Source organism: Oryctolagus cuniculus, chromosome X, assembly GCF_964237555.1.
Source record: "Oryctolagus cuniculus chromosome X, mOryCun1.1, whole genome shotgun sequence".
Lineage (NCBI taxonomy): Eukaryota > Metazoa > Chordata > Mammalia > Lagomorpha > Leporidae > Oryctolagus > Oryctolagus cuniculus.
Window position 1 is genome coordinate 54,390,782 of NC_091453.1, and position 243,793 is coordinate 54,634,574.

Here is a 243,793-nt window from a genome sequence, read left to right on the forward strand (position 1 = left end):
GGGGCCCAAGGACTTGGGCAATCTTTCATTGCTTTCTCAGGCACATTTAGCATGGAGGTTGATTGGAAGAGGAACAACCAGGATAGAAACCAGTGGTCAAATGGGATATTGGTGTCACAGGCAGCAGATTACCCTGCTGTGCCACAATGTTGGCCTCTAAGATTTTTTTCTTAATTTCTTCTTTGTCCATTGGTTGTTCAGTAGTAAATTGTTTAATTTCTATTTATTTTTTAAAAAGATTTATTTATTTATTTGAAATGCAGGGTTACAGAGAGGCAGAGGCAGAGACACAGAGAGAGTTCTTCTATCCGCTGGTTCACTCCCCAGATGACTGCAACAGCCGGGAGCTGAGCCGATCCAAAGCCAGGAGCCAGGAGCTTCTTCCAGGTCTCCCACGCTGGTGCAGGGGCCCAAGGGCTTGGACCATCTTCTACTGCTTTCTCAGGCCACAGCAGAGAGCTGTATTAGAAGTGGAGCAGCTGGGTCTCAAACTGACACCCATATGGGATGCCGGCACTGCGCAGGCTGGGGCTTTACCTGCTACGCCACAGCGCTGGCCCCTCCATGCATTTTTATAGTCTCCTAAGTTTTTCTTGTTATTGATTTCTAATTTTATTGAATTGTGATTGAAAAGATGTTCAATATGACGTAAATTTTTAGAAACTTGTTCAGACTTGTTTTGGGACCTATTATATGATCTATCCTGGAGAATGTTCCATGCACAGTTGAAAAGAATGTGTATTCTGCAGCTGTTGGATGGAGTTTCTGTAAATGTTAGGTCCAATTGATGTGGGATACAGTTCGATTTTGCAGTCTATTTATTGACTTTCTGTTTAATCTGTTCATTGCTGAACATGGTGTATTAACATATTCTACTACTGTTGTATTGAAGTCTAGCTCTCTTTTCACTACTATCAGTATTTGCTTTATATATTTGGATGCCTCTATATTGGTTACATATATATATATGTGTGTGTGTGTGTGTGTGTGTGTGTGTGTGTGTATTTGCAATAGTTATTTCCCCTGCTAAATTGGATCTTTTATCATTTTTAAATGACTTTCCTTGTCTCTTTTTACTGCTTTGGATTTAAAAACTATTTTATCCAATATAAGTATGGCTATTCCTGCTGTAATTTAGGTTCCACTTGTATGGAATGTTTTATTCCATTTTTTCATTTTCTGTCCATGTGTGCCTCTAAAGGTGAAGTGAATTTCTCCTAAGTTGTGTCTTGTTTTTTTTTTTTTTTAGCCCATTAAATTAATGTGTATTTTCTTCAATTTTTTATTCACTGCTGTTCTTGAGACACACACACACACACACACACATACACACACACACAGAGAGAAGACAGAGATATGTTCTGTCTGCTGGCTCACTCCCTAAATGCCCACAACAGCTGGGGTTGGACCAGACTGAAGCCAAGAGCCCAGAACCCAGTCTGGGTCTTCCACATTGGTGACAGGGGTCCAACTACTTAAGCCATCATGTATGGCCTCCCAGAGTGTGCATTATCAGAAAGTTGGATTGGAAGCACAGCTGGGACTTGAACCCAGGTGCTCTGATATGGGGTGTGGGCATTCCAAGTAGTATCTTAACCATTGCTCCAAATGCCTGCTCTATTCTTTTACAATTTTTTAAAATTTCAGTGATTTTTAACTTTGCTATGACAAATAGATAGGGAAGATCTTACTTGTATGCTTAATTAAGGCTTGTATCTGTTATAACTCAAGCCCATATCAAAATCAAATGTCTCCCAGAAAAGGTAGTGAATAGTCTCCTATAGCAAGTGTACAGGGATGATATAATACAAATTTTAACAAACCAATATTCAAAGATGGGAGGTAACAGTAGAAAAGAGAGATGTTATTTCCCAAGGAGAATAAATTTCTAAGGTAGGGGCTGACAAAAACAATAATATTAGGAATGGTTGATAAAACTTCACCATGACCTAAAAAATCTCAACATCTCTTTCAGTTAAGAAATAAAAGGTCAACCAAGTCAGTTCAGAGAATCTGTAGAAGCAATTGGAAGGATTTGTGAGGAATAGAGAAAGCTAGAAGAAAGTTTTATCATTCATTTAGGAGACCAGCTGAAGACCATGAATAATTTGAGGTTATTCAGAGCAGACATGCTGGACCTCTGCAAACATAAAAGAAGTCATCGGAGTGGTGTGCAACTCCATCAGCTTCAGACAGCACTATTACTTTATTTCACATCTTTCTATGGCCTTTTAAAAAAAGATTTATTTATTTTTTTACTTGAGAGTCAGTTACACAGAGAGAGGAGAGAGAGAGAGAGAGAGAGGTCTTCCATCCGATGGTTTACTCCCCAATTGGACACAACGGCCGGAACTGCACTGATCCGAAGCCAGGAGTCAGGAGCTTCTTCCCGGTCCCCCATGCGGGTGTAGGGGCCCAGGGACTTGGGCCATCTTCTACTGCTATCCCAGACCATAGCAGAGAGCTGGATTGGAAGTGGAGCAGCCGGGACTAGAGCCGGAGCCCATATGAGATGCCGGCGCTTCAGGCCAGGGCATTAACCCACTGCGCCACAGCGCCGGCCCCTATGGCCTGGTTTTACTAGTTGATAATCTAATTAATTCCTATAGTGGTGTTGAAAGAGATTTTGCCACAGTTTGACAAGAGTGCATTGAATTCCATGCCTCCTGGATTGAAGAGCAACTGGAAGTTGCCCAGCAGGTGGTCCCTTATGCTAGAACCTAGAGTAGGAGTAAGTTGAAAGAATCACATGATTTTGGAAGCCAAAATGGAGGAAGTGATGATAAAACTAAGAATGCTGAGAGAAACTATTTAAATATTTTTACATGACATGAATGAAAAGATCACACATGAAATTGAGATTTTGAAAACAAACTCAAATAAAAGAAATGAAGAATTCAATATGTCAAATAAAAAATACAGTTGAAAGCCCTAACAACAGACTTGATAAGGCAGAAGAACGAATATCCAAGCTAGAAGACAAATCTTTGAAAGATTTTCAGTCAGACAAAAAAACCACAAACACACACACACACACACACACACACACAAAAACAGAGAGAGAGAAGAAGTTAGAAAAATTAAAAACAGTTTTGGAGATTTATGGGATACTATCAAATGACCCAATATATAGGTCTTAGGAGGTCCAGAAAGTGTGGAAAGAGAGAATGGATTAGAAGGCCTATTCAGTGAGATAATTACAGAAACTTCCCTAATTTGAAGAAAGGGACATCCAAGTACATGAGGCACATAGAACTCCTTACAGACATGACCAGAAAAGATCTTCACCATGACACATGTAGTCGGGCCGGCGCCGCGGCTCACTAGGCTAATCCTCCGCCTGCAGCGCCGGCACACTGGTTTTAGTCCCAGTCGGGGCGCCGGATTCTGTCCTGGTTGCCCCTCTTCCAGGCCAGCTCTCTGCTGTGGCCAGGGAGTGCATAGGAGGATGGCCCAAGTCCTTGGGCCCTGCACCTGCATGGGAGACCAGGAGAAGTACCTGGCTCCTGCCATCGGATCAGCGCGGTGTGCCGCGGCGGCCATTGGAGGGTGAACCAACGGCAAAGGAAGACCTTTCTCTCTGTCTCTCTCTCTCACTGTCCACTCTGCCTGTCAAAAAAAAAAAAATAAATAAATAAATGGCAACACATTGTAGTCAACTTTCAACAGTAAAACATAAAGAAAAGATTCTACAATGTGCACTAGAGAAACGCCAGATTACTTTCAGAGGGTCTCCAATTAGACTCACAGCTGACTTCTCATCAGAAACCCTATAGGCTAGGAGAGAGTGGAAATACATAGTCCAAGTCTTAAGAGAAAAAAACTGTCAGCCCAGAATACTATACCCTGCAAAGCTCTCATTTGTGAATGAAGGTGAAATAAAGATCTCCCATAACAAACAGAAATTGAAAGAATTTGCCACTGCTCGGTCCATCTTACTAAAGATGCTTAAGGATGTGCTGCACACAAAAGCACAGAAAGACAGTCATCATTATTAAAGAATGTGAAGGCAGACAATCTCCCAGTAAAATTACAAAGGAAATCCAAAGCAAACAATAGGAATATTTACAGAAAAATGACAAGGCCAAGTTGTTATTTATCAATAGCAACCTTGAGGTTGATGCTGTGGCACAGCAGGCTAAGCCTCCTCCTGTGGTGTCAGTATCCCATATGAATGCCAGTTCAAGTCACAGCTGTTCCACTTCCAATCCAGCTTGCCTCTGTGGCCTGGGAAAACAGTAGAAGATGGCCCATGTGCTTAGGCCTCTGCACCTGCATTCCTGGCTTTGGATCAATCCAGCTCTGGCCATTTTGGGAAGGGAACCAGTGGATGGAAGACCTTTCTCTTTGTTTCTCCCTCTCTCCATATTTAACTCTACCTCTCAAATAAATAAATAAAAAATTTAAAAAATCAGTATCCTTGACTGTAAATGGCCTAAATTCTCCAGTTAAAACATACAGACTGGCTGTTGATTAAAAACAAGACCCATCTATTTTCTGCCTACAAGAAACACACCTCATGAACAAAGATACACAGACTGAAAGTGAAAGAATGGAAAAACACATTCCATGCTAAAGTCAAACAAAAATGAGCAAGTGTAGCCATCCTAATATCAGACAAAATAGACTTTAACACAAAAATTGTTAAAAGAGACAAACAAGAGTACTATATAATGATTAAGGGATCAATTTAATAGGAAGATGTGACTATAATAAATGTATATGTACCTGATTACAGCATGCCTGGCTATTTAAAACAAAAGTTAATTGATTTTAAGCGAGACATAGACTCCAATACAATAGTAATAGGGGACTTCAATACCCCACTTTCATCAATCAACTAGACAGATCAACTAGACAGAAAATCAACAAAGAAACAGCAGAGCTAATCTACACTATGAACCTAGCTGATATCTACAGAACCTTTCATCCCACAGTTGCAGAATATATATTCTTTTCATCAGTGCCTGGAACTATGTCCAGAACAGATCATTTGCTAGGCATAAAGTAAGTCTCAGCAAAGATCTGTACAATGAAAGTTACAAAACATTAAAAAAAAAAGGAAATAGAAGAAGACACAAAAAAATGGAAAAATCTTCCATGTTCATGGATTGGAAGAATTAATATAATGAAAATGTCCATATTGTCAAAAAAAAAAAAAAAACAACTTACAGTTTCAGTGCAATCCTAATGAAAATACCAACATACTTCTCAGATCTAGAAAAAACAATGCTAAAATTCATATGGTAACACAATAAATCCTGAATAGCTAAAGTGATCTTATACAACAAAAACAAGGCCAGAGGCATCACAATGCCAGATTTCAAGGCATACTACAGGGCAGTTGTAATCAAAACAGCCTGGTACTGGCAAAAAACAGACATGTAGACCAGTGGAACAGAATAGAAACTCCAGAAATCAATCCACGCATCTACAACCAACTTATCTTTGACAAAGAAGCTAAAATCAATCCCTGGAATAAAGACAGTCTCTTCAAGAAATGGTGTTGGGAAAACTGGATTTCTGTGTGTAGAAATATGAAACAAAACCCTTACCTTACACCTTACACAAAAATCCACTCAAAATGGATCAAGGGCCTAAATCTATGACCCAATGCCATCAAATACTAGAGAACATCAGAGAAACTCTGCAAGACTTTGGCATAGGCTAAGACTTCTTGGAAAAGACCCCAGAAGCACAGGCAGTAAAAGCCAAAATTGCCAAATGGGATTACATCAAATTGAGAAGCTTCGGCATTACAAAAGAAACATTCAGCCAAATGAAGAGGCAGCGGATAGAATAGGAGAAAATATTTGCAAACTATGCAACTGATAAAGGGTTAATATCCAGAATCTATAAAGAGCTCAAGAAATTCAACAACAACAAAACAAACAATCCAGTTAAACAATGGGTGAAGGATTTGAATACCCATTTTTCAAAAGAGGAAATTCAAATGGACACAGACACACGAAAAAGTGCTTAGGATTACTAGTCATCAGGGAAATACAAATCAAAACCATAATGAGGTTTCACATCACCCCAGTTAGAATGGCTTTCATACAGAAATCAACAAACATCATATGCTGGTGAGGATGTGGGGGGAAAGGTACCCTAAATCCACTGTTGGTGGGAATGTAAACTGGCGCAGCCATTGTGGAAAACTGTATGGAGATACCCCAGAAAGCTGAAGATAGATCTTCTATATGATCCAGCAATCCCACTCCTGGTAATTTACCCAAACAAAATTAAATCAGCATATGAAAGAGTTATCTGTACCCTCATGTTCATTGCAGCTCAATTCACAGTAGCTAATATATAGAACCAATCCAGATTTCCATCAACTGATGATTGGATAAAGGAATTATGATATATATACACTACAGAATACTACTAAGTGATAAAAAAATGAAATCCTGTTTTTTGCAATAAAATGGATGCAACTGGAAACCATTATACTTAGTGAAGTAAGTTACTCTCCAAAAGACAGATACTGTATGTTTTCCCTGATGTAGGGTAATTAATAGAGTACCTAAAATGTAATGTACTTGAGTGAAACTGACATTTTGAGATTCAATGGTTGTTTACTGCTCTTGTCTCTACTGTTGAGCAAGTTTTTTTTTCTTCATACTATTTGTTGAACTCTTTAATTAGCGTAGGTTAATCTTATGAGTATAAAGTGAACTAAAATAGATCTTTGTAAAAATTAATAGTGGGAATAGGAGAGGGAGGAGGAAGAAGGATAGAGTGTGTGTGGGGGGATAAGGTGGGAAGTATCACTATGTTCCTAAAACAGTATATATGAAATACATGAGATTTGTATACCTTAAATAAAGTTTTAAAATAGAAAATTCTACACTTGTACTCCATTCCTCCCCACATTTTGAATTTCGAATATTCCATTTTACTTCTTTCTATATTCCCTGATAACACATTAATTAAATTATTTTTAATTGTTTTTAGTTTTTAGTCTTTATACTAAAGGTATGAATTTTTATGTAACTGGTATAAAATATTAGAGCATTCTGAATTTGTATGCATAGTTACTATTACCAATAAATTTCCTTGTTACTCACTAGCATCTCTTTCTTTCAGTTTGAAGAATTGCCTTAAGCCTATCTTTTTTCCCCAATTTTAATTAATATAAATAGAACAGATTTCATGTATTTCATAGATACAATTCTAAGAAGATAACTGTACTTTTTCTAGTAGGCTATTATGTTTTCTATCACATATTTAAGTTTTCTGAGTGTACTATTCAGGTCAAAGATTTCCGTTTGATTTTTAAAATTACTTCCATCTCTCTGTTAAGTTTGTTAGAATATTGAATTATTTCTGTATTCTTTCTTGAGGTTTGTTGTGTTTCTTTCAAAATTGTTATTTTGAATTTTACATCCAAGAATTTTCAGATGTCATCTGTTCTCTGGTTGATTTCTGGCATCTTACTTTACTAGGTGAGAAAAGTCATGCTTCCCTAGAATTTCTTGGTGCTTGTTGGCATATGGAATCATCTTGGCATTGAAGGATTGTGCGTTTTTTCAAGTCTTCATAATTTGCTTTATTTGTGGCTATCAGTCCGGAAATTCTAAGCACTCTATTTTCTTTGAGCCAGTGGCTACGTCTGCTATTTCAGCACTAGATGGTGCCATACATAGAAGTTTGCTGCGACTGTGCTATTGGTGTATTGTTGCTATTTGAGCACTAGAGGGTGCCCCAACCCCAGATTTGTCACAAATCTGCAGTTGGTTTGTTCAGAATGATCTGGAGGAATGTCTACAAAGAAGTTGTCCAAGTGCCAGTGTTGTGGTGCAGTGAGCTAAGCTGCTGCCTGTGATGCTGGCATTCCATATCAGAGCATTAGTAATACTGGCATTCCATATCAGAGCACAAGTTCAAGTCCTGGCTGCTCTGCTTCTGATCCATCTCCCTGCTAAAGTGCCTGGGAGAATAGCAGAAGATGTCCCAAGTGCTTGGACCCCTGCCACACATCAGAGATCCAGATGGAATTACTGGTTTTTGGCTTTGGCCTGGCCCAGCCCTGACTGTTGCAGCCATTTGAAGAGAACCAGCAGATGGAAGATCTCACTATTTCTCCTTCTCTCTGTCACTATAGCTTTCAAATAAGTAAAACATAAATCTTAAAAAAAAAAACCCCTAGGTCCTTTCCTAATATTTAGAAGGTTGGTAAATTAGCAGCATATACAAAATTACATTAAAAAATGAAGTCACTCATCCTTGCAGGCCTCTTCCTGGGGTTGGATGGGATGTAAGTCTGATCAACTGGGGCCATGTGTCTCCACTTGACACGGGGACAGGTCCAGAGCTTCCATATGCAGATACTGGCCTGAAGATAGACACTGTTAGCATTAGCCCTGTGGTTTTTAAAAAATATTTATTTTATTTATTTGAAAGGCAGAGAGAGAGAGAGAGAGAGTTAGAGAATTCAGTCTTCCATCTGCTGGTTCACTCCCCAAATGGGCCAGGGCTGGGCCAGGCCAAAGCCAGGAGCCAAAAACTTCATCTGGATCTATGTGGGTTCAGGGGCCCAAGAACTTGGGCCATCTTCCCGCTGCTGGAGCATCTGGAACTCTAACCGGCACCCACATGGGATGCTGGCATCAAAGGTGGCTACTTTATCCATTATGCCACAACACCAAACCCCTGTGTTGAGTTTTGGCAGCCTGGCACTGAGACCCAAGAGGCATTTCCCATCTTATTTTCTTATGGTTGAAATAATTTTTTCCTTAAATACAAGACAATTCTTTTCTTTCTTTCCTTTTTTTAAAATACCTATTTATATATTTGAAAGCCAGAGTTACACACACACACACACACACACACAGACAAAGATCTTCCATCTGCTGGTTCACTTCCCAAATGGCTACAATGGCTGGGGCCAATGCCAGGTGCCTGGAACTCCAACAGGGTCTCCCACCTGGGTGGCAGGGACCCAAGTACTTGGGACATCTGCTGCTGCTTTTCTAGGCACATCAGCAGGGAACTGGATGGGAAGTGGAACGGCTGGCACTTGAACCAGCACCGATATGGGATGCTGGTGTTGCAGGAAGTAGCTGAACCTGCTATACCACAACGCTGGCCCCAGAGTTTTATTCTTCACTATCTTCCTGAGGTTGGTGGTGTGTTGGTGGAGGCAGTCCCTTGGCCACCCAGGCTGATGCTAAGTTCCACCGGGATCTCACAGTTACCAGCCTTGTGCGGTGTCAGGGGTGCATGCCAGACTCACATGAGGCTGGCAGTGATATATGCTAAAATGTCTTACCCGGTCACAGGTATTCATTCACTGATGCACTGGCAAGTCTAGAGGATCTATTTGTGAGCTCCGACCTGGAGATAGAGGCCTTGGGCTTTGTCTGGTGCCAGTCTAGCACTGAACTCCAATGTAGGACACTCAGATTACAGTCCTGGCTCTACTCCCCAGCAGCTGGAATCACGGCAGTTGGGGAGGGGTGGCAGAAGAAACCTCTAGACTACCTATCTTAGGAGAGTCCGAAAGCTCAGTCTGAAGGTACTAGCCTGGGAAAAGGGGCCATGGGGCCCTGTCCAGCACTAGATTTTACAGTGGCAGCACTGGTATTGGGTTTCAAGTGTAAGGTATGGACTAATTCCCTCCCCTTTTCCCAAGCAGGAAACAAGGCACCTCTCTCCATGTTGTACTACTTGGAGCTGGAGGGGGGGGTGACATGGGAAAGTCTTTCCTTCCCACTTTCTTCAATGTGTTGTATCTCATCATTATTCTAAAACCAAGCACTACGGTCTCTCCCTTGGTTTCCTTAGTACTTGTGCAGTTGGCTTGAGCGGTGAACAGCTGTTTAAATTGCTGCCTCTGTGGGGAGATGGTCATTGAAGCATCTTGCTCGGTCACTATCTTGCTGCCTACTATTTCTCATTATCATCTTTACATGGAACCTTATAAAATTGTTCAGGAAAGAGACTGATGAAAGAGTCAAAGTGATAGAAAAATCTGGTTTCAGGACTAATTTTATGTATGTTAGCCTTCTGAATTTTTATCAAATATAAAATAGAGATACATGTCTTCCCTGCCTTCTTCACTGAGTTGTTTTAAGGATCATTGAGATCTTTGATAAGAAAGTGCTTTGTTAACTCTAAAGCAGAATATAAGCATAGCATATAAATCCATGGCTCACAGCTGAGACTGTACATCAGAATGACCTGTAGGCCATTGTCAAAGGTATAATGTAATGTCTCGAGAGGAAGATGTAGAAGAAGCATTCAGTCAGACATGATTTCTACATTTTTGTGCAGTGAAATGTATCAATTCCCTACTGGATGTAATAATCTATAGTACTTTTAAATTGATCAAAAAGCTTTTCAGGCATATCTGATCTCTGTTTCACACTATACCAGGCCATGTAAAAAATATTAGAGAAGTCTAAGGCATGGTTCATAGCATCAATTCTGTATTCTTGAGAAATGCTAAAAGAGTGCATGTTAAGCATTCTCACAACAAAAATGTAAAGTATTGTGTATGTAAATTAACTAGGTTTAGCCATTCCTCTATGTATATATTTTTCAAAACATCATGTTGTACATGATAAGTCTATATGATTTTATTTGTCAATTAAAAAGTAAGATTTCGAGTAGAGGAATAACTAGAGTTAACAAAATAACCCAAAATGAAACAAAATCTATAATTTAGGTAGTGATGATGTTGGGAACTTCTGTCTGCCCAAAGTCAATGCTAAGCAACTATTTCAAAACTCTGAACATTAACCAGAGCCACACAATAAGCTAAAAAGCATTTATTCAGGAAAAACTACTGAACCTCCTAAGAACAATGGAATCTTTTTTAAAGATTTATTTATTCATTTGAAAGTGAGAGACAGAGAGAGAGAGAGAGAGAGAGAGATCTCCTTCTGCTGGTTTACTTCTCAAATGGTTGTAACAGCCAGGCTTGGGGCACACTGAAGCCAGGAGGCAGGAGCTTCATACATGTCTCCCACATGGGTGTAGGAGCCCAGGTACTTGGGACATCTTCCACTACTATACCAGGTGCACTAGCAGAGAGTTGGATCAGAAGTGGAGCAGCCAGGACTTGAACCAGTGCCCAAATGAGGTGTCGGCATTGCAGACAGCAGTTTAATCTGCTACACCACAATGCTGGCCCCAAACAGTGGAATATTTAAATCAGATCTGCTCCAATCTCAGCCAGTCCTTGACCAATTTAAATCTGTTGCACACTACCTATAAAGATCATTTGCCTGGCTGCTAGCTGGAGGTGACTGACCTGATCTGGAGCTGTACTGGAGTCCAAATGCCCAGTGGCATTGTTGAAAAATAGTAGTGACTATTGTAAAAAAAAAAAAAAAAAGCAAAGTCCATTATTATTTCTGCCCAAGGCTATAGTACTGGTTTAACAAGTTAGAAACCAACAAAAGTTTTATTTATTTTTAAAAATTTTTATTAATTTGAAAGGCAGAGAGACAGAGACAGTTTCAGAGATAGACAGAAATCTTCCATCTGTGATCTCGCTCCTAAAATGCCCTCAACAGCTGGGGCTGGGCTAGGCCAAAGCTGAGAGCCAGGAACTCATTCTGGATCTTCCAGATGGGTGGCAGGGATCCAACTACTTTGTCTATCATCTGCTATTCCCAAGGTGCACATTAGCAGGAAGCTGGAATTGAAGCAGAACCAAGACTTGAACCCAGGAACTTTGTTATGGAATATGAGTATTCCAAGCAGTGTCTTAACCACTGCACCAAACACCTGCCCCTACAGCCAATGACTTTTTTTTAAAAAAATATTTTATTTTCTTTGTTTGAAAGGCAGAGTACACACACACACACACACACTGACAAAGGGAAATCTTCCATCTGCTAGTTCACTCCCAAATGGCCATAATGACCAGGGCTGGGCCAGAATAAAGTCAGGAGCCAGGAACTTCTTTCTCCCACAAGGGTGCAGGGGCTTAAGGACTTGGGCCATCCTCTGCTGCTTTCCCAGGTGCATTAGCAGGGAGCTGGATTGGAAGTGCAGCAGCCAGGACTCAAACTGGTATCCACATGGGATGTTGGCATCACAGGCAGTGGCTTAACCCACCCCTTGTGGAATAATCCTATAGTGTCTGTATTCCCTACAGAACAACTACTGAAGTTAGTCAGTTGTTTATCTTCATTATTTTTAAGTTTGACTACTGCTAAGAATGCTTATACCCTCTCCCCAAAATTCATATATTGAAACCTAATACCCTAGGCCAGCGCCGCTGCTCAATAGGCTAACCCTCCGCCTTGCAGCACCGGCACACTGGGTTCTAGTCCCGGTCGGGGCGCCAGATTCTGTCCCGGTTGCCCCTCTTCCAGGCCGGCTCTCTGCTGTGGCCTGGGAAGGCAGTGGAGGATGGCCCAAGTGCTTGGGCCCTGCACCCCATGGGAGACCAGGAGAAGCACCTGGCTCCTGGCTTCGGATCAGCTCGGTGCCCCGGCCGCAGCGCGCCAGCCGTGGCGGCCATTGGAGGGTGAACCAACGGCAAAAGGAAGACCTTTCTCTCTGTCTCTCTCACTATCCACTCTGCTTGTCAAAAAAAAAAAAAAAAAAAAAAAAGAAAGAAAGAAAGAAAGAAAGAAACCTAATACCCAAGCTGATGTTGTTGAGAGATGAGGTCATTAGGTCATGAGGCTCCACCTTCGTGAATGAGATTAGTGCCTAATATAAACGGCTTGAGGAAGCCCTCGGCCCTTTTAGTGTGAAAACTTAGCAAGAAGGCACTCTCTTCAAAGTGGACAACAAGCCCTCATGACACTATGAATCTACTGGTGTCTTGATCTTGAACTTTGCAGCAGCTATAAGTTGGGGCAATACACTTATTTTGTTTATAAATTACTCAGTCTTTTTGTTTTAGCAGCCCAAACAGAGTAAGAGGGCTTCCTAGGAGTCATCACTGGGTCAGCATTGCTTAGAGTTCAATGAATACATTTGATCAGTGTTAAATAGCTTGTGCTTAAAGACCTTGAGCCCCTAAAACTTTCACCTTTTGCTAAGATGATTTGGGGTTTGAAGCATGCACTTAAAGTTCAGGCAGTGAATTGCTCTGTCTTAGATTCCACTTTCTGCTTATGCAGAGCCTCCTTCTCAATTGGGAGTGGGTAGATAACTGGGGCCCTCTCTGGTCTTTCCTTAGCATGTTCTTATCCTGGCATATACACACAGATTTCCAGATCCCCCAATAATATGTCAGTATTTTCAAAACCTTCTATAGTTGTCTCATTCTGCCAATCTCCATTTAAAATCTCTGGCTAGGGGCCAGCGCTGTGGTGCAGTGGGTTAGTACTTGGGCTCCTGCACTTATGTGGGAAACCTAGAAAAAGCTCCTGGCTTTGACCTGGGCCAGTCCTGGCCATTAAGGCCATTTGTGAGTGATCCAGCAGGTGGAACACCTCTATCTCTCTCTGTAACTTTGGCTTTCAAATAAATAAAATAATTCTTGTACAAAAAAATTAGTCCAGGCAACTCACTAAACATAGAAACAAACAATAACAACAACATTAACAACAAAAGTAGCATCTCCTGGCAGGGGCAGGGCTGGAGAAGAGAGCATAATCAATAATTGGTACAATATTTTATCTAAAATATATTCAATTTTCAACAAAAAATTATGAGACAAGCAAAGAATCAGGAAAGTGTAGCCCATACACAGAAAGAAAAATTTGTTAATGGAAACTGTCTCTGAAGGGGATCACATGTCAGACTTGGTTAAGAAAAATTCAAACTAGTTCATATATATATGTATATATGTTGGGGTCTTAAGCCTGAGGCTGGCCCCTGACCAGCAGGAGACAGTACAAGCACTCCTCGACAAGGCGAACAGGTAAGGTCGACGGGTCAAGCACACCGAAGCAAGCACCTGTGAGTTCTGTCGAAGCAGGAACTACTTTATTGAGGAAGTGTACAGGCTTATAAAGCTTACGAAAGACATGTGCAGTAGGGGAGCCAATCAGCTAAAAGGTCATGCATGCAGGCGTGGGTGGACCACGCACAGGGACATCTTAAGCAAAGTATAGGGATCATGCACTGTCCACGTGTCTGGAACTAAAGCAGACCTATCCCTGCCGGTGGTCTGATGTTACGTAGCTTAACCGCAGCAGCCGCAGACACGCCCCTCGAACATCCGCCAGGTGCCATATTGTAATGGAGGTTTTAGGCAATGCCATATCTATATCTATATCTATATCTATATTTATGTATATAAATATATATCCAAAAAAGTAAAGAAAGCCATGTTTTATAAATTAAGACAACACAGGACAACAATGCTTCATCAAGTAGAGAATATCAACAGAAAATGGAAATTATAAAAAGGAATCAAATGGAAATTCTGGAGTTGAAAGTATAACCGAATAAAGAAATTCACTAGAATAGTACAAAAGCAGATCTCAGCTGAAAGAAAAAAAAATCAATGAACTTGCCAACAGATCAATAGAGACATGCAATCTGAATAACACAGACTAAAAAGAGTGGAGAAAAATATACAAGGGCCTGTTCTGTGGTGCAGTTGGTTAAGCTGCAGTCTGCTATGCTGGCATCCCATATGAGTGCTGGTTGGAGTGTTGGCTGCTCTGCTTTGGATCCAGCTCCCTGCTAATGTGCCTGGGAAGACAGAGTAAGATGTGCCAAGTTCTTGAGCCCCTACTACCCATGTGAGGACCTAGTTGGAGTTCTTGGCTCTTGGCTTCTACCTGGCCCAGCCCCTGCTGTTGTAGTCATTTGGGGAGAGAACTAGTGAATGGAAGACTCTCTCTAGCTCTCTTTCCTGCCTGTATGTGTGTGTGTGTGTGTGTGTGTGTGTGTGAACTTTGCCTTTCCAATAAATAAAATAAATCTTTACGAAAGAAATGTAGAACATAATTAAACAAAGTAACATAGGCATAATGGAAGTAAGAGTAGAGGAGAGAGGGAGAAAAGGACAGAAAAAAGGCTCAAAAAAACAATGGTTGAAAACTCCCAGATATGGCAGAAACATTTACACTTCCAAGAAGCTTAACAAACTCCAAGTAGGATAAGCTGAAAGAGGCCCACCCCTACACAGCATAGACAAACTGTTGAAAGACAACGACAATCTTAAAGCAACAAGAAAAATGAATCACAAAAGAAACAGTAATAATAGCATCTGTTCTATCAGAAAGCATGGATGCCAGAAATCAATAGGATGACATTTAAAGTGTTAAAAGAAGCAAAAATTATCAATTCTATTTTAAAAAATGAAGATGACATAAAGATATTCCTAGTTAAACAAATACTGAGAGAATTCATTGCTAACAGATCTCTCTTACAAAACATTGTAAAAGAAATCTTCATGATGAAAAGGCATGACACCAGGTGGTAACTTGAACCCATATGAAGAAATAAAGGGCACAGCTAAGGTAATTAGGTAAAATAACAATAAATACATATTTTACTCTTTTATTATCTTAATTGATTTTTAAAGAAATTTTACTTTTTATTTATTTGAAAGGCACAGTTAGAGAGAGAGAGAGGGGGAGAGAGAGAAAATTTTCCATCCACTGGTTCCCTTCCCAAATGGCTGTAACAGCCTGGGGCTGGGCCAGCCCAAACCCAGGATCCTGGAACTCCATCTGGATTTCCCACGTGAGTGGATGGTGGAGTAGGGGCTTAGCCTAGTGCTTAAAGATACCAGTTAAGATCTCCATGTCCCACATCAGAGTATCTGAGTTTGACATCCGGCTCTTGGTCTTGACTCCATGTTACTGATAACACAGACTTTGTCAGGCACTGTTTATTGGTTCAAATGATTGGGTTCCTATCACCTACTAAGAGACATCGGTTGAGTTCTTGGCTCCCAGCTTTAGCGTGGCCCAGCCGTGGGTATTGTGGGCTTTTGGGGGGAGTGAACCAGCAAATGAGAGCTCTGTTTTTGCCAGTCAAATGCAAAAACTTTAAAGAGGTAAGTTCATTGTAGTGTAAAAACTTTTGAATTCCATGAAGTTTTTTTTCCCACAGTGTGTTTCCATAAACTTTTTTTTTTTTTTGACAGGCAGAGTTAGACAGTGAGAGAGAGAGAGACAGAGAGAAAGGTCTTCCTTTTTCCATTGGTTCACCCCCCCAATGGCCGCTACAGCCAGTGCATTGTAGCCGGTGGGCTGTGCTGATCCGAAGCCAGGAGCCAGGTGCTTCCTCCTGGTTTCCCATGCAGGTGCAGGGTCCAAGGACCTGGGCCATCCTCCACTGCACTCCCGGGCCACAGCAGAGAGCTGGACTGGAAGAGCAGCAACCAGGACAGAATCCGGTGCCCCAACCGGGACTAGAACCTGGAGTGCCAGTGCCACAGGCGGAGGATTAGCCTAGTGAGCTGCGTCGCCGGCCTTCCATAAACTTTTAAAAAAGTTTTATTTATTATTTTTATTTATTTGAAAGGCAAAAACTGGAGACCATTATGTTTAGTGAAATAAGCCAGTCCCCAAAAGACAAATATCATGCTTCCTCTGATATGAGGTAGAGTACAAAAATTAATTGAGTGTCTAAGAGTAAAACTGATATCTTATGATTTGGTTATTGTTTATAACCTTTATCTATATTCCAGTGGTACAGTGATCTTTCTAATTTTTACTTATTGAACACTATGGTTACTGGTGCATTAAGCTTATGATTACAAAGTAAATTGAAAGTATGTTATTGAAAAATGAAAAGAATAAAAAGAAATGAAGGAGAGGAGATTGAGACAGGGATGAAGGCAAGTATGGTTATCTTCTTAGAGCTGTATTTATGAAACACATGAAATATGTCCTCTTTATATGAATAAAAATTTTTAAAAAAGAAGCAGAGCTTCTGGGACTTGAACTGGTACTCATATGGGATGTAGGCATTGTAGGCAGTAGTTTAACCCATTGTGCCACAACACCAGTCCCTGCTTTTATCACTTCTATTTCAGTATTTTACTGAAGGTTTTAGCCAGGACAGTAAGGCAAGAAAAGAAAGATGTCACCTTGGCCGGCGCCGCGGCTCACTAGGCTAATCCTCCACCTAGTGGCGCCGGCACACCGGGTTCTAGTCCCGGTCGGGGCGCCGGATTCTGTCCCGGTTGCCCCTCTTCCAGGCCAGCCCTCTGCTGTGGCCAGGGAGTGCAGTGGAGGACGGCCCAGGTGCTTGGGCCCTGCACCCCATGGGAGACCAGGAAAAGCACCTGGCTCCTGGCTCTTGCCATCGGATCAGCGCGGTGCGCCGGCTGCAGCGCGCCGGCCGCGGCGGCCATTGGAGGGTGAACCAATGGCAAAGGAAGACCTTTCTCTCTGTCTCTCTCTCTCACTGTCCACTCTGCCTGTCAAAAAAAAAAAAAATAAGAAAGATGTCACCAATATTAGAAAAGAAGTAAAACTCTATTTCCAGATGACCTGATGTGATATGTAGGCAATCCCAAGGAATACACAAAAAAATCTTTTAGAACTAACAAATGAGTTTAGCAAATTTGCAGGATACAAACATCAAACTACAAAGTTCAATTGTATTTCTGTGAAATAGCGATGTGCAATTTTAAAATGAAATGAACAGAACAATAACACTCACAATAGCAAGCAAAATAATAAAATATTTATAAATATTAACAAAATGTTTAAAAGTTGTAGGATGAGAAATACAATTCATTGCTGGCTGAGAGAAATTAAAGATCTAAAAAACTGAAACATTCTATGCTTTTGGATCAGAAGTCTAAATATTGGCAAATGTCAAATATCCCTTAATTGCTATATAGCTATAACACAATCTATGAAATTTTCAACAGGCTTTTTGAAAAAATTAAAGAGCTGTTTCTAAGACTTATATGCAGAAGTACAAATGCTCCCGAGTAGTCAAAATAATTTTTAAAATTAAGAAAAGGAGGCTGGCGCCGTGGCTCACTAGGCTAATCCTCCGCCTTGTGGCGTCAGCACACCAGGTTCTAGCTCTGGTCGGGGCGTCGGATTCTGTCCCAGTTGCCCCTCTTCCAGGCCAGCTCTCTGCTATGGCCCGGGAGTGCAGTGAAGGCTGGTCCAAGTGTTTGGGCCCCGCACCCAATGGGAGACCAGGATAAGCACCTGGCTCCTGCCTTCGGATCAGCACAGTGCGCCGGCAGCAGCGCACCGGCCACGGCAGCCATTGGAGGGTGAACCAATGGCAAAAAGGAAGACCTTTCTCTCTGTCTCTCTCACTGTCCACTCTGTCAAAAAAAAAAAAAAAAAAAAAAAAAAAAAAAAAAAAAAAAAAAGGAAAAGGAGCAGGCATTGTGGCACAGTGGGTTAAGCCACCATCTGTGACATGAGCATCCCATATAAGATGAGTCCTGTCTGCTCCACTTTCATTCCATATGCATTTTCTCTGTTAATGGCCTGAGAAAGCAACAAAAGATGGCCCAAGTGCTTAGGCCCATGCCATCCACATGGGAGACCCATATAGAAATCCAGGCTTCTGGCTTTGGCCAGGGTCACATTTGGGGAATGAACTAGCAGATGGAAAATCAATCTCTCTCTCTCTCTCTCTCTCTCACTCTCCTTCTCTCTGTAACTCTGTCTCTTTCAAATAATTAAATAAATCTTTTTTACAAAATCATATGAAGAACAAAATTGAAGCATTTCTCTTCTTCATATTATTTCAAAACATCACATAAAACTGCATTGATTAAAAAAATGCTACATAGGCATAAACATAGACATTTAGGTCAATGGGACAAAACTGGGAGTCCAGAAATAAATCTTTATATTCACGATCAATTGATTTTCTATAAATGTATTAAGAAAAATATTGGAGAAAGGATAGTATTTTCAAAAATGGTGCTGGGACTGGATAGCCATACACAAAAAGATTAACTTAGACCTTTACCTAATGACATTCACACACACACAAAAACCCAAAGGGATCAGGGACCTAAATGTAAGATTTATAACAATACAATTTTTAGATGAAAACATAGAAAAAACTTTTTAAGACATTAGGTTAAGCAAACATTTCTTAGATACAACACTAAAGGCATGATCTATAATACAAAATTTGGGTAAGTTGGACTTCATCGAAGTTCAAAACTTGTGTGCTTTCAGAAAATAAAATAATTACCATGTTGGGAGAAGACGTTTGTATACCGTGTATCAGATAGAGAAATTGCATCTAGAATATGAAGGAACTCTTCCAATTAAATAAGAAGACAGCCCTTTTAAAATGTGTAAAAGATTGGAACAGACATTTCAAAGAAGATACAGGAATGGCTACTAAGTACATGAAAAGATGCTCAGCGTCAGTATGAGATACCACTTCACAGTGACTAGAATCAGTATGATGAATAACACAGATAGGAATACATATTGATCAGAACGTGGAGGCACCAGGACTCCTAGCCATTGCTTGTAGAAATGTAAATTGTCACAGCTACTTTGGAAAAACAATTTATAAGTTCCTCAAAATATTAAACATAGAGGTAGTGAGGACTTAGCAATTCTACTCCTAGATATCTGCGCAAGAGAACTGAAAGCACATGCCTACACAAAAACTTGTATGTGAATGTTTGTAGTGGTACCATTTCCAATATTCAAAAAGTAGAAATAACTCAATTATCCCAACAATGAACAGATCAACAAAATGTGCAACAGTCATATAATGGAATATTATTCAGTCATAAAAAGGAATGAAGTACTGATACATTCAATATTGGAATGCCATTTTGAGTCTTGGCTGCTCTGCTTCTGATCCAGCTCCATGCTAATGCGCCTGGGAAAGCAGTGGAAGATGGTCCAAATGTTTGGGCCCCTGTGTCCATGTGGGAACTGGCACCCATATATGCTGGCCCCTGAAAATTACTTTTATTACATCATCAATGTGAAAGACTACAGTGTTGACATCTCCTGGTCAACAGGACAAACCTGGGGAGAGTTGGTGTGCAAATACAGTTACTGATTTGCGGATCAGCAGATGTTGCCCCATGATTTTGTCAATCTACTGTATATCTACTTTTGTGCTTTGCTAATTTCACTACTTGAAAAATATTTGTAAGCAGTTTAAATTGAGACATTGTAAAAAGAATTTTTGAGATCTTAGAAACTGTACCAGTTAAGCATGGGCTTATGTAGTGAAAATATAAGATTTACCCATGTATTTTTGAGTTTAAAATAGGAAGAAAGGAACATATGCTAGTTTTCTAAGAACCCAAGGTAAATTCAATCTTTAATACCCACTTTCATGAGGGCATCCAGAAACTGAGTTGTTGATGAATAACTTTCTTGTAAAATGCAAAGTGATTGGGCTTGTGTTCTTTTCAAACATCACTGCAATGTGTGTTTTAAACTTCTATCTGGCTTATTAAGTTAGACTGATATAAGTCACTGTACATTAATTTTATGCATTGGGATGCCTACATCTCATATCAGAGTACCTGGGTTCAAGTTATGGGGCTGCTGCTTCTTCCAACTTCCTGTTAATGTACACCCTGGTAGGCAGCAGGTCCCTGGATACCTGCCACTCACATGGGAGATCTGAATTTAGCCACTGGCTCCTGGTTTTGGCCTTGTCTAGATCTGCTGTGTCAGGATTTTAGGGAGTGAACCAGCAGTTGGAAGACATCTGTCTGTCTTTCTCTGCTTTTCAACTAAAATGAGAATAAATGATTAAGTTTTTTTTAAATGTAAAAGTTGTACATAGTCAAGCTCTCAAAATGTTGTATTCTCAGATTTGTATGATTAAAATTCCCATAAAATGTGACCAAGCTGGAACACACGAAGCCTTGCTCTCTGACTTCCTCTCTCCACTCTTTTCAGTCACGTTGCCTGTCTTCTGGTTCCGCGAGTCCTACATGCTTCCTCCTACCAAAGGATCTCTGTGTATGTTGTTTCTGAGATATCCACCACTACCACCCCACAAGCTGTTATTCATCTAGGTCCAGAGTGGGGAAACTTTATTCTGCTAAGGCCATTTGGATATTTATAAAATCATTCACAGGCCATACAAAAGTGATCAACTTAAAATTTCGCCTACTATATTTGGTCAAACATTTAATTAACTCACTTCTAATATGACAGCTGGAACTGCTTCTCTTTGGCGAGGCATGTGATGTTAGCTGGTATTGATGTTGCTACTTGTAACTGCTTTTCCAGGTTCATGCTGGTCAGTCTGGAGCACAGTTGACTGTGGGGGCAAGTATTGAAAGGAACGGCTTGTAGCGTCCAAACACAGATGCATATTGGAATGCATGTCTCTTCAAAGTGGGAAATACATCATTGCTTATGCAATATCTATAGAACTCAAGCAGCAGGAGGTTGTTGTGCCTTACCTTGAGCTCATCATTGCTTTGCAGCTGAATGGTTTCATGTTGTAGGCTATCAGGCACATTGGCTGGTACATCCTACTCATCCTTACAGTTGCACTATGAGGTCCAGTTTCTTTGTCAGTGGTTCTCATAAAAGTATGTTCCTTTCCTTCAGAGTGTTTACCTAAGTTTGAAATTATATGCTTATAATCAAAGTGCTTTTTTGATTAATGTTAAGAGAGTTAACATCCCATTTTGCTCACCTTGGCATCCTCAATGCCTAGAACAGTTGCTGGCACATACTGGGTGCTAAAGAATAATTTGTTGAATTAATAATTGAATAATGAACAAATCCATAGTTGCTTCAGTAAATATTACTTTAGGCCGGCACCGCGGCTCACTAGGCTAATCCTCCACCTGCGGTGCCGGCACCCCGGGTTCTAGTCCTGGTTGGGGTGCCAGTTGCTCCTCTTCCAGTCCAGCTCTCTGCTGTGGCCCAGGAAGGCAGTGGAGGATGGCCCAAGTGCTTGGGCCCTGCACCCGCATGGGAGACCAGGAGGAAGCACCTGGCTCCTGGATTTGGATCGGCGCAGCGCGCCGGCCGCAGCTTGCCAGCTGTGGTGGCCATTTGGGGGGTGAACCAACGGAAAAAGGAAAACCTTTCTCTCTGTCTCTCTCTCTCTCACTGTCTAACTCTGCCTGTCAAAAAATATTTTACTTTAGCCACAGCAGTCCAGATAATAAATTGGATCATGGGTTTCAAACCGAAAGGAAAGATCCTCCAATATAATAATAGTTAATATTTAACAAGCATATTATATGTGTACCAGCCACTATTTTAAATGCTTTACATGCATTATCTCATTTAATTCCCCCCCCCTGCCAAATTCTGTGATATAGGCATCATAATTATTCACACTTTACTGTTGGATAAAGTGAGATGGGTCTTATTGCTATCAAGAGCAATTAGATTCAATCCCAGGCAGTTTGACTTCACACTTCACACCTCACACTCTTAAATGCCAAGTCATTTTGGTTAAAGGTTTATTTATTTATTTGAGAGGCAGAGTCACAGAGAATGAGAGAGGGAAAGAGATCAAAATCTTTCATCCACTGATTCACTTCCCCAATGGCTGCAATGGCCTGGGCCAGAGCAAAGCCAAGAGCCAGGAGCCAGGAGCCAGGAGCCTCCCAGGCACGGTATCAGGGATCTGGATGAGAAGTGGAGCAGCTAGGACCGAACTGACACTCATATGGGATGCTGGCATTGCAAGCGAAGGCTTAACCTGCTGCTCCACAGCGCTGGCCTGATGGAGCCTTTTTATTCTCAGATGCATATAGATATTTTATATGTGGTTATTTGTCTTAAACAGATCATTGGATATTTTTCCATTTAAACTATTAAATTATACCTGTGTGTTTCATCTGTGGACTCCTAGAGGCAAAGCCTGTATTTTATATTTAAATGCTTTGTTTTTCCTAACATCTATGTAGCCCAATACCTGACACAGTCAAGTATTTATTGAATATGGTTCATGCTAGAATTAGTACTTATCAATGTATTTTTGACATGGAAGTAAGTATCAAGTTAGAGACACTCTGTGATGGAACAAATACAAAGGCTCATGATGTATGATGAAGAGAAAAAGATAATACTATGCATTTTCAATGAAGTATTGGTTGTTTTTTGGTGTTGAAATGATGCTCTGTGAATTGATAATGAAGTTTTATTTTTTAAATGCCATTAATTAATAAAATAAAAAGTTGGCAACTTTATAGACTCCCTTTTTCATTTCTTTTTCCTTAACAATTCTTCAGGGCCCGCATTTGGCCTAGTAGTTAAGATACTAGTTGGGACTCCCACATCCTGGATTGAGGTGCCTGGGTTTGAATCCTGGCTTTGTTCCCAACTCCAACTTCTTGCTAAATGCACACTATGGGAGGCAACAGGTGATAGCTAACATTCTTAGGTCCATGCTGTCCACCTGGGAGATCTAAATTGCGTTCCCAACTCCTGGCTTTGGTTTAGGTACCCAGTAATTTCAGGCATTTGGAGAATTAACCAGCTGATGGGGATTCTGTCTTCCTCTCTAATAAATATACATATTTTTAAATCTAGGTATGAAATCGAAGTTTGTAAATCATTGAGGTAGGATATTGTTATAATATGCCAAGTGAAATACCATGAAAACCTGAATTAAGGCAGTGGCAATAGAGATAAAAAGGTAGGATAGGGGTCAGTGTTGTTGTGTAGCAGGGTAAGCCACTACATCCATATAACAGCACTGATTTGAGTCCTGGCTACTTTGCTTCCTGTCCAGCTCCCTGCTGATGCACCTGGGAAAGCAATAAAAGATGGCTTAAATACTTGGGCCCCTGTCACTTATGTGGGAGACCTAAATGGAGTTCCTGGCTCCTGGCTTTGGCCTGGCCCAGCTGTGGTTGTTACAGGCATTTGGGGAGTGAACCAGGAGATGGAAAAATCTTTCTGTCTCTGCCTGTTTCTCTCTCCCTGTCACTCTGCCCTCCATACAAAAAAAGGAGAAATGAGAGTGAAGATGGAACAGAAAAAGTTGCTGGTTTGGGTCACTAATTGGTTGAACAGCAGCACCATTCACTGAAGTAGAGCGCAGTGAGAAGGTGAAGAGATTATGAAATAATCCTGACAAAATAAGTCTGAGGATGTTGCAGAATATCCTAGTGGAGATAGTCTATAACTGGAAGTATAGGCCAGGAACTCAGGAGTGATTTGTGGAAATGTAGGTAGCAGTTGAGGTGGCGGAAGTGGATGAAGTGAGAAGATGGCTATGCCCTCATATACGGTTTTCAGCTTCTTGGAGTGATGCTACTCAAAACCAGGGAAATGGCTGTTAAGTTGTATGTGCCACAATGGCCTTGCTGTGGTTAGCCAGGTCTCTAGGCTCTGATGGGTGGCTCAAATGGTTTGGGCACTTGAAAGCAAAATTCAGTTTTTCTAGAAAGAGTAAATATTAAAATACTGGGTACAGTGGTAAGAGAGCTTGGGAAAATTCTAATTAAAGGTAACATGGTCCATGAGTGAGTGGTAAGTAAAATGATTTAGGAACTGTAGGGAATTATGGAAAATCTGACATTTTAGGTGCCAGGCAAACCAGCATTTATTACTTTCAATAAACAGGTTTGACACTTTAAGAGGATTGCATCTCTGCAGAATCCATCTGTACCACAAAACAAAGACACCATTTGTTTATAAGGACTTTGAAGACTGGACACACTAGAAAATGATTCCCCAGTTTGAGGGGCAAAAGAACGTCCTGCACAAAACTCTAGCCCAGTGCTTCTCAAACTTTAACATACATGTAAGTCACCTAAGGATCTTGTTAAAAAAGAGGTTTTGATTTAGTAGAATTGGCCTAGGGCCTAGAATTCAGCATTCCTAACCAGTTCCCAGATGATGACAATGCTGCTGGCCCTATTCAAAGTGTTACTCAAAGCATTACTTGTAGAACTTTCTGTGACAATTTGACATTGATCTGTGAACATGTATCAAACAGGGTTCCAACTCTGTAGAATGCTCTTCCCTTTCCCTATGTTATGTTTGCTGTGAAATATAATTTTATAAATTGACTTAATACATCTGGGATTTTAATTTGCCTGTATTTTTTCCATTTAACTTTTTTAGAAATTCATTTTTATTGTGTTTTATAGTAGCATTGGTCTGCAATGTACTGCATGGAAAATAGGTCCCTTACCACAGACAGTTTGAGAAACACTGCTCTAGACAATGAAGAACTCTTTATTGGGACATAACTTTAATTAGAAATGGTTTGATTTCTGTTACATATGATTCTAAAGCAATATTTTAAACTTTTCTTTTTATTTATTCCATAAACAATAACAAAACTCAGCTAGATAACATTATGACAGTTTCACCATACATTCAGTCACAAATATTTAAAACTTTTGCAACAAGAACAACAAAACCAGAGGTGTTACAAGAATAATTTACAAGAAAGTCTATAAAACAGCAAGAAGCTCACAAATGTTCATTTTCTTTTGCACAAGATCACTACACTCTTTCACAACATGTTTTGTGTTACAAAATTCCCAACAAAAGTGTATTTTTTCTTTGTATTGTGGTTTCTAAAACCAGAAACTTTGAAGTAAATATCCTTTTATTAGCACTTAGTGGTGCAGAAAAAGGAAAACTCTCACATACAGACACTTCACAGCACTTTTCTAAGAAAAATATACACTTACAAAATATGTTACAAATTGGCACACTTAAAAATATACAAGATTTTGTAGGCGTCTTAAGAGTGATCCTTAAGCTTTATACTTCAATTGACTCTACAGATTATTTATAAAGCTTAATTCTAAAAGAAAAAAGGCAAATAATTTCCTAACATTTTAAAGTTGCAGTGTCATATGTCAAACAGAAACTTAGGTTACATTCATAAAAAGGGCCTCTAATGCTTTTATTTCAAATTTTCTTAAATGCATAAGGGGCTTGAGGGAGAAGAACAAAATGGGGATAATAGTTTTCTTTAGCACCATAAATCAGTAACTTACTAAAAGAGGTGCGTTCAGTTCTATGGAAACTAAGGACTAGTACATTCAAAACTCTGTAGGCAGCAAACTCCAGTCAGTGCTACAGGTATCCCAGTAGAGCATCTTAAGATTTCTACCCTCTTCACTGGGAGTAAAAACACAAAAGGCCTCTTCTAGCTTTCATTCTAAGCCTTTTCTTTTGTGCTGTACAACCACGCATGTCTCAAAGAGGCAGACTGACTTAACTATCTCCTTTCTTCTTCTTGAATGGGATGTCCTTCTGAGGCTCAGAAAGCCTGGAGCCCGCTGGATGGACTGACATCCTTTCCATTTCATGTGGATGAGTGTTTCTTCAGTGTCTTTAGGAATTATTTACCCACATACTGATTTAAAAAGCCTCATTCATACTTTAGATTCTGTTACTAAGCATCTCTCTTTTACATTGTTCTTCACCATTTTACCTCTTAGTTGTGATTCTGAAACTAAGAGTACATCTCAAGTATCATGTAGCTGCAATGGGAGCTCTGTTTCATGACTGTAGCTACTTTTTGATGCTGAGTAAAAAATGTGCCTTAAAGGGTAGCCTGAGTACTATCATCAAAATAACCCCATGCTGGTTGAGCACCCTCACATTGATGACAGTGTTTCTCAAGTTAAACAGCCCAACTAATTTTTTTCTTCCTTACCTGGGTCTTTGAGAAACCATTACAAAATCCTTGGCCTACATTGTGTTAACAAGATCCGTATGTGTTACTAAAATGTTTGATTTTGGTACTAAACCAGAATTCTAAATGTAACTATAGGCTTAGTGAATTTTATGCTTAGAAAACAAATCAACCTCACATTGGTTTTATTATATAAAAGGACATTTCTGTAGTAATGGGAAGTCATTTAAAAATTCCTAAGTGAAAACAAAATTAGATAAATTCTCAACAATACAGGAGAAAACAAACATTTCTAGTTCTAGCAATAGTTAGGACTAGCTAATGCTCCATTCGCCTCTGCAGTGCAGAAATTTAGCTCTCTCAATTCTTGGAACTGTTCTGAGAGTATCTGTAAACTGAAGGTGTGGTGGATCTGCAGCAGACTGGTTCAACTTGGTAAGAGCAAGCTTGGCTAAGAGGTCCTTGGATATGGTTTTTCTCCTTTAGGCAGTCAACACTAATTCAAACCCACTAAAACAGAAATTCACTAGAACTGCAGGACCTCACAGAACAGAACAGAAGATAAGATGCTAGCTAGAGTTGTTTACAGCTTTTGAAGCATCCTTTATGCTTTTCTCTCTCTCTCACACACACACACTCCTACCCCCTCCCGCACTCCCCACTTACACACAGATGCTTCCCAGCAAGGAAAAAGGTCAGAGAAGGTGAAAGTTGTCACAAAAGCCCACCTAGCACCAAGGACTTCAGGGAGATGGCTGGAGAAGTCAAGGTAGTGCAGGAGGTTTGAAAACATTTAGGAAAAAGTAAGGCCTTAACACATAATTGCACAGAATAGCAAGAAGAAGTCAGAAGGGAAAGCTGGGAGGAAGCAGCATAGATGAGGCAGCTGGTTTTTGAGACACTGGAGAGGCAGAGAGGAAGGCCACTGGTTTAATCCAGTTATCACAGCCCAAACATGACCCCCAACATCTCAAAGACTCTTGGTCAGGGCCACTGTTTCAGCACCCTGCTCCACACAGTACAGCACCTAACCAGGGCAGGAGATCAGACCTATTCTTACAGCTCTTCAAGGAAAAGCATCTTCTAACTTTTCTTCAGTCATGTGATAGTTTGTGTGTGTGCTTAAAATTAGATCTGAAAGTGGTCAAGGCAATTAAAAGTAATTAAGAAGGAGAAAGTTCCCCTCTGAACTTCCAGAAGAAAGCAGCTGGGTTAAGGTCTTAAACTGTGACAATTTGGGGAGGTGTACTACAAGATCATAAAAGAAGAAAAATTCTAAGACCAAAGGGAGGATATCATTTCCAGGAAACTAAAGATCAAACAGGACTCTGTGGAGGAGGCATTTGAAAGGGAAGCAGCTTCTCAGAGAAGAGAAGTTAGAATAGAGTGGTAATCGGGAATTTCTGACCAAGGAAAATTCAATGTTTCTGACTTGAGATATCAGTCGTAGGGCAAAATACTATTTTTAGACATTGGTCCTTACTCTACTAAGGCAGCTGGTTGAGTAAGGGATCTCCAATATGTCTGGACTATTATGTTGTGACAGGAAGAAAAGAAATTGTGACAGCAGAGATAGGATCAACAGAATGTTAAATGCTGAACAACTCAGAACATCATGTACTGATAGGGATATTAAATGCAATTAAGAGAAAAAGCATCTTCTGCCTAGATCTATTCCTCAAACCCAGTTTCTTATTATTTCAGTACAAAATGTTTATGAGTCACTAATTTATGTATTAAAACATAATGCACTGCAGGCCAGTAAAAATGTGCTCTAACTAGTTCTCTGGAGAAAGGGATGAGCTGTACCCTAGAACTGACCCTACATGGGCTCCACAGGAGCAACTGAAAGTGTATCAACTCCATAGGACTCATGATAGCAAGCTCTGAAAAGGAAATGATTTCCAACAGTTTCAGGTTGTCCTTCCATCTTACTCCTACAAAATTCTCCAAAGCTGAACTGATACTGGAAAAAAAAAAAACCTGGAGCAACTGCTCCCATATTTACTTTTTATAAAAACACCTTGTACTTGTGGAACATTTTCTTTATTTCTTCTTTAATTGTCACCTTTTGATTACACAGAAAGTGTTCCATTCCTGTAACCCAGCAGGTGACTTTGAGGTCCAGAGTCTTGGGGATCACAATACAGCTCAATTGGTGATTCCAAGCCAAAATTTAGCTGCAAAGCAGAATAAACAAAAACAGAAGTAAAACAAAGGCTAGTTTCTAGGAACCAGCCATAGCATTTAGTACAAACAGCTGGATATCAGAGCAGAGAAATAGAAGAAAGTGTTCCAGTTTGATTGTTTTGCCTTTTGGATGGCAGCTGTAGGGCAAGAGACATATTTCATTTGGTGCCTTTCCACTAAGTGATTTTCCAGGGCTCACTGCACACAGAGCGTTAAAGCCCAGGAATGGGCCTGAACCAGACTCACAAACTGCTCCTCACTCACTTATCCCCATAGACACAAGAGACTGATGCTGGGAACACACACAATCAAGAGAACAGGCTTGTTCATTTTACTACCTAGCTGTAAGTAGTAGAGCAGGCTGGTGCACAGAATCATAGACTGGGAAGTGTGTATACTTACATACACAAGAGGCTTTCCTTCCCTTTCTCTGACTACTTTCAAATGTTGCTTCTCTGTTTGTGAAAATGACTAGGTAGGTTCATATTTTACTTCAATTTTTCCTTTTGAGACATCTTCCCTTTTTTGTTAAGTCCCCCTTTTCCCCACCCACTTATTCTCCACCCTCCCACCCCAGCCTATATATTCACAAAGTTATTAGGTTAGTAACAATATTAGTAAGAATAGTAACAACAACAACAACCAACAACATTAATAATATTAATCCCCTATATCTGTATAGCACTTTACGATTTACAAAGCGCTTTCACATCCATTATCTCATCTGTGCCATAATGCACCAGTCATCAGACACACAGGCCTTCAACTGTGCAAGTAAAAGAGATCAAATGTTAGAAGTCAAGTGGTGAAGAAAGGGGAAGAAAAGGCTCGGAGTGAGGGATGTTGGAGCTGTGAAATTTTTTTTAAAAAGGTGGGGAGGGCTGAATTAACAATGTTATTTAAAAATTTTTATCAAAAATTGAGATTTAAGTTTAGTGTGTGGCATCACAGATACTAGTTATCCTCAGACAAGTATATATAGCCCAAATCAGTTGATACCACACATTTTTCAGTTTATCTGATGTTATACATACTTAACTCACAGGAAGAAGAATTTGGTCGAACTGAGATGCCTTAACATTTTCTTTAAATGACATTGGCATTGCAAGATTAAACACTTAAAGAACACTAAAGCTGTGATATGAGTGCACTTTTGACAAAACTGGAATAAAACATTCAGGAAACTACTTAAATAAAAGCAATCTATGTACTTCATTTATCATTAGTGTTGATTTTATAGCTATTTTATAATTTATCCCAGGCTATTATAAAATATATAAAACTGAGATATAAAGTATCAGCAATATAACTTTGCACTTTAAATAATTTTTAGCTACAGATTTTGCTTTTAGAAAACAAACTTTCAAAGCAGCTGTTTTGTTTCCTTGTAAAAGATTCTGTAAATGCATATACTCGTGTCCTTGATGGACTGAGCTGTTGTGACTTTCAGACTTTTCCAACATTTTAACCCTTAGACAATGGAACAAACAAATCTTTATTGTGCCTTGTAAAACTGTTCATGTTTTCACACAAGACAGTAGAGTTAGAGTTTAAAACTTTAAGAGAATGTATGCATGTGTGTGTGTATGTTTGTATACATATATACACATATACATATATGTGTGTGGGGGTGTATATACACACACACATGCACACATTTAAAATTCACTAATGAGCTTTAAACTGTGGGGGTGAATCTGTGAGATGAGGTAAGGAAATTTGGCACATTTCAAACAGTATCCTTTAAGTTTTGGTAAATTGCGTAACACAACATATTTTTCCACTGTGATCTACAGGTGCTATCCACATAAGTGGGGGTGGTTAATAGCAAGAATCACTGGAATGTTTCTAGTAAATTAACAGGGACAAGTGCCCCAAATACTCACAACCAAATGTTGATACAGAAGTAAAAATATATACAGTACAGTCACTTGTTTGTAGTTTGGCACAATCTTTTCCATTTTTTCCTTGTGGGTAAATAGTGCATAAACTACTTGTGCAACTGTATGACTTTTTAAGTCTTTTACATAGAACATCAGATTAAAGTTTGCTTCCAAAGACTTATTCCCACAATTCAAAATTCTTTTCTTTAAGCACTTACATGTCAACATACATACCACAAGGCATATTTTGAAAGAAATAAAATACAAACATCAAGTGTCTTTCTGGAAAACGTGAGTCTCTTCAAACACAGGTAAAACCCAAAATGCTGTTTCTGCTTTTAAGAGATTATAGTTGGAATCCCTGCAGAAAAATCAAACAATTTATGCCATCTTAGTTTTAGTGTATGTCCCACAAAGGGTCATACAATATAAATTTGTTAGCATCATACTAGCTGCTGTATGATGCAGAAAAAAGATACAAATAGAGGGGGCACTAGAAAGTACTTCTAATTGCCACATGTTGAGATTTGGTCTTCCGACTAATGCTCTTTTCATTTAAATGATCTTGGCTTTTTGTCTACATTACTTTTTAATTCTGTTGTTCCAAATATGTTATACTGCAAAGCCTTTCCCTTCCCAAAATCATTCAGGATGAGCATATTTTAGTTCTGTGTTCTTAGTAAGTAAAAACTAATGCTGAATAGCAGAAGAAAAAGTAGCTTTGTTAGAGCTTATCCCTGAACAAGCCACAGCAAAACTGCCCAATCCTTTGGGTGGCTCAAAGATATAGGGATTTCCATGCACTTTTTTTCTTTTCTTTTTAATTTGAAAAAGAAAGGAATGGGACAGTTTCTTTCATGCAAATGTTTGCTTTCAAGAGGAAAAAAATGAGGGACTGCGGGCTTAGCAGGTAGTAGGAAAGCTAAGGGCGCATCATCTCAGCCATTTTGGTGCAGTATTACCTCAGTTTTTCAAAAGAAGCTGTCCCAGCCTCATCCTTGTGGACCTGTTCTCGCTCCATGCGCTTTCCCTTACACTTCTCATCTCTCAGGGCCTTGGAGCTGGATTTGTGACGATATAATTTTTTGTGTGTTGGTCCGTTATTGCCTAAAGTGCTCATGTTACTATACTTTTTATCAAAGAAGGCAGAGTGAGAGTCCTCGTTATAACCAGGCATGTCTGTATGACCAGGATCACCTATTGCTGCTTTCCCATTGCTTTTGTTCACACCCTTGATTGACCTGTGATTCTTAGTGGCTCCTGGGGACCCACTGTTGATTTTTTTCTTAGTCTCCTGTGGTGTCCCAGCCAATATTTTCAGGGTTTTTAACTTTAGACTATTGGACTCAGGAGAGTAGAATGTGTTGGGGTCCCCATGGTGTTCCATGGGTTCCCAAAGGGGCTCTATAGAGGCCATCATGAATCTCTGCACATCTGCCATACCAGAGGCAATGTTAGACAAGATATAGGAAGGTTCCTGAAATTCCCTTTGGTCATCATCCAGGAGGGTGTTGCTGTTGGTGCCCATGTTCATGTCATTCCAGCCTGGGCCACTCTCCTTCCCTAAAGCCCAGTCTCCAGAAAGTCCCTTGTGACTTGGCATCTTCAGAGAGGCCATAGGGCCACTGTGTTGGATACATTCGGTCAATGTCTTCCCAGTAGAGGACATGCTGTTGGTTTGGCCTCCCCCACGACCAATGCCAATTTGCATTTTCTCTCCATTGATGGCAGCCATGTATTTTCCTTTCTTTGTGGACTTGGGGATCTGGCGGGAGGTTTTCCCAGGTGACTTTTCAGTCCCTTTGTTGTTGGCTTTGGGAGATTTTTTCCTGGTGTTTTTCTGAGAAGAGCTTTGGTTCAGAGCCCCACTCTTGCCAGGTGAACTTTTCTTTCTTGATTTTGAGACTTTGTTGTTGGTGCTAATTTGACCAGATGGGTCATTAAATGTTGACAGGCAAGGGTTTTTTGGGAGCAGGCTGACAGAATCCTCATCATTGAACATATGGAACTGAAATTGATGGTTATTTAAGGTAAATCCATCATCGGCTTGATTCTGCTGTGAAAGAGTATTACAGTCCCACTTGATCTTCTCCATGCTGCCCAATGATCCTGGGACAGCCTCTTGGAACCCCTTAAGTGCTCCCAATGTCTTGATACCTTCACATCTGGTAATTTGAGGAGAAAGACTGGGAGTGTCAGGTGGAGACACCTCTGAGAGAGAAGAGTGGCGGAACTTGTCGGGAGTGAAGTTGGAGATATCCAGGAGATCAGTGGACTCCTTTAGTGGTGCTATCTCATCAATGCTCTGCTGGATCACCAGCTTGGGGCTGCAATGGGCCAGGAAGTCATCAGTGATATCATCATCCCCTTCCTTTTCACAGGACTTCAAGCTTAAGGAGCAATAATTGCTTGAGCTGATAGAGAGTGGGGCCATTGAATCAAAGCTAAAGAGCCGACCATCATCAGTATTGAGTGGGCTCTGCTGGAAAGGAAAGCAGATCTCTCCATTATTAAAGTGACATAATTGATAAGTGTCATCAGATGGGATTTGGGTGTCTTGCACTGAGGCATACAGGACCTTGTTGCAACTATTTCCACCACTACTGAGGCAGATTGGATTGTATGTTGTAGCTGTGAGGTTATTTTCCATGGGGACTACTTGGGAGGCCCCAAATTCACTGGATTGGGTTGGAGCTATATCTCTTGAGACTTCTGGTAAGAATTCCTGTGGACCAGAAGCACTTTTGTTGGGCCACTCATTTCCATAGCTGCTTGACTCCATTTTGAAGTTCTGAGATGACTGCTGCATCTCAGAGTCAGAGGATGAGGAAAGCACACAGTCCTGGGCAGGCTGGAGAGGTACAAATGACTTTTCTGTTTGAGTTGGGCTGCCTTTATTCTGCTCTGGAGAATGGTGAGTAAAGTATGTGATATTAGTGTTATTTGACAAGTCAGAAGCATCTAACAATGTCTGCAGATAACCTCCAGGGATAACAGGTATATTGGTGGCAACATTAGCTGATGACAGAGGCATTTCAGAAGAGCAAGTGGTTGGCAGGAAAGTAGAATTCTTAGCAACCTTTGCCTCATGAAATTCAGGTATGTGGGAACTGTTTGAGGTTCCAGAAATAACTTCATTCTTTAAATTAGCCTCAGAGGGTTGTTCTTCCAAGAGAGGGCTTGTTTGGACTACTGGCTTGCTTTCTTGCCCAGCTTTAATTTTCTTGGATTTTAATCTAGCTTCACTTTTAAATTTGATTTTGTTGAGCACTTTCCTCTCTGGCCCCCTCAACTCTGTGTCTTGGGCTTTGACTTTCACTGAGTCAGGGCCTGTGATTTCATTTAAATGTGGTCCATTTGCACAGCTGGGAGCAGCCAGAGGGGCTGACTTTAGTGTAAATTTTAGGCCTCCCTCTTCTTTACGATTGCTAGTTTGCCTCTGATCATTGCAGAATGAAACCTGCTTATTACTTGCTGAAGATTCCATGGATGAGATCCTTTGAATTCTATGCCTGTTGCCAAGTTTAGATTTTCGTTTGCGAGCAGGTGGCAGGAATGACACCTCACAGCTACCTGGTTCAAAGCTTTGCTTTTGGCATAAGGGTATCTTGATGGAGTCTATGTTGTTTCTCTGCTTCTTCTTCTTCTGCCAGAATCCTTTTAAGGGTGCCAGCTTGGCATATTTGTTGAGCTTATTCTCACTCAAATTCACTGTTGTCTCACTGGCATCCACCTTGCCCAACTTCACCAGCATGTTCTTCTCACCTTTAAAGCGATTGATGATAATGTATTTGATAATAACAGGGGGCTCCTTACGCGTTACTTTTCTTCTCTTTTTGGGACACCATTCATCATCATCTTCCTCTTTGGAACCACCTGGCAGCCATTCTTTCCTCTCATTTACCTTTTCACCTTCTAATGAGTCAACATCATATAGATAATCTTCACTGTATCTGACTTTTCTCTTGGCTCGTAATCCATAGTTCTGCTGGGAGGAGGAGTTGCTAGAATTAGTGTCCCGAGCCATATAGCGGCTACAGTCCTTGATCTCTCCCATGGCATCATATGAGACCTCAATGAAGGAACTGTCATCACTGAAGTTCCCTGATGTCTCCAAGGAATCAGCAATATGGCCCTGCTTTGGATTCTTAAATTGCCCTACCTCACTCCCACTGCATGGTTTATTTAAGGCAGATTTTTCTCCATTATCCTTTCCATCTTTTTTCTCTATACCTTTGTCTTCCTGCCCTTCCTCTTTGCCTTTCTTCTTGTCCAGGTTTTTCTCTTCCTCCCCCCAGATGATGCTCACGTCAGGGATTTTGAATTGTGAAAGATCGCTGCTCTGCTTCAAAGCCCCATTCTTAGACTCCCGCTTGGGGCAGGTAGTAAAGACACTGGGGAAAAAGTTGAATTGGGCATCCTCCTGCATCAGAAGGGTGGTCTTGTCTCGAACATTGTCCTGAAAAGACTCATATCGAATTTTCAGAGAGCAGACATCACTGCCCAGTGTGGACTCATCATCATCAAACATGTAATTATCCACATCTTCTTCAGAGAATAGATTGACAGAAAGCTCATTCTTGGAACAGAGGTCAAGCAGTTCAATCTTACTCTCACTAATGAAAGTCTCAAAGTAACCCCAATCCTGATTGGAATTTGCAAGCAAAGCTTCTTCTGTATTACACTTATCCAACAGTAATGCCTCATAATAACTTTTCTGAGCTGGATCTTCCAGGTCGATGTCAGGTTTCTCAGCTTCTCGTCTATCTCCTGCCCTTGATTTATGCAGGGGGAAGCCCAGGAGCTGGTCTGAGAGGAGCTGCTCTCCATATTTCATGTTTTCTCCAGCATTAATACATTGAATCCCTATATCAGAAACTGCACATGTTTCATAATCCCTATTTAGATCACTGACTTTCAGGCTGATTCCTGGCTCAGGATCTACTGCATCCTTGGATTCCATGAAGCAGCCCAAGCAAGTCCGGCTTGGCTGCATTAGGCAGTCCCCATTCAGAGCTGACATGCCTGCAGGCTCCATTATGGCAAATGGAGCTTTCTCACACTCGTTGGGTAGGGACCATGTGTTCAGGCCCTTTGCAACACCAGATGTTAGGGAAATGGCATTCACAGAAGCACTATTAGCAGCGTGCTCAGGTGTTTCAATGAGGCCCAAAGGAGAGGGAGGGCTCTGCATACAGGGCTTCTTGGAGGGCAGAGGCAAGAGACCCCTGGGATACATCAGGGTCTCTTTTGGTACCACTGGCATAGGCTGGATTGGTGCAGCAGCTTCTAGAGCTGCAAATGACTTCATTGCCACATCCTGGTCCTCTGAGTCTAGAGAAAAGGGAAAATAATGACAGGAATAAAGTTAAGGGTCTTATGCCAGTCTCATTAACTCCCTTTCCCTTTGATCAGTTTCTAGTACTTTGCTTGTAGTATTTAAGCTAAGCCTCTGCTTTTCTGGCTTTAGACATCAAAACTACAACATTAAATAACAACTTTAATTTTCTATTGAATATTCATGCAAGTGAAAAATAGCAAATCTTTAGGCCCACCTTTTTCCTCAGAGGAAAGACAGAGCCCACTTCAAAAACAAGGAAAGAATTGCATTGCTTGATGAATTTGAGAGTAGAGGCTTTCAGAAGGAAAATTCTCAGATGGGCATTCATGGTTTTGACCTATGAGGCTCTGACCCATCCTTCAAACCCATGTTCTGGAAGCTGCTAGTGAACTGGAAGTTCCAAGCCCCACATCAGAGCGTATTTCTAATTCACTAGGAATTTTGAGGAACTTCAGTCGATACAGATAATTTGGGAAGACAAAGGGGTTGTGTTCAAAGCCTCTTAGAGACTCTCCTATCCTAGTTAGAGATTTGGTGGAATAAAGTTTAGGATTAACATTAATTTCAAAGGCATCTTGGACTCTGTCCCGACTCTGTGGATACTGAATATCCATAATAACAAAGGACTACTAGGAGAGATATTGTATATCATATCTAAATTACTTTACCATTTTCTTTGACCCCATTAATCAGAGTGTTTTCCCCGTTGGTTGAGGCAGCAATAGCCTTATCTTGTTGGTTATCCATGAATGTAACCTCTTATTGTTTCATTCCAAGTCCAAATGCTGTCCAACCTGCAGATTTCAAATATATAATGTCAGTCATTAAGATTATTTTACTCTGTATTTTACATATTATTTTAGTTACAGGAATCTTAAAAGCCTGCTTCTGGTCTGGCTTCATTATTACTGTTGTTTTGTTTCATAGTTTATACTTACCATGCAATTTGGAAGTCAGTTCACAAACTCATATGTCATTCACACATCCTAGGTCCTTTTGTAACCTCTGGGCCCTCACAGTTTTCAAAACAGAAATCTGAAGAAGCAGGTACACTTATGCCTTCCTTCAGATAGCAATGCATTTAACCTAAGCATGTCCACTCATTTAAGGACATAAAGCAGACCAGATTAACTTGAGATAAAGGATGTGTGCATGTGGAGATTAGTTTTATTTCTGCTTACCTAGTTCTACTTCAGACAGTCAGAAGCACTTCAAAAACAAGCCACTTCATACATACACACCCATATACATCGCACTCCGATTGTCACTCTTTTTTTTTTTTTTTTGACAGGCAGAGTGGACAGTGAGATAGAGAGAGACAGAGAGAAAGGTCTTCCTTTTGCTGTTGGTTCACCCTCCAATGGCCGCCGTGGCCGGCATACTGCAGCCGGCGCACTGCACTGATCCGAAGCCAGGACCCAGGTGCTTCTCCTGTTCTCCCATGCGGGTGCAGGGCCCAAGCACTTGGGCCATCCTCCACTGCACTCCCTGGCCATAGCAGAGAGCTGGCCTGGAAGAGGGGCAACCGGGACAGAATCCGGTGCCCCGACCGGGACTAGAACCCCGTGTGCTGGCGCCGCAAGGTGGAGGATTAGCCTATTGAGCCACGGCGCCGGCCTAAGATTGTCACTCTTTAATCTTTGAAATTTGACTGCTAAAGATGAAAGAGGTAGAGAATTCCTAGGTTTCTCAACTTTCAGGAACTTAGGTAGAATTTTGACAAGTACTCCTCCAGGTATGTAGCAAGATTTTAAAATGTGACTACAGGGGCTAGTGTTATGCCACAGAGGGTTAAGCTGCCACCTGCAGTGCCAGCATCCCATGTGGGCACCAGTTTGAGTCACAGATGCTTTGCTTCTGACCCAGCTCCCTGCTAATGCATCTGGGAAACCAGTGAAAGATGATCCAAGCACTTGGGTCCCTGCTACTCCTGAGGGAGTTCTGAGCTCCTGGCCATTGCAGCCATTTAGAGAGTGAACAAGGGGATGGAAGATTTCTCTTTGTCTATCCTTCTCTCTCTCTCTGTAATTCTGCCTTTCAAATAAATAAAAAAATCCTTTTAAAAATGTGACTGCAGGGGCCAGTGCTGTGGTGTAGTGGGTAAAGCTGCCATCTGCACTGCCAGCATCCCAAATGAATGCCTCTTGGAGACTGCTCCACTTACAATCCAGCTCTCTGCTATGGCCTGGGAAAGCAGTAGAAAATGGCCCAAGTACTTGAACCCCTGGGCCCACGTGGGAGACCTGGAAGAAGCTCCTGGCTCCTGGCTTCGTATTGGCCCAGCTCCTACTGTTGCAGCCATTTGGGGAGTGAACCAGCGGATGGAGATCTCTCTCTCTCTGTAACTGCCTCTGCCTCTCTGTAAGTCTGCCTTACAAATAAATAAATAAATAAATATGGCTGCAAAGAAGGTCTAGATTTTCTGAAAAGAGTTCAGCATCATCTGGTATTTTCAGGGCACAGAATGCATTATCTGTAGCTCTCATTTCCTTCCCTCCTACATGCAGAACGACAGATAAGGTTTTCAATATGGAGGAATCTACTATATACCACTATGTATTTTTTTTAAAAAGATGTATTTATTTATTCGAAAGTCAGAGTTACACATAGGAGAGGCAGAGAGAGAGAGAGAGAGAGAGAGAGAGAGAGGTCTTCCATCTGCTGGTTCACTCCCCAATTGTCTGCAATGGCTGGAGCTGGGCCGATCCAAAGCCAGGAGTCAGGAGCTTCTTCCTGGTCTCCCACGTGGGTGCAGGGGCCCAAGGACTTGGGCCATCTTCTACTGCTTTCCCAGGCTATAGCAGAGAGCTGGATCGGGAGTGGGGCAGCTGGGACTTGAACCATTGCCCACATGGGCTGCCGGCACTGCAAGCGGCGGCTTTACTAGCTATGCCACAGCACTGGCCCCCACTATATATCAAACTACAATGTCTATAAATCCCTATTTATTCTAGTCACACCCACTCCCCCTACCCTTCCTCACTCAGTCCCTAAACCTTCTCCGCAGCCAAATATCCATCCCTTTATTAAAAAGAATACAGTGGGACTGGCATTTGGCACAGCAGTTAGGACGCCACTTGGGATGCCCACATCTTATCCAGAGTGCCTGGTTGGAGTTTCATCTCCTCTTCTTCCAATACAGCTTTCTTCCAATGTGCACCCTGGGAGGTAGCAGGTGATGGCTTGAGTACTTTGTTGCAGGCATTTGAGGAGAGAATAAGTGGATAGAAGTTCTCTTTCCAACTGTCTCTCTGTCTTTCAAATAAAATGAAAGTGAAAATAAGTAAATAAATATCTTCAATTTAAAAAATTTATTATTTATTTACTCAAGAGGCATAGTTACAGAGAGAGCGAGAGACAAAGAGAGGTCTTCCATCTGCCAATTCACTCCCCAAATGGCTGCAACAGCCAAGCTGAGCTGATCCAAGGCCAGGAAACAAGAGCTTTTTCTGGGTCTCCCATGTCTGTGCAGGGGCCCATGCACTTGGGCCATCTTCCACTGCTTTTCCAGGCCATAAGCAGAGAGCTCTATTGGAAGAGGAGCAGCCAGGAAAGGAATCAGGGCCCATTAAGGGATGTTGTTGCCACAGGTGGAGGCTTACTTAACCTGCTATACCACAGTGCTGGCCCTAAAATATATTCCATTTAAAAGCATGCACCCCTGACAGTCAAATAGCTATTATGAGAATTTCAATTGTATACTCATTTATCCTAGTATCCTAGTATCCTTATGATGATTTGATGATGATGTGGAAGTGATACATACTCAGTAGAAGCTGTACTTTGAATTTTGGATTTCAATCTTTTTCCAGGCTAGTGATAGGCAGTACAATACTCTCTTGTGCTGGAGTAGTGATAAGGAGCTGCAGCTCACAGTCAATGCTGCAATCATGAAGATAAACAATTGTTACTCTACAATATACTATGTTACCAGTATTTTGTAGATACAGGTATTCAATAAATAACATGAGATAGTCAGTATTTTATTAAAGAACAGACTTCCAGTTAGATGATTTTGCCCAACTGTAAGCCAATATAAGTGTTCTGAGCACATTTAAGGCAGGCTAGGCTAAGCTATGATGTCTGGTAGGTTAGGTATATTAAACACATTTTTGAATAAAGATATTTTGAACTTGTAATAGTTCTATGAGACCTAATCCCATCATAAGTTAAGGAGCATATTAATACACATAAATTATAAAACATGGCTTCAGTACTGAGGAAACAAGAAACAGTAATAGTCCTTCATGATTCAATCTATAAAATATTTTATCTATTGGGATTATTTCCTTATGTAGAAAACAAAAAAAATCTATATTAGCAATCTTTCAACTTTAAAAATGTGAGATGGTTCTGGGTTTCTTTTAAAACTTATATATTAGGATTTCCAAACTTCTCATTTTATATGAGGCCTGACTTGATGAATAGCTAATAAACCATTTGGCCAGGGAAAAGAGAATGAGATGTTTGTTTATATTTGCACAGAAAGAAGGGCTGGAGTTTAATAGGGGGAGAGGAGTGGATGGGAATGTTGAATTTCCTACCTCTTGGAAAGAAGCCTAATTTGTTGCTCTTTTATTTAAAGATTTATGTGTTTATTTGAAAGGCAGACTCAGAGAGAGACAGGGAGAGACACAGAGACAGAGATCTGTCAGCTGTTCATTCCCAAAATGGCCACAAAGACAAGGCTGGGCCAGGCTGAAGCCAGGAGCCAGGAACTCTATCCGGGTTTCTCCATATGGGTGGCAGGGGCCAAAGTACTCAAGCCATCTTCTTCTGCTTTCCCAGACACATTAGCAGGGAGCTGGATCCAAAATGGAGTGGCCAAGAGATGAACCAGCAACCATATGGAATGCTGGAATTGGAAGTGGTGGATAACCCACTGCACTATAGTGCAGTTCCTGTTGCTGCTTCTTTTAAAATTATTTATTTATTATTTTTATTTATTTTAAAGGCAGAGCGAGAGAGAATGAGAGAGAGAGAGAGAGAGAGAGAAAACGAGGGAGAAATCTCAACCTTCCACTTGCTGGCTTACTCCCCAAATGCCTGCAATGGCTCGAGCTGAGCATGGAATGCCATCCAGGTCTCCCAGGTGCATGGCAGGGATCCAAGTATTTGGGCCATCACCAGCTGCCTCCCAGAGTGCTCATTAGCAGGAAGCCAAACCAGAAGTGGAGCTCTGGCAGAAACCTAGGTACTCCAACTAGGATGAAGGCATTCCAAGCAGAGTCTTAACCATTACTGTGCTAAATGCCTGTCCCAGGAGGCCTCATTTGTGATGGAATTGGATGATCAGATTTCACAGCTGCCTCTGCTTCAGAGTGCACTCAGTGGGTCAGATGGAATCATACTGCCGTAATGGATTTCTTTGTCATCATTCTTTTTTCTAAAATTTATTTATTTTATTAGAGGGCAAGGAGGAAGGGAGGATGAGAGAGGGAGGGAAGGAGGAAGGGAGAGAGACCTCCCATCTACTGGTTCACTACTCAAATGCCCAGGAGCTGGGAACTCAAGGTAGGTCTACCATGTGAGTGGCAGGAATCCAACCACTTGAGCCATCACCTGCTGCCTCCAAGGGTGTGCATTAGTAAGAAGTTTAAATCAGGAAGAGAGTTGGGGACTTGAACCCTGGCAGTCCAATATGCGATGGAGGTGTCCCAAGGGGTGTCTTAACCACTGCACCAAATGCCTGCGCCTGCGTTTAATAGAACTTCAGATATAATTTACCCCTATTTAACCTCTCCACTAATTCCATCTTGGCAGAGACTTGATAAGGAGCAAATTATTTTTAGATTTCAATAATTTAGTGTCTTCTTTTCCCTTATGGCTATAGGTGATTACAAATAAGCCTATTTTAGTCATCAGGAAAACCAAGGCACAGAAAGAGACATTGTGATAGCTAGGGTCAGAAAACTGCATAATCAGAAATATATGAAAGAAACTCAAGTCATCTGACAAAGAGAACAGGTGTTCTTTTCCTAAAACGCAAAATACCTTCTTCACAACTGGTACCACTTCTAGCCCCTGGCTGAAACAGGTTCCAGTTAATACTGATCTGCACTTCCACTGCCTTTTAGGTAATGAAATAAAGAACAACTGCTTCAGATAAGTATTGACTATTAGTAAAAATTAACATAGCACAAAATATATACAGGAACAGTACACTAAAGTATCAACAATTGCTCAATCTTGTCAGCCAAGAACAGAACACTATGTTAGGGGACATACTAGTGCTGCTGTAACTTTACTCTGGGATGTTAATTCCCCAAGGACATGAATTTTGTCTGGTAGAAAAATCTGACCAAGCTCTGACCAAGCACCCAGGATTCATGGTTCTGAAGTAATGGGAATCTTTTTTCTTTTCTTTTTTTTTTTGATTTTTTAACTTTTATTTAATGAATATAAATTTCCAAAGTACAGAATATGGATTACAATGGGGAATCTTTTTTCAAGACTTGTTTTTATTTAACTGAAAGGCAGAGTTACAGAAAGAGAAGGAGAGGGAGAGAGAAAGAAAGAGACAGAGAGAGAGAGAGAGAGAGAGAGATTCTTTTTAAAAAAGATTTATTTATTTATTTATTTATTTGAAAGGCAGAGTTACAGAGAGGCAGAGAGGGAGGTCTTCTATCTGCTGGTTCACTCCACCCAGATGGCCACAATGGTCTGAGCTGTGCTAATTTGAAGCTAGGAGTCAGGAGCTTCTTCTGGGTCTCCCACGTGGGTGCAGGGCCCAAGGATTTGAGCCATCTCCTACTGCTTTCCCAGGCCACAGCAGAGAGCTGAATTGGAAGTGGAGCAGCTGGGACTCGAACCGGTGCCTATATGGAATGCCGGCACTGCAGGCTGCAGCTTTACCCGGCCCAGAGAAAGAGATCTTCTACCTGCTGATTCACTCCCCAAATGGCTGAAATGCCCAGGGTTGGGCCATGTTGAAGCCAGGAGCATGGAACTCAATCTGGTCTGTTTTGTGTATGACAGGAGCCCAACCACTTGGGCCATCTTCTACTGCTTTCCCAGGCACATCAGCAGGGAGCTGGATTGGAAATGCAACAGCTGGGACTAGAAATGACGCTCATATGGGATGTAGGCATCACAGGCTGCAGCTTAACCTGCTGCACCACAACACTGGCCCTGAGAGGGAATCTTACATGGTTGAGAACAGAGGGGCAATACACTTTGGCAAGAGCTAAAGAGGTGGAGTGGAGAGTGGGAGTTTGATGAGTTAAGAAGTGAAGAGAAAGGGAATGAATGCTTAGTAAGTGCTGTGCTGGATACTGTTAAAAAAAACTTATACTGTTTTAGATATATATTTATCTTGTGAGGTTGTTTCTTTTTTTAAACTTTTATTTAATGAATATAAATTTCAGAAGTACAGCTTATGGATTACAATGGCTTTTTCCCCCCATAACTTCCCTCCCACCTGCGACCCTCCCCTCTCCCACTCCCTCTCCCCTTCCATTGAAATCAAGATTCATTTTCAATTATCTTTATATACAGAAGATCAATTTAGCATATACTAAGTAATGATTTCATCAGTCTGCACCCACACAGACACACAAAGTATAAAGTCCTGTTTGAGTACTAGTTATAACATTAAATTGCAATGTACAGCACATTTAGGACAGGGATCCTACATGAGGAGTAAGTGCGCAGTGACTCCTGTTGTTGACTTAACAAATTGACACTCTTGTTTATGGCGTCAGTAATTTCCCTAGGCTCTTGTCATGAGTTGCCAAGGCTATGGAGGCCTTTTGAGTTCGCCAACTCTGATCTTATTTAGGCAAGGTCATAGTCAATGTGGAAGTTCTTTCCTCCCTTCAGAGAAATCTACCTCCTTTGATGACCTGTTCTTTCCTCTGGGATCTCACTTGCAGAGATCTTTCATATAGGGTTTTTTTTTCCCCACAGTGTCTTGGCTTTCCTTGCCTATAATACTCCTTGTGAGGCTGTTTCTACTCAGTTCCCATTTTTTTTTTTCAAAAGGGAAAATTAAGCATTATGAATAGTAAATGATTGTCAATGTTTTAAGCTGTTGTTCTCCAGAACTAGAAGGCTAAACCTGTTCAGACCATCTTTTAGTCTTTTGCTATAACTAATTTTTTGAGATTTAAAAAGATTTATTAGAATCAAAGACCTCCAGCCAGAGCGGCATGGAGGGGAGTTTCCAAGAGAGGAAAACCCCCAAAGAGACCTATAGTGCTGGAGTTTTAAAATACAATTTCGAAGGAAAAAAACTCGACAATCAGATCGGCATTGCTATGATTTTTCACATTTCAGTTTTAAACTACAAAACTGAAGGTATATATTCTTTCACATTTTATTTATTTATACCAAAACTGCTTATAAAATGATTTTGGATAGATATTATAAGTTCTTAACAGCTATAATACAAACAGCTCTGGGCTTGCTTTAGCTTCTTCTCACTGATTGGCATTTAGGACAGTGTGTTCGGTGAAATTTAAAGAATCTAGCTTGAGTTAAAATTGATTAGCACATTTGGAAGAATATATATCAAATTGCTTTGCCGATCATAGTAAATTATACAGTGTAATGGCATTAAAATAACATTAGCATGGAGACAAGTATTTTGAAGCAAGGAAATACTCAATTAAACAGGAAAGGCAACCCCTCCTACCTGCCCATCCCCTCAGTTAGCCTAAGACAGGTTCATAGATCCTGTCCCAGTAGGCTGCTATGGTCTTCCTCAGAGGCCTTGACGCCTCAGGTCTTAGTCTAGATGACCCATACCAGCATTTCTGCTGAGGGCTGTCCCTGGATTTTTCCAGCTGGAAAAAAGCAAAGCAAGAAGTAAATCATGTTTTTGCTTATGGGCTTGGGATAACATAACTTTTGGGGTTTGAGTAGTATCAGTCTCTGGGATACCACTTTAAATCAATTCAACAAATCTACTAGGTACTACTTGTGGTCATGGTTTTATATTAGACAGCAGTGTAAAAGACAGATGAATGAGGCTAGATACTCATTCTCAAGGAACTCAGAGTCTAGTGAAGGAAACAAGCCATAGACAAGTGTTGGGCATTGTGGTACGACAGGTTAAGCTGCCACTTGGGATGACTACATGCCATACGGCAGTATCTTGGTTCAAGTACTAGCTCTGTTCTTTTTTTTTTTTTTTAAGATTTATTTACTTATTTGAAAGACAGAGTTACATTCCACCTGCTGGTTCACTCCCCAGATGGCCACAATGGCCGGAGTTGTGCCGATCTGAAGCCAGGAGCCAGGAGCCTCCTCCAGGTCTCCCAAACGGGTGCAGGAGCCTAAGCACTTGAGCCATCTTCTAAAGCTTTCTCAGGTCATTAGTAGAGAGATGTCAAGAATATCAGAATTAGGGAGCAGGGATTAAGCCACTTCCTGCAATACCAGTATCCCACATGAGTGCTGATTCACATCCCACTGCTCCATTTCTGATTCAGCTCTCTGCTAATACATCTGGGAAAGCACCCACGTGGGAGACCTAGATAGAGTTCTTGGTTCCTGGCTTTGGTCTGGCCCAGCCCTAGCTGTTGTGGCCATTTGGGGAGTGAACAGTAGATAGAAGTTCTGTCTCTCTCTGTAACTCTGCGTTTCAAATAAATAAAGATTAAAAAAAAAAGAATTAGGGATGAGGAAATAGGAATGGAAAGGAGGTGTAGAACTGCACAAGCGTGCGACATAGACTTAGAAAATGATGTAGATATGACAAGTAAGAGAGCAATAGTTGGCATATCCAGAGAAGAGAGAAGTCAAATAATTATTAGGCATTGTGAAAAGAGAATCACGAGTTGTTAGATTCCAGACCAGGGTAGCCTCAGAAATACCAAGATTTGTGGGAATAAAGTAAGGTGAAAAGAAGCAACTGACCAGAAAGCTGTTCCAGATAGGGAATCTAAAGAGACTTGGATAGGGAATGCAGTGAAGCAAGGAGATAGTATTGCTGTAGGAAACAGGTCAACAGAAGGGTTTCCAGGCTGGTGTGGTTAGCTCTGTCTCATCTGGTTCTTCCCAATTCAATTGTAGTCAGTGCAACACACAGAACCAGCAACAGTACAGATAGCACATTCTTATCTATAATTCTCTCCTTGGGTAATTCCATTTTCTGATACCTACTAGGATTTCAAATCCCTAGGTTAGAAATATGATGCTTTTAACTACAGAACACATCTTAAATGAGTGACAAGTTTTAAAAATATTAAGGGCAGGAAAGACATCAAAAAGAGAGGATTATAGTCAAACTCTGAAGTATTATATGTATCTCAAAAATACAGTATGAATCTATTTTATCTCTCATGATAAAGATTCAAAAATTCAAAAGATATGCCTAAAACCTCATCTAGAAGAGGTGATACTGTGTAATGGACAAAGCACATCCACTAACTAGCTGAGTGTCCTCAGACAAGCTCCTTCCCATCTCTGGTCCTAAGTTTCATTAGCTAAACAATAGGGAAATGGACTTTATTACGTCTAATTAATGGTTCTTCTAGATCTGAATAATCTGTAATTCATTTAATTTTTGTTTTTTCTCCATTCAAACAATTGAAATAATTACATGTACAAGGAAAATTTGCACACATAAAGGAATTCTGATTTAAGTGCTTTTTTTTTTGTAATACAGAGATGAGCCTAACAAACAGTTGAATGAACTCATTATTCCCTCTACCTTATGTCCCTTCCTGTATTTCTCTGATTTTTATACATTCACATCCCAATCCTGTCAGAGACAAGAAATATGGTCCTGCTACTAGTGATAGGGCTCTGTATGCTTCACTTGCGTTAATTTTTTGCAGTCACCAATCTGGGGACAGGGGAGCTCTTTGCTATCAAATTCCTCGGCAGAAGCAACAGAGGCTGCTTTTTTTTTTTTGTCCTTGACCCATGGCTCAACATTTGGATCTCCTTTTTCCCTCTTTTCTCCCTTCCCTCCCATTCTTATTTGCACCACTGTTTGATATCACTTAAATGAGAATTACAAAAACAGTATTGTATAAGAACATAATGAAAAAGTATGTGAAAATGCATTGTCTATGTTAAAGCACTACATACATACACATGTTAAGAAACAAAAAATTCACTAAGAACTGAATTACGTGAAAAAAAAAAAAACAAGCAGAGACACTCATGGGGTCAAATCAAGAATAGCCAGTCACCTCATTAATCTTAACTTCTAAATTTTTAGGCCTAGGTGGCTCAAATTTACCGGCATATCTCACACTCCCCTTGTCATTGCAAAAGAATTTTTACTTTCAGGAGCTCTGCCCACTTTCTCTTGCAAGTCCATGGGATGAGTGGTAGAGAGTCCAATTACTGTTGGTCAGATAAAGGATGGAGTATTTCTTTCCAAGGAGAGTCACTCTCTTCTTGACTCTAGACCCAAATGGGAAGTATAATGGCACATTAGGCAGCAGAGAGAACACTTCTATTGGTGTAGCCACGATGGTGAGTCCTTGGAAAGACTAGGCTCCTGAATTTTATTAGAATGGGTTTATATAAGAACAATGTCCTAATCACAGAGTGCCTTTGTTGCCAGACAGCACTGAGTTACATTTAATACTTCAGTTCAGTAACTTTACATGAATTATCTTTTGATTTTTCCATATGGTTTCTAATTTCTTTTTTATTACTAATGTATCCTGTTAATTGCATTTAAAAAGTTATTAAATTCCTTTAACAAATATTATCATTGTATCACAAGATTGGAAGGATCTTGGAAGACAGTCTAATCCCAAACTCCCTATTTAACAAACAGGGTAACCAAGTCGCAAGAGAAGTGACAGGACATGAGGAAAAAGCCCAAATTCATATAAGAAGGAAGTACCACTCTTCCAGCCTCTGGATCCTAGAGCTCTGTTTTGTCACCCTAATGCATAACAGTCCAAGCATCACTTTTCCTACACATACACACAGACATACACACACACGATGTTTGTGTATACTCAATAAATTATGGTGCCTTTCTTCTCTCATTGTAAGAGTAGGATGCTGCACAAAGGACCAGACATTGGAAGATGCGAGAAGCTGGGAATTCATTTGTTCTGAAAGTGCTAAAATAAACTCAACTAGTTAACAATGCCTAGTTAAAATACCATTTGGTATTTCTGGCAAGAGTAGAGAGATCAAGGATACCATGCAAAGTAAGATAGTTTTTAAAATGTCTCCAGTGATTACAGTAGTTTTCTTTTACAGACTTTTGCACATTTCTTACTTTGTCCTAATCCCCAAGATAGGAAACAAGACTATAAAGAAATGAACATCACATTGATTATCATATTTATTTAGAACCCTTAAAGAATTACATATATATCTACTCATTGATACATTAGCTTATTTTAAGGCAACCAGGTAAGAAACATCTATAAATGGTTCCAATGAAATTGAAGACAACATAAAACCAAACACAAAACATCCCATGAGTAAAAGTGATCCTGTTAGTCTGGCCCAAAACTCAGTGTTGGCCTCACTGAGCTAGCTGCTAAAGCCTGGTTAATCTGACCTTGAGCTCTGAGGTATGCTGGCGCACTCTGGGTGCTTTGTTCACCTGGATATGTTTGAAGACCAGAGAATCTATAGCCAAACCCTTAAGCTCAGCATTACTGTCTTCATTTTTAATCATGTGGAAAAAAAACCCAAAAATCTAGTGCTCTTTTTGGGCCACTGACCCTGTGTCCAACCCCACCACACTTATCAGCCTCCACCATTGTAACAACAGAATGGCACACATTACTTCTTTAATGTAACACCTTTCAGATACTTGGTGGCTTTTTGGATATGCATAGCCTAGACTACCCAGAGTTTCACATGTTTGTGAAATGAACCTTTATATTTTAAATATTTATTTATTTATTTGAATGTCAAAGTTACAGAGAGAGACAGAGAGAGATCACTTCCTAAAAGGCTGCAATGGCTGGGGTTGGGCCAGGCCAAAACCAGGACCTTGGACCTCTATCCAGGTTGCCCACGTGGATGTTAGGGGATCAAGCACTTGGGCCATCTTCTGCTGCCTTCCTAGGCACATTGACAGGAAGCTGGATCAGAAGTGGAATAGCCAGGACTCAAACCACTGCTCAAATGGGATGTTGGTATCATAGGTGGTGGCTTAATCCACTGTGCCACAATGCCAGCCCCAATTCACACCTCCTGATTTGCATGATTTTGTGAGTTTTCTGGATCAAGTGAATAGCAATTTTTACAGATCACCTGAAACCATTTAGAGGAAGAGCTGGCCTCCCTTCTTAATTTCGGAGATATGAGGATAACTAAAAGTTTGTGGAAAAAATGAAATTAAAAGCTAAGTTTACTTTGGGGCAAAAAATGAAATACATGCATATTAGAGATTTTCAGAAATTTTTTTGGAAAATGTGTATTATGAAAAAACTATGCATTTCAAAATTTCTCCCCAAAATAAATTTATCTTTTAAAAATTTATTTATTTGAAAGACAGAGTTAGACAGAGAGAGCGAGAGCGAGAGAGAGAAAGAGAGAGTCTTCCATCTGCTGGTTCACTCCTGCAGATGGCTGCAACAACCAGGGCTGGGCCATGCTGAAGTCAGGAGCCAGGAGCTTGATCTGAGTCTCCCATGTGGGTAGCAGGGGCCCAGACACTTGGACCATCTTCCACTACATTCTCAGGCATGTTAGCAGGGAACTGAATCAGAAGTGGAACAGCCAGGATTTGAACCAAACCAGCATTTTTATGTGATGCTGGTGTCACAGCTGCAGCCTAACTCACTAAGCCACATCACTGGCTCCAAAATAAATTTTGAAGTACACCTATGTTTCCAAGTTCTTTCTAGCATGTGTAGTTGAAATAAGGGTCCCCTTCCTATATTCTATCAGTGAAAAACAAGGTAGTTTAACATTGATGGAGAATTGCATATCTGTGGGCCAGCATTGTGATGTAGCAGGTACCTAAAATGCTGGCATTCCATATGGGTACCAGTTTGAGTCCCAGCTACTTCACTTAGAGCTCCCTGATAATGGCCTGGGAAAAGCAACAAAAGATGGCCCAACTGTTTGGACTCTTGCTACCTACATGGAAAACCTAGATGAAGTTCCTGGCCCAGCCCTGGCTGTTGTGGCTATCTGGGGTGGGGGTGGTGGGACCAGCAGATGGAAGATCTCTCTCTCTCTCCCTTTCTCTCTGTAACCCCAACTTTAAAATAAGTAAATAAATCTTAGGAAAAAAAAAGAAGCCAGGAGAAAGCTCTTTACAAAAAAAAAAAGAAAGAAAGAAATAAATAAAGAAAGAGTACCTATGACTTAGTTGAGCACCTCACTTTCCTTTCTTGACTACGTACAAACCAAGTAGAAACAGCTTACTAGAAGGCTGGAATTGTCATATGAATGTGGATCCATGTTAAGTTTTTCCACATTAAGTACTTGCCTTATATGTTAGGCTATGCCATGAGGGACACAGAACTGAGAAACACAAGCTCTACCCTCAAGGTACTTATAGTCTTGGAGAAGTAGGAGTGCATATGAAAAAGTAGGAATCTCTCAGTGGGATGAGCCTTAGGTTGGTTCACATATTTATTTTTGTATTTTTATCTTACTTTCTGTTTTTATTACTTATTTTATTTGAAAGGCAGAGAGAGAGAGAGAGAGAAAGAGAGCGAGCTCTCATATGCTGGTTCACTCCCCAATTGTTCACAATAGCTGTGGCTGGGCCAGGCCAAAGTTGGGAGCCTGGAACCTAGTCTGGGTCTCCCACATGAGTGACAGGGACCCAAGTACTTGAGTCAGCATCTGCTGTCTCCCAGGGTACACATTAGCAGAAAAATGGATCTGAAGCAGAGACAGGACTTGAACCCAGGTACTCTGATGTGGGATGTGGGCACCCCAAGCTGCATCTTCAGTACTGCACCAAATGCCCACCTATAATTTTACTTTCAAATTATTCTCATAGCCTTGTCAATTCCCAGAATAGACCTTTCAAATATTGGTGCAACTCAGAATTTAAAAAAAAATCTCTTTGGTCCTTATGAAACAGTTCCTTGAGGTATCTTCTTGAGTACCCAGTTCAAACTAATCATGGCTGATACCCAAAGCTATACAGACGGCATTCGTTAAAGTGTGCACAGCAAATGCCATTTGCAAGTATAATTTTACGTAGAAAGTATCATGGTATAGATCCCATAATTTTAATTTTTACTACAAATCATATCCTTAAGACTCATTCATACTTCTATGTGTATATTTAATTTATTGCTTTTATGTGCTGCATAATGCTCTATGTGTGTACCTGTCACATTGTATGTGTTTACCTTCATTATGACAGATACTTAAGATGCCTGGCCTAGCACTTCACAGAACTCTTCACAGAAGTTACTGGCTTCATAGAAAACTTTTGAAGAACTTCATAACCTAAAGCACTTGTTATTTGGGTATACGACCTCACTTTTGATTGAATATAGACCCTTGTCTTGTTAGTTAACATTCTAATTTATCAGTATTATTCTTTGACTGTTAGAGATCATCGGACAATATTTTGCTTGGCCCTGCTTCTGTGTGAGGTCTCTGTCCTATTCTTAATTTGAAATAATGGTTTTACATTCGTCTTTGGCTCTGATTCCCTGGACTCAGGTTAGTAGCTCATGAAGTTCCTTATCTCTTTTGTGTATGTCTGACTCTTCCTATGCTTCTTTTCTTTGCCTTGATTCCACTCAAGATTCAGTATGACAGATAGATTCCTGACTAAAGTTTTCACTGAGCAGTGGGGGTTAGGAACCTAATGGAGACAGGGTTGCTACACTGACAGCCAGAGATCTCTAGGGCCTAATGGGAGGTTCATGTTCTCTGTTAGCTTGACACACCAGGGAAATAAACTTTTAATCCAGTGCAGCATATTTCATTTATTGTAGTGTTATCCAGTTTGAAGATGTTATGAAAAACATCCCAAGAGAGATTTAAGATTCCAAAAACATTCTGGGTTTGAACTTAATTCAACTACTCCAGAAGGCTAAAACAACGGAAGATGACCTTTTAGGCACTTCATATGCCAAGCACTGTTAGGCCAGATAATGTCATGCCAAATTAGAATGTTTGTCTCCTGGGGGAGAGGAGGGTGGGTGGGAAGGAGGGGTTGCGGGTAATGTGTTTTAATTAAAATCATCTGTCAGTGCTAATGATCTAACAGTAAAAAATTAATAATCTACAGAGATACAAAGAAAGAATGGAACAGGGGACACATGATATCATTAAGGTGGCAGAAAGGCAATGAATGTTTATTCTAATCAACATTGATAAATGGTGTAGACAAGTTGGAACTCATTTAGAGGAAAAGGTCCCAAGCAAGAAGACTCAAAACTGATGCTTAGGTTGGGGAAAAACGTCAAGAAATGCATTTTCTGTGTTAAAATACTTGAAGAGCTATCACAAAAGAGTGAAGCTAAATTTGTTTGGTAAGACAACAATGGGAAGTAATTACAGGGAGGAAGACTGTGGCTTAACGTGTAGATCAACAGAAATGTTCAAAGTGGAATGGATGCTGGGGAAGGATCATAGGAGGAAAAGTGGGCTTCCTGTCACTGAAAGTATTCAAGAAGAGGCTGAGCAATGATTTGGCAACATTAAAGAACAGATTTAAGCATTGTATGGCAAGGCTGGACCAGATGATTTTAAAATACAGAAAATATGGCAAAGCTAATAAAATTTGGTCTTACTCAAGCTACCCAGCCATGTTTGTGAGAAAAATAGAAGACATTCCCACACTCTGACACCAAGTACAGCCTTGGATATGGGCCCATAACAACAAGGAGCATGGCCTTCCCATGGACTCAAGCCATGTTGGTGCAGGTTTTTATAAAGGTCAGAGAGATTCTGTCAGAAATGAGAGGATATGGGCACTGGAAGAACACTGGAGTTTCAAAAAATTTTAAATACCAAATCTATATTTTTTCAGTGAAATTCATTACAGTTTTCCCTAAGCAATTAATATATATGTAAATTGGCCTAGGTATATGAGGCTTCTTGCCATTACTACCCTAGTCCCACCTTTCCCTCATCTTTAAAAAAAAGGTGTTTTCTCCAGGAAGGCTCTGCCACATTTCTCCAAAGCTCTGTGCAGAGTTTGAAAGCCAGATGAAATGACACTCCACTTGGCTGGATTTTATTGCCTGCTGTACTCTTCAATTTCCCTTCTAGCCCAGACTCGATTACAATCAAGGTTTGCAGAAGGCAAACAACATGCAGCAAACCTGCCACAGTGCCAATTAAGTGCAAACATACCCTGAAAATTAAAATAAAAATCAAATGCCAACACTGTGAAAAGAAAATAAAAAGCTTCCTCAGAAACCACAACGAAATAAAGGCAAAGATAAAAAGGAACCTGCTCTTAGTCTAGCAATGCAGCCCCAGACCTGTTGTATAACATCGTATCACCTCACACATCTGCATACTCTAGACCTTTATCAAATTGTTTATGTTTTAGTACATTTATAATTAAAATGTCTTAAAGTTGATCTCATAAATTTTATTTAGTGTTGCAAAGTTGCTTTAGGTTTCCAAGACAACAAATAAACTACGACCCAGCCACCCAGTAAATCATGGCTGTTCACCATCTTCAGTTTTGAACCCGTGTGTTGACAGGACAGGAGCACTTTGCGACTTGGGGAAAGGCTCCTATATGAAGGTGGTAGTGGCCAGAATTAGAATTGGTTTATTTAAAATCCTTGATTTCACAGTCCTATAAATCTAGGCTGTAGAATCAGAGTCCAATCAACCTTAGGATTATAGTACAAAATAGCTACTTATGACTGTTATATGTCCCCTCAGTGCCTAGTGCTGGACTTAGTAAATATCTGTTTAGTTTGTTTTTTTTTTTCTCTAAGGCTGGTGGAACTTGATATTATAATAATAATTGTGATACAATAGCTAAGACATGGAATCAACCTAAATGTCCATCAATGGATGACTGGATAAAGAAACTATGAGATATGTACTCTATGGAACACTATACAGCAGTAAAAAACAGTGAAATCCGGGCATTTACAACAAAATGGAGGAAGCTGGAAAACATCATGCTGAGTGAAATAAGCCAGTCCAAAAGAGACAAATATCATATGTTCTCCCTGATTGATGGCAACTAAACGAGCATCTAAAATGATACCCATTGAAGTGAAATGGACACTATGAAAGACAATGACATGATCAGCCCTTGTCTAGACTGTTGAGGAACAACTTACTATTTTATTCCTTTTAGTATTTTTGATGTTGTTGTTGTTGTTGCTCTGTTTGTTCTACATAAGACCACTGGTTGAACTCTGTAATCAATGCACAATCATTCTTAGGCATTTAAAATTAACAGAAAAGTGACCTGTTAAACATAGGAGTGGGAATAAGAGAGGGAGGAGATATATAGGTTGGCACATGCTCACTCGGACTTACCTCCAATGGTGGAACTAGAAATGTGCCAGGGGATTTCAACTCAATCTTACCAAGGAGGCAGGTACCAATGCCAGCGCACTTGGTAAAGTAATAAGTATAAATACACAACCGATCAAAAAGATAGGGTATGTGTCGATGAGATTTCACAAATAAGACCAGTGTAAGCAAATAATGAAGGATAGAATTAAAAGGGAGAGAATGATCCTGCGGGGGAGACAGGACACACAGCAGACTCATAGAATGGCAGCACTCCTGCCTCAGAATCAGCCCTTGGGACATTCGGATCTGGCTGAAAGGTCCATGAGAGTCTCACAGGCATGGAAAGCCATGACACGGTGGCAAAAAAACAATCTAAATGAAAGATCCTGGTGAACAAGACCCCAGCAGAAGGAACAGGCCATCAAGGAGAGAGGCGCCTTTCTCTGAAGGGAGGAAGGAACCTCCACTGTGATACGGCCTTGACTAAACAAGTTCAGAGTCGGTGAACTCAAGGGGCTTCCATAGCCTAGACAGCTCATAGCAAGAGTCTCGGGTGATTGCTGATGTCATAAATAAGAGTGCCAATTGTTAATCAACAACGGGAGTCACTGGGTACATGCTCCCCACGTAGGATCTCTGTCCTTAATGTGTTTTACTATGAAACTTAAAACACCACCACCAGTCGAACAATACCCTATACCTTGTGTGGTTGTGTGAGTGCAGCCTGTTGAAATTCTTGCTTAGTATATACTAAGTTGATCTTCAGTATATGAAGGTAATTGAAAATGAAACGTGATGAAGGGCGGGATGGGAGAGGGAGGACCAAGGGAGGGAGGGAGGTTTGGGGGGGGGAAGCCACAACAATACACAAGTTGCACTTTGTAAATTCACATTTATTAAATTAAAAAAATAACTATATAACAAACAAAAAGAACTTAATACTTTACCCTTTTAGTATTTTTATGTTCTACTTAAAACTATTGGTTGAACTCTGTAATTAATATACAATTACTCTCAGGTGTTTAATTAATGCTATAACTAGTACTCAAATAGTATTTTACACTTTCTGTTTCGGTGTGGGTGTAAACTGTGGAAATCTTTACTTAATATATGCTAAATTGATCTTCTGTATATAGAGATAATTGAAAATTAATCTTGATGTGAATGGAAGGGGAGAGGGAGTGGGAGAGGGGAGCGTTGTGGGTGGGAGGGAAGTTATAGGGGGGAAGCTATTGTAATCCATAAGCTGTACTTTGGAAATTTATGTTCATTAAATAAAATAAAATATAAAAAATAATTGTGATAAATGATATTAACACTTAAATAGTTTATCTTCTTTTGGGGATAGCTAAAAGTAGGGGTGGAGAGAAAGAAATTAATCAGTATCAAATGAAATTAGTAGGCTGGCTTCTAGTCTCAGCTCTGCTACTTAGAAGCTATGTAAAACTGAAGAAATAATTTAAACTTACCAAGCTCCAGTTTCCTTACCTGTCAAAGAAAAATAATAGTTACCTCTCAGGGCTATTATAAGAGCTAAATGATTTATAAATACAGTATATGTGGGCCGGCGCCGTGGCTCACTAGGCTAATCCTCCGCCTTGTGGCGCCGGCACACCGGGTTCTAGTTCTGGTCGGGGTGCCAGATTCTGTCCCGGTTGCCCCTCTTCCAGGCCAGCTCTCTGCTGTGGCCAGGGAGTGCAGTGGAGGATGGCCCAAGTCCTTGGGCCCTGCACCCCATGGGAGACCAGGATAAGTACCTGGCTCCTGCCATCGGATCAGCGTGGTGCTCTGGCCGCAGCAGTCTGGCCGCAGCAGCCATTGGAGGGTGAACCAACGGCAAAGGAAGACCTGTCTCTCTCTCTCATTGTCCTCTCTGTCAAAAAATAAAAAATAAAAAAAAATACAGTATATGTGAAGCGACTTCAAAAAGTTCATGGAAAGTTGAATTAGACTATTTTGGTGGAATACACTTTTGGAATCCTTACAGTTTTTTCATAATATGCACTTTCCATGAACTTTCTGAAGACCTTTCATACATAAAAGGCAGTACATCTTTGGGCTCACAGTAAGTCCTCAAAAATGGTAGTTCTCATATTCTCCCTCTTCACTCCCACGGTATCACTTTAAAAATTCCTGACAGGACACTCTTAAATTGGGAGATGGAATCCCTAGGATCTTAGAGTGGTTCAAGCGGGGGTGCAGAAACTAATATTAAAAGCAAATCAACAAGGTGATAGAGGAGAACCATCTGGGGCATTCTGTTTCTTCTTTAATCTTTCTTGTTGATCTCTAAGACATTTTGTGATGTCAAAAGAAACAGGAATGAAATCAACTTTAAGCCTATTTGCTGCCTGCAATGTATTTGCTGAGTGGAGGAGGGCTGAGGGACATAGGATAAATTGAAAAACCTTGCCTTCCACCATGCAACTGAGCTCACCCATGGCTGCAGTCTAGTTGGTTTTACATGGCCCTAGTATAATTCTATCTTTTGAAAAAAGATTATTTATTCAAAATTTAGAGAGAGAGAGAGAAAGAGAGATCTTTCATCTGCTAATTCACTCCCCAAATGGCTGCAACAACCATGGCTGGGCAAGGCCTAAGCCAGGAGTCAGGAATTCCATATGGGTCTCTCACATGAGTGGCAAGGGTCCAAATACTTGAGCCATCCTCTGCTGCCTTCCTGGGCTCATCAGCAAGGAGCTGGATTGGTACTTGAATTGGGACTATAATATGGGATACCAGCATCACAGGAGGCAGCTTAACCCACTGTGCTACGAGGCCAACTATGATAATCCAGTCTTTTAATACTCCTGTCTTCTAGCCCCTCCACACTACCTTGCTTTTCTCACACCATGACAAGTTTATGCTATCAGATATCAAGAGTCCAAGGTAGAATCTAGAATCTATTTGGGTTTGTAGGTGTAGATGGAAGAAAGAGCGGGAGAAGATTCAGTAATTTCTGCTCCATAAACTTGATGACAAAATCTTCTGTTACCTTTCCCCCTCCAGTCCTTCCTTAGGGTAAGTAAAAAAAACCTTAATTTCCATGAACTGCTCTGTTTAGCCTCTTTTACCAAATGATGGCTTCTACCTTGGATATTACTCCACATAGATAAGCAACAAAGAGAACTCAAGCTTTGTTGTGGCAATTCTAGGGTCATTCGATCCTTGCAAACATGAAGGAAAAAGGGACCGTCTGAAAAAAGGCATTAGTCATTATAGCTTTCAATCCAAAGTCCTCAACTTCTTACCTATTCAGATATCCATTGTCCCATTTCAAATGCTATCCAGCTTCTTATTCAGATTTCAAAAAGGCAGATATTTCTTGGAGGAAAGCTAGGGTGCACATGGGGGAGGGGGAATTGAGCCACAATTACACGTTTGATCCAGAAAAAAATAAATCAGATGGTGATGAAATCCCAGGAGAAAACATAGATTAAACTCTTCACTTTCTAAATCTGTTACTCAACTAAACACAGCTGTTAAAGATGGTATCTTAGCTATGCATGTATATCTATAATAATGCTGCCATTAGTATTCAGCTATGTTGCTGGTAACTCTTCCTGTTCCTAAGATATGCATTCAGAAGGACTTTCTCCATCAGTGAGGAGGATTCTACACTGACCCATCCACAAGCTCACCTGGTTACACTTTTTGTTCACAGTATGGAAAGGGAAGAAGACTAACATTTATTGAGAAATAATCTACCAAGTACTTTAAATATATTTATTACTTTAATTCAAACAACATTCTTATGAGACAGTAATAATTATCTCCTTTAATAGATAAGGAAACTGAGGCTCAGAAAAAGTTAAGTCACTCTCTCAGACCAATCTGGCTATCAGGAGGGGAATTAGGATTAAAAGTCAGCAACGCATTACACCAAAGCTCCTGATTCTGCCACTCACAAGAGGTTTCCAAGATGTCTGGGCAGAGGGCCAGGGTCCATTCTTTGGTGAGATAACAGAAGTGAACTAACTCACCTCCACACTAGTAGGGTAACCTTGAAGCCATTAACATGCTGCTCTAAACAATGAAGTTGAACCCTTTACATATAAAATGTTCCTTGAGGTATTGGGGATTGGCTTAGTGATTTAGCCATTGGTTTGGACACCTGTATCCCACATGAGTGTACCTAGGTTTGATTTCTGGCTCTGGCTTATGACTCTAGATTCCTGCTAACATAGACCCTGGGAGGCAGTGGTGGTGATGGCTTGGAGACTTGGATTGAGTTCCCAGCTCCAGGCTTCCATACCCACTTCATCGACTCCTAGCTGTTACAGGCATATGGGGAATGAACCAATGGATGGGAGTGCTCTCACTTTCTCTCCCTCTCAAAAAAGAAATAAAGTTTAAAAGTTCCTTGAAAGAAAAGTAATAAAAAAGGAGAGAAGTTGCAGTATTTTTCCAACTTGAAGAACATCTGAAATCAAGAGTTAAGGTATTTTCATCAGGTCAACTTAACAAAAGATGCACAATAGTTTTTATCCAAGAATAGACTTTTGCACAGTTACAAAAGTAACATTTATTGTTTTTTTCAATGCTGTTTCTAATTAAAGTTAAGGAATTAATAAGTAAATATGTTAATGGGGCTATAGAGAGTTTTATAGTTTAATAAAGCTATCACATCCATCCTATCACTTGAAAATCACCACACTGTGAATCAGGAAAAAATAATTGTCATCTTGATCTACAAATGAGAAAACTAAAGACCAAGAAAGTAATAATACAAAGTTGTTCTGATGGGTCTGGGTAGGCCCTGAAGGCTATCAATGGTATCTTCTTCAATACATTTTTAAGTAGGGGAGTGACATGATCAAAGTGGCACTTTAGAAAGATTAGTCAACTCAGAATTTTTAAAAAAGATTTATTTATTTATTTGAAAGAGTTACACAGAGGAGAGGCAAAGAGAGAGAGAGAGAGAGAGAGAGAGGTTTTCCATCCAATAGTCTACTCCTCAATTGGCCATAGCAGCCGGAGCTGTGCCAATCAGAAGCCAGGAGCCAAAAGCCTCCTCCGGGTATCCCACGGGGTGCAGGGGCCCAAGGCCTTGGGCCACCTTCCACTGCTTTCCCAGGCCATAGCAGAGAGCTTGATTGGAAGTAGAGCTTTTAGGTCTCGAATTGGCACCCATATGGCATGCTGGCGCTTCAGGCCAGGGCGTTAACCCACTGTGCCACAGTGCTGGCCCCTCAACTCAGGAATAATCATGGGAATCAAGACTGCAGATAAGAAGAATGCTGGGCTGGGAGCTAGATCTCTGAGTTCAAGTCATGGCTTTATCACCTTATTAGTAACAGGGCTTTTGGGGACTCAGATGAGAGAAATAATGGATGTAAGAGTGCTTAATAGGTCCTCAGTTTCCTTGAAATAAGATTGTGGTGACTACCCAGTTTTTAATATTTTGTGGATCATCCATTTACTTAAAACACACAACACTTAAGTAGATCTTATTATAAACCTAGAAAAAGATCTCAATACCTAGATCAAATGAATCTACTATTAGGACACCCTGTGGACTATGGACAAGAAGCATCATTTTGGGGTTGGCACTGTGGCTCAGTGGGTTAAGCTGCCACCTGTAGTGCTGGCATCCCATATGGACACCGGTTTGAGTCTTGGCTGCTCCACTTCCGATCCAGCTCCCTGCTAAAATGCCCAGTAAAGGAGAAGAAGACGGGCCAAAGCCTGGGCCCCTGCACCCACTTAGGGGACCCAGAAGAGGCTCCTGGCTCCTGGCTTTGGCCTGGCACATTCCTGGCTGTTGCAGCCATTTGGGGAGTGAATCAGCAATGGAAGATCTCTCTCTCTCTCTCGCTCACTCTTTCTGTAACTCTTCCTTTCAAATAAATAAATAAATAACTAACTTTTAAAGAAGCATCATTTTAACATCTATTACAAGATTTTGGTGTGGAAAAGAGGCAACTGTTATCCTGACCCAAGTAGTTTTTATTCTTCTTTCTGTCCAATCCTTTAGTGTCATTTTTCATTTTTTGCTCTGACCATTTTCCAATATTTTTGTCTCATTCTGTGCTATATTCTGATCACAAAATATTTTAACATATTTATAACATTACTGAAATAATCGTATCACATTCAGATAGGGCATGTCCTTCTCCTCCTTGGCTCCAGATCATATGTCTGAATTGGTGTGTTTTGTTTTGTCAAGATGTTGGGCCTGGGGCCAGCACTATGGGTAGCAGGTAAAGTTGCCACCTGCAATACCGGCATCCCATATGGGTGCCGGTTCGTGTCCTGGCTGCTTCACTTCTGATCCAGCTCTCGGCTATGGCCTGGAAAAGCAGAAGATGCATATGCAAACACATGGAGATTGAACAACATGCTCCTGAATGAACAATGGGTCATAGAAGAAATTAAAAGAGAAATCAAAAATTTTCTGGAAGTAAATGAGGATAACAGCACAACATACCAAAACTTATGGGATACAGCAAAAGCAGTGTTAAGAGGAAAGTTTATATCAATAGGTGCCTACATCAAGAAATTGGATGATAAAAAAAAAAAAAGAAATTGGAAAAGCACCAAATAGATGAGCTTTCACTGCATCTCAAGGATCTAGAAAATCTGCAGCAAACCAGACCCAAATCTAGTAGGAGAAGAGAAATAATTAAAATCAGAGAAGAAATCAACAGGAGTGAATCAAAAAAAAAAAAACATTCCAAAAACTCAGCCAAACGAGGAGCTGGTTTTTTGAAAAAATAAACAAAATTGACACCCCATTGGCCCAACTAACTAAAAAAAAGAAGAGAAAAGACCCAAATCAGTAAAATCAGAGATGAAAAAGGAAATGTAACAACAGACACCACAGAAATAAAAAGAATCATCAGAAATTACTACAAGGACCTGTATGCCAGCAAACAGGGAAACCTATCAGAAATGGATAGATTCCTGGACACATGCAACCTACCTAAATTGAACCAGGAAGACATAGAAAACCTAAACAGACCCATAACTGACACAGAAATTGAAACAGTAATAAAGGACTTCCCAACAAAGAAAAGCCCAGGACCAGATGGATTCACTGCTGAATTCTACCAGACATTTAAAGAAGAACTGACTCCAATTTTTCTCAAACTATTCAGAACAATCGAAAAAGAGGGAATCCTCCCAAATTCTTTCTATGAAGCCAGCATCACCTTAATTCCTAAGCCGGAAAAAGATGCGGCATTGAAAGAGAATTACAGACCAATATCCCTGATGAACATAGATGCAAAAATCCTCAATAAAATTCTCGCCAATAGAATGCAACAACACATCAGAAAGATCATCCACCCAGACCAAATGGGATTTATCCCTGGTATGCAGGGATGGTTCAACAATAGCAAATCAATCAATGTGATACACCACATTAACAGACTGCAGAAGAAAAACCATATGATTATCTCAATAGACGCAGAGAAAACATTTGATAAAACACAACACCCGTTCATGATGAAAACTCTAAGCAAACTGGATATGGAAGGAACATTCCTCAATACAATCAAAGAAATTTATGAAAAACCCATGGCCAACATCATATTGAATGGGGAAAAGTTGGAAGCATTTCCACTGAGATCTGGTACCAGACAGGGATGCCCACTCTCACTACTGCTATTCAATATAGTTCTGGAAGTTCTAGCCAGAGCTATTAGGCAAGAAAAAGAAATTAAGGGGATACAAATTGGGAAGGAAGAACTCAAACTATCCCTCTTTGCAGATTATATGATTCTTTATTTAGGGGACCCAAAGAACTCTGCTAAGAGACTATTGGAACTCATAGAAGAGTTTGGCAAAGTAGCAGGATATAAAATCAATGCACACAAATCAACAGCCTTTGTATACACAGGCAATACCATGGCTGAGGAAGAACTTCTAAGATCAATCCCATTCACAATAGCTACAAAAACAATCAAATACCTTGGAATAAACTTATTAACCAAGGACGTTAAAGATCTCTACGATGAAAATTACAAAACCTTAAAGAAAGAAATAGAAGAGGATACCAAGAAATGGAAAAATCTTCCATGCTCATGGATTGGAAGAATCAATATCATCAAAATGTCCATTCTCCCAAAAGCAATTTATAGATTCAATGCGATACCAATCAAGATACCGAAGACCTTCTTCTCAGATCTGGAAAAAATGATGCTGAAATTCATATGGAGACACAGGAGACCTCGAATAGCTAAAGGAATCTTGTACAACCAAAACAAAGCAGGAGGCATCACAATACCAGATTTCAGGACATACTACAGGGCAGTTGTTATCAAAACAGCATGGTACTGGTACAGAAACAGATGGATAGACCAATGGAACAGAATAGAAACACCAGAAATCAACCCAAACATCTACAGCCAACTCATATTTGATCAAGGATCCAAAACCAATCCCTGGAGTAAGGACAGTCTATTCAATAAATGGTGCTGGGAAAACTGGATTTCCACGTGCCGTATCATGAAGCAAGACCCCTACCTTATACCTTACACAAAAATTCACTCAACATGGATTAAAGACCTAAATCTACGACCCAACACCATCAAATTACTAGAGAGCATTGCAAAAACCCTGCAAGATATAGGTACCAGCAAAGACTTCTTGGAAAATACCCCAGAAGCACAGGCAGTCAAAACCAAAAATAACATTTGGGATTGCATCAAATTGAGAAGTTTCTGTACTGCAAAAGAAACAGTCAGGAGAGTGAAGAGACAACCGACAGAATGGGAAAAAATATTTGCAAACTATGCAACTGATAAAGGGTTGATAACCAGAATCTACAAAGAAATCAAGAAACTCCACAACATCACAACAAACAACCCGCTTAAGAGATGGGCCAAGGACCTCAACAGACATTTTTCAAAAGAGGAAATCCAAATGGCCAATAGGCACATGAAAAAATGTTCAAGATCACTAGCAATCAGGGAAATGAAAATCAAAACCACAATGAGGTTTCACCTCATCCCGGTTAGAATGGCTCACATTCAGAAATCTACCAACAACAGATGCTGGTGAGGATGTGGAGAAAAAGGGACACTAATCCACTGTTGGTGGGAATGTAAACTGGTTAAGCCACTATGGAAGTCAGTCTGGAGATTCCTCAGAAACCTGAATATAACCCTACCGTTCAACCCAGCCATCCCACTCCTTGGAATTTACCCAAAGGAAATTAAATTGGCAAACAAACAAGCTGTCTGCACATTAATGTTTATTGCAGCTCAATTCACAATAGCTAAGACCTGGAACCAACCCAAATGCCCATCAACAGTAGACTGGATAAAGAAATTATGGGACATGTACTCTATAGAATACTATACAGCAGTCAAAAACAGTGAAACCCGGTCATTTGCAACAAGATGGAGGAATCTGGAAAACATCATGCTGAGTGAATTAAGCCAGTCCCGAAGGGACAAATATCATATGTTCTCCCTGATCGGTGACAATTAACTGAGCACCAAAGGGGAAACTTGTTGAAATGAAATAGACACTATGAGAAACAGTGACTTGATGATCAGCTCTTGTCCTGACAGTTGATGTACAATGTAATACTTTATCCATTTTAGTATTTTTTTGTTCTAGTACCATAATTGAACTCTGTAATTAACACACAATTATTCTTTTTTTTAACTTTTATTTAATGAATATAAATTTCCAAAGTACGGTTTATGGATTACAGTTGCTTCCCCCCCATAACGTCCCTCCCACCCGCAACCCTCCCCTCTCCCACTCCCTCTCCCCTTCCATTCACATCAAGATTCATTTTCGATTCTCTTTATCTACAGAAGATCAGTTTAGCATACATTAAGTAAAGATTTCAACAGTTTGCTCCCACACAGAAACATAAAGGGAAAGTAATAGATGATTTTTTAAATGATGATGAAATCAGGTCAGACCTATTGTCATGTTTAATCCCAGTGAGAGTCAAGTTGGGAATTGATAATTTCTTCTTCTTCTTCTTCTTCTTCTTATTTTTTTTTTTTTACAGAAGATCAGTTTAGTATACATTAAGTAAAGCTTTCAACAGTCTGCACCCCCATAGAAACACAAAGTGAAATATACTGTTTGAGTACTCGTTATAGCATTAAGTCTCAATGTACAGCATGCTAAGGACAGAGATCCTACCTGAGGAGCGAGTGCACAGTGACTCCTGTTGTTGACTTTACAAATTGACACTCTTGTTTATGGCCTCAGTAATCCCCCCCCTTTTCCAGTCATGAGTTTCCAAGGCTATGGAAGCCCCTTGAGTTCTCTGACTCTTATCTTGTTTAGACAAGGTCATAGTCAAAGTGGAGGTTCTCTCCTCCCTTCAGAGAAAGGTATCTCCTTCTTTGAAGACCTGTTCTTTCCACTGGGATCTCACTCACAGAGATCTTTCATTTAGGTGTTCTTTTTTTTTTTTGCCAGTGTCTTGGCTTTCCATGCCTGAAATACTCTCATGGGCTTTTCAGCCAGATCGGAATGCCTTTAGAGCTGATTCTGAGGCCAGAGTGCTGTTTAGGACATCCACCATTCTATGAGTCTGCTGAGTATCTCGCTTCCCATGTTGGATCACTCTCCCCTTTACTCTATCGGTTAGTATTAGGAGGTACTAGAATTGTTTATGTGCTCCCTTTGACTCTTAGTCCTTTCATTATGATCAATTGTGAACTGAAATTGATCACTTGGACTAGTGAGATGGCATTGGTACATGCCACCTTGATGGGATTGAATTGGAGTCCCCTGGTATGTTTCTAACTCTACCATTTGGGGCAAGTCAGCCTGAGCATGTCCCAAATTGTACATCTCTTCCCTCTCTTATTCCCACTCTTACGTTTAACAGGGATCACATTTCAGTTAAATTTCAACACTTAAGAATAACTGAACACACAATTATTCTTAGGTGTTTAAATTTTAACTGAAAAGTGATCCCTGTTAGGAATTTGGAAAACATTATGCTGAGTGAAATAAGCCAATCCCAAAGGGACAAATATCATATGCTCTCCCTGATCGGTGACAACTAACCGAGCACCAAAAAGGAAACCTGTTGAAGTGAAATGGACACTATGAGAAACGGTGATTGATCAACCCTTGCCCTGACTGCTGATGAACAACTTAATACGTTATCCCTCTTAGTATTTTTTTTTGTTTGTTCTACTTAATACTTTTGGTTGAATACTGTAATTAATATACAGTTATTCTTAAGTGTTGAAAGTCAACTGAAAAGTGATCGCTGTTAAATATAAGAGTGGGAATAAGAGAGGGAGGAGATGTGCAATTCAGGACATGCTCAAGCTGACTTGCCCCAAATGGTAGAATTAGAAACATACCAGGGGATTCCAATTCAATCCCATCAAGGTGGCATGTACCAATGCCATCTCACTAGTCCCAGTGATCAATTTCTGTTCACAATTGATCATAATGATAGGACTAAGAGTCAAGGGATCACATAAACAAGACTAGTGTCTGCTAATACTATCTGATAGAATAAAAAAGGGAGAGAACGATCCAACATGGAAAGCAGGATACACAGCAGACTCATAGAATGGCGGATGTCCTAAACAGCACTCTGGCCTCAGAATCAGCTCTTAAGGCATTCGAATCTGGCTGAAAAGCCCATGAGAGTGTTACAGGCATGGAAAGCCAAAACACTCTGGCAAAAAAAAAAAAATGACCTAAATGAAAGATCTCTGTGAGTGAGATCCCAGTGGAAAGAATGGGTCATCAAAGAAGGAGGTACCTTTCTCTGAAGGGAGCAGAGAACTTCCACTTTGACTATGACCTTGTCTAAATATGATCAGAGTTGGTGAACTCAAAAGGCTTCCATAGCCTTGGCAACTCATGACAAGAGCCTAGGTTGATTACTGATGCCATAAACAAGAGTGTCAATTTGTTAAGTCAACAACAGGAGTCACTGTGCACTTACTCCTCATGTAGGATCTCTGTCCTTAATGTGTTGTCCAATGTGAATTAATGCTATAACGAGTACTCAAACAGTATTTTTCACTTTGTGTTTCTATGTGGGTGCAAACTGTTGAAATCTTTACTTAATATATGCTAAACTGATCTTCTGTATATAAAGAGAATTGAAAATGAATCTTGATGTGAGTGGAAGGGGGGAGGGAGAGGGAAAGGGGAGGGTTGCGGGTGGGAGTGAAGTTATGGGCGGGGTGAAGCCATTGTAATCCATAAGCTGTACTTTGGAAATTTATATTCATTAAATAAAAGTTAAAAAAAAAAGAAAAAAAAATAACACTGTTTTCCCACAGTAAGTTATACATTGAATTTACTAGCTACTGCCCACTTCTCCAACATAACCCCAACCCAATTGTCGGTAGTCAAGTAAACTGAAACTCAGTCTGATGGAACTGGGTTAAATTCTATACATTAGCAACTTCTTAAACAGTAGGATGTGGAAATGTTTACTGCCTTTAGATGAATGCAAGTTTAAGTCCCAACACTAAGCTTACCTACTTACTCATGATGTCTAATGATAAAGGTATTAACATTTCTCAGTTACCTACCGTGGGCCAGAAACTCGATATTGATGTGCACTTAAGCTTTACAAAAATCCTGTGAGGTAAGTAGTAAGGCATTACTATTTTACAAATAAGAAAACTAAAGTTTCTCAGAGAGTTTGAGTAACTTGCTCTAAGTGACATCATTATAGGCCAATATGTCAGGTAACATATAGAAATTTTAAGGGAGGTAAGAGAGGAGGGAAGACATGGTGTGTGTGTGTGTGTGTGTGTGTGTGTGTCAAAGTGAAGAGTACTTTCCTGAGTAACTAAGAACAAATTGATATTTCAACATTTTTCTCATCTTTCATGTAATTTTCCCTTCATTTACGGTCTTTTTGTACTGATGTTTTGGTCATTTGTCTTTGGCACTTTCTTAATTTCTTTTCAGAGACAATATGGGCCTTCATTTTAACAGAATCACTAGCATAAATTCTGAGTCCATCAGCCTGGGAAAGCCTAGAGAAGAAATACTCGTGCACATCCTCAATTTTGGAAATATGTCAGTTTCCATTCACCAATTCTACTTTGGGAACCTATACACTGTAAGCCTATGAGCTAACCATTTAGTGTTGAAAATTCGTTTCCAACAGATAGATATGTTTTTCATTAAAATAAACCTATAATGCCAGAGTTCTGACTGACTGAATAAGGCATATCTAACCTTCAGACCCCAATGTTCTCATTGCTTTCTTTGACCTTATCTTGTTTTCCACAGGCCATCGCATCCTACAGAAGGAGCTAACAAATAGGGTTTTGGTAGTAGGCAGCTGTTTCTAATTCATCCTGCATGGTTCTTCTTACAATATTTTCTCATCAGTGTCCTGGCTCAAGAACTCACAAATTCACACTGCTTAACATATCAAATCCAGTCTTCTCAGCCAGGCTTTGAAGGCCTTCCATAGTCTGGCTTCACATATCTCATCAGCCTTTTGGCACCATGCACAGCACCTGACATGCTCCTTCCATTTCAGAGTGACTCCTGACCTTACTGTCCCAACAGAGACAATATATCCCTGTTTTCTTCCTCTCTGCCTCTCCAAATATTATCCTTCAAGGGCTCAGCCCACACTTCACTTTTTCTGAATGCCTTCTGCTCTGCACCACTTAACTACCTGATGATGTGTTGTCTTAGATGGTTTCATTTCTTGTAACATAAACTGTATTCCTTCTATGTTTTTTGGATCCAAGCTGGATATGAGCTCTTGGAAAGGAGGTTTTTAAGATTTTACATCTGCCACCATATCATGTTTCATGCACAGAGTCAGGCACATAACAAGAGATCACTAAATCCTTGCTGCTTGATTCCCTCAAAATATTACCTTCGGGGAATTTGGAACAGATTTATACAGTTTATACTTGGAAATGGCTGGAAGAATGTAGCTTTGGTTTTCATCTAAGTTTGCTACATTTTACTAATTGCTTTTAACACACTTCCTCTGCCACAGCCAGTCTGCTTTAATTACTCTCGGGCATTCTTTTGGGAATTTCATCAAGATACCAAAGGAAAATTAAATGTAACTACATTCAAGTGATGTAATTGCTATTGGCCTTTGTACCCAACAAAGATAAAGGTTGCATTTTTTTCTTTCCTAATGTTAACTTTGATCAAAGTGTCCAAGTGAACTGAACCTAAGCAAATTTAGGTCTATAAATAGGCCTGTAACTAAACCATATGATCTAATTGGTTCACAGATTTGATAACATTTTGGGCTTTTTGACATTTCTTGATTAATCTGATAAAATCACTTTGCATTTGCATAGTACTTTATAAAACATTTTAGTATCTGCTATTTTATTTGTTGTGTACAACAAAACTATGAAGTGGAAGTTAAAACTCAGAGAAGTTAAATCTACCAAATCCTCAAAGCTAAGTAGTGGTAGACACAAGATCTGAACCCAGGGTGTAGAGAAGTTGGGCAGGGAAGGGAGGTATAGTACAGTGGGGGCCCTAGTGATTCAAGTGAACATCATCTATGTGCTAGGTACTGTGAGATGATACAAACACAAATGATAATCCTTACCCTAAAGGTATATAAATGTGTGAGAAATATAAGTAATGGCTGGTCAACTGTTAGGTAAAAAGAAAAACAAAACTAAGTCCCAAATGAGGTCTTTGGACCTTTGCTCCTTCCATTATTCTACAGTGCTTCCCATGATTCTGTTTCTAGGAACCAGGTCCCACTTACCACCTTCTGTTTTCTTCTTGCTTTAGCTTTCAGAGGCTAGCTGTTAGAATAGTTACAAAGTAGACTTTAGTGAAGTTCCACTACTCCCCAGAGAAAAAAAGAAACCTACTGGTTGGAAATGAACATTGGAAGAGGTTGCTAGGATCTCCTGCAGAGAGAACTGAATCAAGAAGTTGGTGGTATGAATAGCTGAGAGCAGAAGTTTTTATTTTTTGTCTATTGCCAAATGTGTAGTTGGCATCAAACAACAAACTGTAAGTATGTTTGAGGGAGGGAGTCAGAGGAAGAACTGAGAGAGAGAGAGAAGCGAGGGAGGAGAAGAGGGAGAGAGAACCAGAGGGAAGCCTTGGTTATGTGTAGCTGAGAAATTTATACTAATATTACCCTCTTAAAAGAATGTAGTATAGCTCGATGGAGGTTGATCATTTTTCAATACTTGCTACTCTGGAGGACAGGGCAAAGACTGACTAAATGAAAATGTCTAAGTTTTTGGAATACAGGGTGCCAACCAGATGACATACACATATGAAGACCTAGATAGTAGATAAGAACTTGAGAGCCCTGAACAATGTTGCCTGGAGGATAAATCCAGATTAAAAAGAATAAGGGGAGGGTGGATTAAGGACTCATGCTCTATCTCAGAAGCTGCATCATTTTAAACTCCTCTGATTTAGAGTGCCAGAGAGAGGCCTCTAGGAGTTGGCAGTTTCTCCTAAGCTAGGCAAAATCCTGATTACCATGACAAAGAGTTCTGAAACCCTTTCAAACTTGCAAGAGGACCCCCTCTGAGTTCAGGTTTTGGAATTTGGAATTTGGCAAGTAATATGTAATGCTATAGAGCAAGTTACAATATTTTAATAAAATATATTTTGTATTTTGAGTTGACCACACCAAGAGGCAGGAGGTTTAGGGGCTTAGGTCCCTCTTTTAGAGGATGGAAATCAGAAAGTCCTAAGTCCTCCATATTACAGACCATTTTCCCTTATAAAGCCTTCCTCATGGGCCCTTATTTCTTACCATGTCATATCCCAATGTTTCTGTATGGTTTTCAAGACCTGTTCCAAAAAGTTCCTGCTATGCTGGTTACGAGGTTTGCTCTCATTACTCCACAGACAATGCTTTTCCTCTCACCCTCCTCATGTGATTTCATTGCTGGTTCCTTCTTTAACACCCCATCTATCCACATTTCACCTTCTGAAATACTCATCTGTTAAGGTCCACTTCCTCCTTAAAGTCTTTCCTCATCACTTTCCTTCTGAAGAGTAAATGCAATCTGGCCAGTGTAAGGGAGTCAGTGTGGTAGAGACTTTAAAAGAATAGTATAGGATTAGTAAAAAATGTAAATTCAACTTCCAGGTCTATTAGTAATGAGTCAATGACTGGGGGTGGTGTTGTGGCTAAGTGGGTTAAGCTGCTGCTTGTGACACTGGCATCTCGTATTAGAGCCCCCATTCGAGTCCCGGCTGTTCCATTCCTGATCCAGCTCACTGCTAATGCACCTGGGAAGGTATCAAAAGATGGTCAAGTATTTGGGCCCCTGTCACCCACGTGGGAGACCCAGATGGAGGTCCTGGCTTCTGGCTTCAGCCTGGCCCAGACCTAGCTGTTGCACATTTTGGAGAGTGAACCAGTAAATGAAAGATCTCTCTGTCTCTGCTTCTCAAGTAAATAAATAAACAAATAAATCTTAAAGAAAGAGTAAATGATTGCCAAAGTTACCTAAGTTTCAACCATTTGTTTTCTATTCTTTCTCCACTGCTTGATATTTGTCTGTACATTGGTTGTTGATTATCTTGCCATTGGGCATTTTAGAGAGACTATTAAATGAAATATGCATATTAATAATTATTATAAAAGTAGGAAAAGTGGCTAAACATAAAGAAATGTCATAGAAAGTTCCTCAAGAAGTTAGAGGAAGTTAAAATTAATCCCTCTGTAGAAAATAGCATTTGAGTTTGGCCTTGAAACATGAACAAAAATATTTTAAGGATTCAATAATACATGAGAAAGTGTTAGAAAAGTATAAAATGTGCTTCTGCACGTGGAAATACAGTTTTCCCAGCACCATTTATTGAATAGACTGTTCTTGCTCCAGGAATTGGTTTTAGATTCTTGATCAAATATAAGTTGGCTGCAGATGTTTGGGTTGATTTCTGGTGTTTCTATTCTGTTCCATTGGTCTATCCATCTGTTTCTGTACCAGTACCATGCTGTTTTGATAACAACTGCCCTGTAGTATGTCCTGAAATCTGGATTTCCACGTGCAGAAGCATGAAGCAAGACCCCTACCTTACACCTTACACAAAAATTCACTCAACATGGATTAAAGACCTAAATCTACGACCCAACACCATCAAATTACTAGAGAGCATTGCAAAAACCCTGCAAGATATTGGCACCGGAAAAGACTTCCTGGAAAAGACCCTAGAGGCACAGGCAGTCAAAGCCAAAATTAACTATTAGGATTGCATCAAATTGAGATGTTTCTGTATTTCAAAAGAAACAGTCAGGAGAGTGAAGAGACAACCAACAGAATAGGAAAAAATATTTGCAAACTATGCAACTGATAAAGGGTTGATAACCAGAATCTACAAAGAGATCAAGAAACTCCACAACAACAAAACAAACAACCCACTTAAGAGATGGGCCAAGGACCTCAACAGACATTTTTCAAAAGAGGAAATCCAAATGGCCAATAGGCACATGAAAAAATGTTCAAGATCACTAGCAATCAGGGAAATGAAAATCAAAACCACAATGAGGTTTCACCTCACCCCGGTTAGAATGGCTCACATTCAGAAATCTACCAACAACAGATGCTGGTGAGGATGTGGAGAAAAAGGGACACTAATCCACTGTTGGTGGGAATGTAAACTGGTTAAGCCACTATGGAAGTCAGTCTGGAGATTCCTCAGAAACCTGAATATAACCCTACCGTTCAACCCAGCCATCCCACTCCTTGGAATTTACCCAAAGGAAATTAAATTGGCAAACAAACAAGCTGTCTGCACATTAATGTTTATTGCAGCTCAATTCACAATAGCTAAGACCTGGAACCAACCCAAATGCCCATCAACAGTAGACTGGATAAAGAAATTATGGGACATGTACTCTATAGAATACTATACAGCAGTCAAAAACAGTGAAACCCGGTCATTTGCAACAAGATGGAGGAATCTGGAAAACATTATGCTGAGTGAAATAAGCCAGTCCCGAAGGGACAAATATCATATGTTCTCCCTGATCGGAGACAACTAACCGAGCACCAAAAAGGAAACCTGTTGAAGTGAAATGGACACTATGAGAAACGGTGATTGATCAACCCTGACTGTTGATGAACAACTTAATACGTTATCCCTCTTAGTATTTTTTTTGTTTGTTCTACTTAATACTTTTGGTTGAATACTGTAATTAATATACAGTTATTCTTAAGTGTTGAAACTTAACTGAAAAGTGATCGCTGTTAAATATAAGAGTGGGAATAAGAGAGGGAAGAGATGTGCTATTCAGGACATGCTCAAGCTGACTTGCCCCAAATGGTAGAGTTAGAAACATACCAGGGGATTCCAATTCAATCCCATCAAGGTGGCATGTACCAATGCCATCTCACTAGTCCCAGTGATCAATTTCTGTTCACAATTGATCATAATGATAGGACTAAGAGTCAAAGGGAGCACATAAACAAGACTAGTGTCTGCTAATACTAACCGATAGAATAAAAAAGGGAGAGAACGATCCAATATGGAAAGCAGGATACACAGCAGACTCATAGATTGGCGGATGTCCTAAACAGCACTCTGGCCTCAGAATCAGCCCTTAAGGCATTCGAATCTGGCTGAAAAGCCCATGAGAGTGTTACAGGCATGGAAAGCCAAAACACTCTGGCAAAAAAAAAATGACCTAAATGAAAGATCTCTGTGAGTGAGATCCCAGTGGAAAGAATGGGTCATCAAAGAAGGAGGTACCTTTCTCTGAAGGGAGCAGAGAACTTCCACTTTGACTATGACCTTGTCTAAATATGATCAGAGTTGGTGAACTCAAAAGGCTTCCATAGCCTTGGCAACTCATGACAAGAGCCTAGGTTGATTACTGATGCCATAAACAAGAGTGTCAATTTGTTAAGTCAACAACAGGAGTCACTGTGCACTTACTCCTCATGTGGGATCTCTGTCCTTAATGTGTTGTCCAATGTGAATTAATGCTATAACAAGTACTCAAACAGTATTTTTCACTTTGTGTTTCTATGTGGGTGCAAACTGTTGAAATCTTTACTTAATATATGCTAAACTGATCTTCTGTATATAAAGAGAATTGAAAATGAATCTTGATGTGAATGGAAGAGGAGAGGGAGTGGGAAAGGGGAGGGTTGCAGGTGGGAGGGAAGTTATGGGCGGGGTGAAGCCATTGTAATCCATAAGCTGTACTTTGGAAATTTATATTCATTAAATAAAAGTTAAAAAATAAAAAAAGAAAAGTATAAAATGTGATAGGAATGCAAGTACTAATATTTTAACCTGTGTCAAGGGTGGGAAAAGCTGTTCTAAGGAAAGTAAAATGAGTCAAGGAATGATTCAATCATTTAATTCTTAAGGCACAATGTGCTGAATATTTTATCGCAAAAGAAGCAATGAGCTTCCTTGATTTGATGTAATCTCTTTTTCTTCAAGCACACACACAAAAAAACTACATTACATTGTACATGAGTACATTCCAGGGCTACTTGGAACAGGGGACTCAGAATCTCAGATAGGATTCAGTGAGCTCTGCCAGCAGAGGGTCAATATAAGGAGAATCACTGACATTGCTCTAAGGTAAAGGGTAAATGAATACCCCAGCAAGACAAACAGGCCAATTATAGCTTACATGCAGAATAAAGGTAACTGTCCCGGGTTCTACTCTTATGTTAGGGAAGGGCTTCAGCAGCTGTGGGGGGATAAAGCAGAAGAGGTGCCTGACAGCAGCTAGAATATTCCTAGCACACATTCCCCTACCAAATTTCCTCTCAGGATGCTTGTTGTCTCTCTATAACATGCACCCCTCCCACAAGTTCTTTTCAAATGTACTTGGCTTCCTTGATTCATATTGTCCTTTGGTAAATGCTTCCAGTAGTTTTAGGTATGAGAAAATGCACTCCCTCAGGATGATCCTCCTTGTCCCCCTTCATACAAGGAAATCATCTGCATGCACAATGCCCAAATTTCCTTTCTATGGTCATTTTGTTTCATTATTAGAGGACAACCATTTTGGAAAAATAATCTGGGTTAGAGTAGGTATCTGACCCAATGTTTTCTTCAACAGGATATTTCAAGAGCATTCAAGTTCCCATAAATTCATTTCAATTTTGACTCAACTTCATTATTGCTATTAGTCACCATTGTTACAGTATTGTTAACTATAATCTTTCACTAGAAGTTGCTCAATTTCTTCAGTTTCCTGCAAAGTGCCTGTCAATGCCCTTTTCCAGAGGCACAGTTCTGCACCTTCCCTGGGAGAGTCACATCTTTGTCAAAACTTCATTGTGGGTGATAGAACAATTTGGCATGTGAAGAACAAAACAAAACAAAACAAAAAACACCAAAAAAAACCCACCTACCAACAATTATATAGTTACTGCTAAGAAAGTATAATGTGAAACTGGTGAGAGGCAGAATGGCATTGGTGACAAAATCAATTATCTCTAGTAACAGAAAAATTAAGTCCTCAGTGGGATTCTTTTGTTTGTTTTATGGCTTCCCCACTTGCAAGACAACTACCCTTGCAAATTTCCATTCTCACTGCTCTCAGTCACACCTATAGTTCTAGCTCTCATTTCTCATTTGTATTAATCCCTCACTTTTAATATAATGCTTTATTTTACACACACACACACACACACACACACACACACTCATATATATAATTTAGTAACTACCTATAAAGCAAAGAGTTGACCCAATATGCCTGAACTGCTTAAATCTTGTATTTTCTCAGAAGGGCCTACTTGTGTGACCCACTCTTAACTGGCTCCTGGAAGATGAGGTCTTAAAATGTTCCTTGTACTACTAGCTGATAAAGACTCTGGATCCTTGAAGCCCTAAACTATGTTTGTCTTGATTGTGCAAAAAATATAAATTATGGTGAATACTTTCTTTCCGTCACATCTGGAGTTTGGGTAACTCACTACAGATACTCAATAAAAACCCTGGACTTTTAGGCTCAAAGAAGCAAATTTATTTGGCAGAAAACACTTTGTATATATTTCTAAAGTTCATTACTGGGGAATTAAGCACATTCTATGTGACTCCATTGGGAGAAGACTCTTAGCAGTTTACAACTGGTATCCTCCAGGCTATCTCTTTTATATATTTTTCCTTTATTGATCCTGCTTTCTTTTGGTTTGCTATAATAAACCGTATCCTGATTATAAATACTAAGTCCTGTGAGTTCTAACAAATCAGCTATGAGGATTATCTTCTCCATTTTATGTGTAAGGAAACTGAGTTTCAGACAGATCAAATTACTTGAGCTGGAACTAGAACTCAATTCTCCTTTCTAAATCTCATGTTCTTCTTACTCCTTTAAACTTATTCCTGTATAAATTTTGTTATGGCTGGGAGCAGAGAATGCAGTATCAGAGGTCCCTTTCAGCTCTGATAGTCATTATCTGTATATCTAGAAACCCATATTAAAGAAAAAAAAAACAGAAAAGGAGCAAGTAAACTAAAAACTGCAAAGTTTATTCAAGTTAATCTCCCTCTATTTCCCTTTTACATATGTCACTTGTCTCTTGGGCTGTCCAGGGCTCTATTGACACTATACAAAAAAGCACAAGCATGGCAGGCATTATGGCATAGCAGGTTAAGCCACCACATGTGATGATTCTGGCATCCCATATGGTCCATCTCAAGCTCCAGCTGCTCTACTTCTGAACCCGCTCCCTGCTAATGCACCTGGGAAAGCAGTGGAAGATGGCCCAAGTCCTTGGGCCCCTGCACCCATGTGGAGGAGCTGGGTGAGGCTCCTGGCTTTGGCCCTGGTTGTTGTGGCCATTTGGGGAGTGAACAATGGCTAACTGTCTTTCTCTGTCTCTCCTCTCTCCGTAACCCTGCTTTTCAAACAAAATAAATAAATCTTATTAAAAAAGAATGCATGGGCAAATAAATCAATTAGTTCTAGTATGCATGTCTTCACTGAGGCTTTCTGCCCCATCCCTGACAAATAAGAACTGTACACATGGATCTGAGAAATATCTGGTTTGTTTGGTGTCATTATTAGGTTTAACAATGGAGAGGGAAAGTTTATAGCTTTCTCTGACCTGACCTTACTATGCTCTAAATTCCCAAAGGACTCAGTTTGTCATTTAACCCCGTATTGTCTGTCTCTAAGCTATATGTTCAGAGGACAATGGAAGAGATTGTGTCTTAGAAGGGCAACAGATAAAATGTATGACAGAAATCACCCTCCATGAAATTCGGTATTTCTAAAATATATGTTTTAATAGAATGGCAGATGCCCTAAACAGCACTCTGGCCTCAGAATCAGCCCTTAAGGCATTCAGATCTGGCTGAAAAGCCCATGAGAGTTTCTCAGGCATGGAAAGCCAAGACACTCTGTCAAAAAAAAAAAATGACCTAAATGAAAGATCTCTGTGAGTGAGATCCCAGTGGAAAGAATGGGCCATCAAAGAAGGAGGTACCTTTCTCTGAAGGGAGGAGAGAACTTCCACTTTGACCATGACCTTGTCTAAATAAGATCGGAGTTGGCAAACTCAAGAGGCTTCCATAGCCTTGACAGCTCATGACAAGAACCTCGGGTGATTACTGATGCCATAAATAAGAGTGTCAATTTGTTAAGTCAACAACAGGAGTCCCTGTGCACTTACTCCCCATGTAGAATCTCTGTCCTTAATGTGTTGTACTATGTGAATTAACAGTAAAACTAGTACTCAAAAAGCACTTTATACTTTGTGTATCTGTGTGGGTGCAAACTGTTGAAATCTTTACTTAGTATATACCAAGCTGATTTTTTATATAAAGATAATTGAAAATGAATCTTGATATGAATGAGATGGGAGAGGGAGTGGGAGATGGGATGGTTGTGGGTGGGAGGGAGGTTATGGGGGGGAAAAGCCGCTATAATCCAAAAGTTGTACTTTCAACATTTATAGTTATTAAATAAAAGTTTAAAAAATATATGTTTTAAATGTAACATTAAAGCAAATGAATGAATTTTTCTGCAGTCTTGATTTTATTCCCAATGTTAAATCTCACTGGGTGAGTTTCAAGGCTTGGGTCTGCTGAGCTTCATTTTTGCAGTGCTGGGCAAAATTTTTCACTGAGTGGGGGAGGTGGGTAGACACCTGCCTGTGTAGCAATCAGTCTTATCCTTGGCAATGGCTTTCTAGAGGGTCTTTCTGTTCAGAGTTTGGCATCCGCAAGTTCAGTTTCACTACAATGTGTGGGAGTTTTCACAGATTTTTATCACTCAGAAAAGAAACTTGCCCATGCAAAGAATGTTGGGTTGGTCGTAGAGAGGGGTAGGGAGAGGACAGTTTGGCTTTTCCAGAGCTAGAAGAATACCTCTGATAAAGTGCTAAGAGATAAACACATCAAGATTGTTTTTCTTGATAATACAGAGAAAGGAATATCTAGGAATAAAGGGAAGAGGCATTTCAGTTACTTACAGAGATATTTTTGGGCACAGAGTAGTATAAAATATGTCACATCAGTTAATAAAGCTGGACTCTAAAAGAAAAAAGGTATACCATTTGCTCTTATTAAAAAGATCTTGTTGGGGCTTGTGCTGTGGCACAGTAGGTTAATTCTCCACTTGTGGTGCCAGCATCACATATGGACACTGGTTCTATTCCTGGCTGCTCCTCTTCTGATCCAGCTCTCTGCTAAGGCCTGGAAAAGCAGTGGAAGATGGCCCAAGAGCTTGGGCCCCTGCCCTGCATGGGAGACCTGGAAGAAGCTCCTGGCTCCTGGCTTTGGAACAGCACAGCTCAGCCATTGTGGCTTTTGGGGAGTGAACCAGCAGATGGAAGACCTTTCTCTCTGTCTCTTCTTATCACTTTCTGCAACTCTACTTCTCAAATAAATAAATAAAAATCTTAAAAATAAATCTTGTTTTGAAGCATGTTTACTATTTGGAATACAACACATGCTCCATACACAAGCACAACACACCTATACAGATGAACACACAACACTGCAAAACCAAGCAACTCTTTAACCCACCTTACACTTGCAAACTGAAAAAAACACATACTTACAGATTCTGAGAAGAAGACTGGAAAATATGTAAAACTTAGAAGCAAAAAAGAAGTAGGTAACTGAAAATAAAGTTGTTCACAAACACATACATATCTATCTCCCTTCTATCCGATGTTCTACATTGCATCAACTAATTCATTTATGTTAGGACTCCTTCATGGGAGAAAGATAAAAATTGGAGCCATGAGCATTACACCATTTATTTTCTGCCTTCCCAGTACCTGCTCTGGCTCATGTTAAGATTCACTTGATGTGACCAGTAATAAAGCAAGACCCACTTAGCAAATTAGAACTAATGCTTTTTGGTCTGGGTCTCAGTGTCCCCAACTCTAAAACGAAGGGACCAGAATTTGACCTCACATATCAGTTAATATCTCATGATTTGCTGACTCTATTACAAATCATTGTATATGCCACATGCTGCATGCCAGATGCCAAGGATGTCTATGAGTCTCACATCTTTTTTTTAAAGATTTATTTATTTTACTTGAAAGTCAGAGTTACACAGAGAGAGAAGGAGAGGCAGAGAGAGAGGGGTCTTCTATCTGCTGGTTCACTCCCCAATTGGCCACAATGGCCAGAGCTGCGTGGATCCGAAGCCAGGAGCTTCTCCTGGATCTCCCACATGGGTGCAGGGGCCCAAGGTCTTGGGCCATCTTCTACTGCTTTCCCATGCCACAGCAGCGAGCTGGATAGGAAGTGGAGCAGCTGGGATTCGAACTGACGCCCATATGGGATGCCGGCACTGCAGGTGGCAGCTTTACCTGCTATGCCACAGCGTCGGCCTCGCCTCACATTTTTTTTTAATTATTTATTTATTTGAGAGGCAGAGAGACAGAGAGAGTGCCCCCATGCACGGGTTCACTTCTTAAATGCCTACAACGGCCATGGCTGTGAAGGCTGAAGTCAAGTCTCAATCTATGTGGATGGCGGGAATGAGTAACTTAAACCATTGCTTCTGCATTATCAGGAAGCTGGACTCAGGAGCCAGAGCTGGGCACTGAACCCAAGCACTTCAACATGGATCATGGGCATCTTATCTGGCATCTTAGCCACTAGATGAAATGGCAGACCCAGGCCTCACTTCTTATATTCAGGCCCACACGTAAACACAGGTCTTTTCTTTTTGGCTTAGACATGCAGGGGAACCTAGAGGGGCAAGGCTTTCTAAATGCAGATAAATAAACTGAAAAGAGTGCAATGAGCAGATGCTCTTTCCCCTAGCTTGCCTGTTTCAGGGAGAGAGAGGATTGCTGGGCTACAACGGCAGGTCTAAAAGAATCTGGCCACAGTTTATGGTGATGATGACTATTGGTTTATACACTACTGGGAAGAGAGAGTACATAACTCTTAAGAAGTGAATCCTGGCCGGTGCCGCGGCTCACTAGACTAATCCTCCGCCTTGCGGCGCCGGCACACCGGGTTCTAGTCCCGGTCGGGGTGCCGGATTCTGTCTTGGTTGCCCCTCTTCCAGGCCAGCTCTCTGCTGTGGCCAGGGAGTGTAGTGGAGGATGGCCCAAGTACTTGGGCCCTGCACCCGCATGGGAGACCAGGATAAGTACCTGGCTCCTGCCATCGGATCAGTGCAGTGCGTCAGCCGCAGCAGCCATTGGAGGGTGAACCAATGGCAAAGGAAGACCTTTCTCTCTGTCTCTCTCTCCTATTGTCCACACTGCCTGTCAAAAAAAAAAAAAAAAAAAGTGAATCCTTCTTTTGAGCTTTGAGTCAGAGCAACTACAGATGATTTCTAAGTTAAAGATGAAGCCACTTCTATAGCTTGGGTTTGCTGGCCCTTGGCACACACCAGAGGAAGAGGATAACTTAGGTCCACAACACCATAGTAATCATGAATACCAATTAGAACTCTAAATAGCTGTACATTGTGATTTAATGCTATAACTAGTACTCAAACAATATTTTTCACTTTGTGTTTCTATGTGGGTGCAAACTGTTGAAATCTTTACTTAATATATGCTAAATTGATCTTCTGTATATAAAGAGAATTGAAAATGAATCTTGATGTGAATGGAAGGGGGGAGGGAGAGGGAAAGGGGAGGGTTGCGGGTGGGAGGGAAGTTATGGGGGGGGGAAGCCATTGTAATCCATAAGCTGTACTTTGGAAATTTATATTCATTAAATAAAAGTTAAAAAAAGAAATAAAAAAAGAACTCTAAATAATAATATCTACTAAATCTGCCAGTACTTAGTAAACCGAAATAGTGTGTATTTTGTGAGGGTGAAAAATTACCCTATAAAAATTGTTCAATCTGGAATCAAGTCAAGATATTTTCTACAATAACAACAACTACTGCTGGCGCCGCGGCCCACTAGGCTAATCCTCCGCCTTGCGGCGCCAGCACACCAGGTTCTAGTCCCGGTCGGGGCGCCGGATTCTGTCCCGGTTGCCCCTCTTCCAGGCCAGCTCTCTGCTGTGGCCAGGGAATGCAGTGGAGGATGGCCCAAGTCCCTGGGTCCTGCACCCGCATGGGAAGCATGAGAAGCACCTGGCTCCTGCATTCGGATCAGCGCGGTGCGCCGGCTGCAGTGTGCCGGCCGCGGCAGCCATTGGAGGGTGAACCAACGGCAAAAGGAAGACCTTTCTCTGTCTCTCTCTCTCACTGTCCACTCTGCCTGTCAAAACAAACAAACAAAAAAACAACTACTACAACAAATACACACACACAAAATTACCTACCCACTAGTTCTGAGGGAAACCCTGGGTCACTTCCAGGACTAAATATTTGCTTCTTTTGATGGAAGAGAATCATACTCTATTTCAAGATTGATTTATTAATGTATGGTACCACCTAACATGGGTAGCATTAGTTTCCTGTCTCATTTGATCATTATTAGTTATTTATGTTTGAGTGATGTTAGATTTAGAAAGTACCTTAACGTATTTCATATTGTTTATTTTATGTTGATCCCTGCCAATAACCCTGTGAGTGTAAATGCATAGGTATTGTTATCCCAATTTTACAGATGATGAATATGAGGCCAAGAGAGGTAAAACACTAGATAACTGGCTTAAGAACACAGACATTAAGGTTCCACAATTCTTCTTTGCAATGAGGTGAACAAGTGGCACAAACATGATATGATATTGCATACTCCATTCCAGGTTAAAAATCATTATCTAATGGCTGAAGAGCCCATGAGAGTATTTTAGGCATGGAAAGGCAAGACACCCTGGGAAGAAAAAAAAAAAGAATACCTAAATGGAAGATCTCTGCGAGTGAGATCCCAGTGGAAAGAACGGGGCCATCAAAGAAGGAGGTACCTTTCTCTGAAGGGAGGAGAGAACTTCCACTTTGACTATGACCCTGTTGGAATTAGATCGAAGTCGGCGAACTCAAAAGGCTTCCACAGCCTTTGCAACTCTTGACTAGAGCCTAGGGAGATTACTGACGCCATAAACAAGAGTGCCAATTTGTTAAGTCAACAACAGGAGTCACTGTGCACTTACTCCTCATGTGGGATCTGTCCTTAGTGTGTTGTCCAATGTGAAGTAATGCTATAACTAGTACTGAAACAGTATTTTACACTTTGTGTTTCTGTGTGGGTGCAAACTGATGAAATCTTTACTTAATATATACTGAATTGATCTTCTGTATATAAAGATAATTGAAAATGAATCTTGATGTGAATGGAATGGGAGAGGGAACGGGAGATGGGAGGGGTGTGAGTGGGAGCGAAATTATGGGGGAGGGAAGCCATTGTAATCCATTAACTGTACTTTGAAAATTTATATTTACTAAATAAAAAAATCATTATCTAGCCTAAAGTTTATCATTATACAAATATATCTATTCAGATACTTACAAATATGAAACCTAAGCTTAACTTTCTGAATAGGTAGTGAGGTACATGTGAGAAGCCAGAAATACTGAATGCTATAGTCCGGTTTTGACTATAATACCTCTTTGCCAAGAAAAGGGAATGGGTACAATCTTGTTATTTACAACAAAATGGATGCAACTGGAAACCGTTATACTTAGTGAAATGAGCCAGTCACAAAAGAACAAATACCATATGGTCTCTCTGATCTGTGGTAACTAATAGAGTACTCAAAATGTAATCTATAGGAGCGAAACTGACACTTTAAGATGTGATAATTTTGAACTGCCCCTGCCTTCACTGTCCGAGAACAATGTTTTTCTTGTTTGTTTATTTTCTTTACTTTTTTTCTTCATTCAAATTAGTTTGGGGTTAATCTTAGGAGTATAAAAATTAACTGAAAACTGATCTCTGTAAAAAACAAGAATCTGAAAGGAAGAGGGATGAGGAAGAAAGGTGTGAGAATGGGTGGGAGGAAGGTGGGGGGGGGGAACCATCATGTTCCCAAATCTGTATATATTAAATGCATGGAATCGTAATAACAAAATAAATAAAATAAGCAAAATAATTAAAAATAAAAAGGGAAGGGGTACATTGATTCACTTTTTTATAATCTTTCTTAAAAATTAATTTGCCTGTGGGGCTGGCACTGTGGCATAGCAGGTAAAGCCGTGGCCTGCAGTGCCATCATCCCATATGGGCACTGGTTCGAGTCCTGGCTGCTCCATTTCCGATCCAGCTCTCTGCTATGGCCTGGGAAAGCAGTAGAAGATGGCCCAAGTCCTTGGGCCCCTGCACCCATGTGAGAGATCCGGAAGAAGCTCCTGGCTCCCAGCTTCAGACCGGCACAACTCTGGCTGTTGTGGCCAACTGGGGAGTGAACCAGCGGATGGAAGACTCTCTCTTTCACTCTCTCTTTCTCTCTCTCCTTCTCTTTCTGTATAACTCTGACTTTCAAATAAATAAATAAAATCTTTAAAAATAATTATTTGCATGCATTTCATAAATGCAACTTTAGGAACATGGTAATTCTTCCCCCAGTACCTGTCCCCCCAACCCACTCTCCTACTACCCCTCATCCTCTTCCCTCTCCTGTTCCCAGTCTTTTTTTTTTTTACTAAGATCTATTTTAATTTAACTTTATACACAGAAGATTAACAATATTCTAGATAAAGAGTTCAACACTTTGTAAGAAGAAGAAAAAAAAAGAAAAAAGAAAAAAAAAGAAACCAAAAACTGTTCCTCAACATTCCAGACAAGGACTGTTCAAAATCATTGCATTTTGAAGGTAATTTCGCTTTTTTTTGACACTTAATTATCTTTATTTTTTAAACTTTTATTTAATAACTATAAATTTCCAAAGTACATATTTTGGATTATAGCGGCTTTTTCCCTCCCATAACCTCCCTCCCACCCACAACCATCCCATCTCCCACTCCCTCTCCCATCCCATTCATATCAAGATTCATTTTCAATTATCTTTATATAAAAAAATCAGCTTGGTATATACTAAGTAAAGATTTCAACAGTTTGCACCCACACAGATACACAAAGTATAAAGTGCTTTTTGAGTACTAGTTTTACTGTTAATTCACATAGTACAACACATTAAGGACAGAGATTCTACATGGGGAGTAAGTGCACAGGGACTCCTGTTGTTGACTTAACAAATTGACACTCTTATTTATGGCATCAGTAATCACCCGAGGTTCTTGTCATGAGCTGTCAAGGCTATGGAAGCCTCTTGAGTTTGCCAACTCCGATCTTATTTAGACAAGGTCATGGTCAAAGTGGAAGTTCTCTCCTCCCTTCAGAGAAAGGTACCTCCTTCTTTGATGGCCCATTCTTTCCACTGGGATCTCACTCACAGAGATCTTTCATTTAGGTCATTTTTTTTTGACAGAGTGTCTTGGCTTTCCATGCCTGAGAAACTCTCATGGGCTTTTCAGCCAGATCCGAATGCCTTAAGGGCTGATTCTGAGGCCAGAGTGCTGTTTAGGGCATCTGCCATTCTGAGTCTGCTGTGTATCCCGCTTCCCATGTTGGATTGTTCTCTCCTTTTTAATTCTATCAGTTAGTATTAGCAGACACTAGTCTTGTTTATGTCTTCCCTTTGACACTTAATCTTATCGTTATGATCAATTATGAATTTAAACGGATTACTTGGACTAGTGAGATAGCATTGGTACATGCCACCTTAATGGGATTGAATTGGGGTCCCCTGGCATGTTTTTTTTTTTTTGCTTAGATTCTGATATACTTTATTACAGAAATTAATTTTTTAAATTTTAAGTTATACAAGTTTCATGTATTTCATATACAGAGATTTAAGAACATAGCTATACTTCTCTCCCTCCCACCCACGCTCCAACCATTCTTCCTCATCCCTCTCCCATTCCCACTCTTAACTTTTACAGAGATCTACTTTCAGTTTACTTAATGGTTGTAAAATCTTGATTCATTCTATACACTAAGACAAATGCTTAACTAACTATTGGAAAATCAGTCCTCTGTGTATCCCTTAAAACTACCACCTTGCCCAAACTGTACACATTTTGATTATTCTTTCCTTATGCTTCCAAATGCTTCCAGAAGTTGACAATGGCTTGTGTGATACCAAGTCATCTTCCAGCTAACTATGTCCTCAACTTAATATTCTCTTTTTCTTTTTGCCAATGCTTCACTATAACTGGCACAGTAAGTAAATGGTATTCATGGGGTTTAATCACAAAAGCATATGTTTTCCTCATTGTCTTTTTATGCTTCATCAGGTCCTTCCATTAACCCTGACTCTTACGGTCATTTGTAGGTAAATGAATAGTCTACTGGAATTTTATTTTTTTTAACTTTTATTTAGTAAATATAATTTCCAAAGTACAGTTAATGGATTACAATGGCTTTTCCCCATCATAACTTCCCTCGCATCCGCAACCCTCCCATCTCCCACTCCATCTCCCATTCCATTCACATCAAGATTCATTTTCAATTATCTTTATATACAGGAGATCAATTCAGTATATATTAAGTAAAGATTTCATCAGTTTGCACCCACACAGAACATAAAGTATAAAATACTGTTTCAGTACTAGTTATAGCATTAATTCACATTGTACAACACATTAAGGACAGAGATCCCACATGAGGAGTAAGTGCACAGTGACTCCTGTTGTTGACTTAACAAATTGACACTCTTGTTTATGGCGTCAGTAATCATCCTAGGCTCTTGTCATGAGTTGCCAAGGCTATGGAAGCCTCTTGAGTTCGCTGACTTCGATCTAATTCCGACAAGGTCATAGTCAAAGTGGAAGTTCTCTCCTTCCTTCAGAGAAAGGTACCTCCTTCTTTGATGGCCCGTTCTTTCTACTAGGATCTCACTCGCAGAGATCTTTCATTTAGGTCTTTTTTATTTTTTTGCCAGAATGTCTTGGATTTCCATGCCCTGGCACGTTTCTAACTCTACCATTAGGGGTAAGTCCGAGTGAGCATGTGCCGAACTGTACATCTCCTCCCTCTCTTACTCCCACTCTTATATTTAACAGGGATCACTTTTCAGTTAAATTTAAACACCTAAGAATAATGTGCGTTAATTAAAAGTTCCACCAATGGTATTAAGTAGAATAAAAAAATACTAAAAGGAATTAAGTAGTAAGTTGTTCCTCGACATTCAGGGCAAGGGCTGATCAAGTCATTGTTTCTCATAGTGTCCAATTCACTTCTACAGGTTTCCTTTTAGGTGCTCAGTTAGTTGTCACAGATCAGGGAGGACATATGATATTTGTCCCTTTGGGACTGGCTTATTTCACTCAGCATGATGTTTTCCGGATTCCTCCATTTTGTTGCAAATGACCTGATTTCATTTTTTTATGCTGTATAGTATTCTATAGAGTACATTTTCCATAATTTTTTTTATCCAGTCTTCTGTTGATGGGCAGTTAGGCTGATTCCATGTCTTAGCTATTGTGAATTGAGATGCAATAAACATTTAGGTGCAGACAGCTCTTTTATTTGCCAATTTATTTTTCTTTGGGTAAATTCCAAGCAGTGGGATGGCTGGGTTGTATGGCAGGGTTATGTTCACGTTTCTGAGGAATCTCCAAACTGTCTTCCATAGTGGCTTTACCAGTTTGCATTCCCACCAACAGAAGATTAGTGTTCCTTTTTCCCTACATCCTGCCAGCATCTGTTGTTTGTAGATTTCTGTATGTAAGCCTTTCTAAGCTGTGTGAGGTGAAACCTCATTGTGGTTTGATTTGCATTTCCCTGATGGCTCGTGATCCTGAACATTTTTTCATATGTCTGTTGGCTATTTGGATTTCCTCTTTTGAAAACTGTATGTTTAGTTCCTTGGCCCATCTCTTAACTTGGTTGCATCTTTTGCAGGGCTGGACGAGTGGCGACAAATTCTTTCAATTTCTGTTTGCTATGAAAGGTCTTTATTTCACCTTCACTCACAAATGAGAGCTTTGAAGGATTTAATATTCTGGGATGGCAGTTTTATTCTCTTAGTACTTGGGCTATATCTCGCCGTTCCCTCCTGGCCTGTAGGGTTTCTGATGAGAAGTCTGCTGTGCGTCTAATTGGAGATCCTCTGAGCGTAATCTGACGTTTCTCTCTTGTGCATTTTAGAATCTTTTCTTTACATTTCACTGTGGTGAGTTTGATTACAATGTGTCGTGGTGAGGATCTCTTTTGGTCATGTTTATTGGGGGTTTTATATGTTTCCTGTACTTGGATGTCTCTTTCCTTCTCCAAACCTGGAAGTTTTCTGCTGGTATCTCACTAAAAAGACCTTCTAATCCTTTCTCTCTCTCCATGCCTTCAGGAACTCCTAGAACCCAGATGTTGGGTTTTTAAATAGTATCCTGAAGATTCCCGACAATATTTTTTAGATTTCTAATTTCCTCTTCTTTTCTTTGGTTTGACTGTATATTTTCCTGTGCTCTGTCTTCTAAGTCCGATATTTTCTCTTCTACCTCATTGATTCTGTTTTTAAGGCTATCAAATGTGTTTTTCATTTGTTCTATTGAGTTCTTCATTTCATTTTCACTTCTCCTCAATACCTCAATTTCATTTTCTACTAAATTCCTCATTTCACTTTAATTCCTCCTTAAGATTTCATTTTCACGAGAGAGATTTTCTGTCTTGTCCTGTATGGATTTCTGTAGTTCATGCATTTGTTTTTGATAACTTCTAAATGTTCTTATAAATTTTTTGAGATCTGTATCTTGCATTTCTTCTATCTCATCATCTTCATAATCTTGACTTGGGGTGTCATGTTCATTTGGGAGTGTCATGATATCTTCCTTGTTCTTGTTTCCTCGATTTCTGCATTTGTTGTTTGGCATTGTGGAGATATTCTTTGGTTTCTTCTTTTTTTTTTTTCTTGCTGTGGTGGCTTTTTTCATTATACTATGACTCTGGATTAAGTGTACTGTCTGCTTTTGGTGAATCTCTAGAGGCTTGTGGTGGGTGTGGCCAGAGAGTGCTGTTCAGTTCTTCAGGGTGCCAAAGGTTTGGCATGATAAATCTTCCCCCCCCTTTTTTTTAATTCAGAAGGAAAGTAATTCCACTCAGCTGAGCTCTTCTCCTCAATGGCAATCAGTGCCTGAGCACTAGTCCCAGTGCATATAATATTTGTCTGCTCTGTCCCAAGGACCTTACAAAGGATCTGTGCAGTCCTCAGTGTAAGCTCAGATTTCCCTGCATTGTCTTTCACCGGGTAGCCAAAGCCGCCCAAATTTGTGGCATCTCCCACTGAGACTACTCATGTCTCAGCCACACTGTGAGTTCTCCCACACACCCTCAGGTTTTTTTTTCTTCACAGTCCCGGTTCATAAGCTCCACACATTCCCTAGGTCTTAGTCTCCTGTTATTTCTCCCCACCAGAGTCAGGTTTTTCTGCTTGGCTGTGGGTGGGCGCAGCATCAAACTGGCGCAGCTGTTACGTATGTCCAAAATGGTGCCTGTTCTATTGTCTTGCTTGCCTTTGTAAGGTGAGTGGAGGGAGAGGATCGTGTCTGTACCGGTCCCTTTTAATTTTTTTCTCTCCTCTAGTTAGGCTAGTGTACTTTCCCCCATGGGGCTTCAAGCCTCCCTCTAGGCTCTTCCTGCCACTTTTCCACCAGTGTGTCGGGCTACTGCGGTTTCACCTCATCCCCCTTTCCAGCGCTGGTGCGTAGACTCGGCAGCTGGGGTCCTGAGCTGTGGGTGCCCGTGCCCTCCACGTAGGTCCACCATGTCTCCCTAATTCCGGAAGAGTTTCCTCTGCAGTTTTTTCCCTAATTCTTCCTTGAGACTACAGTATCTCTACTTTTATTAAACTATCTTGTCCTGGACTATTAGTGAGCTCCCTCCTTATTCTGCCATCTTGGCGCCGTCCGACACTTAATTATCTTTAAAGAAGAACCCAAGAAGGATACATCTTTTGCAAGCACTTAGAAATAACTATAACTTATGAGACACTGATTCATTTTTTTAAAAACTTATTTATTTATTTGAAAGGCAGAGTAAACAGGGAGGCAGAGAGAGAGAGAGAGAGAGAGAGGGAGGGAGGAGAGAGGAGAGAGTAGTTTTCTTTTTTTAAAACTTTTATTTAATAAATATAAATTTCCAAAGTACAGCTTATGGATTACAGTGGCTTTTTCCCCCATAACTTCCCTCCCACACACAACCCTCCCATCTCCCACTCCCTCTCCCATTCCATTCACATCAAGATTCATTTTCAATTATCTTTATATACAGAAGATCAATTCAGTATATATTAAGTAAAGATTTCATCAGTTTGCACCCACACAGATACACAAAGTGTAAAGTACTTTTTGAGTACTAGTTATAGCATTAATTCACATTGGACAACACATTAAGGACAGAGATCCTACATGAGGAGTAAGTGCACAGTGACTCCTGTTGTTGACTTAACAAATTGGCACTCTTGTTTATGGCGTCAGTAATCATCCTAGGCTCTTGTCATGAGTTGCCAAGGCTATGGAAGCCTCTTGAGTTTGCTGACTTCAATCTTATTTAGACAAGGCATAGTCAAAGTGGAAGTTCTCTGCTCCCTTCAGAGAAAGGTACCTCCTTCTTTGATGGTCCATTCTTTCCACTGGGATCTCACTCACAGAGATCTTTCATTTAGGTCTTTTATTTATTTATTTATTTTTGCCAGAGTGTCTTGGCTGCGAATAGTCTTCTATCCACTGGTTCACTCTCTAAAACTGGGCCTAACCGAAGCCAGGAACCAGGAGCGTCTGGGTCTCCCACACAGGGGCAGGGGTCCAGGGACTTGGGCCATCGTCTAGTGCTTTCCCAGGGCATAGCAGAGAACTGGATTGGAAGTGGAGCAGCCGGGACTCAAGCCAGCACCCTTATGGGATGACGGCCCTGCAGGCGGCAGCTTTACCCACTGCCACAGCGCCAGCCCCACACATTGATTTACTTATCAGTCCTAACCCAGAATCTCCTGGATTTCCACCTCCTAGAATGCCAAGCAAGTACCCTGCCATCTAGTGGTTATTTTTAGAAACTTCACCCTCCTTGTAGAAGTAATGAGACATCCTGCGAATATTTCATTTTCCACTCACATGGAATAGGGTGCAGTGCACCATACTCATAACTTTATCCCAGGCTTCTTGAAAGGGATTGTCTTAAAAGTTAGTAGTTTAAACACAGACCTACCACATAAGTGTACTCCTAGGTATTTACTCAAGTGAACTGAAAATGTGTGTCCACACAAAAACTTGCATGTGGATGTTTATAGAAATTTTATTTATAAATTTCAGACTATAAACTATCAATATGTCCTTAAACAGAAGAATGGATAAACAACCATATGATGAGATATTATTCAGTGATAAAAGGGAACTATTTGAAAGAAGATATTGATTCACACATGAATGAGTCTTTTGTTCTGTTTTAAAGATATATTTATTTATTTGAGAGGCAGAGTTACAGAGAGAAGGAGAGACAGAGAGCGAGGTCTTCCATCTGCTGGTTTACCCCCCCCCAAGTGGCCACAACGGCTGGAGCTGGGCCGATCTGAAACCAGGAGCTTCTTCCTGGACTCTCACGTGGATTCAGGGGCCCAAGCACTTGGGCCATCTTCCACTGCTCTCCCAGGCCATTAGCAGGGAGCTGGATGGGAAGTGGAGCAGCTGGGGCTTGAAGCAGCACCCATATGGGATGCCGGTGCTGCAGGCAGAGTATTAACCTACTATGCCACAGCGCCGGCCACATATGAATGAGTCTTAAATGCATATTGCTAAGAGACAGAAGCCATATCCCTATGACACTCTGCAAAAGGTAAAATTATAGGGACGGGACACTTGTAACTAGTTTCTGGGTGCTGTGGAATGGGGGACTGATTAATAGCAAACAGGAGGATGGCCGGCGCCGCAGCTCACCAGGCTAATCCTCCGTCTTGCGGTGCCGGCACACCGGGTTCTAGTCCCGGTCGGGGCGCCGGATTCTGTCCCGGTTGCCCCTCTTCCAGGCCAGCTCTCTGCTGTGGCCAGGGAGTGCAGTGGAGGATGGCCCAAGTCCTTGGGCCCTGCACCCCATGGGAGACCAGGAGACGCACCTGGCTCCTGCCATCGGATCAGCGCGGTGCGCCGGCCACAGCGCGCCGGCCTTGGCGGCCATTGGAGGGTGAACCAACGGCAAAGGAAGACCTTTCTCTCTGTCTCTCTCTCTCACTGTCCACTCTGCCTGTCAAAAAAAACAAAAACAAAAACAAAAACAAAAAACACACAGGAGGGGGCCAGCGCCGTGGGTTTTGGTTAATCCTCCACCTTGCAGCGCCAGCATCCCATATGGGCGCCTGGGTTCTAGTCCTGGTTGCTCCTCTTCCAGTCCAGCTCTCTGCTGTGGCCCGGGAGGGCAGTGGAGGATGGCCCAGGTGCTTGGGCTACTGCACCTGCATGGGAGATTCAGAAGAAGCACCTGGCTCCTGGCTTCGGATTGGCGTAGCGCCGGCGGTAGCGGCCATTTGAGGAGTGAACCAATGGAAGGAAGACCTTTCTCTCTGTCTCTCTCTCTCTCTCTCTCACTATCTATATCTCTACCTGTCAAATTAAAAAAAAAAAACAGGATTCACAGAGGAATTTTTAGAGTGATAGAACTCTTCTGCATGATACTGCAATGGTGAGTACATGGCACTATGCATTCATCAAAACCTGTGCAGTTGTAATTCACAAAGAGTAATCCTTAATGTATGTAAATTTTAAAATCCACCAAGATGTCAGAGAATCCCAGGATGGAATATAGACTGTGACAATGAATCTAACTGTATTACACACATGTGACCTAACTACATTGAAGGCTGGCACAAAGTTGGTTTAACTTTTGAAAACTGTGTTTTGATTAGAAACCATAAGGATAAGGACAACAAACTATTCATAAATCCTATATTCTAGTTGGTAAATTTATTTTCCACGGGGGTATAAGTGAATATTCTGGAAATGGTTTGCATATACTGGGATTTAAAAAATAAGTGAATGGATGTTGGATAGTGAAAGCCAGTTTCTCATTGTCAGAGCAAGAGGTTATGGATAAACATGAAAGGAAAGCTAGAATCAACCCCCCCCCCCCAGTACTGGATTAGAGTTGCACATATTAGTATGAAGTCACATTTAGCTTAATAGACATACAAATGAGTAGGAACACAATCATAGATAAATATATATACATGAGTCAGTACACAAACACGTATCACCTAGCTGTGTCCACTAAGATGGTATAGTAGCAATGACGGTTTGATAACAAGATCACTCCCAGATCTTAGTTTCTAAATACCTTCTACAATAAGAGAGAGCATGGTTCCTTGGAGAAATGGCCGGTTCCTTTGTTAAGGCAAGGAAAATACAATATTATTTTGGAGTATCTTGAGGTACCAGAAAATAAGGAAGTACTAAAGAGATAAAAGGAAGGGGAGACATCAAAGGAACACAGAAGCCAACTTGAAAGAATTCCCAATGGTCACAACAGCAATAATTTGAGCAGTAAAATAGGTAAGATGGTATTAGATTAAAACTTAGAGTAAATGAAATCAAGTCCATACAAGTATACATAAATGATCAAATAAAGAAATAAATGGTGGAGAAGAGACAGATCTCTTTTACATAAGAATTTCAAATAATATATGTAGGTTCTTTTCCTTTAAAGAGGTTGAATTTGGATGTGGGCTGGAATTACTTCCAAATAATAGAGAATTGAAAGGGGAAAAATAATAACTTTACAGTGGAAAAATATGGCAAACTCTACCTTAACAAGATGATCCAAGTTAACTAGTGATAGTTACTAGTGATAAGTCTTATTGATATTATACACCTTTTGATTTCATATGATGAAAATGGAACTTTACTTCTGTGGCATTCTCCAAAATTTTTATCCCCAATGAAATCGTAAGGGAAACATCAGACTAACATAAGTTGAAGGACATTATGCAAAAACCAGTACTCTGTTAATGTTATGAAAAACAAGAAAAAATTAAGAAACCGCCACAGATCAGAGCAGAATAAGGACACACGATAATTAAATGCAATGTGTTATCTTGGATAAGATCCTGATATTTTAGAAAAAATACAGATTAGTGGATAAACTGGTGAAATATGAATGAAGTTTGGAGGTTAATGGTAATAAGCCAGTGTTTCTTAGTTTTGATAAATGTGTTATTGTAATATAAAATTATAACATTAAGGGAAACTTCAGTGGGTGTATGGGAACTCTTTGTATCAGCTTTTCAACTTTTCTGTAAATACAAAATTAATTCAAAATAAAAATTTTTAAAAATTAAACCATATAGAAATATGAAAATGTTCACACGCACACACACACACATATACACACATTTTAAGGAGGAATAATAGTCTTCTGATGTCTGAAGTTTAGCATTATTTGACTGTGTGACCTTAAGCAAGTGACATTTGTCAACTCTGGGCATGAATTTTCCATGTGTACCAAGAGGGGTTGAACTAGATGGTCTCCAAAGGCCCTTTTAACTCTACCCAGTCTGGACTTCTTTTGGCTTAGGTGGGTGGTAGAAACACAGCCTGAAAGCTTCCCTTGGGCTTGTTTAACAAAATCAGCTGCTTTACCAACACAAGATCAAAGTAGAATATTCCATATGAGTTCCAAATCACCTGAAATCCTAGAGAGACAAGTTCAATAAGAATCAGCCTTCTTTCTGGATTGTGGTCTGCATTCTCTAGGAAATGAGGGAAATGTAAAGGTCAATCTGTATGTGGGGTTTAAAAAGAAGGGGAAATGAACCAAAAATTTATACAAATATTTATATGGTTAAGACATAACTTGCTTCTTGCCAAGCACTGGCTTCCCAACTAAACTGGTTAAGTTAGGACAGACACATTGTCAGTAAATTAAAATATTTTCAAAATGTCACTCTTTTTGCTGACCAGATATAGAGAGGTGATAATGGAGGCCAAATAATGCTTTATCCTAAAGGAGAGCTGGGAACACTCAGGGCAATCGTATTATTCTTATTCCCTAATTTGAAGATCTTATGGCAGGCCAAACCCATCAAGGAGACAACCTTTGACTTCCTAGAAACAGAATGTGCTAGCTTCAGACCCTGACATTTACCTCAACAGCTTTACAAGAAAGAGATGGCTGAGAAAGATGTGCACCCTCACTTTCGAAGATAGTGACTGTGTGTGATAAATATGTATACTCACACACAGTACACCAACCTCAAAACTAAAGGGCTAGATCACCATCTTGTAAGATATTTAAACCACCAAAAAGTCTTCTAGCCCATTCCAGCTGCCTATAGCCCAAGGTAAGATTAAAATAATAGAGAAAGAAAAAAAATCTACAATTCAGTGAAGATTTCCAAATTTTATCAGTTTGCAAAAGAATTAAGGGGTGTCTCACTGTCAACATTTCACATAGCTGTGCTTAAACCCAACATCTGCTTTCATATTTCACTTTTTCCTCAACTACAACTTTGAACAGGCACAACTATCAGTGTGACAGACAATCTGAGAATTTCTGGCTTTCCCTTGAAATAAACAGCTTTGAAGCCAATGGGCCTTTCTGCAGAGGTTGTTTCTTAAAGAAGTCTTGCTTATTTAGATAATTCTAATAAACAGTAAGGTGGATGTTTGGGTTCAGCTACTCAATAGATATTACATATTATTTATTTTATTAGAGAGAGAGAGAGAGAGAAAATCTTCTCCATGCACTGGTTCACTACCTGACTGCTCATAATAGTCAGGGCTCCCCCATGCTGAATTCCCAGGAGCTGGGAATTACATTGGGGTTTCCCACATGGGTGGCAGGGACCTAAGTGCTTGAGTCACCATCTGCTGCTTCCCAGGGTGTGCATTAGCAGGATGCTGGGAATGGAAGCAAAGCCAGAACTTGAATCCAGGCACATTGATATGGGATGCAGTTGTCCCAAGTAGTATCTTAATTGCTGCACCAAATGTCTGCCCTTAAGTATTTTTTTTTTTACCTTTTTTTTGGTTTGTTTATTTTACAGTACATTTTCTTCCAGTACAGAAGCTCCAATTAATTTCATAGTTTCCTCACAGAGACAAAATTATGGTTCTTCTTTCCATATTAATATATCCTTATTGAAGTTGACTTAAAATATTGTCTCACCGCCAGTGTACAACAATGCGAAAGTCACAGAGTAAATGGAATAATATAGAAAAGGCAAAATGAGGGATTCGTGTTGTGGCACAATGGGTTAAGCTTCTGCTCGAGACACAGGCATCATGTATTAGAGTTTCAGTTTGAGTCCCAGCTGCTCTGCTTTGGAACCAGATTCCCAGAAAAGCAGCAAATGATGGTCCAAATGCTTGGGCCTCTGCCAGCCATATGTGAGATCCGGATGGAGTTCCTGGCTCCTAGCTTCAGCTTGGCCCAGGCCCAGCCATTGCAGGCATTTGGGGAGTGAACCAGCAGATGGAATCTCTCTCTCTCTCTCTCTCTCTCTCTCTCTCTCTTCCTTTCAAATAAATAATTTTATAAATAAATTTTTTAAAGAATACTAAGCATATACTTTATAAAGGAGAAATGAGAGATAAAGACATATAGAGAAAAGACTAAGCATAAAGGGAAAAAAGGAAAGATGGAAAGAAAAGAGGGAAAATAAAACAGAAAAAAAGAAAAAGAAATAAAGGAATAAAAGAGGATAGTGAAATAAAGAAGCAATGAAGAGGCTGGCGCCATGGCTCAATAGGCTAATCCTCCGCCTAGCGGCACCAGCACCCCGAGTTCTAGTCCTGCTCGGAGTGCCGGATTCTGTTCCGGTTGCCTCTCTTCCAGTCCAGCTCTCTGCCATGGCCCAGGAGTGCAGTGGAGGATGGCCCACGTCCCTGGGCCCTGCACCCGCATGGGAGACCAGGAGAAGCACCTGGCTCCTGGCTTCGGATCAGTGCAGTGCGCCGGCTGCAGCGCACCGGCCGCAGCAGCCACTGGAGAATGAACCAACGGTAAAGGAAGACCTTTCTCTCTCTCTCTCTCTCACTGTCTACTCTGCCTGTCAAAAAATAAAAATAAAAATAAAGAAGCAATGAAGAAAGCCCTCAAATTACCACTGCTTTTTAATTTTATTGACCAGTGATACTGCAGACTTAAGATTTTTTGTTGAATGTGTTAAAATTGGATTTGAATTGCTATCTGTGTGTAGATAGGGAGATTTTTATAAAGGCCTCAGTAAGAGTTGGGTATTCTTCATAATGAATCCACTGATTCATTTTCCACCTAAGCAATTAGATCTTACTAGAATAGGTAGCTGCCAACAAAAAAATGCTTTTGGTAAACACACTCCTCGCAGAATCAAAGACCAAACAGACCCTTCCCATCCTGTTATTTACCACACTGGTCAACAGCACATGCGTGCATGCATGTGTGTGTGCACACATGTGAGCATGCACACACACACACATACTTCTTAAAACTGGGAGATTTCATTGGCTCCAAACAATAGCAAACTCTCAAAATGCAATAAAAGAACATATTATATATCAAAAAAAGAATCAATTAATCAAGAAGTCACAATAATTATAAGCATATATATATATATATATATATATATACCTAAAAACAGAGCTCCAAAATGTGAGGAGCAAAATTTGACAGAATTGAAGGGAGAAGTAGGCATTTCTAAAGTAATAGTTGGAGACTTCGATATCGTTATTCCAATAATGGATAGAGCAGCTATATGGCAGATTGAGAAAGAACAGAGGACTTGAACAACACCATAAACTAACAAGACCTAGCAGACATACAGAGAACACAGGAGCCAACAATAGCAGAATAAACAATCTCTGTTCTTTAACTGCTAAAGTGTCTGATTTTTATTGTCTTCTAGAATATGATGAATCAAGTAGATCAAAATTCAGTAAAGATAAATATTTATAAAGTACAAACAAGCTAGATGTAATATACATGGAAAGAACTTTACACCATACAAACAAAAAATACTCTCTTATATACATTGAACTAGGTTCATTTTGCAACTTGGCTTCAAAGAAAATCTTGATAAATTTTGAAACATTGAGATTTGGTAATCTACAGTTTCTGACAACACAATAAAATTAAAAACAAACAAATAAAACATCTTAATAACTTGGAGATGAAGAAATTCTCCTATATGAGGATCAAAGTGGAGCATTAAGTGGAATTTATACATTTCATAGATAAAGATTTAGTTAGAGAAAATTTACAACTCTAAATGTAGCCAGTGTAAAAGTTAATAAACGAAAAGACAACAAATTACATCAAAGAAGGGTGGAAAGGATAAAGTACTGAAAAAGAGAAAAAATTTAGATGAGGAAGTACAAACAAAACTAAGAGCCAGTACTTCAAAACGGTCAGTAAAATAGATAAACTCTTGAGATACACAATTAAAAAAGAAAGAATGATATATAATACTAGTAATAACAAAAAGCTAGTAATCTGTATATAGACAGAAACAAAGTAAACGGCAAATTATATGCAATCATATAGCAATGTATTTTTTAATCCCTAGCAAAATACACCAACAGACTGGTCAGCATAAATGAGAGAGGAAATCAATTGAGATCCACATCAGTCATCCCTCACAACCCTCATAGTTAACCTCCACCATGATCCACCCAAAACAGTCCACTTCACCAGCAGACACCTTCAGAGGCCCTGCAGTCCCCTCTATCCTGCCACAGATCCACTCTGAGAGACCCTAAAGACCCATTCCACTCCACCAAAGACCTACCTCAGAGACACCACAGTCCTCTCCACTATACCACAGACTCACCCTCAGAGATACTGAAGTTCACTCCACCCCACAATAGAACTTTCTCAGAGATCCCACAGTCTGCCCTACTCTGCTGCAGACCCGCCCTCAGAGACCCCACAGTTGAATAGTTCCTCTACTGATAGTCCTGTCAGTGAGACATGACTCATCACGTTCATCAGAGATCTTTCTTCACTTAGAGCACAAAAATCAATCTTTGCATGCACCTGTCCCTCATCCGCACTCTCTCATTTGCCTCTGGGGGTGACTATAGTTGCAGACGCTAAAATGCAACCCACTTTATTTTTGTTACTCCTTTCCTGCTCCACTGGGCCTCCTGGCAGCGTGGCCTGCGAGTTCACATTTTTAAGTACTCATGGTGTATTCTTAGGACAGGCCATATGTTAAGCTACAAAACAAGATTCATAAATTTAAAAATGTTAAAATCATACAAAGTACCCACTAATTTGTGTGTAACTTTGGGAAGCTTCCTTCTTTCTGGGCCTCGGTTTCTCCTTCTATAAAATAAGAGTGTATGTGGGAGGTTTAATGGCCTTTAAGGACCCTTCTGCCCCAAACAGTCTGACTCTAAATGAAATATTTTTTTCACTGAATGCAATGCACTTCAGTGCTTTGAAAACTTTGACAATTAGGAGCTACTAACAGCTTTTTGAAAAAAGCTTTCTAAGGGACACTATGAGAAACAGTGACTTGATCAGCTCTTGCCCTGACTGTTGATGAACAATTTAATACTTTATCCCTTTCAGTACTTTTTTTGTTCTAGTTAATGCTATTGGTTGAACTCTGTAATTAACACAAATTTATTCCTAGGTGTTGAAATTTAACTGAAAAGTGATCCCCGTTAAATATAAGAGTGGGAATAAGAGAGGGAGGAGATATACAATTTGGGACATGCTCAATCGGACTTGCCCCAAATGGTGGCGTTAGAAACGTGCCAGGGGATTTCAATACAATCCCATCAAGGTGGCATGTACCAATGCCATCTCACTAGTCCAAGTGATCAATTTCAGTTCACAATTGATCACACTGATAGGTCTAAGAATCAAAGGGATCACACAAACAAGACTAGTGTCTGCTAATACTAACTGATAGAATTAAAAAGAGAGAGAATGATCCAACATGGGAACTGGGATGCACAGCAGACTCATAGAATGGCAGATGTCCTAAACAGCACTCTGGCCTCAGAATCAACCCTTAATGCATTCGGATCCGGTTAAAAAGCCCATGAGAGTATTTTAGGCATGGAAAGCCAAGACACTCTGGCAAAAAAAAAAAAAAACCAAACAAAAAAAACAAAACAAACAAACAAAAAAAACACCTAAATGAAAGATCTCTGCGAGTGAGATCCCAGTGTAAAGAATGGGTCATCAAAGAAGGAGGTACCTTTCTCTGAAGGGAGCAGAGAACTTCCACTTTGACTATGCCTTGTCTAAATAAGATCGAAGTCAGCGAACTCAAGAGATTTCCATAGCCTTGGCAACTCATGACAAGAGCCTAGGGTGATTACTGACACCATAAACAAGAGTGTCAATTTGTTAAGTCAACAACAGGAGTCACTGTGTACTTACTCCTCATGTGGGATCTCTGTCCTTAATGTGTTGTACAATGTGAATTAATGCTATAACTAGTACTGAAACAGTATTTTATACTTTATGTTCTGTGTGGGTGCAAACTGATGAAATCTTTACTTAATATATACTAAACTGATCTTCTGTATACAAAGCTAATTAAAAATGAATCTTGATGTGAATGGAATGGGAGAGGGAGCGGGAGATGGGAGGGGAGCAGGTGGGAGGGAAGTGATGTGGGGGGGGAAGCTATTGTAATCCATAAAATGTACTTTGGAAATTATATTTACTAAATAAAAGTTTTAAAAAAAGAAAAAAGCTTTCTAAAATCCCTCATCCTGTTTTTATTCACTTTTTAAAACCATATATAGTACAAATAACTTTTATATGAGTTTTGACAGGTGCATACAGTGGTATAAACCACTACCACAATCATAATTCAGAACAGTTTCATAACCTCATAATTTCTTTCATACTACCCCCTTTGTAGTCAATCCCTCCCTTAGCCCCTAATAAAACTGACTTGCTTTCTATTTCTATAGTTTTGGTTTTCCAGAAAGTCTCAATCTTAATTCTAAGGGCTTCAGTTTTCTCCTGTGTAAAATGTTCCTTAATATTTGCATCCCATATGGGCTCTGGTACACATCCTGGTTCCAATCCAGCTCCCAGCTAATGGGCTTGGGAAAGCAGCAGAAGATGGCCCAAATACTTGGGCCCCTGAATACATGTGGGAGACTCGGATGAAACTCCTGGATCCTGGATTTGGCCTGGTCCAGCCCTGGCCATTGAGGTCATTTTAGGAGTGAACCAGTGGATGGAAGATCTCTCTCTTTATGTAACTCTGCCTTTCAAATATATAAATAAATCTTTAAAAAATGAAGCATGGGGGCCTGTCAATCTTGCGTTCACAAGAAATCTGGACAGAAAAGTCCCAGAAAAATTAGAGAACCATATTTTCATTGTGTTTCTTTACTCATTTATGACACCCTCTGAGGAGCTGGTCACTTGGAGATCTACAGAATTTAGTGTAAAAGCCTGATGCATTCAACCAAGAATTTGGGGCTAACATGGATCTAAAAACACGAAGTAGAGAATAGAGTTCAGCAGCCTTACTTAATAGATGAGGAAACTGAGTCATATAATATCCAGACTTTCTGACACCAAATCCATTGTTCTTCTAGTGTACTATAATATACACTGCCTTTGAAGCACTTCCCCCTCAACGCCCACACCTTCAGTGCCTGGATTTCAAGACATTCTAGTATCAGTCACACTTGCATCTTGTGTGATGTTTAACACATATTCATTATTTAGCTGAATGGTGAAGGTGTTTGGTTTTCTGTGGAAAAACAAAGAGAGCTGAGTAAATAAATAGTGGAACCCGGGAAACTCAGTCCATTATTGGTAGAATTGGCTTTTAAATAGGAAGGATCCATCAAGTGGAAGAACTAAAATATATCAATATGGCTTTGATATTTTTGAAAAGAAAATTTCAATATGTATTCTTTCCCAGACAGAGTAAGATAATGACTGCAAGGTATAAACTGAATCATCCTGTACTACTTGAAAGCTGCAATCCTTTGCAATTACCAACCTGGAAACAAGTGCTATAACATGAGGTCCAAGGATTACTCATAGTAGCTAGTATTCGTTAGTAGCCAGGAGCTAAACTTATATATATTCTACCTCACTTAATATTTACAATATTTAACATTAACAATTATTCAAGGGAAATTATTGTTATCCATATTCTAAAAAAGGAGAAAAATGAAGCATATGAAAGCAGCAGCAACGTAGCTAAGGTCCCATAGTAACTACCAGAAAGAGGAACTCAAAGCCAGGTTAAACCTTAAGGCTGTATTCTTCTACCCCAAGACCGCAAGACTTTCTCCAGTCGTCTATACATATAATAAACTTTAGATCCCCTCATCCTGGATTAAAGATCTCTCAAGACAAGGCAGATATTAATTACCTATGCAAGATCACCTATAAATATGACTTCTCCTTTCATTTCCTTCCACATACCACCTATAGGCCATGTATCATGGGACTGGCTCCTTCCAGTAAGAAACACTTAAGAAAGCATCCCATTTGAAGAAAAGTTGTCTCCATTTCAAAGTCTCATTGTTAATGGGATTCCCTTACGTCTAGTATTAAAACTTCAAGTCACCTATTTAGCATAATCCATAGACTCAAATCTTCTACAAGCTTAAGGTGTTCACTTGCAGCCCTATTCTTCAGTTAGTAGCAATTATCACACAGCTTACACTGAGGAGACTAGCAGCCAGAACTATGGAGTTCTGCTGCCAGTAAAAGTCATCCATTCCTCTAAACAAAGTGGTGTTACCTAGCTATCTTCCTGAGTGATAGGCTAATTAGATTCTCTGAGCTCATACCCCATAAAACTTGCAGAGGAGATCAGTTGCATCATACAACCAGCTTCCCACTTTTCTTGGCTTTCCATAGCACAGTAACAGGGTTCCTTTGTTTTTCATCAGGGTCTCAGGATGCTAAAATCCTGAGTGTTGTGGTAAGAAAACCCTCACCTTCCAAACATGGAGAAAAATCTCTAAGTAAAGGGGCAAGTGCATATATGATAACTTACCACTTGAACATAAAAGAAGGGAAAATATAGCTTCAAAGAGAACATTTACATGATCCAAAAAAAAATCCATCTCCCTCCAACCAGATTACCTAAATCATAATTTGTTGAAAAATATAGATTAGATAGAAGGCAGAATGGGACTCTGGAAGTAATTAGGAAGGAGAGTTTCATGCTATCAGTATTTCTAGCAGTAAAGTATTTCTACTCAGTAAAGTAGTAACTAACACACCTCAGAAACTATTTTATTCACTTTTAATCACTAATAATAATTCGTCACATGGAATTTATACATCATATCCAAATACAATCCAAACTTAGTTAAAGGTACACACACATACACACATACACACGTGCATGTGTGAGCACATACACACGTGCACCCCTGCAAGCAAATTAACATATGGTTTCCCTAGCTTGATAGCTGTTTTTTAAAAAAGGTTTATTTAAATAAATTTTATCAGCATCTTAAAGTAAAATAAATCTTAACCAAATTATTTAGTATCTTTAATTTTCATTGTGTTTAATATTTCATATTATTTTAAATTTTTTTCTCCCAAAGAAATCTTTTATTTAAGGAATACAAACTTCATGCATTTCATAAGTACAACTTTAGGAATATAGTGATTCTTCCCACCATATCCGCCCTCTCACCCCCTCCTCCTTTCTCTCCCATTCCCAGTCCTATTCTCCATCATATTCTTTTTTTTAACTTTTATTTAATAAATATAAATTTCCAAAGTACAGCTTATGGATTACAGTGGCTTCCCCCCCAATAACTTCCCTCCCACCCGCAACCCTATCATCTCCTGCTCCCTCTCCCATTCCATTTACATCAGGATTCATTTTCAATTATCTTTATATACAGAAGATCAATTTAGTATATATTAATAAAGATTTCAACAGTTTGCACCCACACAGATACACAAAGTGTAAAGTACTTTTTGAGTACTAGTTATACCATTAATTCACATAGTACAACACATTGAAGACAGAGATCCTACATAAGGAGTAAGTGCACAGTGACTCCTGTTGTTGATTTAACAATTGACACTCTTATTTATGACGTCAGTAATCATGCTAGGCTCTTGTCATGAGCTGCCAAGGCTATGGAAGCCTTTTGAGTTTGCCAACTCTGATCTTATTTAGACAAGGCCACAGTCAAAGTGGAAGTTCTCTCCTCCCTTCAGAGAAAGGTACCTCCTTCTTTGATGACCCGTTATTTCCACTGGGATCTCACTCGCAGAGATCTTTCATTTAGTTTTTTTTTTTTTTTTTTTTTTCACAGCGTGTTGGCTTTCCATGCCTGAAATACTCTCATGGGCTTTTTAGCCGGATCTGAATGCATTAAGGGTTGATTCTGAGGCCAGAGTGCTGTTTAGGACATCTGCCATTCTATCCATCATATTCTTTTGACAAATAATCAATCAATTAAAAAAAAAGTCAGGCTCACTTTCTCTTCATTCAAGGATCATACAAGAAAATGATCAATTGAATACTACATAGGACGATACGATGCCAAGAGGAGGAAGGACAAGGTAAAAAAGATAGAAGTCAGGGCTGCAGTACACAAAGGAAGTCTCAGGAGGAAAAGAAATAGGAGAAAGATAAGCTGAGAGCAACAGAAATCAGAGTAAAGAAGATAAGATTAGAGAAACAAATCTGAACAGTAGGAAAGTATGAGAGACCATTTCAAGAAAAGCTATCATTTACTGAATTTTACAGAAGCCCAGAGGACTTAAATGCTCTTCCAAGATCATAAAAAAGGCAAAACCAGGGCTACAGACCAAGTCCTTTGACTCCAAGTTCAACACAACTGCAGTTTTTTCTCCTTATGTGATGGGTCACTGGCTGGCTGAATTGGGAAAACCTTCAGTAGTGAACAAAGCACAAGAGTAACACTGACTTTTTAATTCCAGATAATATTCATTTAGTTATTTACTTTTTATACCTTAGTTTATCCTGATGTTATTTATCATAATAATAGTCCAAAAATTCCCAGAGAGGATGTGAAGCTAAAGAAGAGAGTTGAGAAAACAGTTCAAAAAGAAATACCTCTGGGGCTGGTGCTGTGGCCTAGTGGGTAAAGCTGACACCTGCAGTGCCGGCACCCCATACTGGCGCCAGTTCAAGTCCAAGCGGCTACATTTCACATCGAGCTCTCTGCTGTGGTCTGGGAAAGCAGAAGATGACCCAAGCCCTTGGGCCCCTGAACCCCTCCACCCCCCTTAGGAGACCCAGAAGAAACTCCTGGCTCCTGGCTTCAGATCGGCCCAGCTCCAGCCGTTGCGGCCATTTGGGGAGTGAACCAGTGGATGGAAGATACCTCTCTCTCTGCCTCTGCCTCTGCCTCTCTGTAACTCTGACTTTCAAGTAAAATAAATAAATAAATAAATAAATCTTTTTTTTTAAAAAAGAAATACTTCATTCAATTGAGATTCTTTAAGGAGCTGTTATAATTAGATGCATAGCCTTAATTTAAAAAAAAAAGACAGAAAGCAAACAACTCAGAGCCTCCACATTACTTGCATTGAATTCAAAATATAGCAGCCAGTGCTGTGGCATAGTGGGCAGAGCCACCGCCTGCAGCGCTGGCATCCCATATGGGTGCCGGTCCGAGTCCTGACTGCTCCACTTCTGATCCAGCTCTATGCTATGGCCTGGGAAAGCAGTAGAAGATGGTCGAAGTGCTTGGGCCCCTGCACCCACACAGGAGACCTAGGAGAAGCTCCTGGATCCTGGCTTTGGATCGGCACAGCTCCGACAATTGTAGCCAATTGAGGAGTGAACCAGCAGATGGAAGAACTCTCTCTCTCTCTGCCTCTCCTTCTCTCTCTGACTCTGACCTTCAAATAAACAAATAAATTTTTTTAAAAATTTGAAAATATAAAGAAAACCAAAAGGCAGATGAATAGTATGCTGAAGAAAAAGGTACATAATTGTCCCAGGTCCCTCCTTGAGACAAGATGCTTTTCCAAGAACCGCCAATAGGTGACACCAAATAGAGACCGGAACAATTCTTTGCATTTTTTAAAAGATTTTTTTTTTTAAATTTTAAAGACAGAATTACAGTGAGAAGTAGAGCCAGAGAGAAGAGAGAGAGAGAGAGAGAGAGAGAGAGAGAGAGAGAGACAGGTCTCCCATCTGCTAGTTCACACCCCAATTGACTGCAATGGCCAGAGCTGAGCTGATCTGAAGTCAGGAGCCAGGAGTTTCTTCTGGGTCTCCCATGCAGATACAGGAACCCAAGGACTTGGGCCATCTTCTACTGCTTTCCCAGGCCATAACAGAGAGCTGGATCAGAAGTGGAGAAGCCGAGATTTGAACCGGTGCCCATAAGGGATGCCAGCACTGCAGGCTGGGGCTTGAACCCGCTGCACCACAGTGCCAGCGCCAATTCTTGGCATTTTAAAGACAAGTATTATAGACTGAAAATGGATGAGATTGAACTGATGCTATATTTGATACAATAAGCATCGTGTGAAACCATCTACATAAGAGCATGTGCATATATGAATACACACACATATGTACACACATTTCCTTTCGCAACTAGTGAGCTGGTAGCTACATCAGAACTAGAATCCATGTTTCTGTGGCTGGCACTGCAGTGTAGTATAGTAAGCCTCTGCCTATGCTGTCAGAATCCCATATGGGTGCCTGGTTTGAGTCCTGATTGCTCCATTTCTGATCCAGCATCCCTGCTGATGGCCTGGGAAACCAGTCGAAGATGGCCCAAGTGCTTGGGACCCTGCACCCACATGGGAGACCTGAAAGAAGCTTCTGGCTCTTGGCTTTGGATCAGCCTACCTCTTGCCATTGCAGCCATTTGGAGAGTGAACCAGCAGATGGAAGACCTCTCTCTCTGTCTCCCTCACTCTGTTTATAACTTTGCCTCTCAATTGAATAAATAAATCTTTTTTTTAAAAGAATCTATGTTCAATCAACCAGAATGTGAATTCCATTAGAGCAGTTTTCATTTGTATGTAATACTGATGTATCACCAGAACCACCAGTATTCAGTGGTGTTATTGAGCACATATATTCATTTAGTATACATTAAGAGCTCAATAAAGACTTTCATGCAATTATTTCATTGTGTTGGTCAAATGAGATAAGGGTTGTGAAATTATTTACTATAAATTACAATATATAATATACATAAAAGAGATCATTAACATTATAATCACAGCATTTCAGAACTTGACAGTACTTTATTATAGTACTTTTTTTATCAGTCATGGATACTACATGTTCAGAATCAGAGTTTCTGAACAGATTTGTCCAAGATAGATTCATTGTCATCCCTCTAGCACATCCTGAGAAATGGACAATGCGTTACTGTTCTTAACTCCAAAAAACTAGTACTGACAGGATATTGACATGTTACTGTATTTAATCAACACAATCAGTTTCCAAGGTAGGAGTGACTGTCCCAATTTGGCAGGTAGGAAAACTGTGAGCCCCAAGAGTTTAATTGGCAGATCCAAGTACAAAAGCCAAGAATAGGCCATTAATCAGTCAGATCCTCTCATTTTACAGATAACTATATAATTATACATTCCAGTTTGTATCCTGAATGATTGTACACTAACAGACTCTCTGGAAACAACCCAAGTAGGAATATAAAGTCATACTGCTGTTTTGATCAACATTCATAGTACTATTATGGAACAGAAAGTGTCATAGAGGTCCACAATAGTATAATGGATCCAGATCGAAATATTCTTAAATACCTTATTCTAGTTCTGTACTTAGCCATGTGCCAGGTAACATGCTATTCACTGGGGGGAACAAAAAAGAAGTATAGTCCCTGTCCCTGAGGAGCTCCTAGTTTACCTAGGAATGCTGTGTTGGATCCACATGAAACAAACACTTTCACAACAATATAAGGAAGCATATGTAATTGACACAAACCAATTAGCCAACAATATACAACTGAGTATATAATTGACATGAAACAATTACAGAACAATGTGAGACTGAATATAAAATTGACTTCCTGCTTTTTAACTCCCTGTTGGTCCACAAATGACACCCCATACATTCCTGTATTATCATGAAACCTCAGGGAACTTTGTATTGGCTTTAATTTCTAAACAAATAAAGCTGAGCCCTGGGAACTTGGCAATGTTTCAGTCTCTGCTGTCAGTGAGGTACCTCCACCCCTCCAGACAGACCTGAAGAGGACACAGAATCTTTGCATTAGTGGAATAAATCATGTCAATAGAAATTGCTAATCAGGAAGAGTCCGTTTAATCAATATTTCTATAAAGAATGCATACTTACTTGATTTACCCTTATTTTTTGTTGCTCAAACAGATACATGATTTATTTTTAGAAGACATATAGGTAAACAATTAGGTAGCAATTTATATTTTATATTTTTAAAATTAATTTTCAGTTTCCTTAGAAAACTGAATGATTAATTTTATGTACCAAAATTAGCTGTAATAAATCCTTTCAAGATCACTGGTGGAATATCTAGAATTAATGCCATACTATCTTCTTTCTGAGTTAAGGCAAATATGAATATTTCATTCTCGAGTCATGGCCCTAAATCTAGCAGAATCTACTCTCTCTTGCATCACTTTTCAATGCTAGAAATACCTGTCTTATTCCCTCTTTGTTTCACAGTTAGTTGAAGGCAAGGGATTTCTAGCTGCCCACCCTGTCTCCAAAACATTTTCCACAATGTTGCTAGAAGAACACACTTAAAAATATCCCTTTGCATATGTTTTCATCTCGCTATGCAAAACAAGCAATATTTCCCACTGGCATTAAGGTACTTCATGATCTAACCCTAGTGCATTTTTTAAAGATTTATTTTATTTATTTGAAAGACAGAGTTACAGAGAGAGGTAGAGCCAGAGAGAGAGGTCTTCCATCTGCTGGTTCACTCCACAAATGGCCACAACGGCCAGAGCTGGACCAACCCGAAGCCAGGAGCCAGGAGTTTCTTCTGGATCTCCCACATGGGTGCCTGGGCCAAGGACTTGGGCCATCTTCTACTGTTTTCCCAGACCATAGCAGAGAGCTAGCTTGGAATTGGAGTAGCCGGGACTTGAAGTGGCACCCATAAGGGATGCCGGCGCTGCAGGCTAGGGCTTTATCCGCTACACCACAGTGCCAATCCCTAACCCTAGTGCATTTTAATACTCTCTACCACTACTCCTTAGTATGAAGTCTTGCCAAAAAATTCCAGTTACTGTTTCCCCCACATGACAGTGTTTCTATTTCTGTCTGCCCTTAACACTATTCATTAACCACACAGGGAATTTTATTCTTTTCCTATTCAGGTGCTAGTCTTCCTTCACTAACCTGTCCAAGAATTTCCAAATAAATTTGCATTTATCTAAATGAGATGACTTATACTCAGTTAAGTAGATAAATGGAAATCATAGGGCATAGTGGCAAATGTATGGCTAAGTTTTCTTGGCAAATAATTCCCTGGAGGTTAGGGTCAATGCTGTTAAATAATTTCATACTGTGCTACATTTGGAGAGGGATTTACAAAGTGTATTTCATTAGGTATCTATACACCCAACAATAAATTTAATATTAGAATTATAAAACTTGAACTGAAAGGAGTACTTAGAACGTCATCTAGCTCAATTCTCTTTATTTTAAAACATATATGTGGCAATGGGCATTGGTCCTAATGATTAAGATATTTGCATCCCGTATCAGAGTTTCTGGGTTTTGAGTCCTGGCTCTGTTCCTGATTAGAGCTTCCTGCTAATGTAGACTCTGGGCGGCAGCAGCTGATGCCTCTAATGGTTGAATCCCTGTGAGAGACCTGGATTGAGTGCCAGCTCCTGGCTTCAGCCCAGTCCATCCCCAGCTGTTGCAGGCATTTGGGGGAATGAACCAACAGTTAGGAACCCTCTATCAATTTTCTCTCTGAGTTTGTCTGCCTCCCAAATAAATTAATATAAATCAATCAATACTTTTTAAAAACCAACTCAAAATTGATTAAAGACTTAAAGACTTGAAACTGTAAAACAACTAAAAGAATGCATGGTGTGAAATTGCACAACATTTGTCTGGGCAATAAATTTTTGGATTTGACCCCAAAGGCACAGGCAATAAAATAAAGAATAGACAAGTGGAATTATTCAAATTTAAAAAATCTTGCACAGCAAAGGAAACAATTAACAAAGTGGAGAGCTAGCCTAAAGATTGGGAGAAAATATCTGTAAGCCATATATTGAATACAGGGTTAGTATCCAAAACATACAATGAGATCAAACTTAATAGCAAGAAAACAACCCGATTGAAAATTGAGCAAGAGGGGAGGGCGTTTAGAGCAGCAGTTAAGAAGGTGCTTAAGCTTTTGTGGCACAGCAGGTTAAGCCACTACTTGGGACACCTGCATACCTTATCAGAGTGATGGTTTGAGTCCCAGCTACCCTGCACTTCTAATCCAGCTTCCTCCTAACGTACACGAGAGGCAATGGATGATGGTTCAAGTCCTTGGGCCCCTGCCACCCACATGGGAGATCCAGATGGAGTTCCTGGTTCCTGGCTTCAGCGTATAGCTCTAGCTGTTGCAGGGATTTGGGGAATGACCCAGCAACAGGAAAATCTCTTTGTCACTTTCTGTCACTCTGTTTCAAATAAATCTTTTTTGAAAAGTTGTTGGGATGCTGGCATACCATATTGCAATGCCTGAGTTTGATTCTAGCATTTCTACTAATGCACACCCTGGGAGGCAGCAGGTGATGGCCCAAGTACTTGGGTCTCTGCCACCTACATGAAAAACCTGTCTTGAGTCCCAGGCTTCTGCCTTTAGCCTGGCCCAGCCTGGCTCAGCCTGGCTGTTGTGGACATTTGGGGGAGTGGTCCAGTTAATGGAAGATTTTTTCTCTCTCTCTCTTTCTGTCTCTATCTCTCTCTCTCTCCCTCCCTCTCTCTCTCTCTCCCTGCCTTTCATATAAATAAAAATAAATTTAAAAAATTATAAATGGGCAAGAGACCTGAATAATATTTCTCAAAAGAAGTTATACAAATAGAATGCTCAGCATTGGTAGTCATTAGTGAAATGCTAATCAAACCACAATGAGATATCACCTCACACTGTCAGAATGGTTGTTATAAAAAGATGAAAGATAACAAGGGGCCAGCGCTGTGGCATAGTGGGTAAAGCTGCTGCCTGCAGTGCTGGCATCCCACATGGGCGCCGGTTCGAGTCCCGGCTGCTCCACTTCCGATCCAGCTCTCTGCTATGGCCTGGGAAAGCAGTAGAGGATGGCCCAAGTCCTTGGGCCCCTGCATCCGCATGGGAGACCTGGAAGAAGCTCCTGACTTCAGATCAGCGTAGCTCTGGCCGTTGCGGCCAGTTGGGGAGTGAACCAACAGATGGAAGACACTCTCTCTCTCTGTCTCTCTCTCTCTCTCTCTCTCTGCTTCTTCTCTCTCTGTAACTGACTTTCAAATAAATAAATATTTTTTTAAAAAAAAGAAAGATAACAAATGTTGGAGAGGATGTGGGAAAAGGAAACCCTTTATGCTGTTAGGGGAATGTAAATTAGTACAGCCATTATGGAAAGTTGTATTAAAGTTCCTTAAAATCTATAAGTAGAGGACAGATATTTTGTATAGCAGTTAAAACTCCACTTGGGATGTCCACATTCCATATCAGAGTGCTTGGGTTCAAGTACCAGCTCCACTTCCAATTATACCTTCCTGCTAACATGCACCCTAAGATGCAGCAAGTACTTGGATGTACTAAGATGCTCAAGTACTTGGACCTTTGCCACCCACATGGGTGACCCACATTGAGTTCTGGACTCTTGGGTTTGACCTGATCCAGCCCTGGCTGTTGCAACGTTTCAGGAGTGAATCAGCAGATGGAAGATCTCTCTGTGTCTCTATCTCTCTGTGTCTGTCTCTCGCCTTTCAAATGAAATGAAATGAAATAAGTAATTTAAATGTATCAGATTGATATAAGTGCAATTTTCCTTTAATTTTTAAATTTTTAAATAATTTCAGACTAATAAAATTTATAAAAATAAATTTTGCAAAGAACTCCTGTATACACCTTAAACAGAATCACCAAATTTTAACTTTTTATTACATTTACTTTATCCTATCCTTCTTCCCTCCCCATCTATTTTCTCATTACAGTCATATTTGTTCCCTTTACCCCATATATCTCTTTGTGTCTCTTTCTTTCTCTACCTCTAATGTACTATGTTCTGGTTATAACTGCCCTGTAGTATGTCCTGAAATTTGGTATTGTGATGCCTCTGGCTTTGTTTTTTGTGGTACAAGATTGCTTTAGCTATTCGAGGTCTCCTGTGCCTCCATATGAATTTCAGCATCATTTTTTCCAGATCTGAGGAGAATGTCTTTGGTATTTTGATTGGTATGGTATTGAATCTATAAATTGCTTTTGGGAGAATGGACATTTTGATGATATTGATTCTTCCAATCCATGAGCATGGAAGATTTTTCCATTTTTTGGTAATATACCATAATTTATTTATCCAGTCCTCAGTTGATAGACATCTTGGTTGATACCATATCTTAGCTATTGTAAATTGAACTTAGATGAACACGGGGTACAGGACACTCTTTCATATGCTGATTTCATTTCCTTCAGATAAATTCCCAGAAGTGGGATGACTGGATTATACAGTAGGTCTATATTCAGCTTTCTCAGATAGCTCCATATTGTCTTCCACAGTGGTTGTACCAGTTTACATTCCCACCAACAGTGGATTAAGATACCCTCTCCCCACTTCCACGCCAGCATTTGTTGTTTGATGATTTCTGTATGAGGACCATTCTAGCAGGGATTAGGTGAAACTGCGTTGTTTTGATTTGCATTTCTCTGAGGGCTAGCAATCCTGAGCATGTTTTCATGTGTCTATTGGCTATTTGAATTTCCTCTCTTGAAAAATGTCTCTTCAGAATCTTTGCCCATTTCTTGACTACATTGTTTGCTTTGTGGTTTCTTAAGCACTCTATAGATCCTGGAAGTTAATCTTTTGTCAGTTTCATAGTTTGCAAATATTTTCTCCCATTCTGTTGATTGCTTCTTCACTTTGATAAGTGTTTCTTTTGCAGTGCAGAAGCTTTTGAGTTTGATGTAATCCCACTTGTTAATTTTGGTTTGATTGTCTGTGCTTCTGGGGTCTTTTTCAAGAAGTCTTTCCCCATGCCAATGTCTCTTAGGGTTTCCCCAATGTTCTTTAGTAATTTGATTGTATCACATCGTAGATTTAAGTCTATGATTCATTTTGAATGCATTTTTGTGTAAGGTATAAGGTAAGGATCTTATTCCATGCTTCTGCATGTGGAGATCCAGTTTTCCCAGCACCATTTGTTGAAGAGACTGTCTTCGCTCCAGGGGTTGATTTTTGCTCCTTTATCAAAGATAGATTGTTCTAGATATGTGGATTAATATCTGGGGTTTCTATTCTGTTCCATTGGTCTACATGTCTGTTTTTTTGTACCAGTACCATGCTGTTTTGATTATAACTGCCCTGTAGTATGTTTTGAGGTCTGGTATTGTGATACCTCCAGCTTTGTTTCTATTGTTTAAGGTTGCTTTAGCTATTCAGGACCTCTTGTGTTTCCATATGAATTTTAGCATCATTTTTCTAGATCTGAAAACAATGTTGTTTATATTTTGATTGGGATCCCATTGAATCTATAAATTGCTTTCAGCAATATGGACATTTTGATGAAGTTGATCCTTCAAATCCATGAACTGGAAGATTTTTCCATTTTTTAAGTCTTCTATTTCTTTCTTCAATGTTTTGTAATTTTCATCATATTGATCTTTTACATCCTTGGTTAAACCTATTCCAAGATGTTTAATTTTTGTAGCTATTATGAATAGCATTTATTTTAGAAGGCCGTTCTCAGCCATGGCATTGTCTGTATACAAAGGTATTGATTTTTGTGTGTTGATTTAATATCCTGATACTTTACCAAATTCTCTTATGAGTTCCAATAGTCTCTTTATGGAGTCTTTTGGGTTCCCTATATATAGAATCATGTCATCAGCAAAAAGGGATATTTTAACTTCTTCCTTCCCTATTTGTATACCTTCGATTTCTTTTTCTTACCTGATGGCTCTGGCTAAAATTTCCAGGACTGTATTAAATAGCAGTGGTGAGAGTAGCCATCCTTGTCTTGTTCCAGATATTAATGAGAATGCCTCCAATTTTTCCCCATTCAGTAGGATGCTGGCTGTGGGTTTGTTATAAATTGCTTTGATTATGTTAAGGAATATTTCTTCTATACCAAGTTTACCTTAAGTTTTCATCATAAAAGGGTTTTGAATTTTGTCAAGAGCTTTTGCTGCATCTATTGAAATAATCATGTGGGTTTTGATCTTCAGTTTGTTAATGTGGTTTATCACATTTATTGATTTTCAGATGTTGAACCGTCCCTGAACACAGGAATAAATCCCACTTGGTCCAGGCGATTGATCTTTCTGATGTGTTGTTGGATTCGTTTGGCTAGTATTTTGTTGAGGACTTTTCCATCTGTCTTCATCAGGGATATTGGTCTATAGTTCTCTTTCTCTGTCATGTCTTTTTCAGTCTTAGGAATTAAGGTCATGCAAGCCTCATAGAGGGAGTTTGGAAGGATTCCCTCCTTTTAGATTGTTTTGAATATCTTGAGAAGAATTGGGATTAGTTTTTCTTTACATGTCTGGTAGAATTCAATAGTGATGCCATCAGGATCTTGGTGCTTCTTTGTTGGAAAGGTCTTTATCACTGATTCAATCTCCATCTTGGTTATTGGTATGTTTTTAGGTGTTCTAGATCTTCATGATTCAATTTAGGTAGGTTGTAAGTGTCCAGGAATCTATCCATTTCTTCTAGGTTTCCAATTTGTTGGCATCCAGTTCTTTGTAGTAATTCCTGATGATTCTATTTACTTATGTGGTATCTGTTGTTGCATTTCCTTTTTCATCTCTGATTTTGTTGATTTGGGTCTTCACCCACTTTTTTTGGTAAATTTGGACAATTGTGTTTCTATTCTGTTTATTTTTTCAAAAACCTAGCTCCTCATTTTGCTGATCTTTTGTATTGTGTTTTTAATTTCAATTTTGTTTATTTCTTCCTTAATTTTAATTATTTCCTCCTACTAATTTGGAGTTTGGTTTGTTGTTTTTTTTTCTAGGTCCTTGTGATGCATTGACAGCTCATTTATTTGATGATTTTCCAATTTCTTGATATGGGCACTAAATGCTATAAACTTCCCTCTTTAACACTGCTTTTGTATCCCATAAGTTTTGATATGAGGTATTGTCATCTTCATTTGTTTCCAGAAATTTTTTTATTTATCTTTTGATTTTTTATGACCCACTGTTCATTTAGGAGCATATTGTTTAGTCTCCATGTATTTACATATACATATGTTCTTGAGATTCTTAAGTTGTTGATTCCGAGCTTCAATCTGTTGTGGTCAGAGAAGGTGCGTGGTATGATTTAGATTTTTTGAATTTGCTGATACTTGCTTTATGGCCTAGTATATGGTCTGTCTTAGAGAAAGTTTTGTGCACTACTGAGAAGAATGTGTATTCTGCCACTGTGGGCTGAAAAGTTCTGGGGATATCAGTTGGTCCATAGTGTCAATTAGCTCTGTTGTTTCTTTGTTGATTTTCTATCTGGTTGATCTATCCAGTAATGAAAGTGGGGTGTTGATGTCCCCCATTACTTATGTGTTCTAGCCTATGTCTCCCTTTAGATCCGTTAATAGTTTTTTTAGGTAGTCAGGCTCCCTGTAGTTAGGTGAATATACATTTATTATTGTCTTATCTTCCTTTATTTTTAAGCATTTGTAGAATTTTTTTGTCTGATGGGTTTTATCTTTGATCTGTACCTCTATGGCTTAGTGGGAAATCCATACCTTTAGTGAATACCAAGAAGTGAGTGCTTGGTGTGGCCAGGAAGCTCTGTTCAGTGCTCCAGGATGGAGAAAGTATCCAGGATAACACCCAAGTTGGGCATGATAGCTCTCCTCTCGTTAACTGGATGGAAAAGAATGGTCATCTCTGTTGGTGCAACCAGCCCTTCTCTTCCTAGCTGAGGAATGCCCAGGTGTTAGACCCCAGTGTGCTCAGCTGTCATCTGCACCCACTGTATGAACCACATACATGATCTGTGGAGTCTTTCCTATTAACACAGTTCCCTCTGCTATGAGCTGCTCTAGGCAACTGAGGAGCTCTGAGAGTGTGCAGAAGCACTCTGTGGTTGCCCAGAACCTAGCCACACTTTGCCTCCTCTTATGCAGTCACAGTGTTTTCTCAGTCTCAGCTCCCAGAGCTCTCAGGTTTGTGGAGTGCCAGGGGGCCAGTCTGCCCCGCTAGCCTGTCCTATCTACAAGGAAACTAAGGTGTTAGAGCCGCTGCCCATGTGTGTTCCAGTCTGCTGGATCGAGTCCAGCCTCCCAACCAGATTTGATGTCAGTGGAAAATGTGGGTTTTTTTCTCTCGGGTTAGATCTGTGGTTCGCAGGCACTCAAAGTATCCACCCGCCACAGCCCTGCTTGATTCATGATTGTGCTGGGTACCTAGGAGAGTCCCACAGTCAGCACATCCCTTCCGTAGGTGTGGCAGTCCCTCCCCTCCTGTTGCCAGGTGGGTGCAACTAGCACGGTGGAAGCTGTCTCCCTTGGTTTCTCCTGAATTGCTGTGGTTGTCCTCACCAACTGGGTGGAGGGGGACCCCAGTGATTGCTGGCTGTGCGCACAGGGCTAGGGTGACTGCTACTTGTCTGTGTCCAAAAATGGTGCCAGCCCTCCCATCGCTGGCTGCAGGTCTCTGTTGTAGCAGGGGGGAGGGGAAGGAGAGAGATACACCGCTTTTTTTTCCTGCCTCTGGGGGATCTGGGTGGGACTCTAAAAGGTGCCATTCACTAAACTCTCCCTCCCCCTGTATCAGCAGCGCCATGGGCCCATGGAGTCCACTTTCACCTAGTTTGCTAGGGCAGGTGCTTTCTTCTCTGGATCCAAGCTGGGGGTCTTTTGTTACGTGTCTGCCCTTTCAACACAGGTCTGGACCGTTTGTACTGCTTTCTCGGGATTTCCCACTGCAGTTCCCCTGCAGCTTTAGCTGAGCATGTACTTTCTCTCTTTTTATTAGTACTAGTTTTGCCTAACTTAAATAACACCATCCTGTTGCTATTCTGCCATCTTGGAGCTCCCGGTACTTGGGCTAGTAAGGTGTATTTTCTTTCACTGTTCATAAAGTGATGATTTGCAAAGCTTTTGTTATCTTGCCTTAATCTTGGAAGGTGGACCATGACATTGTATGATTAATAGTGTAGTAATCTTCCATTCTCATTAGTCCATTTGTAATATCTAAAGGCCAAGATGGCAAAAAAGGGCAAATTCATGAACTGAATTTCTGTTTAGTTTTGTATTCCCAATGCTAATTACTTGTTTCATGGAGGGCTTTTGCCTAGATTAGAAGCCTTACTAAATAAAACACCTCTGAATATCTGAAATTCTTTTATCCCATACCAGTGAACTTTCATATTCTGATAGTGCAAATGAAGACAGAATTGAGTGAATAAGAAGCAATTTCAAATTGGGCTTTTAAGTGTATTAAAATGCTTTGTGTAAGAAATCTATATAAAATGTTTAGTATGTTAATGCTCACATATTATATTATTTTATATTATCACTTAAGTTGTTGGAAGAGTTTAATAGGTCACACCAGATGGCATACTATCTCAGACCCCCCTTTTGCCAAATCCTCAACTGCTGAAGAAAAAGAATTACTTGTGATATGTATATTTTGCTCTCATTCCTTCATATATAAGTAAGAAATTTCAAGGTTAAGGATTCAGGAACCTATGTTTGCTGATGAGGTTTTAAAGAAAGTCATACCATGTGAAGGGGGATGCACTTAAACATGAGGATTGTCAAAAACCATTAAAATGTTAATCTAGCCTTTAAAAGCAGTGCTTTTATCTCTAAGTGTAAAGAGGGTGTTTGCTTATTCATTATCTATTCATTCTAAATAGAATAAATCATTTGGGAATTAAAAAAGCAAGAACTCATCTTTTTCAATCTATAAAGAAAGTGGTTGAATAAATTAGCCACAGAAGCCAATATTTTAGTTTCTTTTCTTATTGACTGGGCTTAAATTTTTTAACTTACTTTAGATTTATAAGACTTCAAAATGTGTTCATTTAGGGCACGCTTTGTGACACAGTGGGTTAAGTCACCAGCTGCAATGCCAGCATCCCATATGGGTGCAAGTTGGAATCCCAGCTGCTCCACTTCCAATCCAGCTCCCTGCTAATGTGCCTGGAAAAGCAGCAGAGGACAGCTCAAGTGCTTGGCCCCTGCCACCCACGTGAGAGACCCAAAAGAACCTCCTGGATTCTGGTTTTAGCCTGGCCAAGCCCCAGCTCTTGCAACCATTGGGGAGTGAACTAGCAGATGGAAGATCTCAATCTCTCTCTCTCTCTCTTTATCTCTCCACCCTCTCTCCGTTTCTTCCTCTTTCTCTGTGACTGCCTTTTAAGTAAATAAATAAATAAGTCTTTAAAAAGTAAAATGTGTTCATTTAATTTAATATGTAAATATTTAAGTAAGTTCTTAAGGTATACTAAGCTGATCTTCTGTATATTAAGATAATCGAAAATGAATCTTGATGTGAATGGAAGGGGAGAGGGAGTGGGAAAGGGGAGGGTTGTGGGTGGGAGGGACGGTATGGGGGGGGGGAGCCATTGTAACCCATGAGTTGTACTTTGGAAATAATATAATAATATCTATATGTCCCTCTTCACTGACAAGAACTAGTGTTTAAATACTAGTTTGCATAATTCACATCTAGTTCCTTATGAAAGGTAAGATCTAACAACCCTCCATCAGCAGGCTGCTTGATGGATCAATTACGGCAAGACAATGTGGCTGCTGGTAGGTCAGTCAATCTTGATTTCTATCTCCACCCTCTAATTCCTACAGCTAGAGCCAAGCCCAATATGAACGCCCAACTCCATTGCAGTTGTTGGATCAGTTCATCACCTAAGTAGGGTAAATAAGCATTCCTAGAACCAGAACTCAGAGGCATAGATCCAAAACAGTTGTATCATTTCTCTGATCTGCCATGATGTCTTACATTTTTTTTAAGACTTTTTTTTTATTTATTTGAAAGACAGAGTTACAGAGAGAGGTAGAGACATACAGAGAGAGAGGTTTTCCATTCTCTGGTTCACTCCCTAAATGGCCACTATGGCTGGAGCTGAGCTGAGCCAATCTGAAGTCAGGAGCCAAGAATTTCTTCTGGGTCTCCCACACTGGTGTAGGGGCCCAAGGACTTGGGCCATCTTCTACTGCTTTCCCAGGCCACAGCAGAGAGCTGGATCAGAACTGGAGCAGCCCCACTTCAGATCCAGCCGCCTGCTGATGCACCTGGGAGGGCAGCGGAGGATGGCCCAGGTGCAGGCACATGGGCCCACGGGGGAGACCCGGATGAAACTCCTGACTTTGGCCTGGCCCAGCCCTGGGACCACTGCGGCTATGTGGGGAGTCAACCAGCAGATGGAACATGTCTCTCTCTCTCTCTCTCTCTCTCTCTCTCTCCCTCCCCCCCCTCTGTAACTCTGCCTTTTTTTTTTGACAGGCAGAGTGTACAGTGAGAGAGAGAGACAGAGAGAAAGGTCTTCCTTTGCCCATTGGTTCACCCTCCAATGGCCGCTGCCGCTGGTGTGCTGCGGCCGGCGCACCGCGCTGATCCGATGGCAGGGGCCAGGTACTTATCCTGGTCTCCCATGGGGTGCAGGGCCCAAGCACTTGGGCCATCCTCCACTGCACTCCCTGGCCACAGCAGAGAGCTGGCCTGGAAGAGGGGCAACCGGGACAGAATCCAGTGCCCCGACCGGGACTAGAACCCAGTATGCCAGCGCCGCAAGGCGGAGGATTAGCCTAGTGAGCCGCGGCGCCGGCCACTCTGCCTTTCAAATATGTAAAAGAAATCTTTATAAAAAAGAAAGAAAAGTGTTTGTCTTCATAAAATCCCTCCGTAATTTATTACTGTTATTCCTAAATGATTTAGATGTATGCCTGCCTTGTAAATGGATCTTTTCCCCACTTTTTCGTTAGTCTGCAAGTAAGCTATTAACTTTTTCATATATAGCTTTTCAATAATTGATCCTTACCAGGCACTTCTGTTAATTACATTACATAATCACTATCACAAAACACAAATGCCCAAAATTTTAAATCCATATTCAACTGGTTTCTTTTTCTTCCATGCTCCATTGGTCAGAGCTGTATGAATAATGCAAAAATACAATAACAATAAAATGACAATGTTCTTGTGTTGGAAAAAAAAAGAACTGGAGCAGCCAGGACTAGAAGTAGCACCCATATGGGATGCTGGTGCTTCAGGCCGGGGTTTTAACTCACTGTGCCACAGCGCTGGCCCCCCTTACTTCTGATAACCAGATTCTAGCTCAGTTCATTGTAATTCATCTTCTCTATTATGTTCCAAATCCAGTGACAAAATATCTGTCCAATATACCAGTTCCTTCAGGACTAAGGTTCTGCTTTGTTTTCCCAGTCCTTCTAGAAACTGAGGTGTCCTGTCCCACTACTTGTTAAGTGATTCCCCTACAGAGTACCACTTGTGTAAATCCCTTCCTACTTGGAGGTCTTTGGAGATCTTTCTATTTCTTTCTGAAGAAAGTTGGTTCTGCTGATTTCCATAGGTTAAATACTCCCTCCATGGTCAATTTCAGATACCAATCATTGAACATAAAATTGGATTTGGTAAGAGATGTGAACAATTGGTTACCAGGAGTTGATAATCTCCAATGTACCACTGATACAGACCAGAAATAAATCATAACAGATACCTCTCCATCTTACTTCTTAGGGAAAGAGAAGCTATTCCTAAGATAGTTTTTGGCTTGTTGCTTTCATGGGAGGACAGCACAGAAGCCAGATGAAAACAAAGCGATATCCCATGCAGTTGGTGCAGATAGCTACATAGTGGAGAAAATAACATACTTCATACCACATAAGGAGTTAAGAATAGAGAACGAAAACAACAAAGAAAATAATGAAAACAAGATTTGTTTAAATTATTTGTATCTTGGGGCCAGCCTGTGGTGCAGCGAGTAAAGCCGCTGCCTGTAGTGCGGGCATACAATATGGGCACTGGTTCAAGTCCCGGCTGCTCCTTTTCCAATCCAGCTCTCTGCTATGGCCTGGGAAAGCAGTGGAGGATGGCCCAAGTCCTTGGGCTCCTCTGGGCCACCTGCGTGGGAGACCCAGAAAAAGCTCCTGGCTCCTGGCTTCAGATCGGCACAGCTCTGGCCATCGCGGCCATCTGAGGGAGTGAATCAGCTGATGGAAGACCTCTCTCTCTGCCTCTCCTTTTCTCTCTGTGTAACTCTGACTTTCAAATAAATAAATAAATCTTTTAAAAATTATTTGTATCTTTCAGCATATAAAAGAGAAGAATGTGGAACAGAGAAATGAGGTAGGTAGGTTTGCAGAGAAAAAATCATTCTTTTATTGGAAAGCTTTCCAACTTTTTCAGTACAAGACAAAAGGAGAAGGGGGAACAGTGTGACTAGATAATAATCTCCATTAAAGATAAAAAAGTAAACGGAAGTTAAACCACAATGGAAGGTATTTGGGCCAGCGCTGCGGCTCACTAGGCTAATCCTCTGCCTTGCGGCGCTGGCACACCAGGTTCTAGTCCCGGTCGGGGCGCCGGATTCTGTCCCGGTTGCCCCTCTTCCAGGCCAGCTCTCTGCTGTGGCCAGGGAGTGCAGTGGAGGATGGCCCAAGTGCTTGGGCCTTGCACCCCATGGGAGACCAGGAGAAGCACCTGGCTCCTGGCCTCGGATCAGCGCGGTGTGCCGGCCACAGCGCGCCGGCCTTGGCGGCCATTGGAGGGTGAACCAATGGGCAAAGGAAGACCTTTCTCTCTGTCTCTCTCTCTCACTGTCCACTCTGCCTGTCAAAAATAAAAAAATAAGGGGTGGTAGCGGCAAGATGGCGGAATAGGAAGGGAGCACACTGATAGTCTGGGGAGAGATAGTTTAATAAAAGTGGAGATACTGCAGGTTCAAGGAAGAGTAGGGGAGGAAACAGCAGAAGAAACTCTTCCAGAACACGTGACTCACAGCGGACCTGTGTGGAGAGCGTGGGAGCCCACAGTTTGGGACACCAGCGGCAGACTCAACACACCAGCGCTGGAACGCAAGGTGAGCCGAACCTCAATAGCCTGAGACACCGGCAGGCAAGCGGAAAGAGGAGACTAGAGGGAACGACCCCCCGGTGGGGGGGGAAGTTCGACAGGCTAGCTGGAAGAGAGAGAGAGAGAGAAAAAAAAAAGGGTGACTGGTACGGACACGGGTTTCTCTCTCTCCGCTCACCTCTCAAGGGCGAGCAAGACAAAGAGCATGCGCCATCTTGGACATACGTCATAAGCAGAGCGACCTCAGGTCTGCACCGGCCCTGAGACTAGCAGAAAAACCTGACTCTGGACGGGGCGAATTAACAGGAAATTAGGACCTAGTAAATTTGTGGTGCTACTGAACTGAGACTGTGAAAACAGAGACGGTGGGGGAGAGAACTCACGGAATTCACGTGAGCACTCTCCAGAGACGCTACAATTCCGTAACTTTGGCAACCCAGTGGGAGACTGAAGGAGAATTTGAGCCCACTCTGAGGGCCGAACAGATTCCCTGTGTGGTCCTTGGGAAAGAGCTTCCGATCTCTGGCTCCTGTGGGTATATCATTTGCCTGCTAACTACCTCCAACTTCATTCAGCTGTGCGGAATTACTTCCCTTTTGAATCAAAAAAAAAAAAAAAAAAAGAAAGAGAGAGAGATTTACCACGCCTAACCTGGGAGTGTCACCTTTGGCACACCAAACAGAGCTCTCAGGCCACACCCATCTCAAGCCTCTAAGGCTCCATCAAAAACAGACAGTCCACTTAATCTAGAGTCATAGTATAACAAGAAAAAGCACCACAGTGAAGAAACCAAATATCTCCAATATGCCAAATAACAAACGCAAAAACCGAGGTAATAAAAACAAGGAAGTCACCATGACGCCCTCAAATGAAAAAGACTCCCCAATTCAAGATTATGAAGATGATGACATAGAAGAAATGCAAGAAGCAGATCTCAAAAAATTGATAAGAACATTAAGAAGTTCTCAAAAACAAATTCTTGAACTACACAAATCCTTAATGGACAAGATAGAAAATCTCTCTCGTGAAAATGAAATATTAAGGAGGAATCAAAATGAAACGAAACAACTAGTACAACAGGAAACTGGGATAGTGACTGAAGTGAAGAATTCAATAGATCAAATGAAAAGCACAATAGAGAGCCTTACAAACAGAATGGGTGAAGCAGAAGAGAGAATATCGGACTTAGAAGACAGAGAACAGGAAAGGATACAGTCAGACCAAAGAAAAGAAGAGGAAATTAGAAATCTAAAACATATTGTCGGGAATCTTCAGGATACTATTAAAAAACCCAACATTCGGGTTCTAGGAGTTCCTGAAGGCATGGAGAGGGAGAAAGGATTAGAAGGCCTTTTTAGTGAGATATTAGAAGAAAATTTCCCAGGTTTGGAGAAGGACAGAGAAATCCTAGTACAGGAAGCTCACAGAACCCCTAATAAACACGACCAAAAGAGATCCTCACCACGACACGTTGTAATTAAACTCTCCACAGTGAAACATAAAGAAAAGATGCTAAAATGTGCAAGAGAGAAACGTCAGATTACTCTCAGAGGATCTCCAATCAGACTCACAGCTGACTTCTCATCAGAAACTCTAAAAGCTAGGAGGGAATGGCGAGATATAGCCCAGGTACTAAGAGAGAACAACTGCCAGCCCAGAATATTATATCCTGCAAAGCTATCATTTGTGAATGAAGGTGAAATAAAGACTTTTCATAGCAAAGAGAAATTGAAAGAATTTGTTGCCACTCGTCCAGCCCTGCAAAAGATGCTTAAAGATGTGTTACACACAGAAACACAGAAACACAGTCATCAATATGAAAGAAGGTAAAGGAAGGAAACCAAGGAAGGAAACCTCACAGCAAAAGATCACAGGGAATTCAAAGTGTCGCTCCCCGTCTTCATGGGGGAACGACACAGGACCCTGCGCTGTTCTTTTGTCTGCTCGGCCCTCCCCGGGTTTGCTGCTGGTTCTTCCCGGGTTGGCTACTATCCCTTCCACCTCCGTGGAAGGGCAGTTCCCCCTGGCCGCATTCCCCACTTCCGCAGGGGAGCGGCACACCGCCGGCCGGCTCTTCTCGGGGGCTGCACGGGTTCCCTTAGATGTTCCCCATAGATGTTCCTGGTGCATGCCGTCTCTCTCCTCCTTTATAGTCCTCCTCCGCCAATCCCAACTCGGCTGCCCACAAGCCGAGTACGCTGCTCTCCTCCAATCAGGAGCAAGTCCTACAGTTTATTAGTTGAACTGGAGGCAGCTGTGCGGAAGCTGTTTACTTCTCTCCCAGCGCCATATTGTGGGAGAGCAGATGCACAGAATAAGTCCCAATTCCAGTAACTCAGTCCAGTCCGGACCGCTCCCCACAGATCCCCCTTTCTTTTTATTTTTTGGCGTTGATACGCGCCTGTCTTCGGTGTCCTGCGGCACACACTCTGCTCTACTTGCTAGAGTTGCCACAGGCTCTTACAAGTCCTATCAATCAGGCAAACCGAATCCGGGTCCTCTCTTCGCCATGTTGTGAGGAGGTTTTTAGGCGCTGATGCATGCCTGTGTTCGGTGCTCTGCAGCGCATGCTCTACTCTGCTAGAACTGCCCGCAGGTGCTTAAAACCGAATCCAAGCCTTCTCATTGCCATATTGTGGGGAGGCTTATTGGTGTTGATTCGTGCCTATCTTCGGTGACCTGCAGCTCATACTCTGGTCGAGCTGCTTGCTGGCGCTTACCGCCTTAATCAGGCAGACCGAATCCAAGCTTTCTCATTGTTGTATTGTGGGGAAGCTTTACTGATGTTAATTCATGCCTGTCTTCGGTGACCTGCGGCGCATAAGCTGCTAGCCGCCGCAGGTGCTCATCGTGCTCATCGCCTCACTTAATCAGGCAGACCGAATCCAAGCTCTCACATTGCAGTGCTGTAGGGAGGCCTTTCTATTTCTCTATTTCTCTATCTCCGGGCATTCCTATTTCTCCCATTTTACTTCTATCTTCCAGCATTCCTATTTCTCTCACTTTGCTTCTAAACTTCTGTTTCTCTTATCCCTGCAGCTTCCCGGCGCCTCGCGCTGCCGGCAGCTTCACGGCTCCGCGCAGCTTCAGCCCGCGCCTCATCTGCGCGGCTCGGCTTTGCGCGGCTTGGCTTCGCGCGCTCCGCGGTCTCGCACTTAACCCTTTCGCGTCTGAACCACGGCCTCGCCAGCCCCGTTCCCTATCTACTTGTGCCCCGCACGCTCTCTCTGCACGCGGCGGCTTCCGCGAGTAACACAGCGTAGCTTACGTGTCCGCCACTAGCATTCAATCTAAGTTCCCCGGGCTAGCCTGGCGAATTCAACCCAGCGTACATCTCCGCCCCACGGTTTGGCTTCCCGTCCTTTGCTCCCCGGGGTAATCAGACGGATCCCAACCAGGCTCACGTTTCAGCTTCTGGTTTCAACTTTTCGCCCCCTATTCCCGGGCTAACTTGAGAACCCCAAAGTGGCTTTCGTGTCCGCCTTGGCCTGCCCCCCACGGCTTCAATTTCCCTAACATTTTTCTCTACCCGGTATGTTTCCCCAAGCTTTCCTCCAACGATACTCCTCCCTCATTTCTCCTGGCCTCTCCCCACAGTCCGCATCCGAGTCTGTTTGTTCTAGCTTTCACTTTCGCTTTCGACCTTAGAGATTTCTCCCAGCTTCCCCCCGTAGTCCGTATCCGAATCTATGCCTAGGCTTTCAATAGCTTCCTCCGGCACCTTTTTCATCCGGCTTTTCCCTAGGCTGTTTGCTAGTCTCTCTCTCCGGTAATTTCCACTTCTTCCCGGTCTTTCCCTCCTAGGTTTCCTAACCGTCCTAAGTTTCCTATCCGTCCTAGGTTTCCTATCCGAGTCACGGCACCATTATGTCACTCCCCGTCTTCATGGGGGAACGACACAGGACCCTGCGCTGTTCTTTTGTCTGCTCGGCCCTCCCCGGGTTTGCTGCTGGTTCTTCCCGGGTTGGCTACTATCCCTTCCACCTCCGTGGAAGGGCAGTTCCCCCTGGCCGCATTCCCCACTTCCGCAGGGGAGCGGCACACCGCCGGCCGGCTCTTCTCGGGGGCTGCACGGGTTCCCTTAGATGTTCCCCATAGATGTTCCTGGTGCATGCCGTCTCTCTCCTCCTTTATAGTCCTCCTCCGCCAATCCCAACTCGGCTGCCCACACGCCGAGTACGCTGCTCTCCTCCAATCAGGAGCAAGTCCTACAGTTTATTAGTTGAACTGGAGGCAGCTGTGCGGAAGCTGTTTACTTCTCTCCCAGCGCCATATTGTGGGAGAGCAGATGCACAGAATAAGTCCCAATTCCAGTAACTCAGTCCAGTCCGGACCGCTCCCCACACAAAGCATATATTAAAACTTATCTTTGGCAAATGGCAGGGCAGTTACCACTTATCATTAGTCACATTGAACGTGAATGGCCTGAACTGTCCAGTTAAAAGACACCGATTGGCTGATTGGGTTAAGGAACAAAACCCATCTATTTGCTGCTTACAAGAAACACATCTTTCCAACATAGATCCATACAGACTGAAAGTGAAAGGCTGGAAAAAGATATACCATGCCAACAGAAATGAAAAAAGAGCGGGCGTAGCCATCTTAATATCGGACAACATAAATTTTACCACAAAAACTGTTAAGAGAGACAAAGAGGGACACTATATAATGATTAAGGGATCAATTCAACAGGAAGATATAACAATTATCAATGTATATGCACCTAACTACAGGGCACCAGTTTATCTAAAAGATTTATTAACGGACTTAAAGGGAGACTTAGACCCCAATACAATAGTACTGGGGGACTTCAATACTCCACTCTCAGAAATAGACAGATCAATAGGACAGAAGATCAACAAGGATACAGTAGATTTAAACGACACTATAGCCCAAATGGATCTAACAGATATATATAGAACTTTCAATCCTACAGCTAAAGATTTTACATTCTTCTCAGCAGTACATGGAACCTTCTCTAGGATTGACCACATACTAGGCCATAAAGCAAGTCTCAGCAAATTCAAAAGAATTAGAATCATACCATGCAGCTTCTCAGATCATAAAGGAATGAAGTTGGAAATTAGCAACTCAGGAATCCCTAGATCATACGCAAACACATGGAGATTGAACAACATGCTCCTGAATGAACAATGGGTCATAGAAGAAATCAAAAGAGAAATCAAAAACTTTCTGGAAGTAAATGAGGATAACAGCACAACATACCAAAACTTATGGGACGCAGCAAAAGCAGTGTTAAGAGGAAAGTTTATATCAATAGGTGCCTACATCAAGAAATTGGAAAGGCACCAACTAGATGAGCTTTCAATTCACCTCAAGGATCTAGAAAACCTACAGCAAACCAGACCCAAATCTAGCAGGAGAAGAGAAATAATTAAAATCAGAGAAGAAATCAACAGGATTGAATAAAAAAAAAATTCCAAAAACTCAGCCAAACGAGGGGCTGGTTTTTTTAAAAAAATAAACGAAATTGACACCCCATTGGCCCAACTAACTAAAAAAAGAAGAGAAAAGACCCAAATCAATAAAATCAGAGATGAAAAAGGAAATGTAACAACAGACACCACAGACATAAAAAGAATCATCAGAAATTACTACAAGGACTTGTATGCCAGCAAACAGGGAAACCTATCAGAAATGGATAGATTCCTGGACACATGCAACCTGCCTAAATTGAACCAGGAAGACATCGAAAACCTAAACAGACCCATAACTGAGACAGAAATTGAAACAGTAATAAAGGCCCTCCCAACAAAGAAAAGCCCAGGACCAGATGGATTCACTGCTGAATTCTACCAGACATTTAAAGAAGAACTAACTCCAATTCTTCTCAAATTATTCAGAACAATCGAAGAAGAGGGAATCCTCCCAAATTCTTTCTATGAAGCCAGCATCACCTTAATTCCTAAGCCAGAGAAAGATGCAGCACTGAAAGAGAATTACAGACCAATATCCCTGATGAACATAGATGCAAAAATCCTCAATAAAATTCTCGCCAATAGAATGCAACAACACATCAGAAAGATCATCCACCCAGACCAAGTGGGATTTATCCCTGGTATGCAGGGATGGTTTAATGTGCGCAAGACAATCAATGTGATACACCACATTAACAGACTGCAGAAGAAAAACCATATGATTATCTCAATAGATGCCGAGAAAGCATTTGATAAAATACAACACCCGTTCATGATGAAAACTCTAAGCAAACTGGGTTTGGAAGGAACATTCCTCAATACAATCAAAGCAATCTATGAAAAACCCACAGCGAACATCCTATTGAATGGGGAAAAGTTGGAAGCATTTCCACTGAGATCTGGTACCAGACAGGGATGCCCACTCTCACCACTGCTATTCAATATAGTTCTGGAGGTTCTAGCCAGAGCTATTAGGCAAGAAAAAGAAATTAAAGGGATACAAATTGGGAAGGAAGAACTCAAACTATTCCTCTTTGCAGATGACATGATTCTGTATTTAGGGGACCCAAAGAACTCTACTAAGAGACTATTGGAACTCATAGAAGAGTTTGGCAAAGTAGCAGGGTATAAAATCAATGCACAAAAATCAACAGCCTTTGTATACACAGACAATGCCATGGCTGAGGATGAACTTCTAAGATCAATCCCATTCACATTAGCTACAAAAACAATCAAATACCTTGGAATAAACTTAACCTAGGACGTTAAAGATCTCTACGATGAAAATTACAAAACCTTAAAAAAAGAAATAGAAGAGGATACCAAGAAATGGAAAAATTTTCCATGCTCATGGATTGGAAGAATCAATATCATCAAAATGTCCATTCTCCCAAAAGCAATTTACAGATTCAATGCAATACCAATCAAGATACCGAAGACCTTCTTCTCAGATCTCGAAAAAATGGTGCTGAAATTTATATGGAGGCACAAGAGACCTCGAATAGCTAAAGGAATCTTGTACAACAAAAACAAAGCCGGAGGCATCACAATACCAGATTTCAGGACATACTACAGGGCAGTTGTAATCAAAACAGCATGGTACTGGTACAGAAACAGATGGATAGACCAATGGAACAGAATTGAAACACCAGAAATCAACCCAAACATCTACAGCCAACTTATATTTGATCAAGGATCTAAAACTAATTCCTGGAGCAAGGACAGTCTATTCAATAAATGGTGCTGGGGAAACTGGATTTCCACGTGCAGAATCATGAAGCAAGACCCCTACCTTACACCTTACACAAAAATCCACTCAACATGGATTAAAGACCTAAATCTACGACCTGACACCATCAAGTTATTAGAGAACATTGGAGAAACCCTTCAAGATATTGGCACAGGCAAAGAGTTTCTGGAAAAGACCCGGGAGGCACAGGCAGTCAAAGCCAAAATCAACTATTGGGATTGCATCAAATTGAGAAGTTTCTGTACTGCAAAAGAAACAGTCAGGAGAGTGAAGAGACAACCGACAGAATGGGAAAAATATTTGCAAACTATGCAACAGATAAAGGGTTAATAACCAGAATCTACAAAGAGATCAAGAAACTCCACAAAAACAAAACCAACAACCCACTTAAGAGATGGGCCAAGGACCTCAATAGACATTTTTCAAAAGAGGAAATCCAAATGGCCAACAGGCACATGAAAAAATGTTCAAGGTCATTAGCAATCAGGGAAATGCAAATCAAAACCACAATGAGGTTTCACCTCACCCCGGTTAGAATGGCTCACATGCAGAAATCTACCAACAACAGATGCTGGCGAGGTTGTGGGGAAAAAGGGACACTAACCCACTGTTGGTGGGAATGCAAACTGGTCAAGCCACTATGGAAGTCAGTCTGGAGATTCCTCAGAAACCTGAAGATAACCCTACCGTTCGACCCAGCCATCCCACTCCTTGGAATTTACCCAAAGGAATTTAAATTGGCAAACAAAAAAGCGGTCTGCACCCTAATGTTTATTGCAGCTCAATTCACAATAGCCAAGACCTGGAACCAACCTAAATGCCCATCAACGGTAGACTGGATAAAGAAATTATGGGATATGTACTCTTTAGAATACTATACCGCAGTAAGAAACAACGAAATCCAGTCATTTGCAACAAAATGGAGGAATCTGGAACACATCCTGCTGAGTGAAATAAGCCAGTCTCAAAGGGACAAATACCATATGTTCTCCCTGATCGGTGATGACTGACTGGACACCAAGATGGAAACCTGTTGGAGTGAGGTGGACACTATGGGAAACGGTGGCTTGATCAGCATAGCCCTGACTGTTGATGAACAACTTAATACATTATCCCTCTTAGTAGTTTTTTTCATCTGTTCTACTTAATATGACTGATTTAGTTCTGTAATTGATGCACAGTTATTCTTAAGTGTTGAAAATTAACTGAAATGTGATCCCTGTTGAACATGGGAGTGGGAATGGGAGAGGGAAGAGATGTATAATTTGGGACATGCTCAGGCTGACTTGCCCCAAGTGGTGGAGTTGGAAGCATACCAGGGGATTCCAATTCAATCCCATCGAGGTGGCATGTACCAATGCCATCTCACTGTTCCAGGTGATCAATTTCAGTTCACAGTTGGTCATGGTGGAGGGACTGGGAGTCAAAGGGAGCACATAGACAAGTCTAGTACCTGCTAACGCTAACCAATGGAGTAAATAAAGGGGAGAGTGATCCAACATGGGAAGTGAGATACTCAGCAGACTCATAGAATGGAAGATGTCCTAAATAGCACTCTGGCCTCAGAATCAGCCCTAAAGGCATTCGGATCTGGCTGAAAAGCCCATGAGAGTATTTCAGGCATGGAAAGCCAAGACACTCTGGCAAAAGATCTCTGAGTGAGATCCCAGTGGAAAGAACAGGTCATCAAAGACGGAGGTACCTTTCTCTGAAGGGAGGAGAGAACCTCCACTTTGACTATGACCTTGTCTAAACAAGATAAGAGTCGGAGAACTCAGAGGGCTTCCATAGCCTTGGAAACTCATGACTGGAGCATGGGGAGATTACTGATGCCATAGACAGGAGTGTCAATTGGTAAAGTCAACAACAGGAGTCACTGTGCACTTACTCCTCATGTAGGATCTCTGTCCTTAATGTGCTGTGCATTGAGATTTAATGCTATAACGAGTACTCAAACAATATATTTCACTTTGTGTTTCTATGGGGGTGCAAACTGTTGAAATCCTTACTTAATGCATACTAAACTGATCCTCTGTAAAAAAAAAAAAAAGAAACTATCAATTCCCAACTTGACTCTCACTGGGATTAAACATGACAATAAGTCTGCTCTGATTTCATCATCATTTAAAAAAAAATCATCTATTATTTTTCACTTTATGTTTCTGTGTGGGAGCAAACTGTTGAAATCCATACTTAATGTATACTAAGCTGATCTTCTGTATATTAAGATAATCGAAAATGAATCTTGATGTGAATGGCAGGGGAGAGGGAGTGGGAAAGGGGAGGGTTGTGGGTGGGAGGGACGTTATGGGGGGAAGCCATTGTAATCCATAAGTCGTACTTTGGAAATTTATATTCATTAAATAAAAGTTTTTTTTTTTTTTTAAAAAAAAGCCACCATGGGGGCCGGCGCATGGCTCACTTGGTTAATCCTCTGCCTGCGGCGCCGGCATCCCATATGGGTGCCAGTTCTAGTCCCAGCTGCTCCTCTTCCAGTCCAGCTTTCTGCTGTGGCCCGGGAAGGCAGTGGAGGATGGCCCAAGTGCTTGGGTCCTGCACCCTCATGGGAGACCAGGAGGAGGGACCTGGCTCCTGGCTTCAGATCAGAGCAGCTCTGGCCATAGCAGCCATTTGGGGAGTGAACCAATGGAGGGAAGACCTTTCTCTCTGTCTCTCTCTCACTGTCTGTAACTCTACCTGTCAAATAAACTTAAAAAATAAACAAATAATAAGCCAAAAAAAATAAAAAAAACCCCACAATGGAAGGTATTTGTATTATGTTGGAACAGTTGACAGAGCAGTTTAACGAAAATACAACAAAGTTCCATTTACTACACAACACTTCAAAGATTCCAACTTGCAACCAATATCCAGTAGAAGTTAAAACATTCATGCTGGTCACTGTATAACTGACCAAGCTACTCTAACCTTCCAAGAATAATAAAGAAAGTGGAAGTCTATGTTGGTATTATCACCAAACGAATGTAACAAAATTGTATAATTTTAGGCCACTGTGGTGCAGCAGGTTAAAGCGCTGACCTGAAGCACCGGCATCCCATGTGGGCACTGCTTCTAGTCCCGGCTGTTCCTCTTTGGATCCAGCTCTCTGCTGTGGCCTGGGAAAGCAGTAGACGATGGCCCAAGTCCTTTGGCCCCTGCACCTGTGTGGGAGACCCAGAAGAAACTCCTGGCTCCTGACTTCGGATCAGCTCAGCTCTGGTCACTGGGGCCATTTGGGAGTGAACCAGTGGATGGAAGACCTCTCTCTCTGTCTCTACCTCTCTCCGTAACTCTTTCAAATAAATAAAATAAAAAATTTTTGATCACGGATTGGACTGCTGTGTGCATGCCTCCCATGTGATCCCGTAGCTGATTGGATAGAAGACACATGCCTTTCACATGATCAGCTCACGGATTGGACTGCTGTGTGCATGGACACTATAGTGCTTTTGATTGGTAGCTGCGGGTATATAAACCGTGTGGCTTTGTGCTGGGGGCGCTCTCTGGACTCCCGAGTTCAGGAGGCCCGTCTGCGCAGACGCCGAATAAATCCTCTTGCTTTTTGCATCAAAAAAAAAAAAAAAAATTAGCAGGCCGGCGCCGTGGCTCACTGGGCTGGTCCTCCGCCTTGCGGCGCTGGCACACCGGGTTCTTGTCCCGGTTGGGGCGCTGGATTCTGTCCTGGTTGCCCCTCTTCCAGGCCAGCTCTCTGCTGTGGCCAGGGAGTGCAGTGGAGGATGGCCCAGGTTCTTGGGCCCTGCACCCATGGGAGACCGGGATGGGTGCCTGGCTCCTGCCACCGGATCAGCGCGGTGCGCCGGCCGCAGTGCGCCGGCCGCGGAGGGGAAGACCTTTCTCTCTGTCTCTCTCTCACTGTCCACTCTGCCTGTCAAAAAAAATTTTTAAAAAATAAAAATTAGCATGCTAAAATTTTTTTTTAAAAAAAGAATCTAAGATATTTAAAAAAAAAATTCAGGCCAGCTACTTGTTTTGTGGAATACGATTGCTTCCCCAAAACAGAAGACTTTAATTAACAGTACTATTCTATCTAACAGAACAAATGGCTTCTGGTTGCTTCTGGTTTAGTGGTCCTCTTGCCTACCAGGCAACTGTGAAACAAATTAAGTTGAAATCATTCAAGGCAACAAACCACTGCCTGAAGGTAGTGGTATTTTGAGGATTTTTTTCATCCTAGCCTTAAAAAGGAACAGTAAAATCTCATCTTTACTGCAGTTTCTGAAATCTTCCCTCACATAATCTTCTCTTTATTCATTTGGGCTATGTATCAGCAGCAAAAAACCACAGTAGGGTCTATATTTTTTCCTATGCATCTAAATTTATGCATCTGAACTTATGATTGAAACACCTGCACATGCTGAGTATCTACCTCATGAAATTATCTAGGAAAGGCAATACATAATAGTTCTAGGCAGGACAGAAATTAATTTTCCTCCATCTTGTACACATTCCAAAAGTTTTATATATATATAAATATATATATAAGTTATATATATATATCTCAGCAAGCACAGGAACTATTTTCTTAATCTCCCTTACACTTACTGGATTCTCATTTTAGATACACAAGAGGGAAGAAGATATTAATTACCTCCTAATAGAAGCAGATGATATAATTTTTATGTTTTCTACTTTTGTCAAATTCTATATAGTTCATTCACATCAGCAGAGGGTAATGGACAGAACAAGAATCTCTTCACTGTCTTGTCTTGTCCATTTATTCCTACCATTTCTGCATTTTTTTCAAAGTACTTTTTCATCTACAAAGGCAGGACCTCAAACACCAGAGAAGAGCTGAATACACCACTGTGAGTAAAGGAAAACAAGAGCAGCAACACAGCTTGGGAATTGAAAGGGTCACTGTGGGGAGCAACTCGGACTAGACTAAGTTACTGGAATTAAGACTTATTCTATGCATCTGCTCTCCCACAATATGGCGCTGGGAGAGGAGGAAACAGCTTCTACACAGCTGCCTCCAGTTCAACCAATAAACTGTAGGACCTGCTCCTGATTGCAGGAGAGCAGCATACTCGGCGTGTGGGTAGCAGAGTTGGGATTGGTGGAAGAGGACTATAAAGGAGGAGAGAGACAACATGCACAAGGAACATCTATCTGAATAACACCTGTGCAGCCCCCGAGAGAGCCGGCCGGCGGTGTGCCGCTCCCCCGCGGAAGTGGGGAAAGTGGCTAGGGGGAACCGCCCTTCTATGGAGGTGGAAGGGACGGTAGCCAACCCGGGAAGAACCAGCAGCAAACCCGGGGAGGGCCGAGCAGACAAAAGAACAGCGCAGGGTCCTGTGTCGTTCCTCCGCGAAGAGGGGGAGCGACAGGTCACACCAACAGACAGTAGTCGTCTAGGGGGACAATGATTGTATGTAACTACCAGTTCAGGTTCTTGCAAGAAAAAGGAATAAACCAGACATTGAAAGAGAAGAATAAAACCTGAGCTTATGAGAAAGGCACAGAAATTTCTTATTTAAATGGCATAGCACAGTTGTCTGTCTATAAATATGTCTATGTGTATGGGTGCATTCTTGTGTGTGTTTTCCAAATGCATGGTGAAGAAGGAGAAAAGAGTGTGATTCCCACTGTAAACGGAAGAAGTAATCAAAAAACGCCCCAAACAGCAAATACCATGGATTTAGAAGCTTTGAACCTAAAGGACAAACCAGTTTCTGCCCAGAATAAACTGGAATCTGAGTAAGTATAAATTTTAATTAAAAAATTAAAAATGGAACCCAGAAAATTCTGGTTGTTTGATGTAGGTGCATGTATATGCACAATGTGCTATGCCTGTATATGGATGAAACTGGTCTAAACAAACTGGGTGTTAACTCTAACCAGCCTGGAACATAGGGCAAGCAAGGCTTATAAAATCCCCATTTTTTTATTTGAAAACATTTAAAATTGAGTTTTTTTTAAAAAGGAAAATTCTTTTTTTTTGACAGGCAGAGTGGACAGTGAGAGAGAGAGAGACAGAGAAAGGTCTTCCTTTTCCATTGGTTCACCCCACAATGGCCGCTGCAGCCGGCGTGCTGCAGCCGGTGCACTGCGCTGATCCAAAGCCAGGAGCCAGGTGCTTCTCCTGGTCTCCCATGCGGGTGCAGGGCCCAGGGACGTGGGCCATCCTCCACTGCACTCCCAGGCCACAGCAGAGAGCTGGACAGGAAGAGGAGCAACCGGGACAGAATCCGGCACCCTGACTGGGACTAGAACCCGGTGTGCTGGTGCCGCAAGGTGGAGGATTAGCCTATTGAGCCACAGCGGCAGCCCATAAAGGAAAATTCTTATGTTATAAAATATTTCCCCCAGGAACCTTTTATTTAAGGAATACAAACTTCAAGCATTTCATAAATACTACTTTGAGAATACAGTGATTCTTCCCACGGTACCCACCCTCCCGTCCACAGTATTACCCCTCTTCCTCCTCCCTCTCCTATTCCCATTCCTATTTTTTACTAAGATCTATTTTCAATTAACTTTATACACAAATGATTAACTCTATACTAAGTAAAAACTTGAACAAACTATATTAAAAAAAAAAAAAAACCCCTGTTCCTCAACAGTTGAGACAAGGGCTGTTCAAAGTCATTGAATCCTGAAGTCTTAATTTCACTTCTATAGATTACCTTTTGGGTACTCTATTAGTTATCACAGATCAAGGAGAATACATGGTATTTGTCCATTTGGGACAAATAGATGATGCTGGCTTCATGGAAGGAGTTTGGGAGGATTCCCGCTCTTTCAATTGTCTTGAGTATCTTGAGAAGAATTAGAGTTAGTTCTTTAAATGTCTGGGAAAATTCAGCAGTGAAGCCATCCAATCTCAGGCTTTTCTTTGCTGGGAGGGTCTTTATTAATGAATCATTTTTCATCTTGTTTATTGGTCTGTTTAGGTTTTCTATGTCTTCATGGCTCAATTTAGGTAGGTTGTATGTGTCTAGGAATCTCCATTTCTTCTAGGTTTCCTGATTTGTTGGCATACAACTCTTTGTAGTAATTTATGATGATTCGTTTTATTTCTGTAGGGCTTGTTACATTTCCTTTTTCATCCTAATTTTTATTGATTTGGGTCTTCTTCCTCTTTTTTGGTAGTTTGGCCAATGTTGTGTCAATTTTGTTTATTTAAAAAAAAACAGTTTTTCTTTTCACTGATCTTTTCTATTTTTTTGTTTCAATTTTGTTTATTTATTCTCTAATTTTTAGTATTATTTTCTCTTACTAGTTTTAGGTTTGGTTTCTCCAGGTCCTTGAGATGCGTTGATAGCTCATTTATTTAGTGCCTTTCCAAATTTCTTGATGTATGTGCCAATTGCTATGAACTTTCCTCTTAACACAGCTTTTGCTGTGTCCCATAACTTTTGGTATGTTTTATTGTCAGATTCATTAGTTTTCAGAAATTCTTAATTTCTCTTTTGATTTCTTCAATGATCCACTGTTCATATAGGAGTCTGTGTGTGTTTGCATGTTTTGTAGAGATTCTCGAGTTATTCATTTCCAGTTTCAATCCATTGTGGTCAGAGAAGATGCATAGTATGATTTTGATTTTTTTGAATTTGCTAAGACTTGTTTTTATGGCCTAGCATGTAGTCTGTCCTAGAGAAAGTTCCACACACTGGTGAGAAGAATGTGTATTCTGCAATTGTAGGATGAAAAGTTCTGTAGATATCTGCTATGGCCATTTGGCCTAAAATGTCCATTAACTATGTTATTTCCTTGCTGATTTTCTGTCTGGTTGATCTGTCCATTGCTGAAAGTGGGGTAATGAAATCCCTCATTACTATTGTATTTGAGTCTATGCCTCCCTTTAGATACCTTAATATTTCTTTTAAATAGCCAGGTGCCCTGTAATTAGGTGCATATGCATTTATAATAGTCACATCTTCCTGTTGAATTGATCCCTTAATCATTACATAGTGCTCTTCTTGATCTCTTCTAATAGTTTTTGCGTGAAAATCTCTATGTTGTCTGATATTAGGATGGCCACAGCAGCTCTTTTTTTGGTTTCTGTTAGAATGGAATGTCTTTTTCCATCCTTTCACTTTCAGTCTGCATGTGTCTTTGTTGGTGAGATGTGTTTCTTGTAGGCAGCAAATAGATGTTTTTTTTTTAATCTATTCAGCCAGTTTGTATCTTTTAACTGGAGAGTTGAGGCCATTTACATTCAAGGTAACTATTGATAAGTAACAACTTGGTCCTGCCATTTTCCCATAAATTCCTATTGTTTATTTTGGATTTCCTTTGTAATTTTACAGGGAGATTTTCTGCTTCACCTTCTTTCCTAACTATGACAATGTTTCTGTGTGTGGCCCATCCTTAAGCATCTTTTGTAAGGCTGGACAAGTCGTGACAAATTCTTTCAATTTCTGTTTGTTATGGAGGATCTTTATTTCACCTTCATTCATAAATGAGAGCTTTGCAGGGTACAGTATTCTGGGGTGACATCTATTGTAATTAGTATCTTCAATACCAAAGATAGAGGCTCTACTTTACTAGAAACCACTGATTCTACTTCGAGTTGCCCTCAGCTACTACAGATGCTAAAGAGCCCAGTTTTTAAAGTGTGAAGCCATTTTCAATTTTATCTAACACTACCTCCCCCACTTAAAATAAACCTTCTTCTTCAGGAAGACAAAATAAATACTAAACATACTCTTCACTGTTCAGGACTTACTAAAAATCCCCTTCACCTCACTTAAGGGATGTGCTTCAGTCTGTTTTCAGCCCATCCAAATTCCACTTGAATTTTAAGGTCCAGCATAAATTTCACTTCTATCACAAAACTTTCTCAAGAACATTCTAGGCTATGGATATCCTGTCTAGGGACTATTGCCAGCTTTCCACACCACTCATTTCTCTCTTATGATATACTTTCTCATTTTATTACATGTTTCAAGTGTATCTGTCTAGAAATCATGACATAAGAAGATGATGGAAGAACCTGTGGATGCTTGGCATGGAGGAGAGATAGTTGAGGGGTCACATTAGTAATTTTAATAATAACTGAACTTTGTCCTATAGAAGAATTAACTTTTGTTACTCTACAAGGCAGAATTTGAGAAAAGCACATTTTAGGGCTACATAAGTTATAAACATTTATCATGTATTTACAATATTTAATATACTATACTGGGCACTTGCCTACATCTTGTCTCATTTAACTATAAAGCGATTTTCTAAAGGTTTAAGTGGGTAACAACGCACTAGTGTGTCTTCCAAAGTGGCCAGTTGTGTTAATCAGAACCTTTGGAGGCAGGGATCCAATGCTAGTTGAGGGGGATGGGACTAGAAATTTGAGAAAGTCCCATTTAAATGTGGATGATACTTGGGGAATTTCTCTTTAGAAAACCCAAATATACGTATACATGTAAGTGTTTTACTTTTTAAAAATTCATTTATTTGTCTGAGAAGGAGAGAGTGAGAGAGCAAGCATACTTCCATCCACGGGTTCATTGCCTAGGTGAGGCTGAAGCTGAAGCCAGGAACCAGAAATTCAATCCAGGTCTCCCACATGGGCAGCAGAGACCAACTACTTGAGCCATTGCTGCCTCATGGATTTAGGATCTGGTGCCAGGTATCAAACTCAGGCACCCTGATACATGTGCATCCTAACTGATGTCTTAACCGCTAGGCCAAACACCTACCCCAAGTGTTTTATGTTAAAGAATTTAACCTAGAAAATGTGAACTTGGATAAAGGCCAGTCACCTCAAAGTAGATTCTAAGCAACATATTGTAGGTTCTGAAGATAATCTGAAAGAAGGGGTTCCAAAAACACTCTTAAGTAATGGCAGTTGTGTGAGAATATTATGTTTCCTAAAATGACCAATTTGGAAAGGGAACAATATGAATTTTCATATTTAACTGATTTTTAAAAGGAAATGCTTATTTATAATCACAGCCAATTTACCTTGTCTCTTCACCTCAATTACAATTGCCTTTTGGCAAGGGCATTTTTAGGGGTGCCAGGTACACAGTCAGTAATACTCTCTTCATAGCTTTTAAAAGGTATCCATGTCAACTCAAGGCTATAAGTTAATTAGTAATAGTAATAATAATATATAATGAAAATTCAAAAACATACTTGCTAAGCACACACATTCATTTTGCTCATCTCATCAAATGGCTCCTCAGTCAATAAAATGGTCAGGCAATTCATTTAGAGGGTTAACTGACTACTCCATCTTATTCCAACTGAATCAATCAGTTCTAAGGCTGAACTGTTTCTTTGCCTTATAATCACTGACATATAACCCATGTCTGTACGAACTATTTATTTACCATTTTTCTTCTGCAGTCCCATAGACAAAGGCTTTTCTTTTTAATAATATTCAAAGGTCATGAGTATTGTGTATGTCTATTTTTCTCCTATAGTAAAAAATAGTGTCCTTATTTATTTTTAAAAAATGATAATTACCTTTAGCAAAACTATTAATTAGGCAAGTAAGTAACACAAACGATCTACTCTTCCATGATAAACAAGTCAAAGAAGCTATATGCTTAATACTGGGGCTATGCTTCAAAACACTGTGGACTTGAAATATATTAATAAGTTATTAGTTTCCTATGGTGGCTGTAATAAATTAGCACAAACTTAGTGGCATAAAACAATAGCAATTTATTTCATCACAGTTTTTTTGAGTTTTTATTTTTTTAAAGATTCATTTTTATTAATTTGAAAGGTAGAGTGAGAGCGAGAGAGCGAGAGAGATCATACTTCTGCTGATTCACTCCCCAAATAGCCACATCACCTGTGACTGGGCCAGGCTGAAGCCAGGAGCCTGGAATTCCATCCAGATCTCCTACATGGGTGTTAGGGACCCAAGTACTTGGGCCGTCCTCCACTGCTTTCCCAGGCACATTAATAGGGAACTGGACTGGGAGTGAAGCATCAGTGACTCGAATGGCTGCTCACATGAGATATTGGCATTGTAGGCAGTGGCTTAACCCTTTGTGCCACAACACCAGCCCCAATGTTTTCTCACAGTTTAAGAAGCCAGAAATCTAAAATCAAAGTGTCAGCAGGGCTGCACCTCACCCCCCTTTCTGGTGGGTCTAAGGGAAAGTCCATTTCTTGTATCTTCTGGTGGCTGTTGGCATTCATTGGCTTGTGGCAGAATCTCTCTCTGCTCTACCTTCACACTATCTTCTCCACAGGTCTGTTTTCTCTGTCTTCTTGTGTTACCTTCCTTTGCTTGGTTCTTGTAAGGACACATGGGATGGTAGTTAGGGCCCACTCCGATAATCCAGATACCTTCATTCTGAGACCCTTAATTCAATTACATCTGCAAAGATTCTTTCAAAATCAGAGCATATTCATGGGTTCTAGGTGTTAGGATGCTGACAGATCTTTCTGCGGGCTACCGTTTAGCCAACTACAATAATAAATATGAAAAACACAAAACCTCTTATTAGCATCTTCTGTACAATTCAAAGTGAGAAACTAACAAGACGGTCTTGGTAAAAAACTGAACATTAAATGATAGCAGAAATCCTTAATGTGCTTACAAAGGCAATTAGTATATTAGTTAAATGTACAAACAGGTATATTATAGACTGAATGTGTCCCCCCAAAATTCATATGTTGAGATTGTATCTCCAATATGATATTATTTAGAAGTGACGCCATTGAGAGGTGATTAGGCCATGAGGGTGGACACCACATGAATGGAGTTAGTTGACCTTATAGAAGAGATGTCAGAGAATTCCTTTGTCCTTTCCACCACACGAGGACACAGCTAGAAGGCAATGTCTATGAACTAGGAAGTAGGCTCTCACCAGACACCAAATCTGCTAGCACCTTAATCTTCGACTTCCCAGCCCACATAACTGTGAAAATTAAATTTGTTTCCCAGTCTACGGTAATTTGTTATAGCATCCCAAACTGACTAACACAGGTATTGAGAAGATGAAGTTGGGAAGGTGAAGATATCAAGTTCCCATGCCTTTTGCCCTTGCCCCCTTATCTCTGTGCTCCCATATCCCTGTGCCTCTATGGTAACCAGTGTCAAGGTAACCAACAGGTCCACCTGTTTGGCTAGCTGCCCACAAGTATTTTATGTAATGGTTTGGCTCTGGGCCACTTTTGTTTGTAAACCCATATAAGCAACTGAGGTGCATGGCTAGGCGCAGCTGCTTGTGCATGTGAGGATGTATAGCTATACGTGGTTATTGGTAAATGTGGTTAGTGGGGTATGTGGATATGTGTGGATTTATATAGATGCCTCTGTGTGTATTCGACTGCCACCACAAACACAAAGTTGGGTATATCCTATGTCCCCACCTCTGGCAAGTGGCTGCTCCTTGTGCATTTCTCACTGCCATTGTGAGTAAAGGAGATATAAACCCACAAATGGCTCCAAGTTGTTCTCTGACCTGTTGGAATCCACATCTGCTTGTCTTGGGCCCTAAGCCCCAGGCATATTAATTTAATCTCCAGCCACATTTGCCCATGAAGATAATACAACTTACAATGGTCACTATGCTTAAAACAATAAATATAAGCCTATAATAGTATAGACATTCAATGAGATCATCTGGAGAATGAAAGATGCTAGATGTAATTAAGTATGCAAAATACGAAGAAGCCAGAGTCTTTGCTCCAAAATGTCTTTAAAAGCAGGTGATATGTTAATCAGTTTGGGATTGAAATGGAGTGTCTTCAACTCACCTTAATGATGATGACTCATTAACACAAGAATTTTAGTAGTAACACTTCCATCCCACAGTTCTAATAAATATAAGCATTTGTTTACTCCTTTTGCAGTATTCAGCAGACACAGAGTACTAAATGCTATAGAACAGTGATAAAACTGTGGCCTGTATCTTGAAGATTTTTCAAAGGCAATGGTAGTTTTTTTTTTTAAGATTTATTTTAGGGGCTGGAGCTGTGGAGTAGTGGATTGAGCCACTGCCTGCAATGCCAGCATCCCATAAGGGTGCTAGTTCAAGTCCTGGATGCTCCACTTCCTTGATGCTTCTGGGAAAGCAGCACAAGATGGCCTAAGTGAAGCTCGCTTCGATCTGGCTCAGACCCAGCTGTTGTGGCCATTTAGGGAGTGAACCACCAGATGGAAGATCTTTTTCTCTCTCCCTCCCACCTCTCTCCCCCTGTAACTCCGCCTTTCAAATAAATAAAATAAATCTTTTTAAAAATGGAGTCCCTTTTCATTATGGCCCTTCCCATTCTTTTGGCCAGGGTTGGGCCAGGCTGAAGCCAGGATCCAGGAGCTTCTTCTGGGTCTCCCACATGGGTGGCAGGGACTCAAACATTTGGGCCATCTTCTGCTGCTTTCCCAGGCCATTAGCAGGGAACTAGATTGGAAGTGGAGCAGCCGGGATATGAATGGGTGTTCATACGGGATGCTGGCATTGCAGGTGGCAGCTATACTCACTTATACCACAATGCTGGCCCTATATTTTGAATTTTAATATGTGCAAAGTCATGTGGTATAAGGGACAATTCCAAACATTAACACAGATGTTGAGAAAGTCAATTATTCTATTAACTAGGCAATGCATACTTTTGCAAGGCAGATGGCTTCCAATACTTTATGATCAACAAAATTGAGGATGATAAAGAGTATAAGTCATTAAGATATTTTTTGATAATAGATCATTGTAATTTGAGATAAATAACTTGAAAGGAGTTCAAAGGATTGGGTAAACAAACTTCCATTCCAAACCCATCAGCATAGGCAAGGCTTTAATCATTTATATTTTAAGAATACAAGACACTAAGAAATCTGACACTAAGCCTGTCGTATCTGGCAATAATTAATATCAATTCATGGATATAGCAACTAATTGAAAAAAGTCTTGCCCGTTTCATTGATACATATTTTCTGTAAAAAAATTATAATTTTAATAAAGACTGAATCCAAGGAATTTTTCACCCCTATGGATTTGGGGCCTCAGGAAAATTCTTTTTTTTTAAAGATTTTATTTATTTATTTGAGAGGCAGAGTTACAGATAGAGAGGGAGATACAGAGAGAAAGGTCTTCCATCCACTGATTCATTCCCCAAATCACCACAATGGCTATAGTTGGGCCCATCCAAAGCCAAGAGCCAGGAGCTTCCCCTGGGTCTCCCACGTGGGTGCAGGGTCCCAAGCATTTGGGTCATCTTCTGCTTTCCCGGGTGCATTAGCAGAGAGTCGGATTGGGAAGGCAGCAGCTGGGACATGAACTGACTCCCATGTGGAATGCTGGTGCCACAGGTGGAGGCTTAGCCTACTATGCTACAGCACCAGCCCCAGAAAAACTTTTTAAAATTAGATAGTAAAAAATATATGACAGGGAGCTAAGATGATGGCTAAGACACTCTGGCAGCTACTCCTTTGCAGAAACACCAATGTGAACAACTATACACCAAGTCACAAGAGCTAGTGGAAAAAAAAAATGGCCTGCACCATGGCTCAATAGGCTAATCCTCCACCTTGCAGCGCAGGCACACCGGGTTCTAGTCCCGGTCGGGGTGCCGGATTCTGTCCCGGTTGCCCCTCTTCCAGGCCAGCTCTCTGCTGTGGCCAGGGAGTGCAGTGGAGGATGGCCCAAGTGCTTGGGTCCTGTACCCCATGGGAGACCAGGATAAGCACCTGGCTCCTGTCTTTGGAGCTAGTGAAGCCAGGTGAGAAACAACAGTATATTGTCTTTTTTTTTTTTTAATTTTTGACAGGCAGAGTGGACAGTGAGAGAGAGAGACAGAGAGAAAGGTCTTCCTTTTTGCCGTTGGTTCACCCTCCAATGGCCACCACGGCCGGCGCATCGCGCTGATCCGAAGCCAGGAGCTTTTCCTGGTCTCCCATGGGGTACAGGGCCCAAGCACTTGGGCCATCCTCCACTGCACTACCGGGCCATAGCAGAGAGCTGGCCTGGAAGAGGGGCAACCAGGACAGAATCCGGCGACTTGACTGGGACTAGAACCCGGTGTGCCGGTGCCGCAAGGCGGAGGATTAGCCTATTGAGCCACGGCGCCGGCTTTTTTTTTTTTTTTTAATTTTCAGTATATCGTCTTATAATCATAAGAAAAGTCACACTGAAAAGAGGAAGGAGTTACTCGTGTCACCCCTCCCCCAGCACCAAGGAGCGTGGTGTAGAGAGATACCTCCCACTTGGGAAAGGAGGGAGCTGAATCCCAGTGCTAGGCTCACTACAATAGTTTCACTTGAGCTGAACCCACCAGTCCCTTTATCCAGGCCCTTACCTGCAGAGTGACTACCTAGAGCTTCCACAGCCAGGCAATCTCTACCACTGCTCCTCCAACCTCAGCCATTCAGAAAAGTCAGGATAGGGAGCTTAGGACCACACCTTGGAGCTCAAAGCCAGGCATACCACACAAAGACCTGGCACCTGATGAAGTCCAAAGGCCTCTACCATCTAGCTGGTGGTCACAGACTGAGCCTTTAGATTTGCCTGGCATCAGGCAAACACCTGAGCTCTGGTGAGTCAGACTGATTTTAGTATGTGTCACTACCAGCCTCAGGTGGGCCTGGAGGGCACACATGGGACTTTGTGGGGCCTAGAGACTGTGGGATCAGGTGTGACCATCCTAGGGCCAATCTGGGCAGAGGGCAGCCTTTATCACCCTCCTTCAAACTTGAACAGATATCAAGGGACCAAGACACTGTGTCTTAGAAATCAGTGCTGGGCTGGTAAAGCCCAATGCTTGGCAGATCCTAATGGTTTTCATCCCTAAGTCAATGCCTGTGGAGACAGTCTCTAGCCTTTCCTCAATATCAGGTGGAGACCTGCACCCTGGTCAGACAGACTTATTATGGTGTGTAGCACCACCAACCTCTCAGAGGATTGGTGTGCACTCTGAAGATTGCACAGGGCCTAGCAATTATGAGATCCATGTGTGAGCCAACTAGGGCCTACCTGAGTAGCTGAGGAGTCACCTCTTTCACCCCTCCTACAACCCTGTGCAGACAGCAAGGAATCCCAAGACTGTTTAGGAACTCAATGTTAGGCCGATAAAACCTGGCCTTGAGCAGATTCAGTGGTCCCATTCCCCAGGCAACACCTGCAAACAGAACCTCTGGACCTACTTTAGTGCCCAGTGGTGTTCTGTGGTCCTGGTTGAGCAGTCAAGCCAGCATCCCCAGTGGCTGATAGGTGCAGCATTGGGCAGTGAGCCTACCTCAGCAGCAGGCAGACCAAAGCTCAACTCAGCAGAACAGACTGCATAGAATTTCTAGAAGGACAGTCACAAATAAAGCCAGATTATATAAACTAATTCTTAAACATGAAGATGACATCATACTCCAATATCAGGAACTTCCAGGGAACAATGATCTCATCTAAACAGCAGGATAAGGTGCCAGAAATCAACCATCTAGGAATTGAAGTTTCCAAATGCTTGGAAGAAGATTTCAAAATAGTTGTTTTAAGGAAACTCAACAAAATTCAAAAGTACACAGAGAAATGGTTCAGTATCCTAACAGAGAGACTGAAGTAATTAAACAAAATCAAGCAGAAATATTTCAATTGAAAAAATGCATTAAGTGAAATTAAAAATAGAGAAGAGGCTAGCATTGCGGCACAGTGGGTTAAGCTGCTGCTTGTAATGTAGGCATTCCATATCAGAGTAATGGTTGCAGGGTTGACCACTACATTTCTAATCCAGCTCCCTGCTAATGCACCTGGGAAGGCAGCATAAGATAGCCCAAGTTCTTGGGCTCCTGCCATTTATGTGGGAGACTAGGATGGAGTTCCTGGCTCCTGACTTCATCCTGGTCCAGACTTGGCTGTTGTGGTCATTTAGAGAGTGAATGAGCAGATGGAAAATACAGGGTTCTCTCTGTGTGTTACTCTGCCTTTCAAATAATAAATAAATAAATCTTTTTAAAAACATTAGAGATGTCATCAATAGCAGAACAAATCAAACAAGAAAGAATCAGTAAGCTGGAAGATAGACTATTTGAAAATATACAGTTAGAAGAGAAAAGCAAAAAGAATGAGGAGAGATTATGGGAAATATGGGATAGCATGAAAAGAGCAACTATTTGAATCACCAGGGTTCAAGAAGGACTTGAGAATGCCAAAGGGATAGAAAGCACATTGAAAGACATAATGACAGAAGACGTCTCAAACCTAGAGGAAGATAAAACAATCCAGGTACAGAAAGGTCAAAAGTTACCAGATTCAACATAACCAAGTCTACCCCAGGAATATTACAATCAAGCTCTCCAAGGTTAACTCTAAGAGAAGACTCTTAAAGCTGCAAGAGAAAAGAAGCAAACAACACATAAAGGTGTCCCAAATCATCTGACAGCAGACTTCTCAACAGAAACTTTGCAGGCCAGGAAGGAGTGGCATGAGACTTTTGCAATACTAAAGAAAAAAAATTGCCAGCCAAGAATACTGTATCCAGCAAAGTCACCCTTCAGATATGAGGGAGAGACAAAGACATTCCCACACAAATAAAATGTGACAGAATTTATCACCACCAGATCTGTGTTACAAGAAATGTTAAAGGGAGTTCTTCAAATTGAAAGAAAGATATGATAACAAGTAAGAAGAAAATATCATAAGGTTAAAAATCCTGACTGTTAAGAACAACCATACCAACAAATTCAGAATGTTTTAGTATTGTAAACATGGTATGTAAATGATTTATATTGGAGGCTGGCATTGCGCTACAGCAAGTTAAGCAGCCATTCACAATGCTGGTTTCCCATATTGGAATGCTATTTCAAGTCAGGACTACCTGGCTTCCAACCCAGCTTCCTGAAATTGCACCCTGGAAGGCAGTGGAGGATGGCCCAAGTTCTTGGGCCCCTGTCTTCCATGTGGGAGATCAGGATGGAATTCTTTGCTCCTGGCTTCAGCCTGGCCCAGAGCAGGCTGTTGTGGCCATTTGGGAGAGTAAACCAATTAATGGTCATCATTGTCCCTGTCTCTGTCTCTACCTCTCTCTGTCATTCAGCCTTCCAAATAAATGATTGAATGAATGAATTAATTAATATTTTTAAGAAAACCAAAGTGACTAAATGGATTAAAAAGCAGAACCCATTAAATGGATTAAAAGGCAGGTCATCCATGTGATCTCTAAGGACATACAAAGACTGAAAGTGAAAAAAATGGAACAAGATATTCCATGAAAATGCTACCCCTGCACCCGCATGGGAGACCAGGAAGAAGCACCTGGCTCCTGGCTTCAGATTGGCACAGCGCTGGCCGAGCAGCCATTTGTGGAGTGAACCAATGGAAGGAAGACCTTTCTCTCTGTCTCTCTCTATCACTGTCTAAAACTCTACTTGTCAAATAAAAAAAAGTATCCATACTTCTATCAGATAAAATAGATTTTAAATCAAAAGTGGTAAAAAGAGACTAGGAAGGGCATTATATAATAATAAAAGTTTCAACCCAGAAAGAGAAAATAACAATTTTAAATATATATACTTATGTATTTGGTAACACCCAAGTACATAAAACAAACAAAAATAGAACAAAAGGGAGAGACATAGTCCAATACAATAATAGAGGGAACTTTAACACCCCATTCACAGAAATGGATGGATCACTTGATAAAAAACCAAGAAACAGCAGAGCTGAACTGAACTGTAGATCAACTGGACTTACCAGACTTCTACAGAACTTTCCTTTCAACCGCTGCAGAATATATACTCTTCTCAACAGCACATGGAACATTTTCCAGAATAGATGATATGGTATGTCACAAAACATATCTTCACAAGTTTAAAAGAACAGAAATTATTCCAAGTATCTTTTATAACCAAAATACAATAGAGACTACTGATGCCACAGAAGAACAAAGGATTGTTAGAGATTACTATGAACAACTATATGGAAAGAAATTTGATAAGCAAGGAGAAACAAATTCTTGGACACATACACTTTACCAAGATTGAATCATAAGGAAATAGAGGTCAATAATAATTAGCAAGACTGCATCATAATAAAAAAAACTACCATAAAAGAAAAACTCAGGACGATATGTTTCACTAATGAATTCCACCAAATATTTAAAGAAGGAGTAACACTAATATTTCTTACATACTTCAAAAAATAGAAGACGAGGGAATTCCTCCAAATTCATTCTATGAGGCCAGCATTACCTTGATACCAAAATGAGGCAAGGACACAACAACAACAAAAAAGCTTCAGGCAAATATTCTTAATAAACATAAATGCAAAATTCCTCAACAGAATAGTAGCAAATCAAATCCAACAGCATATTAAAAAAATCTTGCAACATGATCAAGTGGGGTTCATCCCAGGAATGCAAGGATGGTTCAATGTAGGCAAATCAAAAAATGTGATACTGAACATCAACAGAATGAAGGGTCAAAATCATATGATAATCTCAATAGATGCAGAAAGGTCACTGGATAAAATACAACATCTTTTCATAATAAAAATTGGCCAAATTAGGTATAGAAGGAACATTCCTCAAAATAATAAAGACTATTTAAAACAAGCTAACAGCTAACATCAAATCAAATGGAGAAAAGCTGAAGGCTTTCTTTCTAAAATCTAGAACAACATAAGGATGCTCATTTTTACCACTCTTATTCAGCATAGTACCAAAAGTCTTAGCCAGAGCCATTAGGCAAGAGCAAGCAATACAAACAACCACTTGTAAGAGAGGAAGTCAAACTGTCGCTGTTTGCAGATGACATGATATTATATATAGAAAAACCCCAAATTCTCCACCAAACGTTTTTATAACTAATAAACAAAATCATCAAAGTTGCAGAATACAAAGTCAATGCACAAATCAGTAGCAGTGTTATGGACCAATAGTGAATCATCCAAAAAAGAAATCAGGAAAGCAATCTCATTTCCAATAGTTACAAAAAAAATCCACTTGGAAATAAATTTAACCAAACAGGTGAAAGATTTTACAATGAAAACTCTAAATCACTGATGAAAGAAATTGAGGAGGACACAAAGAAATGGGAAGACATCCCGCTTTCATGGATTGGAAGAATAAGTATCATTAAAATGTCTATACCATCTGAAGAGATTTAAATATTCAGTGCAATCCCAATGACATTTTTCACAGAGCTAGAAAAAACACTACTACATTTTTATTGAATCACAAAAGACCCCAAATAGCCAAAATGATCTTGAGCACAAAGAACAAAGCAGGGGGCATTATACCACCTGACTTTAAAATATATTACAAAGATACAGGTATTAAAACAGTATGCTGTTGGTGTAGAGAACAGATCTATAGACCAATGGGACATAATAGACACCACAGAAGTAAACCCATGCATCTACATCTTTGACAAAGGTGCTAAGACTATGCACTGGAGAAAAGGTAGCCTTTTTATTAAATGGTACTGAGAAAATCAGATATCCACTTGCAGAAGAAAGAAACTAGACCCCTATGTCTCAGTGCTTAACAAAAATCAGTTTAAAATCATTAAAGACCTAAATGTAAGACCTGATACTTTGAAACAATTAGAAGAAAACAGGGGAAAACACTTTAGGACATTGGAATGTGCAAGGATTTTTTTTGAATTAGAGATCCAAAGTACAAGAAATAAAAGCAACAATAAACAAATGGATTTCATCAAACTGAAGAGTTTTTGCACAGCAAAGGAACCAATCAACAGAACAAAATATTGGCCAGCTATACATATGATAAGGGTTTAATATCCAGAATATATAAGAAACACAAACAACTCAATGGCCAAAAAACTCCACAAAAATCCAATTTAAAAATGGGCAATAGATTTAAACAGACATTTTGCAAAGGAAGACATACAAACAGCCAACAAGCTAATGAAACTGCTCAACATTACTAATTATCAGGGACATGCAAATCAAAGCCACATGAGGTATCATCTCACTCTAGTAAGTTTGGCTACTGTCAAAATCACAAAAGATAACAAGTGTTGATGAGGATGTGGAGAAAAGGGAGCCATTTCACACTGCTGATGGGAATGTAAATTAGTACAGACATAGTGGAAAATGGTATAGCGGTGCCTCAAAGAAATAAAAATAGATCTGCCATATGATCCAGCAATTCCACTTTTAGGTATATTTCCAAAGGAAATGAAATCAGTCTGTTAAAGAGACATCTGCACTCTCATATTTATTACAGCACTATTCACAATAGCCAAGAAATGGAAACAACCTGAGTGTCCATCCACTGATGAATGGATGAAGAAAATGTGGTACATATACACCATGGAATAATATTTGCTGATAAAAAGGTTTAAATATTGTCATTCCCTGGCGGATGTCCTAAACAGCACTCTGGCCTCAGAAGCAGCCCTTAAGGCATGCGGATCCGGCTGAAAAGCCCATGAGAGTATTTCAGGCATGGAAAGCCAAGACACTCTGGCAAAAAAATGACCTAAATGAAAGATCTCCACGAGTGAGATCCCAGAGGAAAGAACAGGTCATCAAAGAAGGAGGTACCTTTCTCTGAAGGGAGGAGAGAACTTCCACTTTGACTACGACCTTGTCTAAATATGATCAGAGCTGGTGAACTCAAAAGGCTTCCATAGCCTTGGCAACTCATGACAACAGCCTAGGTTGATTACTGATGCCATAAACAAGAGTGTCAATTTGTTAAGTCAACAACAGGAGTCACTATGCGTTTACTCCTCATGTAGGATCTCTGTCCTTAATGTGCTGTACATTGAGATTTAATGCTATAACTAGTACTCAAACAGTACTTTTCACTTCGTGTTTCTATGTGGGTGCAAACTGTTGAAATCTTTACTTAATATATGCTAAACTGATCTTCTGTATATAAAGAGAATTGAAAATGAATCTTGATGTGAATGGAAAGGGAGAGAGAGCAGGAAATGGGAGGGTTATGGGTGGGAGTGAAGTTATGGGGGTGGAAGCCATTGTAATACATAAGCTTCACTTTGGAAATTTATATTCATTAAATAAAAGTTAAAAAAAAAACAAAAGTATGTGGCAAAGAAAAAAAAATTGTCATTCCCAACAACATGGATGGAACAGGAGGTCATTCAGTTAAGTGTTATTAAGTTAAGCACACAAAGGTGAAACATAGTCTCATTTACATGTGGAGTCTAAAAGTATAGGCCATTTGATAGAAATTAAAAATATAATTGTGGTCCCAGAGGTAGGAAGGGAGGTAGCGATAGAAGGATTTGGAAAGGTTGATTTAGGGTACTATGTTATAGCTGGAGAGCAATAAGCAGTTCTGGGGTTCTAGTGACAGTATGGTGGAGATAGATTATTTTAATTTCCTGGATATATCTCTCTATAAAAACGAGAAGAGAGTACTTTGGATGTTTTCACAATGTTTCCCATTCACAATAGCTACAAAAACAATCAAATACCTTGGAATAAACTTAACCTAGGACGTTAAAGATCTCTACGATGAAAATTACAAAACCTTAAAGAAAGAAATAGAAGAGGATACCAAGAAATGGAAAAATTTTCCATGCTCATGGATTGGAAGAATCAATATCATCAAAATGTCCATTCTCCCAAAAGCAATTTACAGATTCAATGCAATACCAATCAAGATACCGAAGACCTTCTTCTCAGATCTCGAAAAAATGGTGCTGAAATTTATATGGAGGCACAAGAGACCTCGAATAGCTAAAGCAATCTTGTACAACAAAAACAAAGCTGGAGGCATCACAATACCAGATTTCAGGACATACTACAGGGCAGTTGTAATCAAAACAGCATGGTACTGGTACAGAAACAGATGGATAGACCAATGGAACAGAATTGAAACACCAGAAATCAACCCAAACATCTACAGCCAACTTATATTTGATCAAGGATCTAAAACCAATTCCTGGAGCAAGGACAGTCTATTCAATAAATGGTGCTGGGGAAACTGGATTTCCACGTGCAGAAGCATGAAGCAAGACCCCTACCTTACACCTTACACAAAAATCCACTCAACATGGATTAAAGACCTAAATCTACGACCTGACACCATCAAGTTATTAGAGAACATTGGAGAAACCTTTCAAGATATTGGCACAGGCAAAGAATTTCTGGAAAAGATCCGGAAGGCACAGGCAGTCAAAGCCAAAATCAACTACTGGGATTGCATCAAATTGAGAAGTTTCTGTACTGCAAAAGAAACAGTCAGGAGAGTGAAGAGACAACCGACAGAATGGGAAAAATATTTGCAAACTATGCAACAGATAAAGGGTTAATAACCAGAATCTACAAAGAGATCAAGAAACTCCACAAAAACAAAACCAACAACCCACTTAAGAGATGGGCCAAGGACCTCAATAGACATTTTTCAAAAGAGGAAATCCAAATGGCCAACAGGCACATGAAAAAATGTTCAAGGTCACTAGCAATCAGGGAAATGCAAATCAAAACCACAATGAGGTTTCACCTCACCCCAGTTAGAATGGCTCACATGCAGAAATCTGCCAACAACAGATGCTGGCGAGGATGTGGAGAAAAAGGGACACTAACCCACTGTTGGTGGGAATGCAAATTGGTCAAGCCACTATGGAAGTCAGTCTGGAGATTCCTCAGAAACCTGAAGATAACCCTACCGTTCGACCCAGCCATCCCACTCCTTGGAATTTACCCAAAGGAATTTAAATTGGCAAACAAAAAAGCGGTCTGCACCCTAATGTTTATTGCAGCACAATTCACAATAGCCAAGACCTGGAACCAACCCAAATGCCCATCAACAGTAGACTGGATAAAGAAATTATGGGATATGTACTCTTTAGAATACTATACCGAAGTAAGAAACAACGAAATCCAGTCATTTGCAACAACATGGAGGAATCTGGAACACATCATGCTGAGTGAAATAAGCCAGTCCCAAAGGAACAAATACCATATGTTCTCCCTGATCGGTGACAACTAACTGAACACCAAAAAGGAAACCTGTTGAAGTGAAATGGACACTATGAGAAACGGTGACTTGATCAGCATAGCCCTGACTGTTAATGAACAACTTAATACATTATCCCTCTTAGTAGTTTTTTTGTCTGTTCTACTTAATATGACTGGTCTAATTCTGTAATTAATACACAGTTATTCTTAAGTGTTGAAATTTAACTGAAATGTGATCCCTGTTAAACATAAGAGTAGGAATAAGAGAGGGAAGAGATGTACAATTTGGGACATGCTCAAGCTGACTTGCCCCAAATGGTAGAGTTAGAAACATACCAGGGGACTCCAATTTAATACAATCAAGGTGGCATGTGCCAATGCCATCTCACCAGTCCAAGTGATCAATTTCAGTTCACAATTGATCATAATGAAAGGACTAAGAGTCAAAGGAAGCACATAAACAAGTCTAGTACCTGCTAATACTAACTGATAGAATAAATAAAGGGGAGAGTGATCCAACATGGGAAGCGAGATACTCAGCAGACTCATAGAATGGTGGATGTCCTAAACAGCACTCTGGCCTCAGAAAAGGCATTCCAATCTGGCTGAAAAGCCCATGGGAGTATTTCAGGCATGGAAAGCCAAGACACTCTGGCAAAAAGATCTCTGTGAGTGAGATCCCAGTGGAAAGAACAGGTCTTCAAAGACGGAGGTACCTTTCTCTGAAGGGAGGAGAGAACCTCCACTTTGACTATGACCTTGTCTAAACAAGATAAGAGTCGGAGAACTCAAGGGGCTTCCATAGCCTTGGAAACTCATGACTGGTGCATAGGGAGATTACTGATGCCATAAACAGGAGTGTCAATTTGTAAAGTCAACAACAGGAGTCACGGTGCACTTACTCCTCATGTAGGATCTCTGTCCTTAATGTGCTGTACATTGAGGCTTAATGCTATAATGAGTACTCAAACAGTATATTTCACTTTGTGTTTCTATGTGGGTGCAAACTGTTGAAATCTTTACTTAATGTATACTAAACTGATCTTCTGTAAAAAAAAAAAAAAAGAAATTATCAATTCCCAACTTGACTCTCACTGGGATTAAACATGACAATAGGTCTGATCTGATTTCATCATCATTTAAAAAATCATCTATTATTTTTCACTTTATGTTTGTGAAAATGAATCCTCATGTGAATGGAGAAGGGGAGAGGGAGTTGGAAAGGGGAGGGATGTGGGTGGGAGAGACGATATGGGGGGGAAGCCATTGTAATCCATAAGCCGTACTTTGGAAATTTATATTCATTAAATAAAAGTTAAAAAAAGAAATGTTCAATAATTGAAAAGAGTAATGTATTTACCCTAACTGGATACTAAACAATATATACATGTAATGGAACATCATATGGAACCCCATAAATATGTACAATTTTATGTCTGTTAAATGTTTTTAAATAAAACATTTAAAAATGTATGTATAAGCAAATGCAGGAGACAGTTCAAAACAGCTTATGATATAATACTTAAGTGGTGAAAGGAGTACGGAAGTTTACACAACTTACACTTACATTATTAAAGAAAGTTTCAGAGCTTCTAAGATGGTGGAATGGGGGGGAGCTTACTGATCTGGTCTAGGAGAAGATAGTTTTTAAAAAGTGGAGAGAGTGCAGTCTCAGGGAAGAGTTAGGGAGAAAATGGCAGAGAAAACTCTACGAAAATTAGAGGGACACAGTGGACCTACGTGGAGGGTGTGGATACCCACAACTCAGGACCCCAGCAGCCAAGAGCCTACACACCAGCATTGGAGGTGAGATGAGATCAGACTGCAGTAGCTAAGGCACTGGCAATAAGGCTGCAGGAAAAGCCTAGAGGGAACCTGGCTTGGAGCCCTGTGGGGGATAGTTTATCTGCCAAACTAAAGGAGAAAAAAATAAAAAGGAGGAACACGTTTCTCTCTCCCTGATCACCTTACAATGGAGTCCTGTAACAAGCTGATAGAGTGGGTGCCATTTTGGACATATGTAACAGCTGTGCCAGCTCATATCCTCACCCAGTGGAGTGGATACTCCTGATTCTGGTGGGGAGAACTAACAGGGCGCTAGGTGCTCATGACTGTGGGAGGCTTGTGTGCCGTGACTGTGAAAAAAACTGAAGCTGAGTGGGAGGACTCACAGTGTGGCTGGGACTTTGGGCAGTCACTGTGGGAGACTCCACACGCTCAGGGCATCCTGGTAACCTGCTGAGGGACACTGCTAGGGAATCTGAGCTTACACTGAGCACTGCACAGATCCTTTATGTGGTCCTTGGGGAAGAGGGGACGAAAATTATACTCACTGGGGCTAGCGCTCAGGTGCTGTTATCTTGTGAGAAGAGCTCAGCTGAGCAGAGTAAACTTCTCTTCTGATTAAAAAAAGAAAGGGACTTACCACAAACCTGGGTGTGTCACCTTAGACATGTTCTTCATCCTGGAGAGCTGAACAGAGCTCCCTGGCCACACCCACCACATGCTTCTAGATATTCACTGAAGCAGACACTCCACTTATTAACAGACACATAGTACAAAGATGAAAGCCGCCACAGTGAACAAATAAAGAAACCAATGTGTATCTCCACAAATGCCCAATAACAAATGCACCAATTCAAAAAACAAGAATAAGGAAGACAAAATGTTGCCCCCAAAAGAACACAATATTTCAATACCAGATTGTGAAGATGATGAGATTGACGATATGCTAGAAATGGAATTTTAAAAATTGATCATAAGATTACATAGAAGTAATCAGGGCAAATGCTTGAACTACTGAAATCTATACATGACATGAAAAAAATTTCTCCCATTAAATTGTGATTGTAGAGAAATCAAAATGAAATGAAGAATTCAATAGAACAAATAAATATGCAGTGGCAAGCCTTAACAACAGAATTTGTGAAGCAGAAGAAAGAACATCCAACTTAAAAGACAAACTGAAAAGAAGAAGAGGAAATTAGAAAACTAAGAAAAAATGTTGGGAATCTACAGGATACTATCAAACCACTCAACATATGGGTCTTAGGAGTTCTTGAAGGTGTGGAAACAGAGAAAGGATTAGAAGGCCTTTTTAGTGAAATAATAACAGAAAACTTCCCTAATTTGAGAAAGAACGGAACATCCAAGTACAGGAAGCACACAGAACCCCTAATAGACAAGAGCAGAAAAGATCTTCACCATGACACATTGTAATCAAACTCACCACAGTAAAACATAAAGAAAAGATTCTAAAATGTGCATGAGAGAAACGTCAGATTACTTTCAGAGGATCTCCAATTAGACTCACAGCAGACTCTCATCAGAAGTCCTACAGGCTAGGAGAGAATGGAAATACACAGTTCAAGTCTCAAGAGAAAAAACCTATCAACCCAGAATACTATACCCTTAAAAGCTCTCATTCATGAATGAAGGGGAATTAAAGAACCTCCATAACAAACAGAAGTTGAAAGAATTTGTCACCACTTGTCCAGCCTTACAAAAGATGCTTAAGGATGTGCTGCACACAGAAACACAAAACTTGGTCATCACTATGAAAGAAAGTATAGGAAGACAATCTCCCAGTAAAAGTTCAAAGGAAATTCAAAGTAAAAAATAGGAATATTTTTGGAAAAATGGCAGGGCAAAATCATTAATTACTAATAGTCACCCTGAATGTAAATGGCCTCAACTCTAGTAAAAAGACACAGACTGGCTGAATGGATTTAAAAAAAATCAATTTGTTGCCTACAAGAAATACATCTTGCCAACAAAGATGTGTGCAGACTAAAAGTGAAAGGATGGAAAAAGATATCCCATGTCAACAGAAACCAAAAAAGAGCTGGTGTAGCCATCCTAATATCAGACAAAATAGACTTTAACACAAAAACTGTTAAAAGAGACAAAGAAGGGTACTATGTAATGATTAAGGGACCAATTCAACAGGAAGATGTAACTATTATATACATATATGCACATAACTATAGGGCCTCTGGCTATTTAAGAAAATGTTAAGAAATCTAAAGGGAGACATAGACTCCAATACAATAGTAATGGGGGACTTCAATACCCCACTTTCAGCAATGGACAGATCAACCAGACAGAAAATCAGCAAGGAAACAGCAGAGTTAATGGACACTATAGACTAAATGGACCTAACAGATATCTACAGAACTTTTCATCCCACAGATGCAGAATACAAATTCTTCTCACCAGTGCATGGAACTTTCTCTAGGATTGACCACATGCTAGGCTATAAAGGAAGTCTCCACAAATTAAAAAAAAATCAAAATCATACCATGCATCTTCTCAGACCACAAAGCAATGAAACTGGAAATCATCAACTCAGGAATCTCTAGAACATATACAAACACATGAAGACCAAACAACATGCTCCTGAATGAACAGGGGATCACAGAAGAAATCAAAAGAGAAATAAAAAAAAATTCTGGAAACAAAGGAATACGACAACACAACATATTCAACACTTATGGGATACAGCAAAAGCAGTGTTGAGGAAAGTTTATAACAATTGGTGCTTACATCGGCCGGCGCTGTGGCTCACTAGGCTAATCCTCTGCTTGTGGCGCCAGCACACCAGGTTCTAGTCCCGGTCAGAGTGCCGGATTCTGTCCCAGTTGCTCCTCTTCCATTCCAGCTCTCTGCTGTGGCCCAGGAGTGCAGTGGAGGATGGCCCAGGTCCTTGGGCCCTGCACCCTCATTGGAGACCAGGAGGAAGCACCTGGCTTCTGGCTTCGATTTGGCACAGTGCGCCGGCCACAACGCACCAGCCATAGCATCCAATTGGGGGGGTGAACCAATGGAAAAAGGAAGACCTTTCTTTCTGTCTGTCTCTCTCACTGTCTAACTCTGCCTGTCAAAAAAAAAATAAATAAAAATAATTTGGTGCCTACATCAAGAAATTAGAAAGCCATCAAACAAATGAGCTATCAGTGCATCTCAAGGACCTAGAAAAACAACAGCAAACCAAACCCCAAACTAGTAGGGGAAATGAAATAATTAAAAATAGAGAATAAATCAACAACACAATTGGAGGGGGAGGAGGCAAGATGGTGGAATAGGAAGGGAGCACACTGATAGTCTGGGGAGAGACAGTTTAATAAAAGTGGAGATACTGCAGGTTCAAGGAAGAGTAGGGGAAGAAACAGCAGAAGAAACTCTTCCGGAACGAGTGATTCACAGTGGACCTGCGTGGAGAGCGTGGGAGCCCACAGTTTGGGACACCAGCGGCAGACTCAACACACCAGCGCTGGAACGCGAGGTGAGCCGAACCTCAATAGCCCGAGACACTGGCAGGCAAGCGGAAAGAGGAGACTAGAGGGAACGACCCTGGGGGAAAAAGTTCACCAGGCTAACTAGAAGAGAGAGAAAGAGAAAAAAAAAATGACTGATACAGACACGGGTTTCTCTCTCTCTGCTCACCTCTCAAGGGCGAGCAAGACAAAGAGCAGGCGCCATCTTGGACATACGTCATAAGCAGAGCGACCTCAGGTCTGCACCGGCCCTGAGACTAGCAGAAAAACCTGACTCTGGGCGGGGTGAATTAACAGGAGATTAGGACCTAGTAAATTTGTGGTGCTACTGAACTGAGACTGTGAAAAAAGAGATGGTGGGGGAGAGAACTCACGGAATTCATGTGAGTACTCTCCAGAGACGCTACAATTATATAACTTTGGCAACCCAGTGGGAGACTGAAGGAGAATTTGAGCCCACTCTGAGGGCCGAACAGATTCCCTGTGTGGTCCTTGGGAAAGAGCTTCCTATCTCTGGCTCCTGTGGGTATATCATTTGCCTGCTAACTACCTCCAACTTCATTCAGCTGTGCGGAATTACTTCCCTCTTGAATCAAAAAAAGAAAGAGAGAGAGAGAGAGATCTACCACGTCTAACCTGGGAGTGTCACCTTTGGCACACCAAACAGAGCTCTCAGGCCACACCCATCTCAAGCCTCTAAGGCTCCATCAAAAACAGACAGTCCACTTAATCTAGAGTCATAGTATAACAAGAAAAAGCACCACAGTGAAGAAACCAAATATCTCCATAAGCCAAATAACAAACACAAAAACCAAGGTAATAAAAACAAGGAAGTCACTATGACGCCCCCAAATGAAAAAGACACCCCAATTCAAGATTATGAAGATGATGACATAGAAGAAATGCAAGAAGCAGATCTCAAAAAATTGATAAGAACATTAAGAAGCTCTCAAAAACAAATTCTTGAACTAAAGAAATCCTTAATGGACAAGATAGAAAATCTCTCTCGTGAAAATGAAATATTAAGGAGGAATCAAAATGAAATGAAACAACTAGTAGAACAGGAAACTGTGATAGTGACAAGAAATCATAATGAAGTGAAGAATTCAATAGATCAAATGAAAAACACATTAGAGAGCCTTACAAACAGAATGGGTGAAGCAGAAGAGAGAATATCGGACTTAGAAGACAGAGCACAGGAAAGGATACAGTCAGACCAAAGGAAAGAAGAGGAAATTAGAAATATAAAACATATTGTCAGGAATCTTCAGGATACTATTAAAAAACCCAACATTCGGGTTCTAGGAGTTCCTGTAGGCATGGAGAGGGAGAAAGGATTAGAAGGTCTTTTTAGTGAGATATTAGCAGAAAATTTCCCAGGTTTGGAGAAGGACAGAGAAATCCTAGTACAGGAAGCTCATAGAACCCCTAATAAACACGACCAAAAGAGATCCTCACCATGACACGTTGTAATTAAACTCTCCACAGTGAAACACAAAGAAAAGATCCTAAAATGTGCAAGAGAGAAACGTCAGATTACTCTCAGAGGATCTCCAATCAGACTCACAGCTGACTTCTCATCAGAAACCCTACAAGCTAGGAGGGAATGGCGAGATATAGCCCAGGTACTAAGAGAGAACAACTGCCAGCCCAGAATATTATATCCTGCAAAGCTATCATTTGTGAATGAAGATGAAATAAAGACTTTTCATAGCAAACAGAAATTGAAAGAATTTGTTGCCACTCGTCCAGCCCTGCAAAAGATGCTTAAAGATGTGTTGCACACAGAAACACAGAAACACGGTCATCAATATGAAAGAAGGTAAAGGAAGGAAACCTCACAGCAAAAGATCACAGGGAATTCAAAGCATATATTAGAACTTATCTTTGGCAAACGGCAGGGCAAAGTTACCACTTATCAATAGTCACATTGAACTTTAATGGCCTGAACTGTCCAGTTAAAAGACACCGATTGGCTGATTGGGTTAAGGAACAAAACCCATCTATTTGCTGCTTACAAGAAACACATCTTTCCAACAAAGATGCATACAGACTGAAAGTGAAAGGCTGGAAAAAGATATACCATGCCAACAGAAATGAAAAAAAGAGCGGGCGTAGCCATCTTAATATCGGACAACATAAACTTTACCACAAAAACTGTTAAGAGAGACAAAGAGGGACACTATATAATGATTAAGGGATCAATTCAACAGGAAGATATAACAATTATCAATGTATATGCACCTAACTACAGGGCACCGGTTTATCTAAAGGATTTGTTAAGGGACTTAAAGGGAGACTTAGACCCCAATACAATAGTACTGGGGGACTTCAATACTCCACTCTCAGAAATAGACAGATCAATAGGACAGAAGATCAACAAGAAAACAGCAGATTTAATCGACACTATAGCCCAAATGGATCTAACAGATATATACAGAACTTTCAATCCTACAGCTAAAGATTTTACATTCTTCTCAGCAGTACATGGAACCTTCTCTAGGATTGACCACATACTAGGCCATAAAGCAAGTCTCAGCAAATTCAAAAGAATTAGAATCATACCATGCAGCTTCTCAGATCATAAAGGAATGAAGTTGGAAATTAGCAACTCAGGAATCCCTAGATCATACGCAAACACATGGAGATTGAACAACATGCTCCTGAATGAACAATGGGTCATAGAAGAAATTAAAAGAGAAATCAAAAATTTTCTGGAAGTAAATGAGGATAACAGCACAACCCAAAACTTATGGGACGCAGCAAAAGCAGTGTTAAGAGGAAAGTATATATCAATAGGTGCCTACATAAAGAAATTGGAAAGGCACCAAATAGATGAGCTTTCAATTCACCACAAGGATCTAGAAAATATACAGCAAACCAGACCCAAATCTAGTAGGAGAAGAGAAATAATTAAAATCAGAGAAGAAATCAACAGGATTGAATAAAAAAAAAATTCCAAAAACTCAGCCAAACGAGGGGCTGGTTTTTTTAAAAAATAAACGAAATTGACACCCCATTGGCCCAACTAACTAAAAAAAGAAAAGACCCAAATCAATAAAATCAGAGATGAAAAAGGAAATGTTACAACAGACACCACAGAAATAAAAAGAATCATCAGAAATTACTACAAGGACTTGTATGCCAGCAAACAGGGAAACCTATCAGAAATGGATAGATTCCTGGACACATGCAACCTACCTAAATTGAACCAGGAAGACATAGAAAACCTAAACAGACCCATAACTGAGACAGAAATTGAAACAGTAATAAAGGCCCTCCCAACAAAGAAAAGCCCAGGACCAGATGGATTCACTGCTGAATTCTACCAGACATTTAAAGAAGAACTAACTCCAATTCTTCTCAAACTATTCAGAATAATCGAAGAAGAGGGAATCCTCCCAAATTCTTTCTATGAAGCCAGCATCACCTTAATTCCTAAGCCGGAAAAAGATGCAGCATTGAAAGAAAACTACAGGCCAATATCCCTGATGAACATAGATGCAAAAATCCTCAATAAAATTCTCGCCAATAGAATGCAACAACACATCAGAAAGATCATCCACCCAGACCAAGTGGGATTTATCCCTGGTATGCAGGGATGGTTTAATGTGCGCAAGACAATCAATGTGATACACCACATTAACAGGCTCCAGAAGAAAAACCATATGATTATCTCAATAGACGCCGAGAAAGCATTTGATAAAATACAACACCCTTTCATGATGAAAACTCTAAGCAAACTGGGTTTGGAAGGAACATTCCTCAATACAATCAAAGCAATCTATGAAAAACCCACAGCGAACATCCTATTGAATGGGGAAAAGTTGGAAGCATTTCCACTGAGATCTGGTACCAGACAGGGATGCCCACTCCCACCACTGCTATTCAATATAATTCTGGAAGTTCTAGCCAGAGCTATCAGGCAAGAAAAAGAAATTAAAGGGATACAAATTGAGAAGGAAGAACTCAAACTATCCCTCTTTGCAGATTATATGATTCTTTATTTAGGGGACCCAAAGAACTCTGCTAAGAGACTATTGGAACTCATAGAAGAGGTTGGCAAAGTAGCAGGGTATAAAATCAATGCACACAAATCAACAGCCTTTGTATACACAGGCAATGCCATGGCTGAGGAAGAACTTCTAAGATCAATCCCATTCACAATAGCTACAAAAACAATCAAATACCTTGGAATAAACTTAACCAAGGACGTTAAAGATCTCTACGATGAAAATTACAAAACCTTAAAGAAAGAAATAGAAGAGGATACCAAGAAATGGAAAAATCTTCCATGCTCATGGATTGGAAGAATCAATATCATCAAAATGTCCATTCTCCCAAAAGCAATTTATAGATTCAATGCAATACCAATCAAGATACCGAAGACCTTCTTCTCAGATCTGGAAAAAATGGTGCTGAAATTCATATGGAGACACAGGAGACCTCGAATAGCTAAAGCAATCTTGTACAACAAAAACAAAGCTGGAGGCATCACAATACCAGATTTCAGGACATACTACAGGGCAGTTGTAATCAAAACAGCATGGTACTGGTACAGAAACAGAAGGATAGACCAATGGAACAGAATTGAAATACCAGAAATCAACCCAAACATCTACAGCCAACTTATATTTGATCAAGGATCTAAAACTAATTCCTTGAGCAAGGACAGTCTATTCAATAAATGGTGCTGGGAAAATTGGATTTCCACGTGCAGAATCATGAAGCAAGACCCCTACCTTACACCTTACACAAAAATTCACTCAACATGGATTAAAGACCTAAATCTACGACCTGACACCATCAAGTTACTAGAGAACATTGGAGAAACCCTTCAAGATATTGGCACAGGCAAAGAGTTTCTGGAAAAGACCCGGGAGGCACAGGCAGTCAAAGCCAAAATTAACTATTGGGATTGCATCAAATTGAGAAGTTTCTGTACTGCAAAAGAAACAGTCAGGAGAGTGAAGAGACAACCATCAGAATGGGAAAAAATATTTGCAAACTATGCAACAGATAAAGGATTGATAACCAGAATCTACAAAGAGATCAAGAAACTCCACAAAAACAAAACCAACAACCCAATTAAGAGATGGGCCAAGGACCTCAATAGACATTTTTCAAAAGAGGAAATCCAAATGGCCAACAGGCACATGAAAAAATGTTCAAGGTCATTAGCAATCAGAGAAATGCAAATCAAAACCACAATGAGGTTCCACCTCACCCCAGTTAGAATGGCTCACATGCAGAAATCTACCAACAACAGATGCTGGCGAGGATGTGGGGAAAAAGGGACACTAACCCACTGTTGGTGGGAATGCAAACTGGTCAAGCCACTATGGAAATCAGTCTGGAGATTCCTCAGAAACCTGAAGATAACCCTACCGTTCGACCCAGCCATCCCACTCCTTGGAATTTACCCAAAGGAATTTAAATTGGCAAACAAAAAAGCGGTCTGCAGCCTAATGTTTATTGCAGCACAATTCACAATAGCTAAGACCTGGAACCAACCTAAATGCCCATCAACGGTAGACTGGATAAAGAAATTATGGGATATGTACTCTTTAGAATACTACACTGCAGTAAGAAACAACGAAATCCAGTCATTTGCAACAAAATGGAGGAATCTGGAACACATCATGCTGAGTGAAATAAGCCAGTCCCAAAGGGACAAATACCATATGTTCTCCCTGATCAGTGACAACTGACTGAACACCAAAAAGGAAACTTGTTGAAGTGAAAGGGACACTATGGGAAACGGTGGCTTGATCAGCATAGTCCTGACTGTTAATGAACAACTTAATACATTATCCCTCTTAGTAGTTTTTTTGTCTGTTCTACTTAATATGACTGATTTAATTCTGTAATTAATACACAGTTATTCTTAAGTGTTGAAATTTAACTGAAATGTGATCCCTGTTAAACATAAGAGTAGGAATAAGAGAGGGAAGAGATATATAATTTGGGACATGCTCAAGCTGACTTGCCCCAAATGGTAGAGTTAGAAACATACCAGGGGACTCCAATTTAATCCCATCAAGGTGGCATGTACCAATGCCATCTCACTAGTCCAAGTGATCAATTTCAGTTCGCAATTGATCATAATGAAAGGACTAAGAGTCAAAGGGAGCACATAAACAAGTCTAGTATCTGCTAACACTAACCGATAGAATAAATAAAGGGGAGAGTGATCCAACATGGGAAGTGAGATACTCAGCAGACTCATAGAATGGCAGATGCCCTAAATAGCACTCTGGCCTCAGAATCAGCCCTAAAGGCATTCAGATCTGGCTGAAAAGCCCATGAGAGTATTTCAGGCATGGAAAGCCAAGACACTCTGGCAAAAGATCTCTGTGAGTGAGATCTCAGTGGAAAGAACAGGTCTTCAAAGAAGGAGGTACCTTTCTCTGAAGGGAGGAGAGAACTTCCACTTTGACTATGACCTTGTCTAAATAAGATCGGAGTTGGCAAACTCAAGAGGCTTCCATAGCCTTGGAAACTCATGACTGGTGCATAGGGAGATTACTGATGCCATAAACAGGAGTGTCAATTTGTAAAGTCAACAACAGGAGTCACTGTGCACTTACTCCTCATGTAGGATCTCTGTCCTTAATGTGCTGTGCATTGAGATTTAATGCTATAACGAGTACTCAAATAATATATTTCACTTTGTGTTTCTATGGGGTGCAAACTGTTGAAATCTTTACTTAATGCATACTAAACTGATCCTCTGTAAAAAAAAAAAAAAAAAAAAAAAGAAAGAAAGAAAAGAAACTATCAAAAAAAAAAAAAAAAAGAAATTACTACAAGGACTTGTATGCCAGCAAACAGGGAAACCTATCAGAAATGGATAGATTCCTGGACACATGCAACCTACCTAAATTGAACCAGGAAGACATAGAAAACCTAAACAGACCCATAACTGAGACAGAAATTGAAACAGTAATAAAGGCCCTCCCAACAAAGAAAAGCCCAGGACCAGATGGATTCACTGCTGAATTCTACCAGACATTTAAAGAAGAACTAACTCCAATTCTTCTCAAACTATTCAGAATAATCGAAGAAGAGGGAATCCTCCCAAATTCTTTCTATGAAGCCAGCATCACCTTAATTCCTAAGCCGGAAAAAGATGCAGCATTGAAAGAAAACTACAGGCCAATATCCCTGATGAACATAGATGCAAAAATCCTCAATAAAATTCTCGCCAATAGAATGCAACAACACATCAGAAAGATCATCCACCCAGACCAAGTGGGATTTATCCCTGGTATGCAGGGATGGTTTAATGTGCGCAAGACAATCAATGTGATACACCACATTAACAGGCTCCAGAAGAAAAACCATATGATTATCTCAATAGACGCCGAGAAAGCATTTGATAAAATACAACACCCTTTCATGATGAAAACTCTAAGCAAACTGGGTTTGGAAGGAACATTCCTCAATACAATCAAAGCAATCTATGAAAAACCCACAGCGAACATCCTATTGAATGGGGAAAAGTTGGAAGCATTTCCACTGAGATCTGGTACCAGACAGGGATGCCCACTCCCACCACTGCTATTCAATATAATTCTGGAAGTTCTAGCCAGAGCTATCAGGCAAGAAAAAGAAATTAAAGGGATACAAATTGAGAAGGAAGAACTCAAACTATCCCTCTTTGCAGATTATATGATTCTTTATTTAGGGGACCCAAAGAACTCTGCTAAGAGACTATTGGAACTCATAGAAGAGGTTGGCAAAGTAGCAGGGTATAAAATCAATGCACACAAATCAACAGCCTTTGTATACACAGGCAATGCCATGGCTGAGGAAGAACTTCTAAGATCAATCCCATTCACAATAGCTACAAAAACAATCAAATACCTTGGAATAAACTTAACCAAGGACGTTAAAGATCTCTACGATGAAAATTACAAAACCTTAAAGAAAGAAATAGAAGAGGATACCAAGAAATGGAAAAATCTTCCATGCTCATGGATTGGAAGAATCAATATCATCAAAATGTCCATTCTCCCAAAAGCAATTTATAGATTCAATGCAATACCAATCAAGATACCGAAGACCTTCTTCTCAGATCTGGAAAAAATGGTGCTGAAATTCATATGGAGACACAGGAGACCTCGAATAGCTAAAGCAATCTTGTACAACAAAAACAAAGCTGGAGGCATCACAATACCAGATTTCAGGACATACTATAGGGCAGTTGTTATCAAAACAGCATGGTACTGGTACAGAAACAGATGGATAGACCAATGAAACAGAATAGAAACACCAGAAATCAATGCAAACATCTACAGCCAACTCATATTTGATCAAGGATCCAAAACCAATCCCTGGAGTAAGGACAGTCTATTCAATAAATGGTGCTGGGAAAATTGGATTTCCACATGCAGACTGCGTGAAGCAAGACCCCTACCTTTCACCTTACACAGAAATTCACTCAACATGGATTAAAGACTTAAATCTACAACCTGACACCATCAAATTATTAAGGAGCATTGGAAAAACCCTGCAAGATATAGGTACCAGCAAAGACTTCTTGGAATATACCCCAGAAGCACAGGCAGTCAAAACCAAAAATAACATTTGGGATTGCATCAAATTGAGAAGTTTCTGTACTGCAAAAGAAACAGTGAGGAAAGTGAAGAGGCAACAAAGAGAATGGGAAAATATACTTGCAAACTATGCAACTGATAAAGGGTTGATAACCAGAATCTACAAAGAAATCAAGAAACTCCACAGCATCTAAACAAACAACCCACTTAAGAGATGGGCCAAGGACCTCAATAGACATTTTTCAAAAGAGGAAATCCAAATGGCCAACAGGCACATGAAAAAATGTTCAAGATCATTAGCAATCAGGGAAATGCAAATCAAAACCACAATGAGTTATCACCTCACCCCAGTTAGAATGGCTCACATGCAGAAATCTACCAACATTAGATGCTGGAGAGGATGTGGGGAAAAAGGGACACTAATCCACTGTTGGTGGGAATGCAAATTGGTTAAGCCACTATGGAAGTCAGTCTGGAGATTCCTCAGAAACCTGAAGATAACCCTACCATTCAACCCAGCCATCCCACTCCTTGGAATTTACCCAAAGGAAATGAAATTGGCAAACAAACAAGCTGTCTGCACCTTAATGTTTATTGCAGCTCAATTCACAATAGCTAAGACCTGGAACCAACCCAAATGCCCATCAACAGTAGACTGGATAAAGAAATTATGGGACATGTACTCTATAGAATACTATACAGCAGTCAAAAACAGTGAAACCCGGTCATTTGCAACAAGATGGAGGAATTTGGAAAACATCATGCTGAGTGAATTAAGCCAGTCCCAAAGGGACAAATATCATATGTTCTCCCTGATCGGCAACAACTAACTGAGCACCGAAGGGGAAACTTGTTGAAGTGAAATGGACACTATGAGAAACAGTGACTTGATCAGCTCTTGTCCTGATGGTTGATGTACAATGTAATACTTTATCCATTTTAGTATTTTTTTTGTTCTAATACCATTGGTTGAACTCTGTAATTAAGACACAATTATTCTTAGGTGTTTAAATTTTAACTGAAAAGTGATCCCTGTTAGGAATTTGGAAAACATTATGCTGAGTGAAATAAGCCAATCCCAAAGGGACAAATACCACTTGTTTTCCCTGATAGGTGACAACTAACTGAGCACCAAAAAGGAAACCTGTTAAAGTGAAATGAACACTATGAGAAACGGTGACTTGATCAGCCCTTGCCCTGACTGTTGATGAGCAACTTGATATGTTCTCCCTCTTAGTATTTTTTTTGTTTGTTCTACTTAATACTTTTGGTGGAATACTGTAATCAATACACAATTCTTCTTAAGTGCTGAAACTTAACTGAAAAGTGATTACTGTTAAATATAAGAGTGGGAATAAGAGAGGGAGGAGATGTGCAATTCGGGACATGCTCAAGCTGACTTACCTCAAACGGTAGAGTTAGAAACATACCAGGGGATTCCAATTCAATCCCATCAAGGTGGCATGTACCAATGCCATCTCACTAGTCCCAGTGATCAATTTCTGTTCACAATTGATCGTAATGATAGGACTAAGAACCAAAGGAATCACATAAACAAGACTAGTGTCTGCAAATACTAGCTGATAGAATAAAAAAGGGAGAGAATGATCCAACATGGGAAGTGAGATACACAGCAGACCCATAGAATGGCAGATGTCCTAGGCAGCACTCTGGCCTCAGAACCAGCCCTTAAGGCATGCGGATCTGGCTGAAAAGCCCATGAGAGTATTTCAGGCATGGAAAGCCAAGACACTCTGGGGAAAAAAAAACAAAACCTAAATGAAAGATCTCCGCGAGTGAGATCCCAGTGGAAAGAACAGGTCATCAAAGAAGGAGGTACCTTTCTCTGAAGGGAGGAGAGAACTTCCACTTTGTCCATGGCCTTGTCTAAATATAATCAGAATTGGTGAACTCAGGGGGCATCCATAGCCTTGGCAGCTCATGACAAGAGCCTAGGTTGATTACTGATGCCATAAACAAGAGTGTCAATTTGTTAAGTCAACAACAGGAGTCATTGTGCACTTACTCCTCATGTAGGATCTTTGTCCTTAGTGTGCTGTACATTGAGATTTAATGCTATAACCAGTACTCAAACAGTATATTTCACTTTATGTTTCTGTGTGGGAGCAAACTGTTGAAATCTTTAGTTAATGTATGCTAAACTGATCTTCTGTATATAAAGAGAATTGAAAATGAATCTTTATGTGAATGGAAGGGGAGAGGGAGTGGGAAAGGGGAGGGTTGCGGGTGGGAGGGACATTATGGGGGGGAAGCCATTGTAATCCATAAGCTATACTTTGGAAATTTATATTCATTAAATAAAAGTTTAAAAAAAACAACACAATTGAATTAAAAAACAATTTAAAATATCAGCTAAACAGAGCCGATTTAAAAAAAAATAAACAAAATTGACACACCATTGGCCCAACTAACCAAAAAAAGAGAGAAAAGACCCAAATCAATAAAATTAGAAATGAAAAAAGAAATGTAAGAACAAGCACCACAGAAATAAAAAGAAACATCAGAAACTACTACAAAGAACTGCATGCCAACAAACTGGGAAACCTAGAAGAAATGGATAGATTCCTGACACATACAACCTACCTAAATTGAGCCACAAAGACATAGAAAACCTAAACAGACCCATAACTAAGGCAGAAATTGAATCAGTAATAAAGATCCCCCCAACAAAGAAAATCCCAAGACCAGATGGCTTTACTGCTGAATTCTACCAGACATTTAATAAGAGCTAACTTCAATTCTTCTCAAGTTATTCAAAACAATTGAAAGGGGTGGAATCTTCCCAAATTCTTTCTATGAAGCCAGCATCACTTTAATTCCTAAACCTGAAAAAGATGCAACAGAAAAACAGTATGACAGACCAATTTCCTTGATGATCACATATACAAAAATCCTCAAAAAAATTCTAGCCAACATATCAGAAAGATCATCCACCCAGACCAAGTAGGATTTATACCTGGTATGCAGGGATGGTTCAACATTTGCAAATCAATCAATGTGATACATCACATTAACAAACTGAAGAGGAAAAACCATATTATTTTCTCAATAGATGCAGAGAAAGCATTTGATAAAATACAATACCCTTAAATGATGAAAACTCTTAAGCAAATTGGGTATAGAAGGAACATATCTCCAAAAGTATTAAGTAGAACAAACAAAAAAATACTAAGAGGGATAACGTATTAAGTTGTTCATCAACAGTCAGGGCAAGGGCTGATCAAGTCACCGTTTCTCATAGTGTTCATTTCACTTTAACAGGTTTCCTTTTTGGTGCTCAGTTAGTTGTCACCGATCAGGGAGAACATATGATATTTGTCCCTTTGGGAGTGGCTTATTTCACTCAACATAATGTTTTCCAAATTCCTAACAGGGATCACTTTTCAGTTAAACGGAAGAAATAGAAGAGATTCAAAAAATGGAAAAAATCTTCCATGTTCATGGATTGGAAGAATAAGTGTCATCAAATGTGTATTCTTCCAAAAGCATTTTACAGATTCAATGTGACACCAATCAAAATACCAAAGACATTCTTCTCAGTTATAGAAAAAATGATGCTGAAATTTATATGGAAACACAGAAGACCTCAAATAGCTATGGAACTCTTAGACAATAAAAATGAAGCCAGAGGCATCACAATAGCAGATTTCAAGACATACTACAAGGCAGTTACAATCAAAACAGCCTGGCACAAAAACAGATGTATAGACCAATGGAACAGAATAGAAACAACAGAAATCAATCCAAACATCTACAACCAACTTATTTTTGACAAAGGAGCTAAAACCAATCCCTGGAGCAAGGACTGTCTCTTCAACAAATGGTGCTGGGAAAACTGGATATCCACATGCAGAAGTATGAAGCAAGACCCCTACCTTACACCTTACCCAAAAATGCACTCAAAATGGATTAAGGAAATAAATCTAAAACCCATCACCATCAAATTACTAGAGAACATTGGGGAAACCCTGCAAGGCATTGGCACAGGCAAAGAGTTATTGGAAAAGACCCTAGAGGCACAGGTAGTCAAAGCCAAAATTAATAAATTGAATTACATCAAACTGAGAAGCTTCTGTACTGCAAAAGAATCACTCGGGAAAATGGAGAGGCAACTGACAGAATGGAGAAATTATTTTCAAACTGTGCAACTGATAAAAGATTAATAACCAGAATCTACAAAGAGATCAAGAAACTCCACAACAACAAAATGAACAACCAAGTTAAGAGATGGGTCAAAGACTTAAACATACAATTTTCAAAAGGAGAAATCCAAATAGCCAACAGACACATGAAAAAATGTTCAGCATCACTAGCCTTTAGGGAAATGCAAATCAAAACCAGAAGTAAGTTTCACCTCACCCCAATTAGAATGATTTTCATACAGAAATCAACTAGCAACAAATGCTGGTGAGGATGTGGGTGAAAAGGCACCCTAATCCACTGTTGTTGGGAATGTAAACTGATAAAGCCACTATGGAAGACAGTGTGGACATATCTCAAAAATCTGAATATAGACCTACCATATGACCCAGCTGTCTCACTCCTGGGAATTTACCCAAGGGAAATGAAATCAGTAAGTAAAGGAGTTATCTGCACCTCCATGTTTATTGCAGCTCAATTCACAATAGCTAAGACATGGAACCAATCTAAATGCCCATCAACTGAAGATTGGACAAAGAAATTATGGGATATGTACACCATGGAATACTACACAGCAGTAAAAAATGAAATCTAGTCATTTGCAACAAAATGGATGAATCTGGAAAACATCATACTTAGTGAAATAAGCCAGTCCCATAAGGACAAATAGCATATGTTCTCCCTGATCCGTGAGCTCTAATAGAGCACCTAAAACGAAATCTTATAAGAGAAACTGACTCTTTGAGAAGGGATGACTTTAGCTTCCCTTGTCTTTACTGTCGAGGAACAGTTTCGTTCTTTTTGTTTGTTTGTTTGTTTGTTTCTTTTTCTTCATACCATTTGTTGAACTCTTCACTTAACATAGAGTTAATTATGTGTCTATAAAAGTCAATTACAGATGGATCCCAGTCAAAAACAAGGGTGGGAAAAAGCGAGGGAGGAGGAAGTTTGTAACTGTAAAGTTGTATAGTTCTACATACATTCTTGAGGACTTATTTCTAATGGTACAGTTTAAAAAGTTGTCGTAGGACTCCAAATCCAATTAAGCTGGGTGGTACAAATGCCATCTTAAGTGTTAAAGTGATCAAATTAAGTGTTAAAGTGATCATATAGGTAGGATTAAATGTTAGAGTGATCATATAAATAGGATCAAGTGTCTGATAATAATAATAGATAGAATTAAAAAAGGAGAGAATGTTCCAACATGCGAAGCAGTCCATATAGCAGACTTATAGAATGACAATTGCTTTAAGTAACACTCTGACTTCAGTATCAGGCCCTAAGGCTTCCTGATCTGGCTGAAAAGTCCGTGAGAGCATTTCAGGCATGGAAAGACAAGACACTGTGGTAAAAAATGGTTCTACATGAAGTATCTCTGTGAGTGAGATCCCAGCAGAAAGAAGTGGCCATCAAAGAAGGATGTACTTTTCTCTGAAGGGAGAAGAGAACTTCCACTTTGCTTATGGCCTTGTCTAAAAGGCTTTCATAACCTAGCCAGCTCATGTCAAGAACCTCAGGTCATCTCTGACATCATACAGAAGAGTGTTAATTGTTTGATTAACAACAGGAGTCACTGAGCAGTAACTCCCCATGCAGGACCTCTGTACTCAATGAGTTATATTATGAGAGTTAACTATAAAACTAGTTCTTAAACAGTTTTTTTGTGTATGTGCAAATTGTTGAAATCTTTACTGAGTATAGAATTGGTCTTCTGTGTACAAAGTTAATTAAAAATGGATCTTAGTGGAGAATGGGACTGGGAAGTGCAGAGGGAGGAGGAGAAAGGCTGGGAGTGTGTGTAGGAGGGCAGGTATGATGGGAAGAATAACTATATTCCTAAAGTTGTACTCATGAAATTTGTATTTCTTAAAAAATAAATTCATTAACAAAAATAAATAAATTTTCATAAAAGCAGTTTATTCTTCCCAATATAATTCAACTATCTAATACTCAAATGTTCAACATTTAGCTCCTACTGTATCAGGGCACTATTGTTTAGTGTCATGTGAGATTTCAAACTGAACAAAACAAATATCTCCTCTCAGGGTGTATAATTTGATTAGGTAGGATAAGAATACAAAAGATTTCAAAAAACAGAAGTGGAAGGTGGGTAGTCCATAGGTGAGAGAATAGAATGGGTGAATGAAACAGGCAGAAAAGGGCAAAGAAATGATCAGTGAAGTACAAATCATCCAAAAGCAAGATACCTGTCCTGACATTTAATCATTTAGAAGTGTAATAATCATGAAAAGTTTCAAACTGAAGCACCTAATCCCTTAGAGCTCCAAAGTGCAGTGAATTTGGTGCTGAGAAACTTAAGTTCATGATACAGAATTCTGTTACAAAAATTGTAAAGAATCAAGTAAAACTAGGTAAGGATAAAAAATAATTTTAAAATGCATGTTAGTACAAATAAAGAATGGACCAGTTTTAATCAGCTATTTACTGGTTATAAGAATTCAGAGAGGGATTATCAGGTTGTGGTAATATGGGTAAGTAGATAATGGAAGCCTCCTCACCCAAGGCAGTCACTGGCTTCAAGCCATGAATGTGGGTGCACATATGTGGCAGGGTGGAGGCAGAGGGCCAGTATGACAGTGAAGGGTAGATATATCATGAGGGCTAGGTTATCTAGCATAGGGAGAGGATCTAATGTACTCTCTACTGGAAAAGAATCATTTGAAATCAACATTTGAGGAGTGGTGGTGTAGAATATTCAAGGGAATAGAGGGCAAAGAATTAAGACAGAAGCATTGCTTTCTAAGTTATGGTGTAGTCTTTACCACCATGGGAGAAATTTTTTAAGGAAAGCTATCACACATTCATAACACTAATTGATTTTCACAGAGAAGCACACAGATGAAGTCTCTTTGTGAAATGCCTGCAACATTTTGGCTTGGAAAAAAAAAGGATCTTTGCTGGTGTGCCTGAGCTCCTTCATACAAAATTTAATTAACAGGATCTTCGGAAAGAAAAGCTCACTGTAGTCCCCAGCTATCACAAGATATCCTCACTCAGATACACTGTGACAGATTAAACCCAAGCAAATCATTATCTGTCACATGTTGGGTACCAAAGGGATAGCAGTCAGAAGGAAAAGGAGATGTGTTTGAGACATTAAACAGAAAGAGGCAAGAGAATGCCAGTGACTAGGAGCACTCAGGCTATGCCTGAATTCAGAAGACTACATATCCCTCCCTTTTTGTTAACCTGACACTTTATGAACCCGAGGTGGGAGGTTTGGGGATGAGGAGATACAGAAACAGTTTTCTGGGCCACTAATTAAGTTTATTTTTTGAAATTATTCCTAGAAAAATTACTACAGCTCTTCTTTCTTGTGAACTTGTAAGAACACATGGTGAACCATTTATAAGAATACAATAATAGGATAACTGAATGCAGTAATAATCATCCTAGATGGATCTTAAACTGGAGAAAAATGGTATGCACATTATCGAGTCAACTGACAAAATAGGAATGCAGAAGATAAAGTATTGTGATAACTACTTTGATTATTTGAGAGAATTTTCTTATTTTAGTATATACAACCATGATGAATGCAATTTATTCTGATGGCACGCTCTCTCTCTCCCTCTCTCTCTCTCTATATATATATATATGGGAAAATGGAAATAAAAGTTTGTTTTGGTACAAAAATATTTGAAATCCAGGACAGGCATCTACTTGGGACACCAGTATCCCATATTGGAGTGCCTGGGTTTGAGTCTTGGCTCTGCTCCCAATTCTGGCTTTCTGATAATGTTCACCCTGCAAGGCACCAGGTGATGGTCCAACTACTTGGGTTCCTGTCACCTATATGATAGACCAGGATTGGGTTCTGGACTCCTGGCTTCAGCCTGGCCAAGTTCTGGTTGTTTTAGACATTTGGGGAATGAACTAGCAGATGGAAGATTGGTCTGCTTGTCTGTCTGCCTTTCAAATAAATAATAATTTAAACAAACAAAAGAAATGACAAACGTGAGAAAAACAAAACACTTAATTTTTTTATTCATGCATACTTTTTTCCACAGTATATATTTTCCATAAGTTTTTGAAGACCCCATTATAGATGATTTCAGTTTGTGTGCATGTGTGTGTATATGAAAAACTAATAAATAAAATAGAGCAAAATATTAACAATTGGTGAATCTAGGTGAAAAGTAGATGGGTGTTCTGTGTATTCCTTTTGTAAATTTTCTATAAACTTAAAATTACTTCCAAATGAAAAATTTTTAAATCATCCCACTAAAGATTATCCTATCTCTCCATCAACATCAGAAAGTCAAATTATACATCTAGGAATTCAGAGTGATATCAGTAGGAAAGGTGGATTAAGGACCTCAGAAAACTTCCTCCTCCATCCAATCAATTAGAACACTGGCAAACATTGTCAAATCATTTTTTAGGACTCTGGAAATTAACCAAAGGCTTGCAAAAATTCAGGAAGTATTTATTCAGGAAAATGTCTGTGGCTCAGTAAGAACAGTGCACTTTGGTGGTGTTTTAACTTTATCATCATTACAGCCTTTGCAGCTCCAGAGCAGCCTTGAAAACCACAAGTTCACAAGCATAGTGAAAATGAGTAATAAAACAGAGTGAAAGTCAGTAGTGACAGGAGGGGGCAGAATGGGGTTAGAGCTGCTTCAAGGTCCCATTTTCTGAGAATTGCCATTATTTGATTTGTCTGGTGGTTCCCAGGAATATTCCATTTACAAGGCTTGTCTTAATTTGACACGACTGGGAGCTATCCCAATATGAACAGCCTTTTCCCCAGAGGCATTTGTCAAAAATACTCTGTGGCAATTGTTTAACATCATGGCTGTCTGAGGCAATGTATAACAGATGGGGAAAACAACAGTCTAATCAAAGAGCTTAAAAGGAAAAGCTGGAGAAAGAAATGTACATAGGGGGATTTGAAAATTCTGACGTACTCTTATAAATCTCAATGGCCATATGTATTGATAGGACTGTGCTCATGCCCAGGGCTGTGTGCATGCCCAGGAATACTCAGAAGGGTCTGTACTCACTTTTCTGACTGATCCTGAGCCTGTATTAAGAGGAAGTAAAGGGTAATGCAAAGTTTTCAACTACTCGTCTGAATACTAACTGTATGCTGCCAATATGCACACAGAACCTATTCACAAAAACCTACTGGTTCCAAGGGTTTAAGAAAATCTGTCCATTCATTAACGGACCCATAAGCTAACCAATCAATCTTCAGTGACCACATAGGATATAGAATACAGACTTTATAGAAGTAGTTCAAGAAAGTTATTAGACAAACATACAACAGCAAACCCTGGAGAGGTAACAGAAGGATCTGAATTCCAGATATGCTACACTGTATTATTTAAAATATTCAGTTTCCAACAAAAAGCAATGAGACAGCAAAACAAACAAACAAACAAAAGATGAAGTATGGCCCATACACAAGAAAAGATGTAACCAATTGCTGGCATTGTGGTACAGCAGGTAAAGCTGTGGTCTGTGAGGCGGACATCCCCTATGTGTGCTGATTCATGTCCCAGCTGCTCCACTTCCAACCCACCACCCTGCTAGTGAACTGGGAAAAGCAATAAAGGATGGGCCAAGTGTTTGGGCCCCCACTACACACATGGAGATCCAAATGAAGCTGCTGGCTCTTGGATTTGGCCTGGCCTAGCCCTGGTCATTGAGGCAATCTGGAGGAGTGAATCAATGGATGAAAAATCTCTCTCTCCCTCTGTCTCTCCCTCTCTACATATAACTCTTTCAAATAAATAAATAAATCTTTTTAAAAAATGTAACCAATAGAAACTCCTTGAAATAGCCCATTATATAGACAAATATATAGACAAAAATAGACAAACATTTTGAAACAGCTATTAGAGGCCAGCACTGTTGCACAGCAGGTAAAGTCGCTGCCTGTGATACTGGCATCCCATATGGGTGCCAGTTCGAGTCCTGGCTGCTCCACTTCTGATCCAGCTCCCTGATAATGCACCTGGGAAGGCAGCAGAAGATGGCCCTAGTCTTTGGGCCTCTCCATACATGTTGGAGACCCAGAACAATCTCCTGTCTCCTGGCTTTGGTCTGACCCAGCCCTGGCCATTGCAGGCATTTGGGGAGTGAACCAGGGGATGGATGATTTCTCTCTCTGTATCTTTGCCTTTCAAATAAGTAAAATAAATCTTAAAAAGCTATTCAAATATGTTTATGAACCAAAGAAAATCATACCGAAAGAACTAAAGGAAAGTATGAGAGCAAAGTTTAACCAGATAAAGAATATAAAGAAGCACACAGAAATTATAAAAATGAACTAAATACAAATTTTAGAGTCAAAAAATACAAAACTGAAAATAAAGACAAAACGGCACATTTGAACAGGTAGAAGAAAGAATCAATGAGCTTTAAGTCAGGCCAACTTAGATGAACCAGTTTGTGGAATAGGGGGAAAAAAAGAATGAGGGCCCTACATTGTGATGCAGTTGGTGTCAGCTGATGCCTGCAATGCCAGCGTCCTCAGAAAGCCAGATTGAGTCCCTGCTGCTCTGCCTCCCATATAGCTTCCTGCTAATTCACCTGGGAAATGCAGTGGTTAATGGCCCAAATAATTTCTCCCTTGTCACCCACATGGAAGTCCCAGAAAGAGTTATGGGCTCCTGGCTTAGGCCTGGTCCAGTCCTGGCTGTTACAGTAATCTGGAGAATGAACCAGTGGATAGAAGATCGCTTTCTCTCTCTGTCTCTCTGTTGCTCTGCTTTTCAAATAAGAAATTTTTTTACTCTTTTAAAAGAAGAAAAAAGATGAAGAAAATTGGCAGAGCCTCAAAGATCTATAGGAACCACTAAGTACATCAACATACACACATGGGATTCCCAGAAGAAGGAGAACGAGGATATTTGAAGAAATAATGGACAAAATCTTTCTAAATTTGATTTAAAAACACAATTTACATATCCAAAGAGCTCAACAGACTCCAAGTCAGACTCGAAAAGATCTGAACCTAGACACATTGTATAACCTATGATAAATTCAACAGGAATTATTTTATTTAGACAATGGGATAAGAATGGGAGAGACAAGGCTAGTGAAAAGAAAGTGAGTTGGCTGTAGATGTTTGCATTGATTTCTGGTGTTTCTATTCTGTTCCATTGGTCTATCCATCTGTTTCTGTACCAGTACCATGCTGTTTTGATAACAACTGCCCTGTAGTATGTCCTGAAATCTGGTATTGTGATGCCTCCGGCTTTGTTTTTGTTGTACAAGATTCCTTTAGCTATTCGAGGTCTCCTGTGTCTCCATATGAATTTCAGCATCATTTTTTCCAGATCTGAGAAGAAGGTCTTCGGTATCTTGATTGGTATTGCATTGAATCTATAAATTGCTTTTGGGAGAATGGACATTTTGATGATATTGATTCTTCCAATCCATGAGCATGGAAGATTTTTCCATTTCTTGGTATCCTCTTCTATTTCTTTCTTTAAGGTTTTGTAATTTTCATCGTAGAGATCTTTAACGTCCTTGGTTGGTTAAGTTTATTCCAAGGTATTTGATTGTTTTTGTAGCTTTTGTGAATGGGATTGATCTTAGAAGTTCTTCCTCAGCCATGGCATTGCCTGTGTATACAAAGGCTGTTGATTTGTTTGCATTGATTTTATACCCTGCTACTTTGCCAAAATCTTCTATGAGTTCCAATAATCTCTTAGTAGAGTTCTTTGGGTGCCCCAAATAAAGAATCATATAATCTGCAAAGAGGGATAGTTTGATTTCTTCCTTCCCAATTAGTATCCCTTTAATTTCTTTTTCTTGCCTAATAGCTCTGGCTAGAACTTCCAGAACTATATTGAATAGCAGTGGTGGGAGTGGGCATCCCTGTCTGGTTGGGATTGCATCAAATTGAGAAGTTTCTGTACTGCAAAAGAAACAGTGAGGAAAGTGAAGAGGCAACAAAGAGAATGGGAAAATATACTTGCAAACTATGCAACTGATAAAGGGTTGATAACCAGAATCTACAAAGAAATCAAGAAACTCCACAGCATCTAAACAAACAACCCACTTAAGAGATGGGCCAAGGACCTCAATAGACATTTTTCAAAAGAGGAAATCCAAATGGCCAACAGGCACATGAAAAAATGTTCAAGGTCATTAGCAATCAGGGAAATGCAAATCAAAACCACAATGAGTTATCACCTCACCCCAGTTAGAATGGCTCACATTCAGAAATCTACCAACATTAGATGCTGGAGAGGATGTGGGGAAAAAGGGACACTAATCCACTGTTGGTGGGAATGCAAATTGGTTAAGCCACTATGGAAGTCAGTCTGGAGATTCCTCAGAAACCTGAAGATAACCCTACCATTCAACCCAGCCATCCCACTCCTTGGAATTTACCCAAAGGAAATGAAATTGGCAAACAAAAAAGCAGTCTGCACCTTAATGTTTATTGCAGCTCAATTCACAATAGCTAAGACCTGGAACCAACCCAAATGCCCATCAACAGTAGACTGGATAAAGAAATTATGGGACATGAACTCTATAGAATACTATACAGCAGTCAAAAACAACGAAACCCGGTCATTTGCAACAAGATGGAGGAATTTGGAAAACATCATGCTGAGTGAATTAAGCCAGTCCCAAAGGGACAAATATCATATGTTCTCCCTGATCGGCGACAACTAACTGAGCACCGAAGGGGAAACTTGTTGAAGTGAAATGGACACTATGAGAAACAGTGACTTGATCAGCTCTTGTCCTGATGGTTGATGTACAATGTAATACTTTATCCATTTTAGTATTTTTTTTTGTTCTAGTACCATTGGTTGAACTCTGTAATTAAGACACAATTATTCTTAGGTGTTTAAATTTTAACTGAAAAGTGATCCCTGTTAGGAATTTGGAAAACATTATGCTGAGTGAAATAAGCCAATCCCAAAGGGACAAATACCACTTGTTTTCCCTGATAGGTGACAACTAACCGAGCACCAAAAAGGAAACCTGTTAAAGTGAAATGGACTTATGAGAAACGGTGACTTGATCAGCCCTCACCCTGACTGTTGATGAGCAACTTAATATGTTATCCCTCTTAGTATTTTTTTTTGTTTGTTCTACTTAATACTTTTGGTGGAATACTGTAATCAATACACAATTCTTCTTAAGTGCTGAAACTTAACTGAAAAGTGATCACTGTTAAATATAAGAGTGGGAATAAGAGAGGGAGGAGATGTGCTATTCGGGACATGCTCAAGCTGACTTACCTCAAACGGTAGAGTTAGAAACATACCAGGGGATTCCAATTCAATCCCATCAAGGTGGCATGTACCAATGCCATCTCACTAGTCCCAGTGATCAATTTCTGTTCACAATTGATCCTAATGATAGGACTAAGAACCAAAGGGATCACATAAACAAGAATAGTGTCTGCAAATACTAGCTGATAGAATAAAAAAGGGAGAGAATGATCCAACATGGGAAGTGAGATACACAGCAGACCCATAGAATGGCAGATGTCCTAAATAGTACTCTGGCCTCATAATCAGCCCTTAAGGCATGCAGATCTGGCTGAAAAGCCCATGAGAGTATTTCAGGCATGGAAAGCCAAGACACTCTGGGGGAAAAAAAACAAAACCTAAATGAAAGATCTCCGCGAGTGAGATCCCAGTGGAAAGAACAGGTCATCAAAGGAGGTACCTTGGCCGGCGCCGTGGCTCACTAGGCTAATCCTCCGCCTTGCGGTGCTGGCACACTGGGTTCTAGTCCCGGTCGGGGCGCCGGATTCTATCCCAGTTGCCCTTCTTCCAGGCCAGCTCTCTGCTGTGGCCAGGGAGTGCAGTGGAGGATGGCCCAAGTACTTGGGCCCTGTACCCCATCGGAGACCAGGATAAGTACCTGGCTCCTGCCATCGGATCAGCACGGTGCACCGGCCGCAGCACGCTGGCCGTGGCGGCCATTGGAGGGTGAACCAACGGCAAAGGAAGACCTTTCTCTCTGTCTCTCTCTCTCTCACTGTCCACTCTGCCGGTCAAAATAAATAAATAAATAAATAAAAGAAGGAGGTACCTTTCTCTGAAGGGAGGAGAGAACTTCCACTTTGACCATGGCCTTGTCTAAATATAATCAGAGTCGGTGAACTCAGGGGGCTTCCATAGCCTTGGCAGCTCATGACAAGAGCCTAGGGTGATTACTGATGCCATAAACAAGAGTGTCAATTTGTTAAGTCAACAACAGGAGTCATTGTGCACTTACTCCTCACGTAGGATCTCTGTCCTTAGTGTGCTGTACATTGAGATTTAATGCTATAACCAGTACTCAAACAGTATATTTCACTTTATGTTTCTGTGTGGAAGCAAACTGTTGAAATCTTTAGTTAATGTATGCTAAACTGATCTTCTGTATATAAAGAGAATCGAAAATGAATCTTGATGTGAATGGAAGGGGAGAGGGAGTGGGAAAGGGGAGGGTTGCGGGTGGGAGGGACGTTATGGGGGGGAAGCCATTGTAATCCATAAGCTATACTTTGGAAATTTATATTCATTAAATAAAAGTTAAAAAAAATAAAAATAAAAAAGAAAAGTAATAGAGACAGAAGGGGCAGGCATTGTGGTGCAGCAGATTAAGCCATCACCTGTGATGTCAGCATCCCCTGTCAGAGGGCTGGTTTGAGTCCCAAATGTTCATTTGCAATCCAGTTCCCTGCTAATGTACCTGGAAAAGCAGAAGATGATGGTCCAGGTGCTTTGATCCCAGCCACCCACATGGGAAACCTGGATGGAGTTCCAAGCTTCTGACTTCAGACTGGCCACTGGATATCTGGGGAGTGAACCAGTGGATGGAAGATAGATCATCTTCTCTCTCTGTCTCACTCTCCCTCCCCCTCTCCCTCTCTCTGTCACTCTGCCTTTCAAATAAATAAAAGTAGATCTTTAAAACCTAAAATAAAATGATAAACTTTAAAAAAAGAAAAGAAAGTGAAAAAAAGGCTAGTAAATGAAGGATTATAGAAAATTATTTACTACTTAAAAGATGAAGGCTATGGTATTTAGTATGTGAGAAGTAAATTTCAGGAAAGCTATACAAAGCACACATAGTAAAGAGCACCCATTTCAAGAATATACTGACATTTAAAGTAGTGGTCTGATATTTAGCCATTGCTGAACACTGGTTATAACATTTGTAGACTACATCACTGAACTATTTGTTATCAGAATTATTCCTTTTGTGAATTATTTGATGATTATTTGATATTTTCCTTTTAGTCCCACTCTGACTTCCCATATTCTCTTCACACATATAAGTGAACTTCCCCTTTTTAAAAAATTATATTATAATTTAAAACTCAATAGAAAAGATTTTAAAATCACCTGATGCTTGAGATTATTTGAACTACTGCTTTTCATCATGAACAATGGAGAAATGATCATATATTGACATAAAAACACATTATCTAATTAGTATACTAAACACATATTCTCAACATTATGTATGCATGTATAAATTCATAAATACCCACCAACTGAACTGTATCACATTTGTCAGGCTCAACCACAACTCCTGACCTTAGGAACTTAAATGTATCTATCTCAATGGATAGAATTTTTATGCAAGTCAGATTACAATTAGAGGAGTACCTCATTTTCACATCACCTTACCTTAGGTCCACTGTTGGTAAACATTTCCCATCCCCCAAAGCAGAAACCCCACACAAACTTAGAGAGAAGGAGGAAGAGAAAAAATCAGATATAACTCCCTAAGGAACAGAGAGACTAAACCCTTTCTTCCACCAGCAACATAACTCAAAATTCAGCAATGTGTCACCCATGAATTTCATCTGATACAATGATGATGCTGACCAAAAGAAGAGGAAAAGAGAACACTACAAGTAGCCAGGTTTTTAAAATTTTACCAACACTTGTCCCTAGTTACAACATTTGGTAATTCCCATAGCCCCACCTCTGCATTACAAACCTTAAATTTTTTGTGCACTGTAGATAGAGGTTTTACAAGGGTTCACAATTACTTTAGGGGTACAATGAACAAAAGGGATTCCTATCCCAGACTTTGTTTCTACTCAAAAACCAGCACTGTGGTAAAGCCTAAAATAATGAATTTCATTTACTATCTACAGTGCCAAAATTGTAAAGGTTAATCACCATTAGTCACTGGAAATTAGGAGTGGAAAGGAAATTATTCATCATGTAAATGAAAGAGCCTTGAACTGAAGCTGAAATACAAAACTACAAACATATACCTATATGCTCAGGCATCCCTTTGGCACACCAAATGCTTATAACCCCTCCTCCCATATACATCACTCTTTCCTTGAATCATCCATATTCACAACTGCAGTTTGTAGGAATGAAATAGTCTTTTTGGGATATGATCATCATTTTTAGCCCTTGTTTATAATCCTGTGGAACTGTGGTCTTCCTACTTTTTGCTTGATGAATATTATGATTAGTGGTAAATTAAACCTGTGAATATACAGTGGATAACATTATGGTTTTGTGGGGCCAGCACTATGGCCTAGTAGGCTAAGCCTCTACCTGTTGTGCCAGCAACCCATATGGGCGCCGGTTCATGTCCCAGCTGATCCTTTTCCAATTCAGCTCTTTACTATGGCCTGGGAAAGCAGTGGAAGATGGCCCAAGTACGTGGGCCTCTGCACCCACATGGAAGACCTGGAGGGAGCTCCTGGCTTCCAATCAGCCCAGCTCTGGCCATTGTGGATATTTGGGGAGTGAACCAGTGGATGGAAGACCTTTTTCTGTTTCTCCCTGTCTCTGTAACTCTACCTTTCAAATAAATAAATCTTTAACAAAAAAATTATGGTTTTGCAAAAACTGATGAAGAGAGGGGAGAGAGGGCGGGGGACTATGGGGGAGCAGAGGGAGGGAGAGTGGGGGATTATGAGGGAGCAGGGGAGTGAGGGAAGAGTGGTTGTCTTCTTGGAACTATACCTATGGAATGCATAAAATCTGTTCTCTTTGTATTAATAAAAAATTTTTAAATGTCTCTGGACATTCCCAAATGTCCCAATGGCAAAATTCTCCACCTTGTGAACCACTGCCTTAGACCAAAAAGATTCCCCTATTGCTCCAGTTAGCAAGAAAATTGCTATATTACAAAAATAGATGAAGGATTAATTAGTTACCCTTATCGGTCTTTTTTTTTTTTTTTTTTTGACAGGCAGAGTTAGACAAAGAGAGAGAGAGACAGAGAGAAAGGTCTTCCTTTTCCATTGGTTCACCCCCCAAATGGCCGCCACGGCTGGCGTGCTGTGTCAATCCGAAGCCAGGAGCCAGGTGCTTCCTCCTGGTCTCCCATGTGGGTGCAGGGCCCAAGCACTTGGGCCATCCTCCACTGCACTCCCCAGGCCACAGCAGACAGCTGGACTGGAAGAGGAGCAATCGGGACAGAATCCAGCACCCCGACCGGGACTAGAACCCAGGGTGCCGGCGCCGCAGGTGGAGGGGCCACCCTTATCAGTCTTTCTAGTACACAGTCAAGGAGGAGGTTAGGGGTTTTTATGATCAGAAGTCCTTCTCAGTTAGGAGCAGTGTTCTGGCAGCAGCATGTTAAGCCACTGCTTGGGATGCCCACATCCCATATTGCAGTGCCTGGTTTGAGTCCTGGCTACACATACTAAGGATCCAGTTTTCCACTAATGTGCATCCTGGGAGGCAGCAGATGACAGTTGAAGCACTTGAGTCCCTGCCACATAAATAGGAGCCTGGATGGAGTTCCAGGCTCCAGGTTTCACCCTGGACCAGCCCCAGTCACTGTAGTCACTTGGTGAATGAAAGAGTGGATGGAAGATATTTCTCTGTCTCTGTCTCTTTCAAAAAATAAAAATGAATAAAGATTTTAAAAAAGAAATTCGTCTCAGTAGCAGAAAAGGGCTCTTGCCACTTAGAAATGAATCTTCTCTGTGATGACCTAACATAAGATAGTCTTGGCTTCCTTTCTGACATAATTTCCCACATTAATGTTCCAGCACCTAGTGACCTCGTGGGGCTCCTCCTTGCATAATTTCCTGCCAAACATTTTCCATATTTCGTATTTTCCTAAATTCTCATATTTGCCAAGCAAATTCCTACATACATTCAGTTTTTAAAAAATAGCAGGAAAGGAATTACACTGGCGACCTGATGGTAGGTTAAGTGTAGTGGAACTTACTCATCTAGAAACCTTATGGGCTTCGCCCTTAGTTAGCTACATGGCTTTGAGGTAGAATGGGGTAATAATCCATGCCCTGCTTACCCACTGAGGTACAGAAAGGATCCTATAGGATAATGGAGGTGAAAGTACCTTGAAAAACATAAAACATTATAAAATTATAAGGTGCTTACTATTTCCTTTAATATCCAGATTTGCAAAACTGAGAGGCAGAAATAAGCTGTGAGGTCAGGATGGCTTATTTTAATTCCTAGGTCCAAAGTAGAAAGAAAAGAATGGAATGAGATGGGAAAAGCAAGTTGTTGGGCTTTGTAAATGAAAACCACAGTGAGATGGATGGATGCCAAGTATTAACATCAGGTGTTAAAAGGTTTTCTTTTGTTGGAGCAAAGAAGTGGCAAAGACTGAATGGGCATGGGAATGAAAATTATAAAGGAAATGTCGTTTGAGTTAAAAGCTCCAAGTCCTCTAAATTTCATTATAATAGTTGTTTCCCAGACTGTATGCCTTGGAACAGAAGCTTACTCAAGATATTACTAATAAGTATTTTCAGCAAATGAATTTAGGGAAAGTTGCATCCTATAAAGTCACAATACACACTCTGGGAAGACCTTTAAAATTGTTCTATTTTCTTTATTCCACTATTTCCTATATTTATTTAACCTTATAATGCTGTTATTTACTTAATTATTTTAGTCCCTGTTAAAATCAGATTGAGAATCGTGACACTCAAGGGATTTCAGGATCAGAATGGACCATAAAGAAAATAAGTCAGTAAGGTGGGTGCTACGTGTACCTGTGGTTGCATAGCATACAAATAAAAGCTGTAATGGTAAATACATCTTTACAGAGCACTAATAAAATTCTTCCTAAGGTGATAATGTAGTTCTTGGTTCCCAAAGGTCATAAAAAAGAGTTAATAAGGAGTATGAAAGTGATAAAAATATATTAAATGAATAAGCTAAGGTTGACATTTCATAGATCTTTTGTACATTGAGGTGCACATCGTATACATCTCAGAGATAGCTGAAGGATATAGCTCAGTAAAAAGAGACCAACAAAGGTTGTTCGATTCAAAACATGCTGCTCTTGAATCTAGTTTAGTTTTCTTTTCATTTTGTTTGTTTCAGGTTCTCCATGACCCAATCACTCTCTCCCTCCACCAAAGCTGCACTTAGTTTCTTCCTCCTATCCACAGCACACTAAAATACACATTCCAGCTCTTGCTCCATGAGCCTCTGACCCTGTCTTGGTTTCAGTGACCAAGTATAGTGGTCACTTGGTCCAAGACTTTGATCCTTGACCTACAAGTCTTTCTCAACCAACCCCACGTGCATTGCACGTGAGGAAGATATTCCTAACAGAGAGAGAGAGAGAGAAGGAGACAGATTTTCACAGACAGTGTAAAAACTGAATATCCATCTACTTTTGTTAACTAGGTGCAATTTTATTTTGAGGAGGCAGCAAAAAGTAGAAAAGAATGGGAACCAGTAAAGAACAAGAAACCCCAAAAGCTCTACTTTTAAAAAAAATTTATTAGAGAACAAGTGAAAGAGAGAGAGACTGAGAGCTCTACCTGTTGATTCATTCCCCAAATGTCCACAGTAGCAGAGGAGGCCATAGCCAGCAGCTGGGAACTCAGTTCAGGTCTCCCACATGTGTGGCAGGAACCCCACTACTTGACCCATTACCACTGCTTCCCAAGGTCTCCACTAGCAGGAAGCTGGACTCAGGAGCTGGAGCTAGGCACCAAACACAAGTAATTCAATATGGGATGTGGGCATCTCTACTGGTGTCCCAACTGCTAAGCCAAACACTCATCTCCAAAAGTTCTATTTTAGAGTTGTTGGAAATTGACAACTGGTCTGAAAAAAAATTAAAAGATTCAAACACAGGCATTCTAAAGATTCTTATACAAAAATAAAAAAAACTTTAATGGGGCCAGTGTTGTGGTGCAGCTGGTTAAGCCGCCACCTGTGAAACCAGCATCCTATATCAGAGCACGAGTTTGAGTCCCAGTTACTCTGCTTCTGATTTGGCTTCCTACTAATGTGTCTGGGAAGGCAGCAGAAGGTGCATTAAGTACTTTAGGCCCCTGCCATTCATGTGGGAGACCTGTCCTGGCTCATACTTTGCTATTTTAGGCATTTGGGGAGTGAACCAGCAGATGGAAAATCTCTCTCTCTCTCTTTCCCACTGCCTTTCAAATAAATAAATCTTGTTTTAAAAAGACATTTTATTCCTTTTCCAAAAATCTTCAACAGAATCTGCAGAGCCACAAAGGCAAACCCACCCTCGGCTGCCACATTTGAGCATTTCCAAGCTTGGAAACAAAATCTTCAATTCTTTCAGGCTATTCTGGGGAACAATTACTAACTACTGAATGGCCAAGTGTGAAACCACAGGAGATGGTAAGAAATGTGGAAATAGCAATGCATAGAACCTTTGACCCTGCTCACCAAATGGGACAGTAGCTCAAGGGAGGGGACCTAGCAGAACAGCGGCAAGATTCCGTACTGTCACTGCATCCTGCAGTTGATGTGCTCTGCTCCTGCTATCAAGTGAATAAGGGAAGAAAAAAATCTCCTTCTTCAAAACAGACCTAGAGTGGGTGTGTGGCTTCGATCTGACAGTCTCATTTTACTTCAGTGCTTTTGGGGAGGGAGGGGGAGGGAGAAAAAGAGAGAGAGGAGGAGGTGAGAGAAAAAACACAGCCATTTTTATAATTAAATTTCAGAATTTCATTATGCAATTTCAATTCATTGAAAGTTTTTTTTTTCCTTCCAGTCCCCCTCCTTACTTAAAACTCTTATTCCACTCGCTATCTCTTTCTATGTGAAAATATGCACATACTCACACACACACACATACACACACACTCTTACCCTTCCTAAGAATCAAAGCAGGCAGAGCAGCTCCACCTCAGTACTCGCCTTTGTAACCAGGGATGTAAACAATATTCAGGATATTTCTTAGCCTTGAGAACAGTTTAACAATAATGGTGCAGTTCCACTTTTACTCAAGAAAAGCTGAAAGGAGACTAACAGGTTTAATAGGTAAAAATATTGTGCTTTTGCTACAATCAATAAATAATGCCAAAGTGGAAGAAAGGCAGCGCGTGGCAACATACTGAATGATGCTGTTTCTGGTAATCCTCCAGCAAAGGCCTTTGAGAAGTTTTATGCTGCTAATCACTTTAAATTGACCTCTGAGGGCTAGAACATAATGTTCTATTATTATTGTTGTATTTGTTTGTTTTGTTATTTAATGGCTTTCATTTTTAAGCTTAACTTAAATTAGGGGATGGTGCAGAAAAAAAAACAAAGAAATTCGAGGTTTGACTCAATGAATCCATCCAGTAAAGGGTATGAAATTTGGATACAAATGCTTAGGCCTCCAGCCAAGGAGAAATTACTGCTGTGGAGCACCAGACTGTGGAGGCCAGGGCTTCAGTTTTGACTTAATCAAACTGTGTTCTGTATATATTCGATTCTGTTTCTTCTGTTTTTCCAAAATGGCTCCTGTCCCTTCCACCTTTTCATAGCTCAACCTAGAATGAAGTCATAAAGGATAAGGAACAGAAAGGTAAGAGATGTTTCTACGCTGGGAATATTTTCACTGGGTTGGTAAAGTTCACATTTACAAAGAGGCATTGTGAGGGAAGTTTTACCAAGTCCTAAACGTGTATTTTTTTTGTCTCTCAGAAATTTTATGAAGCAAAATTAGTTGACTTGGCCACAGGCCATAAGGCCTAATTGGTTCTATGAGACTGTTTAATGTCAAAGCCTAACCATCAGTGGACAGCCCTATAGACCTAAAGAGATTTGCTGAATTTAAAACCTCAGTGCAGAAGGACAGAAGCTAAACACAAGATAGAAAGGAATCAATTTCTCTTTAACGTGGACACCAGGGAGAAACAAAAATCTGAAGAATGAAAAGAAAAATTTGTTACAGGGATTCCAGGACTCTACGTGGCTCTGGGGAATTAACCAAAGATCTTACATAGAGCTAATAAAACATCTACATTTTTCTTTCTAGTTCAGGCCACTTTACATGTATTATTTCCCTTATTCTCTCCACAGTCTGGTAAAGCAGGAGAGGCAGGTATTTTCATTCCTACAACCCTAATGCAGTCTTAGAGCCTTTGTCCTCCTGTCACAATCTCAAGGGTTTCACTACTGAGTGATAGATACATAGATACATATTGCATAAGCAGAATTGAAGTGCTGCCTCCAATTCAGCTCAGACCCACAGAACAATGATAAACTTTGCATTCATTTTCCAACATCAGCCACCTCATTTGAATGACACTATTTTAATGACAATAAATGTTGCATGGGCACCATGAAGTGACAAGCATCACCCTGCATTAATACCCCATCTGCCTGCCATCTCCCTAAGATCCAGAGGCATATTTCAAAGTGAACATATGAGAATTTACACCTAATTAAAACCACAGGGGGAATGGAATGTTAGAGGGAGAATTTAGTTTCTTTCTTAGAGTATTTTTGAGGCATCAAACTAGTCTGTTCATCAGACTTGCTGAGAAGGGATGGAGGGGAATAAGGGAGAGAAAATCTATGTCTGGGACAGGAGGTTAGCAAAGAGGGGTTGGAAGAGACATTTGTTTTTAAAAATAAACATGTGGACTTAGGTCTTAAGGAATGAGAATACCAGAAAATGCACTCACTAATGCCCCACAACTTTCTGTTTCCTCCTACATGGGTAAGCCCTGTGACTTCTCTTCTGGTAAAATAAGAAAATATATACAAAAACAACACTGGGGGGCCGGCGCTGTGGCACAGCGGGTAAAGCCGCCACCTGCAGTGTCAGCATCCCATATGGGTGCTGGTTCAAGTCCCGGCTGCCCCACTTCCAATCCAGCTCTCTGCTATGGCCTGAGAAAGCAGTAGAAGATGGCCCAAGTCCTTGGGTCCCTGGACCCATGTGGGAGACCCAGAAGAAGCTCCTGGCTTCTGGCTTCGGACTAGCACAGACAGCTCCAGCCATTGCAGCCAACTGGGGAGTGAACCAACGGATGGAAGACCTCTCTGTCTCTCTCTCTCTCTCTGCCTCTCCTTCTCTCTCTGTGTAACTCTGACTTTCAAATAAATAAATAAATCTTAAAAAAAAGAAACATTTGTAGAAGTTATACCATACAGCTGAAGGGGAAAGAAACAAAAATCTCAATAATCCACAGTGCAGATTATTTCAGATAACAAAAAACTGAAAGTGTTTTATTTTATCTTTCAAGAAGCTAAAGTACAAGGAAGAAAAGCAACTTGGATTTATTATTTACCTTTGCAAATAGAAGACTGAAAACCCAAAAGTTCCTTATTTTTCACCCTCACGTTTTCTTAAAGACTTAAAGGGTTCATTTGATGAGAGGGCTAACATCTTCAGGTAGAGTATCTTATGCTTGGTCTAAAAGTCACAGTTAAGGTAATTTCATTTAGTGTGCAACATTAATATTATTATACTTAATTATGCACATTCAATTAATGTAGGAAAGAAGAAATTAAAGAAAGAATGAGGAAATATGGCACACAGGATGGAGAAGGGAAGACTGACTTCAGGCAAGTTGGACGATTTTTTTTAATTTTTTTTTATTTTGACAGGCAGATTTAGACAGTGAGAGAGAGAGAGAGACAGAGACAGAGAGAAAAGTCTTCCTTTCTGTTGGTTCACCCCACCAAATGGCCGCTATGGCCAGTGCGCTGTGCCAATCCGAAGCCAGGAGGCAGGTGCTTCCTCCTGGTCTCCCATGTGGGTGTAGGGCCCAAGGACTTGGGCCATCCTCCACTGCACTCCCGGGCCACAGCAGAGAGCTGGACTGGAAGAGGAGCAACCAGAACAGAATCTGGCGCCCCAACCGGGACTAGAACCCAGGGTACCGGCACCGCAGGTAGAGGATTAGCTAAGTGAGCCACGGTGACGGCCAAGTTGGAAGATTTTTAAAATATTCAGCACCCATACACACACACAGAGAACAGCTACAGACCATGTACATGGAAGCTTTTCCTCTAAGTTTCTTCTTGGGCTCATAAGACCCTCTGCATCAAATCAGGAGACTAGAATGTCTCCTAAATTTATACAAAGTTGCTCTACTTACCAGGGTTAGTCAGATCCATTTGGTCCTGGAGTCATGACCTAGCTCTGCCATTACCTTGAATACCCCCATCTAAGGCACGAGCATGTTATTCACGTTTACAATGACTAATGCTTTGGGGTTGAGGGAGGATTAAAAACTTTGTTTCCAAAGGATTTAAGCTTTCTCTAGTAAAAAGAACCATATCAGTGTACTTAATATTCCTTGTTCAAATTATCTTGGAACCTCTTTCAGGTGGCAAAGACACAAAGTTCAGTTAAAAGCTGGCATCACTTGCCCTTTTTCCATAGCAGATTCACCTACTCAGTCATGCTTCCTAGGTTCTTCTATGAACTCTGAATCTCAGAGGTCCATAAAACATTAAACTAACATTTAACATGAAGTGGGGGTTTTCCTTCCTCATAATCCCCACTCTTCAAGTAGGGATAGTATTTGTACCTACTTAATCCTACCCATCCTTTGTTACCAAAGTCGAAAAGTCTCAGTCCTTTTACTACCCTTCTCCTCCGAATACCATATTCACCCTCCCTCAGGCCTGAATTTTTTTAAAAAGATTTTATTTTTATTTATTTATTTAAGAGGTAGAGTTATAGACAGTGAGAGGGAGAAACAGAGAGAAAGGTCTTCCGTCCGTTGGTTCACTCCCCAAATGGCCGCAATGGCTGGAGCTGCACCGATCCGAAGCCAGGAGCCAGGTGTTTCTTCCCGGTCTCCCATGTGGGTGCAGGGGCCTGAGCACGTGGGCCGTCCTCTACTGCTTTCCTAGGCCACAGCAGAGAGCTGGATTGGAAAAGGAGCAGCTGGGACTAGAACCAGCGCCCATATGGGATGCCGGCACCGCAGGTGGAGGATTAACCTACTGCGCCATGGCACCAACCCCAGCCCTGAAATTTACTCCTTAACGTTTGCCAGCCAAACTTCAGATAACGTTCTCCATCCCATCCTGGCCAGTAGGTGGCGTCACGGATAGCTGGAGGATTCTTCTCAACTGATAATTTTTTGAAGGCATCAGGCTCTTTGGGTATAACAATCCTTTATCCTGAAGTTCGGATGCAAAATATTCCATATGCACTACAATTTCTAGTCTATACAGACTGATTTTGATACTGAGGCAGTGGTCAGGTAGTCACAGAAAAAAATTTTATAGCTCTTTTTTCTTCTTAACAAGGGGTTAGCTCATACTTGAAGGACTAAGTCACAAGGCTCTACAAAAGTCTTACCCTGGGTGTGAATGAGCAGACGCCCAGTAATAAAATTTGGTGCCATTTGTCAAACATCCCAGTGCAGTCTTTGCAACCTCCAAAAAAGAAGAGCAGGGACTGAGCACTGGGGTGTGTATGTGTGACAGGATATTACTGTATAAATTATTTGGGGATTATACACTGTTTGGGATTAGCCACACCTCAGAACCTTTCCATTAGAATTTGATAAGTGTTGAAAAAGACACAAAGCTAGCTGCCTAATATCTGTAGTAGGCAAGGACAATTAGAAAACATTCATTTTTGTTCTATTTACACTTCTATTCCCAAAGATAACCAAATGCTTTCTAGGTTCTGGCTTGACCACCCAATTGATATCTACTAGCATACAAAAATGATTTTGATTTTAAAAAAAGTCTTAAGTGTTTGCATTTTGGACTTATATATATTTTTTTTTGACAGGCAGAGTGGACAGTGAAAGAGAGAGACAGAGAGAAAGGTCTTCCTTTTGCCGTTGGTTCACCCTCCAATGGCCGCCATGGCTGGCGCGCTGTGGCCGGCGCACCGCACTGATCCGATGGCAGGAGCCAGGTACTTCTCCTGGTCTCCCATGGGGTACAGGGCCCAAGCACTTGGGCCATCCTCCACTGCACTCCCTGGCCACAGCAGAGAGCTGGCCTGGAAGAGGGGCAACCGGGACAGAATCCGGCGCCCCGACCGGGACTAGAACCCCGTGTGCCGGCGCTGCTAGGTGGAGGATTAGCCTATTGAGCCGCAGTGCCGGCCTTGGACTTATATTTTTAAATCTCATGTTATGTCAGGAGTTATACTCATGTTATGCTCAGCCCATAAGCAAATGTACTAGCAATTCTGACTAAGGTTAAAGGTCTGCCAAACAAATATTAGCCTAAAGAGTCAAAGTTTAAACAAAATTTAAAGGATACTGGAGTAAGAGTCAGGCACCCAGGTCCATCTAACTCATATTGCAACTTCGAATAAGGCACTCTGTCTGAGCCGTGGTTTTCTAAGCATACCACTAACTGCCTTACCTACCTTCCACAGGGGATAAAGAGAGCCTAACAAACAGGTTCCTATGTGACCTTGAAAACTATTAAGCTCTACACAAAACAGAAGCATTATCATTTCCCTCTAATTCCTAGGGAGTCTTCATTCTAATGCAGAGACCATGTATTTATTCATTCAGTGACAATGGTCTAGGTATGAGGTACTATCACAAATAGTTTCCAGAAGAACCACTTTTGATTTTTCTAAAATTGTATAATTGTCATGGAGGGTAAGAAGAATTAGAGGAGGTAGTTTAGGTAACTGACAAAATGGAATGTTTCCAGGGGAAAAAAAGCAACAAGGAGAGTAAAGGGTCAATAAATCTGTCACAAGAGAAATGTCTGAAGGAATGGGTGGGAAATGTTTAGTCTGGAGACTAAAGGGGTAATGATGGATGTTTTCAGAGATAGGAAGGGCTGCCACATGTAAGAGAAATTAAGTTTTTTCATGGCAGAAGGCAGAACAAAAAAATAACCAACATTATGGAGTTACATCGAAAGGATACAGGAGCCAGCTGAAAAAGCTCCCAATGACCAGAGAGAAGGATTTGGGAAACAAAATTAAATAATATTGATACAAGTAAATGAACAAATAAATAAGAGAAAATAGACACATTCCAGTGCACAAGACTTCCAACTAATTTATGTCGATGTCCTATCCTCAAAAATGTGGCACATAATTCCCTACTCTTAATGTGTGGAGTGCACAAAGTGATTTTTTCCACAGAGTATATTATGGAAGTAGGGAAAAAGTAACTTTACCTTAGCAAAGCTTGACAAACACTACCTGAGCCAGGTGATCACAGTAAACATCAACAGTGTTAAGTGATGTTGATAGTATGAGGGTACTTCAAAAAGTTCATAGAAAATAGGATTAAAAATAAGTTTATTTTGGTACAAAAAAATAAAATACATGCATACAAAGAGTCCTCCAAAAGTTCATAAAAATGCATACTATGTTGGCCGGCGCCGTGGCTCACTAGGCTAATCCTCTGCTTTGCGGCGCCGGCACACCGGGTTCTAGTCCCGGTCGGGGCGCCGGATTCTGTCCCGGTTGCCCCTCTTCCAGGCCAGCTCTCTGCTGTGGCCAGGGAGTGCAGTGGAGGATGGCCCAAGTGCTTGGGCCCTGTACCCCATGGGAGACCAGGAGAAGTACCTGGCTCCTGCCATCGGATCAGTGCGGTGCGCCAGCCGCAGCGCGCCGGCCGTGGCAGCCATTGGAGGGTGAACCAACAGCAAAGGAAGACCTTTCTCTCTGTCTCTCTCTCTCATTGTCAACTCTGCCTGTCAAAAAAAAAAAATGCATACTATGTAAAAACTATGCACAGATTAAATTTTTTCACCAAAATAAACTTACTTTTTAATTCCATTTCCCCACAAGCTTCTTAAAGTTCCCTCATATATACCCTTGATAAAATGTAGTAAGAAGGGCAATTTACCTCTGCGGTCGCCTGCCCCAAAACATATCATCCTAGTTTAATTACAAAAAAACACCAGGCAATCCCAATTGAGGAACATTCTACAGAATACTTGATCTTTCATTCATAAAATTATCAAGGTCATCAAAAACAAAGAAAGCCTGAGAAACTGTCAGTCAAACGGAGCCTAAGGAGACACGAGGATTAAATTTAATGTGGTACCCTGGATGGATCCAGGAACATAAAAAAGACACTAAGGAAAAATTGAGTAACTATGAATCCAGTGTTGATTTTAGGTAACTGTGATGTATCAATATCACTTCATTAATTATGACAAATGTACCACACTACCAGAAGATATTAATAATAGGGGAAATTGGATGTGGAGGATGTGAGAACTGTGTACTATCATCACAATAATTCTGTAAATACAAAAATTGTTCTAAAATTTAAAAATTTTAAAACATGGAAAACCCCCAAAATTCTACACACACGGGAAAACTGATAGAACTAATAAACGTATTCAACCAAGTTGTAGGATATCAAATCAACACACAAAAATCAGCCATATTTCTATACATTAACAATGAACCATCAGAAAAGGCAATCAAGAAAACAATTCCATTTACAGTACCATTAAAAAGAATAAAACACTTGGGAATGAACTAACCAAGGAGGAGAAATACTTGTATACTGAAAACTATAAAATGTTGATAAAAGAAATTAAAGAAGACACCAATAAATGGAAAAACACCTCACGTGTTGGAAGATGTAATATTGTTAAGATGGCAATACCTTCCAAAGAGACCTACAGATTCAATACAATTCCTATCAAAAACCCAGTAACAACAAGCCCATAGCTAACACTTCAACACTGAAAAGTTGAAAGCTTTTCCTCTGAGATCAGGAATAAAACAAGGATGCCCAGTCTCATCAATTATTTGCAGCACAATGCTACTCAAAGTCCTAGTTGGAGTAAAATTAGACAATAAAAAGAAATAAAGGGGCCAACACTTTAGGGCAACGGGTAAAGCCGCCACTTCCCATATGGGCACTGGTTTGAGTCCCAGCTACTCCACTTCCAATCCAGCTCCATGCTGATGCACCTGGGAAAGCATCGGAAGATGGCCCAAGTATTTGGGCCCCTGCGACCCATATAGGACACACAGATGGAGTTCCAGGCTTCTGGCTTCAACCTGGCCCAGCCCTGGCTATTTTAGCTATTCGGGGAATGAACCAGCAGATGAAAGACACCTCTTTTCTCTCTTTCTCTCTTACTCTCTAACTCTGACTTTTAAATAAATAAATCTTTTTAAAAGAAGAAATAAAAGGCAACCAAATGGGAAAAGAAGTTAAACTGTTTCTATTCACTGATGACATGATCTTACCTATACAAAACCCTAAGGACTCCACCAAAAATAACTGTTAGAAAAGATAAATAAATTCAGCAAAGTTGCACAATTTAAAATCAACAAAAAAATCAGCTGTGATTCCATACACTAATGACAAGCTATTCAAAAAAGGAATTAAGAAAACAATCCTATTTACAACAGCATCAAAAAGAATAAATAGTTAGGAATGAATTTAAGGAATGAGGTAAAAGATCTGTAAATTGAAAACTATAAAATGCTGATGAAAGAAGCTGAAGAAAAATCAAATAAATAGAAATATAGCTTGTGTTCATGGATTGGAAGAATTAATATTGTTAAAATGTCCATACTGGGGCCAGCACTGTGGCATAGTAAGCTAAGACTCCATCTGCGGTGCCAGCATCCCATATGGGCAACCGGTTGATGTCTTGGCTGCTCCTCTTCTGATCCAGCTCTGTGCTATGGCATGGGGGGGGGCAGTAGAAGATGGCCCAAGGGCTTGGGCCCTTGAACCCACATGGGAGACCCAGAAGAAGCTCCTAGATCCTGGCTTCGAATTGGTTCCCTACTCCGGCCGTTGCAGCTATTTGGAGAGTGAACCAGCGGATGGAAGACCTTTTTCTTTGCCTCTCCCTCTCTCTGTGTGTAACACTACCTCTCAAATAAGTAAATAATAATCTTCAAAAAAAAGAATGCTGGCTCCTTTTTTTTAAAAAAAAAAGTCCATATTATCCAAGCAATCTACAAATTCAAGGCAAGCCCTTTCAAAATTCCAATGACCTTTTTCTTTTTTTTACGGAAATAGAAAAAAAACATAAAATTTGTTTACAACCACAAAAGACTCCAAATATACAAAGTGATCATGAGCAAAAAGAACAAAGCTGGAGGCATAACACTACCTGGTCTCAAAATATACTACAAAGCTATAGTAATCAAAATAGCATAGTACTGGCATAAAAACAGACACATCAATCAATGAAACATGACAGAGAGCCCAAAAACAAACTCATGAATTCATGTCAATTGATTTTCTTTTTAAAAATATATTGATTTAATTAATTAGTTTACTTGTTTAATTTGAAAGGCAGAATTACATGAGAGAGGGAGAGACAGAGACAGAGATCTTCCATCCCCTGGTTCGCTCCCCAAATAGCTCCAATGGCTTAACTTGTCTGATCTGAAGTGAGGAGCCTGGAGCTTCTTCCTGGTGTTCCATGTGGATGCAGGGACCCAAGCACTTGGGCCACCCTCGGCTGCTTTCCCAGGCCATTAGCAGCAAGCTGGATTGGAAGTAGAGAAGCCTGAACTCAAACCAGCGCTGATATGAGATGCTGGCACCACAGGCAGAGGCAGCAGCCCCAGTCAATTGATTTTCAATAAAGGTTCCAAGAACACATGATGGGGAGAAGACAGTATTTTCAATAAATAGTATTATAAAACTAGATATCCATTTGCAAAAGAATGAAGTTAAGTCTTCATCTCATACCATATGTAAAAATAAACTTAAAATGGATTAAAGACATAGGGGTGGGCATTGTGGTGCAATGGTTCAAGCCACCGCATGGCACCCTTGCATCCCATATCCAAGTGCCAATTGAGTCTCAACTACTCTACTTCCAATCTAATTTCCTGCTAATGCATCCTGGGCAAATGATGGCTCAACGGAGACCCATATAGAGTTCCAGGCTCCTGCCTTCAGTCTGGCCTATCTCTGGTTGTTGTGGGACATTTGGGGAGTGAATCAGTGAACCAGCAAGTGGAAGATTCTCTCTCTCTCTCTCTTACCATCTCCCCGCCTTTTAAACAGATGAAAATAAATAAACATTTTAAATAAAATACTTAGATATAACACCTGAAACTATAAAACTTCTGGAAGAAAACAGAGCCTCATGACATTGGTCTGGGCAATAATTTTTATTGGATAGGACCCCAAAAGCACAGGCTACGGAAGTAAAAATATATCAATGGGATTGCATCAAACTACAAAGCTTCTATACAGAAAATGAAACAATTAACAGAGCGAAGAGAAAAGCTACTGAGTGGGAGAAAATATTTATAATCCAGACATCCAATAAGGAGTTAATATCTAAAATATATATGGCATTCAAAAACCTCAATAGCAAGAAAATAAAAAAAACTTAATTTAAAAATGAGCAGACTTAAAGAGAGATTTCTCAAAAGAAGAAATAGAAATCAGCCAACAATTTTATGAGAAAATGTTCAACACTACTAATAATCAGGAAACTGCAAATCAAAACCACAATGAGATACCATCAATATATCAGTTAGGATGGCTATTATCAAAATGTCAAATGATAATAAGTTTTAGACAGGATGTGGAGAAAATGGAACCCTTTTATTAAAAATATTTATTTATTGGGGCTGGGGTTGTGAAGCAGTGGGCTAAGCTGCCTCCTGAGAAAATGGTATCCCATATCAGAGTGTCAACTGGACTCTCAGCTGCTCTACTTTTAATTCAGCGCCCTACTAATGCACCTGGGAAAGCAGTGGAAGATGGCCCAAGTACTTCAGCCCCTGCCACCACATGGGAGACTCTTTAGACAGATTGACAGAGAGAGGGAGAGACAAAGAGAAAGAGATCTTCTATCCTCTGGTTCACCCTCCAAATGGCTGCCAGAGCTGGGCCAAGCTGAAACCAGGAGACTGGAACTCCATCTGGGTCTTCCATATGGTTGGCAAGGGCCCGATAGTTGGACCATCTTCCACTGCTTTCCCGGGTGTATTAGCAGGGAGCTAGATAGGAATCAGAGTACCAGGAACTTGAACCGGCACTCCTATATGGGATGTTGGCATCACAGGCAGAGGCTTAACCTGCCTCAATGCTGGTTCTAAGAGAGAATCTTTGAACACTATTAGTGGAATGTAAACTAGTACAAGCATTATGGCACAGAGGGTCTAAAAAAGATAAAAATAAAATTCGTGTCTAATAATTTCACTTCTGTGATCATATCCAGGAGAAATGAAATCTCTGTGTTGAAAAGGTATCTGTACTACCATGTTTATTGCATTATTCACAATAGCCCATACATGGAATCAACCTAAGTGTCAGTCAGTAGATGAATGAATAAAGAAAATATAGTATATATACACAATAGGATACTATTATGCCTTTAAAAAGAAGAAAATTATGTAATTTAAACAATGTGGATGAATTTGGAGTATATTATGCTAAGTGAAATAAGCCAGGCACAGAAAGGTAAATACCACATGATCCCACTAATCTGTGGAATCTAAAAATTTGAACTTACAGAAGTAGAGAAGAGAAGGACAATTACCAGAGGCTGGGGAGGGGACAATGAGGAGACACCGACCAAAAGGTACAAGATTTCTGTTAAATAAGAGGAATAAGTTTTTGAGATCTATTGCATAGCATGGTAGTAACAGTTAATAATAAAGTATTATGTATTCTAGAATTGCTAAAATATTAGATTTAAAATGTTCTCACTACAAAAAAATGATATGTATGAGTCTGTTTTGTATTTCTATAACAAAACACCTGAGGCTGGGCACTTAACAAAGAAAAGGGATTTATTTTGTTTTGGAGATTCAAGAGTGTGGTGCCAGCACCTGCTTGCTCTGGTGAGGTCCTCATGGTAGGTGGCACTACAATGGCTAGAGCACAGGTGGAAGAGATCATATGGTAAGACAGGAAGCAAGAGGCTATGGAGGTTCCAGACTCACTCCTTTTATATATAACAACCCATTCTCCTGAGAAATAGTTCACTATTGCCAGTTAAACCCACATGGCAATATTAGCGTTAGTCTATTCATGAAGGTGGAGCCCCCAATGACCTAATTACCTTCTCCCAGGCCCTACCTTTTAAAGGTTCTACTACCTCAACACTACCACACTGTGGACCAAGCTTTCATTACCTGAACCTCTGGATGACAATATAAAAATCATAGCCTTATGTGAGGTGATGGAAATATTAATTAGCTTGATATCACTAAATGGTGTATGTGTGTGTAAACATCACACTGTACTACATAAATATATGCAATTATTTGTGAATAAAAATTAAAAATGTTTAAAACCCCAATGACATTTCCTACAGAAACATAAAATTTCATTCTAAAATTCATATAAAACCTTTTTTTTAACTTTTATTTAATGAATATAAATTTCCAAAGTATAGCTTATGGATTACAATGGCTTCCCCCCATAACGTCCCTCCCACCCGCAACCCTCCCCTTTCCCACTCACTCTCCCCTTCCATTCACATCAAGATTCATTTTCATTTCTCTTTATATACAGAAGATCAGTTTAGCATACATAAAGATTTCAACAGTTTGCTTCCACACAGAAACATAAAGTGAAATATACTGTTTGAGTACTAGTTATAGCATTAAATCTCAATGTACAGCACACTAAGGACAGAGATCTTACATGAGGAGTAAGTGCACAGTGACTCCTGTTGTTGACTTAACAAATTGACACTCCTGTTTATGGCATCAGTAATCATCCTAGGCTCTTGTCATGAGCTGCCAAGGCTATGGAAGCCCCCTGAGTTCACCGACTCTGATTATATTTAGACAAGGCCATGGTCAAAGTGGAAGTTCTCTCCTCCCTTCAGAGAAAGGTACCTCCTTCTTTGATGACCCATTCTTTCCACTGGGATCTCACTCACAGAGATCTTTCATTTAGGTTTTTTTTCCCCCCCAGAGTGTCTTGGCTTTCCATGCCTGAAATACTCTCATGGGCATTTCAGCCGGATCCGCATGCCTTAAGGGCTGATTATGAGGCCAGAGTGCTGTTTAGGACATCTGCCATTCTATGGGTCTGCTGTGTATCTCACTTCCCATGTTGGATCATTCTCTCCCTTTTTGATTCTATCAGCTAGTATTTGCAGACACTATTCCTGTTTATGTGATTCCTTTGGTTCTTAGTCCTATCATTATGATCAATTGTGAACAGAAATTGATCACTGGGACTAGTGAGATGGCATTGGTACATGCCACCTCGATGGGATTGTAAAATTCATATAAAATCTTAAGAAACCCTGAAGAGCCAAAACAATCTTGAAAAAGAATAAAGTTGGAGATCTCAGAATTTCTGATTTCAAAACTTACTACAAAGCTACTGTACAGACTGATATATAGATCAATGCAAGACAGAAACCAGTAATACATCTGCATGTATCTGGTCAAATGATTTTCAACAAGGAGTCCAAGACCATTGGATGGAGAAAGCACAGCATTTTCAACAAATGGTTTTGGAAAACTGGATATCCACATGCCAAAGAAGGAAGCCAGACTCTTAGCATATATCATATTCAAGAATGAACTCAAATAGACCAAATATCTAAACATAAGAGCTAAAACTACAAAAAGCTCAAAATAAAACATAGAGGGGATACCTCACTGGCAATAATTTCTTGGATATGACACCAAAAACACAGGCAGCATACGAAAAAATTAATTAAATAAATAAATTGGATTGTACAAAAATAAAAAAAAACTGCATCAAAGGACATTATCAACACAGTGAAGAGGTAACAGATAGAATGAGAGAAAATCTTTTAAAATCATACCACTGATAAAATATTGATAACTAGAATATATAAAGAACTCCTGCAACCCAGTAACAACAAAACCCTGATTTTAAAATGAACAAAGAACTTGAATAGATATTTCTCCAAAGAAGATACACAAATGTGCAATAAACATATAAAAAGATGCCCAACATCACTATTAGGGAAATGCAAATCAAAACCACAATGAGAATACCACCTTACACCTATTAGGATGGGTGCTATAGAAACAGAAAATAACAAATGTTGGTGAGGATGTGGAAGAACTGGAATCCTTGTGCATTGTTGGTGGGAATGTAAAATGGTGCAGCCTCTATGGAAAATGGTATGAAGGTTCCTCAAAAAATTAAAACTAAATCACTATATGACCCAGCAATTTCAATGTTGGATATAAGTTCAAAAGAATTAAAAGCAATGTCTTGAAGGCCAGCGCCATGGCTCAATAGGCTAATCCTCCGCCTTGCGGCGCCGGCACACCAGGTTCTAGTCCCGGTCGGGGTGCCGGATTCTGTCCCGGTTGCCCCTCTTCCAGGCCAGCTCTCTGCTGTGGCCAGGGAGTGCAGTGGAGGATGGCCCAAGTCTTTGGGCCCTGCACCTCATGGGAGACCAGGAGAAGCACCTGGCTCCTGGCTTCGGAGCAGCGTGGTGCACCGGCCGCAGCGCGCCGGCCATGGCGGCCATTGGAGGGTGAACCAACAGCAAAGGAAGACCTTTCTCTCTGTCTCTTTCTCTCACTGTCCACTCTGCCTGTCAAAAAAAAGCAATGTCTTGAGAATTATTTCTATACCTATGTTCACTGCAGCATTGTTTATAAAACCCAAAAGGTGGACGCAACCCAAGTGTCCAACAATGGATGAATGGATTAACTATATATATGTTATATATATATGTATATATAGTTATAGGTATATATGTTACATATATATATATGTATAAATACATACACACACATACATAGTGGAATATTATCCAGTCTTGAGAAAGAAGGAAATTCTGACACATGCTATGAAGTGGATGAACCTGGAAAACAACATGCTAAGTAAAATAAGCCAGTTACAAAAAGACAAGTACTTGCATGACTCCACTTATATGAGGTACCTAGAATCATCGAATCATAGAGACAGAAAATAGAATGCTTGTAGCCAGGGACTGGGGTGAAGGGGGAAATATGAAGCTGCTATTTAACCCGTTAGTTTCAGTACCATAAAATGAAATGAATTCTAGGAGTGGATGGTGATGGTGGTTACAAAACAATGTGAATGTACTTAATTCCACAGAATTATAAATTGTTAAGATGGCAAATTTCATCTTATACTTGTTTTATTGCAATTTTAAATAGTAAAACAAAATATGAGATTTCTGGCATGGACTGTCTTTGCAGGTAGCTGCCTGTCTAGACAAGGCAATGTAGCAAAAGTAATTAATCTATCAGATAAAGGCAGCTTAGATGATCTCCTAGGTTTCCCAGAGGTAGAAAACATTTGTGGCCATGCTGTCAATATGAGGCTTAATAGATAAACACAAACAGCAAGGATGATAGTGCTTCTAAATTCTGTTGTAATTTGCTGCACAAAGCACAGTGTGACACAACTTACATCACTTGTCTTCTTCTAGAAGATAGTTAGAAATTGGGAAGTTGCTGGTTTCAGTCCCAGGGAATCCTGCTTAACCAAGTGTTATATGCATAATTTACAACCCGCAGAGGCATGCCCTATCTTATGTCTTGCCTTAGAAATAGTCCTGTGTATTTATATCTCCCTAATAAAATATAGTTTCCCCAGTGGGGTCTTTTTTACTAAGCTGCTTCTCCACCATTACTTCTACCCTATCCTCCTTCCAACTATATAGTATATTGCACTTAGTAGGCTGTATATTTAAGCACATTTTATCACAAATGACTTTGAGCTTCAGATAAATAAGAGGAGGCAGCTCCTTTTATACTCCCTCCAACAAATTGAGGGCCTGTCTCAAATCTCAAGCCAGTTCCAAACCACTATGAGTACCTTTACTGTATACTAAAGAGCACAGCAGGGGCTGGTGCTGTAGCAAAGCAGTTCGAGACCTGGCTGCTCCACTTCCGATCCAGCTGTCTGCTATGGCCTGGGAAAGCAGTAGAAGATGGCCCAAGTCCCTGGGCCCCTGCACCCGAGTGGGAGACCTGGAGGAAGCTCCTGGCTCCTGGCTTCAGATCGGCACAGCTTCGGCCATTGCATCTAGTTGAGGAGTGAACCAGCGGACAGAAGACCCAGCCCCCCTCTGCCTCTGCATCTCTAATTCTATACCTTTTAAGTGAATAAATCAATCTCTTTAAAAAAGAACACAGTAAAAATTCCTTTCCAGGACATTTTTGAAATTTGATCATGGATGAGGCAAAATTATAGACCAAAAGTGTCATGGTTTGGAAAACCAAGTAAAAGGATATAAATTGGCTCCAAATGGGGTAAGTTTTTAATTCCAGCTCAAAAACTAACTTTCTATTTGTCCAAAAGCCTTACTACTTAAGCCAAAAAGGAGGAGGAAGAGTTAATTAGATCACTGATTCACACCCTGAGGTCTCAGGTCATCTTAACTGAAAAGGTTCCTCAAGGCATTTTCAAAACTTTAAGGAAAACAAAACACTTTATCATACAGTTGCCCAGTTAGCTAAATGTCAAGTTTCTTTGACTTTGCCTGGAATTACAGCACACAAGAACAAAACTGGTTATCTGTACTGATCATCTCTGATACGAATGCATGTGCATTCATATGTAGTTATATGTATATATTAACATGAAGAAATGGGCCAAGCTTGTGGCACAACAGGTTGAATTGACACTTGCAATGTGATGCTGGTATCCCATATTCGGAGCATCAAATTCCAGCTCCTCTGCCTCTGATCTAGCTCACTGAAAATGCACCTGGGAGAACAGTGAAAGATGGCCCAAGTACATGGGTTCCTGCCACCCACATGGGAGACCTGGATGGAGCTGGTTCAGCCATGGCAACTGCAGCCATTTGGGGAGTGAACTGGTGGATCTCTCTCTTTCTTTCTCTCTCTCCCTCTCTCTGTCTTACTCTGCATAAATCTTAAAAAGCATGAAGAAGCTATTATTCAATAAATAGGGTTTTTTTTTTCAGGAGAAATAACTCTTTGAAGTACCAGGCCTTATGAAAAGAAGATACAGAAGGGTTTGGGAGGGTCTGAAAAGATTTGGGAAGCACTGATGTAGCTGATCTATGGCTGAGGTCCCTTGAAATTCATCTGAGTTCCCATATATCTCCTTGCCTCTTTTATCTTTTCCACTGAGGACTGCAATCTTCACTTACATGAGACACTGGAAACAGATAAATAATGGTCTTCTTGACTGCCACCTTCCTTAGGTCTGAGGATAGTTGTGAGCTTTCTGCAGTCCTCCCTGCTCCATTCCCCCTACACTCAAACATTCAGATCTGTTTGGATAGTCAAAAAATGGTAAGGTATCCTGTAGCCAAACTGGTCAGCATGCAGGCAAATTCTTTGGAGGTTAGCTGCAGTGCCATTTCGCATTTTCTAAAACCTGTGATATGTGTGGCAGGTTCAGACTCCCACGAAGAAGCTGTCTGCCCAGTTTGAAGGGGAACCGCTAATACAGTGAATAAAGGCAGTTTTAGTTCAGCTGGTTTTGCTAGGAGGAGGGGAGAGGAGTGGGAAAAGAAGCTCCCTTGAAACTTGAATCTAGGGGTAAACACAGCTGGGACTTGTTCCAATATTGGCTTCTCTTGACCTGGCAGCAAGAGCACCCTATGTCCTAGAGAAAGACACGTTTGGTCAACTTCACCCTGCCTATTTCCAACCTCAATCAATTGCATAAATACATATCTTTAAAAAAGAAAATCTTTTGGCAGGGGAAATGATTCTTCATAGAGGAATTTGTTTAATTATTTCAATTTAAAATCTTGAACATTCCCAATCCTGCAGACCTCAGTGATTTTCAAGCACAGGCATGAATGTGCATGCATGCATGCGTGTGTGTGCACGCACACACACACACACACACACACCTCAACCCTCAATGTCTGGGGCAAAGATGCAGCTTGCCACTAGCTTGACTTGTTCCTGTCCAGCCCTGCACAAAAGAGTAGAGCCCAGGAACTGAAAAATTGAAAACAGTCAAGCGGTTTGGAACAACTACTGCGAATTGACATTTGGCCGATGCAAAGAGAATCAAAGGTGGCAAGGGCAAGCTAGCAACGAATTAAACTGATTAAAGCAGAAGCATGGTGAGCTTCAGCGGGCTAAGGTCTGGCTTTGCAAGACCTAAGACCAAGGAAAAACAGCACTTCCATTTTTTATTTTATTTTTTAATCTCAGCATCATACTTTTTGGCTGTGTGACCTTGATCAAGTAGCTTAATCTCCCAGTGCTTTGTTGTTTCAAGCACGTTGAACTGCCCAGAATAATAAACCATCACTTCCCTTTCTCTCAGCATATCTTGATAGTTGAATGAAATTTTGTACACATTTCAATTAGACATATGTTAAAATTCTGATTGTGTGTGTGTGTGTGTGCAGCAGTGTTGTGGCTTTGTCAAGGACGGATATCTCTCCTCTGATAGTCTGTATTGAAGTTTTTTTTTTTTTAATTTTTTGACAGGCAGAGTGGACAGTGAGAGAGAGAGACAGAGAGAAAGGTCTTCCTTTGCCGTTGGTTCACCCTCCAATGGCCGCCGCGGCCGGCGCGCTGCGGCCGGCACACCGCGCCGATCCGATGGCAGGAGCCAGGAGCCAGGTGCTTTTCCTGGTCCCCCATGGGGTGCAGGGCCCAAGCACCTGGGCCATCCTCCACTGCACTCCCTGGCCACAGCAGAGAGCTGGCCTGGAAGAGGGGCAACCGGGACAGAATCCGGCGCCCCGACCGGGACTAGAACCCGGTGTGCCGACTGTCATCGTCTTTGTGCTTGAGCTCTGAGAAAACTGAGCATCACACCCCTCTCCATGGATCATGGAAAACCACCACCATATGTTCCTCTGAGTTGGCTTCTCTGAGCCAGACAATTCTGGAATTGGCTCCTTTTGGGCCCAAGGGCAACCCTTACCTTGAAGAAGGAAGGGCCTATCTGGGCATCCCTTGGTCATACTCAAGCCATCTCAGAGGGCAATCTAATTGTTCTGAATGAAAACTTCAGGAGCAGGAACCCTGGACATATCTATCTAGGTTTTGTCATTTTGTTTTAGAACAACAAGATCTGGCCAAATAACAGTAACAAAAGGTAAACTATAATTACAGAAACATAAAAATTGGACAGAAAAAAGATCAGAAGATCAAAATATTAAAATAGGCAGTCCTTGATTTTCTTACTTTTCTGTATTTCCCACGTTATGAAAAATTGATTATTTTTATAATAAAAACTAGCAATTTTAGTTTTCTTTTCCTTTCCTGTTTTCTTGCCTTGGAAAGGTTTCAAGCATGGGACAGGGAGCCAGGATACAATATTAAATGAATATGTGCTCTGGTTAAATCATTTTCCTTGTCTGAGCCTCTGTTTACTCCTTCATGAAATAGAGTGGGAAACTGGAGAGAAAGTTCCCCTGGAGACCTTTCCAAATTTGGTTTTCAATGTTTTACATCCAGAATCATTGAGCTACTCAATTTGCCTAGAGCCTTTGCAAACTTCAGTATACAGTGAGTTCTCTGGTACTTAGAGCCATTAATTATTTGAATTTTCTAATTTTCCTATAATGTGATTATATATTATTTTTATCATAAAGTATCATGAAAAGTAATGGAAAAGAGCCAATATCATTGGCTCTAGGGCACAGATATAGTGGAAAAGGAGAATGTGAAAAGAAAAGTAGAATTAAACTCCCAAATAAGATATTGAGCAAAAAAAAACCTAGTTGCAGAATGACACACACATTAGGATATTACTTTTATAAATTTTAACAAAGAACAGCTGTATACATTAGTTATGGGAGGATGTGTGTGTGTGTGTGTGTGCGTGCAAAAGTATACAAACAAGATGGTAGAATACATACCAAATCTGTCTTAATGCTTGCCTCTGCAAATGGATGGAGAAAAATGAGAATGAGAATAGAGAAAAGAATTTTTAAAAATCTAAAGCAAACTTTACATTTAAAATATTAGCAGTTCTGAATAGAGATCTAGATTTCTTTGTCATATTATCAATTCTCAGTGCTTCGCAATATTTTTCTTATTACTCAGAATAAAAATAAATTATTTCTAAAAGTAAAAGCTTGAATTTTTCTATATTTTCAATATTTGTGAAATGTTCATGGATTATTTTGATAAATGACAGATGAATTTAATCTCAAAGCTAGGGAAATAGAAAAGAGAAAACAGGACAAAGAAAAGTGAAAGAGTGGGTCACTGAGATAAGATAGAGAGAAGCCCTGGGAGCTTGAGGACATTTTTTTCCCTCAGAGTAACTAACAAATTCCTGTTCTAGACCATCAGCCAAGAATTTAACAAATGTACCTATTACAAGATGGGAGCTCCTGGGTGTTCCGGCCTTCACCCCCACCACATGTTCTAAAACTCCTCTCTGTTTCATTGATTTTCTGTGGACAGAAACTTCCAGTGAGTCTCCTCCAAACCATCTAGCCTTTCAGGGACAAATTTTCCATCTTGGCTTCTAAAGCGGTTGTTACAACACCACAAATCACCTTCTGCCATCCCTTCTTGAGCCAAATTCCTACTGGTTTCCAGGAATCATATGGAGAATATAGTTCTCTGAATTTATTCCCTTATAATACTTAGCTCACATTTCTTAAACTCAATGTCTTACTATGAAAGCTGATTTTTCATTTCTCCCCTTATGCTCTCTCTCAAGCTAAATCCCCATCACAGTCAGAAATGCCATGTTTATTCCATAACTCTGAAGAAATGTCAGTCATCTTGGTGTCTTTGCTGCATATTGATTGATTAATGAACCAATTTATTTTATCAACTTACTGTCCCTTAATTTCTTCCTTGGCCCCTTTAATCAGCACTTCCCCTTTCCCAGTCCTAATCTATAAACTCTCCTCATCTGTTGAGGGCATTTTATAATAAGATGTTTTTTCATGTCTCTCCTGTCCTGACACCCTGTCACACCCAGCGGCCCCTGCCTTTCTTGGCTGATGTAACTAAAGTGCTTGCTCCAGGCTTTGTTCACTATGGGTAACAATAACCTTGCATCCAACCACAAATTATTCCAGGAACACAACTTCAGTCAAGATATGGATCCTGGGCAACATCAAGGGAAAGACTGAAGGCCTTGCTGATAAGTGGGAAGAGGGGGCTGGTTGTGAAAGAGGCCAGATGGGGGACAGTGCTAAATGCAACTGATGAGCACAAGGCTTCCTGTGTTCAGAAATGAGACTCCCCCTTACATCACTGTTCAAAAAAGACCACAGCTAGGGCAATCTAAGGGAAAAGATCTCTATCTCTGATAAACAGTGTGGCTTTGGGCAACTCTCTTTAAAGTCTCTGAGACTCAATTTCCCATCTGGAAAACGTTACCATCATGGAAACTGTTAGTGTGGGGAAAGACCTTAGAAAGCATTTCCAGACTAAGCAAGCCCCCATTTCACAGTTTGACAACTCTGAGGCTTGGGAGGAGAAACAGTTTGTTCTGTGTGGTCATCAACATTGAACTTAAACCCATAAGGATGTTTGTGAGACAAAATGAAATAAAACATAGGAGCACTTTTACTACTTTAGAAGAGAATGCTATAGAATTACAAGGTGTTATGATCAGTAGCCTTAATGGCTATGGTCCCTTAACATAAATCCTGAATAAAGACACATCAATGTTGGTTTTTATGTTCTCAGTGATATTGAACACACTGCTCTCTCCTTCAGCTGGTCATCTCAGAAAAAGAGATGGCAGCTCTCTGACACTGTTCCCTGTCCCACCTCAGGCTGTCTCATTTACTTGAGTACTCTCTCTGCCTGAGGGTTTGGAAATGGTTGCTCACCACAACATCCTTCTCTCAGCCCCACTGTGGTTGTTGTTATCTTATGCCATGTGATACCCAGCATTTCAGTGCCATAAGTAGACGACATACAGCAGGGCCTCCTAGAAGGTTGTTGGGAGAGGAGTCAGAACAACACACAGATCAAAGAAAAGCTGAGAAAGTCCAAAAGGCAAAGTAAAGAGCATACTTAGGTACACGCTTTTCCCATCAGTGCACATTATTCCAAAATAGCTTTTCATTTCAAAGTATAATTTGAGGGCACTCTTGTCTAGTAAGTGGTCTGGCTGTGTGAGGCAGGAGTGCAGACTTTTTAGTGTAATAAACTGAATTTTCAGAAAACAAAGGAATTCCATTCCTAGTGTTAACTGCACCCACATTAGGCCTCCATTAGCCAATGGTACTCAGTGCCAGATGATATCAAAGTCAAATTTGAAGGCAGAACAATGGAAGTGAAAATCAAAAGGAAGATATTAATTCTCCTACCTCTTTTTCAACATCTTTCAGTGGTAGGCTAGAAGTAATATGGTTTTAATGAGTCATGTATCTCTTCCTTGGGGTCAGTAATGTTGTGATACCAACACCTTATTTAGATAATAAGCAGAAAGATCTTTCCCTTCTTTCAGGCATTAAATCTATGTAACTGTAGCTAATAAACCATTATTGAAAGAGGCCAAAAAACAGTAGCTTATTGGAAAAGGGTAAGATCAATGGCAAGGAAGAATGATTCAGGATTTTCTTCCCAGATATGTATAGCAGTATCTTTGGCTCTCCAACACAAGTCATGGCCACTGTCTTTAAAAGTAAGTGACAACTTTGGGGACTTCTTCAAAGACAAAGTGACAAATCTGGATTTTTTTTGGTTGCTCCCACTGTATCATTTCCATATCTCTGTATAACAGAATAGACACACTCACCTCCTCCCCACATATACCTGCATTAGAATGATCTGGGTAAGACATATGGTGTAGGATTTTAAACTAACACTTTGGCCTTGGGTTATTAAGTATGCATGCCTATTTTTTAGTCTGACCCCCAAATTGCTTCTTTCTTAGATGAACATGCATTTTTGTTTAAAGTTAAACTATATAGATCTGAAAAACCACTATAGAATTGGTGCAACTCCCCTTTTTTTTGCCTGTTTACACAAATGGATTGACCTACCATTTAACATGCCAAGACCACAGTTTTACATATGAATTACCATGGGAGAAAGCATGTGATCTGTATAAGAGGGTCCTTCAAAAAGTTAGTGGAAAATGGAATTAAAAGGTATATTCATTTTTATGCAAAAAATTTGAAATCCATGCATTACTTTTTAAGGCACATTTTCCATGAACTTTTTGACAACTCCTCATATAACACATATTCAAGGATACTGGGTACACCTCTTCCCTTGCCAAGATATACAGTACACAGACAGTTCATAAATACAAGCACATAGAGATGTATGCACAAATACAGAGTCAGGAAGGGAAAAATTTAACCGAACTTCCCCAAGGAGATTGGGAACACTGAATCTACATTGAAGACACCACCACTAGTCTAAGCAAAAAGAGACTTGAGAAGGCAACGGTTATTCCAGTGTACAAAGAAGCTGTGTAACTGAGTCTACTAACTCTCCGGACCTTGGACAAAAAGTGCCAACAGGTCAACACAGAGTTCTGTGAAGGACAGAGTTCTTTCACAAATGCCTGCCACCTGGCTGAGCATGCTGAAAACCTCAAGGATTAGAATATCAGGGCCACCAAGATGCCAAGAAAACTCTCGATTCTACAAACCAAATGAATACCCTTTTCACTACCCACTCTCTTCTGTTAATATTTCCCCAATCCATGGTTACTTCAGTCATGGAGGTGGTATTTTGTTGCTATGAATATACAAGCTAGCTGCCCCCTGCTCCCAATAAGGAAGACTTTCCCTCTATTCAAACAGCATAGTACCAGAATCTGTAGCATGTCACTCCACCTCTCTTACAAGAGTTGAGAGGAAGAAACTTGGGTAATACTATGGATACCACCCCTGCTCTTACTAGGCCCATACTGACTAGGTGAGCTCTCTGTGCCCATATTTCTCCAGAACTCATAACATCCTAGGTTTTGGAACCAAGCCCCATCTATGGACCTCAGATTCAGTAAGTAGGTTCTTGTCATATCCACCTGTGTCTAACACATCTAACACCAAACTTCAATTTCTGTAGATCAAGTTCCTTTACAGCTCCCTCCTGTAACCACAGTCTTCCTAGAACAGTGATAGAAAGGTTCCACCTATGTGTCATCCAATATGGTATCCAATAACCTTATGTGGCCACTAAATACTTGAAATGTGCTGGGTTCTAACCTCCACCCAGAAGTTACAAGCCTTGCCCTCCAAGTATCAACTGGGATCAGTGGGAAATGTATGGACTTCTACTTTCATCTGGCAGTTACAACAATGCTGAAGCATTGTCAGAGAAAGACAGCTTAAAACAGGGGTTTAAATAAGATCCAGAGTTTTGTTAACATACTACAAAAAAGTCCAAGATTTCTGTCTAAAAATCACTCATCATACCAAGAACCAAAAAGATTTCAAACTGAATGAAATGAAAAAAGAGCAATAAATAGATGTGAGAAACAAGATGACAGATGAATATTTTTAAAAACTGAGCACCAAAAAGGAAACCTGTTGAAGTGAAATGGACACTATGAGAAACAGTGACTTGATCAGTCCTTGTCCTGACTGTTGATGAACAACTTAATACTTTATCCCTTTTAGTATTTTTTTTATCTACTTAGTACTATTGGTTGAACTCTTTAACTAACACACAATTATTCTTAGGTGTTTAAATTTAACTGAAAAGTGATCCCTGTTAAATATAAGAGTGGGAATAAGATAGAGAGAAGATGTACAATTTGGGACATGCTCAATCGGACTTGCCCCAAACGGCAGAGTTAGGAACTTGCCAGGGGATTCCAATTCAATCCCATCAAGGTGGCATGTATCAATGCCATCTCACTAGTCAAAGTGATCCGTTTCAGTTCACAATTAATCATAATGATAGGAATAAGAGTCAAAGGGATCACATTAACAAGACTAATGTGTGCTAATACTAACTGATAGAATTAAAAAGGAGAGAACGATCCAACATGGGAAGCGGGATACACAGCAGACTCATAGAATGGCAGATGTCCTAAACAGCACTCTGGCCGCAGAATCAGCCCTTAAGGCATTCGGATCTGGCTGAAGAGCCCATGAGAGTATTTTAGGCATGGAAAACCAAGACACTCTGGCAAAAAAAAAAAAAAAAAAAAAAAAAACTAAATGAAAGATCTCTGCGAGTAAGCAAGTGAGATCCCAGCGGAAAGAACAGGTCATCAAAGAAGGAGGTACCTTTCTCTGAATGGAGGAGAGAACTTCCACTTTGACTATGACCTTGTCTAAATAAGATCGGAGTCGGAGAACTCAAAAGGCTTCCATAGCCTTGGCAACTCATGACAAGAGCCTAGGGTGATTACTGATGTCATAAACAAAAGTGTCAATTTGTTAAGTCAACAACAGGAGTCACTGTGCACTTACTCCCCATGTAGAATCTCTGTCCTTAATGTGTTGTACAATGTGAATTAATGCTATAACTAGTACTCAAACAGTACTTTACACTTTGTGTTTCTGTGTAGGTGCAAACTGTTGAAATCTTTACTTACTATATACTAAATTGATCTTCTGTATATAAAGAGAATTGAAAATGAATCTTGATGTGAATGGGATGGGAAAGGGAGTGGGAGATGGGAGGGTTGTGGGTGGGAGGGAAGTTATGGGGGGGAGCCACTGTAATCCAAAAGCTGTACTTTGGAAATTTATATTCATTAAATAAGTTAAAAAATTGCTAAAAAAAGAATTATCTGATGAATATTTTTAAAAACTTTTATTTCATTTATTTGAAATGGGGAGAGAGACAGAGAGAGAAAATCTCCCATCTGCTGGTTCACTCCCCAAACACCTACAATGGTGGGGATGGCCCACAATCCAGGAACTCAATCTGGGTCTCCCACGTGGGTGACAGGGACCTAGCTACTTGAATCAAACCTCTGCCTCCCAGGGTGAACATTAGCATAGATCTGGAAGATGGTATCTTAACTGCTATACCAAATGTCTACCTCATCTAACAAAAATTTTGAAGTAACCATAGCAAAGGTGCTTCAAAATACAAATACATACATCTTGAAGCAAATTAAGTAGAGGATCTATAGATGAACCAAGTAGAAATTTTAGGAATGACAGCTACAATAACAACAAAATAAAAGCCTCAATGGAGGGTCTCTGTAGCATAATCAAGAAGATTGAGGAAAGAAATCAGTTAACTTCAAGATAGAACAATAGAAACTATCCAATCTGCACAACAGAAGAAAATGAATAGAGTCAAGAAACTTAAGATGCCAAAAAAGATCCAACTTTCCTGCTGTCACAGAAGGAAAGTAACTACTATAACTACAGGAGAAGGTAGAGATACAGGAAAAGTATTTGAAGAAATAACAGTTTTCCCAAACTTAGCAAAAGATACAAACCTACAGATTTAAATAGGTGAGCATATCCCAAACCAGATGAACCCAAAGAAATCAAGGCCAAAGCACGTCATAGTCAAATTTCTGAAAACTAAAGGAAAAAAGATCTTGAAAGCAGCAAGAGAAATGACACAAAAATCTGTACACTCATGTTACTAAAAGCTTTATTTGTAATAACCAAAAACTGAATACAATCAAATGCTTCTCAACAGGTGGATGGTTAAATAAACTGGGATACAGTAATACTATGGAATATTGTTCAACAATAAAAGGGAATGAACTATTTAGACAGCCATGTCCTCTTAGAGTCTCCAAAAAGAACGCAGCTCTGCCTACACCTTGATTTTAGCCCAATGACACCTACTTCTAACTCCAGAACTGTGGAAAAATAATTTTTTTGTTCATTGAAAGTATGTTTTCGGTAATTTGTCACAGTAGCCATAATAGAAAACCTAAACCACCATGAACAAGGGGTTAAAAACTAACCTGCTCAGAGATAGACAACTGGCTTTTTACAGAATGCATTCAATTCAGTAGTTAGAAGTCAATAACTCTACTATAATCTTAAGGCAATAGTCAATTCATCATGACTAATGCTATTTGCAGTTCCACATTACCAATGACAGCAGTGATAGAAATCTAGCCTCAGAATTGCAAGGAAAATAAACATATTACTCTGTATTAAATGGGATCTTCTATGCCAATACAGAGATGAGAACAAAACATTTGTTTCATGGAGGCTGGAAATCTTGTCTCAATCCAGGTAGAAGATACCTATTTGCCTAGGAATTTCTTGCTGTCAGGAAAACAAAATATCTACACTTATTTTTCAAAGAGTAGAATATAGAAATAACAGAATAATACATTGAATTCAAAAAATGATGTGGTACAGAATAACCTATGGTTGACAACAACTAATTGAATACTTCAAAATAGCTGGTAGATAAGATTGAATGCTCCCAACACAAAGAAATGATAAATATCTGAGGTGATATATAAGCTAATTACTCTAATAAGATCATTAAATATTGTATGCATGTATTGAAGTGTCACATTGTGCCCCATAAATGTGTTATTACTATGTGTCAATTAAAAGATAAAAATAACTTTTAAATAAGGTTGAAATAAAGTCATGCAAATTCTGAAAATACCCAGACAGAAACAAAGTTAATGCCCTATGACAGATAATACATTTTATTCTTTTCTCTGTCCCCAGTATCTCAATGCTTAGCACATAGATGCTCAATGAAAGTTTGCTGACTTGAGTTATAAATTATTATTAATGAATTCATCCAGCCTTAGTATCATACTAACCCTCATACTGTGCAATACTCCAAGCTGCTAAGACAAGAAGCAATAAACATTTATTCATGGATGGGAATCTCACCCATTACTATCATCCCAACTGCAAGGTACAGATGTGGCATATATTTGTGTTTACAGAGCTTAAGGAGCTTTGCCTTTAATATATGGTGTTAGATATCCAGGATGAAATCTATTAACTCTTTCCTGGATGGCTAGTACTCCAAAACAACCATGAAGACATCTAGACACCAACTCCCTCTCTTAACCCATCATCATACCTAACAACCGATCTTGGAAAGAGTTCCTTATTTTTGTCAGGCCTTTGGCAAAGTGAAATACGAAGGCATTTCAAAAAGTTCATGAAATATGGGTATTATGGGAAAGCACCAAGATAAACATTTTAATTCCAAGAATTTTTTGAAATTTCCTCAGTTATAGAGATATACAGATGAAAGAGAGACAGACAGAGGAAGTTGAGTGTGAGTGAGCTTTTATGGAATATATTTCACATATTAATAGTGAATGAACTGGGGTGTGGGAGCTGAACAAGCATTGTTTAAGAATTTGAGAGTTGTTAAGTCAAGGATTTGGGAAAACTAGTCTTTACTTGTTTTTAGTGAGAACAGTAATGTCAAAGGGAGTATTCAGTGGCTCTTCTTCATCATGAAAGTGTCTATGAAGGCTAATCAGAAAACTGCTTGTAATGGTAACTGAGTGCTGTGAACCATAAGTATACTAATAACATGCTTTTTTTAGACAGTTATTTTCCCAGCTTCCATTTCCAGCTACTGTGACCATGATAGCCATGCAACAGGAATTCTGTAATAACTGGGAAAGGCTGATGCAGAGGCTTTTAATTCACAATGCATGATTGGACTGCTGAAAATATGTGCAGGTGTTATGTATGTAAATCTGCACTTTTTGAAAAGAGTATCCCCGGTGTTCACAGAATTTTCACAGGAGTTCAAGCTAAAGTTGGAGACCACTGTAGACGGTGATGGCCCACTTTTTCCACTCCTTTACTTATCAAAGCAGCACATCTTCAAAATGTGTTCTAGTTATTTATTAACGAAAGAGACAGTGGGTTTCTATTCAACCGAGTCTCTGAGAACTGGTCTCTGGGTTAATAAATCACCTGCCTGACTAGAATAACAGCAAATATTGAGAAGGAAGGCAGAAAGAATTTAGTAGCATCACAAAATTTAGGTTACTGCAATAGGCAAGAAAGGTAACTACTGACATGCTGACTCAAAAAAACAAATTCACTCGTAGATTCCACTTTTTGGTCATCCCCATGCTACTCCACCAGAATAATCTCCCAAACTCTAGAAATAAACTGATATATAGTCATGAAATGTGGGCAATTGACAAAATAAATCTTAATTAAGATGGGGGCAGCTTGAAAATATTAGCAAAAGCAACTCCAAATGGCTCCATGCCCTTCTTCTTTTTCTTTTTTTCCAAGATTTATTTGTTTATTTGAAAGAGTTACAGAGAGAGAGAGGGAGAGACACACACAGAGAGAGATCTTCCAGTTTCTGGTTTACTCCCCAGATGGCTGCAACAGCCAGGGCTGGGCTAGGCCAATGCCAGGAGCCAGGAGCTTCATCCAGGTCTCCCACATAGACAGCAGGGGCTCAAACATTTGGGACATCCTCCATTACTTTTCCCAGGCCATTAGCAGGGATCTGGATCGGAAGTTAGAGCAGCAGGGACAGAACCGGCACCCACTGGGAATGCCCGTGTCACGGGCAGCTGTTTTAAGCACTACGCCACAACACTGGACCTGGCTCCATGTCTTCTAATCTGCAGTATTTCTTTATGGCCGGCTAGATTTTGCCTGAAAGCCTTAGTTTGTTTTGACTCTTGACCTAGATCAATGAAAGTCAATCACAGATACTTAGGATTGGGAGGCAGTATAAAAGATCATCTTGTCCATTACAGAAAAGGCATAATATATAATAAATAAACATATATATATATATACACACACACACACACACACACACACATAGAAAAACCACACATACACAAACTATTTGGGATAGAGGGTTGTCCATGCACTTGTCAAATACATTCTGAAAAGAAGAATTCACACTTCCCTGATACTAATGTCTTTTCACAACTACCATGGTCAAGATATTCCATGAAAGTAACAATAAGCACTCTCCAGCACACAGTTAGCACCTCTTTGCGTGCCTGTGTATGTGCAAACATATTCATGCTTCTGGAGGGGTGTCGCTGGACCTAACAACACAATTCTGGAAAGTATGGAGCCTGAATAATTTCTGGGACTCTTCTCTAGAAAGAGCTCTTAGAAAGGCTGAGCTGGGTTAAGATACTGTTACATCTCTAAAGCTCATTATGTCTCCAGGTTTGGCAAAAATATCATTCTCCCAAATCAAGAACAGTGTTTTTTGGGCCAGCACTGTGGCATAGCAGGTCAAGCTGCCACCTGCAGTGCTGGCTGGCATCCCATATGGGCACCAGTTCGAGTCCCAGCTGCTCCACTTCCAACCAGCTCCCTGCTGATGGCCTGAGAAAGCAGTAGAGGATGGCCCAGGTCCTCGGGGCCCTGCACCCACGTGGGAGACCCAGAGGAAGCTCCTAGCTCCTGACTTTGGATTGGTGCAGCTCTGGCCATTGCAGCCAACTGGGGAGTAAACCAGAGGATGGAAGACCTCTCTCTCTCCTGCCTCTCATTCTCTCTCTGTGTAACTCTGACTTTCAAATAAAATAAATAAATCTTTAAAAAAAGAAAAGAACAGTAGCTTCTTTCAAATGTGGCTTACAATTAAGGTGGCCATAGAATTTTTTTCCCAACTGGAACGTTTTGAGAGTGAAATAAATATGCCAGCAAAATAAGCGTAAAACATGACATGTATATGGCCATCCAACTTACAGTCCTCCATAGAGGAAATGCTTTAACTTGTCCCAAATGAAATTAATCCCTTTGCCTGTTCTTGATGGAGGATGGCTTGGCATTGCTCTAGCAGTCAGGGCCAAGGTATAATCCTGGTATCAAACCTCTAAATCCCCTTGGGAGCAGATTCTTGCTTAGTTGTGTAACAACTGAAATGGGTTACTAAAGGAGAGAAGCTGAATTTTTAAAATAGGATTTGGAAGTGCTTGAGAAAACAGTAGTTAATTGTATCAAAAATGTCCCACTGGGGTGGGTAAAATGACCTTTTTGAAGAGCTCTTTGGAGAAACAATAATTGTGTGCATAGTAGTTAGTCCTTGTTTTCCACGAGAAAAACAAGGAAGGAGAAAGACATCAGACCACAGCACTTACCTACAGAAAAAGATCAAAAAGAGCACCTTCCCTGGCAGAGGCCTGCAAATCACTGTGGGTAGTGAGAGACCAGAGGGAAGAAACAAAGATCGTCACCTCTACTTGTAGCTGGCCCAGAAAAGGCACTACCATCACTAAAAAGCAGCTTCCCCTAACCCTCCACTTTTTCAGCTGACCACACCCAAAGATTTTCCCGAGGTTGTGATGCGTTCACTGCTGTATTATAGGCCAGTACTGTTTGAGAAGAGAGGCATGTTCATCTCTGTTAAAGAGAAATTTTCTGGACAAGAGAAAAGGTGTAAACTTAAAATTAGCCCCAAGTGATGCAGCCTCATACCGTGCTCTTTGTTTTGTTTTCCAGCAGCTATGGAGAAGTGGTGTGGAGAACCTGACAAGTTCTTTGTGTCTAACCCTGTGACCTTGGGTTTGAAAAGGTGCTCTTGTGGAGAAACTGTCAATTAAGGAGCTGGTGGGCAACTTTTCAGTGGAGGAAAAAGTCAAAGAAAGAAAAGATTAAAATGTCCAAACCTGAAATTTCTAAGCCAGAAAAAACAAGGAAGCCAAATGACCTGTTCCTTAGTGAATCATCCACCACCCCCTGTCACCCACTTGATCCTTCTCTCCTTTTGCTTACTATGAACAGGAATCTTTAAACTATGTATTGCCACCAAGAAAATAAGTTTAAATACATGTATAATGTAACAGAAGCAAAGGCCAATTAGAATCTCCTTTTCTCTCCTTACTAAAAGGATCTACTGAAGAAAAAAAGTAATTATTCACTCAAACTGGACTAAGGAACACAGAAACTGCAATCAGTGCTTCTTTGGTTAGGCCAGTCCCTCTCCTAAGCAAGTACTTAAGCGAGACCAGGACCTTCACACTGATTGTATCAGGAATCCATAAGCACACCTTTGACTGTTTTAAATCCAGCATTTATCGCTTTTCTCATCGCTCTTCTTGCACATCATAAACACAGGCAATGCTACCACACCTTTAGTTCTCTCTGCCCACTGGGTAGCTTATAGGTAATCAGAAGATTGTGGAAAAAAAGGAAAAAGAGGGGAGACAGAGTCTGAGTAAAACAGAAAGCAGCAGTGCTCTGCAGTTGTTTGACTTTGGCAAAAGGGTGTTACAGGTTTGTGTGTGTGTGTGTGTGTGTGTGTGTGTGTTAAGCATTGAAGCATAGAAGATTTATTCACTGAACAGGTTGATTTGTTTAACAGACTTGACATATGTAAAATTCTGCCATGTGCTTACATAATTGTTACCCATTTATCAGAGCTGCTATTTAGGCAAATATTTGTTTTATAAGTATTTTCCTTTAAACGACTCCTCTGGCCTATTGCACAAACAACCTGCACAGTTCATTTTAATTATGTTAACAATAGTTATTTGGTGGAGGTCTCTGAAATCTGGTCTTCCCCATGCCATCTCATCTCCATCCAAACCCTATTCCTACATTTCTTAGCCCACTAATAACTTTTGGGTTTAAAACCATACCATAGGGTAAAATTTTTAAATATGTACAATGTCATTTTATGTTACAGGGTTTTACACTTATTTCCAAAACAGCAGTTTCTTGCCATATTGTTAAAATCACAGATCTGAAAATTGCTAGCCTAAAAAAATTGGCTGAAAGGACAAAAGGGTGTGATTTTTTGTGTGTGTGAGTACTTATCTGTGTGTGTGTGGGCGTTCGGGACAGTTAGGGGAAAGCAAGCTAGAGAATTAGGTAAAATAAGAGAAAGTAAATGGAGTCAAATTTCAAGTCTTACAGATTTTGTTGAATCACCCTACCCTATCTGAACACATGTGCACAAAAAATTATATCTTTTCAACTCAAATGCATGCAATCTATCTAGGTTCTGTGGGAGGTAAAATATTGGAAAGTGCTTCCAAGAAAGAAAAATGTCTAATCACTAGCTGCCAGGGTTGGTTTGAGTTCTTCTATTGTAAATATGCCATTTGCAATAGCAAGAGGCTCGTTTTGACCTCCCAGGTCAAGGAGTGTGGAGACTAGGGAAGATATAGGGAGGAAAGGAAATCTCACCAGCACACAAGTACATTTTTGACCTAGTAAGTGAATACGTTTTTGTTGTTACTGCTGGGTAAAATGTACAAGTCTTCCAGAAATTAGACACCGTAATAAAAATGTACCAGCCCAAATTTAAATTGCTCACTAGACAGATGGTTAATTATATTCACAGCCACATATTTCACTGGGATAGAGTTTCAGACACTCAGCCAGTTTTATTTGATTAGCCGGTTTCCCAGTTAATATGTAAAATGACAGTTACTTAGGGCTTTTTTGTTCCTTTCTAAAAATATATTTTCAATAAGTGTAAATTCTCCTCAGCCATGAGAACGTCACTGCTGTAAATAAACCGTTTGGTCCTATGTTACGCCATGTGTAAAAGATGTAAGGGAGATACACACACACACACACACACACACACAAAAGCAACTCCAAATGGTCTCTAGTAGTTTAGAGAAGACCACTGGAGCACCTTTTCTCACCAAGCAAAATATTCCAGGAACAAGCAGCACACTGCTTCTCCGCCTAAAACAACCGAGAAGGTACTCCAGTCCTGGGGTTCAAGTGCTCTAGATGCTTCTGAAAAACAGCCCTGCCAGCCCGGCACACAAATCATGTCTTTTCAGATCACAGTCTAGAAAATAGAACGTTAGGGAAAGGCCACACAGCTAAGTGCACTGCTGTGCACAGAATTCAACACTATGCTGGGAGCCAAGAGACCCACTTCTTCCAAAATGCAACCAGAAGCTCGACAAAAATCAAAGAGCGCTGGTGTCAAAATGAGGATGCCAATTTTTTTTTTTTTTAACTTCGAAAAAGACAGAAAACCTTGCGCGGGTGATTCGGTCCCTCACGAATCAGACAGGCAAAAGCACTCATGCTGAAACCGCTGGATTCCTCAGCTGCACGGCGCCAACTCAGCGGCGCGGTTTCCACACTTTCCCAGAGCGGGGCCCCGCGGCCCGGCCTCCCCGCCTCCCCACCCCACGGGGTGTACGAGACCCGAGCCGACGTGTTGCTGTGGGGCGCGGCAGAGAGAAGCGCCAGCAGCCTCCAGGAAAGCGTCAATTCCATCGCCGCCCAGAGAGCGGGAAGGGGCTGCGGGTCAATTTCCGCAAAGGTGACGAGCTGGGCGAGGCTCAGTCGGGCCCCCAACTCACCCCGGCTCGCAAGCCCCGGGCCGGCTGGAGCGTGCCCCGCGGGCGCTCTGTGGTGGCCGTGGCCGCCTGGCGCGCGCGCGGGAGCCGCGGGCGGGGGAGGCGCCGGCGACGCGGCTTCGCACCTTTGCGGCTTTGGCCTCCCGGCAGCAGCCGCGTGGGTTTTCCCGCTCACACCGAAGCGTGCCGTGCCGGTGCCCCTGGTTCCCTGGCCAGGCGCTCCCAGGCACCAGCCTGAAAGGAGGCGGCACTCTGCTGGTTCCCGGTGCCCGCCTGTGTGCCTGTGAGCGCGGCGGCTCCGGCCCGCTCGTTTCCCCTCCCCCCCCCCACCCCCCGCGCAAGCACAGAGGCCTTTCCTAGATTGCAGTGCCTGTCAGGGCGAGCTGGGATCTCTCGCCCTCACGGCCCCGCTCCCTCGTCCAGACACACACACGCACACCATTCGCACACAGATAGCCTCCCTTCCGTTCTCCCTTCCTCCTTAGCTCGCTCGGCTTCCCCCAATTCGTTCCACCCCCTGCCGCCGCCACCCCGAGGCAGCCGGCGAGCCGGCGAGAAGGCCAGGGGGCTGGATGGTAGCGCTCGTACTCACCTCACAGGCCGACTCCCGAAGCGCACGTCGCTGGCGGGCTCAGGCAGCAAGGCGCTGGAGCTAGCGCGGCCACAGTCAAGGCTGCGCTGCCGCCGTCGCCGCAGCTGTTCAAGCTGCCGCTGCCGCTACTGCTACCGCCGCCGCCGCCGCCTCTGCCTCAGCTCCATGCGCCGGGCCCGCCAGGTGGACGCGCCTCTCTCCCTCGCTCTCCCTCAGGCGCCGCCGCCGCCGCAGCTCCAGATGGAGTCAGAGCTGTCGGCTCTGGCCCTGAAACTCAGAGCCTCGGTGGATGTCCAAGTGCTCCCGGGCTCCGCGCTTCGCCTGCACCGCCGCTCGCTCGGGCCGGGGCTACCTCGCGAGCGGGCTGCTCGCGCGGCGCCTACAGCCGGCTAGCTCTGTGCGGTGGCTGCCGCTGTCCGCGAGAGGGAGAGAGAAGGAGGGCGGCTGCTACCGTCGCTGTCGCTGGTAAAGCTATTGCTAAATGCTGCCACTGCCGCTACTGCTACTGCTGTGGCGGCGGCTGCTGCTGCTGATGCTACTGGTTTTCCTTCCCGGGTTCTCCCCCTGCCTCGTTCCCCCCTCCTCCCCCCTTCTCCTCCCCCTCCTCCCCCCTCCTCCTCCCCCTCCTCCCCCTTCTCCTCCCTCTGCCGCTTTTCTCAGAGCCTCTGCGGGCGCTGCCTGGTCCCCTGTTCTCCCAGAGCTGCCTCTGCCCATTCAGAAAGGTGCCCAGAGTGGGGCTGCCTAGGCTGCCACCATCGCTATTGCCCCTGCCATTGTTTCCTCCAACACTGCTGTTCTTGCTGGACGCATCCCCCCCACCCTCCTTCCCCACTACAGCCCTCCCTTTCCCTCCCGCTCTCTCCTTACCCTCCCGCTCTCTCCTTATCCTCTTCACTGTCCCCTCCTCATGTGCCCCCTCCCACCCTGTCCGTCTGTCCCTCCCTCCCCTCAGGCACCCGGGAGCGCGCACTGCGCGGCCACCTGTCATAAAGGGCGCGCACCCCCCTTCCCCACCCCCACCCCGCCCCCCACTCCCATTCTCACAGCCCGCCCAGGCCACCGCGCCACTGGCGCCTTCTTCCCCCGGCAGACACGCAGCCGGACACCACTCTCCCATGACTTGTAGGGCAGCTGTGTGCGCGGAGAGGGGCGCTCTGAAGTTTGGGGAAGAATATTTGAATGGCCACGTCCACCAAGCATTTAACCATTCAACCTCTACCTACCCTTAAGTTCAGGGCCTGGGTGCTGAGAAAGGTGGGTCCTGTTGGAAGGGTTGGCTGAAGGCAGAGAATTGGAAAGAGGTGTTTTGTTGTGGTTGTGTGTGTGTTGCTGTTGTTTTGGAAAACAGGGGAGAGGGGAACCTGAATATGGGTAGGAAGAAAGGGGGGTCTGCATGAGTGCCATCACTGAAAAATCTTAGGTGCTCATCTCCCTTTGGTTGTCCTGGGAACCCAACAGGAAAGAGCCAAACATTGGCAGGTGGGAACATTTTAGCAGTCCTCAAACCCTGGGTCTAAGGTTGGGGCCCCAGGCCAGCAGTCATCACCACTAGGAACCAGGACAAGAAATGGGAAGGTTGGTGCTGGGACAGGAGAGGTAGAACTCCTGCACTTGCTCCAGGAAGTTGTTGCCAAAACACAGGATCTCCAGTCAGGGAGGGCTTGATTTCAGAGTTCTCTGCTACAACAACTACAGCCCCATTTCACTATCAAGGCTCAGGCTTTGAAATCCAGGTGTGCAACTGACTACCACCCTGAACAGAGCTTGTCACACACCTCTTCCCAGAAATAACACAAGTGGTGAAGGAGAGGTAGGGCACTTCTTGCCTTTCCCCGACAAAATACAGGAGACATGCCTTCCAGAGAGCTAATTTCCAACAAGATGCGGGTCCCCTTATCACATTTTTTAAAGTTTATTTATTTTTATGTATTTGAAAGGCAGAGAGAGGGAGGGAGGGAGGGAGAGAGAGAGAGAGAGAGAGAGAGAGACAGATCTTTCATCTGTTGGTTCACTCTCCAAATGCCTGCAATAATCAGGGCTGATCCAGGCCAAAGCCAGGAATCAGGAGCTCCATGCAAGTCTGCTATAAGGATGGCAAGGCCCAGCTACTTGAACCATCATCTAGCTGCCTTCTCAGGGTGCACATTAGCAAGAAGCTGGATCAGAAACAGAGCCAGGACTCAAACCCACAGGAACTTGGGATATGGGATGCAGGAGTCCCAAACATCCCAAGCGGTGGCTTTAGCCACTGCACCACAACACCCACTCCACTTTATCATGTTTGAGGCAGGCACTCTACCACTGGTCTTTTATCCCTGAGCCCTAAAGTGTCTGTAAAGGCACTGAAGATCCTTTTATAGCTCCTCATCTCTGTGCCTTTATTTCTGTCATTCCACCTGCTTAGAACACTCTTGTATTTCTCTCTCTCGTTTTATATCTATGCAACTCATTCATAAGTAATAGCTCACCCTTAATCAACACTTATTTAGTTCTTACTATGTGCCAGACACTGTGCTAAGCAATTTACATGCCATATTTTACTTAATCCTCACAACAAACAGAATGTTGTTATCCTCATTTTACAGGTGAAAAAAGTTTGAGCTACAAAGAAGTTAGGTATACGTATCTTGAGGACCATCTTATTTATCTTGCATCTATCAGGCACTATGAAAATACATTTGCATCTTTGAGACGCTATAATAAATAAGAAGCAAAATAAAATTTAGTGTCTGTCCTCAAAAGCAAAAACAAACAAGGTTAAACATGTAAAATACCACCCAATTTTTGGCTGGATCTCAAAAGCCAGCATGAATTCTCTTTTCCCATTGTCAGAAGCACATTGTCTTCTCCTGTACTAACCACATGTATCGTTCTTCCTTTTTTAAGCTAGTTGCTTACTATCAGTTATAATATGTGTCGTTGCTGTTCAGCCAGACTACTGGGAACACACGTAAATTAGAACTATTGTTATTTGTGATAGTGAGGGAGAACACAAACCAGAGGTGTTATGGGCTGAATTGTGCGCCATCAAAATTCAAATGCTGAAGCTCTAAACACCTGTAGGAGGCTACTTCAAGAAATTCATGGGAAAGTTGAATTAAAAGTTTATTTTGGTGCAGAAAATTGAAATTCATGTAGTTTTGTATAGTATACATTTCCAGAAAATTTTTGAAGTCCTGTTTTGTAATGTCCTTAGAACAGGGCTTTGCACTTGGCAGCCTTCATTGCACTTGGGCAGCCTTCATTGAATGTGAGCTCTTACCCATGTCTGTCTTCTCCAACAGACCATTATAGCATGGCTTGCACAATATTACAATAGTGATACTTTATCCTGTGTTAGACCCTAAGCTCCTTGAGAACAGGGACAATGTCTGTTGTCATGGTAATAATAGCTAACTTTTACTGAGTGTTTTCAATGTATCAAACGTTTATGTTACCTATAGTTACTTCAAGAAAGCTCCAGAGGCCCCATCCCTACCTGTAGACCCACCTGACTGTCTTCCACTATGCTACCATAGCACCAATATTTACCTTAATCACTACACTTAGCATATGATACTGACAACTGCTTGTGTGTTTCCTTCCCCTTCCAGACTATTTATGGAAAGAAGACAAAATACTTTCAACTTTGGTGCCCATCTGTGAGCACAGTACCCAGCACAACAAAGGCACTCAATATAAAGTCACAGATTGTATTTTTGCCACATTGTTTGCTTTGTCTAGAGTGGAACTCAGGTCAGGCTGGTCGTAGCCACCATCACCCCTTTCCCTGGATTATCTTTTTTTTATTAAAACAGTAATAGAAGATCTCTCACAAAGTGATCCTCCCTATAAGGCAGATCTAAAGGAAAGAATGGGGGCTGGTGTTGTGGTGTAGCTGGTAAAACTGCCATCTGTGGTGCTAGCATCCCATATGAGTGCTGGTTCGTGTCCTAGCTGCTCCACTCCTGATCTAGCTCCCTGCTAATGAGCCTGAGAAAGAAGTAGAAGATGGCCCAAGTCCTTGGACTCCTGCCAGAAGAAGCCCCTGGCTCTTAGCTTCTGATCGGCCCAGCTCGGCCATTGTGGCCACTTGGGGAGTGAACCAATGGATGGATGATGTTTCTCTCTCTCTCTGCCTCTCTCCCTCTCTCTCTCTCTAACTCTGCTTTCAAGTAAATAAATACATCTTTTAATAAAATAGAGGAAAGAGTGCAAAACATTAAGGCAAGATCTGGAAACAATTAGCCTCTGCTATTTAAAAGCCAATGGTAGCATGCCTGTTAGGGCAAAGTGCAGTAGTGAAGGAGTGTAAGACTAACCCCTAGAATCTTCGATTTTGACCTTAATTCTTTCACAAACAAACTATGCTGTTCAGCAAATCACCAAACCTCTCTGAACTTCAGTTTCTCCATAGGGGACATAGAGAGCATAATCACTTCATTCATGGGTTAACGGACTTTGATAACAAAGATTAAAGAGTTTATTGGGGCCAGCACTGCGGCTCAATAGGTTAATCCTCTGCCTGTGGCGCTGACACCCCGGGTTCTAGTCCCGGTCGGGGTGCCAGATTCTGTCCCGGTTGCCCCTCTTCCAGGCCAGCTCTCTGCTGTGGCCCGGGAAGGCAGTGGAGAATGGCCCAGGTTCTTGGGCCCTGCACCTCATGGGAGACCAGGAGAAGCACCTGGCTCCTGGCTTCGGATCAGCGTGGTGCGCTGGCCACAGCGCGCCGGCCGCGTTGGCCATTGGAGGGTAAACCAACGGCAAAGGAAGACCTTTCTCTCTCTCTCTCTCTCACTGTCCACTCTGCCTGTCAAAAAAAAGAGTTTATTGGACTTTCACTTTGGGGAAAACATTGAACTCATCTGTTACTTTCATATTACATGCCTAGATGGTTATCAGTCTCTGGACTTGGTATTCTAAAATAGTCACAGACTTTCATACTCCAACCCAAATTCCAGGATATTGTGGTTTTTAGTCTGTCAAATCAGCTCCCTAATAGCCCGCAATTCACCCTATTTCCAGTGAAGGGTCTAAGATGTCTGGAAATTTCTGGGGCATAAGAGGTACCACCATCATGGAGATAGACCCAAAAGGTTTCTTTCTAGAATGCAGAAGCCAGACACAGGAGATTTTTCAGCCCAAATTTATGTTCTGTTATAGCCCAAAGGGATAAAGAAAATGAATGACAGAAATAACATTATTATGGTATCATGTGCATATATAAAAAAGAAAACTACTATATTATTTTTCATATAATATACCACTATTGTGCCTAGAGACTATATAATAATCATAATAATGGCCTCTGGCTGGGACTTTATGGCACCTTTCCATGGTGAATGTCAAAGAATGGTCCAAAGGAACTCAAGGCGGTTCAGACTCCAGAGGTCAATGAATTGAAATCAGCATCAGCTCTTCCTCTCATTTGAGGGGCAGCACCCAGCATTGAGGGCTTTAATTGAATACAGTAGAACTGATAAGCTGCCTCAGCACTTCCTTCCTTTGTCCTAAACAGGACTGGAAGAATATAACTCTCATCTATACTGATAGATGTTTCATTTATTTCCCCTTTCAGCAGTGAAGTAATCACTATTCTACAAGTTATTCAACTACTGCCTGGTTTGGGCCCTGTATTATTAGGCCTCAAGAGAAGGAAACAGAGACAGTTAAAGGTGCAATTTTTTTTTTGCTTCAAAGGAGCCTACAGTCTAGTGGAGGAGAAGAAAACACAGGAAAGAAAAACTTAGGCTGTGCAGAATGAGGCCTGAGTGAGAGGTGAGACTAAATCAGGGCTTCAGGGGACCAAAGGAGTTTGGGCATGCACCAGATGTGGTGGACTTGGGGGGGAGAAGTAGGATTGTGTAAGGCAGTGATGAGGAAAGCGTGTTGATCACAGGAAAGAGTATGCGCTGAGGAAGTACCGAAACAGACTAGTGAACAATGTGTTTGGGCACCAGGGACGTACCAGAATGGACCCAAAAACTCACTCCAGAGAACAAGAAAAATTTGCAGGGACTGGATGAAGCCAGATTGAGGAGGCTTTGGAACTCTAGGATATTTTGTCCCGCAATTCTCTCTACTTTACCAATGTGGAAAAGAAAGGTCATGGCTATATAGTAGACAGGTAGCTAGCTGAGGCAGTGACTCTTAGGGTTTGGAAGACAGAAATGATGAACATATATGATTTATGATACACTTTCACTTACATTATGTGATCTATTTATTACAACCTGTTCAGAGTGTCACAGCAGACATTCCCTTCTCCCTTTCTTCATTGAAGTCTGCAACAACAAATAAACAGATAAACATAACCTGTTGGTTAAGCTCATCTTATGGAGATAAAACTGAATTTCTGGGGGTAAGGAAGCAACAGTAGGTCCCACAAATCAAAGCCAGATAAACAAAATGCTGATTCCAATCCAGAGTGTTTGGGGTGTCCTGTCTCCATTTGTTCAACAGGCCCAGGCACCTTGGCTACTGTGGGAAGCATATGCAGGAACTCAAGTACTCAAGCTCCTGCCACTTGAGTACTTTTTCTCAGGATGAGCCTTTGAAATATACTGGGACACACTGAATGTGTCAAAGTTAGGGAACTGAGGTTTGGGGAGAACCATTTCCCCCATCAGTTGCCAATGGCCATTGGAGAGGCCCAAATGAAGGTGAGCCAAATAGCTCAGCATACGGAGCTGTTTTACACAGTTTCAGCCACAAGCCAAAGATGTTTGTAACCCGACAACACTGAGCAAGGTGGGAACATGGACGGAGATGGTAAGGAAGTGTGTTCGGACTCAGGACAGGACCATGGACAGAGATCATCAGGCCTCTTTAACCAAATCTCTCAGTGAAGTACAGACCTCCATCATGCCTGTGTGTCTGGGCAGCACTGCAGAATGTATGGACTATGTGATGTGGGTTTTTGCCATCCCTAGATTGGGCATTGTCAGAGTACCGTGTACAGTGTAAGCTCTTTCTTGGGCACAGACTCAAAGGCCTTATTCAATGTGTGAGGTATTAACAGTGCCAAATGTACACTGTTGGAGATTGTAATGCAATCTTGGATTAGTTTGAAGAATAGTTCCAAAGTGAGGAGACACAGACAGATTGAGCTCACACCTAGCTATAGAGATATCTTGGACATAGTAACCTCTGTCCCTTTAAGGAATGGACTCCTCTTCATGTAAAATCCAATACATCACAATATTTCCCACTCCCCTGTTCCCATTCACCCAGATAAAGAAAAAGAGGATTGATTGTGCCCTATTGGGAAAGCACTAGACTTAGAATCAAATCACCTTGTGTTCTGTTCCTGATTAATGTGATCCTGGGCTGTTTACTAATTCTTCTCAGAGCCACAGTTTCCTCGTCTATTATAAAGATCCAACAGGGGCCGGCGTTATGGTGTAGTAGATTAAGCATCTGCTGTGGCATTGGCATCCCATATGGGCTCCATTTTGAGTCCTGGCTGCTCCTTTCCAATCCACCTCCCTGCTAATGCTCCTGGGAAAGTAGTAGAAGATGGCCCAAGTGCTTGAGCCCCTGGCTTTGGATCGGCCCAGCTCTGGCCATTGCAGCCATTTGGGGTATAAACCAGAGGATGGAAGACCTAAATCTCTGTCTCTTCCTCTCTTTGTTTATAACTCTGCCTCTCAAATAAATAAATAAATCTTTAAACAGTAATACTTTCTTTCTCACACAGCACTTGTGTGGAGTTCATAAGTTAAGGTGTATGAAAGCACCTGGCAAAATGCTTGGCATATGCTGATACATAATAAATGTCTGTCCATGCATATATTCCAGAAATTTCTGAAATCTCTTATCCTACAAGAGGCTTTTCTAAGTCATCAATGGAGAAGATGTGAATTTCCTTCTACTTACTAGCAATTCCTATGATGTTCTCCTTTTACCCTATTAATAATAGCTGCTACTCCTCTGTTGATGATGGGGATGATAGTAATAGTTTAATGTCAAAAATTGTGACCAGTTAAGAGCATGAAATAAATAACATAAATAAAAAGACAGCAAGAGAAGTTCTTTTAGGGAGAAAACAGAAGGTATGGCTTTGTTTTCAAAGTCTGACCTTCCCTGAGCAGGCCTCTCAAAGTCTATCTATATACACAATTCGTGCCAAATCCCAAAGAGTATTGCACTGGGAATTATGCAGTAAAATGTGTCCTAAGAAACAGAAAAGGGATGTTCTCCAAAAGAGTGAATATAAAGCAAACCAGGAAAGGACATATTTCCATTCATCTAAAATAAATGCTTCCTGAATACACTCTTTGACCACAAACAAATGAACCCACTGACATCTAGGAAATGTAGAGTCAACACACTCAGTATGGCTATTTGCTGAGACCAGTCAAAACGTCTTCAGCATTGTTAAATACTAGCACATTCCCTCTTACCATTTCTTTCTTTTTTTTTTTTTTTTTTTTTTGACAGGCAGAGTGGACAGTGAGAGAGAGAGAGAGACAGAGAAAGGTCTTCCTTTTGCCGTTGGTTCACCCTCCAATGGCCGCCACGGCTGGTGCGCTGTGGCCGGCGCACCGCACTGATCCAAAGGCAGGAGCCAGGTGCTTTTCCTGGTCTCCCATGGGGTGCGGGGCCCAAGCACTTGGGCCATCCTCCACTGCCTTCCTGGGCCACAGCAGAGAGCTGGCCTGGAAGAGGGGCAACCGGGAAAGAATCCGGCGCCCCAACCGGGACTAGAACCCGGTGTGCCAGCACCGCTAGGTGGAGGATTAGCCTATTGAGCCGCGGCGCCGGCCCCCTCTTACCATTTCAAACCACCAAAATCTTTAGTGGCTTTTTAAAGTCTAAATAGACAATGTCAAAAACCTTAAGATAATAATCACCAACAACAGCCCCAACCCGTCTTTCCAGTTCCACATAGCTGATAGTCCATCCACACATTCTCCACTTTATATCTCCATGTCTTTGCTCAGGCTGATCCTGCAGCCTGGACTAACCGTTCTATGCCTTGAGTCATCAGAATCCTTCTCTTCCTTTAAGGTCTAGTGGAAATGTCATATCCTTTCCAAAGTCCTTCTTTAATCCTCCTACATTATTTTCCTAGGGCTACAACAACAAATTATCACAAACTTGGTGGCTTGAAGCAATAGAAATTTAGACTTTAATCATTCTGGAGACTGGAAGCCTAAAATCAAGGTGTCATCAGGAATATACTCCTTCCAAGAGCTCCAGGTGAGAATCCTTCCTTACCTCTTCCAGGTTCTGGTAATTCCTGGTGTTCCTTGACTCGTGGCAGTAAATCTACAATGTCTGCCTCCATCTTCACAAGACTGTCTTCCCTTTGTCTGTATAGTTCTCATTTTCTTATATAGGCTCTTGTCATTGGATTTAGATTCCACTATGTTAAACTAGGATAATTTTATCTCAAGATCTATCACTTAATTTTGCCTGCAAATACTCTTTCTAAGTAAGCTTACACCTGCAGATATAAGGGGTTAGGACTTGGACACATCCTTTTGGGGGGGTCACCATTCAACCCACTACATCCTTCCAGACTGAATTCACATTCTTTTCTTTTGACCTTACATATTACATATTTTTGACGATAAGAGCTTGACTTCTGCTATGGTTTGAACGCTATTTGGCTACTGAACTCATGCAGATGTTTACAATCCAAAGCTATAAGCTAATGGTACTAAGAGGATAGAAACCTAACCCAGCCTTGGTGTTTAGGAGGTGGCTTTAGTGGGAAGCCCTTAGGCCACTAAGGTAAAGCCCTTAGAAGGTAGTTCTCTCAGAGGGCTTCCATAGCCTTGGAAACTCATGACCGGAGCATAGGGAGACTACTGATGCCATAGACAGGAGTGTCAATTGGTAAAGTCAACAACAGGAGTCACTGTGCACTTACTCCTCATGTAGGATCTCTGTCCTTAATGTGCTGTGTATTGAGATTTAATGCTATAACGAGTACTCAAACAATATATTTCACTTTGTGTTTTTATGGGGGTGCAAACTGTTGAAATCTTTACTTAATGCATACTAAACTGATCCTCTGTAAAAAAAAAAAAAAAAAGAAATTATCAACTCCCAACTTGACTCTCACTGGGATTAAACATGACAATAGGTCTGATCTGATTTCATCATCATTTAAAAAAAATCATCTATTATTTCTCACTTTATGTTTCTGTGTGAGAGCAAACTGTTGAAATCCTTACTTAATGTATACTAAGCTGATCTTCTGTATATTAAGATAATCGAAAATGAATCTTGATGTGAAGGGAAGGGGAGAGGGAGTGGGAAAGGGGAGGGTAGTGGGTGGGAGGGACGGTATGTGGGGGAAGCCATTGTAATCCATAAATCGTACTTTGGAAATTTATATTCATTAAATAAAAGTTAAAAAAATATATATATATAAAAAGAAGGTAGTTCTCACAAGAGGGTTGAATATAAAGCCTGAGTAGGGCCCAGACTCTCTCTCTCTCTCTGGTGTGTGTGTGTGTGTGTGTGTGTGTGTGTGTCTGATTCCTGTCTCAATATGTGATCCTTCCTCCACATGTGCTCCACCATTGCTATTCACTGTGCTCATCAGAGGACAAACTAACTGGGCTGCCTGATCCTGGGCTTGGCCCTCCAGAGCTATGAGCCAAAATAAACCTCTTTCCTTCATATGTATCCTGCATCAAGGTATTTAATGGCAGTAAAGGAAATATGACTAATACAACTTTGTTCTCCCTTCTATAATGCAGGTATGTAAATAAAAGTCTGTATGATCAGAGGGCAAACTCTTCAAGGGCAGGAAATATATCTTATTTATCTCTGTGCAACTCATTGCTTATCCAAGTGCCTGATCTATAGTAGGTGCTGAATTAATTATCACTGAAATTTTAAAGTGTCTGATTTACCTTTCAATTACAGGAAAGAGGAAAATATTTATGAAAGGCAGACTGGGGGCCGGCGCCGTGGCTCACTAGGCTAATCCTCCGCCTTGCAGCTCCAGCACACCGGGTTCTAGTCCCGGTCGGGGCGCCGGATTCTGTCCCGGTTGCCCCTCTTCCAGGCCAGCTCTCTGCTGTGGCCAGGGAGTGCAGTGGAGGATGGCCCAAGTGCTTGGGCCCTGCACCCCATGGGAGACCAGGATAAGTGCTTGGCTCCTGCCTTTGGATCAGTGTGGTGCATCGGCCGCAGCGCGCAGGACACGGCGGCCATTGGAGGGTGAACCAATGGCAAAAAGGAAGACCTTTCTCTCTGTCTCTCTCTCTCACTGTCCACTCTGCCTGTCAAAAAAAAAAAGGCAGACTGGGAGCAACAATGTACTACCTAACCATAAGTTATGATATAGAATAAGTGCGTACATCTGAGAAAGTACTAGCTTCCCTATCACCAGGACTCAACTGTAACTCCCTGTAGTATTATAATCCAAACAGGAAGGATTTTTTTGACAGTTTTCAAAACAAGCCATCCTATACCAAACCTTAGCATATCTTTCAAATTTACTGATTCACTCAAGTAGCTATAATTAGTTCATTCAATTAACTGAGCTTATATTTGCCAAACATGGGGCTAGGCATAGTAATGCAAAACATAAATCATTAAAATGTAAGTATTGTCCCTTATGAGCTTAGAGTTATCGAGAGAGAGAGAGAGAGAGAGAGAGAGAGAGAGAGAGAAGTATGGGACCCGATATGGTCATCTTCTCATAGGCATTACTTATGGGTTATGTCAAGGTTAAGTTAGCTAACCCAAAGTCTCAACAGAGTTTAGAGCCATGGACTTGGCCATGGAAACTTACTACTTGTTTTCTGAAATAGTTTCCTATGATGCAGCACTAATTAGGGTGCATACTCCCTGCACATTTCACAGATCTGCATAAAATATGCCTGTTTACCAAATACTATATAACTACCAATCCTTTAAGCACAAGAGCAATTCAACCGTTTATTCTTTGTTGAAATGCTGGTAAGTTAAGGCAGATTACCTGGGGGTTTATTGTTTGATGTCTTCCAAATATCCCCCACCCCAAACCCTGGGAGACACTGTGATTGGAACTGACAATTGAGATGTCATATGCCAGAATTAAGACGCTACAATAAAGGAGAGTAAAACACTACCTGAAGCTCCTGGAATAAAATGAGGGAGGGTGGAATGAGAAGGGGACAGTTGAAGTATATATGTCCCCAGTTGGGGCTCAGGGACTAAAAGCTAATAAGGTAAGAATTGGATGTATGAGCAGGTGCAGGGGAAAGTCTTACTTGCATATTCCTCCATACGAACTGATGAAAAGCAGTCATGAGGCTGAGTGATAGAGTGAGGAGTCATAGCATCAAACTAGTTAGGTGACTGAAAACTGAGCTGTTAAACTTTCCTGTGGGGCTGTGGGTTTGGCTCATGAGACTTACAGTAATATCAATGCTCACGTGTATGATGCTTTACGATAGTTAAAGGTTGGGAAGCATGTCTAAATGCACATCTTCCCAGAGCACTGGAATCCCATGTTAACCATTTTATTTGCTCCTAATACAATAATAGTGAGATACATAATGTGGATAAAATGATCATCCTCATCATGGTTATTACACTTACCTTTTAACAGAGGAGAATGCAAGCCAAGAGGGGCAATTGTCTTGGTCTCAGTCACAGACTGAGTGATGAGAGTTCAGCCTGACCAGAAATACAGAATGAATTCCTGTTCCCAAAAGCTACATGTACTTTCATGCCTCTGTGCTTTTGCATAAGTTCTTCGTTCTGCCTGGAATGTCCTTCCTTCCTTGTCTGGTGATCTGTTGCTCATCTGTCAAGGTGCAGCTTGAATGCTACTTCCTCACTGAAGCCTTTCTTGACTTCCCATCCTCCCATCCTCTGGGTTTTTATGGCACCTTGTATAGCATAAATCTCTATTAAAGCACTTACCTTCCTGTATTATAAGGATTTGGACATGTGTCTGCTTTCACACTGCACTGAGAATTCTTAGCTCCTTCAGGATAAAGAGCTTGCTTCCTTCTCTTTGTCTCTTCATTCTTCAGAGAGTGCCAGGCACACACATTTGAAGAATAAAATGTCTAAATAAGTGACTGAGCTGAATATTTCATGCACACTCTTACATCAGCCATGCCCCCACCGATGAATGTTCCTAAGGGATGGCTACAAAGAACAGTGGGTTCTTTCTTAAGCATGGCTCAGACAACAAGTTAATAAAAAACCTGACCAAGCTGGGCCAATTGCCAGGCTTCTCATTTAATATGAGGTCACCCTGACCAGGACCACTGTCTCTGCATGAGATTTATTCAGTTTCCGGGTTGATGTGACCCTGAAGACAACCTATTACACAGGAGAGGACCTCATGTTCCCCTGTGTGAGCTCAGATTGTGGTCATTATAGGTGTTGGAAGATGACAGCTAATTGACACCATCCTCAAATAAAATAATTAACAACTGAGTTCCCAAAAGTACACAGCTGATGTTTCTAGTCCTGCACTCTCACTCAGGCAATACTAGCAACAAGTACCTGTGCCCTTTCACTTTACAAGAATAGTAGCAATGTGCATAGGCATAAGCTCTGGTTATGAGGCAGCTGTGGATTCAAATGAGGAAAAAAAATCTACATGTTATTATTATAACTATATATTACATATATCTATATGTATATATATGAATATTATGGGTTTTGTACATAAAGTACTTGGTAAATAGGCAGTCAACAAACGCTAGCTACTATTATTACTGTGCTGTCACAAGGCTGCATTGTGAAAAAAGCACAGGCTATGGAGTCAGGCTTCATTTGAATCCTATTTCTGATATTTACTAGCTAGATTTCATATCCTCCCCAAGAAATCAACTCTCTTACCCTTTGAGTCGCTACTTTGAGTTCGGAGCATGACCACTGGAATTTTAATCCTGGCTCTGCCACTTACTGTGTAACCTTGAGAAAATTACCTAACATTTCTGAGTCCCAGTTTCTCCATCTGTAAAGTAGGAGGAATAATAAAAATATCCATTTCCTAGAGTCGTTGTAAGGACTAAAGGAGTTGATTTATGTTTAAAATTGTAACACTTACTGGTTAAGTCACCTCTTGGGACTCCTGCCTCCTATATCAGAGTTCCTGTTTCAAGTCTCAACTATTCCACTTTTGATGCAGCTTCTGGCTAGTGTACACCTGAAAAGCAGCAGACGTTGGCTCAAGTATATGGGTTCCTGCCACCCACAAGAGAGCCCTAGACTGAGTTCCCAGCTCCAGGCTTCAGCCTGGCCCATCCCTGGCCCATGCAGACATTTGGAGAATGAACCAGCAGACAGCAGAAGGAAGATTCTCGCTCTCGCTCTCTCTCTCCCTCTCTCTCTCTCTCTCCATTCCTCCCTTCCTCCTTCCTTCTCTTCCTCTCATTCTGTATCTCTGCTTTTCAAATAAATAAATAAAATCACTAAAAAAAATAAGAATGAGTGAGCCGGCTCTGTGGCGTAGTAGATAAAGCTGCAGCCTGCAGTGCTGGCATCCCATATGGGCGCCGGTTTGTGTCCCAGCTGCCCCACTTCCGGTCTAGCTCTCTGCTATGGCCTGGGAAAGCAGTAGAAGATGGCCCAAGTGCTTGGGCCCCTGCACCCACGTGGGAGACCCAGAAGCTCCTGGCCCCTGGCTTCATATCCGCACAGCTCTGGCTGTTGCGGCCAATTGGGGAGTGAACCAGCAGATGGAAGACCTCTCTCTCTCTCTGGCTGTCCTCTCTCTGTGTAACTCTGACTTTCCAATAAATAAATCTTAAAAAAAATAAATACATAAATAAGTAAGAATGAGAACACATGTCACAGGGTGTTGTGAGAAGTAAAGGAGAAAGTGAATTTAGAATATATTTTAGAAAAACAATAAACTTTATTGAGCTCTTATTATCTACTAGGTACTAGGTACTGGCTTTTGTGTGTGTGTGTGTGTGTGTTTTGGTTTTGTTTTGTTTTATCAGGGTCACTGTTGTGGTGTAGCAGGTAAAACTACCACCAGCGACTCTGGCATCTAGATTTATTTGGTTGAAAGAGTTACAGAGGGGAAGACACAGAGAGAGGAAGATCTTCTATCTGCTGGTTCACTCGCTAAATGGCCAAAATGGCCAGGGCTGAGCCAGGCTAGAGGCAGGAGCTTCATCCAGACCACTCATGTGGGTGGCAGAGCCCAAGTACTTGGGCCATATTCCACTGCTTTTCTCAGGTCATTAGCAGGTAGCTGGATAAGAAGTGGAGTATCTGGGACACGAACCAACACTCAAGTGGGATGCTGGCATCACAGGCTGTGGTTTAACCTGCTGTACCACAATGCTGGTCCCCAGTTTTATTCATTTTTAAATTTTAACATTTATTTTATTTGAGAGAAAGAGAGCATACTTCTATCCACTGGTTAATGCCTGCATTATTGGTGAATACCTGCAACAGCCTTGGATGGGCCAGGCTGAAGCTGGAATCTGGGAACTCCATCTGAGTCTCCCACCTGAGTAGCAGAGACTCAACTACTTGAGCCCATCACCTGCTGCCTCCTGGGGTGTGAATAAGCAGGAAGCAGGAATCAGGAGCTGAGCTGAGATTTGAACCCAGACTCTCCAATATGAGATGCAGGTATTACAAGTGACATCTTTCAAACATTTTGATTTACTTATTTTCATTTTACTTGAAAGTCAGATATCCGCTGATTCACTCCCCAAATGTCTGCAGTAGCTGGGGCTGGGCCAAGCTGAAGCCACAAGCTAGGAGCTTCATCCAGGTCTCCCACCTGTGTGGCAGAGTCCCAAGCACTTGGGCCATTTCCACTGCTTTCCCAGGCCATTAGCAGAGAGCTGGATAGGAAGTGGAGAAGCTGGGACACAAACTGTCACCCATTTGGATGCACTAGTACGCCACAGTGCTGGCCTCCTCCCATTCTTATTTTAAAGATGTGGAAACTGAGACTCAGACTTAGTCAAGCTCCTAGAGGTAGCAAATGACAAAACCAGATGAAAAGATGTTTATTGAGTAACTATGATGTCTCCCTCCTCTCATTCCCTTTAAACTCTAATATGTATACTGTTTCTCAGCACTTTTCCTTGAGTACCATGCAATGTAGCAGGTGTGACCAAAACTCATCCTGGAAATACAGTATGAACTCATTCTCAACAAAAATAAAAATAAAATACCAGATAAGCTTCAACTTGCCTATTTGTTACAGAGACAAGACTTCCAAGCATTCAGCATACCTATTGCTTCCTATGAAAGCCACATCCACTGCTTCCTTGCCTGGCGGAAATCACGGAACATTGCCTTTCCCCAGAAAACACCTTTGTCTGACCTAATCAGCTAGAATTTAAAGCCTTGAGATATTAATTTCCACAAATACGTTTGCGACCCATAGAAGTTGGCTACAAACACATTTCTGTAAAGAGAATCCTAGTTCTCTAATTCTCTATTGACTTCTATTATAAAGTTGAAGGCGTGTTCCCATGGAAACTGTCCCCACAACACGGTGAATCAAAAGCTTTTGGTGAAGAAGGGTCGACAATGCTGTGCTGGCAAGGACTGGGCAAGACTGGACAGTGCGTGAAATGATGTACATGAAAACAAAGTGCCACACAAACAGAAGATAGTGCTAGTACTAGCAGCAGGGCAAGTAGCTGCTCTTGGTCCTACAGCCATGCTTGTCTATTTGCAGTTTCTATAAAGTAGTAGGAACCTCTTTACCTTAGATTTTCCAAGTTGCATTCCAACTCTTCCCCATACCTATCATCAGCACTCCCTATCACCCTTCATTGCCTGTTTTTAAATCTCTGTAACACTTAGCATCACCTAACATACCAAGTATTTTATATATTTGTTGCTTTCTCTCTGCATCTCCCCCACTGAAAGGTGAGCAACATGAAAACATAGATTTTGTTTGTTTTGTTCACTACTGTATCATCATCACCTGGAACAATATCCAATACATGGTTAACTGCTTAATGAATATTTGTCAAATAAATAAATGAATGAATGAATGTTATATACTCTGTCTGAAAAACTAATTTCTCTGCCTTAATCCCCTTTGTGTAGTTAACTCCTCTACAGGCTCTAAAATGCAGCTGAGATATAACACCCTGAAGGAAGCTTTCCTGATTCCTTGGCCTTGGTTGGATCCAATCTGTGGGTTTCCTATCATGTCTTGTCACATCAGCCTACACTTTTACTATAGAACAAAAATAATAAATCATTTAATTTCTTATTTGTCATCTGTCCCTCTCAATAAACTCTGGTAGGAATGGCTTCCAGGAAAACTTTCTTCACCAGGAATTATGAACCAAGTGGATAAGAATGAGTCTTCTGATGCTGGTTGTTAGAAACCTCCAGAGAAACATTTGTGAACCTAATAATCAATCACATTGCCATTAATGTTCATATAAGAAAGACTGAACTATTCTTTTATCCACTAGAATATACTATTACACAATTGTCATAAAAAGTGATCAAAGAATAAGAAGAAAAATACCTGAAAAAAGAAAAGAAAAATATCTGGAAAATGTTTAGCATTGAACAATTAAAAATTTGTATATTTTGCATTAATATTTTTAAAGTTCTGCTATGATTTATGTCCTCTTTTTGAATCAACTTTCACTCAGGTACCAAAAACAGCCCAGAAGCTCCATGAGGGCAGGAATTATACTGTGTTCACCTCTCAGTGCCTAGGTAAGGGCCTGGCAAAAGATAGGTGCAGAGTAAATAATGTATGAATGATTAAATAAAGATTATATCAGTTATGGAATAGAGCAGGAATTCTCATCTTAAGCACATAGTATTTAGCATAGGAGATAGACATGTGTAGAGGACCAATGGGATGATTTTTTAAAATATTTGTTTATGTATTTAGTTTAAAGGCAGAGTTGCAAGTAGAGAGAGGGAGATTGAGAAGGAGAGAGAGAGATATTTTCCATCTGCTGGTTCACTCCCCAAATGATTGCAACAGATGGGGCTGGGCCAGGCCAAAACCAGAAGCCTAGAACTCCATCCAGGTCTCCCATTTGGGTGGCAGGGAACCAAGCACTCAGGTCATCTTGCACTGCTCACTCAGGCATATTAGCAAGCAGCTGGACTTGAAGTGGAGCAGCCAGTACTTGGACTGTCATTGATATGATATGGGCATATCAGATGATGGCTTAACCTGCTGTGCTACAATGCCAGTGCCAGGTTGATCTCTTAAAGGATCTAGATGAAAGATTGAGTTAATGTTTTTATATGGTGTGATATATGTGTCCAACCTTATTCTTTTGTAGATGGATATCCAGTTGTCTCAGCACATGTGTGGAGAGCACTATTCTTTCCCTCATTGAATAATGTTTTTAAAAAAAGATTTATTTTTCGGCCGGCACCGCGGCTCACTAGGCTAATCCTCCGCCTAGCGGCGCCGGCACACCGGGTTCTAGTCCCGGTTGGGGCACTGGATTCTGTCCCGGTTGCCCCTCTTCCAGGCCAGCTCTCTGCTGTGGCCAGGGAGTGCAGTGGAGGATGGCCCAGGTGCTTGGGCCCTGCACCCCATGGGAGACCAGGAAAAGCACCTGGCTCCTGGCTCCTGCCATCGGATCAGCGCGGTGCGCCGGCCGCAGCGCGCTGTCCGCAGTGGCCATTGGAGGGTGAACCAATGGCAAAGGAAGACCTTTCTCTCTGTCTCTCTCTCTCACTGTCCACTCTGCCTGTCAAAAAAAAAAAATAAATAAAAATAAATAAATAAATATAAAAAAGATTTATTTTTCATTTATTTGTAAGAGTTACAGAGATAGTATATTAAGTTAATCGAAAATGAATCTTGATGTGAATGGAAGGGGAGAGGGAGTGGGAAAGGGGAGGGTAGTGGGTGGGAGGGACGGTATGTGGGGGAAGCCATTGTAATCCATAAATCGTACTTTGGAAATTTATATTCATTAAATAAAAGTTAAAAAAAAAACCCACTCACTCAGACCTTCCCGCGAGAGTTCTCCCAGCCAGCCCGCGCCCACCTGACGCCTCCGGGGCTCTGGGATCGCCTGACGCTGAAGCCCTGCTCTTTGGGAGCCAAGACTCTACCCGCCCTTCAAACCTGCGTTCTTCTGCTCTGAGCACCACCCGTCAGGATACCGTGAGAATCCCCCTTCCGTGGCTGACACTTCGCGAGGAGCACCGGCGGTACGTGGGGAACCTTGGATGGTGGGCTTGTCCAGTGTGTTGTGTGAATTAGAAGTGTGACTTCCCCACTGCATAATAAAATCCTTTTTGGAACCAAAAAAAAAAAAAAGAGTTACAGAGATATGTAGACATGCAGAGAGAGAGAGGTCTTCCATCCACTGATTCACTCTCCAAATGGCTGAAATGATCAGAGCTGAGCTGAGCTGAAGCCAGGAGCCAGGAGTTTCTTCCGGGTCTCCCATGTGGATGCAGAGGCCCAATGACTTGAGCCATTCTCTGTTGCTTTCCCAGGCACATTACAAGGGAGCTGGATTGGAAGTGCAGCCGCCACAACTCAAACCAGTACCCACATGGGATGCCAGGGCTGCAGGCTGGGGCTTTAAGCTACTGTACCACAGAACCAGCCCCCTGAATTATCTTGGCATCCTTGTTGAAAACAGGTGAGGGGCTGGCGCTGTGCCATTGTAGACTAAGCTTCCACCTGCAGTGCCAGCATCCCATATGGGTGCTGGTTTTAGTCCTGGCTGCTCTTCTTCCAACCCAGCTCTCTGCTATGTCCTGGGAAAGCTGTAGAAGATGGCCCAAGTGCTTGGGCCCCTGTACCCACATGGGAGACCCGGAAGAAGTTACTGGCTCCTGCCTTCGGATCAGCCCAGCTGTGGCCGTTGCAACCATTTGGGGAGTGAATCACTGGATGGAAGACCTTTCTCTCTGTCTCTCCTTCTGTCTGTCTGTAATTCTACCACTCAAATAAATAAACAAAATCTTAAAAAAAGGTGAACATAAATGTATGAGGTTCTTTTTTTTTCCTGGACTCTCAATAATATTTCACTGATCTGAATTTCTATCCTATAATCAATACGATGGTGTCTTGATTGTTCTAACTTTTGTAGTAAGTTTTTCTTTTTAGAAAACTTTTATTTAATAAATATAAATATAAAATTCAAAAGTACAACTTTTGGCCAGCGCCGCGGCTCACTAGGCTGATCCTCCACCTTGTGGCGCCGGCACACTGGGTTCTAGTCCCAGTCGGGGCACTGGATTCTGTCTCGGTTGCCCCTCTTCCAGGCCAGCTCTCTGCTGTGGCCAGGGAGTGCAGTGGAGGATGGCCCAAGTGCTTGGGCCCTGCACCCCATGGGAGACCAGGATAGACACCAGGTACCTGGCTTCGGATCAGCGCAGTGCGCCGGCCGCAGCGTGCCGGCCGTGTTGGCCATTGGAGGGTGAACCAACGGCAAAAGGAAGACCTTTCTCTCTATCTTTCTCACTGTCCACTCTGCCTGTCAAAAAAAAAAAAAGTACAACTTTTGGTTTATAGCGGTTTTTCCCCCCATAACCACCCTCCCACCCACAAACCATCCCGTCTCCTACTCCCTCTCCCATCCCATTCTTCATTAAGATTCATTTTTAATTATCTTTATATATGAAAGATCAACTTAGTATATACTATAAAGATTTCAACAGTTTGCACCCACACACACATATAGTATAAAGTACTGTTTGAAGACTAGTTTGACCATTAATTCTCATAGTACAACACATTAAGAACAGAGGTTCTACATGGGGAGCAAGTGCACAAGACTCTTGTTGTTGATTCAACAATTAACACTCTTACTTATAATGTCAGTAATCACTTGAGGCTCCTGTAGTAAATTTTGAGATCAGGGAAGTGTGAATTCTCTAATTTTTTCCATTGTCAAGAATGTTTTGGTTATTCTTGGTCCATTGAATTTCCATATGAATGTTAGGATTAGTTTTTTTTAAATTTCTGTAAGGAATTTAACAGAGATTTTGATAGTTTGATAGGGACTTACATTTCAACTTGGGCAGTATTGCCATCTTAAATCTATCTTTTATTTATCAAGGTTTCTTTCATGTTTTTATAGCAAGGCTTTGTAGCTTTCAGAATATAAGCTTTATACATTTTTAATGAAATTACATATTTTACTATTTTGATGCAATTACAAATAGAATTGTTTTCTTAATTTCATTCTTGTACTGTTTATTGTTAGCAATAAAAATACCAATGATTTCTGATTGATTGTTGATATTGTATTCTACATCATTGCTAAATTTTTTTGTGGATTCTTTAGAGTTTCTTGATAGAAGATCATGTCATCTGTGAATAGAGATAGTGTTACATCTTCCTTTTGAATTTTGATGCTTTTTTTTTCTTTCTTCCTTTTTTTGTACAATTGCTCTGTATAGAACTTCCATTACAATGTTGAATAGAAGTAGTAAAAGTGGTCATCTTTGTCTTGTTACTTATCTTGGGGGAAAAGCTTTCAGACCTTCACCATTGAGTGTGATGTTAGCTGTGGGTGTTTCATATAAGGCCTTTATCAATGTTGAAGAACTTTCCTCCTATTTCTAGTTTTTGAGTGTTTTTATCCTGAAACAGTGTTAGATTTTTCTAAAATTCCTTTTCTGTATCAATTGAGAAGAAATAAAAGTATAAGAAAAGAAGGGTAAGAAAATAAACATTTTTTTAAAGAAAAGAGAGACACTATTTGCTATAACAGCAAGTATAACAGTCTAAGTCACTCAGTAGGCACATTCTTGAAGTCCTCTCTGCCTTCAGACCTTCCATTACTCACACAGAAAGGGAAAATAAGGAATGCTAAACAAAAGAAAGAAAGAAAGTAGTCTATGCAGGGGATACAAGCACTCTAATGACATATTTTAGCTGTTGTAAGCAGAATTCTTTTCTCCCAAAAGAAAGGTAAAATCTATATGAAACAAACCTTTCTAATCCAAACCAATAGCTTACTTCTTGTGGTAAAATTGTAAAGCAATGGTAGATAAAGCTGAAGTCTCTGTGCATGGGAATTTCATTTTAGGAGGACCTGAAGTTAGAAAGACCATTCTAAATCTGTATATACGAAATACATGAAACTTGTATAACTTAAATAAAATTAGGTATTTCTTTTTTAAAAAACTTCTTTATTTATTTGAAAGTCTGAGTTACACACAGAGAGGAGACACACACACACACACACACACAAAGACAGACAGACAGAGAGACAGAGAGACAGAGATATATATAGAGAGAGGTCTTCCATCTGCTGGTTCACTCCCCAATTGGATGCAACAGCCAGAGCTGTGCCTATTTGAAGCCAGGAGCCAGGAGCTTCTTCCCAGTCTCCCACATGGGTGCAGGGGCCCAAGCACTTGGGCCATCTTCTACTGCTTTCCCAGGCCATAGTAGAGAGCTGGATTGGAAGAGGAGCAGCCAGGACTCGAACTAGTGCACATATGGGATGCCGGCACTGCAGGCGGTGACTTTACCCACTATGCCACAGCGCCAGCCCCTAAAATAAAATAAAATAGAAAGACAATGATCTCAGGGCTGGCATTGTGGTGTGGTGGGTTAAGCCCTGTGGTGCTGACAGC

The 243,793-nt window shown here is 40.7% G+C and overlaps 1 protein-coding gene, 1 non-coding gene and 1 pseudogene across 3 annotated transcripts; 1 reads left to right on the plus strand and 2 right to left on the minus strand.

Moving 5' to 3' along the window:
• The first annotated feature begins 1,913 nt into the window (after positions 1-1,913).
• Positions 1,914-2,829, plus strand: LOC127487937 (ferry endosomal RAB5 effector complex subunit 3 pseudogene; annotated as a pseudogene).
• A 21,537-nt stretch (positions 2,830-24,366) lies between these two features.
• NEXMIF (neurite extension and migration factor) lies at positions 24,367-221,870 on the minus strand. 2 transcript variants are annotated; one of them, XM_051835093.2, is made up of 4 exons: positions 221,315-221,870; positions 36,525-36,650; positions 31,478-35,849; positions 24,367-30,876 (listed from the first exon to the last, which is right to left on the minus strand). In XM_051835093.2, exons 2-4 carry the CDS (start codon positions 36,601-36,603, stop codon positions 30,786-30,788), a joined length of 4,542 nt encoding a protein of 1,513 aa, XP_051691053.1. In that variant the 5' UTR covers positions 36,604-36,650; positions 221,315-221,870; the 3' UTR covers positions 24,367-30,785. The 2 variants fall into 2 exon arrangements, with proteins under 2 accessions (XP_051691053.1, XP_051691052.1); XM_051835092.2 differs by adding an exon at positions 39,623-39,738 and having other exon boundaries at positions 24,367-35,849.
• On the minus strand, positions 93,625-93,684 carry MIR672 (microRNA mir-672). Its single transcript, NR_162697.1, has one exon. It is a non-coding gene; the product is annotated as a microRNA mir-672 (primary transcript).
• Positions 221,871-243,793: the final 21,923 nt, after the last annotated feature.

Excerpts from the sequence above, each read along its gene's own strand:
- NEXMIF (XM_051835093.2), bottom strand. The coding sequence starts at position 36,603 with ATGGATAACCAACAAGATAAGGCTATTGCTGCCTCAACCAACGGGGAA. Across the intron at positions 35,850-36,524 it reads TAATGGGGTCAAAGAAAATG|ACTCAGAGGACCAGGATGTG; the intron begins GTAAAGTAATTT and ends CCTTTTCTCTAG. Across the intron at positions 30,877-31,477 it reads GCTTCTTTTGAAAAACTGAG|GGATTCCAACTATAATCTCT; the intron begins GTAATACTGCAC and ends ATTTTTCTGCAG.